Here is a 284,497-nt window from a genome sequence, read left to right as displayed (position 1 = left end):
CGAGTCCGATTCGCCGGGCGTCCGTCTGGTCCAGCGCGCAGGTGTCTCGGCAAGAAGCGGCAGGGGTGAGGTGCCCGCGTCTCGGGCGCGCAGGGCGCAGGTGGGGCAATGGGGGCCAGTCTCAGCTCAGGCTGGCGCCGGTCGGGGGGCTCATCCCGGAGGCGCCGCGCCCGGAGGGGCCCTGGGGGCTGCCGTCGCCCAGTTGCCGCTCCCGGTCCAGCGTCTCATGACCGCGCTGAAACCTCGGGCTCCCGCGCGCCGCTCATGCCTCGCAGGGGACAGCCGGCCGGTGGAAGGGCTCGAGGGTCGAGCAGAGGGCGCGCGGTCCTCGCCTCGGATGCACGAGAGAGCCGGATCCGGGGCTGGGCTCAGCTCACCGCAGCGGCGCCGCGCATCCTGCCCGGACGCCCGCCTTCTCCAAGGGGCTCGGAGTGGCGGGCGCCCGGGCTGGCCCGGGCCTTTTATACTCCTCCGCCGCCGCCTCCCCTCGGGTCCCTCCTTGCCTCCTCCCCTGTGCCCGCCCCGTCCTTTCCTCCCCGCGAGCGGAACCTTCAGCCTAGGCGTTCCCAAATTTCCCCAATTTCCAAGCGCACCTCGCATCCTGGATTCCAGTGTCCCGGCGGTGGAGCCTCTCGGTTCTACCCTGGGGACTGAAATTAAATAAACAAACAAACCTTTTTCTCCGACACGCCCCCTTCCCCCGCTCCCATCCTTACAAACTCAAGCAAGATTCTTAAATCAACTACCTTCTGAGAGTTCCTGGCTTTACGCAAGGCACCTCAGCCAAGCCTTACCCAAATTAAGACCAAAAGCACTTTTATCATTATGAAAGTTCACGGGGGTGGGGGTGTTGGTGTTCGCCCTGGCATTTTGCAGTATTTAAATAGCGGTGGTTAAAGTATAGTATTTGGTTGTTTAGTTGCTAAGTCGTGTCCGATTCTTTTGGAACTCCTTGGACTGTAGTCTGCCAGGTTCCTCTGTGCGTGAGACTGCCTAGGCTAAGAATACTGAAGTGGGTTGCCATTTCCTTCTCCAGAGACTCTTCCCCACCCAGGGAGGGAATCCGTGTGTCTCCTGCATTGGCAGGTGGATTCTTTACCACTGAGCCACCGGGGAAGCCCAAAGTTTGGTGCACGGATTGGTTTTGTGTCAGGGTCAAGAAGAGCTGGTTACTGCTCTGGAGAGGCTTCGTGAGCATCTTTAAAATCCTAACCAACTCTAGCATCTTACTAACACATCAACAGCTTCTTAAAGCACTCCTTTTCTTTCAGTCATTGTGTGTGTGGTGGGCGGCGGCGGGGGCGGAGGGGGAGGGCATTGAGAAGGGGCAATGTTTGGAGGGAGGGAGCGCTTTAAATGTTTAGGCAGCAGGTCCTGTTAGGCATCCTATTGCGATCCGCAGGCTCTAAAATGCCAATAATTGTCAACCGGAGCGCTGAGGAAGAATTTGAAACAATAGATGGTCCCGGGTTCAGATGGGAGATCAAAGAGGAGATCCCAGCGGCTCTGAGATCCCACAGGGATCCTCCTCTGTGTTTCCAGGTCAGAATCACTTAGAAAAATGTGAGGGAGTCCAGGCTAATCAGCACATCGACGGAATGTGTAAATTAAGATGGCAAACTGGAATCCTGTATCCAGAGAGAGTTTAGGCTGGCTGTAACCCCCAGTCGTGCCAGACTGTGATGTGGGCATACAGGGACAAATGACTTTCCCATTGCCTGAGGCAGGCTGGTCTAAATTAGAATCCAGGCACTTCTGCTGTATCCTGTGTTTCCATCACACACAATCTCCACATGTGAGCCTCAATGCCTCTCCTCTCATCTAAAAGGAACATTTTTTTGGATCCTAGGAAAAATAACTTTTACAAAAAACGTTGGAAAGAAATCCTTGCAGCGAGTGTAAATTCTTGTAAATGTGTAAAAGGAGAGTTGGAGATCAAAGTCTTTGTAAAATGTTGTAAAAATTGTAAATTGAATTTTGGGGACTAAAGTCTGTATAAAATGTCAAACAAATGTATGAATGAATCCTATTAAAATTCTTGCATGCTGTGAAATCCAAATTCCAGGTGAGTTTATGTTCTAGTAAGCACACATAACTAGTATTGATAAACCTCCATCCCTATGATGACTGTTGCTAAACAAGGCTACTGGCAGTGCTCTGCTTTTGAGGAGTTAGGGAAAACTGGATTGCAAGTTTGTGAAAAGGAATTGTAAACTTAATAGCCCAAGCAAATTAAGTGTTGGGCACCTTTAGGAAATCATACCCGCAGTTAATGGAAACTTTTAAAATCCTACCTGCTTTAGAGTTTCCACAACACTTTATTCATATCTTTTATTATTGATCTAACTATGCGTTAGTAGAATGTGTCTGTGTGTCTGCCTTTATACCAGACTTGGATCACCTTTGTGGCAGAACATTCCAGAGCACATCTCCCGTAACCCCGGGTCCGGTTTTGTTTTGTTTTTTCCTTTCTTTGTTCACAACTAGAGAACACTTTCCAGCAGCACTGGGTCTAGGTGGGACTGTGGCGAGCTCTGCCATTTTCTGACCTGGCTATTAAACACTAAGTCACCATCTATCTTTGCTTTCTGTAGGCAAAGGACTTGGAGGTGGAAGGAGCCCAAACCTCTGAGTTACTGCTCAAGAGAGAGAGCTACTGCACCAGGAATGCCTGCATGTAAGCTTGTGCAGCAAGAAATACACTTTTTTTGGTTCAAGACCATGGTGATTTGGGGATGTTTGCCACACAGCTAGTTCAGCCTGTCCTGACAAGTACAATCCTCAAGACGGGGACAGCTGCCTCCTCTCATTATATTTCTAGAGCTGAGCACAGAGCCTTGCATGGAGCAGATGCTCAGTCCGTGTTTCTTTAATGGATGCAGCATGTGGTTTTTATACAGACCCTACTTAATGAATTAACGCCCCTTAGAGTGTTCCTACTATAAGTAGCTGATCTGTAAATATTAATTCTTCTGTCTTGATTATACTATTCTTTCACAAATTTTATCTTTTATTATTAGTCCTTTTCTTTTGCAGACAGGCTTGTTTGGAATAGCTGGGTAAAATAAGAAAAATTAACAAGCCAGAACACCTATAGTTAATATAACTGAAGAGAATCTTGTAGTCTATTATGGTCAGGATTTTATTGTTTTCACTCTTTGTCTCTCTCTATAGATACTTTTTTTTTTTTTTTTTTTTTTTTACTAAAACTGTTAGAAGATAGCAAAGGGTAGTTTTAGTATAGTCTTTTAAAATATGTTTTTATTATTTAAAAATATATACAAAAGTAAAGAGGGTATAATAAATAGCCCAACTTCAACAAAACTTGTGACCAAATCTCTACTCTTACTTTCGATTGTCAAATTATTTTGAGGCAAATCCATGACATATATCATTTCACTGATACATAGTTCAATATATATCTCAAAAACATAAGGATTCAATTTAAAAAAAAGTTACACTCATGCATACTGTGTGTGAGGTGTAAATCAAATTTTTCGCAAAGTCAAAACCAGAGACTTTTCTGGGTGTAAAAATGATTAGCATTTAGGGATTGTGGTGGAGGCTGCTAGGTGTTCACTAAAACCTGTTTCCTCTTCTTCCTGGACACACGAGTTCACTATATTCCCCAATATCCTCTATAGTTAGATACAGCCATGTGACTGAATTCTGGCTAGTAGAACTCAGTCTGGTGGCTGGATATTTCTGTGCAGGGTGAGGGATGATCAGCCTGAATTCCGGGCACAGAGCCCTTACCCCATTCCAGCTCTGCCTAGAACACCTTAGCTAGGCTAGTGTGTAATTAGAAATAATCTTTTTGCTGTGCAGCAAAGTGATCCAGTTATACACATGTATTCTTTTTTCATACTTTTCCCACTGTGATTCATTACAGGATATTGTAATAGTTCCCTGTGCTGTTCAGCAGGAACTTGTTATCTATTTTATATACGTTGTTGTTGTTCAGTTGCTCAGATGTGTTTGACTTTTTGAGACCCCATGGACTGCAGCATGCCAGGCTTCCCTGTCCACCATCTCCCAGAGTTTGCTCAAAATCATGTCCATTGAGTTGGTGGTACCATCCAACCATCTCATCCTCTGTCGGCCCCTTCTCCTGCCTTCAGTCTTTCTCAGCCTCAGGGTCTTTTCCAGTGAGTCAGCTCTTCACATCAGGCGGCCAAAGTATTGGAGCTTCAGCAACAGGGTTGATTTCCTTTAGGAATGACTTGTTTGATCTCCTTGCTGTCCAAGGGACTCTGAAGAGTCTTCTCCAGCATCATGGTTTAAACGCACCAATTCTTCGGCACTCAGTCTTCTTTTATTGTGCAGCTTTCATATTGGTAAAACTACTGGAAAACTACTGGAAAAACCATAGCTTTGACTATATGGACCTTCTTAGGCAAAGTAATGTCTCTGCTTTTAAAAACGCTGTCTAGATTTGTCATTGCTTTTCTTCCAAGGAGCAATTACATGGCTACAGTCACTGTCCACAGTGATTTGGGAGCCCAAGAAAGTAAAGTTTGTCACTGTTGCCACTGTTTCCCCGTCTGTTTGCCATGAATTGATGGGACCAGATGCCATGATCTTAGTTTTTGAATGTTGAATTTTAAACCAGCTTTTCCACTCTCCTCTTTCACCTTCATCAAGAGGCTTTTTAGTTCATTCCTCTTCAATTTCTGCCATAAGGATGGTGTCATCTGCATATCTGAGGTTATTGATATTTCTCCCAGCAATCTTGATTTCAGCTTGTGCTTCATCCAGTACTGCATTCTGCATGAAGTACTCTGCATATAAGTTAAACAAACAGGGTGACCATATACAGTCTTGACATACTCCTTTCCTGATTTGGAACCAGTCTGTTGTTCCATGTCTAGTTCTAACTGTTGCTCTTGACCTGCCTACAAGTTTCTCAGGAGGCAGGTAAGATGGTATTCCCATCTCTTGAAGAATTTTCCACAGTTTGTTGTGATCCACACAGCCAAAGGGTTTGACATAGTCAACAAAGCAGAAGAAAATATTTTTCTGGAACTCGCTTTTTTGATGAGCCAACAAATGTTGGCAATTTGATGGCTGGTTCCTCTGCCTCTTCTAAATCTAGCTTAAACATCTGGAAGTTCTTGGTTCACATACTATTGAAATTTAGTTTGGACAATTTTGAGCATTACTTTGCTAGTGTGTGAAATGAATGCAATTGTGTGGTAACTTGAACTTTCTTTGGCATTGCCTTTCTTTGGGATTGGAATGGAAACTGACCTTTTCCAGTCCTGTGGCCACTGCTGAGTTTTCCAAATTTGCTGGCATATTGAGTGCAGCACTTTCACAACATCATCTTTCAGGATTTGAAATAGCTCAGCTGGAATTCCATCACCTTCACTAGCTTTGTTTGTAGTGATGCTTCCTAAGGCCCACTTGACTTCACATTCCAGGATGTCTGGCTCTAGGTGAGTGATCACATCATCGTGATTATCTGGGTTGTGAAGATCTTTTTTGTACAGTTCTTCTGTGTATTCTTGCCACCTCTTCTCAATATCTTCTGCTTCTGTCAGGTCCATACCATTTCTGTCCTTTATTGGGCCCATCTTTGCATGATATGTTCCCATAGCATCTCTAATTTTCTCAAAGAGATCTCTATCTTTCCCGCTCTGTTGTTTTGTTCTATTGTTTGCACTGTTCCCTTAAAAATGCTTTCTTATCTCTTCTTGCTATTCTCTGGAACTCTGCATTCAGATAGGTATATCTTTCCTTTTCTCCTTTGTCTCTGGCTTCTCTTCTTTTCTCAGTTATTTTGTATATTTTATTTGTATATGCTAATTCCAAACTCAATTATTTATCCTGCCCCCACCCCTGTTACCCCTTTGGTAACTATAAGTGTGTTTTCTATGTCTGTGAGTCTTTCTGTTTTACAATAAGTTCATTTGTATCATATTTTAGATTTTACATATAAGTATATCACATGGTATTTGTCTTTCTCTTTCTGATTTATCTTACTTAGTATGATCATTTCTAGGTCCATCCATGTTACTACAAATGGCATTATTTCATTATTTTTTATGGCTGAGTATTATTCCATTGTATATATTACCACAACTGTTTCTGAAGATGTTTTTAAATTTATTTTTTAATTGGAGGAAAATTTCTTCACAATGTTGTATTAGTTTCTGCCATACAACAAGTGAGTCAGTCATAATTATATATTTATCCTCTCCCTCTTAAGCCTTCCTCCTCTCCCCATCGCATCCCTCTAGGTCGTCACAGAGCAGCAGACCGCATCCCTGTGCGTACAGTGACTTCCTCCTAGCTGTATATTTTACACATGGTAGTGTTTACGTGCCAATGCTGCTTTTCCTGTCCATCCCACCTTCTCCTTCCCCCGCTGTGTCCCCAGGTCCGTCCTCTACATCTGCATCTCCATTCCTTCCCTGAAAGCAGGCACATCAGTCCCATTTTTCTAGATTCCATTTATACGTGTTAATATACAATATTTGTTTTTCTCTTTCTGACTTACTCTGTGTAACAGACACTAGGTTCATCCACCTTGCTACAACTGACTCAAATTCTTTTTTTTTTTTTTATGACTGAGTAATAATCCTTTGTGTGTGTGTGTGTGTGTGTATCTTCTTTATACATTCACTTGTTGATGGATGTTTAGCTTGCTTCTATGTCTTAACTACTCTGAATCGTGCTGCTGTAGACACAGGAGTGTGTGTCTCCTCTGGCATTAGAGTTTTTTCCCATTATATGCCTACTGGGACTGGGAATGGGACTATCGGCTCATATGGCAACTCTATTTTTCACTTTTTAAGGAAAAAAATTCTTTAAAAGATATGTGAAGCCGCTAAATTTGGAGGGTGTGCTGCAGGCCTTACGCTGCCCTAATGCATGTGCTGTGAGGGAGGGGTGGCGGGTCTTTGGGGAGACAGCAGGTGTCTTTGTCTTTGTGGGCCATCAGGCCTCTGTCGTGACTAGTCAGCTCTGCTGCTGCAGCAGGGAAGCGGTCAAAGAAAATGCATGAGCAACGCTTGTGGCTGTTTCTTTTTATTTTTTCCACAGTACTGTGTGGCATGCTAGATCCTAGTTCCCCAGCCAGGGATCAAACCCACGCCCTCTGCAGTGGAAACACAGACTGTTAACCACTGGGCCACCAGGGGAGTCCTGAGTGGCAGTGTTTTAATAAGACCTTGTATACACAGACTCCATGTATACACAAAGCTCCAATACTTTGGCCACCTGATGCGAACAGCTGACCCATTGGAACAGTCCCTGATGCTGGGAAAGATTGAAGGTAGGAGGAGAGGGGGACGACAGAGGACAAGGTGGTTGGAGTGTCACCAACTCAACAGACATGAGTTTGAGCAAGCTCCGGGAGATGGTGACGGAGAGGGAAGCCTGGCGTGATGCAGTCCTGGAGTCCATGGGGTTGCAAAGAGCCAGACGCCACTGAGAACCTGAACAACAAAATGCACAGATAGCTAGACCATGTGACTTAGCTTCTGCCAGTCCCTTTTCTAAGAGATGGATATACTTTTCCACCTTATCTCAGGGCCATCCATGGAGGAACTGCAGCAAAATGGGGTTGAATGGATTCTATTGACCAGCCGTGTGGCCTCTCAGACAAGTTACTTTAGCTCTCTCAGCTCAGTTGATGGGCTTCCCTGGCAGCGCAGTGGTAAAGAATCCACCTGCCATGTATGAGACCTGGGTTCGATTCCTGGGTTGGGAAGATCCCCTGGAGAAGGAAAAAACAGCCCACTCCAGTATCCTTGCCTGGGAGATCCCATGGACAGAGGAGCCTGGCGGGCTATAGTCCATGGGGTCACAAAAGAGTTGGACCCACCTTACGGACTAAGCAACAAATGGCTCCGTTTCCTCATCTGTAAATTGTTTTCAGGTTCCACTCTCACTCCCACAGGAGGCAAAAGGAGTGGTTCCAGGTCTCTCTGTCCAATAGATGAAGGACTCCAGATTGTGTCCATGAGGGCAGGGAACTGGTCTGTCTGATTCACTTCTGAAGTCACATGGTGGCTGTTCCATAAATATTTTTTCCATGGGTGCAGCTCTCAGAAAACTACAGAAAATAGTAGCTGTAAGGATCCCGAGAGGTAGACTCTAAGCCCTGAAGGAAACACAAACAAAAACTCCAAAATGTCGTTTCAGTAGAGTCCTTTGAACTGTGCAGGGGTCACAGTGCTCACAAGTGAGAAAATCACCACCCTCAGAGGCTCGGAGGTGCTCCTGGGGGCTCTACCCGCTAAAGCAACAGCTCGGCTGGGGGGACACCTGGACTTGCAGCGTTCTTCCAACTCCGGAGGCCCTAACACACACACACGCAAGCGTGTGAGAACCAAGGGGATGCTGTGTCTGTCTTCACTTCATCTTAGAGCCCCTGACTGCACACAGGGCCCAAGGGTCCCTGAGCGTGTGACCCAGGACGGGGAGAAGCTGCATTCCCGGGGGAGGGCTGTTCTCAGGCGTGGGCAGGAGTGGTGATGAAATAGGGTTGGCTCTTTGAAAGGGTGCACGATGGTCCTTCTTTACGTGGCAGGGTGCTTGACTGCATTTCCAGTGTGGCATTAAAATGTGATGTCCTGCCTATCCACTGACTTCTGCAAATAGCTGGCTTCTGTAGCGCTCATCTGTACTAAAAAAAGAGACTTCTTTATTGCTTTGCCTTTGCTATAATTATTTCTGTGCAAAACAAAATAAAATCTCAGACATGTTATAGCTGGAGGAGAAAATATATAATTATAATTTGTATAATTACCATGTTATATATTATATATCATAGGTTTAAAAAAAGACTTCTGACAAATAATTTCTAGACGGAAAGAAAGCAAACTGGTCAGAGTTGCATCTCTGAGTTTAGAGGTTGATGGGGGCCAACCAGAATTCATCAAGCTTCCTTTTACAGATGAGGAAACTGAGGCCCAGGGAATTAAATTGACATTTTCAATATTGCAGAGGGAGTTGGTGGCAGCATCAGTTTTTCACTTCAAGGCCATTGTTCTTTCTACTTTTCTAAGTATAGTTTAAAATATTAAAGTGTGACATACCTACCAAAAAGAGTGCATATCCTAGGTGTATACAGCTCCGTGAAATTTTTATTATTCAGATCAAGAAGCAGTATATTACCAACACCCCAGTAACCCATTGCCCAGATGTTAACAATATTCTGACTCATCACTGTACATTTGAATGGACATAGACAATAATATAAACTTAACTTTGCAAGTTACAGGCCCCTGGAGGAGGGCATGGCAACCCACTCCGGTGTTCTTGCCTGGAGAATCCCCATGGACAGAGGAGCCTGGAGGGCTACAGTCCATGGGGTCACAAAGAGTCGGACACGACTGAGCGACTAAGCACACACACAGCTTTACAAGATATCTCTTGGTATCTCACTTCTAGTGCTATCTTCCGTTTCTCTCTTCAACCTTTTAGTTGTTCAGTCAGTCATATCCAACTCTTTGTGACCCCATGGACTGCAGCACGCCAGGCTTCCCTGTCCTTCACCATCTCCCAGAGTTTGCTCAAACTCATGTCCATTGAGTTGGTGATGCCATCTAACCATCTCATCCTCTGCCACCCCTCCCCACCCTCCACCACCCTTAATCTTTCCCGTCATCAGGGTCTTTTTCAGTGAGTTGGCTCTTCGCATCAGGTGGCCAAAGTCTTGCAGCTTTAGCACCAGTCCTTCCAATGAATATTCAGGGTTGATTTCCCTTACGATTGACTGGTTTGATCTCCTTGCAGTCCAAGGAACTCTCAGGAATCTTTTCCAACGCCACAGTTTGGAGGCATTAATTCTATGGCACTCAGCCTTATTTATGGTCAAACTTTCATCTGAACATGACTACTGGAAAACCTATACCTCCACTAGACAGACCTTTGTCAACAAAGTAATGTCTCTGCTTTTTAGTACAATGTCAGTTTTGTCATAGGTTTTCTTCCAAGGAGCAAGCATCTTTTAATTTCATGACTGCAGTCACCATCCACAGTGACTTTGGAGCTTTTTATTTAGAAGACTTTTAATCCTATAGAAACGTTTCAGGTGTGATTGAAGGAACACCCATCCACCCTTGTGGTAGTTGGCACAAATGACCACAGTTTTTCCTTCACCACAGCCAGGCCCTTTACAATGTGACTTCTCAGCTTTCCCCACCATGACGCAGAGGCATCCACCCCCCTGACTTTGAGAAAATGCATCACCAGTGAGGTTGTACCGGTTCTGTGGTCTGGTCTCAAGAAACTTCCCAGGCTTCCTCTCTCTCTGTATCTTTCTTGGAACTGCCTCTGCCTATGAATAAGCCAGGACTAAGCTGGTGGGACAGAGACAGGGTCCTAGTCACTGCAGCCAACCCCCAGACTCACCCCAGAAGCAAAGGTGCCCAACCAGTTGGCTGCTGATCACAGACACACAGGGGACCCCAACAGAGCTCACAGGAACTTCCCAGGGGAGCTGAGTCTACACAGAAAAATAAGCTAAATACATAGCTGCTCTTCTGTGGGGATTTGTCAGAAAAAGTGCTCAATGCAACCCTTTACCTCAAATATTTCAGTGTATAGCTCCTAAGAAGACAGAGATTCTCCTGCATCATCACAATAGAATTAGGCTCAGGACATTTACCACTGATACAATTGTATCTAATTTACATTCACATTCAAAATTTTCTAATTGCTCCTACAATACCCTTTGGGGCTTCCCAAGTGGCTCAGTGGGTAAAGAACCTGCCTGCCACGCAGGAGAGGCCAGAGATATGGGTTCGATTTCTGGGTCTGGAAGATCCCCTGGAGAAGGGCACAGCAACCCACTCCGGTGTTCTTGCCTGGAGAATCCCAGGGACAGAGGGGCTGACCGGTGACAGTCCCTGGGGTTGCAGAGTCAGACATGACTGTGGTGACCGAGCGTGACATAGCGGCACAGTCCCCTTCTAGCTGTCTTCCTTCTACTCAGGACTCAGGCCAGCGTTCCCCACTGCATGTAGTTATCATGGTCCCGCCTCATTATTTCTGTCTTCAACAATTGCCACCTCTCCCCCCACCGGCCTTTTCCTTTTGGTCTTTTGTCTTATTAACAATTTGAAAAGTCTAGGTCAGGTGATTTTGCAGAGTGACTTTCAGTTCACACTAGCATGTTTGTTTCTCCAGGATTAATGTCAGACTATGCTCTTTGGGCAGGAATACGGATGGCGCCATGTTCTCAAGTGTATGTCGCATCACGGGCCCACACTCCAGATGGCCCCGTTGTTGGGGAATCTCTCTCCAGATGCAGAGGTCTTGATGCAGTGGGAAGAGTTCTTGACTGAGAATATGCTGGTGTGTGCAAAGTGAGTCCATCGAATTTCCCGGGAACCTACTCTACTTTGTCCTAAATTCTTTGTTAACTTTGTCCAGGCCCCTCAGGGCAGTGGGGTGCGACCATGTTAGGGGGTGACTTTCTTTTATGAATAAGTTGTTTATATATTTATCTAGTCAAAATATGTTCTTTGACAGTCACAGTCAAGCATCTTGAAAATTCTGTGGAATGTAAAGACGCTTATTTGGAAACTGCATGAAATAAGAACCTCTTCATGTAGTAACGTTGACTGGGGTTTTTTGGGGAGGAGGGTATAGGGAGAGAGCAAATTAGCCCAGAGAGTGTGTTCAGGCTCTCTCACCCCACAGTTCTGTAACTTATAACTATGTAACAGCTGAGCTCATCTATAGCACTGTGCATGCTCACACCTTGCCTACCCTGGGCTCAACCAACAGTGCTGATGCTGTGAAAAATAAGACAATTGGCCCTGTGAGCAGGATCAGCAATAGAGAGGGGTACAGGCTTGATTTTTAAATTAATGAATTAATTTATTTTCAGATTTGATTTTTTCCCATTGAAATATAGTTGATTTACAATGTTGTGTTGGTTGCAGGCATACAGCACAGGCTGTGAGTCAGTTATTTTTTTTTTTGTTTACTCTAATCAAAAGTCATTATCAGTTCATTCTGAGTAGTTTAGCCTCAATCTCTCTTTCCTCTCTTTGTTAGTAAGCCAGATTTGGTATGAGACAAAAGAGAAATTAATTTGCTGTTAATCACCCTTGACTTCAGTGATCTCAAAATAGTAAATGACTTAGTTTTATGATGCATTGAAAAAATTGCAAGGAATCTAAAAATACCTAGGGAAGTTTAAAAGACAGGAAGAAAACACCAACAGATTGGTCATGTCAACTCTTTTTTAACAATTAAAGAGTAGCTGAATTATTTTTTTTCTGACTGTTCCAGGTGAGGTTATATCTAAAAGAAAGCTAAAACTGACGCATTTGCAGTTAGAAGTGAATTTAATGACAATCGTTCTTCAACAAAGAAAGACCAAACTGACACCTCTAAGATGCCACATCAGAGACGTCTCCACTCAAAATAGCTTCACAACAGACCAGTTCTCACATCTTTACTAATAAACACAAGATCTCATCACCAATGCTTGTGGTGAGGATTTCACAATGATTGGGGGTGTCGTGGCTCATTTGTGAACCAGATGTGTCTAAACTGAAATCTGAAAATTCTCACTTGGTAAACAGGATGATGAAAGCTGGACGTGAAGCGGGCTTGTGGAGGTATAAGCATGAAAGAACTGTTTACACGTTTTTGGAGCTCAAATTTGGGACAGTTGTTATTTTACAAGATTGAGATTTTCCTTTATTTACCTGGTGTCTAACTTGGTTCTCAAATTGTAGTTCAGTTTTATCCATGGCAACAAAAACAAGCGTTTGAGAATGAAGCTTTTATTTGTTGGGGAAATGAAAGCCAAATCATCTTGTTTGTTTTGGATACTCATAAAGATCGAAGCATAAACCGTTCTCACGTTTTTATGTGTGTGTTGTGAGTAAATATATGCCATGGTGATATCAGGCCCAGTGATACTAAAAAAAAAAAAAAAAAATCTACATATACCAGCCAGGGAAAGTAACTTTAGCTGTTGTAAGAAACACTTCCCCCCAAACTCAAAGACTTAACACAAGAAAAATTTATTTTCTTGCTTGTACTGCGATATTCTGAATACCTTGGCATTCAGAGGGCAGCCTTCATTTGATTTAAGGGCCCAGTACCTTATCCAGCATACAAGGGAAGAGAGAAAGGGAAGACTGCCAGACGTACCATTGGCTGAGACTCTGTCTTGTGGCTCTACCCAGCTGCAAGGAGAGCTGGGAAATGGAGAATTCTTGTATGTCTAGGAGGAATATAAAATGGCTATGTCCAAGGCATGGTACTATTTCCATATAGAATTATCTCTGCTAAAATACCAGTATGTGAATGAAAATTTGTAGTGTCATGGGTGGGCTGGATAGAGCAAGGGTTAACATTTTTACTTAGAGGGCTGGATAATAAATATTTTCGCCTTTGTGAGGCAAGAAGAAAAATTAAGTACATTATGCATGTACTTTTATAATCATTTAAAATGTAACTGCTTAAAAATGTGAAAACCATTCTGATCCGAGATGGTACAAAAGGAGACAGTGTGGGCTGGCGGTGGCCCGTGGACCATGCCCCTGGACTGACCCCTGGACTAGATAAATTCTATAAGGAAATACTCTGCAGAATCTTCCTGTTTCTCAGACCCTTCCTAAGCTGATTTTGACTATGATTGAGCTTTTCAGATAAACATTAGTGGCAAATTATAGGAGAATATAGACTTCACTGGGCTTCCCCCATGGCTCAATGATAAAGAATCCACCTGCAATGCAGGAGATTCGGGTTCGATCCCTGGTTGGGGAAGATCCCCTGGAGGAGGGCATGGAAACCCACTCCAGTGTTCTTGCCTGGAGAATCCCAGGGACAGAGGAGCCTGGCAGGCTATGGTCCATGGGGTCGCAGAAGAGTTAGACTTGACTTAACGACTAAATAGACTGAAATTATGAAGATGAGGCAGAATTAAACACCAGCTTTGTGTGACAACAGTGACAGGAGATAGCAGTTAAAATAAAAACATTTATTCTAACCTGGATAATAATAAGAAATATTAGATTATATTTCAAAATATAGCAAACCTTTATGTCATTATAAAAGGGTTTGCTTCTGCAACGTAACATGCAGTTATATCGTGCTAACATTTTCTAGGTACTTTTAATGACTGTGTTTATGGAGATTCATCTAGTAATCTGTGATCTCAATTAAGGCCTCAGGTGCTGGCTTTCTTCTTGCTCCTCCTCCTCTCCTAGTGTTAGGATGGTTATTTTTCCTGGTTATTATACAACTATAATAATGAGAACCTGGACTCACAGGATAGTCTAGCGAGAGCCACGGAGGAGGATGTCTGCTTGGCCTGACCACATCAATCCTGACTCATTAGCTGGTATGGTAAGAGGGAAGATTTTACGTATCATGTAGATTAAGTAAATGTAGTACATGAAAAGAAGCACTGTGGAAATGTGGTTTGTAGTACAAGACTTTACTAATGAGTAGATTTATGTTATTATTTCTTTTATTAAGCTTTTTTGTCATTATAAAAGTAACATATTTTTACTGCTGGAAATATGGAAAATTATTAAAAAAGGAAAATTGAAATTATGCATATTTCTGTCACCTACAGATGATCACCATTAGCTTTCTGGTATAGTGTTTTTCTGTTTACACATACATGTACACACACTAAACATATACACATATATGCACATACAAATATACATAGCCTGCATACCTGTTTAGATATTTTTACATAGTTTAGGGACATGACTTAAACCATATTGCTTATGGCCATTGAAAATTGTCTATAAGAAAACTTTTAATGGCTGCAGCATATTATCTTGTATGAATATATTATAATTTAATTAGCCTAACTTCTATTTTTGGACACATGTTTTACAAAATCCCCTTAATTGAAAGGCCATTAAGAGAGATATACCCAACAAAATAAGTGCTTATATTAACAAAAAGACATATGTGAACTATTCAGAGCAGCTTTGTTCCTAATAATCTACAGCTGGAAACAATCCAAATGTGTATCAATTTTAGAATGGATGAACAATTTTCAGTAAATCCACGCAATGTCATCAATGGAAAAGAATTAGTGGTTGACTGCTGTGTATAACAATATGGGAGCTTCTCATGGACATGATGATTAACAGGAAAAATGGATACAAAAGAATAAATTCTATATCACTGCATTTATATGATGCTTAAGCATACAGCCAACCACCCTGAAGTGGTGGGACTTGTCTCGCTGTCCAGTGATTTACACTTTGCCTTCCAATGCAGGGGACGTGGTTCCATCCCTGGTCAGGGAACTAAGAACCCACAAGCTGTGCAGTGTGTCCAAAATATAAAAAATTAAAAATAAAGTGATCAAAATGAGTGATCGAAATAGTGTCTTGGGAGGAGTATAGACTAGGATGGGGCACAAGGAAATCATCAAAGTACCAGAAGTGTTCCATTTTTTATCTAGGTGCTGGTAAGTTGTACCTCAATTAACTGAAATAAGAATAAACATACTATGTGATACGAGTCTGAAGATAGGTTTGGACTACATTTTTTATAAAGTCCTCTGGTGGTGGTGGTTTAGTCATTAAGTCCTGTCTGACTCTTGTGACCTCATGGACTATAGGCCACCAGAAGTTCTCCAGGCAAGAATACTGGAGTGAGTTGCCATTTCCTTCTCTAGGGGATCTTCCCATCCCAGGGATCAAACACAGGTCTCCTGCATTGCAGGCAGATTCTTTACCAACTGAGCTATGAGGGAAGCCCATAAATTCCTTAGTATACAGTAATCTCATAATTTCTAAAAGTATATATGCTATTTTGAGTTAAGTAGCATATCAGTTCAGTTCAGTCGCTCAGTAGTGTCAGACTCTTTGTGACCCCATGGACTGCAGCATGCCAGTCTTCCCTGTCCATCACCAACTCCTGGAGTTTACTCAAACTCATGTCCATTGGTGATGCCATCCAACCATCTCATCCTCTGTCATCCCCTTCTCTTCCCGCCTTCAATCTTTCCCAGCATCAGGGTCTTTTCCAGTGAGTCAGTTCTTCATATCAGGTGGCCAAAGTATTGGGGTTTCAGCTTCAGCATCAGTCCTTCCAATGAATATTCAGGACTGATTTCCTTTAGGATGGACTGGTTTGATCTTGCAGTCCAAGGGACTCTCAAGAGTCTTCTCGAACACCACAGTTCAAAAGCATCAATTCTTTGGTGCTCAGCTTTCTTTATAGTCCAAATCTCACATCCATATATGACTGCTGGAAAAAACCATAGCTTTAACTAGATGGACCTTTGTTGGCAAAGTAATGCCTCTGCTTTTTAATATGCTGTTTAGGTTGATCATAGCTTTTCTTCCAGGAAGCAAGTGTCTTTTAATTTCATGGCTGCAGTCACCATGCACAGTGATTTTGGAGCCCAAAAAAATAAAATCTCTTGCTGTTTCCACTGTTTTCCCATCTATTTGGCATGAAGTGATGGGACTGGATGCCATGATCTTTGTTTTTTGGGTGTTTGAGTTTTAAGCCAACTTTTTCACTCTCCTCTTTCACTTTCATCACTAGCCTCTTTAGTTCTTCTTCATTTTCTGCTATAAGGGTAGTGTTATCTGCATATCTGAGGTTATTGATATTTCTCCTGGCAATCCTGATTCCCCCTTGTGCTTCATCCAGTACTACATTTCACATGATGTCCTCTGCATGTAAGTTAAATAAGCAGGGTGAAAATACACAGCCTTGACATATTCTCTTCCCCATTTGGAACCAGTCTGTTGTTCCACGTCCAGTTCTAACTGTTGCTTCCTGACCTGCATACAGGCTTCTCAGGAGGCAGGTCAGGTGGTCTGGTATTCCCATCTCTTGAAAAATTTTCCACAGTTCATTGTGATCCACACAGTCAAAGGCTTTGACATAGTCAATAAAGCAGAAGTAGATGTTTTTCTGGAAATCTCTTGCTTTTTCTATGATCCAATAGATGTTGGCAATTTGATGTCTGGTTCCTCTGCCTTTTCTAAATCCAGCTTGAACAACTGGAAGTTCACAGTTCACGTACTGTTGAAGCCTGGCTTGGAGAATTTTGAGCATTACTTTGCTAGTGGGTGAGATGAGTGCAATTATGCAGTAGTTTGAACATTCTTTGGCATTGCCTCTCTTTGGGATTGGAATGAAAACTGACCTTTTCCTGTCCTGTGGCCACTGCTGAGTTTTCAAAATTTGCTGGCATATTGAGTGCAGAACTTTCACAGCATCATCTTTTAGGATTTGAAATAGCTCAGCTGGAATTCCATCACCTCCACTAGCTTTGTTCGTAGTGATGCTTCCTAAGGCCCACTTGACTTCACATTCCAGGATGTCTGGCTCTAGGTGGGTGATCATACCATCGTGGTTATCTAGGTTATGAAGATCTTTTTTGTATAGTTCTTCTGTGTATTCTTGCCACCTCTTCTTAGTATCTTCTGCTTCTGTTAGGTCCATACCATTTCTGTATTTTATTGTGCCAATCTTTGCAAGAAATGTTCCCTTGGTATCTCTGATTTTCTTGAAGATACTCTAGTCTTTCCCATTCAATTGTTTTCCTCTACTTCTTTGCATTGATCACTGAGGAAGGCTTTCTTATTTCTCCTCGCTATTCTTTGGACCTCTGCATTCAAATGGGTGTATCTTTCCTTTTCTTCTTTGCCTTTCACTTCTCTTCTTTTCTCAGCTATTTGTAAGACCACCTCAGACAACTATTTTGCCTTTTTGCATTTCTTTTTCTTGGAGATGGTCTTGATGACTGCCTCCTGTACAATGTCATGAACCTTGGTCCATAGTTCTTTAGGCAATCTGTCTATCAGATCTAATCCCTTGAATCTATTTCTCACTTCCACTGTATAATCATAAGGGATTTGATTTAGGTCATGCCTAGATGGTCTAGTGGTTTTCCTTACTTTCTTCAATGTAAGTCTGAATTTTGCAATAAGGAATTCATGATTTGAGCCCCAGTCAGCTCCTAGTCTTGTTTTTGCTGACTGTATAGAGCTTCTCCATCTCTGGCTGCAAAGAATATAATCAGCCTGATTTCAGTATTGACCATCTGGTGATGTCCATTTCAGTATTGACCATCTGGTGATGTACTCTACAAGATGTAGAATGTTCTCTTGTGTTGTTGGAAGAGGGTGTTTGCTATGACCAGTGTGTTCTCTTGGCAAAACTCTGTTAGCCTTTGCCCTGCTTCATTTTGTACTCCAAGGCCAAATTTGCCTGTTACTCCAGGTATCTCGTGACTTCCTGCTTTTGCATTCCAGTCTTCTATAAAGAAAAGGACATCTTTTTTGGATGTTAGTTCTAGAAGGTCTTGTAGGTCTTCATAGAACTGTTCAACTTCAGCTTCTTCAGCATTACTGGGTGGGACATAGACTTGGATTACTGTGATATTGACTGGTTTGCCTTGGAAACGAACAGAAATCATTCTGTCATTTTTGAGATTGCACCTGAGAACTGCATTTCCAACTCTTTTGTTGACTGTGATGACTACTCCATTTCTTCTAAGGGATTCTTGCCCACAGTAGTATATATGATGGTCATCTGAGTTAAATTCACCCATTCCTGTCCATTTTAGCTCACTGATTCCTAAATAGAATATATTTTTTTTCTAAAAGCCTATATTCTCTATTTTGATTACACATAGTTTAGCCATGTGACTTGCCTTGGCCCTTGGCTTATAGCATGTAGGTGGACTTCCCAGGTGGCACTAGTGGTGAAGATCCTGCCTGCCAAAGGCAGGAGACATATGAGATGTGGGTTTAATCCCTGAGTCGGGAAGATCCGTATTCTCATCTGAAGAATCCCATGGACAGAGGAACCCCAAGGGCTACAGTCCATGGGGTCATGAAGAGTCTGACACGACTGAAGCATACCATACACATAGCATGTGAGCAGAAGCAATGCTGTGTCAGTTCTGAGGCCAGGCCTTCAGGGAAATTGGGAGTTATGTATATATACACTATTGATGCTATGTACACAGTAGATAACTAATGAGAACTGACTGTGTAGCTCCGGGCATGCTCCTCAGTGCTGTGTTGTGTCCTAAATGGGAGGAAGTCCAAAACAGAGGGGATATATGTAGGCTGCTGCTGCTATTTAGCTGCTAAGTCATGTCCGACTCTTTGCAACCTCATGGACTGTAGCCTACCAGGCTCCACTGTCCATGGGATTCTCCAGACAAGGATAATGGAGTGGGTTGCATTTCCTTCTCCAGTAGATCTTCTCAGCCCAGGGATTGAACCCTTGTCTCCTTCATCACAGGCAAATTCTTTACCCCTGAGCCACCTGGGCAGCTTGACACATGCCCACATGTAGCTGACGGTGAGAAAGCTGAGCGCCGAAAAATTGGTGCTTTTGGAGTGTGGTGCTGGAGAAGACTCTTGAGAGTCCCTTGGACTGCACGGAGATCCAACCAGTCTATCCTAAAGGAGATCAGTCCTGGGTGTTCCTTGGAAGGACTGATGCTGAAGCTGAAACTCCAGTACGTTGGCCACCTGATGCGAAGAGCTGACTCATTGGAAAAGACTCTGATGCTGGGAAAGACTGAAGGTGGGAGGAGAAGGGGATGACAGAGGATGAGATGGCTGGATGGCATCACCGACTCGATGGGCATGAGTTTGAGTAAACTCCGGGAGTTGGTGATGGACAGGGAGAGCTGGCGTGCTGCGATTCATGGACATGACTGAGCGACTGAACTGAACTGAACTGAACTGATGGCTGACTCACTTTGCTTACAGCAGAAGCTAACACAATATTGTAAAGCAGCTATACTCTAATAGAAATTAACTTAAAAAGCAGAGAGAGATTGTGTTTTGCTTCTCTCTTGTGCTTCTGCCCTGGGGCAGATATTGTTCTAAGGAGCAAGAGAGGTGTGTATGGAACAGACCTAGACCCAACTGGCAGCCTAGGGTCAAGGCCAGCTGGGTCTGAGCAGGTCACCCATCCCCCACCTGCTCTGCAGACACACGAATACATGATTATTGTTTTAAGCCACTGAATTTTAGGGTGATCGTTATCCAGCATTTGTGTAGAACTAGTTAATGGAGTCCTCAAATTTCCATGAAAATGATCTAAATTCTTTGTCCTGGACACACCACTTGAAAAAAAAAAATTCTACATAAAATTATTTAGTTGGAAGGCATGGGTATCCCACCTTTACAATTTGTCACATCTGCATAACTTCTCTATTGGTACCAACCCAGCGCCTTTCTTTGGCTTGATTCTAAATCAATAGTTTAGATTCGCATTTACACCTATCCATATCTAAGCAGTAATAGTCATGAAAGTAAAGTTTGGTGTGTTATATTTTGTATTAATTTTTACTGGAGTATAGTTACTTTACAATATTGTGTTAGTTTCTATTGTATAGTAAACTGAATCAGTCTTTCTTATCCATGTATCCCCCTTTTTTGAATTTCCTTCCCATTTCGATCACCACAGAGCGCTGAGTTCCCTGTGCTATACAGCAGATTCTCATGAGTTACCTGTTTTACTCACAGCACCAATAGTGTATAAATGTCAGTGCATTATATTTTTCAAATCTATATTGGTACTTGTGTCTATATATGTTTCTGTGTGTATATATCTCTACATACTGTGGCAGTGATCATTCTGTGTGTGCATCCATCAAATCTCATTGTCATTATTCTAGGCACATAGAGAGATTGCATTTCCAAGTTAGTTGGGACCATATGATTGAATTCTGGACAAGAATGATTAGATCAATAATAGTCAGGATCAGCAGTACTAATTTATTCATTTCTAGGCTCAGTTCTTGAAATCTCCCCTCTCTCTCTTTCCTTGTCTGATTCCTGGATGCAAAAGAATGTAGTTTAGGATTCTAGGGTCCTAGAAAATGGCAGAGTCAGTAGCAGGAAGGCACCTTGGTTTTTAAACCACCTTGTAGATAAGAGATCTTCCTACATCCCTTCCACCCTTCCTGCCATCCCACCAGTCTGCCCTGGACCCTTCAGAGGTGGGAAGTTGAGGCTGACTGTGTTAAACTACTGGGAACTCTGAAGGTATTCCTTTTAGGAGTTAGAGTTGCCAGTCTAATAAAAATGGATAACCCTTAGGATGAGCGCATACCCAGCCATTTATGAGCTAAGCTTACCTCTGTGCCACTAGAACATATGCATGTAACATATGTTACATATATGTAACCTATATGCCCCTAGAAACACTGGTAGTAGTAATGTTAGTCGCTCAATTGTGTCCAACTCTTTGTAACCCCATGGACTGTAACCCGCAAGGCTCCTCTGTCCATGGACTTCACCAGGCAAGAATACTGGAGTGGGTTGCCTTCTCCTCCTCCAGGGGATCTTCCTAACCACTGCTCTGATCCAAATCCCCATTTTACAATGGAAGAAACAGCCTCAGAGAGGAAGGGGCCTCCCAAGTGTGACCAGTGAGTTAGAGCTGGAGTTCAAACCTCGGACTAGCTATATTCTTGGAACACTGTCCTCGGATTTAGTCCTGCCAGGATTAGGGAGGAGGAGGTAACCCCCACTGCCGACGCCCCGAGTTGCCTTGGAGCCACTGAGAACTGTCAAGGGCTCCCCGCCACGATGGCTTGTGACTCTGGAGCCCCCCTGCACCAAAGCACACCCAGGAGGTGATGGGCAAATCCACTGCTTCCTTCAACACCTGTGCCGCAGTCTCCCAGTGGGTCTTCAGAGGGCCTGGCGTCCCCGCTGCCCACAGGGGCATCTTGCCCACTAACACCTGCCTCCACGCCCCACCTCGCACTCATGCCCCTCCCCAGCACGCCACGGCAGACAGCTTGAGGGAAGGCACCTCTGAGGAGATGACTTGTGAACAGAGACAAGAATTTGAGAAGAAACATACTGAGGAGAGGTTCAGGTGCTTCAAACGGTCCTGGAAGTGGGAAGGGCCTAGTGTGCCCAAGGCCAGACCAGCCGGTGGACGATGGGGAAGCTCTGAGAGAGATGAGCGGGTGGACGACGGAGGCAGCTCTGAGAGAGCTGGGTGTGGGCTACCTCCTTGGAGAGAGCTTTGAATTCATACTAAGAAAGATGGGAAGCCAGCCAAGGGTCTTAGGCAGAGGAGCCATTTAACCTGATTAATGTTTCCAGAGTTCAGTGACAGAACTTTCCAGAAAATGTGGGAGCCAAGGCATTGGCTCTCTCAGCAGAAGGTGTCATAGCTGCCTGACTGTGAGCCCCCCACTTGGAGGGGAGGCTGGGCTGGTGGGGTCAGGGCCTCCACACACACCGACCAAACCCCTGCTCCCCACTGCCAGGCCCTCTGCGGGCTGTCTGCTCCTCCTTGCAGTCAGAGCCGGCAGTAAAGGTGGCCAGGCTGGAAGGACATCCCCGCTGCTCTAACTGACACCTTGGGCACTCTCCTGTCTTCCCCCATTAAGTTGCCTGCTACCTCATACGAAATCCAAAGTGGGCTTCCTTCAGAATGGGAAGAAAATATAAGCCACGATTAAAGGGACATTTCCCCCACAAGAAATAATTATCTTTTTGTACTACACCCTGTTAAAATTATTGAAGGAGGCTCCAGCAATATTTCCATGCCCAGGGGAAGAATTCTATTACAAAGGTTAACAGAATGGGCCCTTGAAAACTCCAGCAAGGGATCCTGGGGATGGCAAAGAGGGTGGGGTGGAGGGCAATTGTGAGCTGTAAATGTAAAATAATTGACTAAAAGCGTCTCAGACAGACAGAGCAACTCAGCACTCTAAGGGGAGCCTCTGTCACTCCATTTCCTTCAAAGGTGGGGGAATTCTGTTGTGAAAGCAATTATGTTGTTTGAAATTTGGAACTAAGACGTCCCATAATTAAAATAAAACTCTGGAAATCCAAAACCAATCAGTACTCAAAAGACTGATTAAGTCTGTCTTTAAATGTATAGATGCTGGAGTACTATTATTTGAGTTGTTACATTCATGAGGATTCTGAAAAGTCTTACTGCGTCGTTAAGTTTTATGCGAAATGATTTTGCAAAGCTGTTTTTGGTGTGAACCAATATGACAATGACTTGGATAAACACTTTTTTCCCCCTCTGAGAGGCCTATTTATTGTCATTTCAAAATGGATGTAAAGAGTTGGGTCAGAAATTGTTTTAAAAGGTGAGCTTATCCTTGTAGTTTTTGTACTTCTTAGTCTGAAGATCCCAGCCCCCAGTCCTATTTTAAAATTGTAAAAGGTAGTTTGACAGTACAAATTACTTTCTTTGTTTTCCATTGAGGAGAGCTTCTGGTTTTTATAGGCATATAAACTATTTTTATAACTTAAATCTCTACAAGTTGTGGCATGAAGAGAAATAGTCAAAGGCTATAAAAAATGTATGATAAATCATTGCTGATTATTAAGTATTGGCCATGTTAACTGAATCCAGTGATTACTTTCTCCTATTGTCACTTAACTAAATTCTATTTTGTCCATAAAGGCACATTTTATGAAAATAGATTACTATTTCAAATGCATGGAGGCAACTGACAATGCAGAAACACTTCGAGTATCTACAAGGCAGGAGAGTTTGACCCATGAACATTAAGATGGATGTTTGCATATGAAATAGATACATATACACATGGATCATCCTGAGACTGCTGAAGGACAGATTTTGCTTCATTTTAATTTATTTATATTAACTTTAGAGAAAGGATTCAAATTGTCATGTTTTCAACCTATTGATCTCTGTGCTCCAATTTACCTCATAAAATGGGTACAATAACTGTATCTGCTATACTAGTAGATACTATTGTTGATGCTAGTAGTTACTATTGCTGCAAGTATTAATTCAGTTAAAAATTCCAGTAGTGTCTGGCACATAGTCACATTCAATATATGTCACTTATATTCCTCAACCTCTAGTTATTGAGCATGTAGCTAATGCTTAGTAATTGCTTATTAATGAATATTCAGTTAAGATAGAAAACAAATCTCTCTCTCTCTTTATTTTATTTTTTTTTTTGGCCACAAGGCACGTGGGACCTTAGTTGCCTGATCAGGGCCCCCTGCATTGGCAGCATGGAGTCTTAACCACTGAATCGCCAGGGAAGTTCCAAGATAAATCTTTTCTAGAATTTGAATAAGAAGATAGAGGTTTTGTTAGTCTAGGTAGCCAATAAAGCTTATTTAATACACTTTCATTGGTATGTGTTGTGAGTTATGAAATGATCAATAGTGTGTGGGAGAAAGACAGACTGCCTTGTGAGAGTCAAATGTTAAATTATTATGAATTTTATGGGCTTGCTTTTAAACATGGCTGTTTTTAGGAATCAAATTACATAAATGCACAATTGAATAGGTCTGACTAATTAAGAGTCAGACATGACTGAGAGGCAAGTTACAATAAGAGCAAAGGTGATGCTCAAAACTTATTTCCTCATTATCTTCCATTTTATGATTACCTATTGTGTTGAGTTTATTCATATCTGCTTTAGCAATATGCTGAAAATACTATATAATGGTGTGCTTTTGTACATCTCCTCCCAATTCTGTGTCATTTATGTTGGTAGTTGAAATCAACCATGGAAGTCACATTCATACCATAGAAATCAGTAAATATGCAAATCAGAGTTCCACAACTCTCTACTCCCTACCTCAAGCATCCCCCCCACCCCAAATAAATGATAATCAGCACATTACTGACTCTGTCTGGCCTGTGGGACAGGAGAGATGTTGGGAGGGGTAGAAATCTTCAAAAAGTTTATCATCTAAAAAAAAGCCCGCAATTTTTTATTGCTTCATCCCCAATTTTTCTTCACATTTAAATTTTCACAGGTTATCACATCAGAAAACTAAACATATTTGTTATATGTCTGATCACGCAGAATGAAATCTGCATGTATTTCTCCTTATTTTCTTTCTTTGCCCTTAAACATTTAGATAGTTAACTTTTGGTAGCATATGTGTAGTATTTTAAGAATTCATAGGAGAATTGGATACTGCATTTCCTTTTTAATTGATAGTGTTTAAAGATGCATTGACTTCCCTGATAGCTCAATTGGTAAAGAATCTGCCTGCAATGCAGGGGACCCCAGTTCGATTCCTGGGTAGAAAGATCCCCTGTAGAAGGGAAAGGCTACCTACTCCAGTATTGTTGGGCTTACTTTATGACAGCTAGTAAGGAATCCACCTGCAATGCGGGAGACCTGGGTTCGATCCCTGGGTTGGGAAGATCCCCTGGTGAAGGGAAAGGCTACCCACTCCAGTATTCTGGCCTGGAGACTTCCATGGACTGTGTAGTCCATGGGGTCGCAAAGAGTCAGACAGGACTGAGTCACTTTCACTTTTCAAAGATGTATACTAATACAGGAAGCTATGGCGTGGAAAATCCGAAGTAGCATCAAATTAAGCTCCGTCATCCACCCAGTTACATTTCTCCTCTCCCTCACTCTCCATACCCTGTCCATTAGCAAGCCCTGCTGGATCTTAATCTCCAAAAATACATCTGAAATAAACCAGCTTCTCACCCCCAACGCCAGCCCCTCAGCCAGATCTCTGCTGGCTCTCATCAAGGCTCCTCCAAAAGTCTTGACTTCATTTTCATTTTTCCCCTCTGTAATCCCCTTTTCTCACAACAGAAGGAAATGACCTTACATTTTTTTCAGAATACATTAACTCTATTTTTTCCATTAAAAATAACTTTATTGAATTATGACTGTATAACCATAGCCCCAATCTGTGCTATACACATAGTCATCAACTCCAAAAGTTTCCTCCCACCCCCTCTATTTGTTATTGCTATTATTATTTTGTGAGTGTGTGTGATAAGAACACTTTTGTGATCTACCCTCTCAGCAGATTTTAACGCCCAGAATTGTAACTATAGGCCCTATGCTTCATATTAGATCTCTAGGACTTGGTTATAGGAATGCAAATGAAACCATGTGACTCCTCTCTTAAAACCCAACTGGGGTTGTGATTTGCATAGAATTAAATGCAAATTCCTTGCTATGGCCCACAAGACTACAGGATCTGGTCTTTGCCTGTTTGCCCCACTTGATCTTGGGCCATTTTCTGCCTGCCTTTCTAACTTCCAGAGTCATTGTTTTTTCTGACAGTTCCTGGAACGTGTTCTTCGTTTTCTGTCTTGGGGCTTTAAAAACTGTTAAAAAGAAACTTCAATTAAAATAGAGTCTGGAGGCCAGAAGGGGGCGCTCTCATGCCCTAGGACAACAGTGGCAGACCCCACCAGAGAGAAGAAAGACTTTCTCTTCTTGCCTGGCAAGAGCGCAGACGAGAGACCGTCACAACCCAGCCAAGAAAAAGTCACATCCTTCCAACTCCCAATCCTGAAGCCCTACAGATCTTAGCTGGAGTGTTCCCTCCTCGGAGAGGTCTTCTAACCATCCTCTATAAAATATGCCCCACCTCTTGTACGTCTTTACCACAAGTCTGCGTTTCCTTCCCTGAATTTTTCACTCTGTGTCACTGTGTATTAGTTTACTTACTGGTTTTTCTGTCTGCTTCCTTCGTGAGTTTGTAAGCTCTCATGTCTGCTCCATCAGAGCCCACCCAAAGCCTAGCACAGTGCCGGGCAGATGGTGGGCTCTCTCTAACATTTCCCGAATGAAAGATGAAAGCGTGGCCCTGCGCGAAGACTTCTTTAAGCCCAGACTTACATTTTCCTGTAACTACTGCTTTCAAATGAAAATACCCATCACTTTGCTTTTTCCCTCCTTTGACACGATAACAAGAACTGGTTTCCCAACATTGGCGTCCGCGTCTTCCCAGCTTTATTCCTTCACGTGTCTGCTTCTTTGTGCCAGACTGCCCGCCGCCTCCCCTGTCCACCTGCTGTCCCCGACGGCCCGTCTCAAAGGCCACTCTTGCGGGAGCTTTCCTCTGGTCTTCACTGATGGTACGCCCTTTACTGAACCTTTCACCTCCTCTCTGGTGCCGTCTGCTTTTTAAAAATAAAGCTGATCGTATGTATTTACTCATCTCTGGCTGTGCTGGCTCTTCATTGCTGATGGGCTTGCCTCTAGTTGTGGCGAGTAGGCGCTCCTTCCTAGCTGTGTGCGCAGGCTTCTCATCACAGTGGCGGCTTTTGTTGCAGAGCCCGGGCTCTCGGGTGCTGGGGCTTAGTAGCTGTGGCGTGTTGGCCCAGTAGCTGTGGCTCCCAGGCAGGAACCCAGCACTATACTTTCCAGATAACCCTACTCTCAGTAAAAGTTGACCAGTTAATTTGTTTATGATGAAAAACTGAGCTAATTATCCAAATGTTCCCAAATGTCCAGATGTTTATCTTCATGGAAGAAAAAAGAAAACTCTGCATAACTGATTAGATGCCTTCTTTTTCATCTTGGTAGTTTAGAATTGCTTAAAAAGTCCCTGGGGTTTGTTTCTTTTCAGTTTCCCCATATTCTCCCTTGCTCTAGGAGTGCAAATTTGCCTCAGTCTAGATCTTGCTCTATAAAAAATCATCTTAATTTTTTTTTTTAGTGTATCCTCTTTAAGGAAAGGCTGAGAAATACTACAAATACCAATACTGGATAATAAATGTCATGAAGTGAAATTCCTTTTGCACATTTTGTAGGAAGAATGAAAGCAGACCTGCTCAAAGGACTGGCAGTCTCTGTATGTTGGGATCAAAGGGCAGGTGACCTAGATTCCAGCCTGATGTTTGCAGCATAATGTGTTTGCAGTCCTGCCTCCAAATTCCAAAGGAAGTCACAATGAAATGTGTGGGGTTGTGATGACGCCATTTTCTTAACTTAAAAGGCTTAGAGTATAACATGCTTCTCATTTTAGAAATTCCAATATCCCTTTCTGTTTTGACCTTTTACAGAAATGTCCTATCCCTGGCTACAAAGAATGGGTCTGTGAATCCCTGCAGTAATGCAATGACCTCCATCTTGATAGGACTGTGGGTCATCTGGGTGCATGCATTCATTAGAACTCATAGAATCAAGAGCTATGTACTTCCCCCTACAAATATCATATGACAATTTTTAAAAGAAAAGAAGATAATACACAGCATTTTACTAGAAAAAGTCAAGTAATACAGAATTGGGTGAAAAAAAAAAAAAAAACTCTAACAATAAAAAAAGAAAAACTACATGAGCAATTGTCACACAGTGTGGGCCATGGCCAGCAGCATCCATCAGTATCACCTGCAAGTTTATTTATTTGTATAATTGGAGTATAATTGCTTTACAATGTTGTTAGTTTCTGCTGTGAAAGTGAAAGTTGCTCAGTCATGTCCGACTCTTTGCGACCCCATAGACTATACAGTCCCTGGAATTCTCCAGGCCAGAATACTGGAGTGGGTAGATTTTCCCTTCTCCAGGGGATCTTCCCAACCCAGGGATTGAACCCAGGTCTCCCACATTGCAGGTGGATTCTTTACCAGCTGAGCTGCCAGGGAAGGCCAAGTTTCTGCTGTACCAGGAAGTTAACCAGCTATATGCATATGTGTATCTCCTCCCTCCCACCCCCTCAGCCCCACCCCCAGGTCATCACAGAGCACTCAGCTGCGCTCCGGGGCTTCCCACTCGCCCTCTGTTCTACACGTGCTAATGTGTGTCGTCGGTCCTCATTTCCCTGTTTGTCCTGCACTGGCGTCCACATGTCTGTTCTCTGCATCCATGTCTCTGTTGCTGCTCTGCACATGGGTTCATCTGTACCAGTTTTCTAGATTCCATGTGCATGTGTTAATACACAATATTTTTTCTGTTTCGGACTTACTTCACTTTGTATGACACGCTTCAAGTTCATCCACATCTCTGTAACAGACCCAATTTGGTTCCTTTTTATGGCTGAGTAATATTCCACTGTATATACACGTGCCACTTCTTTATCAAACTCTTAGAGAAAAACATAGGAAAAACACTCCTACACATAAATCACAGCAAAACCAGAGAGCTTCTTTGGACGTAAAGACCCTCGGGCCTCTCCAGGGACCTGCCAAACCTTGATCCACAGGTTAGCAAGGTGCCCCAGGAGGTTTATCTGCACATTAAATTTAGAGATGCCCCACCTTAAGAACAAAGGGAGTCAGTGATCTGTATGCTGGTGTCCACCGTATCTGCTGCACTGTTGCCCTGTGTCTTTGGTTAAACTTTGGCCACTTCCTCACCTTCCCTAATTTTGCAGGATCTCCACTTCCCTCCCTCACTTGAGCCTCGTGGCCTGTGACTGGGGTGGGAGGCTGTCATTCAGACCTGATATTGTTCACAGTTCTGCAGCCAGCTGGCAAAGGAGCCTGGTGAAACCACCTAACTTCCTGCACTTCTGTTTACCCTTCTTTACAAAAGGCATAATGGCACTGGACTAGCCAGAGCTTAAATTAATTAGTGTTTATAGAGCACTTCAAGCTTTGGGGATAAAAGCCTCTTTGAAAATATGTGTAATTATCATTATGGCTAATGAAGCTCGATGCTAACCCCTCCCCTTCGCTGAGGGTGGGGGAGTGGCCCTGAACATAGTCCAGAGAAGGTAGCAATTTAGGAAAATGTCATTTTCCTCCTTTGGTCATTCTATTAGTATTTTCAGGCTTTTTTTTTTTTTCCTTCTCTTTGAAACTATACATTGGATGTAGATTAACTAAGTCAACTGGGTTTATGGTAAAATAAGCAAAACATATCCTAAATACTATGCTCTTCTCCAGCCTCAGACACTGTGTTTCCACAGTTTCCTTGATTGGGATCCAGAGAGAGAGAGAGAGAGAGAGAGGAGCTTTTACTAGAAAGTGACAGTTCATAGTGACATTCTTATGATACTGAGGTTTATTGTTTAGTCCGGGGGTTGACCAACTTCTGGGAATATATTTAGTGCTCATTGAAGTAGAGAAGACACCCCTACCAGATCGCTACTCTGGGAAAATTACAGTTTAATGAAACAGATGCATCTCCAACTGAGGCACTCAACAACCAACATCATTCACAGGGAGCCCCATTTCCTTAACACAGATTATGGTGCAAATGACCATATTAATGGCCTCTTTTTAATCTCTATGGTTTCTATCTCAGCTTCTTATATTGATATTGGAAATCAGGAAGGATGCAAATGCAAAAAAGTCAGTGCAGGAGCCAGCAGGGCTTTTGTGAATTTTTTTTTAATGGCTTATTATTTGAGTTTTGGGAAATCAGCTCATATTTTATGAGAAGGGGAAAATGGCTACTTTATTTGGAATCATTTTGAAAAGAGAAGCTGGAGTCTGAAAGGATCTTCTAAGGATAAATCCACACGTTTGTGAAGCTGGGTTTTATCACTGCCAGTGATTGCTGCTGTTCAGTCGCTCAGTCGTGTCTGACTCTTTGGGATCCCATGGACCGCAGCATGCCAGGCTTCCCTGTCCTTCAATATCTGCCGGAGTTTGCTCAAACTCATGTCCACTGAATCAGTGATGCCATCCAGCCATCTCATCTCTGTCGTCCCCTTCTCCTCCTGCCCCCAATCCCTCCCAGCATCAGGGTCTTTTCCAATGAGTCAACTCTTCGCATGAGGTGGCCAATGTATTGGAGTTTCAGCTTCAGCATCAGTCCTTTCAGTGAACACCCAGGACTGATCTCCTTTAGGATGGACTGGCTGGATCTCCTTGCAGTCCAAGGGACTCTCAAGAGTCTTATCCAACACCACAGTTCAAAAGCATCAATTTTTCAGCACTCAGCTTTCTTCACAGTCCAACTCTCACATCCATACATGACCACTGGAAAAACCATAGCCTTGACTAGATGGACATTTGTTGGCAAAGTCATGTCTCTGCTTTTTAATATGCTATCTAGGTTGGTCATAACTTTCCTTCCAAGGAGTAAGCGTCTGTTAATTTCGTGGCTGCAATCACCATCTGCAGTGTATGAGTTCTCAATTCAGGCCTTGGGACTGGGCTCTCCACAGAGTGGAATCAACACCATTGTTAACAGAGTTAATCTACAGCAGAGCCATCCTGGCTCAGAAGATAAAGTCTCGGAAACTGGAGTGCAAGTGATGTCTTGACTTGTAAATCCCTGCTTGGTCCCCGTCTTGGCAGCTTCTTGAGCACAGGCTCTCCCCTCTTCACTTCCTCTGTATTCCCCAGAAAGGCTTAGGAGACTTCCTCAGCGATGGTGGGCTACTGAAAATCAGAACTAGGGTTGAGGAGGCAAACACAGACTCATCAGTCATGAACACAAACATTAATTCATTTACAGGGTCTTCGCCAGTTTAAGAGGCATTCCTCAGAACCTCCTCTGTCTGGCAGCATGTGAAGGATTCCTCGCCTCAAGAGGGCTGGTGAATGAACTGCGGAGACAAACGCATTCCTGTGTATTTCTTTCATGAGAGGAGCTTTCACAGAGCAGGAGCCAGGTCTGTTTCACTCACTGTTTGGGTCTTAGTGAAGAGTTGAAGCACAAGACATATTTTTTGAATACATGGAAGAAGGGGGCAAGAAAGGAAAAAGAAAGAAGGAAGGAAGGAAGGGCAGGAGGGGGAAAATGAATTAAACTATCCGTGTGTTGCTATTCAAATAGAAGCCAGTTAACACAGTCAGTTTTCAGGAAGGAGGAAGACACTGAACAAGCATCTAATGGTAGGACGGAGATACAGGTGGGAAAAGGAAGAACATTTTATTAGAGGGAAATGACAAGACCAAGAATGAAAAAGAATATGTAGGTTTGTGAATGAGGTGAAGTTAATGGCAAAAAAACAAAACAAAAGCAAAATCCCCACAAAAAAGCAAAGCAAACAAAACAAAAACCAGAGAGTGGGGCTGATTTCCAGACATTTAGGTCTAAGGTTTCCTGGGGGGCTCAGTGGTAAAGAATCCACCTGCCAATGCAGCAAACACAAGAGACCTGGGTTCTACTCCTGGGCGGGGAAGATCCCCTGGAGGAGGAACTGACAACCCAGTCCAGTATTCTTGCCTGAAAGATCCCAAGGACAGAGGAACCTGGCTCCAGTTCATGGGGTCACAAAGAGTTGGACGTGACTGAATGTCTAAGCTTGAGGTACGAGGGAGGAAGAGAGAGTAGCCCTTTACCAGGTCACATCTACATAATAATGAGAATCTAATTAAAACCAAAGCATTTAAAAATTCAGATATTTCCACTAGACATTTTAATACAATTCTGAGAAGAATTAATACAATATAGAGAAGTACTATGTTGTAAAAAAAAAGAACCCAGGAAATAAATATGTGATACAGTAGTCTATGGGAACTTGAATAGAATTAGTATCCTACTGTTGTGTGAAAATTGCATAAATTATTGCATTAATTATGTTGAGTGGTTCATGGTGCTTTTCAAGTCTACTGTATCCTTCTACTTTTCTATATATTCATTCTGTTAATTTTTGAAAGTTTGATATTGAAACTCCAACCAAAAATCTTAATTTATCTGCTTAAAAAATAGCTGTGATATGTAGTGGAATGAAATGTAACTGTGTTCTGTATTTTCCAAGTCTCCTGTAAATGTGCTATCATACTTTCATAATTTGAAAAAAATTTCAGACATTCCCAAATAATTGAATATTTGTGATATACTTAGAATAATATCAAAATATTAATTAGACTGAAATTTTCCAGGCTTTGCTATTTATATATTCACACAGGATGATATTTTCAATTACTTTTTGGAAATAATTTTTGTGTTAGGAAAGGCTTAATTAGGATATACATGAAAATCAAATTCTTTTAAAAAAATTTTCACGGCAACTAAAGTATTTTGGTGTGGGCATATCCAAAATCAGGAAAGAGAGACAGAAAGAGGTTAAAAATGTGTTTAAAACCTGCCTGTAAATCATTGGCCAGGATAAAATTTGAACCCTAGGCTCTCTGGATGTGAGCTGAACACTGCATACCTTTCCTGTTCTTTGAATACAGAAATCTCTATTCTAGGGTAATAAGGAGAAAACAGTTCGATTTATCACATAACTTATAGAGCACAATGGTTGCCTAACTCCAGTCTCGTGGCTTTCCATGCAGGACAGAGCCAATTCTGTGAGCGAAAGATAAGTAGACTTTGACTTGGTCTGGACAAAGTCTTTGAGTCTTTAGGAAGGCAATCTCAAAATAATAGTAGTGAGTCTAGTGTGAACTTTCCCATTCATCCTAACAGGGTTGTCAACTGTGAAGTTTAATTATATCACTGGTAGCCATTTGATGGCAGTTATAGGACTCAGAGGCCAGCAATTAGTGGTGACTTCTAGCCCAACCAAGTACCTCCAGCTTCTTGATTGTTGTAATGATTGTTGGCTAAGCAGAAGGTCAGTTAAACTCTTTTTGATCCCAGTCAGTCGCCTTAGTTACTGAGTCATTAGCTTCCTAATAACTGGCAAATCCTCTGCTCAACTAGGTCTGTCTTGGGTGTGTTGGTCATTCTTACCAGATGAGCCAAATGTATTGCATTTCTGATTGTAATTTCATAAAGAAAACCACGAAATAGAATTAAGAAATGGCCAGTGAATGTGCCCGCCCTTTCTCTGCCTCTCAGGAGATCCTCTCCAGCACATCAACCTGGTGGAAAATGAATGAAGTTGAGTTGTGATTGACAGGGGACCTCTTAGGACGACAGAGTGCCTGGGCCACTCATTCCTTAATTTCGTCATCTATTCATGTCATAAAGTATGTTTTCAGCTCTACTGTGTGCTAGACGCTGGTGTAGGGTAAGCTTGGCTGACCAGGTCCTTGGAGGTTACAGTATGAAAGTGAAACTGTTAGTTGTTCAGTTGTGTTTGACTCTTTGCAACCCCATGGATTGTAGCCCACCAAGCTCCTCTGTCCATAGAAGTCTCCAGGCAAGAATACTGGAGTAGGTAGCCATTTCTTTCCCCAGGGGATCGTCCCAACCCAGGAACCGAACCTGGGTCTCCTGCATTGCAGGCGGATTCTTTACCATCTGAGCCACCAGGGAAGTCCATAGCTTACAGTACACAAGTTAACAATTCAGAGTTTACTTGTATAATTGTACTATACAAGTAGTTGATGTCTTTAATTGAAGTATAGCTGATGTACAATGCTGTACATCATAGCTGCACTGAACAATGTACAGTGCAGAAAAGTGATTCAGTTATATTTATGTATATATATGTAGCTTTATATAGTACATATGTATGTAATTTTTAAGATGCTTTACCATTGTAGGTTATTGCAAGATATTGAATATAGTTCCCTATGCTATAAGGAGGTCCTTGGTTATCTGTTTTTAATATACTAGTGTGCATCCACTAATTCCAAGATCCTAATTTATTCCTCTGCCCTCTTTCGCCTTTGGTAACCAGAACTTTGTCTTCTATGTCTGTGAGTCTATTTTTATTTTGTAAGCATGTTTATTTGTATTATCTTTTTAGATTCCACATATAAATAAATGATATAACCTGCTATGTCTTTGACTTACTTTACTTAGTATGATGATATCTAGGTCTATCTATAGTACTGCAAATGGCATCATGTACAAGTAACTAGTTTAGAATTGGGCTTCCCTGGTAGCTCAGCTGGTGAAGAATCCGTCTGCAATGCAGGAGACCCTGGTTCAATTCCTGGGTTAGGAAGATCACCTGGAGAAGGGACAGGCTACCCAGTCCAGTATTCATCGGCTTCCCTAGTGGCCCAGATGGTAAAGAATCTGCCCAAAGTGCAGGAGACCTGGGTTCCATCCCTGGGTTGGGAAGATCCCTGGAGGAGAGAATGGCAACCAACTCCAGTATTCATGCCTGGAGAATCCCATGGACAGAGGAGCCTGTCGGACTACAGCCTGTTGGGCTGCAAAGAGTCAGACACAATGAGCAATTAAGCACAGCACAGCACAGTTTAGAGCTGGCTTGTGTAAGGGTGATGAGCGGCTTCCTAGGTCGTGCCGTGGTAAAGAATCGGCCTGCCAATGCATGAGATGCCAGAAATGCGGGTTCAGTCCATGGGTTGGGAAGATCCCTGAAGTAGAAAATGGCACCCCATTCCAATATTCTTGCCTGGAAAATTCCATCGACAGAGGAGCCTGGTGGGCTACAGTCCTAGGGGTCTCAAAGAGTCAGACATGGCTGAGCAACTCAGAACACACACAAGGGTGGTAAAGTGCTGTGATGACAATAAAGCAGAGTACTGAGGTGGGTGTGGGCCCAGCTTTAGGTCAACACTGAACAACAGAAATATCATGTGGGCCAAAATATGAGCCGCATGTAACATTACAATTTTCTAGCAGTCATACTAAGAAAAGTAAAATGAAACAGGCAAAATTAATTTTAATAATATACATTTAACTCGATATATCCAAAATATCATTTCAACATATAATCAATATAAAAATTATTAATGAGATGTTTCTTAGATTTCTTTATACTAAGTCTTTAATGCCCAATGTATGTTTTATATATATGGCTTCTGTATGGCCAAAGCCTTTGACTGTGTGGATCACAATAAACTGTGGAAAATCCTGAAAGAGATGGGAATACCAGACCACCTGACCTGCCTCTTGAGAAACCTGTATGCAGGTAAAGGAACAGTTAGCACTGGACATGGAACAACAGACTGGTTCCAAATAGGAAAAGGAGTACGTCAAGGCTGTATGTTGTCACCCTGCTTATTTAACTTATATGCAGAGTATGTCATGAGAAACGCTGGGCTAGAGGAAGCACAAGCTGGAATCGAGATTGTCGGGAGAAATAATAACCTCAGATATGCAGATGACACCACCCTTATGGCAGAAAGTGAAGGAGAACTAAAGAGCCTCTTGATGAAAGTGAAAGAGGAGAGTGAAAAAGTTGGCTTAAAGCTCAACATTCAGAAAACTAAGATCATGGCATCCCATCACTTCATGGCAAATAGATGGGGAAACAGTGGAAACAGTGGCTGACTTTATTTTTCTGGGCTCCAAAATTGCTGCAGATGGTGATTGCAGCCATGAAATTAAAAGGCTCTTACTCCTTGGAAGGAAAGTTACGACCAACCTACACAGCATATTGAAATGTAGAGACATTACTTTGTCAACAAAGATCCGTCTAGCCAAGGCTATGGTTTTTCCAGTAGTCATGTATGGATGTGAGAGTTGGACTATAAGGAAAGCTGAGCACTGAAAAATTGATGCTTTTGAACTGTGGTGTTGGAGAAGACTCTTGAGAGTCCCTTGGACTGCAAGGAGATCCAGCCAGTCCATCCTAAAGGAGATCAGTCCTGGGTGTTCATTGAAAGGACTGATGCTGAAGCTGAAGCTCCAATACTTTGGCCACCTGATGCAAAGAGCTGACTTATTTGAAAAGACCCTGATGCTGGGAAAGATTGAGGACAGGAGGAGAAGGGGACAACAGAGGATGAGACGGTTGGATGGCATCACCGACACAATGGACATGGGTTTGGGTAGACTCTGGGGGTTGGTGATGGACAGGGAGGCCTGGCATGCTGCCATTATGGGGTCTCAAAGAGTCGGGCACGACTGAGTGACTGAACTGAACTGATGGCACCTATGAGGTACCCAACATCCACATACGACTAGTGGCTTCTATACCTGACTATATAGGTGAAGAGGGACTTTCTACCACCCAAATAATGAGAAAGAGCCAGTCATGCAAAGATAAAGGGATCATCAAGTGCAAAGGCTCTGAGGCAGAGTTAAGTTTTGAAACAAATTTGAACTCAACTGGAAAATAAGGAAACAAATATAGCTAGACATTTCATTTCTAATACTTGTATGCAACTCTGCTAAATGGTTTAAAACCAAATTCATTTTTCAGAATGCTTACATAACACAAAAGGCCATTATTTCTTGTGAGCCTAAATGAAATGATCTCTCCAGTTCAGTTTAATCACTTGATTACAATAAAAATGAATTCAGTGCAAAACAAAACTTCTTTTAAAAAAACAGTGGGTAAGTGGATGCATCTTGAACAAATTTTTTTTTCTTTTGCCTTCAAACATGCAAATTCATCACAGTCTAGTGTGTATTTTACTGATAAATATACTAATTGTAAATTCTGGGTTCTAATAGCATTATCTATCTTCAGGACAGGACTTTGTAAAAAATACATCTGGGGACCATTGCTTGTGTTTCATCTTTCTCTGGAGTCAGGCTATGTTTGACCCCTCAGTGAGTTTAGCAACATAATGAATTAATCAGCAACAAAGGTACTCTATACATAGAAAAGGAAAAGTCACACAGAAATTACTTTAAAAGAATCATTACATATGTTTTAAAATACAATGTCTGGAGTATGCTTTTTGTGTCAAATAAGCATTCTCAGGTTTGTGTGATATGATTTTAGTGTATGTCTTCATGTGGATTCCTCTAGAAGGCAACTCTGAAAAAAGGTTGTAAGTGCAAGGAGGTTATTTGGGGGTGATCCCAGGGAGCAGGGGTTCAGGGGAGGAATGAGACAGAGAGGGAAGAAAGTCAATACCAGGTGCATCAGCAAGCCAGTTACCAGAGCAGACGACTGGAAACACCACTCTGGGATTTGTGCAGAACAAGCCCCAGAATTACCCCACCACAGGAGCAAGGAATTCATTCCCCACCTGCATCAGACAGAGGCTGGACTGCTCCCGAGCTGCAGGAAAGGATGCTAATTCCCAGCAGTTGGGACCTGACACCCACATCCGTGAGGAGGGCTCATGCCCAGAGAAAAACCTCAGCCATAGGTGTGGCCTACTTTTGCATTCCAGCCCCCTGTAATGAAAAGGAATCTTTTTGGGGTGTTAGTTCTAGAAGGTCTTGTAGGGCTTCATAGAACCGTTCAATTTCAGCTTCTTCAGCATTACTGTTCGGGGCATAGACTTGGATTACTGTGATAGTGAATGGTTTGCCTTGGAAATGAACAGAGAGCATTCTGTCATTTTCGAGATTGCATTCAAGTCCTGCATTTCAGACTCTTCTGTTGACTATGATGGTTACTCCATTTCTTCTAAGGGATTCTTGCCTGCAGTAGTAGATATAATGGTCATCTGTGTTAAATTTGCCCATTCCAGTCTGTTTTAATTCACTGACTCCTAAAATGTCAATGTTTACTCTTTCCATCTCCTGTTTGACCACTTCCAATCTGCCTTGATTCATGGACCTAACATTCCAGTTTCCTATGCAATATTGTTCCTTATAGCGTCAGACTGTACTTTCATCACCAGTCATGTCCTCAACGGGGCATTGGTTTTGCTTTGGTTCTGTCTCTCCATTCCTTCTGGAGTTATTTCTCCCCTCTTCTCCAGTAGCATGTGGGGCACCTACCAACCCGGGGAATTCACCTTTAAGTGTCACATCTTTTTGCCTTTGGGTACTATTCATGGGGTTCTCAAGGCAAGAATACTGAAGTGGTTTGCTGTTTCCTTCTCCAGTGGACCACATTTTGTCAGAACTCTCAACCATGACCCATCTTGGTGGCTCTAGGGCATGGCTCATAGTTTCATTGGTTAGATGAGGCTGTGGTCCATGTGATCAGTTTTATTAGTTTTCTGTGATTATGATTTTCATTCTGTCTGCCCTCTGAAAGATAAGGATAAGAGGCTTATGGGAGCTTCCTGATGGGAGAGACTGACTGTGGGGAAAACTGGGTCTTGTTCTGAGGGGTGGGCCATGCTCAGTAAATCTTTAATCCAATTTTCTATTGATGGGCAGGGCTGTGTTCCCTCCCTGTTGTTTGATCTGAGACAAAACTATGGTGGAGATAATGAAGATAATGTTGACCTCCTTCTAATGGTCCTGTGCACCCACTGCCACACTCAGTGCCCCGACCCTGCAGCAGGCCACCGCTGACCCACGCCTCCACTGGAGATTCCCGAACGCTCATAGGCAAGTCTGGGTCAGTCTCTTGTGGGGTCTCTGCTCCTTTCTCCTGGGTCCTGGTGCACACAAGGTTTTGTTTGTGCCCTCCAAGAGTCTGTTTCCCCAGGCCTGTGGAAGTTCTGTAATCAAATCCCACTGGCCTCCAAAGTCAAATTCACTGGGGGCTCTCAGTCCCTTTGCCAGATCCCCAGGTTGGGAAATCTGTTGTGGGTCCTAGAACTTTCTTAACAGTGTGAGAATTTCTTTGATATAATTGTTCTGTAGTTTATGGGTCGTCTGCTTGGGGTTAATGGCAATCGCCTCCAAGAGGACTTATGGCACACCAAGGTCTGCTACACCCAGATACCCTGGCCCTGCAGCAGGCCACTGCTGACCCATGCCTCTGCATGAGACACTCAAACACTCAAAGCCAGGTCTGGCTTAGTCTCTATGGGGTCTCCTGGCATGCACAAGGTTTTGTTTGAGCCCTCCAAGTATCTCTAGTGGGCATGAGGTTTGATTCTAAATGTGATTTTGCCCCTCCTACCATCTTGCTGAGACTTCTCCTTTGCTCTTGCGAAAGTAGGAAATCAAGAGATACCTAGAATAATAGGCAAATTGGCCTTGGAGTACAAAATGAAGCGGGGCAAAGGCTAAAAACAGAGTTTTTCCAAGAGAACCCACTGGTCATAGCAAACACCCTCTTCCAACAACACAAGGGGACACTACATCTTGTAGAGTACATAACCAGATGGTCAATGCTGAAGTGGACATCACCAGATGGTCAATACTGAAATCAGATTGATTACATTCTTTACAGCCAGAGATGGAGAAGCTTTATACAGTCAGCAAAAACAAGACCGAGAGCTGACTGTGGCTCAGATCATGAACTCCTTAATGTTAAATTCAGATTTAAATTGAAGAAAGTAGGGAAAACCACCAGACTATTCAGCTATGACCTAAATCAAATCCCTTACAATTATTCAGTGGAAGTGACAAATAAATTCAAGGAGTTAGATCTGCCGGACAGAGTGCCTGAGGAACTATGGACCAAGGTTCATGACATTGTACAGGAGGCAGGGATCAAGACCATCCCCAAGAAAAAGAAATGCAAAAAGGCAAAATAGTTGTCTGAGGAGGACTTACAAATAGCTGAGAAAAGAAGAGAAGTGAAAAGCAAAGGAAAAAAGGAAAGATATACCCATTTGAATGCAGAGTTCCAAAGAATAGCAAGGAGAGATAAGAAAGCCTTCCTCAGTGATCAGTGCAAAGAAATAGAGGAAAATAATAGAATGGGAAAGACTAGAGATCTCTTCAAGAGAATTAGAGATACCAAGGGAACATTTCATGCAAAAATGGGTACAATAAAGGACAGAAATGGCATGGACCTAGCAGAAGCAGAAGATATTAAGAAGAGGTGGCAAGAATACACAGAAGAACTGTACAAAAAATATCTTCACAACCCAGATAACCAGGATGGTGTGATTACTCACCTAGAGCCAGACATCCTGAAATGTGAAGTCAAGTGGGCCTTAGAAAGCATCACTATGAACAAAGCTAGTGGAGGTGATGGAATTCCAGTTGAGCTATTTCAAATCCTAAAAGATGGTGCTGTGAAAGTGCTGCACTCAATATGCCAGCAAATTTGGAAAACTCAGCAGTGGCCATAGGACAGTAAAAGGTCAGTTTTCATTCCAATCCCAAAGAAAGGCAATGCCAAAGAATACTCAAACTACCACACAGTTGTACTCATCTCACATGCTAGCAAAGTAATGCTCAAAATTCTCCAAGCCAGGCTTTAACAGTACATGAACCGTGAACTTTCAGATGTTCAAGCTGGATTTAGAAAAGAGACCAAATTGCCAACATCTTGATGGATCATTGAAAAAGCAAGAGAGTTCCAGCAAAACATCTACTTCTGCTTTGTTGATTATGCCAAAGCCTTTGACTGTGTGGATCACAACAAACTGTGGGAAATTCTGAGAGATGGGGATACCAGACCACCTGCCATGCCTCCTGAGAAATCTGTATGCAGGTCAAGAAGCAACAGTTGAGGCTATGTATTGTCACTCTGCTTATTTAACTTTTATGAAGAATACATCATACAAAATTCCAGGTTGGATGAAGCACAAGCTGGAATCAAGATTGCTGGGAGAAATATCAATAACCTCAGATATGCACATGATACCACCCTTATGGCAGAAAGTGAGGAACAAAAGAGCCTGTTGATTAAAGTGAAAGAGGAGAGTGAAAAAGTTGGCTTAAAGCTCAACATACAGAAAACTAAGATCATGGCATCTCGTCCCATCACTTCATGGCAAATAGATGGGGAAACAATGGAAACAGTGAGAGACTTTATTTTCTTGGGCTCCAAAATCACTGCAGATGGTGACTACAGCTATGAAATTAAAAGATGCTTGTACCTTAGAAGAAATGCTATGACAAACCTAGACAGCAAATTAAGAAGCAGAGACATTCTTTCCTGAAAAAGGTCCATCTAGTCAAAACCATGCTTTTTCCGGTAGTCATATATGGGTGTGAGAGTTGGACTACAAAGAAAGCTGAGCACCGAAGAATTGATGCTTTTGAACTGTGGTGTTGGAGAAGACTCTTGAGAGTCCCTTGGACTGCGAGGAGATCCAACCAGTCCATCCTAAAGGAGATAAGTCCTGAGTGTTCTTTGGAAGGACTGATGCCAAAGTCAAACTCCCATACTTTGGCCACCTGATGCAAAGAACTGACTCATTGGGAAAGACCCTGATGCTGGGAAAGATTGAAGGCAGGAGCAGAAGGAGATTACAGGGGATGAGATGGTTGGATGGCATCACCGACTCAATGGACATGAGTTTGAGCAAGCTCTGGGAGTTGGTGATGGACCGCGAAGCCTGGCATGCTGTAGCCCATTGGGTCGCAAAGAGTAGGACACAACTGAGTGACTGAACTGAGTTGTGGCCAGTTGCAGGGTGGATGGTGTGAGCAGGAATGGGAAAGGCCAAGTGATACAGGTCAATGAGAGTAGCTGCTCAGTAGAAACTCATCCAGTAGTTTACTTTTAGCACTTGATATTTGTGTACCTTGTAACACTAAATACTTCACTGTTTACAAAGGACCTTCATTTACGTTATCTTAATCTTTACAAGGACTTGAGGGATGGGTTGAGATGGTGAGCAGGTTTTACCATTCATATAGAGGAGGGATCAGAGGTTCACAGGGACCCATTTTCACCGATGGTAAGGAAGCAGTGCAGGAATCTGGCTCTACTGAAAATGGTTGTTGCCTCCCCAGCACCCCCATGTCTTCTCTCTCCCACTCTGCAACTATGCTTTGCAGGTTGTGTGGGACTGACTCCATCCCCAGCTATGGGCATGGGCCTCAACTGGCTGAAGCCAGCCAGACTTTTGTGTCCTTAGTAGACACAATGATTGATTCAGTTCAGTCAGAGCAAAGTGAAGGACTGTGGCAAACTAAATGGGCAAGATAAGAAAAACATATCTCTTTATTGCTTTTATATTTTACACATGTATCAGAAAATTCATTGTCTTATAGTTCTTGGCAGCCATCATGTGAGCGTGAGGCAACTCAGCCTTAGGGTGAAGCCAATGGCATTGATGAAAAGACAGATAAAAAGACCCCCCAAAGTGAAAAACAAAAATAGGGTCCTCACATTCTTGATTAGGTGGATAAAACTGTTGAAGCTGAGAAATGCCATTTATTGTTTAAAAATGTCATCTGGAGTTGGATTTTCAAAAATTGCAGTTGAGAATATTCTGAGAGCATCTTGCTTGGTGCTGCACACCAAAGGCCCCTCATCATCCCAGGATGAAATAACTTAAACTTCCTATATGCAGAACCTAGAGGGAGTTTACTTGTCAGCTGCGCAACATGTTCACCTAAATTATCGTATCTTATCACTTGAAGTGTATATCATAATCCATGAAAGCTTCAGTACAGTCTAGGTTATAGCTTGGAGACCAGCAAGGAAGTTAAATAGAGGAAAAAGAAAGATATTTCAGTTTTAAGTAAAATTATGCCTCATATAGAGACTATTCATTGAAGCCATTTTTTCCCCCCAAGAAATCACACATTCAAGAAAACAAAAGAAGAAATTGAAACTAATGATATCTGAAACTAATGATTTTCTAGCGAAAATCAGATATACTCTTTTTATTTGGATATGCAATGTTGGCCACTATATGGGGCTTTTTTCTGCTTTCTTTTCCCTCACCTACCTCACTTCAATAGCTTAGAAAAGCAAAATACTTATTTTCTTAGCCTCCTGCAGCTACAGGTGGTCATGTGATAAGGTTTCAGCCAATAAGATGTAAACAGGTTCTTCAGAGAGACTTTCACTTCCATTTCTTTTTCTTTTAAAAATGGGGCATATTTTACCAGGAAGGCTCTTTCCCTTTCCTCCTTTCCCTGTCTTAGGCAATTATGTGAAGTCCAGAGCTATGGTTGTCAGCTTGTGATAATTAGGCAAAAAACATGAGGACAAAAGCCAAGGAAAGTGGGGGTGAAAGGACAGGGGTAGTCTGGCTCCCAGATGGTACTGCTGAGCAAGGGAACTCCTGCCAGAAACTACCTGTCTCTGGACTTTCTTTTAGGTGAGAAATCTAAGCCCTGTTTTATTGAGTATTATTTTACTTGCAGCCTCATGCATTTCTAACTGGTATATGCAATCACTTTAACAAGTCTTTAAATATCTAGGCTTATTTCGGATTTCTACTCTATGTTTTTGTTTTTACGTTTTGATGGCTCTGTAACTTAGATCAGGAGATAATTGTATATCAAACATGTCAGTGCTTTTTTTTTTTTTTTTAATTTTTATTAGTTGGAGGCTAATTACTTTACATCATTATTTTTTTTAATAAAAGAAACTACTGCTCTGATAAAGCAGAAAGAACTTCTATCGTGGATTCAGTCTTGGGAGCATAGCTAAGCTCTTCCAGTCACCACCTGTTTGATCTTCCAAACACTATGGAAATCTCTGTTTTTTAAAAAAGTTTATTGGAGTATAGTTGCTTTACAATGCTCTGTTAGTTTCTCTTGTACAGCCAAGTGAATCAGTTATGCGTGTATGCATATCCCCTCTTTTAGATTTCCTTCCCACTTAGGTCACCGGAGAGCTCTGGGTAGCGTTCCCTGTGTTGTACCATAGGCTCTCGTTAGGTTATCTGTTTTATACGTAGTGGTATATATACATCAGTCCCAACCTCCCGGTTCATCCCACCCCCCCTTCCCCCTGCGTATCCATAAGTGACCATCTCTGTATTTTAAATGGCATATTAGAGCATTCACATTTAAAGTGATTATTGATATAGTTGGATTAACAACTACCATGTTTGTTTTCTTCTCATTGTATGTTGGTTTTTTTTTTTTGCCTCTTCTCCCTTCTCTTTTTCTTCCTGTTATAATTCTTTGTCTGTTTTAATTGAGCATTTTACATGATCAATCCTATTTTATCTTCTTTCTTAGCATATCAGTTACATTTGAAATAATTTTTGTGGTTTTCCTGGAGTGTAAAATATATCTTAAAAAAATCTAAGTCCACCTTCGGATAACACTATAACACTTCACATGAAGTCCAAGTACTTTTTAGCAGAATGTTCCCAACTTATCTCTCCTATCCCTTGTGACATCACTGTTATTAATTTCACTTATCTATATGCTATTTTCACTGTAATTCATTGCTACTATTATTACTTTTAAAAAGTGATTATTCAAATTGATTTAAGAATAATAAGAATGATATAGTTTACTTTATGTCTTCTTATTCCTTCTCTGACAATCCTGTTTTTATCCAGATCCGAGTTTCCTACCTGTATTATTTTCCTTCTGTCTGAAAACTTTTAACATTTCTTGCAGACCAGGTCTGCTGGTGATGAATTCCCTCATTTTTGTTTGTCAGAGAAATCTCTATTTCTCTTTAATTTTTGAAGGATAATTTCACTGGATACAGAATTCTATGTTTGGTGGTGGGTTTTCTTTCAACACTTGAAATATTTCGTGCCACCTTCCTTTCTTTGCATAGTCTCTGATGAGAAGTCAGCTGTAATCCTAACCCTGGTTCTTCTCTTGGTAAGGTACTTCCCCCCCTCCCCTAGCTTCTTCAAGGTTTTCTCTTAGTCTTTTTCTTTAGTTTGAATATGGTACACAAAAGGGTTTCGTTTGTTTTGTTTGTATTTATTCTTTATCTCTGAGCTCCCTGGATCTGTGATGTTTTAGTGTTTGTCATTAGTTTTTGAAAGTTCTAAGGCACTACTGCTTCAAATAATTCTTATGCCTTATCATTTCTTTCTTCTTCTGGTACTTTTACTTGTGTGTTGTTACACCTTTCAAAATTGCCCTGAAGTTTTTGGGTGTTCTGCTTTGGAAAATTTCTGTCTCTAAGCTCACTGATTCATTCTTTAGTCATGTCAAGTCTACTTGACTTGATTAGTGTGTGTTCTTTATTAGCCCACCAAATGTGTTCTTTATTTATGTTACAATTTTTTCCCCTAACATTTCCTTTTGATTCTTTCTTGGAGTTTTTATCTCTCTGCTTATATTACCCTTCTGTTCTTACCTGTTTCTACTTTTCCCCTTAGAACCTTTAATATATTGATCATGTGTGCATGTTAGTCCCTCAGTCATGTCCGACTCTTTGTGACCCCGTGGACCTCGCCCACCAGGCTTCTCTGTCCATGGAGTTCTCCAGGCAAGGATTTGGGAGTGGGCATCCATTCCCTTCTCTAGGGGATCTTCCCAGCCCAGCGACCACACCTGGGTCTCCTGCATTGCAGGCAGCTGCTTTTCCATCTGAGCCACCAGGAAAGCCCTATACTAATCATATATAGTATATATATCACTTATTCAGTGGTGTCCAACTCTTTGTGGCCCCGTGGACTGTAGCCCCCCAGGCTTCTCTGCCTGGAGAATTTTCCAAGCAGGATTACTGGAGTGGAGTGCCATTTCATACTCTAGGGAATCTTCCTGACCTAGGGATTGAAACCACATCTCTTTCATCTCCTTCACTGACAGGTGGATTCTTTACTACTAGTGTGGTCTGGGGAGCCAAATGGTGGTAGTGCATGGACGTAGTTGCTTTGTGGCATGTGGGATCTTCCTGAACCAGGAATCAAACCTGTGTCTCCTGCATCGGTAGGTGGATTCTTAACCATTGAGCCACCAGAGAAGCCTTAGATTCCCTGCCTTATAATTCAGTTATCTATGTTATATATAGATCTTGTTCTAATGATTGCTTTCTTCTTCAGACTAGTTTTTTTTTTCCCCTTTCTGTATGCTTTACTGGTCTCTAGGACCTTGGGAAAATAAGCCTTTAGTGTGAGGATTGATGTTTTTCTGTTTAGGAGTTTGTGTAAGGCTTGTTATAGCTATAGGTTCAAGAGGTCTTAAATAACTCTGATGTTCTTGTTTTTATATTGACCCTGGGCTTCCCTAAGTGTTTCTTCTCAGAGAAATTCTGGACGAGCACTTTCAGCTGTAGCCCCCTGTTCTTGTACTGGAATCTTAATGGTGGTAATATATTGGGAAGGGGGAATGTTTTTATAATCTTGCAGTTAAATCCCAATGCTTTAGTCATGCTGTGCCTTTGGGCTGTGGCCTGCACAAGTGAGCCCCTAGTGGTACAGCTACTTCTTCCCCTGCTCTCTGCTTCCTTCCCTGGCTGTAGCACTCCTGAGCTGTCCCTTTGGAGCCCTACCTCCTGGTGACTTCGCCTCTCTCTGCTTCCCTGACATTAGATGGAACGAGAAGACTGGAGGGGACTGGAGGGACAGACAGACACCTTCTCCAGACGGAATAAGACTCTTGCAATGCTTTTACCCATGGAGAGTACGTATTTGTGGTGGAAAATGTTTGGACACATGTTTTTCCAAGGATTCCTCTTTCCCTCCCTGGCATTTATTTTTCATTCATCTCTCTGTAAGTGAGCTGAGATCCACCTGACCTAGCCTGGGCACTTTCTGTGTAATTGGTGACATCTGTGGCAAGATGGTCCTCTGGAAATGTCACTTTTTGGTTTCTTGGAGAAGGTTGTAATAATGTCATGCTAGACTGGACACGTTCTTGTGAATTCAGCAAGATCACAGACCTCAAGTTTAGATATTGGTGGGCTAAAGGGAAGAGGTATCTTGCTTGGGTTAACCTGACCGCAGACTCAGGGACAAGTATTTGAACAGTAGGAGTTTATTTGGGAGATGAGAGCAGGGAGAAGGGAGATGTAGGCGAGAAGACAGCCAATAAAATGTTCATTGATGAGCAGGTCACCCCAGTGAGCACCTGGAGGTCTAGCCTGTTGAGGGCACTCTGAGAGACTGTGTAGAACTTGCCTTCAAATGATGCCCCGAGATGGGAAAGGAATCAAGGTGCTCATCTGCTGACTCTCATCCCTCACTGAGGAGGGCTGCTCTTGGGGCGTCAACTCTTGCTTTGTGTGTATGGGGGCTCCTGGATACCCAGAAAACCCTTAGACAGAGGGAGGCAGGTGCTTAAAGCAGTGATCAGTGAGCCTGGTGACTTCGACCAGGACTAAAATTTGTCCCCATTGGAATATCAGAATAATTCAAGGGTACAATAATGAACACAGAACAGCTTTGAAGTAATTTCTTATCTCTTTGGTTAACTAAATCTGTGTTCAATTCATGTGTCTCTCCTTTCAAGCATCTTTAAATTTTTTTTCCAGAGGCAGAAAGAGCAAGTTTCAAAGTATGAAGCTCACTGTTAGATTCTTGTTTCTAGTACTTTCCCCTTTTAATAGAACTTCTGTCTCATCATAAACTTTGGAAGTGCACATTTAAAAGAGCTAGACAAGAATGCTCCTGGAGATTTGCTGAACAGGAGTTTTCTAAAAGCACATTACCTCATTCTTACTTCTGCAAGGTGAGGACCCACTAACATATAGGTCCTCCTTTCACATCGCTCACTTATATTCACATTTAAAGCTGAAAAGGCAACATGGAGGAAGACACTGCATAGGGATGGGGCGGGGATGAATTACTGCACACACTGTTATTTTTAGTGGCTACCTCTTGTTGTCCTTAAACTGTCACTGAAGAGTAGCTTTGAACAATCTGCAAAATCCTGAAAGGTCACAACCTAGGAGGGGGAGAGACCCCAGGAACGTGCACCAGGGAAGATGCAGATGGATAAACAAGCCATAAAGTGCACCATATTTTCTTGTTTCCAGCATTTCACTGAGGAGTTGACCCCAGGCTATTCCCCTGTGAAAGTGGAATTTTAAAAGAACCAACCCCAAACAAACCTATACTAATCCCCAGTTGGCTGGCTTTCCCCATCACTAATGAAACACAGGAGGGTCCCAAAGTGAGGTGTGACAATTTGAGAGGCAGAGTGAAGATCATAGAGGTGAGAAAACTACCACCTCTCCTTTCATATCCTGAGGAGCATATGGGCCAGACTTAGCACGCTCAGAGTTCTGGTGGCCGGGAGAGTGTTCCCACTGCTGGAGAGCTGCATGTGGATGGACACCCACCACCGCAGTGCCCCCTCCTCCAGCGGGGCTCAGCTCAGCCTTTCCAAAGATGCCTTAGCTGAGAGTGTTGCACATATTGGTTCTGAGGAATGAAGTGGATGAAAAGAGAATGAGACATGGGATAAAGGACAGGCTGAACTGCTCACCGACTAGCTGTGGGGACCTGACTCTGGGCTCCAGGACCAGCCTCTGGATGGAGCTTACAAGGTCTCATGCATCAGTCAGGAGTAAATGGGGTGGGTATTGGAGCAGTACGGGGGAGGAGGGCTGGATCTCTAGGGACTAAGAAATCGGGGTGTTGTTCTTGTTCATTTGCTCAGTCGTGTCCAAGTCTCTGTGACTCTATGGACTGCAGCATGCCAGGCCTCCCTGTCCATCACTATCTCCTGGAGCTTGCTCAGACTCATGTCCATTGAACTGATGATGCCATCCGACCATCTCATCCTCTGTCGTCCCCTCTCCTCCTGCCCGCAATCTTTCCCAGCATCAGAATCTTTACCAATGAGTCAGCTCTTCAAATCAGATGGCCAGAGTATTGGAATTTCAGCTTCAGCATCAGTCCTTTCAACTAATTTTCAGGGTTGATTTTCTTTGGAATTGACAGGTTTTATCTCCTTGCAGTCCAAGGGACTCTCAAGAGTCTTCTCCAACACCACAGTTGGAGTGCTCAGCCTTCTTTATGGTTCGACTCTCACATTCATACATGACTACTGGAATGTATGACTACCATAGCTTTGACTAGATGAACCTTTGATGGCAAAAGCTTTAGCATAGTCAGTGAACAGAAGTAGATATTTTTCGGGAATTCCCTTGCTTTTTCTATGATCCAACGGATGTTGGCAATTTGCTCTCTGGCTCCTCTGTCTTTTCTAAATCCAGTTTGAACACCTGGAAGTTCTCAGTTCATGTACTTTTGAAGCCTAGCTTGAAGGATTTTGAGCATTACCTTGCTAGCTTTTCAAATGAGTGCAATTGTATGGCAGTTTGATCATTCTTTCACATTGTCCTTCTTTAGGATTGGAATGAAAACTGACATTTTCCAGGCCTGTGGCCACTGCTGAGTTTTCCACATTTGCTGGCATATTGAGTGCAGCACTTTCACAGCATCATCTTTTGGGATTTGAAATAGCTCAACTGGAATTCCATCACCTCCACTAGCTTTGTTTGTAATAATGCTTCCTAAGGCCCACTTGACTTCACATTCCAGGATGTCTGCCTCTAGGTGAGTGACCACACAATTCTACTTCTTATTGGTCTCTGGATACTCCTTTTGGGATTGTGGAAGCAGGGCCTGTCATCCTCCTTGGAAGACATCCAAAGGGTCAAGGTTAAGTTGGCTATAAGATGGTGCTAAGAGTTGGGCCTCTTCTATGCTCACCTTTCCTTTCTCACAGGCTGACATCTGCAGCCTCAACCACACATGACATAACAAGGTCCTAGGGCTTAGTGGAGCCATGGTGGGTAGCTGTGTCCTGGAAACATGAGGAGGAGCTTGCCACCTGGAGACATGGATTTTGACTTCTCTATGAGAAAAAAAAAAGCCCATCACCTTTCTTACAAATTTTAATCTACTTTAACTAATCAATTAGTCCCATCACTTCATGGGAAATAGATGGAGAAACAGTGTCAGACTTTATTTTTTTGGGCTCCAAAACCACTGCAGATGGTGATTGCAGCCGTGAAATTAAAAGATGCTTACTCCTTGGAAGGAAAGTTATGACCAATCTAGATAGCATATTAAAAAGTAGAGACATTACTTTGCCAACAAAGGTCTGTCTCGTCCAGGCTATGGTTTTTTCCAGTGGTCATGTATGGATGTGAGAGCTGGACTATAAAGAAAGCTGAGTGCTAAAGAATTGATGCTTTTGAACTGTGGTGTTGGATAAAACTCTTGAGAGTCGAGTCTCTTGGACTGCAAGGAGATCCAACCAGTCCATCCTAAAGGAGTTCAGTCCTGGGTGTTCATTGGAAGGACTGATGCTGAAGCTGAAACTCCAACACTTTGGCCACCTCATGGAAAGAGTTGACTCATTGGAAAAGACCCTGATGCTGGGAAGGATTGGGGGCAGGAGGAGAAGGGGATGGCAGAGGATGAGATGGTTGGATGGCATCACCGACTCGATGGACATGAGTTTGAGTAAACTCCGGGAGTTAGTGATGGACAGGGAGGCCTGGCGTGCTCCAGTCCATGGGGTCGCAAAGAGTCAGACACGACTGAGCAACTAAACTGAACTGATCTGAATAAATGATTATTTTGGTTTATTATTATTATACTCCTGGGTTAATTCTGTTCTTTTCTAGATACCCTTCTTTCTTTTGCTTGGATGTGTTTATGGGACTATTAGATAAGAAATTTTGTAACAAAAAGGTAGTGAGCAAGTACACTTTGTCAACTTTTTATGTTAGAAACTCTCTATCTGGGACTTCCCTGCAGTTCCAGTGGTTAAGACCTGACCTCCCAGTGCAGGGGGTGTGGATCCGATTCTTGGTCGGTGGGCTGAGATCCCATATGCCTTATGGCCAAAAACCATAAACAGCAGAAATAACACTGTAACACATTCAATAGACTTTAACAATGGCCTACATTAAAAAAAAATCTTTACAAAAGTCCCTATTTCCCCCTCCCTTGGTTAGACATATTTTACTGGATATAGGATTTTAGACTCAAAACTATTTCCCTCTGAAATCGAAGTAATTTCTTCATTCTCCTCTAGCATCAGGAAATGCTAATGAGACATCCTTAAAGAAAAAGCAGCGGGGGATACAAACTAAAAATGCATAAGAGACCAATACAAAAATGTATCACTAGTAAATGGGGGTCAGACATTAATAAGAACCCATTTTCTTCTCCATCAGGTTGACAAAGATGATAAAAACGGTAATATTCAGCATTGACCTAGAAGGTGGAAATGAAAATTTTTATAAACTACTTGATGGGTATGAAAATTGGAACAAACTTTCTGGAGGACACATTTGTAATATTCAGAAGTAAAATCAGTTACTTTTACTTTTGTAAGTGAGATTGTTTTGTTTTTCTATTTGGAAATTTTTTAGTTTTCTTTATCCTTGTGGCAAAGTTTCACAAAGATGCTTTTAAGTGAAAATCTATTTTTATTCATCAACTCAGTACTTACTGGGCCTTTCCTACCATCTGTTTTGATTCAGCCTCAGGGAAATAGTTCTATATTATTTCTTTAATTTTTTTTTCCTGCCTTAACTTTTCCTTATTCTTTCTTTCTCAACATTTTGTTAGATAGATATTGGTTCTTCTGCATGGCTCTCCTATATCTTTAAAATTTTCTCTTCTTTTGTCCTTGGATTTATATTCTGAGAGAGATTTAAATTTTAAAGTTTCTTTTTTAATTTGCTGTATTAATGTATTTTCACCAAATATTTAAATACTATTTTTAATTTCATGAACTCTGTTTTTTCATATCAGCTTCTTTTTGTTTTGATAATGTGATATCTTTACACAATCAACTTGACCCATAAGAGTAATAATTAGTATATTTTAGAAGTTCCCTATTCTATGATTGTCTGTTGTTATTGGGGAATTTTTTTTTCTTTTTTCATCTTTGCTACTCATTTTGGTGTTATTGGCTTTCTTCAAATATCTGTTAATCCCTGATCTTCCATCTAGATTCACAACCAAGGAACATATTAATAGTTTAAATAGCTGGTGTGTTTCTTTTCTATTTGGCTATTATTAAGTAGTACAGGCAAAAGGCAAAGGAGACAAGGAAAGATACATCCATCTGAATGCAGAGTTTCAAAGAATAGCAAAAAGAGATAAGAAAGCCTTCCTAAGTGATCAATGCAAAGAAACAGAGGAAAACATTAAAATGGGAAAGACTAGAGATCTCTTCAAGAAAATTAGAGTTACCAAGGGAATATTTCATGCAAAGATGGGCACAATAAAGGACAGAAAAGTTATGGACCTAACAGAAGCAAAAGATATTAAGAATAGATAGCAAGAATACACAGAAGAACTATACAAAAAAGATCTTCATGACCCAGATAACCACAATGGTATGGTCACTCACCTAGAGCCAGACATCCTGGACTGTGAAGTCAAGTGGGCCTTAGGAAGCCTCATTATGAGCAAAGCTAGTGGAGGTGATGGAATTCCAGCTGAGCTGTTAAAGTACTGCACTCAGTATGCCAGGAAATTTGGAAAACTCAGCAATGGCCACAGGACTGGGAAAGGTCAGTTTTCATTCCAACTCCACAGAAAGGCAATGCCAAAGAATGTTCAAACTATCGCACAATTACACTCATCCCACACGTTAGCAAAGTAGTGCTCAAAATTCTCCAAGCTAGGCTTCAACAGTACGTGAACCAAGAACTTCCAGATGTTCAAGCTGGATTTAGAAAAGGCAGAGGAACCAAAATTGCTAACATCCGTTGGATTACAGACAAAGCAAGAGAATTCTGGAAAAATATCTACTTTTGCTTCATTGACTATGCTAAAGTCTTTGACTGTATGGATCACAACAAACTGCAGAAAATTCTTAAAGAGATGAGAATATCAGACCACCTTACCTGTCTCTTGAGAAGTCTGTATGCAGGGCAAGAAAGAACAACTGGGACTGGACATTAAGTGGTTCCAAATTGGGAAAGATGTACATCAAGGCTGTATATTGTCACTCTGCTTATTTAACTTATATGCAGAGTACATCGTGTGAAATGCTGGCCTGGAAGAAGATTGCCAGGAGAAATATAAATAATCTCATATATGCAGATGACACCACCCTTATGGCAGAAAGCCAAGAGCCTCTTGATAAAAGTGAAAAAGGAAAGTGGAAAAGTTGGCTTAAAACTCAACGTTCCAAAAACGAAGATCATGGCATCTGGTCCCATCGCTTCATGGCAAATAGATGGAGAAACAACGGAAACAGTGAGAGATTTTATTTTCTTGGGCTCCAAAATCACTGCAGATGGTGACTGCAGTCATGAAATTAAAAGATGCTTGCTCCTTGGAAGAAAACTATGACCAACCTAGACAGCATATTTAAAAGCAGAGACATTACTTTGCCAATAAAGGTCCGTCTAGTCAAGGCTATAGTTTTTCCAGTAGTCATGTATGAACTATAAAGAAAGCTGAGCACCAAAGAATTGATGCTTTTGTATTGTGGTGTTGGATAAGACTCTTGAGAGTCCCTTGAACTGCTAGGAGATCAAACCAGTCAGTCCTAAAGGAAATCAGTCCTGAATATTCATTGGAAGAATTGATGCTGAAGCTGAAACTCCAATATTTTGTTTACCTGATGCGAAGAACTGACTCATTGGAAAAGACCCTGATGCTAGGAAAGATTGAAGGCAGGAGCAGAAGGGGACGACAGAGGATGAGATGGCTGGATGGCATCACCGACTTGATGGACATGAGTTTGAGTAAACTCTGGGAGTTGGTGATGGACAGGGAGGCCTGGTGTGCATCAGTGCAGGGGGTTGTAAAGAGTTGGACACGACTGAGCGACTGAACTGACTGACTGATTGAAATCGTACATGCAGTTTCCTGTAAAAAATACAATTTTTCAGTGAGTTAATGTCAATTTTATTAGAAATAGACCCACTTTAATATAGTATTTTAATTTTTCTATGTAATGTACCTGTAACACCTATAGGACTTATAGAAATATCCATGTGGATAATGTTTGACATTTCATTCATCCTATTTAGTTGATCCAACTTAATGAATTGTCCCATTAATAAAAAATCTTACAAATATATACTTTGAAGTTTTGCCTAGGGTTTTTTTTTTTAGTTAAAAACTCTTAGATATTTATTTGAAAATATTTTCGGGAATCTGGGTTGTATTTTTTAAGATCAGCACACTGTTTTATGCATATTGAAAACCCTTTTCATCATGCTGCTGCTTCTGCTTTCATCATAGGTGTCTACAATTATTGACCAAGATTTATTGATATTTATGCATGCAGAAGTGTTTTTAAAAGACTGGTATAAAGTGTATGAAAATGATATGAACATTATTAACATAGTTGTATGAGAACTACAATCATCTACACAGTAGACAAATTATGAGGAAATCATGTATTGTAGGTTAAAGAGATTATTTTTCTCTTCAAAATAAAAATTCATAGTCTGATTGGCTGCATCGACCTCGTGAACATTTTTCATTTAAAAGATGTCAAGACCTTTTTCCATGATCTCACATAGCTACCCCTTCATTTTTCACACACAGGGCCTTATTCATGCTGGGGATCCCTAGTCAAGCAGGCTAGCTTGAGCTCATCTCAGTGAAGCCATTACACTTCTTTCAGTCATTCTTGCACATTTGCTCCATGCAAGCTTCAAATCCGGAAAAAAAGAAAAAACAAACTCATGGGCTTGGAGAAACAAAGAAGCAGCAATTTCCTTGCCTGATTCCTCAGCCGATGATGAAGTGGAGAGCATGTGGTGATTGGAGCCACACTTTACCCTGGCCATGGGCAGTATACCCAAACCTAATTAAGAAAGATCCTGAATAAACTTGGCTGTGAGCCAAAATCACTAGCCCCTTCAATCAATATTTTTGATATAAAAATCAGCATCTGGACTGAATGAAAGGGAGCACTGTTTCATGCCACAGTGGAAAAAAAAACATACCCTCTTTCTTCTACTCCTACCTTCTCATGATGGAGGTTTCATTGATTTGTATCAGTGATAACTTTTTGGGGCAGCTGACTTGCAGACATCAGATGTGAGCCTGTCATCTGGACCACAAGGTACAATGAACGTGAGAGTGACAATTTCTACCTTCAGCCCTGTCACAGGCATCACCTTGTTTTCAAGTACTTAAGCTGGGTTCATGTACTCCTGCTTGAATTACCTCTGCTAATATATCAAGTTTAGCTGAAATAACTTTTTAAGAAACTTGACTCAAGAAGGAGGAGGGCAGAAAAAAGCAACACCCTGTCAGAGTCTTGGAAGTCCTCTTTAGGCCCTGCTCCTCCTCTGACATCTTCAGTATGGTGGCTGTGAGTCCATTACTCATCTCCAAGAGAGTCCTAGGATGATATACTGTTGGTTAGTGGGAAATTTTTTCCATCTATTGCCTGGACTGGGCGTCATGTAGGATCTTGGCTCCCTGACGAGGGATCAAACCTGTTCCTCCTGCAGTGGGAACACAGGATGTTAACCCCTGGACTCCCAGGGAAGTCCCAATGTCACAGCTCTATATTCAGAGTCTGGTGCATGAGAAATGTCCCCAAATGATTGATTTATTATCTTTCAAGACACCACATATCTGCTTCAGAAATAATTCCTACTCTTACTCTGAAAAATTCTCGTGCAGGCTGTGAGACAGAGAAAATTTAGCTCATTTTGGTGCCTTTTTTCTTTTTATCCTGAAGACTTATCTTTTAATGAGGTTGAAACAACAATTAAGACATCGCTAGGACTGATGCTGAAGCTGAAACTCCAATACTTTGGCCACCTCATGCGAAGAGTTGACTCATTGGAAAAGACCCTGATGCTGGGAGGGGTTGGGAGCAGGATTAGAAGGGGACGGCAGAGGATGAGATGGCTGGATGGCATCACCAACTCGATGGATATGAGTTTGAGTAAACTCTGGGAGTTGGTGATGGACAGGGAGGCCTGGTGTGCTGCGATTCATGAGGTCGCAAAGAGTTGGACACAACTGGGCGACTGAACTGAACTGAACCCTTTTAGAGGCTCAGTGAAATACATACTGATGACGTCATAAGATTCTTGGAGGTTGCCTTCAAGTAATCTGGTGGGAGGGAGCACCAGACAAAGATGGCTGGCCGTGAATTGATAATGTTTGGAGCTTGGTGATAGGCACGTGTGGGTTTGTTACACTGTTCTGTTTTATTGTGTACTTAGATTTTTCCATTATAAAACTTTTTAAAGTGTGTAAATTAGAAGTAAAATTTTTTTCAACTTTAGGGTCATCTTTTTATTGACTGAATGTTTCAAACAAACCAGGAAGTCAACATCTTTAAAGTAATGTTAAACTGTATTCATTAATTTCTTTGTAATAGTCATTAAAGAGAATAACATAAATAGTTATTAAAAATAAATATATTTTATTATATATAGGTATGTATAACAAAATAAACTACATACATAAATTTAAAATATATATTTTATTTTTGTCTTCAGAGACTCAGTGGTATTTAATTATGCATTTTAGAAGTAAAAGTTTTAAGTGGATGGATGGCTGTCAGCTCACTGCTGAGTCCTTCCCCAAGAATTTCCCTTGACTGAAAGGAATTATCTTGTCTAAGTTACCGCTTTCCCCCAGGGATGCCCTGGTAGCCTGCATCCCATAATTAGTAGGTGGGGGGGACAGACCTGGCTCCCTGGCCTTCTTTTGAGTTGCTTCTAAAGACCCATCTCAGTTGTATAGCTTCTCTGGGGCTTACGGAAGCCTTTGTTATGATGACATCACAGTGCCACTTCTGTTTCCAACCTAGATATTGTAACATTGCAGGCAGTCTCAAGGGTGTCCTGGTCAACATTGAATAGCCAGCTCTCCAGACCACTAATCTGCAGTGTTTGCCAGTTTCTGTGGTGCAAATACCCCCAACAAGGCCAATTTCCAGCTACCAAGTTGATGTCACTGAAAACAGTTGGGAAGAGATGAGCACCATTGGTTCTGGTGACACAGTGCAAGTCACAGCTCTCCACCTTGGGCCAACTTTTCTCAGTGAAATTCTTAAAAGCAAATCTTAGTCTTTTTTTTTTTTTAGGGCTGCTGCTGCTAAGTCGCTTCAGTCGTGTCTGACTCTGTGCAACCCCACAGACGGCAGCCCACCAGGCTCCTCTGTCCCTGGGATTCTCCAGGCAAGAATACTGGAGTGGGTGACCCAAACTAAATCAACAAAAAAACATCAACTCTTTTTTATATTGCCAGTTTGGGTGATTGGTTTATTAAAGAAATTAATGTATCACAGGCAGAATGAAATGAAGTTGGTCACCTCAAATGTTTCAGTGAAACACACACATACATACACACATACAAAACACCACACCGCAACACCATAAGACAATGTCCCACAATAATTACCCAGAAACATTTAAAATACAGACTCCTTTTAATTTCTTAACCGTTACACAGCTCCATGCAGCATTCTGAGAAAAAAGACTTCAAATATGTTGTTCTTAGTGAAACTGGGGAAAACTGCCAAGGAAGTATCTGATAAGTTCAAATTATAATTGTTGTTATTGCCAAAATCAAATCCTATATTTAAGAGAGCCAAGGTTTCCTCACTGAAACTTTTAAGTCAAAGTAACTCATTTATAGTATTTGTTATCTCTGAAGACAAACACCAAGGAGCATTGCATGTTTGGAGACTTTGACTTTCACCTGACTTAAGAGCTACTGTTGGAATAAATCAATAATCAGAAGTTGAAGATTTTTTTCAGGGGTGGGAAGAAAGAAAGGAAACAAGATCAGTGGAACAAGGTCGTGAAAAGAATAAGGAACATCTTGTAAGAAATGACACAAAGGAGAACTAGAGAAGAGATACTTTTGTTCAAATGAATGGCAGGTTATTCTTCAATATTGGGTTCATTTTTGGGGAAAGAGAAGGTATCTTGAAATGGGAACAAAATGTCCCATTGGTGTGAAAAGTTTAGAATAATTAATTTATTTTAACAAAATAAACACTCTTAATCACCAACAATCAGAACAAAGTTCCTGGTAAGTTACTAGAGTTACCAGTCCCAATGAAAGTGAAAGTCGCTCAGTCGTGTCCATCTCTTTGTGACCCCATGAACTATACAGTCCATGGAATTCTCCAGGCCAGAATACTGGAGTGGGTAGCCTTTCTCTTCTCCAGGAGATCTTCCCAACCCAGGGATTGAACCCAGGTCTCCCGCATTGCAGGTGGATTCTTTATCAGCTGAGCCACCAGGGAAGCCCTGGTTCTCAAATTATGACCTGGTTGACAATCCCTTGGGAAGACAGGCTGAAATGCAAGATTCCTGGGCACTGGAGCTATTCTGATTCAGTGGAAGTCTGGTTTGGGGCCCAGGGATCTTTATTTTAATAAGCTTACTAGTACATTCTGAAGCCCATGGTCTCTGTCAAACCAAAACATGTTGAAAGGCAAGATAGTCAACAACAGGATATTGCATTCTGTAAGATTAGGAAGGTGTCTATGCCATTTTGCTATTATGCAAATATACCCTCCTTACAAATATCAGTCTGGATCCTTCATCTTCTGCTTCCCTTGAAGGTCATTTTTAGAAATAGCATCTTCCATCTATTTATTAGTCAGCCAGATTCTCATCTCTGAATCTTTAAACTCTTGCTCTGTAAAGAAAGAGGAAAGTGTGCTTGTATGTGTGTGTGCATGCATACATGCATCCTTCACAGTTGAGAGGGTTGGGGGTGTAAGACATTATAGTTTTGTTAGAAAATTATCTTTCCAAACAAAGCCAACCAAAGGGACATTTTTTTGCTCTGGTATAGCTATGGAGACCCAATAATACCTACTGAACTGAAATCATACTTTTAGATTTTTTCTTATAAAATGAAAAATTCTCATAAGTACCCTCTTAGCCAATTTCACTCTATAAGACATATATCCTTATATTACTAACCCTCTGGGACCTAAACCCCTCTAATGTACTCAGGAAACATTCCATTTGGATTGCAGTTGTTCTCACAAGTTTATATTCAACACAGACGGTCTGCCAGAGCTAGGTTCTTGATCTCATGTTGGAGAATGTAATCAACGGCTCAGCACTCTGGCATCTTGATGAAGATTCATTTTGGACAATTAACTAAGATCAATTTCATTTAAACATACATTTTCAAGAGAAAAGTCCTACGTGCCTTCCTTTTCTTGGCACATGTATACAATATATATTTTCTTTGCACAAGGAATGCTGCACTGGTTCGCTGAGTTGGAATAGAGTCTCTGTTGGAATTTAGTTACCGAAATCAGCCATTGGATGGAGCAACTGAAGTTTCAGAACCCACTTCCTGTCCTCTTCTGCTTATAGGACTCCTTACAAAAATTCAGGGGGAACTTTATCATGGGATCCACTTTTAAGCTGATGTACCTATTAAGGTAATGAAGTGAAGTGAAGTGAAGTCGCGCAGTCGTGTCCGACTCTTTGGGAACCCCATGGACTATATAGCCTACAAGGCTCCTGTGTCCACGGAATTTTCCGGGCAACAGTACTGGAGTGGGTTGCCATTTCCTTCTCTAGGGGATCTTCCTGACCCAGGGATCAAACCCGGGTCTCCTGCATTGCAGTCAGACGCTTTACCGTCTTAGCCACCAGGGAATAGTTTCCCCCATAAAAAGCTTTCCACACTGATCACCTTTATCCTTTAAAGAGCTGTGAGCATCCGGGCCCCCAGAACGCGGGGGCTGTGGGCGGGGTTTCTGTTCCAGCGCAGCGTGAGAGCCGCGTCCATCTGTGTCATGTGAAGTCAAACCTCTCTTGAAGTGATTTGTTTAGAGTGTCATTTGATGGAGTGGAATGTTCTGTAACTCATTTGAACTATTACAGAAGCTTTGGTAAAAGGTCACCACTGCTTTTTAAGAGTTTCCCAATCTGGGCACCATCTGGGGGCTTGTTAAAGATAAGGTTTTCTACTGGCTTTTTTCCATACCGACTAGATTCAATTAGTAAAGGGCTACTTTTGCAGAGAAGTTTGTGTTCACATTTAGAGAGGGAGAGACAGACAGACAGGCCGATGTATAGAGACAGAGAGAGACAGCGGCAACTCGAGTAAAGGCCCACTTAGCAGCCAAGTGGAGTGCTTGTGCCAGAGGACAGTACTGTTTAATGGGTCTGAATGGAGGGGTCGGAACTGAAAAGCGGAGTAGCATTTACTTTTAAATGTCACTTTTGAAACCACCGGTTCTTCAAGTGTTGTCTTGGGAGTCCACTCTAGAGGAACTTGCATTTCCCCACGTCCTCCACGTCCAGCAGGAAAATGACAGCTCGTTGCTCAATGTAGTAAAACCGATGCGAAAGGTTCAATCCGCAGTGCACCAAGGACGCTCACACCTTCATCATTTTAGTCCAGGCCTACAGTTGGCTGGTTGCTTTCTTCCCTCTTCCCCATGAAACAAAAGTCTTGCATTTTCCAAACCTCAAAAGCTCGGCTATAAAACTGCAGGAAACCAGGAAGAGGAGAAGGAAAGTTTCCTGTAAAGACGTCTTTGGTCTTGCTGGCCAGGTCTGCGCTCTCCCTTCAAACACTCAATATGGCTTCTGACACTTGTCCTTGGAAAAAGTCCAAATGTGGCAAATGGTAGAGGCAACATTTCTTTACCCTCCTGCCTGGAACTTCCCATGATATGGATGAGTTCTAGCTGGTTCTTTCATGGGTAACAAAGAGTCCAGCTACTGCCCACCGCCCTTGCCCCCATCTGCAGATAAAATTAGCGAACACATGGTGAGATCTACTGAAGTAAAAAATCAAAACTCTCTCATTTGGCTGGAATTCCTAAAAGGGTCTGGACCGAAGAGGCTGCACAGTAGCAGCTAAAACGCAGGCTCTTTGCCATTACAAATATTCTAAGAAATGTGTGTGTGGTGTGTGTGTGTTTGTGGCAGGATGCTTGGGGGAGGAGAACGTTAATGTCTCTGTAGAGACATTAAAAACACAACGATTGTGTCTCCCTTGGTTCAATGAAATTGTTTTGGAAACCAAAACTGTCCTTAGAAAGGAAGAGAAATCCATTTATATTCCTTTTGAGGCAAGGAAGGAGGTCTTTCTGGCCAAGTCTTTAGGGTCCATTTAGGTCCAGGAAACTCAATCCTCAAGTTCAAAGCTCATCTCATCATAGAGTTCCGGGCGTGCTGACTTCCTGTTCCGGGAATATTTCACATCCAGGAGGTCACCCATCTCATCTAGGGCTTCCAAAACCTGCAAAGAGATTGCCTTCCATTAGTTTTATTTAAACTCCCAAGTGGCCTTGCCCTCTGAGGCCTCACAGAAAACCACACTCTTCTTTTCCCAGCTTATTTGATTTTTAAAGAAAAGGAAAAAGATCCAAGTCAGTAAGCTGAGGTTCATAAACCAGCCCTAGAGGAATGTTAGAGGCTAATGCATTTTATTTCGTATTCTTTAACAGTCTAACTCCACATTACACATGTTTAAGGTGTTGTGGGGATGTGAAGAGAGGAATAAATGCATTTGATTCATGCTTACCACTGAAGTCTTTATTTCTAAAATTTAATGACAGTATAAACTTGTGAGATAAAAAGAAAAAACTTTGCAGATTACATTTGAGTTAAGTCTTCATGACACAAGAAATCAACCTGATCAGGAAGAAAATGAACATGGTGGTAACTAACTCCTTCCCTGGTGGCTAAGACAGTAAAGAATCTGCCTGCAATGCAGGAGACCGGGGTTTAATCCCTAGGTAGGGAAATGAGCATCCTCCTCTCTCTCTCCCATGCCTCCCCTATCCCTCCCACTCTCAGCTTTTAAATACTCAGCTCTATGCTCCATAGAATAATAGAGTTTAAAACCGCAAGGGACCAAGAACTCATCTATTTCAATTCTCTTAATCCAGGCAGGTAAACATACAATTTTATAAATGAAATTCCCGGGTCATGTGGCAGGTCTACTTTTATCTTTTGAGAAACCTCTGTACTGTTTTCCACGGTAGCTGCACCAATTTATGTTCCCACAACAGTGCACAAGGGCTCTCTGCTTTCCACGTCCTTGCCAACACATGTGACTTGCGTTCTTTATGATGACAGCCATTCTGATAGATGTGATGTAGTATCTCAAACTATTTAACTGTTTTTGGTCTCTGTTGTAAAATGTGTATAATATGCTGGTAATGCAAAAATCTCAAAATGGATTTATGTTGAGGCTCATTGATCAACTACCTGAAACACACCAGGACTCAAGCAAAGTGTACTTTATGCAGCTTTTGCTGCAGCAGGGAATGCACACTCCTGAACCATCTTGGTAACATCTGGGAAGAGTCACTTGTCACCTGTGGGCTCCTATTTCTAAGGAAATAGGGGGCCAGTTCTGGGTAGGATGCTGCCAAGAAGTGAGAGAAAGTCAGTGTTGGTCATATGTAGACTTCTTATTTGGAAGGTAGGAGGATTGAAAGGCGGTTAGAGCTGACCTTGGGCTTCTTGGGTGGCACAGACAATGAAGAATCTGCCTGCAATGCAGGAGACCTGGGTTCAATCCTTGGGTCAGGAAAATCCCCTGGGGAAGGAAATAGGTACCCATTCCAGTATTCTTGCCAGGAGAATTCGATGCACAGAGGTGCCTGGTGGGCTACTGTCCATGGGGTTGCAGAGTTGGATGTGACTGAACAACTAACACTACCACTGCTACTACTAAAGCTGACCTCAGTACTTTACTGAGGACTGCCGCTCATGTTAGAAGAAGTACATTTTAAGCCGCTTTGTGTTTGTAAAGTGGCCCTGTTTCTGTCTTCTTCCAAACATGGTCACTGAATAGACTTGTCTAATAATGTGCATTTTTGGCAAGTGTTGTCTATGTTCAGTCACCATCTTAATGCCCTGACTTTCCAAGGGGTCATTTTTTCGTATTCTCTTTCATGCTTTTCCATGCATTCCAATGCTCAAAATTTTGTATTGATTTGATGATCTCAAAAGTTTAGAGGCGTTTGTCTAGGCAAGAGTTCCATGCCTCTTCCAAAACCAGGTAATCTGTAGGAATTACTCGTGAAGACAATCACAGGGTCTGATATCTACTGAACTGGGTATTCATTGAGTGCCTCAATGCTGTTTGTGTCAGAAATAAGATGCAAACCCACCCAGGCTACCCATCCCTTCTGCTGTCTCTAGAGCTTGCACCTGGGCACCTCAGCTTCTCCCCACACCTGCAGTGTTCCACTCATAACTCCCTTCTTCTATCAATGTGTAACATGCTCAAGTCTCCCTCTACTTTCAAAAGCTTTTTCTAAACTGGTTTTTATTGCCTTTACAAACTTCTCGAAAATCTTGTCCACCCTTTCTTACCATCATTCATTACATTTAGAAGAAACGATTTGTTAAAATTAATATACTGGGAATATGCACTCATTTTAGAGAAACTGGACAATGTAGAACAGAAATAGCAAAGTTCTCCCATCATCTCAAAACCTAGGGTTAGTTCAGTTGTTAATATGTCATCTAATGAATCGTTACTGTGTTTTGTTATTGTTGTTGTTGAGTTGCTAAGTCACATCTGACTCTGTGAACCTACGGACTGCAGCATGCCGGGCTCCTCTGTCCTTCACTATCTCCTGGAGTTTGTTCAAATTCATGTTCATTGAGTCAGGGACGCTATCTAATCATTTCTTTCTGTGTTGCCCCCTTCTCCTTCAATCTTTCCCAGCATCACATACTATGTTCTATACATTGGTTTGAGTCCTAAAGATATAATGGTGAAGCAGAAAGATATGGACTCATGTGTGTATGTGTATGTGTGTGGTTGCACATGTGTGGAATTCAAGCTCAAAGTATCATCTTCATTTTTAATTCTTTGTATTCTTATTTCTGTTCCCTTCACTCCCCTAAAACGCTCTGCTCTGAGCAACAGCAAGCTCTTGGTAACTGCTAAGCTAATGATTTCTTCTCCCCTCTTACAGCATTTGGATGTTCTGCTGATTCACCCCCAACTTGAAGCTTTTGCCTTTTTAGTGTTGGGCAGTACACCAGCTCGTGACTTTTTGGATTGCACTAACTCCATCTGAGCCCACGTCTTCATCTGTGATTCCTGTATCCACCCACCGATGCAGGCACTTCTGGAGTCTGCCCTTGGCCCATGTACTTATATCTGGACAATTCTTTCTTCTACCACTGACGTTAGTGGTTTCCCCTTGATGTGAAGTGAAAGTTACTTAGTCATGTCCAACTCTTTGTGACCCATGGACCATAGCCCACCAGGCTTCTCTGTCCATGGAATTCTCCAGGCCAGAATACTGGAGTGGGTAGCCTTTCCTTTCTCCAGGGGATCTTTCCAACCCAGGGATCCAAGCCAGGTCTCCCACATTGCAGGCAGACTCTTTACCAACCTAGCCACCTGGGAAGCCCCGATCTCCCCTTAGTTCCTCAAATTCCTCAAAACTCCAGTCTTGCATGTTCTCCTAAGCTCTAGAATTGGCTTTTCCTTTTTAAAAATTTCATTAAAGTATAGTTGATTTACAATGTTGTATTAATTTTCTCTACATAGCAGAGTGATTCATTTATACATATATATATATGTTTTTCACATTCTCTTCCATTATGGTTTGTCACAGGATATTGAATTTAATTCCCTGTGCTATACAGTAGGACCTCACTATTTATCCATCCTGTGTATAATAGTTGAACTTTTCCACCGATGGCTCATAGACATGTAATCCCTACATGTCTACAACTGAGCTCATTTGATTCCCCTAGTCCTGCTGATGATTTGCTATTCTTTGCCACATACCTTATTTCCTAGTAACTTAGCTCCGCTGTTCTTCATTCACTGGAGGGCTAGAGACCTCGGATTATCCTTGATTCCCTGGCCCACATGTGTCCTGCATCCAAATATTTGCCAAGTCTTGGCAGACATTGGCACATGCGTGCACAATGTCCGTTCCTAGATTAGTTTCTTTTGCTCCCATTGCCCTTGACCTCATCATCTCTTATTTTGCTCAAATTGCTCCATACATGTGCTGACTCACTGCACCTCCATGCTCCTGCGGTTGTCTTTATTAGATTGTCATCTAGAATGTCTGCCCTGTGGTTGTCATTCTTTACCAGATGAATTTATTCTCTCTGGTATTATTATGAAGTGCCTATTTATAGTATGTCCTCTTAGACTTTTTGCCCCAGAGTTTTGCATAGAGCAGACATCTGATAGTGTTTGCTAAACTGCATTGATTTTTATGAGACAGTTTTATCAACCCCAAACTGACTGACCTGGCTTGGATCTGTGATATTATTCATTCATACAGAGGTTGAAATTTAAGGACAGTAAAATGGTAAAATGGTTTTGAAATCCTTTGCACCTCAGGTAGGATGAGCTTTTACAATAGGTCTGTCTTTGCTGTTAGCTTTCCAAATGTGGCTTATTTGGGTCCTATTTTCTTGTGATGGACATAGTGGCTATGACCAGTGCCAGGATGTAGGCAATTGCTTCTAAAATAGCACAAGAAATCAGCATCAGCACTTAAGAAGAAGCCAAGAGCAGGATGTCTGGCTTCTCAGTCAGTCTTTGCTGTGAAACCAAAACAGTGACTTGACTCAAGTCTTCACTGAGTTGGTTTTCTTTTCTATCTGCTGAGTTGATCACATTGTTGTGCATTGCTGGGACTCCCCCCCCCCCCCCACCCTGACCCTTTTTTTAAAGTAGTGAGTGTTACTGGCGTTGTTTTCTTACACCATCCAAGAGAAATCTAGGGAAAGCCAAGCAAGCTCTGTAAACGAAGGTGCCCAGACTCCGAGGCCCCCGTCCCGCTGCCTCTCCTGGGCTGTGGGCACTCACCGTGTCCAGCATCTCCCGGGTGTGTGCTGCTGAAACACAAAACCGAGCCCGCGCTTCTGCAAGGGGTGTAGCTGGAAATCCAACGACCACCACACCGATTTTTCTCTTTAATAGATGCCTTGCAAAAGCCCTAAGGGAAAGATTAAGAAGGAGGTTAAGTGAGAGATGACGAAATTCTACTGCAAAAAAAGGGAATGTGGTTAATGACTTTGTTTTTAAAAAATAAGTAGAAGATAACTGAAGTAATGAAACTTCCATCAAATACAGTTGACCAGGAAATGTGGCAGCCAGTCACTTGCCGGCACCCATAACTGTGTGTGTATATTGTGGGACATGGCTCATTCATTACACAACTGTGTTTTTAGTCTTTGACATTGAGCAGAAAATGTGGATGGACATGGACATGCCTGTGACCCTGTTTGAACAAATTTGCATATGTGTAAACTTTTTGTCTATAGAGTTCCTGAGGAATAAAAGCCCCAACACACTTGTAGGACAAGAAAAGGCACACAGACTTCGAGCAGGGACCTGTGGGCACAGAGGGAAAGGAGAGGGTGTGATGAAATGAGAGAGCAGCGTTGACATATACACACTACCTTGTGTAAAAGGGACAGCTAGTGGGAAGCTGCTGCATACACACAGAGCTCAGTCCTGCTCCGTGACGACTCAGAGCGGTGGGATTGGTGGAGGTGAGGTGGGAGGGGGGCTCAGGAGAAAGGGGATGTATGTATACATATGACTGATTCATGTTGTCGTACACGGAAACTAAGGACATTGTAAAGAAATTATACTCCAATAAAAAGAACCGCAACACAATGCAACTACATAAAGAAACAATGTGTTAGATGAAAACCTATATGCTTTAAATGCTTAATACGATACCGATAATACAGTGTGGAGATTTCAGACGCCTCTACTTCGTGACTGTAATTTCAGAATCAGGATCAGAGGGTCTACGGGAGACAACCCCAAGCCACGTTGTCTCTCCAGAGACAAGGATTTTATTTTCCATCAAGTCAAAGATAGGAAATAGCAAGGGTCTTCTCACATTTTATGTGTGCCTTCAGGGATAATAAACCCATTGGCTGGACTAAGGGGGGGATGGGGAAGGGGGTGGGAGGGAAAGAAGTGTGCACTCACAGAGTCCTTCTCTAGAAGGAGCCTAGAGGCGTAGGTCATAGAACTACAAAGCCCTCTGATACAGAGTAAAACCTTTTAAAGCTATGATTCCTTCCTCTTAACCACTTCTAGCATCTTTTTATTTCAGAGCTAATCTCAGTAATGATTCTAGAATACTGAGCTCTCAAAGTCTGGAAGTTTCTTGCACTGAGATCCAACCTCAGACACAGGCTTATGAGTCCAAGTGAGGGAGTGTTTCCCTGTCTGTGCTCATCACTCCCCACAGGAATCCTTCATCCCTGAGAAACTCTGCCCACAAGCGGGGTAAATGTTTCAGATCTTCTAAGCATTAAGAGGTGGTCGTTGCTGTTTAGTCGCTAAGCCATGTCCGACTCTGTGAGCCCAGCCTGCCAGGTTCCTCTGTCCAGGGATTTTCCAGGCAAGAATATTGGAGTGGGTTGCCATTTCCTTCCCCTTTGCAGGTGTCTTATTTTAGGCTAGAAGCTGACAGCACCACAGAAACCCTGAGCTTCAGGAAGAATCCTCGATGCAGCCACGGAGAGGAAGGGTGTGGGATCCCTCCTTCTCCTCCTGTTTAGCTGACGGCTCTTTGGTTTCCCCGTGTAGAAGGCGGGTTATCAGAGGAAGCGATGGAGATTGCAGGGACCACCAAACACAGCCTCTCTGGCCCCCTGGCTCGGGCAAGGCGAGATTCAGCCTTTGATTTGGAAAGGTTGCAAGGAGATGGAGCTTTCTAACTGAGGAAGCTTGAAAAGCGGCCATTCTTTTTCTTTCTTGATCACCCTATGGAAGGCTGCCCACGGAACTGCACAGGATGAGAGCTTGTAATTGTCTGAGAAACAAGTCAAGTGCTTTTATTGCTAGAGAACAAACCACCTGACCCATGATTTCTGGCTGGCTTTTGGGACTCCCCGAAGACCGTTTTCACTGTCTGCACTTCTCTCTTTGTACCAGAGGAAGTGAGTTTTGCCAAAGAATGCAGAGTGAAATATATGACTGTTGATTCATTAGGTTAATCTGAGGCCTCCCTGGAGCATGTCTAAATTTAAAGCTTACAACTTACACAACTAAAGCTAGCCTCCTTCAGTTTATGTATATGGTTGTTCTGAACGTTCAGCATAATGAGCCTCTGGGTCTGTACTACCCAAATCAAATTAGAGCTGGCATAGCCTGAAAGAAACTAAACTACTTGAATAAGAAGAAGAATAAAATGTTAGCCCTGCACTGCTCACAGCATCATTGCATTTTCTGCACCACCATCCTCCAAGCATATGACGAGGCCTGGGGCTGGAAAATGTCAGTCCTCTACCGAATAGGAAATACAATTCTTCTGATGCTTTGAGTGAATTTTTATCGGTGAAATCACATTCTACTCTACTACATAGAAGAGTCCAGTGGTAGAGCTGCAGTAAGACTTTATTCAAAAGGATACCTGGCTGGAGATCATATTTCTATTCTGCAGTGGGGGGAAATGTGGAGAAATAGCAGTTCTTTAGTAAAATCAAAGGTTTTCAAATGAGCAAATGGAAAAAGTGTTCAGACACTGGCTGAGACAACTAACTCCCTGTTTCAAAAGCTTTTCTGCGTATAAACTTTCCACTGAAGGAATATCAGAGAAGAAAACAAGACCAGGAAATGGCTCCTCCTGCCAACAGTAAATAACGTTACCTTCTGGAACTAACCTGTTCTAAGTTTCCTTAACAACAGAAATAATTAGATTTTTTTGGGTACTAATTGTACAGTCCCTGTTGTACTAATCCATGCCCTTTTGATTCACTGATGATGACATTAAAGAGGGTTAATTTATACTCGGCATTGCTTTAAAGAGATGTGTATTTCCCCCTGTGAACTAAAGCTTGAGAGGCTGTGCAGTGCATTGAAAAGAGCCCTGGTTTAGGAGGCAAATGGAACTGAACTCTGGGCTCTAGTAGCTACAATAGGAGTGACACTGAGAAAGCAGTTTTGACTTTTGTGCATCTAGGTATCTTCATTTGTAAACCTGACCTAGGCATCCCACCTTCAATGGCTGAACATTGGGTTTAAGAGCCTTCCTTAACATATAATTAACATTCAGCAATATTAGCTCCTCCTTAAAACTATCTTACATGGGAAGGTACTAAATCATTTGACCTATCATCCAAGGTCCAGCTGATGCAGGGCATAGCAAGATCTTTTCCTACTCTTTTCCTGGAAATTTTATTTTTATTAAAGGATAATAATTATTTTACTTTATTCTGTATAAAGTAAAGATTTTTAAAAATACTGTAATTATTTTAAAGTAATTATTTTAAAAAGACATGCGACCACAATGACTCAATCTTACACTCTGTTGAAGCTAGTAATAATAATCATTGTAGACATAGTAGTAGAAATAGTTGTAATAATGGTGTCTACCACTGACTGAGTGCTTATTCAGTCACTATATGAAGTGCTTCATATGCACTATTAACACCATTAAAAATAATAACCAACGCTGAGTAGACCCTATGTAAGAGGTGACGATGCTGATAGACTTCATCTTGTTTAATCTTCAAATGATATTAGGAAATAGGTCCTATTCAATCCCATTTTCTCTCTTTTTTAAAATTTATGTTTAATGGGAAGATAACTGTCTTAGGATGCCATTTAGTTTCCGCTGTGCGGCTTGAATCAGCCACAATGACACATGCGTCCCCACCCTCCTGAGCCTCTCCTCCGCCCTCCGGTCCTCGGGGCGCCAACTGAGCTCCCTGAGTTACACGCAGCTTCCCACTAGCTGTCTGCTTTACACACGCTAGTTTATACATGTCAGTGCTGCTATCTCACTTCATCCCACTCTCTCCTTCCCCCTCCACTGTCACAGTCTTTATTCTTGCCCTGCAAATAGGTTCATCAGTACCGTTTTTCTAGATTCCATATACATGTGTTAATATATGATATTTGTTTTTTTTATGACTTATTTCACACTGTATAATAGACACTAGGTTCATCAACCTCACTTCAACTGACTCAAATTTGTTCTTTTTATTTGCCAAATAATATTCCACTGGGCTTCTCTGGTGGCTCAGATGGTGAAGAATCTGCTTGCAATATGGGAGACGTGGGTTTGATCCCTGGGTTGGGAAGATCCCCTGGTGGAGGGCATGGCAACCCACTCCAGTTTTCTTGCCTGGAGAATGCCTGTGAGCAGAGGGGCCTGGCAGGTTACAGTCCATGGGAATGTAAAGAGTCAGACATCACTGAGAGACTTAGCACAATATTCCACTGTATATATGTACTATAACTTCTTTATCCATTCATCTGTCAATGGACATCTAGGTTGCTTCCATGTTCTGGCTATTGTAAACAGTGCTGCAATGAACATTGGGGTACATGCATCTTTTTGAATTATGATCTTCTCAGGGTATGAAGATGCTCAACGTTGCTCATCATTAGAGAAATGCAAATCAAAATTACAATGAAGTATCACCTCACACTGGTCAGAATGGCTATCATTAAAAAACCTATAAACAACAAACACTGGCCAGGGTATGAGGAAAAAGGAAACCCTCTTGCACTGCTGGTGGGAATGTAAATTGATACAACCACTATGGAGAATGGTATGGAAATTCCTTAAAAAGCTAGGAATGAAACTACCTTATGACCCAGCAATCCCAGTGCTGGCCAATATACCCTGATATATCTCATTTTCAATAAGAGAAATGCAGGGCTTCAGAAGTTTGGTTTAATGAGGAAGAGACACAATGAAAATTGTTTTTCATTCCAAACATCTCATTACACTCTAGAACATAACTTTTCCAGGAAACTCCTTCTGAGTTTTATTTTCGTTTTTCACATTAGCTTTGTCAAGTCAGGACTCCTGTCATATAAAGGAGGAGAGGAACTCTCTCTCATTCTGTCACCATGCACTTAAGGGCATTTGTTTTTGCTTGTCATGGACTCTTCTCATTAGATGGACTCAACTTCCCATCCAGTTGAGATTCCAATTCCAGCTTCTATCATCAAATGTCAAGCACACTCCCTAACACCACCCTCAAGTATTGTGTATTTGACAGTTTCCAAAGTAAAGCAGGCTTACTTTTGGTGTCCTCATTGAGCAAATCATAAAGTATTAGATAAGCATGGGCTAAGCGTGGAGTCAGAACACACCACTTCCCCAACCACTGTGAGTAAATGCGGATTTTCTTCTGTGCCGTCCAAGATCAGATGGTGGAGGGCTTTGGGGTATCTGCCACTTGGAATCACCATTGTCCCCCCTCCCTGCCATTAGCACAGAGCAGTGTCCTGTGACATTCCCAAAGCACACTGTCTTCTGGGCCACTCCAAGCTCCGATTTCCTGACCCAGATCCACAAACAAAGGGCTCAGTGCTGGACAACTGTGGTGCAGGAGGCAACTCATGTGTGTGTCATTTGGCCCTGGTGACGTGACGCGAGAGTGGACATCAAAGAAACCATCTTTTAGGAATGTTTAACTCAGTCCTAACCATCATGAGTTTTCAACAAACAGCTCCAGAATTTCTTTTCTATACTATTCTAATAGTCTGCCAATCAACCTAGACTGTCAGAGAATCAAACAGAAAGTTCCAGCAATATGGTTGTGTTAAAGGAGCGTCAGGACCTCCAGAATCTGATGAACATCTGTTGATAATCACTTTCTCCCATGTGCTAGGTCAGACACACACATATTTTATATTTAGAAAAGATTTTAATTAATTTCTTTTTAATCATAGAGTTCATTCATGTCCAGCAGATTGGAGAATGACTCCTGGAAAAACTCATCAACACCATCCTGAGAAAAAGGCATTTCTTTTTCTCTTTGTGCATCTGTTACTAATGCTCAACTTCAGAGTCACAATCGGTGGAAAACAACCTGAAGTCGGCTTACAGGAGAGGCATTAAAATTTGGTGTTGGGAGCAAGAGCTTTGGAGCAAGAGCCTAAGTTTGGGTTTGCCTGTTGGTTTTCCTACGCTTGATCTTGACTTTGGAAAGCTATTTAGCTGCTCTCAGCCTCAGTTTCCCCACACACGAGGCTGCCTTCTTTGGAGGGTGGCTGTGAGAGTTCAACGGGAGAAAGTGCAGGGCCTGGTCATGTTGCTCTTGAATGTTGGGAGAGATGGTCTTTTGAGGTCCTCCCTGTGAAAGATCTTGGGGCAAGAGGAAGCGCAGGACCCTTGTTCATTTACAGCTGAGGCCTCAGACAGCAAGTGGTTTTGCCCAATTCACAGAGCGTGGGAACGGTGGGCCACAGCACCTGGCTCCCTTCCCACAAGACCTTGTGACTTCTGAGAAAGTCGACAAGTGAGTTTTGAGCTCAGCATCTTACTCCAGATGCAAAGAACACCTGCGCTGAAAGACTCCCCTGGTGTCGGAGCGCCATCTCCAACAGATCACCCTGGGGCTTAGTTACGGTGGGCGTCCGCTGGATACTCACGCTACTTTCGCAGGCATGTAAAGGAGCAGCGGGACCACGGGAGACTCTTCATTGCCATAGACAATGAATCCCATTTTGCTTAGTCTCTGTCTGAAGTATCTTGTATTTTTTGCCAGTTGCTGTATTTTCTGCAGTCCTGAAAGGAAATAGGCATGAAATCCATCAATTCCCACCTGGAAGAGGGAAGCAGATGTCAGACTGTCTTGGCAGGGCTGTTAAGTCTTTCTGCAGGCCTGCATTAAGGGCTGGAGGAGGGTCAGAGCAGGGTGGGCAAAGATCTCCTGGTGGGCAGGTGTGGGCACTGATGCCCGGGACCTGCCCTGCACCTGGAAGACAGGGTCTGGGGGGACAGTGCTGCTGGCTACTGCTGCCAACTACAGCCAGGCTGGGCTGCAGGGCGGCAGGGGAGCAGGAAGGGTGTCTTGGCAGAACAAAGGAAGTGAACTACTATTTACTAGATACCCACAGTGTGCGGAATCTGCTAAGTACTGTAGACACATTAGATCAGGCGAAGGGAATGTGACAAGAAACGGAACACCAACCAAGAAGGAGATTGTTGCAAACCTAAACTGTCCCTCTTCTTTTCTGTTATTACTCTTCACCCCTTCCCCCATCCTCGTTTTCCAGGAAGATCCCTCCCCAGCTTTGCCAGTCCTCAGAAAGCAGACCACGATGTAGAAAACACCTCGTTTGTTGTACTTTCTCAAGAAAGCTGACCTGTCCCCATGCTGGCAACAGCCCGTGGATGGAGGACACGCTCGGCCCAAGGGCAGTTCATTTGGGTGCTGCCCAGGGGGCCGTGAGTTGGTCTCTCACGAGAAGTTTGCCAAAGAGATAATACATATGAATTAATCCAGTAAGACTGTCTTGCTAGTAGCACATGAATATAAAAAATTTAGAGAGAATCAACAATTGGATGAAAAACAAAAAATGATGGGAATTGAGAGAAAAGTGTATTCCTGGAATCTATGAGACAGAGGAAATCATTGGTCAGTAGAAACTAGGGTAGCCGCGAAGTAGAGAAGTGGGCAGTGCAAGCTCAGTCAGGAGCAATGAGAGAAAAGAGATAGAAACAGTCTCCCGGGGGAGACAGGCATGAATCAGATAATCACAAATGAATGTAAAGCTGCAACTCTGATGAGGGTGGTGACGAATGCCATGTGGTGTTTGAGAGTCTACAGTGGAGAGCTTAGACCAAGTCTGAGGAAAGCAACAGGTGATGAGTGAGCTGAGATCTGAAAGATAGACAAAGGTTACCAAAATAAAGAGGAGGGAATTCCTCGCCCAGGACACAGATGCAATGGTCCTATAGTTCATAGAAAAAACAGAATGGTTGAGAACCAGCAAGATGTGGTTGAGGGCAGGGCAAGACAGAGGAACAGTGAGTAGACTGCAAAACAGAAGTACAGATTAGAGAATCCAGCACTGAGTGCTTGGGAAGAGGAGCTTAAAAGGGAGACAAGAGCAGGAGCAATCAGGAAGGGAAAAGAAGTCGGGGGAACTGGCATTCATTGGCAGTATTAATATGGTGCTCATGGATAACTTTTGCTTTGAGGGTTCCTAGCTGGGACTCAGTTTTAAACAGTTAGTTGCAGGTATAGTTTACTTTCATTCATATGGGCTTTTAGTTTCCTACCCAGCTTCTTGAAACAATAAGCTCTCTCCCCTAAAATTTCAGATTTGCAACATGAATCCAAGAAAGGGACTTGGAGAGGTGTAGAACCATTTGCATACATTTTGTTGGAAAGACATAACCTCTTCTGTGCTTTAAAAAAAAAAAGAATTGTTTTGTAACATGCTGAAGTGTCTTCTGGTACAGAGAGGAAGCTACTTGAAGGACAGAGCTAGAAGTGAAGAAGAAAAATATTGTCATTACTTTAAAAAAATTTATTCATCCCTACATTGAAACAGTGTGTGCTTAGGAAGAAGAGGACATAGGAGCAGGGGTATTGTGGGTCAGAAAAGAGGGGCTGGAATATGACTTGCTTAAAGAAGGTGATTCAGATACAAATGAACTTATTTATAAAACAGAAACAGACCTGTGAAAAACAGACTTGTGTTTACTAAAGGGGAAACATCGGGGGATAAATCAAGAGCTTGGGATGAATGCACCCATGCGACTCTACATAGCATGCGTAACCAACGAGGACCTACTATACATTAATAGCACAGGGAACGTCGCTCAATGCTCTGTGATGACCTATGAGAAACGAATCTAAAAGCAAATGTATACATGTACGTATATACCTGAATCAATTTGCTGCACACCTAAAACTAACACAGCATTGTACATCGACTATACGCCAATAAAATAAAAAAGAAAAATAAGAAGGTGTCTCAAATGAAGGCACAGATATACATCCCAGTCTTCAAAATGTATTCCATATGGCTTGTCCCCTTGTGCGTTCAGCTCTTCTGTTGATTGTTAGCTGTACAATGAATAGATGAGTTCATCAGGCTGGGTCTGATACTTCCTAAATGATCCCCCTCTAGGACTAGAAGGATTTCCTGGTCTGGAAGTACCTGAATGACTTAAATTGCTTTTCCCAATGGCATTATCTTTGCACTTGCCCATAATGACTCATCCATCATTGGGCTGACCCGCTACTTAATCGGCCCCATCTGTCCTCTCTGCCTTGATTAACCCAAGTAACTGGATCACCAGCTAATGTCATCACTTTCTGGCTTCTAGATCCTTTGGAGAGTTCACCAGATGGATCAGAATATTGATCACAGGGGCAGCTGACTCTTAAGAACTGGATGCTTTATTCTTGCCCTGTCTTTTCCCTCTTTGAACCACACAGAACAGCATGGCAGGCAAACCATTATGACATACTTTGTGGACACCACTTTTTCTCACATAGGGCTCCTATAGATGCCTTGACGTCTTTTGAGCTGGCCAAGATACAGCTCCTTTCAATTACTTTATTGCTCACTTCTGAAAATTGGAAACATTCTCCTAGGGTTGGAGGGCCTGGAGGCAGAGAGAAATCTGTACATATAAAATGCTACTCATCTACAGGATGTGGGTGATTTGATTAATTATGCTGTACTTTGAGCTTCTTGTTTGAAAAGCACTTCGTCAAAGTAGAAGAAATGTTTGCACTTGTCCTTTCGTACAGGGGTGGGCATGCCAGGATGACATGAAGACTGGGCATGGTAGTGACCTTCCCTTCGCAACATGTAAGGTCCCTGGTTAAATACTTTCTGGTTCTTCTTCAACCTATTACAGAGAAGACGGGGAGGCCTCACCCAGATAAATAAGTGAGGGGTCAGCTCTCTTATGCAGAGTGCTGGGGAGCTCATGCAATTGTGTTATTCTGCTGTATTCTTGGTTCTCTGGAAAAGGAATAAGCTCTGGAGTTAAATGGACTAGGAAACTCCAAATTCCAGTGGACAACTTACAGCGTTAAAACCTCAGTTTTACCTGGAAATAAACTTATTTCACAGGAAGACTTGGAGCAATAAAGGTGTTAGTGCAGGAACATGCTTAGTCCTGTGTCTGGGAAACAGATATTTACAAGGTTAGTTACATTTTTCCATTAGCAGCAGTTCTCACCAGCCTCAGTGGCACCTCAGAGCATTTAGAGAGCTTGGCAAAGCCCCATGCCCGGAATGTACCCCAGACAATGAAATCAGCATCTCTCGGAATGAGACCAAGTGTGAGTGCTGGTGTTCACCAGGTGCAGCCAAGGAAACTCAATGTCTCAGAAACAATGGCCGTTACCAGTTCAGCCCCATGGCCATGGATGGCTATGTTTGGCTGTGTCTTGGCTGAGTCAAGCTCCTTGGTTGGCCATGGAAAGTAAAAACATGGGCATATGTCCTTGCCTCTTGTTTGGCAAGATGACATCCCAGCAGTAATTGAACACCCGGAGTCTCCAGTGGTACATTTTGGGGGTGCTTTGCTCCCTGGACAGTTATCAGCTCCAAAATGCTCACTCGACTGGAGATCAACCCCACTGTCAACCTCGCCCCTCCCATGAGGCTGGATAAGGTCAGGGATGGACCAAGCGGGCAGATGACCTGTAGGGTGCCATTCGGCCCACTTGGATTTCTAGCTCTGCCGGCTTGAGGGATGGACTGGGTTTAACCTTCTCTCCAATGCTGTTAAAACAAAAACATCTGGGGCCGGGGAAGGAAAACAAATAAAACCCTAAGCGTCCCACTACAAAGCCATGCAGTCCCCTAATAAAAACAATCATCAGTGGTGTTTCCAAAAATATGCTTGGGACAACTCAATCTTCAGAGGGCCAGAAGGCACTGTGGACAGAGGACACACCCAGAATGACCTGTCAGAAGCTAAAGAAGGAAAATTTCTTCTCTGTTGAACCATCAGCTGGCAAGAAAGAGAAAGGCATTTCCCTCTGTAAGGCTCTGGCGCGTTTGCCAGCCAATACCAATGACAGTCTCTATTTTCTGCAGACTTTTCAAGCTTGCTGTCTAACAGAGGAAACGTGCATAGACCCAGATGCCATGTTGGGGGGGGGGGGGGACTCATTTTATCATGCCCCGGGTTGAAAAGGGCACATACAAAAATACACATGGTGCTCCTCTCACCAGTGCAGAATACAGAGTGGGAGACCTCAAACCTGCTTCTTGGCAGCCGTGCTGGGAAAGCGTGGTTCTTTCCTTTAGAGGTGGGTAGAATCTTCCCTTAAAACCTGTCTCACAATTTAAGAAGTTGATCTTTCTCAACAACGAAATCGATCCTCCAGAGTGCCCGCAGTGGTCTCAGAAGGTCTCCCCTGCCCCTCCGCCCCCACCCCAGCCGTTCATGGCCTCCCCCTTCCTTCTATTTATTAGTCTGATGCTCACACTAGGCTTCTCCTCCAGGCACAGAGAGGGGTGGGAGCGGGGGTGCTGGGGAGAGACCTTGGAGTAAAATTTCAACGTGGCAGCAGGAACCCAACGTCTGTTATTTTAAGCTCTGGACACCAGACAGGACATTTTGTTTCCAACACACTCTGGGGCAGGGAGATCTCAGGAAAGATCAAGAGGCTACAGAGCAGCAAGAATCATAAGAATCACATTAGCAGTGACAAGCTTCCCAGTGGGATGGCGAAAACAGGGTTTGGAGTGGTTTGCGGAAAGGAACACACATTTTTATCAGGCGCTGAAGCACTCCCTTTTGATGTCTAGATTCCAAGGTTACGGCGTGTTTTATGCTCACACGCACATGTGCCAAGCACTGCCTGGGCCTCTCTGTGCCCCCGTTGATGCACCAGGAGCAGGACTGGGCAGGCTGGACAATTTCATTTCCGTGCCTCCACCTCACTACTCGCAGCTCAAAGACACTGTCAGGGGCTTAATCCACAAGGAGAGGAAAGAATGAGCATCACTTGTGCAGCTATTATGAGCCAGGAGCTGTGTTTTTGGGTCCCCTTCACAGACGAGGAGACTGAGGCTGGGAGATGGCTTTTGCGTTACCCAGCGGACCTGGACATTAGTGGTGCCACCGAGTTTATCAGAGTCTGCTCTTTGAAGAAGCTGTTAAACTCACTCCTGATGAGGTGTGAGTCCCATGATTCATGGGTTCATACATTTCACAAATGAAAAGCCTTCACTGTGTACCAGGGAAGGGTCAGCTGCTAATATGGAGGAGAAGATAAAAAATTCTAGGACTGTATAATAATCTACCAGTTAGGCAAGAAATAATCTACCACTTAGGGCTTCTGAGGTGTTGCTAGTGGTAAAGAACCCACCTGCCAATGCAGGAGACATAACAGACACAGGTTTGATCCCTGGGTCGGGAAGACATCCTGGAGGAGGGCATTCCTCTCCACCCACTCCAGTATTCTTGCCTGGAGAATCCTATGGACAGAGGAGCCTGGTGGGCTATAGTCCATGGGGTCACAAACAGGTAGACCCGGCTGCAGCAACTTAGCATGTGCACACAGTCTACCAGTAGACTGGTAGACACAGGAGATAACAGACACAGGAGAAGGGCTGTAAGACAAACAGAGACAGAGTCGGCAGGATTGCCACATAGCAGTGCTTCTTGAATCCATACAGAGTAAGTGATATGATTTAATTTCAATTTGCATTTAAATAGAGAGCAGTTTCTTAGAAAGTTACTAACAATGGGGAATGAGGGTAATTTGGGAGGCTGGAGTCTTCTGGGAACCTTGCGAATTGGTGATTCTTAAATAAGGGAACACACCAGAGTCTTCAGGGAATCTTTTGTTTTCTAGGATACTCATGGGTAAGTCCCCACCTGCAGAGATTCTGCTCTTGCAGGACTGGTGAGGACCTTCTTGAAAACCTTCCCCTGCGTGACTGTGGCGTGTACCCTAGTTCAAAACCAGCCCTTGTAGTCATAAATTATTGTGGCTGTTGATTCTATGAAGACTCAAGGGTGATTCTAATTGAAGACTCTGGATAGCAATTCTGTCTCCGAGTATTTTTGCATTTTTCTGCTCCATCTACAGACCCGTATGTCAGCTTCCAGCCACCCTTTTCTTTTTGCTCTGAAGATGAGCATTCACTCATGCTTGAGCATTAACTTACTGATCTGTTGAATGGGGATGAGGACAATCTATTTCCTAGGACTTTGGGGAGAATGCTACCCAGTACTTTTCAGTGAAGGTGGCTGTTGTGTGGCAGGATTAAAAGATGGATGTGTCTACTATTTTCAAGGGGCTTATAGATGAGAAACATTAATAATCCTAAACGGTAGAAAATTGAACGCCCTGTGGAAGAAAAACTCTGAGAGTTTGGAGCAAAGACCTAGAGGTGGCAAGTGCATGCCTTGTGCACCAGAGGTGATGGGTGGCCTGCCTGCCTGGAACGTTTGGTTCACCGTCAGGAGAGAGACCCGTGGAATAAGGCCCAGAGGGCTCTGGCTGCCACCCCAGGAGCTGGTGGGCACTAGAGAGCCCGGGCAGCACCTCAAAGCGGACACGCCATGTTCTGAGGGGGTTTCGGAAAAGGAGATTGCAGCCCCTAGTGCGTGGAGTAGGATAACGGACAGGCTGTAGGGGGCCGGGCATGGAGGAGGCCAGGGTGGCAGCAGAAATGGGTGAGAGAGGTGCGGCAGTGATGGCCGTGGCGAACGGGACTGCGGCGGAGGACCCGGCTCCTTGGAGCTCCTTGGAAGGGCCCCAGGGACGGTGCACACAGAAGAAGCCTCCAGGCAGCCCCTGGGGGCAGTGTGTGCAGGATACACCTCTCCAGTGTTCAGAGTGCGTGCTGGGCACTCCCCGAGGGAGCCGAGGGGAGCGGGGAAAAGGTGAGGGGGGCTCAGCAGCTGGGACAACAGGTCCCCCACCTCCAGCTTGCCTCTTTGCCAACAGCGTCGAGGACTGGGAGCCTGATTTTCCTGGGTTCAAAATCTGCTCTGCCACCTCGAGCACGGCATCTCATCTTTCTGCAACTGAGGTTCTTCACCAGTAAAATGTGAATGATGACAGTGACAATAACAGTAATAAGCATGTCTATTTTGTACCGTTACAAGGATTTTATTTTAAGCACTTTGGAGAGCATCTGGTACCCAATAAGTCCTATAAGAGTGTTATAAAGTTATAAAAAAATTTTATAAAATGGACTTCCATGTACATTTCATCTGAAAAAAATTCTACAGTTCAAAAAGATTGAAAACCGTTCATTTTTCAGTCATCATCGAGCACTGAACTGACTTGCTTGGATTTGCCCTCTGAAGCTGTGACCAACAGAAGTGACCTGTGCTATCTACAGCCATTCTGCCTGTTCCTGTAACCTCAGTTTTTTGTTTGCTTCTTTTTTGTTTTGGTGCCCAGGACATGGCTTTTTATATCTTCTTATCTCCCAGAACTAAGCATTCACTAGACTAATATTCATTCTGAGTACTCAAGATGAAGCTTATAACTACTGGAAATTGTTACATAATGTCCTATTCTACAAAGGTAAAATGAACTTTAGGGGCATTAACCAATACTTAAGACCTAATCAGGTTTACTCTGAGAAAGGCCTGGGCTCTTCCTGAAGAAAGAGACTCAAGGAGGCAGAGAGGGGTCTTAACAGGGACATTCTCCACTGCTGACTTAGAAGATGGAGGGCGGGGGTCACATGGTAAGAAATTCAAGCCTCTAGGAGTTGAGGTGGGGTCCCAGCTGACAGACAAACAGGGATCTCAGTCCGGCGACTCTCAGGAACTAGATGATGCTACACCCATGTGAGCTTGGACACCCTGACTTCTGCCTTGCCAGAGACTGCCCAGACTCGCGATCCCAGGACACTGTGAGATAATAAACGGGTATTGTTTGAAACCCCTGAGGTTTGAGACTTCTCTGGCAGGCCAGTGGTTAAGACTCTGTGCTCCCAGCGCAGGGGGCAAAGCTTCAGTCCCCGGTTGGGGAAATAAGATCTCACACGCTGTGCGGCATGGCCAAAAGATTAAAAAGAGGAAGCCCTGAAATTTGTGGTCATCTATTATGCAGAAATGGAGCACTAATACATTCTCTCTAGCCCAGAGCACAGCCACAAATCCACCTGCTTAATCCTCCCCAGCTGTGGCTGGCGGGGTAACTGGTTTTCTCCCCAACTTCTCCAGTCAAGAGTGGGGCTGGGGTACAGCCCCCGGTGTGTTGGTGATTTTTGCTGTTCAGTTGAAAATTAACCTGTGACAGGGAAAACAAAGATCAATGTGTAACTCCCCTTCACCCTCAAAGATCCTACAGCTGGAATCACGTTCTTCTCCAGTTGGACTGAACCGGCAGAGAATTCCACGTGTGTTACATCACAACGCCCCCATCTCACCATCCACACAGAGGAAACAAAAGTTTGAAGAGGAAACTTCTGCAGGACTGATGGTGTAAAAGGATATCTTGTTTGTAGGATGGGAGGAAGGAAGTGGCTACACTATCCTTTTGCCCCAGTGCCATGGAAAAGACAAACAGATTCTCTTTACACTCATGCCGGGTAAATCATTTAAGGCCTCAAAGCAAGTGCAGAATTTACTGATCTGCCATAAAATTCTACCCTTGGCTAACTCAAGGGGAAGTAAATGAAGGGACAGAACATCATGGACCAGTTTTTGAGCCATTTCTGCACAATCAGACAAACTTCCCCTCCTAGGTAGTGTTCCACGGGTTGGCTAATTCTGTTTCTTGGATACCCTCGCCACCCCGCAGTGGTCCTGAAAACCTGTGAGCAGCCATAGGGCAGACAGGCAATGACTTATCACTTTGCTTGCTGACTCCAACCTTAGGTTGCCTGCCCCCCCCACACCGCCCACCACAAAGGCCAGGTAGAACTCGCTTCCCCCCCAGCACAGGTGATTAATCATGGACAGAGGCAGCCTCTCAGTTGAAAGCCAGCCGAGCGTAGCACCTACCATCTGTTCGGCATTAACTGTTGCTGAAAGGCCAGTGGCCTGTAACCGTTTAGAAAGCGCAGCCCTCTGCCTTCTGCTGCTTTCTCTGCATTTCTCTGTGTCTCCAGCTGGTAACCAAGGGGCAAATAGATTTAGGAAGCAGCGGCAGGGGTCTTCTCTGAGCAAGGCCAGGCATCTCAGATGCCAGGGGCTCCAGACAGCCTGTTTCAGGTGGGATTCTCCGTGGACTTCTCTGCACTCACAGAGGGGCTTCAGAGGGACAGAACTAACAAGGTGTGCTGGGGTTTCAGGGGAGAAAAGAATTTGAAGGAAGTCCATTTTGTATTCGCTAAACTCCCTGCCAAGGTAGGTGCTGAGAAGACCTTTACAAACGCCACATCTAATTATCATGTTTTCATCTGCCTGATCACAGTCCTGTCTGGTTGCCCCTCTTTATTCCTCCTAGAGATTCTGGGTGAAGAGTAAGTTAGCAAGGATGGCCACAGGATAAGCTTGATGGTTTGGATGGAAAAGCATGGTTTGCAGCCCTCCAAACAGCTTGCCCTGTAGAGAAGCAATATCTTAGGAGAGAAGTTTGTGAATGAGTCTCATGTCAAATGTGAACAGCAGGAAAGCAAGAAAACTCCACTCGGGAGAGTGAATTGCTGTCACCAGTGTACTCATTTCTTTCCACCTTCAAAGTCCTAAATCTTCCCAGTTAGTATTCCCTTTTTTAAACCTATCAAACTCAAGTGTAAAAATATGTGTGCCCTGTTCCAGGGACCAGAGCAAAGGTCCAAGGTCACAGCTGGAAGGCGCAGGGGCCACTTTCTCCAAGTCCGTGTCGGGTTAGGAGTGGGGTCAGTATCTCACCTGCCAATCTCACGATAAAATTTCACAAATGAGCAGGATGAATGAAATAATCCAGACAAAATATTTTAAAAATGAGGCATGGCTGGATTTTCCAGTGCAAATGCATTACAGTTTAAGTCTCACTCTTTTAAGTTTCCTCTCCGGAGGATAAAGAAAAGAAAAATGATTGAGGTTCATAAATGAATGAAGTTATTTGAAAGATCTTGCCATTTTATTCAACTCATGTTATAAATTGAATAAAAAATAAAAATTTAAGCTCTGGAAAATCTTTAAATAAAATCCCAGATATGATAGAGAATGAATTATGTCGATTGAATTCGCCCATGTGTAAAAAACAGAAGCACACAGTTTTTAATGCTTTCTAAAATAGATGGAATGCTTAAAGCAATGTTGCATAGAATCATATTTTCATATAAACTCAATCCTTATATAAAATTGCTAGTTTAATCTTCCTACCTGGGTTTAGAATTTAGTTTCCCCTTGATTGGTTTGCCTTGATTCGTCACCTGCAGGGTGCTGATATGATGAACATCAGAAGTTTGATACTTTTTTAGCCTCTTTGCCTTTTAGTCTGTGTCCCCAGACAACCAAAGTGTGGCTGAATAAGAGAGTTGGGATGTCTCAAAATGAATCCACCCAATTCAGATAATTAACCCAAATGCCCATGGCTTTAAATTGCATGTTTTAAATGGCAATTTATAATTTTCTGATAAAGATGCAATTTATAATGTTCTGTCTCATCACATCCTCACTTCCCCCCAAACGTCCTGAATTTCTGAGAGTGTGTTACCACTTCCAAAATATACATTCTCCCCCGTTGTGGCTTGACTTCCAGAGCTGTTCCAATTTCATGTCTTTTTAGTTTCTTCTGGGAAGCATTATGCCCAGGGTCTACTTTCGGCCTCCAAAAAGTACACAGTTTTGGGGAATTTAGCACCATCATAATGATAATGATCTCAGTACCTGCTGTGGCCTAGGATCAGGTTCTGTGAAAAAGAAGAAGTGTTTCTAGTAAAAGCCAGACTAGAAGCCCTGAGAATCCCTATGAAAGGAACAGATTCATCTTCAGTCTTTTGGACTTTGTTTTCCTTTTTTCTTCAGCTACTTTTACTCCATTCCAGGTCAAGAGTTTATTTACTAAGTCAATAGAGAAAGACTGGGAAACTGTCTAAAATATACAGTGTCTTCCCACAATATACATTCATTAGAAAGGCTGGGGAGAGAATGTCGTGGACTGAGGTTCAGTACTGTGGCGAAGACTGGCTGGCTATTCAGCGAACCCCTTTCCTTCCCCGAGGCAGATGACTAATTTCATTTCCCAGGGTCCTTTGTGGTTAGGCAAGGTCACACGACCAAGTTCTACCAAGAGGATGTGGGCAGAAACGAAACATGCCTTTTCAGTCATGGCCCCTGAAAACGTCACACACACACAGATCATCCTTGCTCCTTACCCCAACCTTTTAAACCATAGATTGAGGTGGGAGGAGCCACAAGATGGAAGGAGGCTGGGTTAACATCCCTTTTGGACTTTATATGAACAACAAATAAATGTCTATTCTGTTATGTGTTGGACTTTATTACCACAAGGAGTTAAACTTAACTAAAACTGACCTTGTAAGGAAAGATACCATGAAAAATTTTCAAAGATTCAAAATCCTAATGACCGTTTGCTAAATTGGCTAAATGGAAACAAGGGAACTCTAATTTTTCTGTGGGAAATTTAGTTCCTCAATCTCTCATTACTAGTTGCCAAGGAATGTCATGAAAACATGAAACTTCTTGATTGAAAAGGATCCTAAGTGCAAATCACCATTAAGATGTGGGAGAGGAGGGCAGGAGATCCCTCAGCATACTCAGTGGAAAATGCCATTTTGGATGTGTAACAAAACCCTCTTACCTCTATTTTGGCAATACGCCTCAGCTCGGACCGAGGATTAGCTGGTGCCAGTCTTTGCTGATTGCTCTGTGAGTCAGATGCACATTTGAGCTTTGGATGGTGTTTCCATAGGAAACACCGTTAAGTGAGGGATTCAGCTACTACTTGGATAATTAAAGGAGAAACTCCATTTTTGCTTCTGTGATTTGGTAGCAATAACTTGAATTATCCTGCTTAGTTATCTCTATATTAGATGGTGTCCAGAACAAACCTTAGCATATATAATCAGGTAAAACTATTCATTTATCAAAAGAATAGAAAAGGAACTATATATTTTGGCTTATGCATATATCTACCAAGGAAGTGATCATAACTCCAGTATTTGAACCAAAATAATTCTATAAGTAACCTCTAAAGAAATGATACTATAATTATTTATAGAGAGTAATTAGAATTCAAGGAATCTGCTTAGCCCTAAATTTGGTCATTCAGTTTTCATTCATTTATATACTTGCTGCTTGCATGCATGCTCACTCAGTTGCATCCAACTCTTTGCAACCCTATGGACTGTAGCCCGCCAGGCTCCTCTGTTCATGGGATTCTCCAGGCAAGAATACTGGCATGGGTAGCCATTCCCTTCTCCAGGGATCTTCCTGACCCAGGATTGAACTTGTGTCTCCTGCATTGCAGGTGGATTCTTTACCATCTGAGCCACCAGGGAAGCCCATTTGATGCTTAAGTCACAATTACTAAAAATTAACTAATCATTACCTATTTGGAGGACTGGACTAAGGTGTGTGTGTGGCTTACATAAGAGCCAAGGATTGCATGAGACAGAGGAGGAAAGGATTATTTCCTGTCTGTGGCATCAAGATAGGGCTTAGAAGCCTGATGAAGGGTCAGAAGATGAAGAGTGGGTATAGTGGATGTGGGGGGAGAGGTGAGAGTCTTCTAGACAGAAGAAACATGACATGCATGCAGAAGGGTGGTACCAAAGCCTTGTGAATAGTTATAGGATATGGCCAAAGCTCACACTGAATGGGGGGCATCACTCATCCAGCCAACATGAATTGCTTGAGGTTGAGACAGTGTCACTGCATTCATGGCACTTGTATTCTCCTGGGGGAGACAGACAATCACCAAAGAAACAAGAACATAATTTTAGGTGGTGATGGGCCCTATGGAGGAAAATGCTGCGGAATGATGGAGTAGACAGTCACCCACAATGGAGGGGACGATACTTTAGGAAGGATAGTTATGGAAGGTTTGGGGTTGGTGGCACAAGTTAGAAGGGTCACTCCATCATCAACACCCCCCTCCCACAATTCCAGGCTGTGCTGAGTCCAGATTTCATCCAGTCCCCAAGTTTCAGTCTGAAGTTTCTGAGAGAGAGCTGGCGTAGCAGAAAACACAAGGGCACCTGTGTCTGATTTTTGGGAGCAAGGAAGGCCTAGGTGATGGTCCAGGGGTCAACAATGAGGAAAGTGGAAGTTGCTGGAAGGCAGAAAGGACCATCATTGTTTCCTCTGATTTTGACTTATCTGTGTTTTTAAACATGATCTCGACTTCATCCACTAACAGAATCATCCACTCTCCCTTTGCCATTGTTGTTCCTTTTTGAACAGAAACCACAGTCCTCTTTAATCCTTTGGATATTCTCAGTGAACAGAACCAGAGATTTTGCAGGGAAGGGACAGAACGCTCAGTTTTAATTTGAGAATGGGCAACGTCACCATAAACTAGTGATGCTATAATCTAATCAAAACGTGGGTTTAAAAGACATCACCTCCCCAGTTCAGGGGTGGAGAGCCTCCCCACACCAGAGACCAATTTACAGAGGGAAAAGAGAGCGATCACATTAGCTGAATCTTCATTCCTTAATCTTGCCCAAGGCAGCATGGGGACACGCAAACAGAAACCTGGGGCTGAGCTAACAGCGTCTTCACAGAGAATGTTGTGAATACCTCTCAAGTCATGCAAGAAATAAAAAGAACCTCAGAAAATCAGTGTGAGGAGGCCCTCTGTTGGGGAGCATGTCTATTTAACACTTCCTCCTCAGATCTTGGGCTCATCACAATTTTTATTTTCTAAAGAGCAAAGGAAGCTCTGCTTGAGGAAGAACGCCTGTGTTGGCACAATGAGAGGGGTACTTAGATCTCACTTGGGGGGTCAGTTACCCCATCCCTCTCTTACTGACCTTCCTGCTAATGTTTACCAAAGCCTGGGTCTCACACTGAAATGTTCAAAGTGGAGAATTGAGGTAAATATCTGGATAATATCTAAGTTTGATTTGTGAGATGATTGAAGAAGGAAGCTGGTAATACTATTTGTCTCATCTTTTTTTGCAGCAATAATCCCAGTGTACTATATTGAGAAAACATATTAAATTACAAAGGTAAGACAGCTTATTGTGTTCTGTCCTATCAAATCCTGTATAGCTTATTGCTTTATGTCAAGGAAGAACACAATTCATTATTCCATCTCGCCACCCACCCTGCCACTCAGAAGGTGGTACCCAGAGGAAGACACTTTAAGGGCAAGACAAGTGTGATTTTGAAGAAAACTAGAAGATTTTAGAAGAATCTTCTATTTTTCTTTATTGTTTAAGTACAGGAAATTCTATTAGCAACAATGAAAATGCATTCTACTGAAGTTGGATATTATATATTAGAAATTGGAACTCTGTATTTATTTTCACTTATATGTAAATTTTCACTACTCTGTCCTCTCTAGGGAAACTCTATTGGCCACTCAATTATAAACAAACCAAATATTGGTATGTATATGATAGCAAAGAGACTTCCCTGTTGGCTCAGATGGTAAAGAATCTGCCTGCAATGAAGGAGACACAGGTTTGGGAAGATCCCCTGGAGGAGGGCATGGCAACCCACTCCAGCATCCTTGCCTGGAGAATTCCATGGACAGAGGAGCCTGGCCGGTTACAGTCCATGGGGTTGCAAAGAGTCAGACATGACTGAGTGACTAACACTTTCAATTTTTTTATAATAGCAAAAGCGGGTTTGTGATTCACAGAGTTGGTGAATTCCATCAGCCTAGCACTGAAGTAACAGCAGGAAAAGTTGACAAAAATCACAGAGGTCCTTTTTTCAACAGCCGTTTTGGTGAGATAAGGAATGTGTTAGCCAATGGAGCAATCCATTGTGTGTCCTGAGGTGGAGAGGCTTTTTCATCACTTTTTCAGGTGACTGATGTGGTTCAAGTCTGAGAAGCATGTTTCTACATAACAGAACAGAACAGGGGGGCAAACATGTGCAGAGGGAAACATAAAGAGAGCAGAGGATGGAATTCTGGCAACTATAGATGGGGAAGGGGACCCAGCAGAAAAGGAGAGGAAGGACGGACAAAGAAAGAAGAACCAGAAAGAAAAGCATCTTCCACAACTAAGGGAAGACGGTTCTCAGGAAGACAGGGTGAGGTGGAGACGTCTGTCCAGTTTGGCTGGAGGGGCAGCAGCAGGGTAGGTGGGCGGTGCTGACCTCTGAGGAACAGGGTCCAGGGAATGGGCAGAGGACGGAGGCTGGTGGCTGCGCGAGGAGGAGTAAGAGAGCTGGCAGAAGGGCCATTCTTTCAGGAAGACTTGCAGCAACGGAAGGGATGCGACTCAGTGGCCGTTGAAACAAAAGGAGGGGCGAGGGGAGGCTTTTTAGGAGGGAGGAAATGATCACGTTCATAGTTGAGAAAAGGGGCCAGAGCCGTTTAGAAGGTGGGAAGGAAGAGAATCAAGCACCGAGGTGTGGAGGAGATAGGGTCTTGTATTTACTGAGCTGAAAGGGAAAGAGAGAAGGACTCAGCAAATATTTGTTGAGAACTTAGCACTGCCAGGCACTGCTCTCAGTGTAAAGACTAAGACGATACACTTGTTCTCCTGGAGTTTATATTCTAGCGAGGGAAACCAGAAAACAGGCAGATCTGTGGATTATCTGCCTGTTGCTCATGAGGGCTGTGATGACTGAAGCGAGGTGAGGAGGATTAGAGGGATGGGCGGCGGGGGTGCAGTTCAGGACCCAGCGGCTCCTCTCCTGAGGCTGATTCCGAGCAGAGATGGGCAGAAAGTGAGGGAGCGGGTCACACACGTGTTGGCTGAACACGCTGTTCCAGGAAGAGCAGCAAACGTGAAGACCCTCTGTAGGAGCTCTTGCCTGGGCTCCAGGAAAAGCACGGACACCAGCTGCTCTGGGCAGACCAAGCAGGGGAGAGCGTGGTAGGAAACGTGGAAGACCACGCCAGGAGAAGAAGCCTCGAAGGCCACAGTCTGGACTTTTATACTCAGATGGAAAAGAGTGGGAAACTCTGAGTGGAGGAGGGATGCGATCTGAGGGACTTTGTCATAAGATAGCACGCTTGGGGAGTGGGGACTCGCTCCAGTGATCTGGGTGAGAGATGATGGAAGGGGTGGTGGAGAGCGAAAGAAGGGACCCGCATCTGGGTTTACGTCAAAGGAAGTGCTGCTGGATTCGCTGTTCGAGTAGATCATCTCCCCTGAGAGATGGGGAGATTCCAGGTGCATAAACACTGTTGGAAATACCAGAGAAGGAAGAGGAGAAAGGAATCGTTTGCCTTTATCGGGTGCTTACTATGTGTCAGGCATCATGCCGGGTTCACTATCCTGTACTACATCACTTAATCCTTCTACAGCCTCAGTTTATAATGAATGAACTGAGGCTAAGAGAGGGCAGGCAACTGGCCATGCATGGAGCCGTGGTGGGTCGGGGACCGGGCCCCACACAGTTTGGCTGCAAAGCACGCACCCTGAACCCTCCATGTGACACAAACTTCTGTTTTCCCCGAGAAGTGAAAGGTTACCCAGAGCTGGGGGGACAGAGAACCCCAATCAGCAGTTCAAAAAGAATGTTGACTGACTAATTGAAAAATATGCAGCAAAGATTTAAATAAATAAGAAGATGACAACGGTAGACAATGCTTCCTTAGGGGAGTGGTTGGTGGGGCTTGGGGCTCACGCTCCTGCGGCTGTCTGGGTCATAAAGAAAACGGCAGAGCTGCCATCTTTCTGGACCTCTTCAAAAGTGGTGTCCATCTCTGAGCAATCCCCATGGCTGAGTGAGCCCTTCTGCAGTTGCCAGAACTGGCGTGGGACTGCCCCCCAGCTCCCAGTCCTGTGAGACTAACATTCCCTCCATCTCGCTCAGCATAAACACTGACCTGAAACTGAGTGGGCCTGCAAGGTAAAAGTTGAATCATGGAATATTTATTAAGCCAAGCAGTGGGCTGGATACTCAGAGGAACATCAGATTACTGTAAGACGCAGCTCTTGCTCTTGAGGGGCTCCCAGCGTTGGTGTCTGACTGGTGGACCACTCAACGTCCGGTAGGGTGGAGAAACCAAATCTCCACTTTGGGCTCATTGTGCTGTAGCGGGTGATAGGCCAGGGGATGAAAAGGTGCTCGGGGAAGGATCGGGAGGCTTGCAGCCCCTCAGCTTGTGTGTATTCGCTCCGCAAGGAGCCTGGCTGCAGTCAAGGTGGCTGTTTGTGCATAAACATTGTCATTTCACCGGGACCGCTATTTCATCTTTGAACCTTGGCTTCAAAGGAACACTGACCTTATTCCTGCAGCCTGCCTTTCTTTGAAGCGTATGGCTTTGCCTTGCAGATTAAAGTGAAGACATTCATCAAGGAACAGATCTGGCCAACCGCTCCCCAAACTCAACCTGAAAACAAAGCCTTGAAAGGCTCCTATCAGAGCCCGGAGGGGAGAAGGCTAAAGATGAAGGCTCAGAGCAGGGCACTTTTGCAGATCCTGTAAGGCAGTTTGGGGTTGATGTAGTGCAGCCCTTTGAGCTTTGGTCAGCTTTACCCTGGGAGTTGGTCTACCTCTGCAGAAAGGGGTGAGTTAATGCAGTGTTTCCAACCAGTCTTGTTTATCTTATTTAAAGCAGGCACTGTTGTCAATGAGGCCAGGGTGATCATTCACTGGGTGCCTTTGAATTCTTCAAAAGCCATGTCAGGCTGAACCATCTGCAACTTGGCTGATGATTCTATCAATTTTCTTCTCTATCATTTTCTTTTGTTCATTTCTTTGAAAAGAAACTGTTCAATCTTTCTCCCTGCTTCCCCTATCTAGATTCTGAGGACACCGACTGTACATAGCTTTTTCTCTTATTTTTTCTTTCTGTTCTCTCTTAAAACGGCAATAAGACTGAAGAGAGACACTTTAACTGGGAGGTTAAAAATAATGACCAAGCGATTCTTTAATTATGAGGCTGAGAGAGAAAACGAAAGGAAATATCTCCCTCCTTGGAGAGAGAAAAACTGATGACAGATGGCTATCAAAGGGCTTACGATCATATCTTTGAATGTAACTTTTCTGCAGATCTTTTTGATCAAACAGAGTGAGTTCTGTTTGTGATGAAGTGGCAAGGCTGTTCAGAAGCAGAAAGGAAAAGATTGTCAAGTTGGGTATGTGTGAATCACAATGGATGATGATAACATATACCCTACAGGCATCACACTATTGTAAAGTAATTAGCCTCCAAATAAAATAAATTAATTAAAAAAAGAAAACAAACAAAAACATATAACCTACAGGGCTTAAAAAGTCAGTGATCTTTATGAAATCATAGGCTAATTTTCAGAGCAAACTTTTTTCTAGTTATTTGTCTTTAAAATAAGATCAATGGATAATTCTGGTCATCATAGTACAATTCATTTAACTTGCACTTTAACTTAAGTCTCAAATAACTTTTTTTCATTAAGAAATCCATGCAGTCAAGAATATCACTAAGATGACTTTGCAAGAGGCCAGTGGTTCCAGACCAATTTTTTCACATAACCTGGTAGCTCATGTGGGAATGGAGACAGGTCTATTTTGAGCTTCAGTTCTAAAAGATTGAATGATAAATGCTTATTCATGTCCATATTCATACCCATTAATTTACTACTGCCACCTCCCCAAATTCAGCTGGGTCATGGGACTAGTTTTGGCCAGTGGATGGTGAGCAAGATGATAAGCATTACTGCCAGGCTGATGCTCTTTCTCGCTACCATGGTGACTGTGGAGGCCATGTGTTGAGACAGCCAAGCCTCAAGCCAGCAGCAGCCTGAGTCACTTCCCATGAGGGGACGTGGACAGGGAGTTGTCCAATTTGGGTTAGATCTGATATTAGATCTATGAGCAAGAGATAAACCTTGGTTCGGTTAAGTCACTGTGATTTTCCAGGCTTATTTGTTACACTGGCATAATTTAGCTTAGCCTGACTAACCCAGGACCTTGAAGGAAATCTAGTCTTACTTCACTTCCATCCTAAGAATCCTTCCTACGGCATCCCTGAGATGGTGCAAATACTTCTTGAACACTTCAGGAATGATACCAAATAATCTAGCAAGCAATTATATAATGCTTACTATGGATAGAATTGTTTCAGTCATAATGAAATATTTTATATGTCTTATTTTACCTAATTCTCACAAAAACCTTAGCTGGTCAATATCCTTTCCCTTATTTTGCACCTGGAGGAGCTGAAGTACAGAGAAGTAACTTAGAGTTGAACAGATCAATGAAGACACTTGCCTAAGGCCACACAGCAAGTTAAGCAGTGTCCCAGGAGCCAAGTCCCGGCAGCTGCTTTCAGCTTATGCCCTTAAGCACTGCACCATGGATAGACTGGAATCACGTCTCCTTTTCACATGGACTGTTCAGTAAGACACAGAATCATAAAAACCCCAAAGGCAAGGCTGGAAATGACCGTAGAAATCAGTCAATCATTACATTTTACATGGAGGGACAAAGTCACCGTCAAATCCTTTTTTTCTTTAGTGACAAAGAAAATCTATCACATCTTTTCAGCCCAGCGACATGGGGAGCACTAGCGCTCAGCGGAAGGGCCTCAGGGACCATCAGCTTGGAGGTAGGTAAGGGCTTCCCTGGTGACTGAGATGGTGATGAATCTGCCTGCATCGCAGGAGGCTTGGTTTGATCTCTGGGCCGGGGAGATCCCCTGGAGAAGGGAATGGCTGCCCACACCAGTACTCTTGCCTGGAGAATCCCATGGACAGAGGAGCTTGGTGGGCTACAGTCCATGGGGTTGCCAAGAGTCAGATACAACTGAGCGACTATCACTTTTTCAAAGACACCATGATATCCATATCAGCCCTGTTCTAGTCTGTTTTATACAGTAGGTTTCTGGGTAAGGAGTGTATGTGAATCAAGTATTTTGTTGCTTTAATAACGTTAAACAATGATGGACCTCTCCATAGTTCTACTGAAACAGGAGGCTCGCTCGGAACATTGCACTAAACATCATAGGGTTTCACATCAGCTGGGAGGTGGGGCAGGGCACACGGATGGTATAGCCCAGTGGGCAGTTCTGGGGCCAGGACAATTTGCTGCTTCTATAAACACACTCACTGGATTGCTTGACCGCAAGAACTCCCCTAGTCATCACTGTCCCCTATTGTGATATACAGTAGAAGCTCTATAAGCTATATCTTAAAGATAGGAGGTGAAGTCTAAGAGCCCTTGATGAAAGCATATTTAAAAAAAAAAAAGATTAAGCTCATTTGAGTCAAACGAAGTAGCACGTCTTGGCCGTGGAGACCCAATGTCAGAGAAATGGCTGATCAATTATTGTTGTGAGTGTTTTGTCTGTATATACTTGAATGGGGAGTGGGCAGATTCCTTCTCCCCAAACCTTGGTGAGTAATGATTGAAGAAATGAATGAATAAATGAATTAATGAATGAATAGATGGGCGGGGGATTAAAAAAAGAATATTAAATTGACTAGTTCATTCTCAGGGAAACAAATGACCATCCCCAGAAAGCACAGGCAAACACACACCAAAGTAGGCTTCATTTTAACATGACTAATTAAACAAAATTGTCCACATTTGCTGATTACATGAAGGGGTGAATTAGAAAGTGTTCTTTGCTTTAAAAAAGCATTGCCCTACTCACCCTTTCTGTGCACTAATGGCAGTTCCAGTACATTTATGTACTCCATACTATTACACATTATGTACTATTAACGAGCACGTGGCTTAATTTACAAACTGGTTACATTAAGACCAAGCAGTATATTTGAGAAGGGGAGAGGTGGATGGGGCAGAAGGGAGGCAGAGAGCGGTCTAGGAAAGGAATTAATGGGAGATGGGCTTGCTGCAGACCCTCTTACCTTTTGTGGTCCCATCTAGTCCCATGATGAGTTTCATTACTCTGATGATTTGCTCTGCTACCGGGGGGCTCATGGACGTGGCATAAGCAGCGCTATGGGAGTAAGTCCGTAAATAATCCACAAGGTCCTTTAAAGAAGGAGGGAAATCCAAAAAGAAGGCAAATAAATCTGTGTTGGTGGACCCATCTCCACCCATTATAGCAGAAGACATTTGATTCTTGAATGCAGTCTGATTTTCCAGGCACATCACTAAGCTATTTATTTTTTCTGTCCATTCTTCTCAGCCTCTCCCTCAACAACATAGAAGGTATACAAAAATAGGAGCTCCAAATTTGGAGTTGAGGTTTGTAAGGCATCCTCCCGACCCAGGGATCGAACCTGGGTCTCCTGCATTGCAGGCAAATTCTTCACATCCGAGCCACCAGGGAAACTCAAAACCAGATGTGCAAAGGAAAAACGGCTTCCAAGACATTTGTTTGGCTATCCAGGTCATGTTAGCAGTGGTTTAGTATTCAGGAGGGTATAAAGAATGATCTAGAATGTGTCTTTTTATTTTTGTCCCTGAGCATAGTACATGAGCTTGTGCCCATGAAGAAGTAACGGCAGGGGAAGTACAAGATATGCAGACTAATATATGCAGTGAGGCTACCAAAAGGCAGAGGAAAAAGAGGGGATGTGCTGCTTGTGAGTAGACACGGGTGGGATTACGTCTTGAAGAAAGACAAAGATAACAAGAAAAGTTCCAGTGTAAGGGAGCAGCAGAAGGGAGAGGAGAGATTGACCCAACGTGGAGGCAAGGGCAAGATAAACCCCGGTGTGCCGTGGGCTGGAGAGAACCACTGGGATTTTTGCACTGCACTCTTTGGAGCGCTGCCTCGCTGCAGGATGCTGGTCCCTATGGTGGTAGAAATGGTTCTCCACCAGCATGCCTGAGCAGGCTGAACCCGAGGTCAGTGGTAAGCATGCTGAGGGCCAGCAGATGCTCCAATCACTTCCTTCTACAGCGGTGTGGTCTGGGGTGGGGGGGGGGGGGGGGGCTGCTCAGCGCTGGCGCCCGGGGGCACTCAGCCTGGCTGGGAAGACATCCTCCTGGCTCACAGCCTGGGACCCTCGGGGTACCCTGCAGCAAAGCCAGTGCGCTCAGGATGGCTCTGAGTGAGCAGTGGGGTCCATGAAGCGGCAGTCACTTTTCTTCCAGGATCATGAGACAGCTTAGAGCCCCACTTCGGTGTCTTCTCAGTCACTGCCTGGAAGGTGACCTGGGGGGAGCTCTGGTTTGAGCAGACCACTCCTCTTGGCCCCCCTCCACTGGCACATCTGCTCCCACCTCTGTGCTTGCCACCATGCCCATGCCCGCCTGTCAGCTTCCTCCCTCAGGGGTGGGTGTCCTGGTAGCTCACAGTCATGCATCCTTACCCAAGCGTTTTAAGTGTACATTGTTCATCTTCCTATGAACTGGTAACTAAAGTTAGTAGTGACGTAAGTAAGGTACCTGAAGCCACTATGCCCTTTCCTAAATGTTCCCGCAGTAAAGTCAGTGGCCTGCCTCCCAGGCGGCTGGTGGCGTGATGTGTCTGCCTGGCCCCCTGGGGGACCAGGGAGCTCCAGTCCGCCTGCCCCGCTCCCTTTGGAATGTCCTTCGTCTGCAGTCCCCTCTCCCACACTCCTGCTCCCCTGACTTTCTTTCTCCTGCGTTTCACACCTTCAGTCCTTGATTTTTGTGTCTTCTTTTCCTTCTCCATCGCTCTACTCTGGTTTCCTCTTTAGGGCTTTAAATTTTAGATTCTCCATTCCAGTCTTTTTTTTTTCCCCTCTATTTTTCCCTCTCTATATCCTCCCTTCTTTCCTTCCCCCCTGCCTCCCTTCCTCCCCTCCTCCCCCCACTTCTGTCCCCATCCCGCCACCTCTGCGCTCCCTCTATCTTTATTTCCAGCAAGTCTGTACAAGGACAAGTCTGCTCTGGACTATGCTCTGCGTGCAGGAACCTGAGACAAGGAGGAGGACAGAAAGCCTAGTCTCTGGCAGCCATTCTCCACTTGCACTAAAATCAAAATTAAGTTTCTGTTTGTTCTTTTGTTTAGTGAATCTCATAAGCGTTTTCACCATCTGACTGAGGCACTGACCACATGGTATCCGAGAAGTTCACTTTGGCGCATGGAGGATGGGGTGGGGGGGAGCATCAGGGAGAAAGAGGTGGTCATTTTCCAGAGGAGCCGCAGCCAGGCTGTTCTTCATGCTCCTCTATGAGCAGAAGCAGGGGTTTTCTTTCTCTACTGAAAGCTGGTGCCTCCCAGCAGGATGCTGCGTGGGATGCAGGAAATGGGATGATGTGGGCTCCTGTGGTCCAGGAAGGGGAGTTTGAAGGAGGCGACTTGGCCTTGAAGGATGAGTAGATTTGGATCGTTGCAGACAAGGGGAGAGGCATGGACATGGGCTAAAATGAGGAATAAAGATGGCATGTTAATCAGCACAGGATGGAGGAGCCAAATGAAGGCAGAGGGAAAAGCTAGTGCCTCCAAGAAAGGTAATGAGGGGTTGTTCCCTCCAGGGGAGGTCTGACCTCAGAGTTACGAGACAGGCTCTGGAGCCTGGATCACTTAGGTTCAAATCCTGGCTCTGCCACTTACTGATATGAGACCATGGGCAAACTACTAAGCTTCTCTGTGCCTTGGTTTCCTTCTCTGAGAAATGGGATAGCGGTCATACTTTTTTCAGGTCATTATGAGGAAAAGCATCTGCCACATAGTGAATATCTGGTGCTGCTGGTGGCTATTGTTAATGGGCGGCCAGTTCAGACAGTCCGAACACTCAGAGTGTGAGGGGGGAGGAGGGGGCAAAAACCGGACACTTGGAGTGTCTTTATCCCAGCCCCCCGCCCAGCAGAGGGTCATGCTGCATGCTTACGCCTCCGGACACTGGTGGATCTGGGCATCAAAGGTTTGCACCCCGACACTTCCCCCATCCTTACTGGGTGGTGACAGCGAGAGCGAAAAGAAAGGAGAGGCATTTCAAAGAAGGGAGGATCTAGACCTGATGGCAACAGAGCTTCACTGTAGAGACGGTAGAGCTAACAGCTCATGGATAGACCCAGAGCTGATATCCATGGGCTGCTTGAGGCACCACTGTAAGAATTTTAAATGTATTTCACATATATAATTACATGCATTAACACATTTTAGCTTCTCAGTAATGCTATGAGTTAGGTACTGTTTTGATCTCTACTTGATAGGTGGGGTCACTGCATTAAAGAACAGATCAGAACATTATCCCACCAGAAAGTGGCTCGATAACAAGGATTTGGACCCAAAGAGTCTGGCTCTAGAGTCCCCCCTCCTCCCATCCTTTAGCATCAGCTTATATTACTTCTTCAGAGCAGAGGAGCTGGCTTGGTATGGTGATGGGGAGGCCCTGGGGAGTGCAGAGAAGAAGTAGTTCATTGCTACTCATGTGGTGCTTCCCCTAATCCACAGAGGCTGCACCCCTCGGGGGAGGAGAGGAAGGGGGGGATTTCTGATACACCCACCTGTTCACAGTTCTAAATCACAGTTTGAATTGTATCAGTCTCAAAACGTGTCCTACTACTCTTTCTCCAAAGAGACTGGGACCTCCTTGAGAGTAGCAAGATACTGGGACTCTCCTTGAGAGTTATACATTTTATTATATACTCACTTAAAATCTGCAGTGGTGAGTACTTAGCAGGGGTCTGGTAAATCCTGGTGGTCTAATGGAAATCAGAGGGGGTTTAGAGACTAAGGAAGGGTGATGAGGGTCCCTGAAGTTCAGTCAGGAGGTACATGAATTTCTAGGACATTTTGTTACTGGAAGGCTGGGATGAAGACAAAATCTCCACTCTGTGGTTGTATCTTAGCACCAAAGCAATTTTTCTCTTGTGTGTTTCCAAATATTTTTTCTTCCATGACACATCTGGTTGCTAATACATGTACTTCTCACCTTGACCTGCTCCATAAAGATTTCTGGAGCCTCCTAGAAACTGTTATTAAGATTATAGTCCCTGTACCACTAACTGACATTTAAAAAGAGAGTTAAGACCCAGAGAGTTTTATAGTTTTCTAGATTTTTGGACCCAAGTGATTATTCCACCTCTCAAGATTTACTAGGAAGCCCATGAACATAGTGAACTTGAAATTATCAATAATTCAGAAAAATGTAAAGTAGTAGTGTGTAGACTTTAACTTGTTTATGGTTAATTTTGTTGCTTTCGTATAATTTAATATCTAGAATGTTGGATATTTTGTAATACTCCCCCAAATTGAGATATCTATTTTAAAATATTCAGAAAAAAGTATAGAAGTATGAAAACCAAATTCGAATTATTTAAACAGATATTAGAAAGATTTTTTTCCCAAAGATCTTTAGTATTTGCCCAATCCTATGTCCTATCAATTAAAAAACAAATTCAAAGTGAAAATTCTTCACAAAATTCTTCAAAGTCCAGGGGAATTAAAAACTATAATTTAAGTGGAAACTACACATAATTTAAAATTAACATAATTTAACAAGTTAAAGGCACAGAGGAGCAGATACTAAGTACGATTAACTCATGGGCTCCTGAGGCTGGAAGGAAACCAGTTTATCTGCATTTGTCACAGGCTCACCAAAATGATTCCAGGCGGGTGTTTTTACCTGTACTGAGCTGTGCTGAGTCAGGTAAGACTCTTTGGGACCCCACGGACAGAAGCACGCCAGGCTCCTCTGTCCATGGGAGTCTCCAGGCCAGAATACTGGAGTGGGCGGTCATTCCCTTCTCCAGGCAATCTTTCCAACCCAGGTATCGAACCCAGGTCTCCCACATTGCAGCCGGATTCTTTACCATCTGAACCACAAGGGAAGCCCATGAACACTGGAGTGGGGTAGCCTATCCCGTCTCCAGGGGATCTTCCCGATCCAGGAATCAAACTGGGGTCTGCTGCGTTGCAGGTGGATTCATTACCAGGCTGAATTTTAAATCATCAGGGAACACGAGACACTCGCTCGAGAGGCCTCACATCCTGCGCACCCACCACGCCTGGAAACTGCCCGGTGTTTTCTAGGTCTTTGCTCTTCTGGTTTCAGGGCTAAGGGGTCTCTGCCAAACACTCTCTGAGTCTCGCTGCCACCTAGTGGTAAATTCAGAGACTGCGGCGAAATACAGAGGGAGACGGGGAAGGGGCGGCAGGAGACATCCCTCTGGTTCCAAGTATGTGAAGAAGCGTTTTTTAAAGAGCAAAAACTGATCCACATATTTTTTCTTCTCCCTGATTAAGGCAAATACTAAATATTAATAATTTTCACAATGGCTCCGTATCTACCGCAGGTCAACAGAAGGTAGGTAGGCAAGAGCAAATGTACTTTTAAAGTAGTCCACCCGCCTTCAGGATGCAGAGGATGCGAGAGAGCCGTGCTGAGCTGGGCCTGAACTGGCAATCAGGAGCCTCTGCTTCCAGCGGCTCATCACACGCAAGAACTCTAAGAGGGAACGTGGTGACAGCTACCAAATTTGACAGCATGTCAAGGATCCGCTCACTTCAGTTTATTCAGGTTCCTTCGGCTCAGGAAACAGATCTACACTTGGTGAAAAATTTTGCAGCTCAGAACTGCTGCTAAAGTCACCACAAAACTACCAGCTCACAAAGCGAAGTAGCCTGGGCGAGGGCTCACCTACATTTAGGACCCTGTGACCCCGTGGCTTTGACAGTCGCGGAAGGGAACGTGGAACCTCGCGCTAGACTAGCTGAATTTTGTAAGATCCTGGGCATTCCCTATGCGTTTAGTATCCCTCGATGAATTCCCGCAGGCCTATGGAAGGAGGCTGAATGCAGTGCTTTGAGCTCAGATGAAAGTGATGCTTTTTGAAGGGTGGAGGTCACCAGGAGCTCTGAACATTTTAAGCGTTTGTGCAGCGTCTCATGGCAGGGTGAGCTGCCCGCAATAAAATCTGCAGTTTTAAATCATGGGCTTTCCGCCCCAGGCTGTCTTCAGCTGTACTCCCTGGTTTGTCTAGCTGGTTTCCCAGGAGCCTGAGCTCCTGTTCCTGTTGCTGACAGTGAGGGAGGAATCGGGAGTTTTAGAGACGCCACAGAGCCACCTGCATACACTCTGCGCCCTCCTCGGGGGAGCCAGCAGCGCCCTCACCGTCCCTCTGGGGCAGGGGTACACCCGGAGGAGGGGCCCATCAGGATTTCTGTAAAACTGTTGTATGACGGGGCAGAGAACCGGCTTTTTGAGCCCCGAAAGTCGGGTTTTAGTATTTCATTTTCTTTCCCTCGTCTTCTTGCCTCTTCTTTTAAAACCTTTTCAAGCATTTGTTTCATTTTGGTGACCTCCTGGCTGATGTTGGCAGTAGAATGACAGGGATAACACTTAGTCTAATTCCATCAGCTCAGAATCTTCAGTCACACAAATAAGAGATGAGAGGACGACAAGATTTGACCCACGGCTTATCCAAGATTGTGGGAGAGAATTATTTTGCAGAGCAAAATCTCTTATGGACCTGGAGACTGTCATACAAGAGTGAAAGAAGTCAGCAAGAGAAAAGCAAATATTGCATAATATCTCTTATATGTGGAATCTAGGGGAAAGGTACAGATGAACTTATTTGCAAAGCAGAAATAGAGACACAGATGAGAGACCAAACATATGGACGCCAAGGGAGGCAAAGGTGGGTGAATGAATTGGGAGATTGGGATTGGCATATATACATTCTTGATATTATTAATGTGGATTAAATAGAAAACTAATGAGAACATACTGTGTGGCACAGGGAATTCTGCTCGGTGCTCTGTGATGACCTCAATGGGACGGAAATCCAAAAGAGAGGGGATATGTGTATATGTATGGCTGATTCACTTTGCCTTGCAGCATAAACACAACATTGTAAAGCAACTATATTTCAATAAAATATTAAAAAAAAAAGATCTTCAGTCTTGCCACTGTTTTTTTAAAACTCTGAAAACCCACATCTTGTAGCAGAGGGTCAGTGTCTTCATCATCTGACCTTGGCCACTGTTCCTACCCGCCACCTTAAGTTTTCCCCAAGCTACTTACCGTTCTGCAGCATCACTTCTGTGGCTTGGTTAAGGGCAATCTCTCTTTTTGAAATATAACCCATACACCCCCTCGCCACCCTTGATCTACGAGACTGACAGTCGTTCTGAGACTTCTTCCGTCCTGCCCTCTCCTTTGCACTGTCTCTGCCTATGTGCACAGCCAGGGTTGTCGTTTCAGGATCACGGGATTACTCACCACAAGCTCCTCTGCACTATCAGAGGATGAGCTCCTTGACCTTCTGGGCCTCCCGTGCCTGTGAACCCCTGCTGCCCAGGCCGCCTTAATCAGTCAGATGTGCTAAACTGGGCTTCAGTTCAGGGCAGCCAGAGGACCCCCAAGACTGCATTTCCAGGGCATTCAGGTTTTTAATAGATGCAAGGAATCTGTCTCTTACCTTCCTTCCAGCTATGTAACCTCCCGCGGCTCCAAAGCTTTTGGTGAATGTGCCCATAAATACGTCAATATCTCTGGGGTCCATTCCAAAGAACTCCACCACACCCCGGCCGGTTGGGCCCACGGACCCAATACTGTGAGCTTCATCTATGTAGAGGTAAGCCTTGTATTTCTTCTTCAGGGCCACGATGTCGGGCAGACACACGATGGAACCTTCCATGCTAGGGCAAAAGAAGAAATGCTTGTCACCAGGGTGCACCCGCCAGGAAGGCTCTGTGTCACTCTCCCTTTCTGCCCTGACACCAAACGGGGATGACCCGGCATGTTTTATTTGGTGGAGATGTGCTCTCAATCTTGTAAGGCTGCTCTGGCTTTGGTTCACTGGGGGGAAATTAGTTTCCATTCAATGGATTTAAGTGCTTTGAGTTGTTAAAGCTAATTCCCAGGTAAATAATTAGCTCACCGTGCTGTTGATTAGCTTATTTGTAAAGTCAACTAGCATAACTAGACTGAGCACACTGGATTCCAGGTATTTTGATAATTTTAATGAAATTGCTCCACGTCAAGGCATCTATATCAGCCTGCTACTGTCCTATTTGGCCAGGCTTCCCAGGTTGCGCTTGTGGTAAAGAACCCGCCTGCCAATACAGGAGACATTGAGAGACATGGGTTAAGGCTTTCCTGTGGCTCAGACAGTGAAGACTCTGTCGGCAATGTGGGTTTGATCCTTGGGTCGGGAAGATACCCTGGAGAAGGGAATGGCAACCCACTCCAGTATTCTGGCCTGCAGAATCCCATGGACAGAGGAGCCTGATGGGCTACATACAGTCCATGGCGTTGCAAAGAGTCGGACAGTACTGAGTGACTGTCTCTATCACTTTCAGGAGACATGGGTTAGATCCCTGGCCAGAACCCCCTCCAGCATCCTTGCCTGGAGAATTCTACTGTCAGAGAAGCCTGGCGGATTATATATAGTCCATAGGGTCGCAAAGAGTCAGACATGACTGAAGTGACTTAGCAGCACATCTGACCTAACTCAGTGCTTGAATTGCTGAATATTAAAAGAAGGATGTAAAAACGCACAAAAGGGACTTCCCGGATGGCACGGTGGATGAGAATCCAGCTGCTCATGCAGCAGACACAGGTTCGATCCCAGGTCTGGGAAGATTTCATGTGCTCCAGAGCAACTACACCCCTGTGCCACAAACACTGAGCCAGTGCCGCAATTCCTGAAGCCTCTGCTCTGCAACGAGACGCTACCTCAATGAAGCCCCCGCATCTCAACGAGCAGTAGTCCCCGCCCACCCACGAGAGTAAGCCCGTGAAAAGCAGTGAAGACCCAGCGCAGCCATAAATAAATAAAATTATTTTTAAAAAAGATCAGCACAGAAGTTACAGGGAAAGGCAATTCTGCCTAACATAAGGAACAACAAACAAACATAAAAAACACACAGATGAATTTGAAGACATCATTACACTTAAGACATCACAGTGTTCACTAAAGCAAAGGAGAAAGGCCTTAGGCTCTTCTGTTGAGTCCGTCCTGAACCTGAAGGCTTATTTGAGGCATCTGCTGGTGTCTCCTCTCTTCCATTAGGGCAATGCTTCTCATTTGCATAAGCATCGGAATCCTTTGAATGCTTTATTACATTTGAATGGTTGGTTGCAACACAGGTTTCTGGGCCCCACCCAGAGTTTCCAATGGAGGTCTGGGGTGGGTTGAGAACTTGGGTTTCTAGTAAGCTCCTGAGAGATTCCAGGATTTCTGGTTGCAGACAATACTTGAGAACCATTGCTATAGATCAACTTTTGTTTTAGCCCTAAGTGCTTAACTTTTCACAGCAGTTTGTAATTTGGTAAATTTCCTTGGGATTTTAAATTGCAAAATCACTTTAAGTTCTCCAGCAAAGGGAAAGACAGGAGGTAAATAAGCAAGTAAAAGGAGCGTTCAGTATTTACATGGCACCTCTGGAACCCAATGGATTTAAAGGAACTGATGTTCTCAGGACATCTTGTGAGCTGTGTTTTCCCACACAGTTTTGACTGTGCTGACAGCTAAGTTCTATGAAATCAGACTCACACTCTCACCCCCATGAAGGAGCTTGTCAAACAATTCAAGCAACCCATCAGTTTAGTTCAGGAACTAGTCAACTGATGCAAACGGAGAGTTGAACGTCTCTTCTTCTTAGTTTATTTATTAAATTTAACGTATTAAGAAAATAGCTTAAGTGTTAGGTCCATTCAGTCAAAACAGTCCAGCTGTTGGGTAGTCACCCTAGACCCGTGGGTACTGGATGATCTTTTTAAAGAATCATCTATTATTTATCTAACTTTGGCCGTGCGGGGTCTTCACTGCCGCCTGGGCTTTGCTCTGCTTGCGGGGTGCAGCTGTCTCACTGAACCGGCTTCTGTTGTGCAGCAGCGGCTCGAGGCCTTGACGGCTGCAGTGCTTGTGGGACCTGGGCTCAGTAGTTGGGGTGCATGGGCTTAGTTGCCCTGTGGTGTGTCAGATCTTCGGGGATCAAGGATCGAACCCAAGTCTCCTGCATTGGCAGGCAGATTCTTTACCACTGAGCCACCAGGGAAGCCTCACTTTTTTTTTTTTTTAAAAAAAGGATTTTATTTTTCAGAGCAGTTTTAAGTTCACAGCAAAACTGGGCAGAGAGTACAAAGTTTTCCCCTATGCCGTCTGCCTCACATAGCCATAAGCTCCTCCCTTGTCAACACCACCTACCAAAGCGGTACATTTGTTTTGGCCAGTTGACCTCCACTGACACGTCACCATCTAAAGCCTGCAGTTTATATTAGAGTTCACCCTTGGTATTGTTCGTGAAACTGAGCCGGGCCTTGTGGGGCTCCTGGGCACAATAGCCTTTCGGTCCCCTGTTTCTTGTTTATAGAGAATAGGCTTCAGCCTTCATAACTTTCCCTGAGTTCCAAAGTGTTAGCCACTCAGTCGTGTCTGACTCTTTGTGACCCCATGGGCTGTAGCCTGCCAAGCTGCTATGTCCACGGGACTCTCCAGGCAAGCATACTGGAGTGGGTTGCCATGCCCTTCTCCAGGGGATCTTCCCGACCCAGGGAGCAAACCCAGGTCTCCTGCGTTGCAGGCAGACTCTTTGCCATCTGAGCTACCAGGAAGCCCATCAGCTGCTAATCAGGGAAGGGAGGGGTGCAGGGAAGAGCAGCCTTGGGGCAGGGTCCTGGTTCTGCCTCAAGTGATACACACAGGGTCTCTGAGCCCTTCTGCAGAACTAAAACCCCCAAATGGGGGATGTCAAATACTTGATGACAGTCTTCATTCCAGAGGTCACGGAGTGACGACCTCATCAGGAGACCACCTGGGGCCAGATGAAAGGAATACAGGCCCTGCACACATACCCTGACCCCCGGAACCCTGCCTGGGAACCACTGCTGTAAAACTCCTCACCAAATCCCCCCAGGCTGGGACACAGACTTTTAAGGCCTTTATCCCCTTGTGTCCCACTTTGCCTGGCAAAGCAATAGAACTATTCCTTTCTGTTCCATCCAAAACTTTGTCTCTGAGATTCAATTTAGCACCAGTGCACAGAGGCTGAGATTCATCATCATACACTCTATGGGTTTGGACAAGTGCATAATGACACGTATCCGTCATTATAGCATAATACATACTATTTTTTTTTTTTGCTCTAAAATATTCACTGTGCTTCACCTGTTTTTCCATCTCTCCACCCAACCCCTGGCATCCGGGGATCTTTTTGCTGTTTTCATAGTTCTGCCTTTTCCAGAACATTACATAGTTGGAATCATACACTGTGTGATGTTTTCAGATTGGCTTCTTTCAGTGGGTAGTATGCATCTAGATTTTCTCTGTGTCTTTTTATGACTCTATAGCTCATTTCTTTTTAGTGCTAATATTCCACTGTCTGAATGCAACACCATTTATCCATTTGCTGACTGAAAGACGCTTTGGTTGCTTCCAAGTTTTGGCGATTATACATAAAGATGCTACAAACATCTGTGTGCAGGGTTCTGAGGGAACACAAGTTCTCAGCTCCTTTGGGTAAATCCCAAGGAGCAAGATTGCTGGATTGTATGGTAAGAGTATGTGGGTAAGAAACCACAAAGCTGCCATCTAAAGTGACTGGACCATTCTGCATTCCCACCGCCAGTGAATGAGAGCTCTGGGTTCCCGCACATTCTCACCAGCACTTACTATTGTCAGTGTTCCAGATTTTAACCTGCTAATAGCTGTGTAGTGGTGTCTCATTGTTTTAACATGCATTTTCTCTGATGGCATATGATGTGAAGTGGGCTTTCACATGCTTGTTTTCGTCTGTCCATTGTCTTTGGCAGGGTGTACGTTAAGGTCTTTGGCCCGTTTTTTAAGTTCAGTTGTTTATTTTCTTATTGTTGAGTTCTAAGGGTTCTCCTCCTTGCATCTTTCTGACAGCACTGCTTCATCAGATCTTTTGCAAGTATTCCCCCCAGTCTGTGTCTTGCTTTCTCACACCCTAGATATTATCTTGCAGAGCTGAAGCTCTTAATGTTAGTGAAGTCCATCTTATTTGTGCTTTCCACAAGGTCATTCTGAATGGATGTTTTCAGATTTTAATAACACGAAGATCATAGAGTCATCTTCTCTTACTTAAGTTTGCAAGTTAATTCCAGTATTTTCTTAGAGTGATTGCTTGTTAAAGTTATTACTGTTGAAGGGGAGTCCAGCCCTCTGCCCCATAAGCTGAGGTGGTAGCCACATCATTTACTAGTTCAGAGCTTGGGCAGCTTAGTTGCTGCTCTCTGCCTAAGCTTCCTTGGGTGCAAAATTAACACGATGATAGCACACTGCTCATAAAGGCTCAATGTGAATTACCGGAAATAATACTTCTAAAGTGTCTGACACATCACGGGCACCCACTGGGTTGTTCTTGTCCTCAGGAGGAGCTTAGGAGGACATGGTAGCACTGGGGCCTCATGTGAGAAATTGGGAGCCCTCTCTGTTGAATCTCTCAGGAAGGTGGCATATGGGTGTCATGCCCAATACATGGATGGATGCCCTCAAAATTCTAAAACCTTCTTCTTACCTTTTAAAATGTTCTAAGTTGGTAACACAAACGTGCTAAAAACCTGACATGTCACAAATAGCCATTTTTTGTTCTGGAACTGAGTTTGGCAGGAGCCAGAGTTCACACTGAACAGTTTGCAGACACTCTAGGCAGCTAATTAGCCGTCTTTGCTGGCACTGGTCTGGCTGATGTTAGGAGTCTGCCCACCTGGCTTATATTTCTTCATCAAAGATTAATGACTCAACAATACTGCTGGTTCCAGGAGTTAATGCAGGGCACACAAGAGCTCTAGAGAGTCCAAAAGTCTGTTCTATACATCTGTGTCTCTTTTTCTGTCTTGCAAAACTCAGTTTTTATAAAGAGCGACATTTATCCACACTAAGTTTTCATTTTCTCAATGTGACAAAATATGAATCAGATCTTTCCCCATAGTGGTATATTGAGTTTGGTTTGTACATGAAAAGGCTATCTATGTTATTAAAATTGCTGTCAAAGAATATTGTGCCGAAAACGATGAAAAACAAACAAACAAACAAACCCAACAACAGTATTTTCTTCTTCAGTGGAAAGTCATGTTTTCTTTTGGCTTCAATAGAGGGGAAAGAAAAAACTAAAATACAACTGTAGGTAAAAATAATTTCACTCATTAATTGAAATCTCTGAGCAGGGATTTGGATTATTCTTAAACTAGTAAGCCAGTGAATAATCTCTTTTTATGTAACCTCTATTACATAATGTATTGGCTAAGTGACAAGACTCCTTTTTGAGATCTCCCTCTCACCACCTTCTCCTCTGTGTTTAGACCATATTACCCACTGTCATAACTTGGAATTAAGCCACTGGTTTGCCAATTTACATGGTGGAAAAATCTTGGTGGGCCCAGAATATAATCCAAGAGAAGAAAGAAGGTGGAAAGAGAGGAGGAAAAAAAAAGGAGCCAAGGTTAATTAAAAATCAAGTAACTACTGTTTTCTTTTCCTTTGTCTTTATTCATAGGGATATAGGTTAGACTTCACTACTGAAGTTCTCAGTTCTTAAACTTACATTATTTGGGTCAGGAAAATGGCTTACATTCTTAGAGACAATGGCATGCTGAGATTCCAACATTTGTTTATATATGTAGTTTTGGATACAATTAGATAGTATTTCTTGATTAATTTTATTGTGAAAGTTTGGGCTCCAGCTACACTAGTTTATATCCCAGGTTATTTTGTACCCACCTCCCATTTCTAGGGCTTCCCTGGTGTCTCAGGCAGTAAGAAACTGCCCACAGTGCAGGAGACCAGGTAGATCCCTGGGTCAGAAGATCCCCTGGAGAAGGGAATGGATACCAGCTCCAGTATTCTTGCCTGGAGAATTCCATGGACAGAGGAGCCTGGCAGGCTACAGTCCATGAGGTCACACAGAGTTGGACATGACTCAGTGACTAACACTTTTCACTTTCCCCATCTCTAGTGTATATTTGGATGATTCTAAATCTCCTCAACCACCATGAATTGACTACATTAGGCTTCCCAGAAACACAAAACTAGAAGAGTATGACTTTAAAGCAAAGGAAAATGCAGATGAGAACACCAAAATAATACTGCTGTGCCTCTGACCCCCAAACCATGGAACTGTAGACTTCAAGCTTCAATCTCCCTATTTTACAGATGAAGAAACTAAGTCCTAGACGGGTTGATGAGGAAGGTCAAATGGATGCCTTTGCATTTTCCATGTTTACTTCATCGGATGCGGGCGCATGGGCAGACTCTTGTGTTTACATTGGGTCTCTATCCCATCAGAGCCACCTGGTTTGAATCCCAGTTCTGCTTTATCTCAGTTACCTTCCCTGGGGCAGTTATCTAGATCTTGGAACCCGAATGCCTCCATCCTCACAATAACCTCCAGAGTCCTGGAGGTACTTACTCAAGATGGCACAAATGACATGTTTAATATGTCAACGTGAAGGCACTTGATAAATGCATACTTTGTCTTCTGACACCCATCCTCCAGGTGTCAGACAGCTTCGCCATGCAGATGACTTACTGTTTTCTGAATTGTGACTTCCTCAACTGAAAATAAAATTAATGATGAGGACTGCTACCCTTCGTTGTGGGCTTACTATGGGCTGGGCTTCTGCCAAGCACTGGCGTGTATGATCTCATTTAATTTTTACAAAGGAATTCTATGAAGGACACATAGCTATAGGCAGCAACACAGGATGTGTGCCCATGTCCAGGCCTCCCTCCAAGTCCTGACTCCCCTTCTTCTCTATATAAATATTAATACTTACATGATCTGTGGATGGTGATAGTGTCATTGCTACTACTATTACTACTGTTATTATTATACCTGCTGTTGTGGAGTTTATTGACTTCTAGGATTTGGTGTCTAGCCTTTTCTCCCTTGATACGCACCTTGAGTTTGGCTGACTATTCTTTTTGGGACTTTTGAAAGAATTGGTTTATGTGAGCTGTCTGTGGTAGAGGGACTTTGCCCAGAGGGGCAAACCACACACTGAGACAAAAATGATCTGAGAGTGAAAACTCTAAGGAAGGTTTGTGAAAACTCTAAGGAAGGTTTGTGTGGAGGTTAACAAGGTACATTTCTGGAAAGTAGCAGTGTATTTGTCGATTGCTGATTTTGCACCCCTAGCCCTGGCCTTTTGGAAAATCTCGTGGGAAATAATTTCATTTTCTGGAGAAACAACAAAGGAAAACGTCCCTATGTTCCAGAACTCTTCTCCTGGCCAGCCCAGGAGGTCCCAGGAGGCACTGAGGCCTGTCTGAGAAGGACCCTGCTCCCTATTTATGAATGCATCTTTTTAGATCACAGTCTCACTCAAAGACAACAACCCTTGTGCCCGTGAGACAAAAAGAACCTCTCTGAGAAGGCAAGTCCATGGACAGAGAAGGCATCTCTCTGTATACATGTCGGGTTGAAGGAGCTGCTGTGCTATTGCCTGTAAGTCTTCCCCCCTCTATATACACAAGCCAATCCTCCAATGAAAAGGTGGTTTCCTTTTCTCCTCCCCTTGGATCTGGATTTGTGACATGCTTGGACCAGTAGAAGGATGCTGAGCCAGTTGTGGGCCCAGCACTTAAAAGACTGGCGTCTCCTTTCATTCTCTTGGAGGCCAGCCACCACGTTGTAAGGAAGCTCTCGCTGGACTGCTGAGCAAGAAAGCCTACATATAGACAAAGTGCCCCAGAGAAGTGGAGAGAATAAATCAGTTCACTCAACACCCAGCTGCCAGAGCTCAAATGCATGAGTGAGGTAATTTTGGATGTTCTCTCCCCAACTGAACACCCCATTGGATGCAGTCCCTTGAATGACCCCAACCAACGTCACATGGAGCGGAGCCCCCTTGCTGGCCCGGATAACCCACCATGGCTTGGGCAATGATAACTCACTGCTGGGTAAGCCACTGTGCCTTGAGGTGGTTTGCTTCACAGCAGTGGGTCACTGGGCGGTCACCATTGCTAGTGAAACCTAAGCTGTGGTTTGGGGTCACCCTATGTTGGAACTGAAGTCCCCTTCTGGTTTCCCTGTCCTTTTATCAGGTAGGACCCAGCCCCAGCATAGCCATTATCAGAGGGGTTTCTTTGTGTAACTGATGGGGCTATTTGACAGTGAAATGCCGGTGCTCCACTTAATTTAGCCACGATCGAAGTACTTAGAACACACAACTTGCTTTTAGTGGAGCTGAGTTCGTTTGTTTGCGGTTGGGTTCTGATTACTCTGCTTCAGGGAGATGCCCATCTCTCTGGCTCAGCTGATCCGCCTTCCCACGGCTCCAGGCCTGACTGACAGGTGCTTAGATAAGGGCTCCCCTCCCAGGCTGGCATCTGGTACAGATCTCACAGGGAGAAAGACCCAAGCTGGAGGTCGTGACAGCCGAGAGACTAATTGAGATTATTTCCTAAAAGTCGCAAGTTCTGGGCCTGTGGTTGGTCACACTAGTCTATAGCAGGGCTTCTTGCCCTCGGTACTGTTGACATGTTGAGCCAGATAACTCTTTGTTGCAGGGCCCACCCCGTGTGCTGTAAGTGGGCTAGGATCATCCCTGGCCTCTGCCCACCTGGGGCCAGCAGCGCTCTGTTGTGGTTGTGACAAAGAGAAGCTGACAGATATGCTCGGGTGGTGCCCTTGGGAACTGAAAAAAATGCTGCTCCCGATCTCAGACTTCCATCACAACCACATTTCCTCTTGCTGGGAAGTTAAGCCCTCACCCCCTTCCTTGTAATATTGTTCATCTTTCCATAATTATGTCATAGGAAATATCACCCTAGATTCTTCTGACTTTAGGATTGAGTAATGATTTAGGAATGAGCAACTTCCTTGTCTCACGGATTAGGGCATCTGATAGAAGCTGAGTTTGGGGCAATTTCGACTTTATTAACAATCATCAATTTGGAGAATGAAGCAAATTCAGTTGCAACCCTCAATATGAAAGTGCAGTTCTGACTGGCTTAGTGGATGTTTTGTACGCTCAGCTCTCAAGCTGAAAGAAGGCTGAACACGTCTTCAGATGCAAAAACCATCTCCTGCTCTTCTCAGCTCTGAATCCAGAACTGCGTTCCAGATTAGTCTTACCTTGAGGAAAACGTGCAGGCCTTTTGTGTTTGGATGCTAACAGCTGGCCAACTTCAAGGAGTAACTAGAGTTTGGGTGCGCTGTTGAATTAGGGGCAGCTGAGCTCCCATCAGCGGTACCTACCTTCCTGCCTTTGTCATAAAGGCAAAGAGTGTTCTGATGTTGAGTCACCCAGTCCCAGAGGTCTTCGAAACTGTGGGGCAGCCAAGGGTAGTGGGAGGAATCAATGCAAGCTAGCACCATTAGTCAGGACATTTCTCCGGGACACCAGCCTCTGAGGTGCTCCGCCGTATGTACGGTCATGGACAAGTCAGGTGAGCCAGCCCCTGACAGTTCACATTGGTGGTTTTGGCCCAGGTCCCCTCATACCCCCTCTATCTCATTCATTGGTCTCTTTCACTAGGAGAGGTCAGCCTTGCCCCACTTGTCAGCTCACTCTGCGCCTCAGTATGTGAACAGGTCTCTGGTTATTTACCTACCTGTAGATGCCCTCCACTAGGATGAGAATCTTTCTCCAAGCTCTGCGGGTTCGAGGCTGGCCGTAGATGACAGCATCTCTCAGGAGCTTCTCTAGGCTTTGCATGTCTTTAAATAGTACAAAAAAATTGGAGTCATGAAAGGGTTTTTCTTCCTTCTTTTTTTTTTTCCCCCTAATTACAGAGTAGAAGTCAGATATTTTACATTCCGGCTTGGGCCTGAACTTTCAGAGACTGAAGATGGAATCAGAGAACTGGAGGGGAGAGAGCAGTCTATTTCTTAGTAAAATTTAACTCTGACAAGATGAGCGGTTGGGTTTCTAAGCAGGGAGAACAAACCTCTAGTGGAGATATTAATACATGGTTTCACAGGCTCTTCCTCCGCTCTCCTTAGAGATTGAAGAAATGCAGGAAATGCATTTCTTAGGCTGAAGATTTGTTGCCAGGTTAAAATGAGTCTGGAGAGGTCATTATCTAACACTCACCAGCCTGGGGAGAGTTTAGCTGGGTTTGCAGGAGTGGCAGCATGTTTGGCCGGCAGGGGTCTCACGCCTGAGCTTTGGGAAGTGGGTGAATGGATGCGGCGCGGAGGCCACATTCTGCAGTAAAGCAGTGTCATTTTCATGCCATTTATCTACTAGTGGGGCTCAGACTTCAGAGAATAGGAAACATCGTCTGGGGAACTAGTCAACACTAGTCTCACCCCTAGAGATTCGGGACCAGTTGGCATGGGAGGGGATCCACAAGTCTGGTGTTTGGGGTCTTGAGACTCCTGGATCCATCACTCAAAGCCAGACCTCTATTTTTTTTTTTCCAATGAAAATGCTCTACTTTTAACATTTTAATTAACCTTTTAACTGAAGTCTAGTTGATTCACAATGCTGCGTGAGTTTCTGCTGTATGGCAAAGTGAATCAGCACGCACGTACGTGTATCCACTCTCATCCAGACTCCATTCCTACACAGCAGACCTGTATTTTGAGCTACATTTCCCAACCACATTGTAAAGAACTGAGTGAGTACCTCAAACCCAGCATTTCCAAGATAGAAATTGTGGCAGGTGCAGTTACTGGCCCTAAGTCCTACTCTCTGCACATTTGAGTCCTTTGACATGTAACCTCACAGGATGTTTTCCGGCCTCTGACTTGGGTCTGGCCAATGACTTGCTTTGGCCAAGAGAATCCAGGGAAGACAGCAGGTGAGTTCTGAGTATGGCCTTGAGAGACCTCCCACGTTTCTGCTTTTCCTCCTGCGCTCTGCCAATAACAGGACAAGAACACCCCGAGGGCTAGCCCAGCTGGTCCCAGGAGGGGTCCAAGAGAGGCTGGGAGACAAGGAGGACAGTTAGCCCAGCCCCCTTCAGTCACGCGGGAAAAATCAGTGATATTTATTGGGTGCTACTGAGGGTTCGAGGCTGTTTGCTGCAGGAATAGCTAATGAATGCAGCCTCCAAAGGCCCTTCCTGACCTAGCTCCTGGCTATCTTCCTGATACTATTTCTCAGTATTCTTCAACACACAGCCTCTCATCTCTCTTACACACTTTCCCTCTCTGGTCTGTCTAGAGAACTTCCACCCATCACGCAAGACTCCACCAGAGCTCTTTTGACCAATACAGCAGACTTTCTTTCCTCCTTGTGTCCTTAATAATTTTTTAATATGTATATTTTTGTCTACTCTGTTTAAAAAATTTTTTGTTTTTACTGAAGTATAGTTGGTTTACAATGCATTCACTTCTCTACAGCAAAGCGATTCAGTTATACATTTACGCATTCTTTTTCATAATCTTTTCCATTATGGTTTATCACAGGCTCTTGAACATAGTCTCCTTGCTCTATAATAGGACTTTGTTGCTTAAGACGATGTGGTAAATATACACCATGGAATACTACTCAGCTGTAATAAGGCCATTTGAAGCAACATAGATGGATGTAGAGATGAGCATATTGAGTGAAGTAAGTCAGACAGAAAAGCAAATGCCATATGCCATCACTTATGTGTGGAATCTAAAAAGCAACAGAAATGAACTTACCCACAAAACAGACACAGACTCGTCTATTCTACTTTTAAGCACTCATCACATTGCTCATTATTTGAGTTCATGTCAGTCCTCCAGGGAAGGCAGGGACCTTATCTTATTCATCCTTTTAGCCTAGTCCTAATGCTCAGTGTTAGAGCAAATTTGATAGGTAATAATTGAATCCCTTATCTTTTCACGGAAAGGATTGCAGACGAGGAAACAGGAAAGGGAATGACACTTTGGGATCCAAATATGAATTATAAGTAAGGACAGTTTCCTCATGCTTGGAGTAGTATTTCTTTAAATAACTGTCTGTCTAGCTTTTGTTTTAAAGACAGGCAGATCTATCTTCTGAGTCATGACCCAAGATGCAGTATGTTTTAATGACCCTGCATCATTGTCCACTAGAGGGCAGCCAAGGAAACAAAAAGCAACTTTGAGAATTTCAGGGACAACAGCCCTTCACCTTTATTGACATTTTGCTTTCAGCTGGGCTCCTAAAGTGTTGAAGGAACACTTGTGCTTGGAGAAACCAGCTCCCTTTCCTGTAATCCGCTGAAGGCCTGTTAGTCTTGGAAGAGAATAAAAAGAGATGATGATTCAGAGAATAAAGAGATGATGAGTCTAAACAGAACTGTTTAAAGGGTTTTTCCTCCTGGGACTTGGAATTTACAAGTCTTTATACAGAAATAATACATGATGAGTGTGATTCCAGTAATAAAAGAAAACCCAAGAGAACTAAATTATAAGTCATTTAAAAGTCAATTTTCTCCCAGTAGTTAGTTGCCTAGGGAAGAGATGGGAGATTGCACAGGGACAAACTTCTGGAGGAGAAGAGAATGATGACTGCTCTCTTAGTGGAGATATCACCACTGTAGATGAACATCAAAGTTTATCACACTCTATATTTTTAATGAAAAAAAAATCGATATTCTAAGCTTTTGAAAAATCTGCACATGGCTAGATTATCATACTCTTCTTGCAGTCAAAGAGGTCACATACATCTTAGAGGCTGATTTTGGGAGTTTAAGTGAACACTGCTAAGGAAAAGAGAAGTTTCTATCCATTCTTCTAATATCAGACAGCCTGCAAATGCCGTTGATGTGTTTGCCGCATTTTGCAGACGGCAGGGAACTCATAGTATTTGTCATGAATAGACAGCTTTTTGGGGAGAGGTTTTTAGCAGAACTTGAGAAAAAAACCCTGGTGTCCACCCACTGGGATCCTCACGCAAAGGGAGAATCAGTCAGTTGTGTTTCCCCCGTGGGGGATAAACTCTTTACAGAATCACTGAGGCTAGACACATAAAGGTATGCCTTCACTCACTGTAGGACTCTGGGCCCATGTTAACATCTGGTCATTTCTGATTCTCAAGTTCTTACTGTATAATTCTACAGCGTGGGTTACAGACCTGTAGGATTCAGGGGATTGTGGTTTATGGTCTGCAGGCCTTACGAGAGTCTACTGTTTCAGCAAATCATGTGCTAACATCTGCAAGGGATTTTCAAATAATAATACTTATTAAAGGACTTATACTCACATTATGTTAATCCCTATGACACCTCTGAGAAGTAGGTAGGAACAATTAGGTTTTGGCTTTTTTCAAATAAGCAAACTAAAGTCAGAAGTTTGTCAAACCAATAAAACCCAAAACAAACAAACAAACAAAAAAGACTCAGTCTAAACAAATCAGTTTCTGGTCAGAGTATAAAAAAAATCTTGAGTTAGGGAAGTTAAAAGAATACATTTGGCGCCATCCAGGTGGACCCACACAGAGCTATTGTAGCGTGTTGTTACAAAGTCATAATGACACATCGCGGACTTGCAATCATCACAAAGTTGAGCAACAACAATGCCTTAGACGTTATTCACCACAAATCTGGCTTATCAAGGCGGGTTCTTTTGGTCTGTGACAAGGTGAGAGAAGGGAGCTGGCATGGTGGGTGATGTGATGTAGACTGGGGGCTACATTCTGGCTCAAAGCTGCCCTGGTTTGTCACCAGTTAAGGAATTGCTAAATCCCAGGAAGAGCGCATCTTTGTGCCCAAAGCTCCAATCAGCCTTAGGTGGCAATGACTGTCTGCATCAGTTCCTGCACCTGTTTTTATTTTTATTTTTCCTGCACCTGTTTTTAAATTCAAAGCCTGGATAATATCAGCAAGCTTCTGGGATCTGCACAGACCCTGAGAAGAGAGCCCGAGTCAGAGATGATCACAAAGAAGCCGCAGTCATCTCAGAAGGGAGGTTCGGTGTAATTCAAAGAGTGTCTTCCTAGAGATTAGAACGGGGTCCCCGGCCTCTTTTTCACTCTCTTGTACAGTGCTGAAACGGTTTCTCCTGCCACGGCTGCCTCTTTCCTCATCTCTCCTGCAACTGAGCTTTTGTTGAGACAAGAGGACTTTGTCCTCAGCCGTCCCTCACTGCCCTGCCTGCTCGCCCATCCAGGGCCCGAGGTGGGGGCTGAGTGGCAGGCTGCGCTTCCCAGATGCTGCCAGTGTACTAGCAATTCACCTCCATCCCTCGAAGCTCCAGGAAACCTGCCCCCAGCTGCATTTAGATACATCCTCTGGGTCCCTGCTCTGTGGGATGCTTGCCCAAATCTTTTCAGGCCTACATACAAAAGATACTCAGTGGCTCAATAGCTGCTTCTTAAGTGAAAAGATGGTTGGATGATGAAGAAATGCTGCTTGTTCCTCTTCCTAATTCTTCTGCCCACCCATCCCTCCCCCCCACCCGGCGTCCCTGTGTGCCTTCAGAGACACTCCGGGTCTTCCTTCAACATTGAGCCCAAATGTGAACTATTAAGCAACAGATACTTAAAACAACTGTGACTGATGATAAATTATTCTTACTTTTTTTAAAAAAGACTTTTGTGTGTTGTGTGTGGATCATTTTTAAAGTCTTTATCGGATCTGTTACAATATTGCTTCTGTTTTAAGTTTTGGTTAAGATCTGCAAGACATGTGGCTCTTAACTCCCCGAGCAGGGATGGAACCTGCACCGCCTGCTTTGGAAGGTGAAGTCTTAACCTCTGGACCTCCAGGGAAGTTCCCTAGTCTTACTTATAAGATGCTTTTGGGGGGACTGCTCCCTTGTGCAGACTTTGGGGGAAAACATGATCATAATAGCCACTTCTGGCAAGCAAAGCGAATATTCTTCTCAAAGTCACATTTATAGAGTCTCTTCTGCAAGATCAGTGAGGGCATTTCTGATGTCCTGGAGAAGTGGTGCCTTTGCAAAGCAGTTTGGATACATACTTCTGTTCAGGTCTCCCGGATGGATCTTTAAATATGCGGGCAGGTATCATGTGGCCTTTTGTTAGTCAAAGAAGCAAGGTGAGCTTCCTGGAAGAGGAAAGCTGGGAGGAGAGGAGTTGGGCTGGGGTTTGAGGGTGTGTGGGGGCAGGGGTGGGGGTCATCGCAGAAACGTCTGGCCTTGGGGACTTGAGATGAAGAGGAGACAGGGTCTGCATGAAGGGACAGGGCGTCCCGTGCACTCAGGCCGGGGCCTGAAACAGCTTGGAGGCCTCGGATCCTCAGGCAAGGGCCTGTGGGAATAGACGGAGTACAGAGTGGGATCCCTGGGTGAGTGGGGTCAGGGCAGGAAGGTGAGACTTCACTCGGGGAGCACTGTGGGGGCCCGAGTCAGCATCTGGATGCTGTGTTTCAGGTCGCGGGGCAGCCAAGGGTGCCCAGTGAGTGCTGCCTGTCTGCCCTGACCCGGGAGAGTTGCACAAGAGATGGAAGCTGCAGGGTATTGCTACATCACCCTTCCATCCGGGGGAGGCATGGAGTGGAAAGGAGGTCTAAGTTCATTGTGTTTCAAAGGGGAACTCTGAACTCAAACCTCCTTGATTTAAATCTCAGCTCTGCCTCTTTCCAGCTCTGTCAATGAACAAGTCACCTCACCACCGTGTGCCTTTTTTTCTTCATCTGGAACAAGGGGTAATTGGTAGGTGCCTTGTTGTGTAGCTGAGGTTGAAATGAGTGAGTGCATGTGAAAGTTTCATTCCAGCAAGTGTTCAATACTCTTACTGTTAAAAGGTATAGAGGCAATTGCTTTATTTATTAAAGTGAAAATCTAGTTCAAGAGCCTAGAGATCTAAAAGGCTGTGGCTTGTGAAGTAACCTAAGTGATGTTTATAGGTTTGACCTTCCACTCAAATGACACTCGTGAGCCCTCGGAAGAGGCAGGGTCCTGAGTGTTCCCACAAACACTGCATCCTTTGTTCCTCCTCCTCGTGGCCTGTAAATGCCTCTAGAAAGAATCCTGGTTCTTCCTCTCGACTTTTTTTCCCCCAAACCACTCCAAATTCTTGGCCTGCCCATTCCTCTGACCTCATGCAACTCTCCTAGTTGAAAAGACTGCTTCTCCTCTTCAGGACCAGCTCAAGAAGCCCTTTGTGACTCACTTGAGTATGGAGCTTACTCCCAGCCTCTCTGCTCCAAGTGTGGTCCAGTACCCGGAACAGCAGCATCACCTGGGAGCTTGTTGGAAGGGCAGATGCTCAGGCCCCTGCCCAGACCTGAGTCTGGACTCTGCATTTTAACAAGTTGCCACACAGTGCCTCCTTGTACATTAAAGTCCAGGAAACATTATCCTACAATCTACATCCCATGCATTTACCAGTAAAGTGACAACTATAGAAAAAGCAAAAACAAAACTCAGTTCTGACTTCCACAAACCTCTGAAAGAAGAGGTTGACCTTTCCAGAAAGTTGAAATTCACCCAGGATTTGAGGTCCTGGAATTCTCAGGGTGATGATATACTCGGCCCAGAGGATGCATTCACCAAAGGCCTCCTCATGGTCCTTGGATCTATTTCCTCAACGCACCAACCTCTGGGCCCCTGGTTGGAGCTGATGCCTTGGCCAGTGCTGTGAAATGGCTGGAGAGTCTGTTTTGTGGCACTGATGAGTCACAAATGCAAACTAAGTGTTGGCTGTTTCCCTGGAGCTACCCGCAGTAGACTGTGCAAGGAGATATTCTTAGCACGTTGCCAGAGGCCAGACTTAAGCTTCTGGGTGAAAATTCAGGCTGCTAGCAGGATAAGGCATCACACTAGATTGATTTTCCATGAGAAACCATGTCTCTCTCTGGGTCTGGCGTGGGATCTGGCAGTAGCTGGACTTAGCGAGAGTGGAAGAGTATCATCCAGAGATGTCCATGCACCTGGGGTCCTCTCACTGCAAACACAGGCTGTTCTTTGTCCAAGAGACTTCTTTCTGGCTGGAGGAGTGTACTCAGCCTGAGTCAGGACAACCCTCAACCTACCAACGAGTGGGAAGTGGTGGGTAAACCCTGGGGCTCCCACTCTTCAGTGGGGTAACGCTGAGGCGCTCACACTGGTGCCCAGAGCCTTCTGGCAGACTTGATCTCCGGTTGTCTGTTGTGGTAGACAACACACTCTTTCCTGGCTGCCTCCATCCCTGTCTTCACCCCCTCCTCATCTGCCTGCATCCTGGGATCACTTCCTAAGGAAAGGACTTGCCTTCACATCACATCTCGGGTCTGGTCCTGAGGAAAACGAACCAAGACAGGAGCAACAGACTTGGGTTTGAATTTTGACTCTCACCGTCTGTTGTGTGTGTCCTTGGGCAGGTCATTCGGTCACTTTGAGCCTAGTTCTCCTTTATTAAGTCAGAATAGTGAAGAGAAATATACTCGGGATTTTTGTTAAATCGGAATGGCCGATTATATAAAGGGCTTAATACAGTGCTTGGCAGCAGTGAATGTTGAATAAATGATTGTTGGGCTATCAACATGGTTGTCCCTTCATATCCACAAAGGACTGGTTCCAGGAACCTCTGTGGACACACACATCTACAGATAAGTTAGTCATATAAAATGGCATAGAGGTTGCGTGTAATCTATGCACTGCTGCTGCTGCTGCTAAGTCGCTTCAGTCGCGTCCGACTCTGTGCGACCCCATAGACGGCAGCCCACCAGGCTCCCCCATCCCTGGGATTCTCCAGGCAAGAACACTGGAGTGGGTTGCCATTTCCTTCGCCAATGCATGAAAGTGAAAAGCGAAAGGGAAGTCGCACAGTCATGTCCGACTCTTCGCTACCTCATGGACTGCAGTCAGCAGGCTCCTCCGTCCATGGGATTCTCCAGGCAAGAGTACTGGAGTGGGTGCCATTGCCTTCTCCGAATCTATGCACATCCTCCCTATAACTTAAATAATCTCTGGTTTACTTATAACACCTCACTTCAGTTCAGTCACTCAGTCGTGTCCGACTCTTTGCGACCCCATGAATCACAGCATGCCAGGCCTCCCTGTCCATCACCAACTCCTGGAGTTTACTCAAGCTCACGCCCATCGAGTCGGTGATGCCATCCAACCATCTCATCCTCTGTCGTCCCCTTCTCCTCCTGCCGTCAATCTTTCCCAGCATCAGGGTCTTTTCCAATGAGTCAACTCTTCGCATCAGGTGGTCAAGGTATTGGAGTTTCAGCTTCAACATCAGTCCTTTCAGTGAACACCCAGGACTGATCTCCTTTAGGATGGACTGGTTGGATCTCCTTGCAGTCCAAGGGACTCTCAAGAGTCTTCTCCAACACCACAGTTCAAAAGCATCAATTCTTTGGCGCTCAGCTTTCTTTATAATACAATGTAAATGCTGTAGAAATAGTTGCCAGCATGTGAGAAAGTTTTGCTTTTTAAAAAAATTTCATTTGTCTACTTATTTATTGTTTAACTATGCAGGGCCTTCTTTGCTGTGCATGGACCTTCTCCTGTGGCAAGCAGGAGCCACTCTCTAGTCGCCACTCATTCTTCTCTTGTGGAACATGGGCTTTGTTGCTCCTCCGCATGTTGGATCTTCCAGGACCAGGGATCGAACTGTGTCCCCTGCATTGGCAGGCGGATTTCTAACCACTGAACCCCCAGGGAGTCCAAGTTTTGCTTTTTGTAACTTTCTGGAAAATGGTTTCCTGAATAATTTCAGTCTGTGGTTGGTTGAATCTGATGACTGTGGAACAGGTAGAAATGGAGGGCTGACAGTAACTGTCCACATCTGCTATCTAGGAAGAGCTAATCCGTGGTGATAGATTCTGCTAAAAATAGACTTACGCGTTGTTTACTTTTCCTTAGAGAGCATTGCCTTCCTTTCAGAACTTTCCTGCTTTTAGTCTTTTCAGTTCCTCATGCTGATTTGGGGGATTAGAGAAAGGGTGGGGGCTTCCCAGGTGGCGCCAGTAGTGAAAGAACCTGCCTGTCATGCAAGAGACAGAAGAAACACAGGTTCAGTCCCTGGGTCAGGAAGATCCCCTAGAGGAGTGCGTGGCAACCCACTCCAGGATTCTTGCCTAGAGAATCCCATGGACAGAGGAACCTGGCGGGCTACAGTCCACGGGGTCGCAGAGTTGGACTCCACCTGGGCAACTTAGCAGGCAGGCAGGGAAATGATGAGTAGCTCAAAGTTATTGGTCAAACCCAGTCACATAGGATTCAACATTTATTATGACAGTCTGAACAGTCTTAACTATACTTCAGGTATATTTTTTTCCCATACAGAATACAAAAATTCAAGGACAGGAATTCTGATGAATTCATAGTTACTCTAAATAATAAGCAAGAATCTTTTGGTATTAATCTACATAAAAATAGGACCTCTTCTCCCTCCAAGGTCAGGAAAGTTATCCTTAAATGTAAGCAGAGGACACAGACAGAGTGAAGTCCAAGAAAGTGGAACACGTATGGTTGTGTGACATCCCATCATCCTGATGCTTACGAACGACCCAGCTTAGGTGGCCATTCTTTCTCCAATGAGTCAGACTTTATTTACGTGTTCAGGTCTTTCCTCTTTCCAATAAAGAATTGCACCAGTCAGGTTTTCTTGTTCAGCAATCATGTCACCCAGTTAACAAAAATACTGTTTCCCCACACAAACCACTATCGAGTTCTTTCTCCTACTGCAGTAAACTCTTTGTGCCTAAATGCAGGATTTTACATTTGTCTCAGCTAAATTTAATTTTATCTGTGTGATGTTATTGATATTTTAAGATAGTTTCTTTTTTTTTTTTTGCTCCTGAAGTGCTATATTTTCCTCTTTTCTTGAAGTCACCTTCAGTTTTGACAAATATGCCTTCCATTTCTTCCTCAAAGCCTTGGAACATGCCCATCAGACAGGGATCAGAGAGGAAGAGCTTTTCTTTTCTATTAAATAGTAGTTTTAGTGAGATAGAATTCTATCATTTTTTGTTGACCAATCATGATACCACGATATTAAGTGAATAATAGTTACATAATCACAACGGTAAAGATGTTTATCAGTTTTCACAATCAGTAGCCAGACAAAAAAATAAAAGATAATTACAACTGCAAGCCGTAACAGAAATACAATTAACCTAGCAATATAAAATAATTACACACAATTTGGGGGGTTAGGTAGAGTGATGTGGTAAGTGGAAGTGCACGCATGCACGCGCTCTCATCTACCCAGTCATTCCATGTCTTTTGCTTAGTACATTTAACCCAGGTAATTATTCAGGTAATTATTGATGTGCATGATCCTACTACCATTTTCTTAATTGTTTTGGGTTTATTTTGTGTAGGTCCTTTCCTTCTCTTATGTTTCCTGCCTAGAGAAGTTCCTTTAGCATTTGTTCTAAAGCTGGTTTGGTGGTGCTGAATTCTCTCAACTTCTGCGTGTCTGGAAAGCTTTTGATTTCTCTTCCAATCTGAATGAGATTGCTGTGTAGACTATTATTGGTTGTAGGTTCTTCTCTTTCATCACTTTAAATACATCATGAAGGTGGCCATTCTTAAAACCCATCTCACAAGTTATTAGCTTCTATCTGGCCTAGTTGCACACCTCTTATACACGCAGGAAGGCAACTTTGTATCTTTGGCAGATTCTTTGAAAATCTCTACCTTATTCCAATCAGCACTTATACCTACTAAGGATTAAAGTATCATTGTTTACTGAGGTATTTAGGATTACCCCAGGATAAATTAAAGTTTTGCTTTTTGTAACTTTCTGGAAGTTTTTTTCTCAAATATTTCCGGTCTGTGGATGGTAGAATCTGGTGGATGTGGAACACACAGAATGGAGGGCAGACAGTAATTGCCCACAGTTGTGATCCAAGTACTCATCCAGCAATAAAGACAGCCAGCAGTTACTGACACCTTACCTACTATGGCTAAATTGAATTATTTTCCCCCTCCCTATACCATCTCATTTCTGGAACATCTCAAATGAGAATTGTTCTAAGGACACTGAAGCTAGCCCTGCTCTCAAAGGTGGTTGTGTTCTGATGTAAATACAGCAGCAGGGAGAATTCTTTATGGGTAAAAGTTGGGTTGAGTACATTATTGAGTGAGAAAAATTATTTATGTATCTGAGACTGAAAGTCTATTAGTTTTCTACTGTAAGAAATTAGCACAAATCTATGGCTTTAAAATAGCACAAATTTGCTATCTTACAGTTCTGGAGGTTAGAACCCTGAAATGGGTCTTCAGTTCAGTTCAGTTCAGTCGCTCAGTCATGTCCATCTCTTTGTGACCCCATGGACTGCAGCAAGCCAGGCCTCCCTGTCCATCACCAACTCCCAGAGTACTCAAACTCATGTCCATTGAGTCAGTGATGCCATCCAACCATCTCATCCTCTGTTGTCCCCTTCTCCTCCCACCTTCAGTCTTTCCCAGCATCAGGGTCTTGTCAAATGAGACAGGTTTTCGCATCAGGTGGTCAAAGTATTGGAGTTTCAGCTTCAGTGTCAGTCCTTCCAATGAATATTCAGGACTGATTTCCTTTAGGATGGACTGGTTTGATCTCCTTGCAGTCCAAAGGACTCTCAAGAGTCTTCTCCAAAACCACAGTTCAAAAGGAACAGTTCTACAGTGCTCAGCATTCTTCACAGTCCAACTCTCACATCCATACATGACCACTGGAAAAAACCATAGCTTTGACTAGATGGACCTTAGCTGGCAAAATAATGTCTCTGCTTTTTAATATGCTGTCTAGGTGGGTCATAACTTTTCTTCAAGGAAAAGCGTCTTTTAATTTCATGGCTGCAGTCACCATCTGCAGTGACTTTGGAGCCCCCAAAATAAAGTCTCTCACTGTTTTCACTGTTCCCCCATTTATTTGCCATGACTGGATGCCATGGCAATCCATGAGACTGGATGCCATGATCTTAGTTTTCTGAATGTTGAGTTTTAAGCCAACTTATTCACTCTTCCCTTTCCCTTTCATCAAAAGGCTCTTCAGCTCTTCTTTGCTTTTTGCCATAAGGGTGGTATCATCTGCGTATCCGAGGTTATTGGTATTTCTCCCAGCAATCTTGATTCCAGCTTGTGTTTCATCCAGTCCAGCATTTCACATGATGTACTCTGCACATACGTTAAATAAGCAGGGTGACAATATATAACTTTGACATACTCCTTTCCCAATTTGGAACCAGTCTGCTGTTACAGGTCCAGTTCTAACTGTTGCTTCCTGACCTGCATACAGATTTCTCAGGAGACAGGTCCGGTGTTCTGGTATTCTCATCTCTTTAAGGATTTTCCATAGTTTGTTGTGATCCACACAGTCAAAGACTTTGACATAGTCAATAAAGCAAAAGTAGATGTTTATCTGGAACGCTCTTGCTTTTTTGATGATCCAGTGGATGTTGGCAATGTGATCTCTGGTTCCTCTGCCTTTTCTAAATCCAGCTTGAACATCTGGAAATTCACAGTTCATGTACTATTGAAGCCTGGCTTGGAGAATTTTGAGCATTACTTTACTAGCGTGTGAGATGAGTTCAATTGTGCAGTAGTTTGAAGATTCTTCAGCACTACCTTTCTTTGGGATTGGAATGAAAACTGACCTTTTCCAGTCCTGTGGCCACTACTGACTTTTCCAGATTTGCTGGCATATTGAGTGCAGCACTGATCTTAGACAGGTATTAAGCAACCTGTTGTGGAGCCTGAATTTACTCATCTGTAAACTAGTACTGACCTCATGGGGCTGTCCACAGGGTTAAATAAGTACATAAGGAAAGATCATCAACTCAGCATCTGGTGCAGTGTAAATTCTCAGTAAACGCTAGTTGCTTATATAAAATAACCACAGTGAGCATTTATTAAAAGATAAATGAGAACTGTTATCTATTGTTTGGGGCCCAAAGAGAAAGCATGAAGAATAAATTACTGAGTGTTTTAAGAGCTTTGTAAAATTGGAAGATAAATTGAAATTATTCTATTGTAATTTTGCCAAAGGACTAAGAAATTACAATTTTGTTTGAAGATAATTTCAAACTTAACAAAATATTTGCAAGAATAAGAATATTACAAAGAACACCCAGGTACCTTTTACTAGATTCATCTAATAACACAGCAGGTACAAATAACTCAGTAGCTTCTATTACCAGGCATTTTATATTCCTTTTCCAACATATTGTGAACCAGGCATCAAAATAGAGATTAGTTTCATACCATATCAAGCATCATAATAGAGGTTATTTTTGGAATTACTAAATAACAATCTAAGAAGGTTAAGTAATTTGCCTAGGACCACATTATAGTAGGCTATAAAACAAGAACACAAATGCTTGGGTCAAAACCTATACTTAGGAACAAAAACAAATCAATGGTTGTAAATTTATGTATGCTGTATACTGGGCTTTCCTGGTAGCTCAGCTGGTAGAGGATCTGCCTGCAAGGCAGGAGACCCTAGTTCAATTACTTGGTCAGGCAGATCCCCTGGAGAAGCGATAGGCTACCCACTCCAGTATTCTTGGGCTTCCCCGGTGGCTGATGGTAAAAAATTTGCAGCTGGAGACCTGGGTTCAATCCCTGGGTTGAGAAGACCCCCTGGAGGAGGGCATGGCAACCCACTCTAGTACTCTTGCCTGGAGAATCCCATGGACAGAGGAGCCTGGCGGGATACAGTCTATGGGGTCGCAAAGAGCTGGATATGACGAGCAACTAAGCATAGCACAGCACATGCTGTGTGCTGTACTTGTGGTTGTTATGAACACAGCCCATCTGTTTTATCACTCTATCTACCTATTGTCTTCATCTTTGTAGAATCTCCAACGGAGACTATTACATTTAGAATGGATAAACAAGGTCCTACTGTATAGCACAAGGAACTATATTCAATATCCTGTGATAAACCATAATGGAAAAGAATATTAAAAAAAGTATAGATGTGTATATCTGAGCCATGTTGCTGTGTAGCAGATCGGCACAATGTTGTTAATCAACAAGACTCAACAAAAAACAAAGTAAAATATGACACAAATGAACCTACCTATCAAACAGACTCACAGAGGGTCGACCAGGGAGGGGAGAACTGGAATTTTAGTAGATGCAAACCGTTACATACAGAATGGATAAACAACAAGGTCCTACTGTATAGGACTATACTCAATACCCTGAGATAAACCATATGCATGACTGCATGGATGCTCAGTCATGTGTGATTCTTTGCAACCCTGTGGCCTGCAGCCCACCAGGGCCCTCTGTCCTTGGGATTTTCCAAGCAAGACTACTGAAGTGGTTGCCAGTTCCTTCTCCAGGGGATTTTCCCAACCCAGGGATTGCACCCACATCTCCTGCGTCTCCTGCATTGGCAGGAGTATTCTTTACCACTGAACCATTTCTGAGTCACTTAGATGTACAGCAGAAATTAACAATATAAATGATAAATTTATATAACATTTTAAATCAATTATACTTTGATTAAAAAAAAACTAAACCAAAAAAAAAAAAACAAACAAACTTAAGTCTCCAAAATTTCCCAAGGGAGAGTTACAAAAAAGGAGGCAATTTTACACTTCTGATAATTGTATGCACTCTAAGAGCTCTGCCATAGCTTCAGCAAGACTATTAATAACAGTGATGCTAATATGTTTGGGTTACACTTAGCAATCTGGGTGTTTAATGCAGTTCAACCATTTGTTCCAGGTCACCGGAGATTAACAAGCCAGTAGCGAATATAAACATAACTGTGTTTCATTAGCTAAGCTCCCAGTTTGAAGAGCAAGGACAGAGCCGCATCAATAATCTTTACTTTTGTCTAGGAGCAAGTGGTACCTCTTCGATAAAATCGTTGATACTCACTGTTGTGTTTGAAGATCCTTATGGTCGCGCCTGAGAGTCGGGCCCCAAGCACTAGAGATGCATGGTTTAACTCATCGCTTAAAATGAGGCATCCCTGTGTAGAAAGCAAGCACATGGATCACAGGCCAATAAATAAAATAAAGGGGAAGAAACACGTGGGAATAGGACCTCACTTCAAGACCTGTAACATGGATTCCCACAGCCCTCTTTAATTTTAAAAGGCCAAGAGTTTAAATGGGTTTATGTGTTTGCATGGATAAGACCCTCAAGAGCAATTAGCTGATAGAGATGGGGATCCTCTTAAGGAAGTAACATCTTTCTGAATTATTTTTATGCTACAGGATTGATGGTTGGCAGGAAAATGAATATACTTTTGGGTGGGGTGTGGGTTTGCTGGGATTTTTCAATTCCATGCTGGATTATTTGAAATGGTTTTGAAGCACTGTGACTAGAAGGCAGGGTTGTTCACTCATTTTTTTTTTTCCTGCAAGACATTTCAAGCTCTTGTTTTATGATTCTAATTCCACATTATAGTAATATCCACGTAGACAGAAGCATCACTGCTTTACAGTTAAAACTGCATCTGGAAAAGCATGGATGGCAATTCAGTCCGAGGTTGGGAGAGAAGGTCAGTCTAATTTACTGCTTATCAATTAATGTTTATAAACTATTTTTCTTTATTAATTTAAAGATTTCTAAATTATGAAATTGCCCAACCATATTCAAAATGCAGGGACATGAAAAAAAAAAGCATCTTTTCCTTTGTGGCCATCCAGAATCTTTGAGTTCTTCCTTATATTTTAGAAATTTCACACATGATACATTTTAAGTTTTCGAGGCCAAAGCGAGCAAAATTCTCACATCTCCATACTTCAGACATTGTGTGTGTGTTTGTAATTTTTTGGTGAACATATGAGAGTTGTAAATCATGATATCTCACTCTTAAATTCTTTAGCATGTATCTACTAGGAAAAAGGACATTCTACACGATCACGATGCAGTGATCGTAATGAAACATTACTACAATTCTGTCACCTAAAATGGGCTTCCCTGGCGGCTCAGATGGTAAAGAATCTGCCTGCAGTGCAGGAGACCAGGGTTTGATTACTGGGTTGGGAAAATCTGCTGGAGAAGGGAATGGCTACTCACTCCAGTATTCTTGCCTGGAGAATTCCATGGACAGAGGATCCTGTGGGCTACAGTCCGTGGGGTCACAAGGAGTCATCACTTATTATATAGCTCAAAGTCAAATTTTGCCAATGGTCCTAAAAATGTCTTGATGTCTTTTGTAGAGGCTTCATTTCCTTCTTTTTTGTTTTTTCATTGCAGAATCCAATCACAGATTATATATTGCATTATACTAGTTACCATGAGTCAGATTTTTAACAACAGAAATTTGAGTATGACACTTGCTTACTGAAAATGAAGCAACCAACTCTCCATTTTTCTCCAGAAGAATTTCCAACACTCTAGCACCATTTATGCTGCAAAGTTCTTTACAATTTGGTTCCTGTCTTCATTCTGATTTCTTCTTCATCCACTCTCTTCTGTTCTAATTCTTTCAAACTTCAGTGCTTTATACATGATACTTCCATTTCTTTCTCTTAAGGAAATAACTTACTTATCTAAACAGATAAGTACCAGATTCTGTTCTCATGTCACCTTCTTTGCATAGGCATCCCAGCCTTTCTTGAAAGAATTATTTTGTCCCTCCCCATTTATGGGCACACTTTTTCTGTAAAATTTATCCTAAGGTGGCACTAGTGGTAAATAACCCACCTGCCAATGCAGGAGACATAAGAGATGCGGGTTTGATCCCTGGATTGGGAAGATCCCTTGTAGGAGGGCATGGCAACCCACTCTAGTATTCTTGCTTGGAGAATTCCGTGGACAGAGGAGCCTGGCAGGCCATGGTTCATACAATCGCATAGAGTTGGACACTGTACCCCATTAGACTGTGAACTACATGAATTTACAGGACAAAGGTCTGGTATACCTTTGTATGCCCTACATCTTGCCTCAACAGAGGACACAGCAGATTCTCAATAAGTGACTTACTGAGTGAATAAAAAAGTGAATTACATAAGCAAAATGTTTTGTCAAAATAAATGCTTAACAATCATTTGCTACATTGAACATGGTGACTCAGGAGTTTAGAAATTTAATTGATCTTGCTAAACTGTCACTGAAAAAGAATTTTGACTCACATCTAGGGCTGAGATCCTATACCTGAAATACCATGATGAAGACACTTGCTGGGCTCAGCTGGGGCTGACGCAGGCTGGGACCTGGACCTGGGACCCTCTGCTGCAGAGCTTGAACCTAGACAAACCTCTCTGTGTTCTCGAGCAACAAAGACAAAGAAACTATTTTTGTGGGACTAAAAAATAGCTGCACGCATACACTGCAAGTTACGGACAACAAAATGCAAGCCCAACTGCCACTTCTGAAGAGTCAGGAGAAAAATCAGGGTGTTGGGAGCAAAACCAGGGTACTGCACATGCCCCCTGCACACAACATCACCAAAGGGGTGGGCAAACCACCTAAGCCATCCCTTCGGCCTGACCTCTGGACCCACCTCTATCCTCACCCCATGTAAGAAACCAGATTCTCCCCCTTCAGGGAGTGAGAAAGTAAGGGAAACTCTTACTTATATTTGCTCCTGGGGCCCCAACAAAGCCTTGCCTTAATCTCTTGTCTGGTCTCATCGATTTCTATTGATTAGGAAAGAACCTTGGTTGGTAATAGCACATATACTCAAAAAGTTGAACATCCAATCCTAAGAAAAGAAACTTCTCAGCTATACCTCTAACAGGGAATCTACTCAGATTGTCTCAGGAACAACACAGCAGAAGACAACTATGTTAACAGAGCCTCACCTTTCCAACGAGTGCAGGGATATTCATTGAGTTTGTCGCAAATCCCATCCCAAATACCATAGCATCTTCCACATTCAGGAACTTAGCCACAAGATCCTCCAGTTCTTTATGCTTATCCAAGGTTCCTGCACATGAAATGATAAGGTGGATGAGTCTCCTGTTCTCAACAAGTTGAAGATTGAGAATTCAAGTTCCAACACTTACCCATCATCAAAAGACACATGTAAGAGTGCTCATGGCCGGTCTGTTGGCCATAGACCTGTTATAGAAGCAAGTCAAATACTCCTCCACTGTAGAAGGGATCGATACACTGTAGGGGTGTTTATATAGTAGAATTCAGCACAGAGATGAGGAAAAAGCAAACTAATGTCCCATGCAACAACATGGAAAACATCACAAATATGTGGTTGAGTGAAAAAAGTCAGATATGTACACCTGCATGTTGTATGAATCCATTTATAGTTTACAAACAGATAAGAACAACCAATAGTACCCAGTGTTAGGAGTCAGGTATTTGCTGCTGTTGTTTAGTTGCCAAGTCATGTCTGACTCCATGGACCACAGGCTCATCTGTCCATGGGATTTCCCAGGCAAGAATACTAGAGTAGGTTACCATTTCCTTCTCCAGGGGATCCTCCCAACCCAGGGATGAACCCTGCATCTGTACTGGCAGGCGGATTCTTTACCGCTGAGCTACCAAAGAAGTTCTAAAAGTCAGAAAAGTGGTTCCTTTTGTTGGAAGCACGCACAGAGCTTTGAGATGCTCTGGATGTTTTGTTTCTAGATCTTGGTGCTGGTTACATGGGTATGTTTGTTTGTGACAATCCACTGAACTTTATACTTATGACTGGTGCAATTTTCTATATATACATGTTTTATAATGTAATAAAATTTATAAAAAATGCCACAATTCTTTCCTCCCACCCTACACCCTACGAATAATTAAATTCTAACTATCTCAGAGATTCCCCTCTCTTAAATGCAGAGTTCATGACTTTCATACATGCAATCAAGCTATAATTTATTGAACCTTTGGAATGTGCTAGATTTCAAAGCCCACTATTTAAGTTCTCTCATTTAATTTTAAGGGCCCAATAATGCAAGTATTATTACTTTACAGATAAGAAAACTGAAGTGGGAAGTGGTAATAGATAAAAATCAACAGACAGTCAAGTCTAACTCCAAAGTTCACATTTTTACGACCCTACCACCTTTAAAAGCTTACTCTCTTCTTCTTTTTTATTATTATTTCTTTTTTACTATTTTCCCCTGCTTTCTACAGTAGGCTCTCATTAATTATATATTTTATACACAGTAGTGAATATATGTCAATGCGAATCTCTCAAATTATTGCTCCCTCCCTTCCCCTCTTGGTGTCCACACTTTTGTTCTCTTTGTCTATGTCTCTATTTTTGCTTTGCAAATAGGTTCACCTGTACTATTCTTTCTAGACTCCATATATATGCATGCAGATGGCCAAGAGGCACATGAAAAGATGCTCAACATCACTATTAGAGAAATGCAAATCAAAACTACAATAAGGGCTTCCCTCGTTGTAGCTCAGTGGTGACTCAGCGGTGAAGAATACCACTGCCAACGAAGGAGACACGGTATTGATCCCTGATCTGGGAAGATTCCACATGCTGCAGAGTAACTGAAACTATGAGCCGCAAATATTGGACCTGTTCTCCAGAGCCCAGGAGGCAAAACTACCAAGCCCATGTGCTTCAGCTACTGAGCCCAAGCACCCTAGAGCCTGCGTTCTGCAACGAGAAACCACGGCAATGAAAAGGCCATGCACCGCGACCGGAGAGCAGCCTGCGCAGCAACAGAGACCCAGCACAGCCACAAGTCAACGTCAGTACAATTATATAGGAAGACTGCGGTCAGGTGCCGCCTCACACCCCAGAATGTGCGCCTGTGTGTGCTACGTCGCTTCAGTCATGTCTGACTCTCTGTGACCCCATGGACTGCAGCCCACCAGGCTCCTCTGTCCATGAAATTCTCCAGGCAAGGATACTCGAGTGGGTTGCCACACTCTTCAGGGGATCGTCCCGAACCCAGGATGAACCCACATCTCTGTCTTGTGCATTGGCAGGTGAATTCTTCACCACTAGTACCACATGGGAAGCCCCACACCCCAGAATGGTCTTTATCAAAAAATCTACAAACAATAAATGCTGCGGAGGGCGTGGAGAGAAGGGAAGCCTCCTACACTGTTGGTGGGAATATACACTGATACAGCCACTATGGAGAACAGGATGGAGATTCTAACATCCCCTCTCCCCATAGGATGTCTAATCCCTGAGGCCTCACGGAGAGTGTCAATGCTCCCGCAGTCTTGTGCTTGCCATCACTCTAAGTTCTAGATCTATACTGTCCAGTATTGTAGCCAGCAGCTACAGGTGGTTAGTGCGATGGATGAGCTGAGTTTTACATTTTACTTAATTTTAGTTAATTTAAATGTTAAAACTGAAGCTCTGTAAAATATTCTCTACTAAACACAATTTTACTGTTTTAGTCAGATTATTTGACATTTATTTCACTTTAACCAATGAAAATTTAGTGTCTGAATTGACATGTGCTGGAAGGGTAAAAGAATCTGCCTGCTAATGCACAAGAGACGCGGGTTCGATCCCTGAGCTGGGAAGATCCCCTGGAGAAGGGAATGGCAGCCCACTCCAGTATTCTTCTCTGGAGGATCCTCGTGGACAGAGGAGCCTGGCAGCTACAGTTCAGGGGGTCGCAAGAGTCAGACACGACTGAAAGAACTGAGCACGCATGGAAAGGTATGATATCCACTATTTTTTGAAGATAGCACAAAGACAATACAAATAATACAGTATGGTTTAGTGCTATTTTACTTATTGATTACATTTTCAAATGGTAATATTCGGGATATATTGAGTCAAATAAAATGCATTATGAAATTAAGTTTACCTGATTTTTTTAAACTTTTGAAAAGGTAGCTAACTAAAAAAGTTTAGATTACACATGTCTTGCATTTTATTTTTGTTTCTCTAAGTGATACACTTAACAAATAAAAAATGTACAAACTGAGAAATGCTGTAATTTGCATTCACAGAACAGAGGAGCAGATTTAACTCAGATTTAAGTTAGAGGAATATTGTTAGCATATTTAGGATTATTATGAACTTGCTTCTATTAATACATTTGACTATACAGAGTGTGATATAAGAATTTTATCTAAATTTGTAAATCAGCCTACTTATTGAACTAAGCTGATGAAGGGTTAAACTTCAGAAAGCATTGCATGGTGAGCTGAAAATTTTATTTTGCATTTAACATAAAAAAGAATATCTGATGACCCATCTTTCTCTCTTCCTGAGAGGTCACAACAGCTAGCTGGTAGCCTTTTTCTCAAATCTGAATTCATTTATCCTCCAAACTGTCTGAAAACATTGATTAGACAAGAAACATTCTAGCAGAGTCAATTTCACTCAAGATTTGGAGGTGGGGAATAGTTAGAAATTTAAATTGTAATTGAAAACTTTATTATTCAAGATATAATATAGTGTGAAAAAAAGAAATTGAAATTTAAAGATAAAATGTGGGCACATTTGTCAGACTTGTTTTTACCTAGCAGAGACTGCTTCCTAAAGGGAGCAACTCCAAGGATGGGTGGTGAGATGACCACCAGCTTGGCCATGAGGGGAACTGGTTTTGATGCCAGCTCTTCCACTAAACAGCTGGATGGCCTCTGGCAATCTCTCCTGGCTGGAGAGATTGGGAGAAGTGTTGTTTTAGGCATCCTTGACCTTGGGAGTGCTCTTTGCTCCACCTACAATGAATTTCTGCAGCTCTGAGTCATTCTTTGAGGTCCACCTAACGTAACATCTTTTCTCGGATGCCATCTCAGCTTCCCTAGGCAAACGTGGTCATTTTTCTCCCCTGAGATTGCATAAACCTCATCACAGAATGATTATAGCACTTAGTAAGTTTCACTGGGGTTGTTCATGGGGCCATCTTATTACAGGAGGAGCCCTCGGCATGCAGATACTGGGTGTGGGACGTTTGTCTTGGCAACCATGGTGCCTATGGCAGTATTGACAGGTACTTGCTGAGTTGCATGCTGCCTTTTGATGGAAAAGGAAGCCAAGACTGAGGCTAGAAGAGGGGATGGCACAGGGAAAATTGTCAAGAAGCCTTGTGATGCCAGGGCCACCAGGCCACTGGGCAGGGAGCATCAGCCTGGGAACACTGGCACCTGAGGAAGGCCTCCAGTAGGATGGAGCATTGCCTCCAGTGAGGATGGCGGGTTCCCAAACTTTGTCAGCTGGGTAACCTTCTCCATGAGCCTTTCCTGCCCAGAGGTCAGGGGACAACAGTGTCCTGGCCCCATCACCCAGAAGTGCATGAGTAGATTATCATGGTGAATCTCTGTGCTGTCTTCCTCCGCTTACGTCTTCCCCAAATCTGATGTTTTAGGGACTTGTCTATAACAGTCGCATCATGAAAAGTCCTTAAGATAATATGGGAAGTGGGTGTGCCTACGAACAGCCTGAGTAATTGCCCTCTGCCACGTCTCTTTCATTAGCTTGAGTCAAAGAGAAGAAGAAGGGAGGAAATGCAGGTGACCATATTAGTTGGGTGGTTAGTAAATTCTCATACATATCAGTTTCTGTGACTGGATGTCTCATAGGTGGGTTATAAGTTATTAGCGGTTTTGCATCTAGGGCTTTACCTTCTTCAATTTGTAGAATAGTCCCCACTCCCAACTCCCATGATCATGGAGTTTCTCTGATTAGTGTCCATTGCTCAAGTTTCATCAACAGATTTGAGAGATTTCCAGGATGGCTAGACATTCTACTCTAGGAAGCCAAGACTTTCAAAGTTAGACTAGGCTGGTCTGGGATGGAGTGGGGATTTTAAGAAAAAAGAAATAATATATCTCCTTCACATTAATGGACTGCTGCTTTCCTCCTCCTGTTCTTTGGACTCAAGAAATGAAAATGTAGGGTTTAACACAATGTTGTAAATCAATTATACTTCAATAAAAATATTAAAACTGAAAAAAGGAAATAAAAATGTAGGAGGACCTTGGGGAAACAAAATGGGCACTAGAAACTTAACTAGCTTGTTTCTACCAGTGTTCAAGACATACCCTGGTTGAATGCAGATGCCTGAGTCCTCTCAAGTGGCAGTTACTGATTTGAGTGCATTAGGAATTCTAGAATTATAGTCGACCTTTTGTTGCTGATATGTAAATATGGGCATTTTTTAAATCCCAAGAAAGCAGAGCTGTAGTCCTAACTGATACTGTGTGTGCGCATATCCAACCGTGTCCGACTGTTTGTGACCCCATGGACTGTGGCCAGTCAGGCTCCTCCATCCATGGGGTTCCCAGGCAAGAAAACTGTGTGCGTGGCCATTGCCTTCTCCAGGGGTTCTTCCTGACCCAGGGATCAAACCCAAGTCTCCTGCATTGGCAGGCAGATTCCGAAGGTACAAATAAAGCCTCAATAATCTTTATTTCTCTCTCCCTCTGTGATGACTTCTATCTTTTCTTTAGTCTCTGAAAGTCAATAACAACCACACCTAGGCTGGTAAGAATGGATATGCAAATTGGGACATTGTGCCTATATTGACACTTGCTCTTATCCTGATGGTTTATTTATCCAGTGGCTACTGGAAATCTACTTTGTGATAAAAGAATAAATACAAGCTGGGTATATCCTTTTGGCAGCTCTCTCTGAAGTGCTTTTGCATGCCAAGCACAGGCTATGCCACCACCAGTCATACCAATAAAAATCAGATTCAAGGAAAGTAGCAAATTATGAGCTCTGCATTTCAGTTGATTTTCTAATGATATTGGCCATGATACTGACACTGGTTAATAGCAAAGAGCATGGGTGTTATTAACAAACCCGTTTCACAACCACCAACTTTGCCTATGCAGCACATGTGAAGACTATTTTCCAAACTGTGGTGGTAGTCACTTGTCAGCCAGAATATCCTGTCTGTCAATTGTTCCTTAGACGTGAGCAAGAAGTAGGTGGTCATTTATGATGGCAACATGCCAGCCTTCTCATCTGGCCTCTCCTACTGTGCCAGGGCTCCCAGCCCACTTCTGAGCCACTGTGCTTGAACTGGTGATTCCTGCATTAGAAGGAACATCAACCCTTCCACCTAAAGGATCCCACCTCTCAGCTCTCCACCACAAAGTTCCTAGAATACCTGCTCTCTGCTTATTCCACTTGTGTCCAGTCTAGTAGGGATTGTGGGGCTACAGAGCCTCCCGAGTACCTTTGTTTTCCTGTGAAACAGAGGAAAGCCTAGAAGCCAGATGTGGTGTCTGAAATGGGTCTAGAACACTCTGCCACTCTGAATATTGGCCACTGCTGTTGGGTCAAGAGAACTCTCATGCTGATGAAGTCCAGTAAAATGGCAGAAACAATTTTTATCTGCCTACCTTCCCAGGCCTTAATTTTGAGAAAACTCCTTATAACCCCTTGGAAAGTAAAAACTTTAAAAGATAATTAGAATCCCATACAAACAAAAACTGTAAGTGAGGCATGGATACATAACTATGATGAGCTTTCCTGTCACAAATAATCTCAATAAGAGGAGAATTTTTAAGTGGATCAAATGACCTGTACATAACCTCTGACCACACGCATAATAGTTATGTTTCACACTTTTTCTTTTAAACATTTTATTTTGATGTAATTTTATATATACTGAAAAGCTGTAAGAACTTTACCAAGAATCCCTAAATACTTTTCACTCAGATTCCCTAAATGTTATCATTTTAGTATGCTTCTTTAAACATTATTCTCTCTCTTTTTATATATCATATATGTAATTATATATAATTATATGTATATATATATATAATTATATGTAATTTTTTCTGAACTACTTCATACATTACAATCATGATGCCTTTTCTACCCTTAAATATTTCACTATTTCCTAAAAACAGGGAATTTGCTTATATAATCCCAGTACTATTATTATTAATACACTAGTATCTACTGTACAGAGAAAATTCACATTTGATTCTCTGACTTAAAAACATACTTCTAAAAACAAAGGTAGAAAAAAGAAGGGGAATCAACTTCTAATGAGGGTACACTTATGTACTGTGGTGATTTAATTTAATCATTACACTCTATAAAATAGGCACCCTGGTCCTTATCTTATCAATGAGGAAATAGACACAGAAATGATGCCACTTACCCAAAGGAGATGGAGCTAATAAGTGCAGGCTACCTACTTAGCAATGTAACAACCTGCCCTACTGAAACATTTCAAGATTTAAATTAATTAATTGTCATACAGCTTTTTGAAGTTGTGAACTTGTTTTACAGATAAGGACACCAAAGCCAGAGTTTAGTTCACTTGCCCAAGGGCATGTGGTTAGTAAGTCTAGAGCCAAGGTTCAGATTCAGTGTGTATGACTCTGGAGAGATGATGCTTTCCCTTCTTCAGAAGACTCTTTCAGTTTTACCCAAATCTGTCTTTCCTGAACTACAATTCTTAAGATCCCAAATAAAGCTCTTTGTTCTTGGCAGCTTTGAGACTGATTATTTTTTGACATTGTCAGTGGTTAAAGGATATACACAAGTACCAATGTCAATGAAAGTTAACCTATATCCTTAGTATTCTTGCATATAACAGGATTGTTAGTCTATATGAAGTAAAGGAGACTATAGCTTGATATACACTGATGTGCACCAAATTCAGAAATCTGGATAATTGCTATTAAATCTAGGGGATTCGTCTTCCCAAGTACTGTGATGCCAAGTACTTATCTATATCGGCAAACTTCTTAATAAAAAAAAAATCTTTTGGCCATGCCACATGGCACGTGGGATCTCAGTTCTCTGACCAGGTACGGAAGCATGGAATCTTAGCCTCTAGATTGCTAGCAAAGTCCCAGCACACTTTTTGTAGGGAAGCAGAGACAAAATATTTTGGCTTCGTGGACTGTGTGGTGTCTGTGGCAACTAGTCACCTCTGTCATTGTAAAGTGAAAGTGGCACCAGTTAATACACAAACTTTATGGCTGTGAAGATTGAAATTCAATACATTTTATGTCACAAAATATCATTCTTAATTTTGCAGTAACTTAAAACTGTAAAAATGACTTGTAACTTTCATGGGGTACAAAAACAGGGGCAGCTGGATTGGTTTGGTAACCCCTGAAAATAGTTGGTCTCTGGTTTTAGCTTTGAACAGTATGGGGCAGTGCAAAGCATTCTTGGGTAGAACTCAGGAGAATTGTTCCTTTGCAGTGTTTGTTTATATTTATTTATTGACTGCTCTGGGTCTTAGTTGTGGCGCATGGATGTTCGGTCTTCGTTGCGGTGTGTGGAAGCTAGTTCCCTGACCAGGGATCAAACTGCATTGGGAGCTCAGAGTCTTAGCCACTGGACCACCAGGGGAGTCCCAGGACTTCAGAGAATTGGTGTCTAATCTTCTCAGCATACTGACTGCATGAACGTTGATTGGCAAGTCATTAAAAATATCTCCAGGCTTCATGTATCTTATGGTATTTTTGTAGGTGAAGGGAAGTGGTACATGACCTATATATTCTGAAATTCTGTGACTTTGAATTTTGTTTGATTATCCAGGTATTACTTTGCTGGCAAGTATTATACTTTTGTAAAATTATTGGCATTCCTTGTTAAATTGTTATGTTTGTTTGGCTTTGTTGAACCTACAGGGCCAAATTCTTCACTTGCAAAAATATCTCTGCTAGTTGAAGTTTGGCTATGCAGTAATTTCTATCACTCTCAAGAGAAGGGTGATTACCTTGTTAGAATTATAACAAATATCAGGAAATTGCCAAAAAGTTTTCAGAAACCAAGATATATTTTCATTTACCTCCTCCCATACTATTGCACTGAGAAACCATCTTCCTTTACAAATATTCTTAGTCGAAACTAAAGAGTCTTGAGAGAAATGCAATGAAATCTCCTTGATCAGACTTTACAATGATTTAGTCTAAAAGGAACTGGTACTGTCTATGAATAAAGGTTTTTTTGTGCAAACTAAAAATGTAAACTGCAAATTCAGCCTGGCCCCTCCTTCAATATTTAGGTCAGCAAAAATGCACATTTCTTCAATCTAACTATAAATGTTTGAGAAAGAAACACAAGAAGAACCTTAGCAATTTGAATTAAATAATAGCAGAGTTGTCAGGTAGATAAAGAGGGAGACACAATCTTTAATGACTAATGACAATGTTCTCAAACTGAGAAATAGAAAATCCAGCAAACTTGTACATAACTAATGTTAAAATCACATCTGAAACCTGATAATGGAACAGAATACCCTATTATATCCAGTTGCATTGATTTGTAAGTTAATGTGCTCTTTCTGATGTTTTTAAGATGAAAATATTTCAAACCTACTTCTTGAAATGTATTTGATTTGAATGAGTGTTCTCAAGTAGGTTGTCATACTATTCAGGTTTTCCTGATGTTTTGAATTGAGCACAAGTCTTTCCTTCTTGGGGGGAAAAAGATCTCCGTGAAGAGATGAGCTTTCGTGGGCACAGAATTAATCTTGTGATAATCCCATGAGTTCGTTTTCTTCGAAGTGAACTTCTGAACATCTGAACCCTTGCTAGGTGAAACTATGGCGGCACAGAGGACTTACAGAACACATGGATTCAGATAATATGCTATTACTACACATCCACTTTTTGAAATTTTTAAAATTAAAACAATTTTTTTAATTATAAAAATTTTACATTTCTGTTAGGGTACAGTTGCTTTACAATGTTGTGTTAGCTTCTGTGGTGCAGTGAAGTGAATCAGCTGTGTGCACACATACATACTCTCCCTCTTGAACCTTCCATCTGCCCCCACCACGCCACCCCTCTAGGTCATCACAGAGTGGAGCTCCCTGCGCTAGACAGTAGCTTCCCACCAGCTGTCTATTTCACACACGGTAGTCTATATATGCCAATACTCTCTATCAATTTGTCCCCCTCTTCCTTTCCGCATCTGTGTCCACATGTCTGTTTTTGACATCTCTATTCCTGCCCTGCAAATAGGTTCATCTGTACCATTTTCTAGATTCCACATATATGCATTCATATATGATATTTATTTTTCTCTTTTCAACTTCACTCAGTATGACAGAATCTAGGTCCATCCACATCACTACACATGATCCAGTTTTGTTCCTTTTCATGGCTGAGTAATATTCCATCACATGCACGTGCTACATCTTTTTATCTATTCATATGTTGTTGGACATTTAGGTTGCTTCCATGCCCTGGCTATTGTAAATGCTGCTGCTGTGAATACTGAGGTGCATGACAACACATCCACTCTTAACCACCCAGTACTTCTGGAAAGAGAGACCAAAAAGCTACATCTCTTTGCTGACCAAAAGTAGAGAAGAGGGGAGAAAGTGATGGAAGAAATTGTCACATATTGATGTATGGGGCAATCATTCTGGCCTACACATGATTTAAAAAACTTTATGCTAACTAGTTGAAATAGTTATGAATAGAGACACAGATGTCAAGTCTATATGCTAAGCTGCTAAAATAGCTCAGTTAGGAGGTGTTAGACTGAAGATTTAAAGGTCCTTGGTTCAATCCCGGGTTTCAGCAAGTTACACTTTGGGGGCTTCCTTGGTGGTTCAGACAGTAAAGAATCTGGCTGCAACGCGGGATACCTGGGTTTGATCCCTGGGTTGGGAAGATTTCCTCGAGGAGGGCATGGCAACCCACTCCAGTATTCTTTCCTGGAGAATCCCCATGGACAGAGGTGCCTGGAGGGCTACAGTCCATGGGGTCGCAAAGAGTCAGACACTACCCAGTGACTAAGCTCAGTACACATGCTCACTAGAATAACTTGCCTGTGGCCTGTCAAACAAGAACGGTACATCTAATTTAACCATTAAAGAAAAGAATGCATTTAAAAACCAAAATAGAGTAGCTGTGTTTCAGGCATCCAAAATGGAGCAAGGTGGCCATTGGGGATACGGCTTCAGACATGTTCCAGTATCACTGAGAGCCTGAATTTTCTGAACTCTAACAAACTCAAGGACACCACCAGCCATTCTCAGAACAATACCTGTCAGCAGCTGCCAGCTGCCACCTCATGGTCTGAAGTTCTCTTGTAACTGTGCAACCATTTCTGATCCCACTCAATCCTTACTTAGCAAACATGCTTATATCCTCCTAGTTCTAGTAATAAATCTTGATAAACAACTCATGCAACTAACTGTACTTCGCAATTTTTACCATTATGAACCTCCCTGATTTTGTAGTCTGGTGGAACAAAATTCAAGTGCTTCTTAAATCTGTGTCTCCTGGGCTATAGGCCTCAATTTGGCTGGAATAAAACATTTTGTTCTTCCTATAGATTACTGATTCTTTCTATCAGCAAATGGAAACAAAAGCTTCCCTCTAGTTTGCCCGAGTCTAACCTTTCCTGAATTTGGAAATTTAGACCAGCAATGTGTATCAGAATAGACTCAGAGATCAGAATCAAACTGCTTCACTGACTTCTGGTCTATCCTACTTACTTTGCAGTTTTCATTCATAGGCTCCATCCCCCAGGTACACGTGGTATTCACTCCACACAAGGTTAAAGACTATTCCACTTTGGAAAACTTTTGACAATGTGGTCAAGAAAGTCAGCTATGCTAGCGTCCAGGGGTTCCCAAAGTGTCGTCCCTGGAACAGCAGCATCAACGCCACATGGGCCCTCCTGGGGACATGTTAGAAATGCATCTCAGGTCCTGTTCCAGACTGACTGAATCAGAAACTCTGGAGGTGGGGCCAGTAATCTGTGTGTTTTCAAGCTTGGCAGGTGATGCCAATGTGAGCGAAAGTTTGAAAAACACCGATTGAGGTAAAAAAAAATCCACACAACCTGCGGCAGAGACCCTCCAGTACACTGAAAAAATATGGTCAGTCTTATTCAATGGCAGCATCTCAGAAGCACGGTAACTATTTTCATAAGACTATGCCTTCATCTTGTGGACCTTTAAGAAAATAACTCAAGAAATATGAGATCATTGTGAAAAATAGAAAACACTACCCAATAAAATATAGCCATTTTTATTAACGTAGATATTCATGTAAAACATATTTTAAAAAGTGGATTAATGACTTGTCCTATGTTCTATGGACATACAACTTGTTCTATTCTTTTAATAATGTATTTTCTTTCTTTAAATTGAATTATAGCTGGTTTACAGAGTTGTGTTAATTTCTGCTGTATAGAAAAATGATTCATTTACACATGTACATACATGCTCTTTCACATTCTTTTCCATTATGATTTATCACAGGCTATTAAATACAGTTTCCTAGGCAACACAGTAGCACCTTATCCTTCACCAGTTCTGTGTATAGAGCGTTTGTGTCTGTTAAGCCCGGACACCCCCCCCCCCACCCTTCGTCTCCCTTGGCAACCACGTCCGTCCTCTGTGTCTGTGAGTCTGTTTCCTGCTTCATATATAAGTATACAGTTTCATTAACAATATATTTTTCATTTTACAGAAGAGAAGATTGAGTACTCGGAAGGCATACAGCTCATCTCAGGGCCTAGTTCGTTAAAATGAAGGACTAGGATTTGAATCCCAGCAAGCTCATCCCAGAGACTTTCCTCTCAATCATGGTGCTGAGTAACTACCTTAAAAGTCTGCATGACTAATTAATATTATGCTAAACAGATCTACCAAGTATATCTAATCAATTTCCTATTGCTGGAAATTCACTTCTTTCATTTTTTTCTATTAAATATAATTCAATGATTATTCTCAATCATACCTCATTGAACACCTTCAAATTTTGCAAAGCCAACTGTCTCAAAATGGAATTGCTGAGTTAAATAGCTTATTGTGGATACATTTTCAAATTGCCCTACAATTTATTCTATCAACAGTATAGTATGTAAGGGTGCCCTTTTTCTTTACTCTTTTGAAACTATGGGATCTCATTTTTTATCTTTTGCCAATGAAGTAAAAGATGCTAACTCTGCATCTTCATCACTTTTTATTTAAGGGCAGAGTATTTTTCACAGGCTCATTGGCCATTTATATTTATTTTCTTAATTGTCCACTTATGCACTGGATCTACTTTTAAAAATTAAAGTTTCATTTAAACCAGACCATACATTGAGAAAAGGAAACAAATTGTCCACATGGAGCTCTATGAAATTTCATAAAGAAAATTCACACAACTGCATCAAGATAAACAAACAAGCAAACAGTATGAACAGCTTCTAGGCCATCCCTTTGCGCCCTCCTTGATCACCATCCACCTTCCCCAAAGGTGCCGTATGCATTCTAAACAGCGATATTGCCCCCAAACGGCTGAAAATTGGTTTTTGGAGGGAGGATACCTTACTCTACTCTATGTAAAGCAGAGATATCCATGCACCACATAAACAAATACAGTGTCTCTGTGCTGTTAAAGTATCACAGAGGAGGTGATGATGAAAAAGTGGGTTGAGGAACATCACACTGTCCTGATTCTGAAGTGTTGTCTGCTTTGAAATTTGTCAAAATCTTGGCCCACTTCTTAAACTGGGATGTTCTCTTTCTTTTGATTTGTAAGAGTCTTTACACATTCCTGGACTGAGCCCCTGGTGGCTCAGACTGTAAAGAAACTGCCTGCAGTGAGGGAGGTGCTAGAGACGCAGGTTCGATCCCCGGGTCAGGAAGATCCCCTGGAGAAGGGCATGGCAACCCACTCCAGTACTCTTGCCTGGAGAATCCCACAGACTTAGGGGCCTGGGGGGCTACAGCCCACGGGGTTGCAGAATCAGACACGACTGAGCGACTATCACTTTCACTTTACACATTAAGAATATGAATATCTTGTTATATAGGGGTGAATAATTCTTTCTAATTTTGCTCTTTGACTCTTAGTTGACATTGTTGGGTTTTTTTTTTTTTTTTTTTGGTACAGAAGTTTAAATGTTCCATTTTCTTGTGTCTTTTGCCTTGGAGTTTCTGGGAAAGCTATTTCTGATTCCCTGAAGCACAAGCTCATAGTAGACTACTGTCTGAATCAGGTTTGTGAAATCCAAAGGGCGGAGAGCTGTGGCTACTGGTGGGTTGGGAGCAGCTTGTCTCTCCAAACAGGAAGAGTCCCTGTCTCCGATGGACCTGAGCAGCTTGCGTTGCAAGGAGTCAGCCTGCACATCATTTAGAATGGATCCCTGCCACATGAGCGGGCATCCTGCCAGGTGAGGTGAGGGCAGCCAGAAAGACTGGAGGTCATCATGGGTGGCAGGACTGAGGGTTGATAAGTGGCTGCTGGAGTCTGAATGCTTGTGTTCCCCTAAAATCCATACGGTGAAAACCTCATGTCCTGAGTGTTGGTGTCTGGAGGTGGGGTTTTGTGGGGTTTCGAGGATGGAGCCCTCATAAATAGAATTTGTGCCCTTACAAAAGAGGCCCCAGAGAGCCGGCCCCTCCCTTCTGCCACATGAGGAAACACAAAGAGGTGTCGGCAGCTCAGAAGAGGGCCCCACCTGCCATGCTGGCTCCCTGATCTTGGACTTTCAGCTCCCAGAACTGTAAGGAATGCACTCATTGTCTATGAGTCACTCCGTGTGTGGTATTTTGTTACATCAGCCCATGGACTAAGACACAAGCATTGCTCTCATCAAGGGCGCTGCAGACTGACGTTTCCAGCAGGGCCTTACCAAGGAGCGCAAAGCAAGTGCATGTTGTACTTGAATTGTCTGAGTAGTTTCATTCTGTTCCGTTGGTCATCCATTCATCCATTTAGTCATTCATTCACTCAGTTTGTTTCATTTATAGAGTTATTTATGGTGACTGTTTTTGTTTTTACATACCATTGTAAACACATTAGCAATTTACCTAAGCGCAGCTTATTAAGATACAATGTGTGAGGCAGGAATCTGGATGATTTCTTTATATGATCAGCCAGTTATCACAAAACTAATTAAGACATAATTGATCCTTTTGGAAAAGCTGGACTGATTTGAAATACTGTTCTTTTTCTTATACAAATGGGTGGACCAAACTGTGCCTGTCTCTAGAGCTTCAGTTTAGATCCACACTGCCCACTCTTTTTATTTATGTCATGGGATTGTGTTTAATTTACCTTTTCAATTAGGGAAGAGATGATTGAATTATAATAATGAGATGTTCCCTTCTAAGATACTCATATCTTTCTGTTTCTTTCAAGTATTCTTTTAGGTCTTTTATAAAAATCTTATAGTTTTCTTCAAATAGGTTCTAAACATTTTCAAAATAAGCTTATCCCCTAGGTCTGTGCTATTTTCCCTCATATTTATTAATAATATTATTTTCCCCAGTATGTCCTCTTATTGATTGTGGATCATGGACTTACTGAATTTTAAAAATTGTCTTTTTTGAATTTAGGTCTTTATTGAATTCTTCATTAAATATTTGTTGTTTCTGATAAATGTTTGTTAGTTTACTATGTAAAATGGAGGAAATTAGACTAGGACCCCATCCCTCCTGCCCCACCACCCCTCATCTCTACAATAGTCTTGAGAACAGCCCCTTCTGAGGGTCACTTTAGTCCTCAAAAATCAAGGCTTAAAAGCTAGAGAAAGAAGCGACCGGATAATCTGTTCACCTCTTCTTTAAGTGCACATTTATTTCTTATTTTGTCACATGGTAGTTATTCAGTGAATATTATTGACATAAAGAATAAAAAATTAATGAATAATTATGCTACCTAGTACTTCCAAAGGTTATTAAAATGGTCGTAAAAATGCATCTTCATCTTTTCTCTGAGTTCAAAGTGAAAGCTTTTGGTAACCAGAAATTTCATCACAAAGTGTAGTCTTACTGTTTGAAGTAGATTTTTTTATTCCATTCAAGAATCTCCTATTTTTATTCTATTAAAAGTTTTATAAGGAATGGATACTAAATTTTATGACTGCTTTAATGACATCTATCAAAATAATCATGTTTTTCTTCTTGGGTCTTTCAAGGTTACAAAATGTCTTACTGAGCTAACTATCCTTACAGTCCTGAATAGAACTACTTGATCATGGTATTCTGTTATTTAACTGTGCTGTTCAATATGCAATGCAAATTTCTTATATTTTTTCTCAAATAATATTGCCTTATAATTTCCTTTTATGAAATGTTTATTTGTTTGTCAAATTTGGGGATCAGGGTTATGCTAGCTTAGCGGTGGACGACTCTGAGTGGTCATCAGAATCACCTCTAGTGACAGTAAAATATAGGGGCCTCAGCCCAACAGAAATACTCTTCTCTAATTTATGTTTCTGTTTTAATCTTTAACAATTCAATACTTCTGCTTTCCTCTCATCCCTTGTTCCCTTGACTGGTTAGTTTACTAGCTTCAGTGTTACTACTTTAGTAATGTAAGAATACACATTTTCCTCTGAGTACACAACTGTTTGGATCCTATGATGTTCTCACAATTGTTAGTTTCTAAATATGATGCCATTGTGGCTTCATTTCCACATTGATCCAAGAGCTACTTAGGAGAGGGCTTTAAAACTTTCAAGTGATTTTTAAAAAGATTTAATTTCTAATTTTGGTATTAATTTTTAGTTTTATTTCACTGTGGTCCAAGAATGTGACCTATGTAGATTTCATTTTTTGAAATTTAATGAGGTTTGTGCATAAAATATAGCAAATTTTTATGAAAATTAAGTTAGTATTTAAAAAGATGATATCTACTGGTAATAGTTTTTTTTCTCCAAGAAACATGAGTTTTATTTTATGGTATATAATATCATATTCTGCAGCCTTTAACAACTTTCCCTATTTCCTTTTTTTCAAAACAATTTTCCTGAAAACTTTTTTGTTCTCCTTTTTTATTAAATTTATTTTTTAATTGGAGGAAAACTACAATGTTGTGTTGGTCATTTTAAGTTCAGCATTCAATACATAATTATTAAACTAAACTCAGTAACTATATCATCAATGTCTTCTTTGTGTTTATTTTTTTGCCTTCTTCATTTTTCAAAGACTGGAAGTTACTTTAGGGTCTCTTATCACTATTTCATTTTTTATTTTTCTTGCTTTTGTTTTTAATCAGGCACATTAAGTTGACCCACATGATTTTTGAAACCTCCTAGGATAATTCATTATCCTACTAATTTTCAGTTTCTATAGAAGAATTAAGAATCATCTATGTTTCTGTTGTGTTACTTAATGCACAGTCTCTAGGAGCTGCATTGATCTTCATTATGAAGAGGCTCTCCATATAATTTTTATAAGATGAATCTCTTATGTTCAATAATTCATGCATTAATCTTAACTTTCCTTAACTGCTTTCTTTTCTGTTTGCATTTGCACCACACCTTTGGTCATTTATTTATTTTTCAAGTTAAAGTTTATTCTTTTCTTGAAGCTTAATTTGTATGAAGGAAGAACAAGCAATTCTGCACATGCTTAGGGTGACTGCATCAGTGTCTTCCACTGTTAAATCAATATATTCAAACAAACTCATCCACATACAGCAAAGTTAAATAGTTCTTTTCAGGAAAGAAATTTAAAAATCAAACCTAGAAATATCTTGCATAATAAAAATAATACTGCTGGGTTTTTTTTCCATTTCATTTTTATTTATTTAGGCCATGCTGTGAAGCTTATAGGATCTTACTTCCCTGACTAGGTATCAAACCTGGGCCCATCAATGAAAACATTGAATCCTAACCACTAGGCCTCCAGGGAATTCCTGAAGATATTACTGATTGTTTGATGCTACTACTCAGACATTACGAACAAGTTTTACACAATTCTCAATCCTAGTGCTAAAAATCTAAATAACTGTGTAGTGTTAGAATCCTTTTCTAAATAAATTTCAGTAGTTATTCCAGCTACTTTTCAGCAAAGACAGTTATCTACAGACTTTCCAGCTAAAAATTTGAAGGCAAACCACCTGAAAAAGAGTACCAGTCTCAGCTCTTAATAGACTGTTCATTCCAGAAGTCCCTAATTCAGAGCGTAATGTCACACACCTAAACTCAAAAATGTCTAATCTTTCACAACACATTAAAAATATTGTTAAAGAAAAAGCTAGACTGTAGTGACCAAAAATGTTGCATAAGGCACACAGTTTCAAGGAGACAGACCAGATCAGGGAGCATTCTAACAAAACCCACCACTAACATAGAAGATAGGAATTGAAAATGGGTCAGAGATTTTAAATGCTTGAATGATGATTTAAAGTTGCCATTTCACTCTGTCTCATGTTTAGGACATTTAAAAAAGTCACAATCATCCACTCCCCTCAGCCTGTGAAATGTTAAATCCACCCACGAGAGGGTCAAAACCTTCCTTTACTCCATGTCCCACTGTCTTTTAGTTGTTCAGAAAAATAAGCAGCAGCACAACATTTTACATCTTAAAATATCGCTTGCAGTCCTGTACGTATCTGTCTGGAAATGTGTCATTTCCAGCTCTGCTTTGGGCTGGTTTCAACATTTGTAGGTGCAGATTTGGCAGACACCCTACTCTTGGGCACTTTTCACTGCTCCTTCCACTGTACCGACCTCTCTCTTGGGCACGGAGGGTGTTTTAGTGTTGGTTGCACCAGGGAGGTGGAACCAGGTGTCTGGTTGGGACCAATCTTCCCATTTTTTCACCCTTTAGAATAGCTTTCATTGAGTTGTATTTGTTTTTGATTAGAGCCCATAACTGAGTTTAGTTTTTGGCTCAGTCTTTTGCTTTCAGTAAGCAAATATGTTCTAAGTGTATATTTGTGGTCAACATATTTTGTGTGATGTTTATCCTTTTACTACATTTTAAATATTTCCTCTTGATTTCTTTTTTGTTGAATTTTTCTATTTTGTAATATGATTTCTGTGTTCTTTCCCCCCTTGAATGTTGGAAACTATTTTGAAAAGTTAAGTTAATCACTTAAGAAGTATCTTAAGCTGAACTTTTATTTTGGGTTCCTCAAGAAGCTATTTCAGTTACTAAAAATTAAGTCTCTATATTTCCAAAGTGTTGTTAGTCTATTGGCCCTGCTAACATTTTCTCAAGTCTATGTGGTATACATTTTTCAAAAGTTACTTGTATTTCTTAAATAAATAGCATTCAAAACTATATTACCAATTTGTACCTGCTCTGTTCAGGTTACTATTAATCTTGCAAAACAATTTTGAATGTACCCTGTTTAATCATATATTTTTTGACTGCTTACATTCTTGTTTTCAGTTCTCTTTGCTAAAATTACTGTGGGTGGCTTTTGTTGTGCTCTCTCTCTGTTTACTTGGAAGTTGTTAAAATTTTCTTCTGAGCACTTGAGCTGGAGAGCTTGAGGAAACAAGTGAACATTAAAAGCCCAGCAATTTGGAAGGATGAGCAGGTGGGGAAAGCGTGTCGGCTGTAGGCAGTGCAAACATGGTTCCTCACCTCTGTCTGGTTTCTCTGGGTTTGCTGAATCTGCAGAATCAGGGACCCTTGTTCTGGATCTGTCTTCACTGGAAGCCTGTGTCAGGCTGTCTCCGTAAGGTTCTGGTGGCTGTGACTGTCTCTGACTCCATGTGTCTTTTGACAGGGGTGTCCTTCCAGGCTTGTGGGAGACTCAGCTCTTCTGAAGGAGGAGAACTTTTCATCCTCTTCCTGCTTATTTCTCCAGCCCTCATGCCTCAAAATAAAGATACAGTGTTGGGACTTCCCCGGTGGTCCAGTGGTTAAAAACCCATCTTACAATGCAAGGGTTATGGGTTTGATCCCTGGCTGGGGAACTAACATCCCACATACCATGGAACAACTAAGCCCATGAGCCTCATCTACTGAGCCCACACACCACAACTAGCACCTGTATGTCACAACAAAAGATCCCATGACGAAGATCCTGCATGCTGCAACTAAGACCTGATGCAGCCAAGTAAATAAATATTGAGAAAAAATGATACCATGTGTTTCCTAAGAAATCTGGAAAACACTTATAGACTTTGGAGTTCTAACTAAGTACTGAGTATGTGGATGAAAATGTATTCAATTTGAATGGCGATTTATTGCACAGTTCAGATCAGTCGCTAAGTAGGGTCCGGCTCTTTGTGACCCCATGGACTGCAGCACACCAGGATTCGCTGTCCATCACCAACTCCCAGAGTTTACTCAAACTCATGTCTATTGAGTTGGTGATGCCATCCAACCATCTCATCCTCTGTCGTCCCCTTCTCCTTCTGCCTTTAATCTTTCCCAGCATCATGGTCTTTTCCAGTGAGTCGGTTCTTCTCATCAGGTGGCCAAAGTATTGGAGCTTCAGCTTCAGCATCAGTCCTTCCAATGAATATTCAGGACCGGTTTCCTTTAGGATTGACTGGTTTGATCTCCTTACAGTCCAAGAGTCTTCTCAACACCACAGTTCAAAAGCATCAGTTCTTCGGTGCTCAGCTTTCTTTATAGTCCAACTCTCACATCCATACATGACCACTGCAAAAACCAAAGCTTTGACTAGATGGACCTTAGTTGGCAAAGTAATGTCTCTGCTTTTTAATATGCAGATTTTTTAATACGTCTAGTTTGGTCACAGCTTTTCTTCCAAGGAGCAAGCATCTTTTAATTTCGCGGCTGCAGTCACCATCTGCAGTGATTTTGGAGTCAAAGAAAATAAAGTCTCTCACTGTTTCTATTGTTTCCCCATCTATTTGCCATCAAGTGATGGGACTGGATGCCATGATCTTAGTTTTCTGAATGTGGAGTTTTAACCCAACTTTTTCACTCTCCTCTTTCACTTTCATCAAGAGGCTCTTTAGTTCTTGGCTTTCTGCCGTAGGTTGGTGTCATCTGCATATCTGAGGTTATTGATATTTCTCCTGGCAATCTTGATTCCAGCTTGTGCGTCTTCCAGCCCAGCATTTCCCATGATGTACTCTACATATAAGTTAAATAAGTAAGGTGACAATATATAGGCTTGACATACTCCTTCCCTGATTTGGAACCAATCTGTTATTCCATGTACAGTTTTAACTGTTTCTTCTTAACCTGCATACAGATTTCTCAGGAGGCAGGTCAGGTGGTCTGGTATTCCCATCTCTTGAAGAATTTTCCACAGTTTATTGTGATCCACACAAAGACTTTGGAATAGTCGATAAAGCAGAAGTAGATATTTTTCTGGAACTCTCTTGCTTTTCGATGATGTAGTAGATGTTGGCAGTTTGATCTCTGACTCCTCTGCCTTTTCTAAACTCAGCTAGAACATCTGGAAGTTCACGGATCACATACTATTGAAACCTAGCATGGATAATTATGAGCATTACTTTGGTCGCATGTGAGATGAGTGCAATTGTGTGGTAGTCTGAGCATTCTTTGGCATTGCCTTTCTTTGGGATTGGAGTGAAAACAGACCTTATCCAGTCCTGTGGCCACTGCTGAGTTTTCCAAATTTGCTGGCATATTGAGGGCAGCACTTTCACAGCATCATCTTTGAGGATTTGAAATAGCTCAGCTGGAATTCCATCACCTCCACTAGCTTTGTTTGTTGTGATGCTTCCTAAGGCTCCCTTTGCATTCTATGATGTCTGGCTCTAGATGAGTGATCACACCATCGTGGTTGTCTGGGTCATGAAGATCTTTTCTGTATAGTTCTTCTGTGTATTCTTGCCAACCCTTCTTAATAACTTCTGCTTCTGTTAGGTCCATACCATTTCTGTCTTTTATTATGCACATCTTTGCATGAAATGCTCCCTTGGAATCTTTAATTTTCTTGAATATATCTGTAGTCTTTCCCATTCTATTGTTTTCCTCTATTTCTTTGCATTGATTGCTGAGGAAAGCTTTCTTATCTCTCCTTGCTATTCTTTGGAACTTTGCATTCAAACAGGTATATCTTTCCTTTTCTCCTTTGCCTTTTTGCATCTTTTCTTTTCTCAGCTATTTGTAAGGCCTCTTCAGGCAATTGTTTTGCCTTTTTGCATTTCTTTTCCTTGGGGATGATCTTGATCCCTGCCTCCTGTACAATGTCATGAACCTCCGTCCATAGTTCTCAGGCACTCTGTTTATCAGATCTAATCCCTTGAATCTATTTCTCACTTCCACTGTATAATCATAAGGGATTTGATTTAGGCCATACCTGAATGGTCTAGTGGTTTTTCCCTACTTTCTTCCATTTAAATCTGAATTTGGCAATAAGGAGTTTATGATCTGAGCCACAGTCAGCTGCTGGTCTTGTGTTTTCTGACTGTACAGAGCTGTCCTTGGCTGCAGAGAATATAACCAATCTGATTTTGGAATTGACCATCTGGTGATGTCCGTGTGTAGAGTCTCCTCTTGTGTTGCTGGAAGAGGGTGTTTGCTATGACCAGTGTGATCTCCTGGCAAAACTCTGTTGGCCTTTGCCCTGCTTCACCTTGTACTCCAAGGCCAAATTTTCCCGTTACTCCAGTATCTCTTGACTCCCTACTTTTGCATTCCAGTCCTATCATGGAAAGGACATCTTTTTTTGGTATGAGCTCTAGAAGATCTTATAGGTCATCATAGAACCGTTCAACTTCAACTTATTCAGCATTACTGGTTGGGGCATAGACTTGTATTACTGTGATATTGATTTATTGCACCGGTCTTTTTAATTGCTGGTTTTTGAAGCCCTTCTGCCAATTGGTTCTCCAGGAGTGGCATGTTTCATGAATGGCAAACCCATTTTTAGTAGATTTACATCTGATTCTTAGGCCTGAAACTGACCTGGTGAGCCCTGGGTTTATTATCCCAGATGGAAAACTGTTTAGTAGAAAAGCTGAGCAAGACTAGGAGTGACCACAGCTGCCACTGTGGGCACATCACTGTGTCACTGTTGTCGTCACTTTCCTCCTCTGGAAGATACGAATAACACTACTTGCACTGCCTCTACAACACAGGTTTGGGGAGGCACAAGTGAGATCATATAGGAGAAGACAATGGGCCAGGAACAAGCTGCTCCCTCATTCTCCCAGAAGTGTAGGGAGCAGAAGTTTCCTTCAGATTTTACTCTTCTAAGAGAAAATTGTTTCAGCTAAAAGAGAAATAAAAAGGTTGTTGGCACCACCTTTCCCATTCATTCATCATTCATCCATCTGTTCATTCATCCATTCATTCATTCAACACAACAGTCAACAAGACTCATTCCTCCCTTCACAGGAGGAGCAGAAACAGGCAATATTCAAGTGCAAAAGTGATGGTTATCACTAAGAAAAGTAGGAGAAAGAGCTATATCCAAATAAGAAGTTGTTGTTTAATGGGTATGACGTTTCTGTGATGCAGAATGAATAAGTTCTAGAACTCTTCCCTACCACATGGTGCCTAGAACAGTCCTGTACTGTGCTCTTGATACACTTGTTAAAAGAGTAGACCTCAAAATAGAAAATTTCTAGGTGTACTAGGCAAGAGTACTGGAGTGGGTTGCCATTTCCATTATATCTCAAGGCATAACAAACCTCAACAAACCTGTTTAATAAAGCTGGCATCATTGACTCAATGGACATGAGTTTGAGCAAACTCTGGGAGATAGTGAAGGACAGGGAAGCCTGGTGTGCTGCAGTCCATGGGGTTGCAAAGAGTTGGACACGACTGAGTGATTGAAAAACAGCAAAGCTGTTTAAGAAAAATGGAGAAAACGATCCAGAAAAGGACCAAATGGAAGAGGTATGATAGCTGCTTTTTTCAGATCACATAGTCATTGAAGAATCATTTGTATTTATTCTGGAGAAATAAAATCTTAATAAACTGCCTAGTATGAGCATAATGTTTGAAATTTTCAAAGAGACCATAATATACCTTTTTCTTTTTGTGTTTTATAATAGCTTTTTGTGGCACACAATCTAGATATGATCTAGATTTGAGAAGTAGACACAGGAATCAGGCCTAACTGGAAAAAAATTTCAGAACGGTGAACGTACATACCCATTTCCTGTCTTGTGCTGCCCACGCCGAGGCCATAAGTCTCTAACACCTCCTTTACTGTGCTCATGGATTCATCGTACTTGGCTGCCAGGCCAAGGAAGTTATAGGAGCCCATATTGATGACATCTTTGATGACTCTTCCAGTAAACCTGCAGAGAGAAGGTCAGGTGAACACACAGGACTTTTTCATTCAGTATCATCCTAGGGTCCTGTAAAACACTACCAGAAAGAGAGCTTAGGCTTGGCCTAAATCACATCTTTTCTATTTTCCTTTTGATTGGCCTTGTCACCACAAAATAATTTGCCCTTGGAGGACAGTAACTCCATCATGAATCTGGGCAGAGCACTGGGAAAAGGTAGCCGGGCCACAGAGTATTACCCAGCTCCGATTTTCCTTGGGTGCTAGCTTTCATGACACCTTGGTTTAAATTGCAGCAAGAACTTTCTATAGAGAAACAGCCATGGTCATCACGGGCTCCTTCACCCGGAACTAGAAGGGTACATTTTGTCAATAAAGCTGAAAAGGACTCTTTATGGCTGGCTCTGTGTATCCTGCACCTTCTGCCGCAGATTTCTCTTAATTGCAACACAAATAAGCTGCCCTTGGCAACTTAATTACTGTGACTTCCCCCGCTGGCATCATGAGGGCTTGCAAAGGGCTGAATGATGGAAGACCAGCTGTTTCATTGCTCTGTTTTTCTTTCAGATCTGTAATCTGGCATCCTTGCTAGAATTTCCTTGAAAGCATTTTCTTTCAAGCCCTCCCAGGTGGCTGCCTCACCTAAACGTCCAGTTGTAGTCATCTGTCACCCTTTCCATCACATCGAACACAGCTCCCGGGGCACTGCAGATGGGCCGATTCCAGTTGTCTCTGATTCTCATGTAAAGGTTCCGCGTATAAAAATTCTCAAAGTTTTGATACAGTGGCACAAAATCCTGTTATAAGAGAGGCAGAAGTTTACCTTTGGTCTCTCCCTTTTTGTAGTTCATTTACAAATAAACACTGAAAGATGTGGAGGAGCCATGAGAATACTCCATCTGCAAATATTTTGAGCAACGGTCTCGGGTAAGGGGATGGGCTGGGTCCACAAATAACTCTGTGAGTCCTTCACCTCCAAGGAGCTTTCATTTTAGTGGGAGAAGGAACACCTGTGGCAATTAAAGGTATCAAAAATGACAGCACAATACAAGTACCTAAAAGAATGCTGGAGACAATGAATCCCGGTGAATTTCATCCAAAATGTAGCAAGAGGTATTTATGTCTAAAGCAGTTTAGTTGGAAGAGAACTGGATGGATGATAATTTGGTCTTAACTTTTTTTTACCATGAACAGCCCCACTCAGAATGTGTTTAGAAACGTGGATGAACTTGAATGGTTGGATCCATTGGCGTATCTGCTGGCAGGCGAGTGAGGGCGTAGACCCTGAGTTTGAGAGCTTCTGGAGGCATTTGGCTTCTCCCAAAGTTGAAGCAACAGCACTGTTTTGCTGTATCAAATGCCATCCATGCCCGAGGGACCTGCAATCCAGGTGAGGCTCAGAGCAAGACATTTTTGACTTTGTCATCTAACTCTTAAACTAGAACAAGGTAGAAAATGCAAACCTTAGGCAAAGTCAAGTAGTTTGGGTGTTTGTAAGGTTTTATCCAGAGGAGGAATCATGTTTTGCCAGAGGAGTCAAGATGGCTTTATGCAGGAGAGGATTTGGAGATGGTCACTGACGGTGGGATGAGATTACGATGGGTAGGTATGCTTGGAGGGGACACTCAGGGTAAACCGGTCTCTTTGCTGGAAATGTAGGGTATCCTTGAGAAGAAGGAGCAAGAATAAAACATGATGGATCCTGCCATTCTTTGCTCCAAGCTTATAATGGCTCACGCTTCACTTGGAGTCAAAGCCAAGGTTCTGATGGCCTGGCTCTGTTGCCTGAGTTCCCTACCATTCACTGTAGTGTGGGTGAGGCTGCTGTATCTGCTGGGCACAGAACGTGGGAGCCTTACACGTGCCCATGAGAAACTCAGACGTTACCCTGGGGGAGCAAGGAGCCCCTGAAGACTGGAGCAGTGAGCTTCCTGCTCCCCTCTCATTTTCTTTGAATTCTTTCTTCCTTTTATAAAATGGAGTTTATGTCCTAAAGGCACAAGGAGGATGACGGGGAAAGGCTTTGAGGAAGGGCTTCTTATGCTACTAATCTGGCCTTCTCATCTTCTGAGATGGCCCAATCAGACGGAAAAAGATAGAATCTGCATCTTTTGATGGCTGCTGGCTGCATCCCTGACACAGCTTTTTTCTGTTATTTCACTTTTTGGTTTTTAGTGACAATGGCATCATATCTGGGGATAACTGTGATTTTCTATATGACCCAGCAATCCCTCTTATGGGCATACACACCGAGGAAACCAGATCTGAAAGAGACACATGCACCCCAATGTTCATCGCAGCACTGTTTATAACAGCCAGGACATGGAAGCAACCTAGATGCCCATCAGCAGACGAATGGATAAGGAAGCTGTGGTACATATACACCATGGAATATTACTCAGCCATTAAAAAGAATTCATTTGAATCAGTTCTAATGAGATGGATGAAACTGGAGCCCATCATACAGAGTGAAGTAAGCCAGAAAGATAAAGACCAATACAGTGTACTAACGCATATATGTGGAATTTAGAAAGATGGTAACAATAACCCTATATGCAAAACAGAAAAAGAGACACAGATGTACGGAACAGACTTTTGGACTCTGTGGGAGAAGGCGAGGGTGGGATGTTTTGAGAGAACAGCATCGAAACATGTATATTATAAGGGTGAAACAGATCACCAGCCCAGGCTGGATACATGAGACAAGTGTTCAGGCCTGGTGCACTGGGAAGACCCAGAGGAATCGGGTGGAGAGGGAGGTGGGAGGGGGAATCGGGATGGGGAATACATGTAACTCCATGGCTGATTCATGTCAGTGTATGACAAAAACCACTACAATATTGTAAAGTAATTAGCCTCCAACTAGTAAAAATAAATGGAAAAAAAAAAAAGTCCTGGGGACTAGTGCATGTGAATTTGAAGGATGGTTGGGCAACTCTACTGATTACATTTGTAAGTTGAAATTCTCATATCAAATATATTTTCTCTCAAATAGTGAAATGCCCTTAGATAGATTTTATTATTATTTAAATCTATAGATTATGATAATTATACCCTTTTACATTTAACATGGAAGTGGACATATATTTGAGAGAAAATTTGATTATGTAATTCTAGGAAAATCTTTTTCAAACTATTTCTGTTTTGATTTCATACATTTTTCTCAGACTGTTTTTTTTTTTTAACTGATCTGTCAGTTACTCTATTTTCCCAAACATTGCTTGTGTCCTTCTATTTCTAATTTTTAATTTATCTGAAATGAAGTCATCTAAACTTATCCTACAAAAAAAAAAGAAAAGAGAGTAGTGTATCTGTCAGTAATATGTCTGGACTCTGAATGGAATTATAGTTCTAGGTTTTATGAGAAATCTGATACAAAATAGAGTTAGCAGTTAGTTTAGTGGAGAAGTTAAACTTTGGTTTAAGAAAACAGTTGATTTTAGAAAGAAAAGAACCAAAATATTATGCCTACAAAATTAAAATAAAATTGATTTCAGACATGGAACCACAAGATGCTCAAGATACCAGGGCAGAAAGAACAATGGAAATCATGGAGTTCAAATACCCAATTGAGCTGTGAGGAAAACTAGGCCCAATTATGAGTAATTTCAATGCTAGTCTACCTCCAGCTCCATCTGTTCTACCAGCAGTCACTTCAGACGTGTACACACTGCTACGTTTAAGAGAGATCACCAACAAGAACTTACTGTACAGCACAGGGAAGTCTGCTCTCTATTCCCTAACAATCTACATGGGAAAGGAATTTGAAAAAAAAACCAGATACATGTGTATATATAACGTAATCACTTTGCTGTACATCTGAAATTAACACAAACGGAATCAACTATATTCCACTATAAAATAAAAATTTTAAAAGTGACCTATAATATGGAATATGAAGGCCAACAAACTGTCACGCCGTGGAGGAGGTGCGTGCATCGTACTGAACTTGGCGCTGACTTAAGAAAGAAGTCTGCACCTTCTGTCATTGAGGTCTCGTGAAGGTGTGTGCCTCTCATCAGGAGCCCCGAGAAAAGGTGTGAATATGCTCTATCCTGCCCAAACTTCTGGCTCCTGGCTCTGAGATCCAGAATTTCTACTTGTGAAGAAATGGGCAGCTAGCTCTTTATCAAGATAAATGTTCTGAAGGCAAGACATGGGGATTCTAACCAATTCTGTGGGGTCAGAGAAGACTTTCTGCTAGGGAATAATCTTCACACTCAATAGAAATTTCTATAAATTAGGCACTTGAAACTTCTCTGCTGAGGAGGTAGGGCAATTTTTAACCACATAGAGCTGTTTATACCTTTGTGGGTGGTATAAATGCTAACTTAAATCTGAATCACCAGCTCAGGAGGGAAAAATGAGGTTGAAACCTTAGAATGCAAGAATAATGCCATTTGCCACCACAAGGATGGACCTGGAGATTACCATACTGAATGAAGTAAGTTAGACAGAGAAAGACAAATAATATATGATATTGTTTGCATGTTCAATCTTTAAAAAAGGATACAAATAAACATATGTACAAAACAGAAATGGACTCACAGACAAAGAGGACAAACTTATGGTTGCTGGGGGTGGAGGTAGGGTGTGGGGGAGGGATTGTTAGGGAGTTTGGGATTGACAGGTATACACTGCTAGATTTAAAATAGATCCCTAATTGCCAACAAAGGTCCAGTCTAGTCAAGGCTATAGTCTTTCCAGTGGTCATGTATGGATGTGAGAGTTGGACTATGAAGAAAGCTGAGTGCCAAAAAATTGATGCTCTTGAACTGTGGTGTTGGAGAAGACTCTTGAGAGTCCCTTGGACTGCAAGAAGATCCAACCAGTCCATCCTAAAGGAGATCAGTCCTGAATATTCATTGGAAGGACTGATGCTGAAGCTGAAACTCCAATACTTTGAACACCTCATGAGAAGAGTTGACTCATTGGAAAAGACCCTGATGCTGGGAAAGATTGGGGGCAGGAGGAGAAGGGGACGACAGAGGATGAGATGGCTGGATGGCATCACGGACTCGATGGATGTGAGTTTGAGTAAACTCCGGGAGTTGGTGATGGACAGGGAGGGCTGGCATGCTGCGATCCATGGGGTCGCAAAGAGTAGGACATGACTGAGCGACTGAACTGAACTGAACTGAACAGAGACCTTCTGTATGGCACGGGGAACTCTGCTCGAGACTCTGTACAAACCTAAATGGGGGAAGAATTTGAAAAACATTAGATACATGTGAATGTATAACCGAATCACTTTTCTGTACCTCCCAAACTAGCACAACCTTGTTAGTCAACTATACTTCGATATGAAATAAAAATTAAAAAAAAATTAGATCTGGTTGGTCCAGAGAAGTTGTTCTGCTTTCTGGTTACAGAGCTCCTATTCCTCTGCATCCATGAAGGTTCCTGCCTCCGTGTGGGTGTTTTATCACCCCACCCCATTCCTTTGAACACTATGAGGTTTCTTTAGGAGAAGTGAATGCCTTCCAAAGGTCATTGTCCTCTAGTCTCAGGAAAGCCTCCCACAGCATTGTCACTATATCAAAATATGAATCTGGATTAGCTGTTGCAAAAGCTGAAGTTCTGCAATGGAACATATCTTTATCCATCTGCATATTTAGCTCATCACATGGTCTGCTTGCTATATTTTTCTTCCTGACACAAACTGGATGTGAGAGTGAACCCCCGGCCACAAGGACACAATCATTTTCTGGAGTACCGTACAGGAGGGTCATTGTGGCTATTTAATCGCTAACTTGCAACCGACTCTTTGTGACCCCAATGACTGTAGCCCACCAGGGCCACTGTCCATGGGATTTCCTAGTGAAGAAACTGAAGTGGGTTGCCATTTCCTTTTCCAGGGGATCTTCCCGACCCAGGGAGAGAACCCACATTTCCTGCATTGGCAGTCAGACTCCTTATCGCTGAATCACCAGGGAAGCCTTATAGGAGGGTGGAGAAACCGTAATAATAATACAGCCACAAAATGACCTTGTTTCTCCTGCAATATGACATTCTTTCTTTTTCCACCATTAACCTTGTAGGGTACTTTATCATTTTCCAAGTGTTATAGATTTATCTATCCTACTTTTATAGACAACTCAACAGAAAGTCAGAACATCTGAGTGGACAGATTGATGTTTGTACCAATGAATGCTCTGTTCAACAAACCACACTGCAGGGCTAAGTGAACATATCCATGGTCTATTGCAAAAAGTACTACCAAATTTGGAAGTATGTTTCTTCATTTTTGGTTTAACTGCCTTCCCATTCAGTATTAAATAGAACTATGGATTTGTAGAGAGAGGAAATGTCATTATCAAACACAGTTTTTACTTGTGTGGACAATAACACTTCTCTTTTCACCTAACATTTCATTTTATTGTATTACTTCCCCTGAGAAACAGCTGTTTCTCTTACAAGGGTTGAGCTCAGAAAAATAATAAAATATGTTTGTGTTTTCTTTTATGTTGGGAAAGGTAATTTTATTATAGGCAATTCATTGAAGTACAAGAAACACAAAGTAAGGATGGCGAAGTCTGATTTTTCTTATGAAGAAATTAGAGAGAGGTTGAAAAAAGATGGTAGATTCAGTGCTTGTATGTGTTCCACCACACATCTAAAAGCCCTGTGAAATGGCAAAAAAGTGTATATTTAAAAAACAAAATCAGGGAATTCTCTGGTGCTCCAGCAGTTTGGACTCCACCACAGGGAAATCTCTGGTGCTCCAGCAGTTAGGACTCCACACTCTTACTCCTGAGGGCCCAGGTTCACTCCCTGGTAGGGAAACTAAGACCCCACAAATATCAATTGTGGTGAGGGCAAAAAGTTTTTCTAAAAAAGTCTATAAACAATAGACTGTAAATATGTATATTATTTAATTAATAATAAAATAATATTATATTACATTATATTATATAAAAAATAAACTATAAAAAGTCTATAAACAATAAATGTGGGAGAGGGTGTGGAGAAAAGGGAACCCTCTTACACTGTTGGTAGGAATGCAAACAAGTACAGCCACTATGGAGAACAATGTGGAGATTCCTTAAAAAATTGGAAATAGAACTGCCATATGACCCAGCAATCCCATTGCTGGGCATACACACCGAGGAAACCAGAATTGAAAGAGACATGTACACCCCAATGTTCATCACAACACTGTTTACAGTAGCCAGGACATGGAAGCAACCTAGATGCCCATCGGCAGACGAATGGATAAGGAAGTTGTGGTACATATACACAATGGAATATTACTCAGCTATTAAAAAGAATGCAGTTGAATCAGTTCTAATGAGGTGGATGAAACTGAAGCATATTATATAGAGTGAAGGAAGTCAGAAAGAAAAACACTAATACAGTATATTAACATATATATATATATGGACTTTAGAAAGATGGTAATGATGACCCTATATGTGAGACAGCAAAAGAGACTCAGATGTAAAGAACAGAATTTTGGACTCTGTGGGAGAAGGGAGGGTGGAACGATTTGAGAGAATAGCACTGAAACATGTATATTATCATCTGTGAAACAGATCGCCAGTCCAGGTTCGATGCATGAGACAGGGTGCTCAGGGCTGGTGCACTGGGATGACCCCGAGGGATGGGATGGGGAGGGAGGTGGGAGGGGGTTCAGGATGGGGGACGCAAGAACACCCATGGCTGATTCATGTCAATGTATGGCAAAAACCACTACAATATTGTAAAGTACTTAGCCTACAATTAAATAATTAATTTTAAAAAGTATTTCTTATAAAAAAATAACAAAATAAATTTTTAATTTTATAAATCATCAATGAATCAGAAATATTGAAAGATCACAAAAGGAAGAACTTAATATCTGATCAATGTAGAAATAAGACCATAGGAAACAAACGATAGCTCTGGGTTTCTCTGGTAGCTCAGTTGGTAAAGAATCTGCCTACAATGCAGGAGACCCTGGTTCGATTCCTGGGTCAGGAAGATCCCCGGGAGAAGCCTATGGCAACGCACTCCAGTATTCTTGCCTGGAGAATCTCCATAGACAGAAGAGCCTGGAGGACTACAGTCCACGAGGTCACAGAGTCGGGCATGACTGAGCGACTAAAGTATAAAACACCTGCCGAGAAGACTGGATGTACACTAACCATAGAGGACCTCACAGCCAATAGTCAATTACTACAAGAAATTGATATCCTGGGTGATTAATGGGAACTGATGCTGAAGCTGAAACTCCAATACTTTGGCCATCTCATGTGAAGAGTTGACTCATTGGAAAAGACCCTGATGCTGGGAGGGATTGGGGGCAGGAGGAGAAGGGGACAACAGAGGATGAGATGGCTGGATGGCATCATCGACCTGATGGACATGAGTCTGAGTAAACTCCGGGAGTCGGTGATGGACAGGGAGGCCTGACATGCTGTGATTCATGGGGTCGCAAAGAGTCGGACACGACAGAGCGACTGAACTGAACTGAACTGAAGATCTCTTTGTTCTTCTTTGATTGGGTTAAAAAGTAAGAAGAAGCTGCATTGTCCACGGTACAAAGTGCTGAGATGGGCAGCAAGAACTGAGTGAAGGAACAATGCCCTAGTGTAGAGAGGTAGGGAACCGCCCCCCCCAACCCAGCAAGATCACAAACCTCTGGTTCTGGCAACACATTTCATTTTCCTTCTCCAATCACTCAAGACAGGTGAATATGCAAGCAAATAAGGATTCTTAAATACAAAAATAAGCATAAAACAAAATGTCATCACTACTGTAGCAAAACTAGTCCAATAAGAGGCACCAAATTCAATAAGCAAAACTAACTTTGAGTGAAAAAAACTTAATACAGCAAACAGAAAACAAACTAAAAAAATATGTAACATGTTTAGAAAGATACAACAAAAAAATTATATCCTTCAACATGAACACTTACATTACCATATGTAAAATAGATAGCCAATGGGAATTTGCTGTGTGGCTCAGGAAACTCAAACAGGGGCTCTGGAACAGCCTAGGGGGGTGGGATGGGGTAGGAAATGGGAGGGAGGCTCCAGAGGAGAGCGCATATGTATGCCTATGGCTGATTCAAGTTGATGTTTGGCAGAAACCGACACAATTCTGTAAAGCAATTATCCTTCAAATAAAAAATAAATTAATTAAAAAAATAAACATTTAAAACTATCATAGATATAGCTAAGAAGTAAATTAATTAATAAACCAGCATAGTCAGTTGACTAATCTTTCTAGGAGATAATGGGAAAGGACAGAGAAAATAACATATGAAGGAAAATCAAGAGATATGAAGGACAGATTCAGAAGGGATTTGCATGACTGAAGGAAGGAGGAGATGAGGTGAAAGAAGAGGAAAAGGAGGTAAAGAAGAAGGAAGAAGGAAATTTCTGGAGAGGAAGGAAGTTTTCAGTTCTAAGACGTAAATGGTCTCTCAGGTCCTGAATACAGAAAATAAGGAAAAAATCCACACCAAGCTACATCCTGGTTAAAGTTCAAAAGGCTATAGGGAAGAATCTCAAAAGTCTTCAGAGAAGGGAGAAACGCAGTTTATAGACAAGGGAATAAGAATTAGATTGCCTCAAGCTTTCCGTAGGGATGTGTGTTTGTTTGTTAGTTGCTCAGTGATGTCTGACTCTTTGCGACCCTATGGACTGTAGCCCACCAGGCTGACTCTGTCCATGAGATACTCCAGGCAAGAATATTGGAATGGGTTGTCACTTAGATGACAAAAGTGGAAAAAAATTGAGAGAAAACAATTTTGAACTTAAAAATCTATCCTCAGCCAAGCCAGCAAACAAATGAAAAATCCAAATACAAACATCCCAGTATATGTAAAAAGTCATGAATTTAACTCTCTTTTCTGTAATAACTGAGTATGTACCTCAGTAAAACAATGAAATAACTACAGAGGAAGACAGATGCCAATTAAAAAATAGTGAGTGAAGAAATTGATGGAATATGGTTTAACTCAAGTAGTTTTATAACACTTGTAATATAAAGAAACAGAAACTAACAATTCATAACTAAATCACAATCTGAAGAATGAATATGTGGGGAAAAGAAAGGGAAACTTTATTAAATTCTTGTGGTCAAGGGTAGACTCTAGCTACTAAATGAAGAGTGAAAATGTTAGTTGCTCAGTCATGTCTGATTCTTTGCAACCCCTTGACTCCTCTGTCCATGGAATTCTCCAGGTGAGAATACTGGAGTGGATAGCCATTCCCTTCTAGAGGGGATCTTGCCGACCCAGGGATCAAACCAGGGTCTCCTGCATTTCAGGCAGATTCTTAAACTTCTGACCCACCAGGCAAGCCCAGGAAAGGCTTCCCTGGTAATCAGATTCTAAGTATATGTATTATTTATTCTAAGAGAATTATCAAAAAAATAGTAGGCGATATACTATACATGGGCTTCCCAGGGGGTGCTAGTGGTCAAGAACCTAACTGCCAATGCAGGAGACATAAGAGATGTGGGTTCAATCCCTAGGTCAGGAAGCTTTGCTGGAGGAGGGCATGACAACCCACTCCAGTATTCTTGCCTGGAGAATCCCATGGATAGAGGTGCCTGGTGGGCTACAGTCCCTAGGGTTGCACAGAGTCTGTGCTGCATACACGACTGAAGTGATTTAGCATGTACTCATGCAACCTATACATAACTTCTTAATAGGGACAAGGTGGAAAAAAGGCAGAACAGGGAAAACTCAATTAAATGTACCAAAAATATGAAAGGAAAAATATTTAAATTTTATAAATTAAAAATAAGCAACAGAAAATGTGGATGTAAAATATAAAGATGGCAGGAAATAGTTTAAACAAATGAGAGTTAAAATAATAGGTTTAACCACATGGAACTGTCAATGTTTGACACCTGTAAGATGAGCAGTTTCATATGGTTCAAGTAAGTAACTGTTCATAGGTTGTATTATTAAAATGGAAGTTTTCACATTTGTTTTACAGATAAATCTATGTTTCTCATCAGAGGTGTACATTTCTGAAAATGATAAAGGCTGAAAATAAAGAGATGAATATTGAAGAAAATGTAGATATATAAATATTAATGTCAGACAAAACAGAGTACAAGGTAAAAAAAGTAAGTTAACAGGAAAAATCTATTAAGAATCATAAGAACAATGATCTCTTGTGTATCTGAGAGTTACACTGAAAAAAATACACTAGAAAAAAAAAAAAGCCTAAGATATGTACAATCACAGTGAAAGGCATTAACACATATTTCTCAGAAATTATAAGTTTGAGAGGACAAAAAACAAATCTAGAAGATTTAAATATTGGTGACGGTAGGATGATTTGAGAGAATAGCATTGAAACATGTATATTATCATATGTGAAACAGACCACCAGCCCAGGCTGGATGCATGAGACAAGGGCTCAGGGCTGGTGCACTGGGAAGACCCAGAGGGATGGGATGGGGAGGGAGGCGAGAGGGGGGATCGGGATGGGGAACACATGTAAATCCATGGCTGATTCATGTCAGTGTATGGCAAAAACCACTACAGTCTTGTAAAGTAATTAGCCTCCAATTAAAATAAATAAATAAATAAAATAAAAACAAATAAAAAATAGCATAATTAACAAGTTTGTTATAATAGATCAAAAGACAATATACAGTTTTCTATGACACACATGAAATTCCAATACAACTCTCTGAGAAGCTGTGACAACTAAAAAGAGAATTCATTAAGTTGGGAGTTTTTGAACTTAAAATATGAGAATAGCAATAGCTTTCCTGTATGCCATCAATAACTAATTAGAATCAAAGATAGGGGAAAAGTACTATTTAAATAGTACCATCATCAAAAAATTGTACCCAAATAACTATAATAAGAGAAAATGATGACTCTAGAATAGGAAAAGCTAAAAAAATTAAATAAAAAATAAGTAAAAATTAAAAAGAAATAAAATTGTATTAGAGGACATAAATATCTAAATAAAAGGAGAGACATACCACCTTTCTGAATGAGAAGACTAAAAAGAATAATATTATATTGTTATTAAGATGTCAAATTTTCCAAAGTCAAAACATATAGATTTAATACATTACCAATTAAAGCAGCAACATTTCCTTCTTAAAAATTCAATACCTGAAAAGCTAATTCTAAGGTATATAGAAAGAAAATCTTTACAAACTACTTGAAAACTTGTAAATTTGCCTAAAAAATTCAACACGTTGGCCAGTATTTCATATAGTGGTTAAAAAGTGACTGAACTATTCAATTACCAATACTGAGACAATTAAAAAATTCCTCGAAAAAGTAGTCCTCCTCATAACTCTTCTAGACTTCAGATACAACAAACCGCAGTAATCAAACAGGGTGGTATTGCTATGCAAATGTGCATAGATATCAATGAAACTGAATAGAGAGCCGGAAAATAAACCTGCCCAACTACAGTCAATTAACCTTCAACAAAGGAGGCAGATATAAAATGGGAAAATGTCTCTTGAGCAAATGGTGCTGGCAGAGGTGGGCAGCTGCATGTAAACCAGTGATGGTAGAACATACTCTTACACTATACTCAAAAGGGCTTAAACATAAGACATGACACCATGAAATTCCTAGAAGAGAGCCTTGGCAAAATGTTCTCTGGCATAACCAGTGTTTTCTTAGGTCAGTCTCCCAAGACAATAGCAATAAACAAATAAACAAATGATATGTAATTAAATTTACAGGCTTTACAGAGCAAAGGAAACCACTATAAAACAACAGCTAAATGAAAAGGCAACCTGTGACATGGGAGAAAATATTTGCAAATGATGTGACAGACAAGGACTTAATCTCCAAAAGATTAAAACAGCCCGCACAACTAAAGAACAACAACAAAACAAACAACCAAGTTGAAAAATGAGCAGAAGACCTTAGTGCACATTTCCCCAAAGGAGAAATAGAGATGGCCCAAAGGCACGTGAAAAGATGCTCCACATCACTAGTTATCAGGGAAATCAAATCGAAACTGCAATGAGGTACCACCTCACACCAGTCAGAATAGCATCATTAAAAGATCCACATGTAACAAATCCTGAAGAGGGTGCAGAGAAAAGGGAATCCTCTTGCATCGTTGGTGAGAATATAAACTGGTGCAGCCATTGTGGAAAACCGTACGGAGATGCCTCAGAAAATTAAAAATAGAATTACCACATGATCCAGCAATCGCACTCCTGGGAATATATCCAGACAAACTGTAATTCGTAAAGATACATGCACTCCTGTTTGTAGCAGCACCATTCACAATAGCCAAAACATGGAAGCCATCTAAACATCCATCCACAGATGAATGAATAAAAATGTGATACATGTACACAATGAACTATTACTCAACCATAAGAAAGAACAAAATAATGCCTTCTGCAGCAACATAGCTGGAACCAGAGATTATTATACTAAGTGAAGCAAATCAGAAAGAGAAAGACAAATGCCATATGATATCACTTATATGTGGGACAAACAAACCTATCTGTAGAGTCGAAGCAGACTCAACAGACACAGAGGACAGGCTGTGGTTGTCGGGGTGTGGGGGTCCGGAGAGTGATCAGGGTTGGTAGATACAAACTATTACATCTAGGATGAGAAAACAGCAAGGTCCTAATGTATAGCGCAGGGAACTATTATCAATGTCCTGTGATAAACCATAATGGAGAAGAAGATTAAAAATATAATCTTCTTATATTTTATATATATATAAATATGTATTTTAATATTATATTCTTATATTTTATATATACTATATATATTGTGTGTATATATATATAGAGAGAGCTGAGTCATTTTGCTATATAATAGGGATTGGCACAACTCTGTAAAACAACTTTACTTCAATAAAAAAGTAGCCCTCCTACTTCACAGAGCACATGGAATTAAATCCTAGATGAGTTTGTAGATTAAATGAATAAATACTCCAAATTATAAAAGTACTGAATGAAATTATAGGAAAATTTTTTATCTATCTTACAAGATGAAAATAATCTTCCTAAATTATTCCCCCTTCACAAAGAGAAAGGACAGCAAAAAATAGCAAAACCAACAACAAAGAAAACATAAAGAAGGTGTTTGATATATGTGACTTAAAAATTAAAAGATATATGTGTGGCTAAATACAGCATAGAAAAAGTTAAAAGCCTAGAAACAGAATTGAAAAAATAATTAAAACAGATTTAAGAGCCAAACTATTGATAAAGGATATATAGAAAGAGCTTCTCTCAATCAATAAGAAAAATAATTTAATAAAATTATGAGCAAATGACATCAATAGGCAATTCAAGAAGAGTAAGCATACATGAGAAATAATCACACGAAAAGCTCAGTCTCATTATTAACTAGGGAAATGCAGAAAAACACAAGAACATTAAAAAAAAAGCTCCCTTATCAAATTGGCAAAAATAAGAAATATTTTGATAATATCAATGTATCAAGTGCTGACAAGAAAGCAAGCACTCTCGCCTACTACTAGAGACATGCTATGCAATCTTTTTTAAAGGCAATTTGCCAATATTTCAGAAGCTAAAATATTTATTTCTTGGGCCCAGAAAGTCATTTCTATGCATTGTCCTTGAATAAATGCATCAGTTCAGTTCAGTTCAGTCGCTCAGTCATGTCCGACTCTTTGTAACCCCATGAATTGCAGCACGCCAGACCTTCCTGTAAATCACCAACTCCCGGAGTTTACTCAAACTCATGCCCATCGAGTCAGTGATGCCATCCAACCATCTCATCCTCTACCGTCCCCTTCTCCAACCTGCCCCCAATCCCTCCCAGCATCAGGGTCTTTTCCAATGAGTCAACTCTTCACATGAGGTGGCCAAAGTATTGGAGTTTCAGCTTCAGCATCAGTCCTTCCAATGAGCACCCAGGACTGATCTCCTTTAGGATGGACTGGTTGGGTCTCCTTGCAGTCCCTCAACTCTCAAGAGTCTTCTCCAACACCACCGTTCAAAAGCATCAATTCTTCGGCGCTCAGCTTTCTTCACAGTCCAACTCTCACATCCATACATGACCACTGGAAAAACCATAGCCTTGACTAGACGGACCCTTGTTGGCAAAGTAATGTCTTTGCTTTTTAATATGCTGTCTAGGTTGGTCATAACTTTCTTTCCAAGGAGTAAGTGTCTTTTAATTTCATGGCTGCAATCACCATCTGCAGTGATTTTGGAGCTCCAAAAAATAAAGTCTGACACTGTTTCCCCATCTATTTCCCATGAGGTGATGGGCCCAGATGCCATGACCTTAGTTTTCTGAATGTTGACCTTTAAGCCCACTTTTTCACTCTCCTCTTTCACTTTCATTAAGAGTTTTAGTTCCTCTTCACTTTCTGCCATAAGGGTGATGTCATCTGCATATCTGAGGTCACTGAAGCATTATTTTCAATAATAAAAAAGAGAATAAAAATAAATCATATAACCCTACTATACAATACCATCATGTAGCTATTAAAAACAATGAAGGTAATTCTCTTCTGGCAGGTAAAGATCTTCAGTGTACAATTTCTTGAAAAAACAAAAAAGACAGTCACACAACAAATGTATATTATGAACATACCTTAAGGAAGGGAGGGGGTGAGTGCAAATGAGCATATGTGTAACTAAGTGCACGAAAAAGAAAGGAAGGATGAACCTAGCTTTTGCTGGCTATTTCCGTAATAAAAAGGAAAGGGAAAGAAGACACAGGAAGAGGCTAGTCACAACCCACTCATTCCACATGTTGGCTTAGCACTAGTTGATAGATGTTAGCAAAGCTCTACCTTACCAAGATCCATCAACCTTGCTACTACTCTTGTTAAAAACCTACTACTGCGGATTCCTTCTAGCTAAGGGAAGCAGAAAGGTCTATATCGTGAAAGAAATAAAACAAAATGAATTGACCAACATTTTAATGGCACATCAGAAATTTCATGCCTGTGGGTGTTTGGATATTTGGATATTTGGATATATCCAAACAAACGCTGGGGCTTCCCAGGTGGCTCAGTGGTAAAGAACCCACCTGCCAGTGTGGGAGATGCAGATTTGACCCCTGGTTTGGGAAGATCCCCTGGAGGAGGAAATGGCAACCCACCCTAGTATCCTTGCTTGGGAAATCCTATGGACAGAGGAGCCTGACAGATTACAGTCCATGGTGGTTTGCAAAAGAGTCAGACACGACCTAGAGACTAAACAACAACAAAACATGGAACGACAACAACAAAATAAATGTTGACCTGAAAACTGACTGTGGGTGGTTATAATCTGATTTTACTAATGGTCTTATTTTACAAACTATTTCTCAAACTTTGATTTTGGGGTTTTTTCTCAAATCTAGATGCAATAGTGGAAAATATGCCTTTCTTGTGAGGGTGCATTTGCTTTTGAGAAGCAGCCAGGAGGTATTTGGAACCAAGCTTGGTTGGGGAGTCTGGGGATACCACTGCTGGTGACTCCAGCTGCCTTTAAAGCTGGTGATTTCCGGATGGATTTAATGAAGAAAGTGAGGGGGTGAGCTGTGCTGATACCTGAAGGGAGAAGGATCATTCTGAGCAGAGGGAAAGGCAAAGGAGAAATCCTTGCGGTAGGTGTGAGGGGCTGTGTGTGAGGAAGAGGAAGAGGCTTGTGGAGCAGGGGCAGGGCTCATCGAGGGGGCGCTTCTGTAGCACCTCGACCAGTTCTGGCTCTTACTCTGAGCGAGAAACGAAAGTGTTAAAGGCTTTCGGCCAGAGATGCTCATGTGAACCGACTTAGGTTTAAAAAGATCATGTTGGTTGTTAACTGAGAAGAGAATGAAGGGACTGAACCGTTCCCACCCCACAAGCTGCTGGCTAATACGTTGGGTTCCCAGGGAAACTCTCTCATTTTGAACCCACCCAGACCCAAACAGGAAGCCCAGCATTGGGCTGTCTGTTTGCTTTGGACAAAACCATGCCTCACACCCAGTGACCTTCCTGAACCCCATCCTTCAAAACACTCAGGAGAAAGTCACGCTGCGCCAATCCTGCTGTTGTTTTAGAATTGCCAAGTATGGATAAGAAAGAGTAAGGTTTAATTCATGCAAACATTTGGAGATTTATGTCCAGATTTTCTAGTTAGTTTGCTGAAATGTTTTTGTTATATGTGGGAGTAAAAATCTCTGGGGATGAACCAGAAATATCTGGGTTTTACTTGTAGGGCTCTGGGACTACCTGGGTCTAACGGAAACATGGTATTGCAACTGATAAGTCTTATACCAGCAGGGGCCACAGGGACTGAGACACACAGCTGTTCTTGAAGTTTTTTAAATCCCTGACAATGCTTGATATGCCTTTGATTATATTTTCTGACATCTTCTTCTGGACTTAGCAAAATTGGGCCATGACATCACTGAGAAAGTACTATAGCTGGAGATCTTTAATACATTGCAATTCAACTCTGAAGTTGCCTTTAAATGGTTAAAAGAAGAATTGAAGCAAAATATTGAAACCTTGTACCTGTCTGGATTGTCTTTTTTCCTTGTTACTATCTTGATTATTAATCAAGTCTGTTGAGATAGCAAGTGCTCTAGGTCTGAGATTTTTTTGGTGCTCTTTTGGAGGGAGATTTTGCTTTTTTTTTTTTTTTTTTAAATCTTTTCACTTAGTATTACTAACTCAGTCCTCAAGTGATGGGTGTGCTGCTGCCATTCCTGTATCTGACCAAAGAAGAAATTTGAGATTATCCTGGTTTCTTCCTCTGTTTTATTTTCCATATACTCAGCAACCAAGACTTGTTGATTATACCTCCTAAATATCTTTATAACCAACTTCCTTTTCTTCATTCCATCTGCCTTTTCCCCAACTCAAGCATATATTATCTCCTTCCTAGACTATTATAAGGATTTTTATTGTCACATTGCTTCTAGTCTTGAGTCAGAATTCCATCTCTGCCACTTATAACATTCTCTAAAGTTCTCTGTCCTCTTCACACCCTTTTCCTTTTTCTCTTCCATAGACCTTCCCTGGGAGGTCACATCCACTCCTATGGTTTTGATTAATGTAATATGCTCCAGATGTACTGAAGATGCTACAGCATCCATCTCAGACTTTTCTCTGGAGGTCTAGACCTCTATATCTGGCTGTCGATTCTTTCAACTCAGCTTGTTTCAAAGTGAATTGATCACGTTCCCCTCCAACTCCATCTTCCTTCTCTATTCCCCATCTCAATGTGATACTGCCTTCTTTGTATCCAGTTGCCCAAGTTGTAGCCCAAGTGTGGGCTTTGATTTGTACATCTCTGTAATTCCCCAAGTCAAATCAATCATCCCTAACTCGACTTCTTTTTTTAAAAAAATTGAAGTATAGTTGATTTACAATGTTGTGTTAGTTTCAGTTTTATAGCAAAGTGATCCAGTTATACAGAATAGATATAGATCTCTCTCTCTAATTAGATAAATAATCTTTTTCAGATTTTTTCCATTATAGATTATTACAAGATGTTGACTATATTAATACTTCCCCGTGCTATGGAGTAGGTCCTTGTCATTTATCTAGTTTATATACAATAGTGTATATCGGATAATCCCAAACTCCTCTGTTATCCCTCCACTCTCCATTTCCCCTTTGGAAACCATAAATTTGTCTTTTATGTCTGTGAGTCTATTTCTGTTTGTAAATAACTTCATTTGTATCATTTGTTTAGATTCTACATATAAGTTATATTATGATATTTGTCTGTCCAACTTACTTCACTTACTATGATAGATTTTAGGTCCATCCATGCTACTGCAAGTGGAAATGATTTCATTCTTTTCTCTGGTGGGGTAGTCCTAATTCCAACCCTTAAGCATCTCTTGGCCTGTCTCTCATCACCTACCACTAACCTGGGCCCAGCCCAAGGTATCATCTAGAATTTTTATCAACCTGGACTTCTGCCTCAGCCTCTTCATTGGGTTTTTTTTTTTTTTTTTGGTGCCTGTGTTGTCCTCCTGCAATCCATTTTTTACATTGCAGTGAACATGATCTTTCTAATCTGCAAATCTGCATTCCTCTGCCTGAAATCCTTCCATGCCTTCCCATTGTTCTTATAACAAATGTCTATGGCTTATAAAAACCCCTTATAATAAGGTCTCTGCTTGCCTCTCAAGCAGTCTTTCTTCCCACGTAATCCCACTCTCACAACATTCTGATCATTAGAATTCCTCAGTTTCTTAAATGGTCAATGCTTTCTCTTATCTCTGGGCCACTTCACACCATATTTCCTTTCCTTGAAGACTCCTTCCAGCTCATCTTGCCGCATTCATTGCCTTATTACTTACTTTTCAGTCTTTAGATGTCAATTTAAGTTTCTCTTCCCCCAGCAGGCTTCACTGAACACCAAGTCCAGGTTAAATGTTTCTATCCTTTGCCTCCTTGATGTCATCTACTTCCCTCTATGGTACCTCTTATCAAATCCCACTGCAATTACTTCTTTTGTGGTTAGCTCTCCAAAACCATTATCTGCCTTAGTTATTTCTATATTTCCAGACTGTTCCATAGTGCCTGGCACAAAATACACACTCCAAATGAATCTGACTTGCTTGACAGAAGCAGCCCTCTTAGAGTGTCTTCCTTTGTACCTTGCCCAATAGGCAAAGACCTGCTCACCATTAAGTCACAGCATAACACCTTCCTAACTTCCTAAGAGAATCACAGGGCACAGATCCCTGTTTCCCACATCAACTTCCTCCCCCTCATCACTTTTTATCATTTGCTTCGCTCATGAGTCTTTTTTTCCATACCAGACTTCAAATTTTCTGCTGGAAGGACCTATATTTTCTTCTCTATTAGTCCCCATTACTTGGTATAGGGGCTTCCCTGTTGGCATTAGTGGTAAAGAATTTGCCTGCCAATGCAGGTGACATGAGATGTGGGTTCGATTCCTGAGTCAGGAAGATCCCCTGGAGGAAGACATGGTAACCCACTCAAGTATTCTTGCCTGAAGAACCCCATGAACAGAGGGGATTGGCCAGCAACAGTCCATGGGGTTGCAGAGTCTGACGTGACTGAAGCGACATAGTATGCATGCTCTCGGTATAGAACATATGACTTAATACTTGCTAAAGGTAAGAGAGAGTTCAACAGTCACACTGGGCCTGATTTTCCCCTGAAATATGCTTAACTTAATTCCAATTTGGTAATTTCAAAATAAGTGTTCTACATGACCTGTTCATGGTTATGTTGCTATAATAAGAGTTTAGCTGGTAACGATAACCCTATACGCAAAACAGAAAAAGAGACTCAGATGTATAGAACAGACTTGTGGACTCTGGGAGAAGGCGAGGGTGGGATGTTTCAAGAGAACAGCATTGAAACATGTATATTATCTAGGGTGAAACAGATCACCAGCCCAGGGTGGGTGCATGAGACAAGTGCTCGGGCCTGGTGCACTGGGAAGACCCAGAGGGATCGGGTGGAGAGGGAGGTGGGAGGGGGGACCGGGATGGGGAATACATGTAAATCCATGGCTAATTCATTTCAATGTATGACAAAAACCACTGCAATGGTGTAAAGTAATTAGCCTCCAACTAATAAAAATAAATGGAAAAAAAAATTTAAAAAATAATAAGAGTTTAGCTTTACTAGTCAGTAAGTTATAGGATTTGAGATTCTCCTATTACATGTGTTATTGATGCTTTACTTAGATGTGTTCAAGGCTCCATCATGTGGAATAATCTGCAGCCACAATTGTATATTTTAAAGCAAGTTTTAGGAAAAAGAGATTCATGGCATCGTATATCATTTGAACCAATTTTGGAAAACATGGTAAAAGGACACAGGCTCTTCACAGATTCCTGTATATTTTCCAAGTTGTCCTGTTAGCTCTATGTGAAAAGGAGATGATGCAGACATTTAAACATTCACTATTGAAAATATCCAGGTCAGTGGGTCTACACTGAGGGTGATATTCCACTCTGTAAGACATTTGGCAATGTCTGGAGACATTTTTGATTGTCACAAGTACGTGGGAGAGTTCTAATTGCATCTTGTGGGGCAAGGTCAGGGATGCTGTTAAAAATCCTGCAATGCCTCCCACATCAAAGAATAATCCAGTTTGAAATGTCAGTAGTTCCAAAGTTGAGAAACTCTGACCTAGGTGAAATAAAAGTCTCACCTGTCACTCAAGCACACTTTCCTATTCCAGGATAGAATATAAATAATACTCAGCTTACAACTAGAAGACCAGAATAGAGTCCCATTCATACTCTCACTTTCTTATTTTGAATTTTCACCTCTAATATGCTATTTTGATATCTATCTCATGGGATTGCTTTAAAAATTATATTTATGGTAATGTACATGGAAACCTTTGGCTTAGCCTGGCTACTAGTAATTGCTCAATAAATATTGTAAAGAAAACAAGTCCATGAATACATGGGTAACCTTGGGGGGTTTTACGGGGTGCAGGAGAATAGAATTTGCCTTGAGTAGTTGCTGAGCATATCACCCTTCTCAGGATCTGTACATGCATTACCACTTGTGAGAAGACTTCAGAGAAGAATTGGCATGGACAAAGACTCAGGGAGCTGCTCATGCGTACCTTTTGTTCTTCTCTCTCCACGGCTGCATTGCATTTTTCTATTCCCGAGTTCCTCAGAAAGTCCCTGAGATAGCCAAACAGCGTTCCAATTCCATATCCCAAGTAAGTGAAAACCATAACATGAAGAGGTGCTTCCTCAAAGGATTCCACAAATGGCTTGCAAAAATTTGAATTTCCATTTTGCTGAAAAGACAAATGGAAATGGAAAATTAGCACTCTTCCATTACAATGAACCATGATACTGAAAATTTTGAACTTTCAATCTTTTACATGTCAAAGAGCACATTTAAGATTATGAAAATACTTGGAGAAAATTGGAAGTTGATCACCGAAGAAGGTAATCAGCAATGTACATTTTATTCCACAACTCTTAAAGAAATAATTGATTCAGGCAAAAATTATGAACAGATTCTAAATCCGTTAAATGAAAAATTAGTGAGGAATAGGGTTTTTGCAAGATACCAAAGTATCACCCTGTAAATTACTCCTTAATCACAAACCTGGGATTACAATCTTAATCAGGTAATCAAATTACATCAGAGATGTTAGGACAACTCACCATTCTATACCCTTATCATGATGTAATATTCAATATACTGATGACATATATAAGCTGAATTTAGTGAAACTCTAATATCTAAATTCCATTTTACAAGAAATATCAGGTAAATAACTTCATGAGGAGACAATGAGATAATCCACAATGTGGGACTTTCTATGTGACAACTGACTTGTGTTTTGTTTTGTTTTGTTTTTTCAATTTTTATTTGTTTATTTGCAGGATCTTTCACTGTGGTGCACTTGTGGAGCTCAAGTTAGTTGCTCCACAGTATGTGGGATCTTAGTTCCCAGAACAGGGATCAAACCTGCATGCCCTGTATTGCAAGGCAGATTCTTATCCACTGGACCACCAGGGAAGTCCCATGACTTGGTTTTTAAAAGCAAAATATAAACAAGTGGGACTACATGAAACCAAAAATTTTTGTTCAGCAAAAGAAATGATCAACAAAATGAAAAGTCAACCTACAGAATGAGAGAAAATATTTGCAAACCGCATAAGATAAATAAATATTTGCAAATCACACCTGATAAGGGGTTAATAATCATAAGGCACTCATACAACTCTAACAATTCAATTAAAAATGGGAAGAGGGCCTGAACAGATAAAGAAGACATCCAAATAGCTAACAGTTTACATGAAGATGTGTTCGACATCATTAATCATCTGGGAATGCAAATCAAAGTCACAAAGAGATATCACCTGACATGTGCAGACATGGCTGTTATTACAAAATAAGAGAGAGAGAGGTAACAAGTGTTGATAAGGATGTGGAGAAAGGGGAACTTTGTACACTACTGGTGGGAATGTAAATTGGTACGATCATTATAGAAAACAGTGTGGGGATTCCTCCAAAAATTAAAAGAACTCCTATATGATCCAGCTATCCCACTTCTGGGTGTATATTCCTAGGAAGTGAAATCAGTATGTTGAAGAGATATTTGCATTTCCATGTTTATTGGAACATTATTCACAATAGCCAACACATAGAAACAGTCTGTTGATCAAAGGATGAATGAATGAGGAAAATGTGGCTTGTGTATACACACACGGTAAATATCATTCAGCCATACACACAAGAAAATTCTGTCATTTGTGACAATGTGGATGAACCTAGATTACATTATACTGAGTGAAATAAGCCAGACTCAGGAAGACAAATGCTGCATGATCTCACTTACATGTGGAATCAAAAAAATTGACCTCACAGAAATAGAGAGTAAACTGGTGACTTCCAGACCATGGGTGGGAAAAATGGTGAGATTCTGGTCCAAAGGTACACGTCTGCAGTGATAGGATGAAGAAATTCTGGGGCCTAGTGTATAGCATGGTACCTACAGGTAGTAATATTGTATAGCATACTTGAATTTGCTAAGACAGTAGATCTAAAGTGTTCTCATCTCACACATATACACTCACACGCATAGCTAGGTGAGATGATAGGTATGTTAATTAGCTTGATTGTGGTGATAATTTAATAATGTATACATATATCAAATAACATTGTATACCTCAAATACATACAATTATTATTTATTAACTACACCTCAGTCAAGCTGCAGAAAGAAGAATGAAGGGTGGGAGAGAGGACTTAAGAGACTGAAGTGTACTGTATGTTTTTCCACTAGATCCTCTTTTATTGTAAAAAAAAAAAAATGGTAAAAGCACATATTTTTAAACAAATGTGGACAGGAAGTGTATATTTCTGGGGATTTGTTATTTTTGTTAGGAGTGATGGTAGTTGTATAGTTGTGTGAGAGGATGTTTTAATCTTTGTTAATGCATGCTGAAGGCTTAAGGAGGGTGAAGTGTTATAACTGTTATCTTTCAAATGGTTCATCAAAATTAAACACATACATAAAGCAATTTTGGGAGAATGTTGAATCTAGATGCATTAGAGTCTATCCTGGGGATTGTTATATAATTTTTTCAATTTTCTGCGTGCTTGAAATTTTTCTTAGTAAAAAGTTAACAAAAATATTTCTCCAGAGGGTCAGCAGTAAAAAATCTATCTGAAATGCAGGAGCTGCAGGTTTGATCCTGGATTGTAGTAATCTTTCTTTTTTCTTTTTTGGTGTTGTCACTATTTTTTTTTTATTTATCTATTTTTCCATTTATTTTTGTTAGTTGGAGGCTAATTACTTTACAATATTGTAGTGGTTTTTGCCATACATTGACATGAATCAGCCATGGACTTACATGTGTTCCCCATCCCGATCCCCGCTCCCACCTCCCTCCCCACCCCATCCCTTTGGGTCTTCCCAGTGCACCAGCCCCAAGCACTTGTCTCATGCATCCAACCTGGGCTGGTGATCTGTTTCACCCTTGATAATATACATGTTTCGATGCTGTTCTCTCAAAACATCCCACCCTCGCCTTCTCCCACAGAGTCCAAAAGTCTGTTCTGTACATCTGTGTCTCTTTTTCTGTTTTGCATATAGGGTTATCATTACCATCTTTCTAAATTCCATATATATGCGTTAGTATACTGTATTGGTCTTTATCTTTCTGGCTTACTTCACTCTGTATGATGGGCTCCAGTTTCATCCATCTCATTAGAACTGATTCAAATGAATCCTTTTTAATGGCTGAGTAATATTCCATGGTGTATATGTACCACAGCTTCCTCATCCATTCATCTGCTGATGGGCATCTGGGCTTCTTCCATGTCCTGGCTATTATAAACAGTGCTGCGATGAACATTGGGGTGCATGTGTCTCTTTCAGATCTGGTTTCCTTGGTGTGTATGCCCAGGAGTGGGATTGCTGGGTCATATGGCAGTTTTATTTCCAGTTTTTTAAGGAATCTTCACACTGTTCTCCATAGCGGCTGTACTAGTTTGCATTCCTACCAACAGTGTAAGAAGTTTCCCTTTTCTCCACACCCTCTCCAGCATTTATTGCTTGTAGACTTTTGGATAGCAGCCATCCTGACTGGCATGTAATGATACCTCATTGTGGTTTTGATTTGCATTTCTCTGATAATGAGTGATGTTGAGCATCTTTTCATGTGTTTGTTGGCCATCTGTATGTCTTCTTTGAAGAAATGTCTGTTTAGATCTTTGGCCCATTTTTTGATTGGGTCATTTATTTTTCTGGAATTGAGCTACAGGAGTTGCATTACAGGCTTACCTCAAGAAACAAGAAAAAAGTCAAATAAATAACCTAACTCTACACTTAAAACAACTAGAGAAGGAAGAAATGAAGAACCCCAGGGTTAGTAGAAGGAAAGAAATCTTAAAAATTAGGGCAGAAATAAATGCAAAAGAAATTAAAGAGACCATAGCAAAAATCAACAAAGCTAAAAGCTGGTTTTTTGAAAAAATAAACAAAACTGACAAACCATTAGCAAGACTCATTAAGAAACAAAGGGAGAAGAACCAGATCAACAAAATTAGAAATGAAAATGGAGAGATCACAACAGACAACACGACATACAAAGGATCATAAGACACTACCACCAGCAGCTCTATGCCAATAAAATGGACAACTTGGAAGAAATGGACAAATTCTTACAAAAGTATAACTTTCCAAAACTGAACCAGGAAGAAATAGAAGATCTTAACAGACCCATCACAAGCAAGGAAATTGAAACTGTAATCGGAAATCTTCCAGCAAACAAAAGCCCAGGACCAGATGGCTTCACAGCTGAATTCTACCAAAAATTTAGAGAAGAGCTAACACCTATCTTACTCAAACTCTTCCAGAAAATTGCAGAAGAAGGTAAACTTCCAAACTCATTCTATGAGGCCACCATCACCCTAATTCCAAAACCAGACAAAGATGCCACAGAAAAAGAAAACTACAGGCCAATATCACTGATGAACATAGATGCAAAAATCCTTAACAAAATTCTAGCAAACAGAATCCAACAACATATTAAAAAAAATCATACATAATGACCAAGTGGCTTTATCCCAGGAATGCAAGGATTCTATAATATCCACAAATCTATCAATGTAATACACCACATTAACAAATTGAAAGAGAAAAACCATATGATTATCTCAGTAGATGCAGAAAAACTCTTTGACAAAATTCAACATCCATTTATGATTAAAACTCTCCAGAAAGCAGGAATAGAAGGAACATACCTCAACATAATAAAAGCTATATATGACAAACCCACAGCAAGCATTACCCTCAATGGTGAAAAATTGAAAGCATTTCCCCTAAAATCAGGAACAAGACAAGGGTGCCCACTCTCACCACTACTATTCAACTTAGTTTTGGAAGTTTTGGCCACAGCAATCAGAGCAGAGAAAGAAATAAAAGGAATCCAGATAGGAACAGAAGACGTGAAACTCTCACTGTTTGCAGATGACATGATCCTCTACATAGAAAACCCTAAAGACTCTACCAGAAAATTGATCCTGGATTGGGAAGATACCCTGGAGAAGGAAATGGCAACCCACTCCAGTATTCTTGCCTGGGAAATCCCATGGACAGAGCAAACTTGCGGGCTACAGTCCATGGGGTAACAAAAGAGTCAGACATGACTTAGTGACTAAACAACAAGCAGCAAATGTCAGTGGCAAGTAGACTTTTAAATATCAGTCCAGTTCAGTTCAGTTCAGTCGCTAAGTCACGTCTGACTCTTTGCAACCCCATGGACTGCAGCACAACAGGCTTCCCTGTCCATCACCAACTCCTGGGGCTTGCTCTAATTCATGTCCAGTGAGTCAGTGATGAAATCCAACCATCTTACTCTTTGTTGTCCCGTTTTCCTCCTTCCTTCAATCTTTCCCAGCATCAGGGTCTTTTCCAATGAGTCCATTCTTTGCATCAGGTGGCCAAAGTATTGGAGTTTCAGCTTCAGCATCAGTCCTTCCAATGAACACCCAGGACTGACCTCCTTTAGGACGGACTGGTTGGATCTCCTTGCAGTCCCTCAACTCTCAAGAGTCTTCTCCAATACCTCAGTTCAAAAGCATTAATTATTGGTGCTCAGCTTTCTTTATGTTCCAACTCTCACATTCATACATGACTATTGGAAAAACCATGGTTTGACTTGATGGACCTTTGTTGGCAAAGCAATGTTTCTGCTTTTTAATAGGCTGTCTAGGTGGGTCATAACTTTTCTTCCAAGGAGTAAGCGTCTTTTAATTTCATGGCTTCAGTCACCATCTGCAGTGATTTTGGAGCCAAGGAAAATAAAGTCTCTCACTGTTTCCATTGTTTCCCCATCTATTTGCTATGAAGTGATGGGACCAGATGCCATGATAGTCATTTTTTGAATGCTGAGTTTTAAGCTTTTTCACTCTCTTCTTTCACTTTCATCAAGAGGCTCTTCAGTTCCTCTTTGCTTTCTGCCATAAGGGTGGTGTCATCTGCATATATGAGGTTATTTATATTTCTCCCAGCAATCTTGATTCTATCTTGTGCTTCATTCCACTTGGCATTTCTCATGAGGTACTCTGCATATAAGTTAAATAAACAGGGTGACAATATATAGCCTTGATCTACTCCTTTCCCAGTTTGGAACCAGTCCATTGTTCCATGTCCCATTCTAACTGTTGCTTCTTGACCTGCATGCAGACTTCTCAAGAGATAGGTAAAGTGCTCTGGTAGTCCCAACTCTTTGAGAATTTTCCATGGTTTGTTGTGATCCACACAGCCAAAGGCTTTGGTGTAGTCAATAAAGCAGAAGTAGATGTTTTTTTGGAACTCTTTTGCTTTTTCTATGATCCAACAGATGTTGGCAATTTGATCTCTGGTTCCTCTGCCTTTTCTAAGTCCAGCTTGAACATCTGTAAGTTCTCAGTTCACATACTGTTGAAGCCTAGCTTGGAGAATTTTGAGCATTACTTTTCTAGCATGTGAGATGAGTGTAATTGTGCAATAGTTTGAACATTCTTTGGTATTTGCCTTTCTTTAGGATTGGAAAGAAAACTGACCTTTTCCAGTCCTGTGGCCACTGCTGAGTTTTTCAAATTTGCTGGCATATTGAGTGCAGCACTTTCACAGCATCATCTTTAGGATTTTAAATAGCTCAGCTGGAATTCCATCACCTCCACTAGTTTTGTTTGTATTGATGCTTCCTAAGGCCCACTTGACTTTGCACTCCAGTGTCTAGTTCTAGGTGAGTGATCACACCATTGCTGTTATCTGGGTCATTAAGATCATTTTTTGTATAGTTCTTCTACTTGTTCTTGCCACCTTTTCTTAATATCTTCTACTTCTGTTAGGTCTATACCATTTCTGTCCTATATTTAAATATCAAACCATTCTTATTTCTGGTTAACTAATTTGCACATAGTAGCTTAATGCTTGCTCAATGCATTAGTGAATAAATTATTACTAATGTTAGTAATTAATAAATATTTATGCATTCATCCATTTTTTTATTCAACATAGATAATGCAGTCCTCAGATTCTCCATTTCTGAATGAGATGACCTGTAACAAGTGTTTTCATCACTTTTAGTGATGTACAGGAAACTGTAAAGTGCCTACTAATACTTAACTCACTAATTTAGCGTATATATATATATATATATATATATATATATATATATTTAGATTGATACATTATATAAAATGTCATGCAGGACCGTGCCATGTATGGCCACCCAAGATGGCTGGGTCATAGCAGAGATTTCTGACGAAACGTGATCCAGTAGAGGAGGGAATGGCAGACCATCCCAGTATACTTGCCATGAGAACCTCATAAATTGTATAAAAGGACAGAAAGATATGACAGCAAAAGATGAGTCCTTCAGGTCTGAATGTGTCCAATATGGTACTGGGGAAGAAAGGAGAACTACTAATAGCTCCAGAAAGGATGAAGTGGCTGGGTCAAAGCAGAAATGATGCTCAGTTGTGGGTGTGTCTGGTGATAAAAGTAAAATCTGATGCTGCAAAGAACAGTGTTGCATAGGAACCTGGAATTTTAGGTCCATGAATCAAGGAAAATTGAATGTGGTTAAGCAGGAGATGGTAAGAATAAACATAGACATCTTTAGGAATCAGTAAACTAAAATGGACAGGAATGGGCAAATTTAATTCAGATGAACATTATGTCTACTGCTGTGGGCAAGAGTACCATAGAAGAAATGGAATAGCCTTCATAATCAACAAAAGTCAGAAATGCAGTACTTGGGTGCAGCCTCAAAAATTATAGAACGATCTCTTTTCATTTCAACATCACAGTAATACAAGTCTATGCCCCTACCACAAATGCTGAAGAAGCTGAAGTTGATCAGACCTTTGAAGACCTAGAAGAACTCCTAGAACTAACACCAAAAAAGATGTTCTATTCATCACTGGGGATTGGAATACAAAAGTAGGAAGTCAAGAGATAGCTGGAGTAACAAGCAAGTTTGGCCTTGGAGGACAAAATGAAGCAGGGCAAAGGCTAACAGAATTCTGCAAAGAGAAAGCACCAGTCATAGCAAATAACCTTTTTCAACAATGCAGAGATGACTTTACACATGGACATCACAAAATGGTCAATACTGAGATCATATCAATTACATTCTTTGTAGCTGAAATGGAGAAGCATATACAGTCAGAAAAAACAAGACCTGGAGCTCACTGTGGCTCAGAGCATCAGCTTCTCAGGCAAAATTCATGCTTAAACTAAAGAAAGCAGGGAAAACCACTAGGCCAGCCAGGTACAACTTAAATCAAATTCCTATGAATATGCAGTGGAGGTAATGAATAGCTTCAAGGGGTTAGTTCTTCAGTACACCTGAAGAACTATGGATAGAGGTCCATAATATTGTACAAGAGGCAGTAAACAAAACCATCCCAAAGAAAAAGGAAAACAAGAAGGCAAAGTGGTTATCTGAGTAGCCCTAACAAACATCTAAAGAGAGAAGAGAAGAAAAGCAAGGGAGAGAGTGCAAGGTGCCTCAAACTAAACGCAGATTTCCAAAGGAAAGCACGGAGAGCAAGAAGGCCTTCTTCAGTGAAGAGTGTGTAAAAGCAGAATAAAACAGCAGAAGGGGAGAAACAAGAGCTCTCGTCAGGAAAATTGGAGCTATTCAGGGAATATTTTGCCTAAAGATGGGCACAATAAAGGACATAAACTGTAAAGACCTAGTAGATGCTGAAGAGATCAAGAAGAGTTGGAAAGAATACATGGAAGAACTGTATAAAAAAGGCCCAAATGAACCTGATGGCTATGGTGGTGTGGTCAGCCACCCAGAGCCAGACATTCTGAGAGCAAAGTCTTGTGGGCCTTAGGAGGCACTGCTGTTAATAAAGCTAGTGGATGAGACAGAATTCCAGTAGAACTATTCAAAACCCTAAAGGATGATGCCATCAAGGTGTTGCATCCAATATGTCAGCAAATCTGGAAGACTGAGCAGTGGACAGAGGACTGGACAAGGTCAATCCTTATCCCAATTCCCAAGAAGGATAGTACTAAAGAATGTGCTAACCAGCGGACAATTGTACTCATCTCCCATGCTAATAAGATCATGATTAAAATCTTGCATGCTAGGCTTCAGCATTATGCAAACCGAAAACTTCCAGATGTCTGAGCTGGATTTAGAAAAGGAAGAGGAACCAGAGATCAAACAGCCAACATTTGCTGGATTATAGAGAAAGTTAGGGAGTTCCAGAAAAACATGGATCTCTGTTTCATTGATTATGCCAAAGCGTTTGATGGTGTGTATCACAATAAACCGTGGAAAGCTCTTAAAGAGATGGGAATACCAGACCATCTTACCTGTCTCCTGAGAAACCTGTATGTGGGTTAAGAAGCAACAGTTAGAACCCTGTATGGAACAATTGATTGGTTCAAAATTGAGAAAGGAGCATGACAGGGCTGTCTGTTGTCACCCTGTTGCTTAATCTATACGCTGAGCACATCAAGAGAAATGCCAGGCTGGATGAGTTACAAGCTGAAATCAAGATAGGCGGGAGAAACATCAACAACCTCAGATATGCAGATGGTGCCACTCTACTGACAGAAAGCAAAGAGGAACTAAAGAGCCTCTTGATGAGGGTGAAGGAAGAGAGTGAAAGAGCTGGCTTAGGGCTAAATGTTAAAAACAAAACAAACAAACAAAGATCATGGCACCTAGTCCCATCACTTCATGGCAAATAGAGGGAGAAAAGGTGGAAGAAAGCTTTCTTCTTAGGCTCTAAAATCACTGTGGATGTGACTGTAGCCCTGGAATCAGACTACATTTGCTTCTTGGCAGGAAAGCTATGATAAACCCAGACAGCATGTTGGAAAGCAGAGACATTACTCTGCTGACAAGTGTCCATCAAGTCAAGGCTACAGTTTTCCCAGTGGTCATGTACGGTTGTGGGAGTTGGACTGTAAAGAAGGTGGGGTGCCAAAGAACTGATGCTTTTGCACTGTGGTGCTGGAGAAGACTCTTGAGAGTCCCTTGGGCAGTAAGAAGATCCAACCAGCCAATCTTAAGGGAAATAAACCCTGACTACTCACTGGAAGGACTGATGCTAAAGCTGAAACTCCAGGATTTTGGTCATCTGATGTGAACAACTGACTCATTGGAAAAGTCTCTGATGCTTGGAAAGATTGAGGGCAGAGGGAGAAGAGGGCATCAGAGGATGATATGGAAGGATGACATTATCGATGCAATGGGCATGAACTTGGGCAAACTTTGGGAGATGGTGTGGGACAGAGAGTCCTGGCATGGTGCAGTTCATGGGGTTACAAAGAGTTGGACATGACTGGGCAACTGAACAACAGCAAATTATATAAAAATCATGCTAATTTGAAATAATGTCTTTGTTACTCTCATAGTATAAGCACCATTTGATTCCACCAACACAGTGTTCTACACTTATGCCTTTATTTCATCTACACTGTTGTAGTTGCGAGTATTTTTGGAATCTGTGTGACTTAGTTCTGACAATCAAAAAAGTCTACCTGATAGAAGAATATTTTTGATTTACACTACTTGGTTTTAAAGTAATTTTTGAAAAGGCTTTTTGTAATGATATTTTATACTTGCATTGTTCAGTCAAAAGCACACAAAGTATTATTAAATCTTATTAAAATGGTTGACTCCTTATTTATCCATTATACCAGTGTTGCAATTGAGCAGGACCCTATAAAGTCTTCTCAGAATAGACCTCCACCCATGTCCTCCCCCTGCCTTTTATCTGTAGAAAAACTAAAGTCAAAGAGTAAATTTAATCAGAGAGGGGAGAAAATGGAGAAAGAAAGGAAAATAGTCAAGCAAAGCAAAATAATATTACTTTAGCCGTTCAATAAATTCAGGGACCTTTAGCTTTTCCTCAATACTATAGATAATATTCTGAGCCAGGCCCTTTGAGCTGTTTTGCAGATACTGAAAACCTCTGTCAGGTGGGAGAAGTTAACTGCAGGCTGCTCATCGGCATGTAGACCCCAGACTGCTTGGAACCAGAAGGTTGATGATGCTGACTGCTGAGTACCTCACCACCAGCCAATCAGAAGAATGCCCATGAGCCAACCGTGTCCTGTCCCCGTAAACACTGTGAGAGTCCTCACTATACCCTCCAGGGTGGGAGACACAGTTTGGAAGCCTACTGTGGCCCCTTTGCCTGGCACAGCAATAATACTATTCTTTTCTACTTCACCCCAAACTCTGTCTCTGCATTTCTATTTGACACTGGGGACTAGAAACCGAGTTTTGGCAATAGTGTCCTCTCTAGACAACCCAAACCAATGTTACTGGATGTTGCTTTTGTCTAGTATCTTCCCCAAGTGCTACCTGATGGTTTAAAACAATGAAAGTGAGAGAGCATTGCTTAACATAAGGTCTGGGATGGAAGGTGAAGGAAATAACAATTGCCTTGTATTTGGGAGCACAGGGCACTAACTGGGTGTCTTCTATGAACTGGAAACATGCTAGGTTCTGGGAATTCCTAGATGAATGAGACAGACTCCATCCCTGCTCCTGAGATTGTGACCTCCCTCTGTGCCCACACCAGTCCTAGGTCTGATGATGGCCAGTGCCAACCTTTGGCTCCCTTCCTGGATTCTGTTCTGTGCATGACCTTTGAACTGCATCCATCTCCAGCATTCCTGGTGACCTGCCGACCCAGTTAAGATCCACCTCCTTGTTCTTTCCACAACATAGGGATATGTAAGGGGATTCCTTCCTTCCTTACTTGTCCAGACTCTAGAAAAGGGGGCTGAGAGCCTTGGGAAATAGATTTGATGAAATTTCATAACTGGTTAGGTATAAGGTCAAGGAAGAGATCATTACAGTACCTGTGAGGAATGTTGCTGGAATGTGGATAAGAAGAAAGAGGGGATTAGAAGGAGACATGGGGGTAGACAATGAGTGTGCATGGAACCTGTTGAGTTGGGGTGGTGTCTACTTGCCTAAGTGGAGTGTTTGGGGGCAGTAAGAGATGCAAGACAGTCTCTTTAACAAGTGGTGCTGGGAAAACTGGTCAACCACCTGTAAAAGAATGAAACTAGAACACTTTCTAACACAATACACAAAAATAAACTCAAAATGGATTAAAGATCTAAATGTAAGACCAGAAACTATAAAACTCCTAGAGGAAAACATAGGCAAAACACTCTCCGACATAAATCACAGCAAGATCATCTAAGACCCACCTCCCAGAGTAATAGAAATAAAAGCAAAAATAAATAAATGAGACCTAATTAAACTTAAAAGCTTTTACACAATGAAGGAAACTATAAGCAAGGTTGAAAAGACAGCCTTCAAAGTGGAAGAAAATAATAGTAAATGAAGCAACTGAAAAATAATTAATCTCAAAAATATACAAACAGCTCATGCAGCTCAATTCCAGAAAAATAAATGACCCAATCAAAAAATGGGCCAAAGATCTAAACAGACATTTCTCCAAAGAAGACATACAGATGGCTAACAAACACATGAAAAGATGCTCAACATCACTCATTATCAGAGAAATGCAAATCAAAACCACAATGAGGTACCATTATACGCCAGTCAAGATGGCTGCTATCCAAAAGTCTACAAGCAATAAATGCTGGAGAGTGTGTAGAGAAAAGGGAACCTTCTTACACGGTTGGTGGGAATGCAAACTAGTACAGCCACTATGGAGAACAGTGTGGAGATGTCTTAAAAAACTGGAAATAAAACTGCCATATGACCCAGCAATCCCACTCCTGGGCATACACACTGAGGAAATCAGATCTGAAAGAGACACATGCACCCCAATGTTCATCGCAGCACTGTTTATAATAGCCAGGACATGGAAGCAACCTAGATGCCCATCAGCAGACGAATGGATAAGGAAGCTGTGGTACATATACACCATGGAATATTACTCAGCCATTAAAAAGAATACATTTGAATCAGTTCTAATGATGTGGATGATACTGGAGCCTATTTTACAAAGTGAAGTCAGAAAGAAAATAATACAGTATATTAACCCATACATGTGGAATTTATAAATATGGCAATGATGAGCCTGTATGTGAGACAACAAAAGAGACACAGATATAGAGAACAGACTTTTGGACCCTGTGGGAGAAGGTGAGGGTGGGTTGATTTGAGAGAAGAGCATTAAAACATGTATATTACCATATGTGAAACAGATGACCAGTTCAAGTTTGATGCATAAAACAGGGCCCTCAAAGCCGGTGCACTGGGATGACACTGTGGGATGGGTATGGGGTGGGAGGTGGGAGGGGGTTTCGGGATGGGGGACACATATACACACATGTCCACCTGCTGATTCATGTCAATGTGTGGCAAAAACCACCACAATATTGTAAAGTAATTATCCTCCAGTTAAAATTAATTAATTTAAATGAGAAAAAAGAGAAAGGCCTGGCTGAAGTATAAGATGGGGGACTCAGCTACTTTGAGTGAGTCATAGTTAAAAGCAAACATAATACAGCACAAAATAAAAAAGAGCAGGAAGCATGGGACCAAATTTTGGGATCCCCTGATTTTAAGGGCACCACAGATGAAGAAGGGTGAGTGAAGGGTGCCAGTGTGGGTGACTTCAGAACCTTGAGGTAACCTGCTCACAAATGAACCCCTTTGGCTGATTTGGAGGATGACTAAATCACATGTGAGTGCACGATCAGTTGCTTGGTCATGTCCAGCTCTTTGCAACCCTATGGACTATAGCTGCAAGGCTCCTTTGTCCATGGGATTTCCCAGGCAAGAGTACTGGAGTGAGCTGTCATTTCCTACTCCAGGGGATCTCCCCAACTCAGGGATTGAACTCATGTCTCCTTGATCTCCTGCATTAGCAGGCAGATTTTTTACTACTGTGCCACTTGTGAAGCTGGCTAAGTCTCACAGGCACACATAAGAAGAGAAACTTCCAGGACAATCAAGACCATCCTGTGAGGATCAGTGGGTTTTCCCGTTTTCCTTACCTGGCCCTAAAGCCATTACTGAGCTCCATGTATGGCCTAATCAATGGGAACTTTTTGCTTGAATTGGCTTTCAGGCAAACCTGTGCTGTATGTAACAGACTGTCTACCTCTATGGAAATAAAACCCTCAGTTGGGTGCACAGACTGGGCTTGCATAACTTTCTTTCTTTCTTTTTGCCCCTGGGACTTGTTCTGGAAGATAGCTTTATCCTGAAGAAGGAGTTTCCAACAGTGTCCATTGGCCTCAACTGGTGTCCACTTTACTCTCTCTTATGTGAGTTTATTTTTAATTTAGTGTAATTTTGCTTGGCAGAGAAGAAATGAGATACCTTTATGGAGAGCAACGTTATTTGGAAATGTATAGGTGTTTCTTAACAGATGAAAAACATATTCACCGAATTTCTTTAATGAAAACTGAAGTTGGTGGCACCTCTTGGGAAGGGTTTCTCAATCTGGTGTTGGGTAATTCTTTTGAAATATAACAATCTGTACTGTCAAAGTAAATAAACCTTAAAATCTTGCTTAAAAGATTTGCTAGCCAAGATCAAGACAGTATGGTAATCTGTGATGCACTTCCTTTGTTCTACCTATCGGAAATACATCTTCTTTTGATGCTCTACTTTTTCTTTTGTAGCTCTGGAAACCAATAGATTCTGAGCTACCTTCCCCAGAGTGCCTGGTCACTTGGGACTCTGCGACCCGCTGTGGGCTGTTTACTTCCTGCATTTCCATCAAGTGATGGAAATGAGAATGTGTGCTGTGTGTGCTAAGATGCTTCAGTTGTGTCCACCTCTTTGTGACCCTATTAACTGTAGTCCACCAGGTTTCTCTGTCCGTAGGATTCTCCAGGCAAGAATACTGGAGTGGGTTGCCATGCCCTCCTCCGGGGGATCTTCCCAACCCTGGGATAATACCTGTGTCCCTAATATCTCCTTCATTGGCAGGCAGGTTCTTCACCACGATGGAAATGTGCAGGTCCACTCAAATGAGCAGGTCCCTTATTGGCTGCCTGTTTTTCACTGCCCTAGGAAATGGCAGCCGAATCCAGTGTTCTTGCCTGGAAAATCCCATGGAAGGCAGAGCCTGGTAGGCTACCTTCTACGGGGTCACAGAGAGTCAGACACGACTGAGCGACTTCACTTTCACTTCAAGCTAACACTGGCCTTCCTGAACTCAGGCAGTAAACCAATCTGTTTGCAATTCAGGAGACTGGGGTTCAGTCCCTGGCTTGGAAAGATCCCCTAGAGAAGAGAATGGCACCCTAATCCAGTATTCTTACCCAGAAAATTCCATGGGCAGAGGAACCTGGTGGGCTATAGCCTGTGGGACTGTAGCTATTAGAGAGGACAGGAAATAAAAAATACAGCCTCTTTTTCCCAGTATTGATAGCATAATGTGGCGGGTGGAGGGGAGCAAGAATAATGATAACATTGAGCAAAAATAATGCCATCTGAGTGACCCAAATGGAGAGATTGTATCACATGGGGTAATCAGGAGTGGCCTCCTAAAGAAAGGGACATCTGAGCCCAGTCTTGGAGGGAGGCAGGGTCTGATGGCAGGGAGGGCTCAATCAGGGGGAGACTGCCTGGGTTCAAATTCAGGCACTTCCCTTGCTGACTTTAAGACTTGGTGCGAGTCACTTACTTTTTCTTGCTCTCAAATGCCTTCAATGTCAAATGGACATTGACATTTCTGTTGTTGTTCAGTAGCCAAGTTGTGTCCGACTCTTCATGACCCTATGAATACACACCAGGTTTCCCTGTCTTTCGCCATCACCCAGAATTTGCTTAAGTTCATATCCACTGTTCAGTCCTGGGTGTTCATTGGAAGGACTGATGTTGAAGTTGAAACTCCTATACTTTGGCCACCTCATGTGAACAGTTGACTCATTGGAAAAGACCCTGATGCTGGGAGGGATTGGGAGTAGGAGGAGAAGGGGATGACAGAGGATGAGATGGCTGGATGGCATCCCCAACTAGATGGGCTTGAGTTTGAGTAAGCTCTGAGAGTTGGTGATGGACAGGGGGGCCTGGCGTGCTGCGATTCATGGGGTCGCAAAGAGTCGGACATGACTGAGCAACTGAACGGAACTGAACTGATATCCATTGCTTATTTTGAAAATTAAATGAGATAGTATATGCAAAGTACCTGTCCCAGACCAAACACTCTTTAAATGTTCCTGAAATCTTCTGAGTACAATGATAAAGGTAACTGCTAGAATGAATGACTGCTTTTAGAGAAATATTTGGGAAAGAAGAGAAAGAATATGTATAGAGCCTTGGCCAGTACCTATATATAGGGAGAAGCAAGAGACTGAGGACCCATGAGGAGACAGTAAATGTGGGAGGGGACAAAGAGGTGGGGGTTAGAGGCATGGGGAAGGGTGTTGTTGAGTTACCAAAGTTGAGAAAGACCATGATGCTTGGGTCATCTGGAATTGAAGCAACCATTTGTGGCCACAGGTGAAGACAGTTATGCACAAACGATGGTAGAAAGAAGAAATGGAAATACTTCATCTTGATGACCAAGAGTTAAGGCACCAGAACAACCAATCCAGGGACCATCCAAATAGAGACTCTTCCCAACTCTAGACTCTTTTTACATGAGAATAACAAAATCTTATTTTTAATCTCCTTATATATGAGTCTTCCAGTACTGGCAGCTGAAAGGATCCCAGCAGATCAGTTCTCCTCCCCAGTCAAGAGAGTAACAAGAACTGTAGACGAGGTGAGAGGCTGGTGGAGGTGGGTGGGACTGGTGTTCATTTAGTATTCACAATATATTCATCTTAGTTATTTCTCCTGAGCATCCATCTGATTGGTTAATGAGTGCCCTGTTCTGACTGATAGGTACACATTCCCTTACTGTGTGTGTATGCCGTATGTTGTGTTGTATATGTATAATAAACTTTCATTCATAATGGCAGGTAAAACTCAAAGCAGCACTTTCCTCAGTAGAATCCTCTATTTTTATTCTAAGACATTTGAGAATCTTATTTATTTCAAAGTTGCCATCTATTTCTGTTCTAAAATACTTTGAAATGCCAGTTAGATTTGGCTGAAGTTGTAGAAATGACACAGCTCCAAAGCTTATGAAAGTGGAATGAGGCAAGAGAGATGAAAGGATATAGTTCTACCTTGGCTGGAAAGGTTCTTAATATCTTAAAGTTACTTGAAATTTTAAGAAATGAGTATTTTAATTACAGTCTGCTACAGATATAAATGTTTAGAAATGCTTTATCAAACTCTAGTCTAACTCGTATCATCTTGTCACAAACAGGTGAGTTGCTTTCATTTCACATCCTGATACCCTGATTTTCACTCTCTTCCAAACCTTCTCTCATGCTGACACTTTCCTGTAATTTTTTAAATTTCTACTCCTTTTTCTAATTTCCTCTGTTGCGCCCCTCCTTCTCTCCACCCTCTATACCTTTACCTGCCTAATATCCACTGTTTAAGACTTAGTTCTGTCTTCACTTCCTAAAGAGATCCAGGCTGGGTGTTCTCACTGCATGACACCATTGTAATACTCACCACACTGTAATACAAAAATATTTTTAAAAGAGAAGTTATTTAATAAAAGGACAGAAAATAAAGGATCACTTCCAAAAAATAATAGCTGTTATTATCTCTCACTCAGGCCTTTTGAATATTTCACATATTTTCACACTATTTTCCATTGTGGGGGAGACTGGCTATGTGCATAACACTTCCCTCTCCTCTGTCTCACAGCTGGGCTACAAATCCCACGTCTGTGGCAGACAAGTGTGACTGTGCGATTGAGTTCTGGTCAGTGTGAAACTGGGAGAAGTGAAACGTGCCATTTCTGGGCCTGACCCACAAGAGGCTCTCTTATGATCCATGTCTTTCTCTCTTTGCCCTGTTGCCACCTGAATGCTGATGGCCGTTATGACCTCGGAAGCCACCCAGTCTAGTCTGCAGAGCTTTTCTCAGCCTGGTGACCTGAATGACCATGTGGAGCAGAGTCCTCACCATTTACCCCTCCAGTTTCCTATAACTGCCCGATGGACTTCATAGGAGTGAGAAATAAACTTCTATTGGGTTATGCCATGAGGTTTGGTGATGCATTTTTTAAAGTATTTTAGCAAAGGTTTTTTTTTTTTTTCATTTATTTTTCTTAGTTGGAGGCTAATTACTTTACGATATTGTAGTGGGTTTTGTCATACATTGACATGAATCAGCCATGGAGTTACAAGTATTCCCCATCCCAATCCACCCTCCCACCTCCCTCTCTACCCGATCCCTCTGGGTCTTCCCAGTGCACCAGGCCCGAGCACTTGTCTCATGCATCCAACCTGGGCTGGTGATCTGTTTCACCCTTGATAATATACATGTTTCGATGCTGTTCTCTCAAAACATCCCACCCTCGCCTTCTCCCACAGAGTCCACAAGTCTGTTCTATACATCTGAGTCTCTTTTTCTGTTTTGCATATAGGGTTATCATTACCATCTTTCTATATTCCATATATATGTGTTAGTATGCTGTAATGTTCTTTATCTTTCTGGCTTACTTCACTCTGTATGATGGGCTCCAGTTTCATCCATCTCATTAGAACTGATTCAAATGAATTCTTTTTAATGGCTGTGTAATATTCCATGGTGTATATGTACCACAGCTTCCTCATCCATTCGTCTGCTGATGGGCATCTAGGTTGCTTCCATGTCCTGGCTATTATAAACTGTGCTGCAATGAACATTGGGGTGCGTGTGTCTCTTTCAATTCTGGTTTCCTTGGTGTGTATGCCCAGGAGTGGGATTGCTGGGTCATATGGCAGTTTTATTTCCAGTTTTTTAAGGAATCTCCACACTGTTTTCCATAGTGGCTGTACTAGTTTGTATTCCCACCAACAGTGTAAGAGGGTTCCCTTTTATCCACACCCTCTCCAGCATTTATTGCTTGTAGACTTTTGGATAGCAGCCATCCTGACTGGCGTGTAATGATACCTCATTGAGGTTTTGACTTGCATTTCTCTGATAACGAGTGATGTTAAGCATCTTTTCATGTGTTTGTTAGCCATCTGTATGTTTTCTTTGGAGAAATGTCTGTTTAGTTCTTTGGCCCATTTTCTGATTGGGTCATTTATTTTTCTGGAATTGAGCTTCAGGAGTTGCTTGTATATTTTTGAGGTTAATCCTTTGTCTGTTGCTTCATTTGCTATTATTTTCTCCCAACTGAGGACTGTCTTTTAACCTTGCTTATAGTTTCCTTTGTTGTGCAAAAGTTTTTAAGTTTCATTAGGTCCCATTTATTTATTTTTGCTTTTATGTCTAAAATTCTGGGAGGTGGGTCATAGACGAGCCTGCTGTAATTTATGTCGGAGAGTGTTTTGCCTATGTTCTCCTCTAGGAGTTTGATAGTTTCTGGTCTTACATTTAGATCTTTAATCCATTTTGAGTTTATTTTTGTGTATGGTGTTAGAAAGTGTTCTAGTTTCATTCTTTTACAAGTGGTTGACCAGTTTTCCCAGCACCACTTGTTAAAGAGGTTGTCTTTTTTCCATTGTATATCCTTGCCTCCTTTGTCGAAGATAAGGTGACCATAGGTTCGTGGATTTATCTCTGGGCTTTCTATTCTGTTCCATTGATCTATATTTCTGTCTTTGTGCCAGTACCATACTGTCTTGATGACTGTGGCTTTGTAGTATAGTCTGAAGTCAGGCAGGTTGATTCCTCCAGTTCCATTCTTCTTTCTCAAGATTACTTTGGCTATTTGAGGTTTTTTGTATTTCCATACAAATTGTGAAATTATTTGTTCTAGTTCTGTGAAAAATACCGTTGGTAGCTTGATAGGGATTGCATTGAATCTATAGATTGCTTTGGGTAGTATAGCCATTTTGACAATATTGATTCTTCCTATCCATGAACACGGTATGTTTCTCCATCTGTTTGTGTCCTCTTTGATTTCTTTCATCAGTGTTTTATAGTTTTCTATGTATAGGTCTTTTGTTTCTTTAGGTAGATATACTCCTAAGTATTTTATTCTTTTTGTTGCAATGATGAATGGTATTGTTTCCTTAATTTCTCTGTTTTCTCATTGTTAGTGTATAGGAATGCAAGGGATTTCTGTGTGTTAATTTTATATCCTGCAACTTTACTATATTTGTTGATTAGCTCTAGTAATTTTCTGGTAGAGTCTTTAGGGTTTTCTATGTAGAGGATCATGTCATCTGCAAACAGCAAGAGTTTCACTTCTTCTTTTCCTATCTGGATTCCTTTTACTTCTTTTTCTGCTCTGATTGCTGTGGCCAAAACTTCCAAAAATTTAGAGAAGAGCTAACACCTATCTTACTCAAACTCTTCCAGAAAATTGCAGAAGGTAAACTTCCAAACTCATTCTATGAGGCCACCATCACCCTAATTCCAAAACCAGACAAAGATGCCACAAAAAAAGAAAACTACAGGCCAATATCACTGATGAACAAAAATGATGCAAAAATCCTTAACAAAATTCTAGCAAACAGAATCCAACAACATATTAAAAAAATCATACATCATGACCAAGTGGGCTTTATTCCAGGAATGCAAGGATTCTTTAATATCCACAAATCAATCAATGTAATACACCACATTAACAAATTGAAAGAGAAAAACCATACGATTATCTCAGTAGATGCAGAGAAAGCCTTTGACAAAATTCAACACCCATTTATGATTAAAACTCTCCAGAAAGCAGGAATAGAAGGAACATACCTCAACATAATAAAAGCTATATATGACAAACCCACAGCAAGCATTACCCTCAATGGTGAAAAATTGAAAGCATTTCCCCTAAAATCAGGAAGAAGACAAGGGTGCCCACTCTCACCACTACTATTCAGCAAAGGTTTTTATTTTGGCTGTGCTGAGCCTTTGTTGCTGAGTGGGAGGGCTTTCTCTGGTTGGGTTAGCGGGTTGCTCTCTAAGTGGCATGTGGGCTGTAGACTGTGGTGGCCTGTCTTGCTGAGCACAGGCCCTAGAGTGCACTGGCATCAGTAGAAGCACTCTGCAGGCTCAGTAACTGTGGGGCTTGGGCTTAGTTGATCCTGGGCATGTGGAATCTTCCTGGACCAGGGATGGAACTGTGTCCCATGCATCTGCAGGTGGACTCTTAATCCCTGGACCACCAGGGAAGACTCATTTTTTTAATGTCATCTAATATTACCTTGAAGAATAGATACTATAAGAATTGTTTTAAAGTTCTTTCGTGTCTAAATCTTGCTTAGAAGGGTTTGGAAGACGCCTGGGAACCAAGTTACTTCTCCAAGGGAAAGAATGCATCAGGACCTGTCTGCATTGGTCAATATTCAGATTTAAATCTGGGGAGTGTAAATTGGTGTGGCCACTGAAGAAATGGTTTGAAGATGCCTCAGAAAATTTTAAAACAGGACAACCATATGATCAGCAGTTTCACTCCTGAGTAATTATCTGAAGAAAATGAAAACATTGATTTGAAAAGATATGTACCCCAATGTATGTATGTACAGTGGAATAATAGTCTATTAAAAAATAATGAGATCTGCCATTTTCAGCCACATGCATAGACCTGGAGGGTATTATGCTTAGTAAAATAAGTCAGAGGAAAACATACTGTAATTTCTCATTTATATGTGGAATCTAAAAAACTAAAATAAAAAAAATTTTAATAAAAAAATAAAATATATGAATATAATAAAGCAGAAATAAACTCCTAGATACAGAGAACAAACTAGTGGCTACCAGCTGGGAGGGGTAAGATAGGGAAAGGTGATTAAGAGGTATAAACTACTATGTATAAAATAAATAAGATACAAAGGTGTAATGTACAGCACAGGGAATGTAAAGAATATTCTATAATATTCTATAATAACTTTAAATGGAGTATAAAGTATCGAATCATTATGTCATACACTTGAAACTATATTGTAAATCAACTATAATTTTAAAAAAGATGGAATGAGATAATCAGTCAATCAAATCAATCAATCATTCTGCACAAGCTTATTCCAGAAATCTGAGTCAAAGATTTAATTCTTGATTAATTGAGCACCTTTGTGCGTGAGGTGGTGTATGACAGAAAGAATCACATTTTAAGATTTAGGCCTCAGTGACCACAGAAGTCAGAAAGACAGAGAGACAGGTAATAAACATGGAAATTCTTGAAGGCACAAGTTCTTTATGTATCAGCTACTCCAAACTTTCATGGTGCACAAGTTCAGTCATTGAGAGGTTAAGTTGCTTTCCCCATGTCTCGGCTTGCCCATCCACCACCAGGGAGGTTAGGGAACAAGTCTGGGCAGCCCATGAAGAATCCCAGGCTTCCGCAGTTTCAGACTAGGAAGTGAAGGAGTGACAGAAAAGGTCAGATGGCTTGGAGGGGGCTAAACGAAGTCCTTAGCAGCAAGCCACATGGAGATTGCTGTAGGAGTGAGTGAATGAGACAGAGCCAAGACTGGGAAATGCTGAGGGAGGAGGTGAGGATCTTTCAGGACTGGGACCTTGCAAGAACCTCATTTCCTGCCTATTTGGAGATGAAATGTGTAGTGCCTGGTGGAACGGCATAGGCTACACAGCAGGATGAGCCAGAGCTTTCCCAGGATCCTGCTTGATTTGACAGCTGGGGTGGAGTCTCTAAAGTCAGGCGGACATAACTGAACTTTGGAACAAAGTAGTCATCTTTCATCAACCTGTAATGACTGCAGTCTTCTAATTTTACCTACAGCCAGCTGGATCACTTGAGGAGCACAGCTTTTCTGAAGCTATCCTGATAAGCCAGAGAAAGCAATGCACATGTGTTTCAATATCACTGAGATTAATTACCACCTACTGTCTTCTTTTTAAGTTATAATTTCTCAGTCCAGGTGAGAGACCGTTCATCCCTGAGGTGCTAAAAACTTAAACCTTTGAGACATGACAGATTAGAATATATTTCAGAAATAAATTAGCCATGGGACTGGCTCTTATTCCTTCCCAGATGGGCACTCTCCTGAGAAGGCTGACTATTGTTTATGGACTGATGCCTTGATGGATGAGTCATTCAAGTAGTTTTATCTTACGACTTCCATCTTCCTCGTGCTTTTGGGCCAAGGGGAGGATAAAATATTCTTATCTACCTAAAACCAGCTGGATCACTTGAGGAACACAGACCTTTTCTGTGCGTGCAGAATACATCTCAGGACCAGAGAGCAAGAAGTCTTCAGTGACAACATCTAATCAAGTGTAAAACAGTGGAAAAAGCAAACCAAAAGTTTAAAGGCTTTCCAATTTACACATTTGTTCATTTTTTCCCTTCCTGTTTTTTTTTAAACTTTCTGATTGAAATATAGGTTTTTTTTAAAATTAGGAACTCTTTTTATATTGAAGTATAGTTGACTTACAATGTTGTATTAGTTTCAGGTTCAGTTACATATATACATGAGTCTATTCTTTCAGGGAGAAGGCGATGGCACCCCACTCCAGTACTCTTGCCTGGAAAATCCCATGGACGGAGGAGCCTGGTAGGCTGCAGTCCATGGGGTCGCCAAGAGTCAGACATGACTGAGCGATTTCACTTTCACTTTTCACTTTCATGCATTGGAGAAGGAAATGGAAACCCACTCCAGTGTTCTTGCCTGGAGAATCCCGAGGACGGGGGAGCCTGGTGGGCTGGCATCTATGGGGTCGCACAGAGTTGGACACGACTGAAGCGACATAGCAACAGCATTCTCCTTCAGATTCTTTTCCCTTATAGGTTATTACAAGATATTGAGTAGTTTCCTGTGCTATACTGTAGGTCCTTGTTGTTTATCTATTTTCCATATAGGAGTGTGTATGTACTAATTCCAAACTTCTATTCATCTCTACCCCCCTACATTTCCCCTCTGGTGATCACAGGTTTGTCTTTTGTGTCTATGAGTCTATTTCTGTTTTGTAAATAAGTTCATTTGTATCATTTTTTAGATTTCACATATAAGTGATATTATATGATTTTGTCTTTCTCTTACTTAGACTTACTTAGTATGATCATCTATCAACATATTTGTTCATTTAGCCAACAAACACATTTGTTTATTTGTTGTCCATGGCTTCCTTCTCACTGTAAAGCAGAGATGAGTAGTTTGGAGAGGAACTGTGTGCCCCAAAGAGCTGAAAATATTATTTGGCCTATTACAGAGAAAGTTTGCCAACCCCTGGTCTAAAGGGAAATACAGATGCAAAGCAATTGCTTACAAAAAGGGAAATGATTAATAAGTCAGGGGGCTATGGAGTGGACAGGACAGGATCTGACCTTGTAAAAGAAAAGAGAAAGGTCTCCCTGAAGAAGACGATGCTTAAAATAAGATCTGCATGAAATTAAAAGATGTGAGCTACTTGGAAGGAAAGCTATGACACACCTAGACAGTCTACTAAAAAGCAGAGTTATCACTTAGCTGACAAAGGTCCATATAGTCAAACTCATGGCTTTTCTAGTAGTCATGTACAGATGTGAGATTTGGACCATAAAGAAGGCTGAGTGGCAAAGATTTGATGCTTTTGAATTGTGGTGCTGGAGAAGACTCTTGAGAGTCCCTTGGACAGCAAAGAGATCAAACTAGTCTGTCCTAAAGGAAATCAACCCTGAATACTCATTGGAACAACTGATACTGAAGCTGAAACTCCAATATTTTGGCCAGTTGATGAGAAGAGCCAACTCACTGGAAAAGACTCTGATGATGAGCAAGATTTAGGGAAGGAGGTGAAAGGGGGTGACAGAGGATGAGATGATTGGATGGCATCACTGGCTCATTGGACATGAGTTTGAGAAAATTCCAGAAGATAATGAAGGACAGGGAAGCCTGGCGTGCTGCAGTCCACGGGGTCACAAAGAATCAGATGTGACTGAGTGACTAAACAAAAAGTCAGTATGATTTAACAAGGTGCAGTGTTCCCAGCAGGAGGACGAGCCTGGGAACTGTGGGGAGGGAAGGAGGTAGGGTAGCGGACTGGCAGGGACTAGAGAGGGGCAGACATGGTCACAGGTCAGTTCTAAAGGCGGAATGTCATCCACCTTGTCCATCATTAGTATTCCAGTGCCTAGATGGTCATCTAATACGAAGTAGGTGTCCCACAAATATTTGATGAATAAATGGATGAATCAGCTGGGGAGGCTGTACAGAGCTTGTAACCTGCAAATGCTGGCTTAAAATCTGATCTGATATCTGTTTTCATAAGAGCCCCTGCAAAGCCATGTATGTGAGTGGATCTTTAGGGAACCCCAGCATTCAATGATTCACAGTGATTCATGGTTGTGTGGTTGGTAATTCTGAGAAAGACAGATAGCTTATGATATTGCTTATATGGAGAATCTTTTAAAAAAATCATCCAAGTGCACTTATTTATAAAACAGAGACTCACAGAGAACAGACATATGGCTAACAGGGGGTGTGTGTGGGGGCGGGGAAGGATGGCCGGAGGGATAAACTAGGAGTTTGGGATTGACTGTACACATTGCTATTTAAAATAGATAACCAGCAAGGACTGCTCAAGGGGACTCCACTCAGTGTTCTGTGATAATCTAAATGGGAAAAGAATTTGAAAAAATAGACACAGGGGTATCTATGTACACACACACACACACACATACTGCTGAATCATTTTGTTGCACACCTGGAACTAACACACTGTTAATCAACTACACTCCAATATAAAATTAAAAAGTCTTTCTTGTATCCGTCGAGGAAGGACATTTGATGAAGCAAACTCATTCTGTTGATTCTGAAAGTTTGAACCTATGACCAAAAATCAAAAGAAAAGTGTCTCCTGAGCCACCTGAGAATGAACACCAGAGACGAGCTTTGCTGTACAAGTGAGGTGTGTGCTGTAGCATTTCTTCCTCTTGCCGGGCAGCTGGTGACTCATAGGTGAGTTGAAACGAGGGTGGGGCTCCAGAGGCACACCAAGTGTGGTTCTGAGTCACTTGGCTGAGCTCAGGGAGCTGAACTTGAAGTATAAACAATGGTTTTTCTCTTTGAATCAAATTGAAACACTTTCTTCTTGCACTTTGATTATGCTGAACTACCACCTCTGAACCCCAACCAAAACTTCTCATTCCCTGAAGATGGACCAAATGGTGCCTGCCGTTGAGTAATCTGAAGAAGAAGAAAGCCCCGCTACCAAGAAAGAAAGTTGCCCAGGATTCCACCAGTCTGCCTTTCCTGTGTGTTCATCAGGATTTGGCTCATGGTTTCACAGAACTATTCTCCTTACCTCTCTTCCTCCTCTGCCCGTCACCCTATAAATTCCCTTACATTTTATACACGCCTAGAACAGTCTAGGTTCAGTTAGCCTAAAACCTGGCTCATTCTTTGCTTGCTTTTGAAGACAGAATGTGTCCTTAAAGAGGCACTGCTTGAATGCATACAGTTTCTCTGACTGAAATCTTCAGTTTTCATGGAAGGCAGTGTGCATTTGATTTTCCATGAAAACCTTTTGCTCCTTGGGAAAGTAGGCATAATGTCTCCAACCAACCAATTCCCCTAGAGTATTGCACCACAATGATTTGTTTCTTTGCTTCCTAGAAAACCTGATAACATCCATGGTCACACCTATAATTATCTGATTAACTATGTTTTTAAAAGTTATTCTGTATTGTGGTATACAAAACAGAAAAAAATTAAAAGTAACTTCTCCCAGAGCAAGGCTAGTCTTGATTAGTTTTTATCTGTACACCTGAATCAACCATTTAGAAATTCCAGGCATTTTTTTTTTTAACCATCATAATTTATGGGTCCTAAGTAATGGACAGACACAAAACATGAGTCATCTGACTGGTATAAAGATTGATAAAACACTTTAAAAAAATGTAAACTGATATTCACGACCTATTTATTTCAGCCATTGAGTCATTTTCTCAGGCCACCCTGTGGAGAACTGTTGTATCTTTGCATGTAGGCACTGATGCAGTGGGCTTTGGAAGAACTGATCAGTGAGAAGCACAGCCCAATAAATGAAATGCCAGTCCCTCTTGCATAAACTTACAAACCAGTCCATCAAACCTTACATAAGTTGTGGGATTTTCCAAGATACCCTCGTTATTTGCATGGTTTGGCAAAAGACCTTATTGTCAAGGGCTCAAACAGGGTTTGTTTCAGATTTTGCACTTTGAGAAACAGTACTGTGTAGAGGCTCTAGAAATTGGCAGTGGATAGGGGTCTGTCTTATCCCGGATTGGCCGTTTTGAGATATTGGGCAAGTGAGTCTCAGTTCTGCCCTTTACTCTATTGAGAAATATGTTGCTAAGACCTAGAAAATGAGATAACATGCTTCTCTGAGATCTGAGATCAATTCTGCTGTGAATATTCTAGCGTTTGAGAAGATCTGGAGCCTGGTTTCTTTCAGACTATCAGAATAGATGACTGGGAAACATGCCATGTTGCAAGACCTAAGAATCTTTACCACGTCATCAATGTCATTGCTTCAGGGAAGTTAAACAAAGGAACCAAGAAGTGAATTGACTTGCATTCCCATGCTGGGTCTGGAAGCAAGGCTTCGTGATGGCATGCACTTAAAAATGAAATTGAGGATTCACGAAGGCTCAGAAGAAGGTAATTCTGAGGAACACACATGCTATATGCCATAAACATGTAAAGACAAAGGTCAACGGTTTTTAAAGAAAGATTTAAAGGAAAGTCAATGATTTTTAAAGAAAGATTTATAGGAAGTTGTGCTATCTGGTGTGCCATGTAAAATCACTTTGCTGTCCGGCTATGGAAATCTAAGATAGAAATTAACTTTATTCAAGACTTTTACAATCTCATAAATTTAAAAGAATTACTATGACTGACCCCCAGAGCTGCTCTTCTAAGTGTAATGACCAAAATAGCACTTCATCTCTTGCTATGAATATATTTACTGAAGAATAGAGGCACTGATTTTTTTTTTTAACTTCCTACCTGTTTTTATAAGGAATAGTTGATGGAGTTGGTGTGCAGAGTAACGGCCTACTGTGTGCCCAGTCCTTTGAGAGGTCCCTGAACTTAGAGGCAAAAATATCTGAGATTCTTGTCCAAACTCTTTCCCCTTCATCCATGTCTCTTTGGTCTCATTATTTTTCTGAGCTCAGTTTTTTCCATCCATGAAATGGGTCAATAGACTTCAAAGCTTCACAGCATTGTTACGAGAGTCCAACAGGATCTTGGATATAAGGATCATTCTGCTGATGCTGAAAGTTAAAGGGGCCAAGCACTGGTTAAATTTCAAGAAATTGTTCTAAGTCTTCACATGTGCCATCATATCTATTTCTTACAAGGAATCCATTGGGCAGACACTACCATTATCCTCATCTTCCAGATGAGGAAACCGAAGCACAGAGATTAAATCATTTTTCCAAGGTCACAAAATGATGACGTTAAGCTGAAATTCAAACCCAAGCAGTGCAAAGGAGAGGCCCTGCTCCCAATCTCTATACAATGGTTCGGTTTAAGAGAACAGGAGGGCTGTGAGATGTGGCAGCAGTTTATGTGATATTACATGCATGTACACTAAGTTACTTTAGTCATGCCTGACTCTTTGTGACCCTGTGGACCATAGCCCACCAGGCTCCTCTGTCCATGGAATTCTCCAGGCAAGAGGGCAAGAGTACTGGAGTGGGTTGTCATGCCCTCCTCCAGGGGATCTTCCCAACCCAGGGATCAAACCTGCCTCTCTTATGTCTCCTGCATTGGCTGGCAGCTTCTTTACCAGTAGTGCCAACTGGGAAGCCCTTATGTGATAAAAGGGGTCTTACTAGCCTCCTACTACTTGCCTTCCATGTGGGTGATTATCTGACTTCTTTGAATCTTGGATCCTTATATATGAAATTTGAAAGTGACAGGTGAGAATTAACAATATTTCAAAAAGTATAAACATTTGGTGGGATCTTGTGTGTGGCAGCAATCATTAACTCTAAATAAACATTGATTTTTCTGACATATTTTTTCTAAGATACACAAAGAAAGAGGCTCCCTCCATGTGTCTTTTATTTTGGGAAATAGGAAAAAAAGAGGTCTTTACATCTTACATGAGACAAATGCAATTTTGCAGCATCAATTTTGAAGTCAAAGCTAAAGAATTTGCAATAGCTGGTACCACTATGAATCATCAAATACCTTACTCCCTGGCTGTTTACTTTCACAGGTGGGAGGTTTCCAATAAAATGGACCTTTCCAGAAAGGTCCTTGGTTGAGATATCAAGAGACTAGAATGATGAGGGCATCTTACACTGGTGTGACGTCTGAGACAGCCACTTAACTTTGTTGAAATTCATTCCTCCACATGCAAGAAAGACAGGGCATGGAATGGAATTGTAAGAATTTCTATACTAAGTTCCTTTCCTGTTAGCTGGATTATACTAAAGAAAAAAAAAATAAAAAAGGAAATGGCTCTTGATCCCTGCAGAATTACAGATGTATAGCAGGGGAGTTTCTCAAGAGGGACAGTCTCTGCTGAGTCTTTATTTCATCTCTGCTGTGCTGGGCTAAGTCGCTTCAGTTGTGTCTGACTCTTTGCAACCCTACTGACTGTGGCTTCTCTCTCCTACCTACCAGGCTTCTCTGTCCATGGGATTTCCCAGGCAAGGACACTGGAGGGGGTTGCCATGCCCTCCTCCAGGGGATCTTCCTGACCTAGTGATCAAACCTGCATCTCTTATGTCTGTTGCATTAGCAGGCATGTTCTTTACCAATAGCGCCACCTGGAAAGCCCATCTTTCATCTCACTAGATGTGAATTTACACACCACTCAGTTTTTTTGTCCAGGGGTTAAGCTTTCCAGTGTCAAGTGAGTGGTTTTTATAAATCTTGCTACAGTCAAAACTACATTATGAAACTCTTTCCAACAAGAGAAATCAAAATGTGATGTAAGCCAAAATTCAATGTAAATTTTGCCTCAAAAGAAGAAAAAAAAAGAGTTATGGACAAATATTGAAGTCCGGCTAATACTTAGGGTTGGGATGTGCTGATTCTACAACTTTCTTTGAAATGCATCAAACATATGGATTAATGGCTGGGTAGAGGGATGTGCAGACAGAAAAAAGTGTGGTAAAAGAAATATAGAAAAATGTTAATCGCAGATTCTATGTGGTAGGTATATGAGTATTCATTGCAGAACTCTTAATTTTCTGTAAGTTTGAAATTATTCACAAAAAAAAAAAAAAGAAAAGAAAAAAGACTTTAAAGAAAAAGCTTTTCTCTCTCTTTTTTTGTTTTCCCTAGTGATTAAAAACACAGACCCTGGGGCCAGTCTCCACTAACAGGAGGTTTAATCTTAGGCAAGTTTACTTAACTTTTCTATAATATAAAAAATGCTTTGCATAATTAAGTTCATAAGGTTCTGAGAATCAAATAAGCTTGTATTTAGAAAGTTCCTAGCATACAGTGTGATGCAAAATTTGTTAAATTAAATTTTTAAAATCATCTCATATACAGGGTCATGAATGGGAAAGCAGGTTATTCTGACTTTTCTTGGCTATGTGATCCTGAGAATGCAGAATTTTTATTAAAACCAGATAACAGGTCTCTATACCCTGAGGTATTAGTCATTTTCCCTCTAATCCAGGCATATTTCATCTTCTATTAAGAGGTAGTAGAATCATCAGGATAAATTAATAATATTTATTTCTATTTTAATTTCCTTTAAAAAGTTCTGCTTGCTGAAAGGGTGTTCCCTAACCACAGGCTTAGAGTATACTTAATATTTGGATATCGACATAAAAGTATGTAGTGATCTGGTCACACAAAATAATCTAGCTATCTACTGATTTTTAAAAAGAGGGAAGTAAACAGTAGTCATGTTCTCCAACAAAGGATAAGAAACCTTTCAATACTAATTAATTACTAATAATTAAATTAGTAACTAATTAATAAGAGGTTATTATTACAAAACCTACAAAGTAGACTATGTGTCATATGGGTGGGGCCTTTTCCATCTTTTAAAGAACCAGCAAATGGCAAAGGAAATAAAAAAAGCTGAAATCAGGTCTTTAATCACCATGCAACCATTATTGAGCACCTACTGTGTACTGGCTCTGGTCGAGGTTTCCGGGGATACAGCAGTGAGTAAGATGGAAATCTCAGCCAGAGCTGAGCTCCCATTCTAGAACCAGAGAAAGGCAAATACAGAGGAAATAAATCTGTGTGTGTATGTGCAGATGGTGTTAAGTCCTAAAGAAAACAAGCAGTTAAGGGAGGCAGGAAGCAAGGAGTTCTGCAATTTTGATAGGATTGGGAGTAGCATTTGACTTGAAAGGAGGGAGGTACCGTCACGTGGGTTTCTGGGAAGTGTAAATGGGAGAGGATGTGGAGATATCCCCAGGTGGGTGGATCCTGGGCTCCTGGCTCAGGTGTGACTGAGCACAAGCACCCAGAAAGCAGAAAGCACCCAAGCACCCAGAAAGGGGAAGGAGCTGAGTCGTGGATGGATCAGAGAGCCCGTGGCACCTGTGCTCATTGTAAGGCTCTCAGCTTTCACTCTGAGTGAAATGGGGCCCACGGGGAGGATTTGGGCAGAAGAGTGAGCTCTTGATGTCATTTCAACAGGATCATTCTGCTGCTGTATTGAGAGCAGTCTTGCTGGTGGTAGTGGAGGGGGAGCAAGGTGGAAGCAGGGTATGAAATTTAAAAGATGTCTATAAGTTTTTTAATCATCTTTCCATTGAGAAGTAGGTGGTTTTTTTTTTTAAAATTTGTTTGCTTTTGCTTTTAAAAGAGACTTTAATTACAAATCTAGTACATTTTTACCCAGAGCTTTGGAAGAGAAAAAATGCAATTGCCATACGACATCACAAAGCATTCTACTTTGTTCTGTCTTCATTTATAACACCGATGAAAAAAAATACAATGCAATTGAAAAAAAAAAATCTCTACACTTACAAGAGTCTTGCATAATAAAGACAGGCTGCCTCAATCAAAGTAGCCTCATAACAAATACAGTAACAACATCATCGACTTGCTGTTCTTAAATTTACGTCTTTACTTTTGGTAAAAATCTAAGTAGGCATTATATGCCTGTTTATTCTCAAAGACTGTGCTTGAACCTGGTGGGCTTGTGACTGCTTCAACAGGTGTTCATGAGGCTGCCCTCTGAGGCTAGGGTACAGTAGGCCGTGAGAGTTCTGCTTCACTTATGAGAAAATTCTTGGAGCCCTCCCTGCTGGTGGGGACATAAGGGCGATCCAGCCCACAGTCTTGGCTTGCCCTGTTTCTCAGCCATCTCAGACTGCATGGGGCATCGGAGTGAGGACTCCATCTTGCAGGCGAGTTCTCCAAGCTCAGCTGTTCTAGGTCCAGCTAATTGAAGTCCTAGGTATCACGGAACAGGGAAGAACTATCTCTGCGGGGTGTTTTCCTACCCAGCAGAGTCCATGATCATAATGAAACGGTTGTTGTTCAGTGTCACTGTCTTGGTATGGGTGGTTATTCAGTGGCAGATAGCCAGGAATGGGGAAAAAGGATGAGGCTTCCAAAACCATCAAGGTGAGAGACTGTGGAGGCTGAGACCTGAGAGGTTACTGTGGGGAGGTGAGGAGTGGTCAGATTCTGGATATCCTGTGAAGGGAGGATCATGAATTTGCTGACTTGTTCAATGTAGAATGAAAAAGTCATGAACGATGCCATGTTTTTGTTTTGAGCCACTGGAAGAATAGAGTTGTCATTTTCTGCAATGGGAAAGACTCTAAAGGAAGCCTGTTTGGGATAGAGGGGGTATCAGGGGCTCAGTTTAGGCATGTTAAGTTGGAGATGCCTTTGGTCCTCCAAGTGAAATATCAAGTAAGCCATTGGAAATGGCATATGTATGCAAAATACATAAACATGTATAGTGATGTTCGTATAGTGATGGGGCAAGGTCCAATCAGGAAATATTTACAGTTAGGAAAGAGAAGGGGTACAAGGACTGAGCCTTGGGTCACTCCACTGTTTAAAGGTCAAGGAGACGAGTAAAGCCAGAAATAGACACTGCAAAGGAAGAGCTGGTGATATAAGAGGGTCATAACCTGGAAGCCAAGAGAACAAAGTGCTTGAAGGAGGAGGAATGATTATTTGTGTCAGGTGCTGCTGACAGACCAAGTAAAATAAAGCCACCACTGGATAAGGGAATTCAAGGCATAAGACTATCATTTATTGAGCATCTGTTGCATGCCAGGCATTGTATTGAACATTCTTAAAATAGCAGAAGAGGAGTTAGAGATAGCTGTAGGCTAACTTCCACAGATAATAGCTACCGTTTATTGCCGGGTACACATGAGGAGAGCCTTGCATACAGTATCTCATCAAATCTTCACCATTGCCTTATGAGATGTGGATCAGAGACATGAAGCTACTGTTCCAATGAGGCACAGCTAGTAAGGGTCAAACTAGTACTCAAACCCAATTCTAGCTGATGTCAAAGCTCGTTTTCCTGCTATCATTCTTCCTTAAGTGGTTCCCTGGGAAATCCTGAGGGGTGCTTGGTTGTGAAAAGCCACCAGAAAAGAAATATCTCCCTGGAGAGTTCATTTTCACTCAAGGCTTTAAGGCAGGATATAAACATAGTTTTATAGTAAAAGAAATATTTTGAAAATAGTATTAAAAAGTGGGGTACAAAATTCTAATATAAAGTTTTTAAATAGATTAATAACAAGTGGTCTTGTTGAATCACTTTGGCTTATATGTGTGTGTGTGTGTGTGTGTGTGTGTGTGTTTTCTCCTTGGTAAGTCAATTTATGAATCCCTTTACCTTGACTTCTCTGGAAAGACGGGTTTGTTGGTTTTTCTGACCGGGGTGAGAGTTAAGCTTCTTAATCTGGGGACCCGAGAAAGTCTAGGAACACATGAACCTTCTATATGGAAAATTCTGCAATACAGAAAATATCTATTAGCTTCCCAAAGGATCCTTGATTTCCCAAAGGAAAAGCTCTACTTGGCAATGGAAATAAGTCAGGTATAACATGTAGTTGACAGGATAATCATATTTACACAAAGCTGTTTTCCTGGGCAACTTGTGAAAACCCAGTTATATCATAGCTAGAGAATAATAATGGTCACCAAGATATATGAGTGCACTGTCTAACAAAAGGTTTGTATGTCACTTCCTATAAAGTTTGAGAGAGGAAGATTGAGCAGTAAAATGGTGTCAGTTCTGTGACTTCTTGACACCTAATATTTGACTTCAGGGTCTGTCTGGGAAACCCAGTATACATGGTTGAGTCAGGGTTGTTCCTCAAACCTGCACACTCCAGGAACATGTATTAATATAACAACTCAAGAAAATTAAGAAGATACATCTATTGCTTTTTAAAATATAAAATAAGTCTACATTAAGAAGATCCAAGTTCCCTGAATCACTCTATTTATGATTTCTTATTTTTCTCATCCTGTAGCTCAGAAGGACTTCCCTGGCTGCTCAGCGGTAAAGAATCTGCCTTGAATGCTGGAGATGTGGGACATGCAGTTTCGATCCCTGGGTCTGGAAGATCCCCTGGAGAAGGAAATGGCAACCCACTCTAGCATTCTTGCTGGGAAAATCCCATGGATGCAGGAGTCTGGTGGGCTATAGTCCATGGGGTCACAAGGAATCGGACAGAACTTAATGACTAAACAACAATAGTTCAGAGATTACAGATTTGTGGCTGGTAGCAAAGTCTCCTTGAAATCTACACTATTGGCCTTTTGAAGGATTAAATGACAATACTTAAAAATTAGGATATTCTCTTCCCCCCCTCCCCCATCTGGATTTCCAGCTTCTTTTGAAAATCATAAAATCTGTCAATACAACACTGCCCTGAGTAGTTGTTGTTGTTACCTGAGTCGGTTTGCTCTACTCAGGTAAACACGTGCTTTGTTACCGTTGTCTAGTTGCTAAGTAGTGTCTGACTCTTTGCAACCCCATGGATTGTAACCTACCAGGCTCCTCTGCCCATGGATTTTTCCAAGCAAGAATACTGGAGTGGGTTGCTCCTTCCTTCTCCAGGGGATCTTGCTTATCCAAATACTGATTGTGCGTCTCCTGCGTCTCCCGCTTGGCAGGCAGACTCTTTACCCTTGAGCCACCTGGGAAGCCCTAATCCACGCTGACCGCTTTCTGTGGTCCACACCAGGCCTTGCCAGCCTGCTGGGTATTTGTCATCTCAACCTCTGCTGTAATCAAATGATCTACAAAGTGGAAAGCGTTTGAGCGAAACATTATTTAGAAAGAATTGTGATGGATGAAGTCAATTATGGAGAACAGTTTTGAATATTTCTCTGAGCTGTGCTCATAGTGTTTGTTTCCAAGTGTTTAATTTGTGAATTAATGGCCCAATGACTTTCTATCAATAATATGGTGGCAACAACTTCCCACATGAATTTATGGGTCGGCATACTTTAGAATTTCAGTAAAACAACATTAGTTCAGGCCAACGAAGAGATAACAATACTGAGTAGGAAGATTAAAACAAGTGTATTTCAAAATAAATGTAGTGGATTCCTTGAGAATAATTAGGTTAACGTCAATCTACTTCTACTTGTGTTTCTAAAGAGAATAATTTTCTAGGAAACTTTAACCAATAGATAAAATTAATTTATAATTGGAAGATATTAAATATACTTTAAAATATATATTCTTTCAATTAACAAAACGGCTAAACCTGAACACACGCATCCTTCTTTGCCTGCTATTTCCTCATAGATAAGGGAGCAAGTTACAGACCTCCTTAGGTTGAATAATTACACTTTGAGTTTGACAGCATTTAAATGATTGTGCTTTTGCATTGGTGACCTATGAGTTCACTGTGTTTGGTTTTACCAGCCAGATACTCATCTTAAGTGAGTAAGAGTGAGCATTTTTCATAAGACACTCACCTTATGCAAAATACAAAATAAAACAAGATAAAAATACAAAGCTTAGGAAAAGGAATCGTTGCTAATTATTGATGACCAAAACTGTTTCCTCAAATTGAAGGCACTGAAAATGGTTGTAATAAGATTGTAGAATGATTTTTCTAGGCATTTTAAAGAAATAGAATACCCATGTGCTTACATGTTTATTGTTGTTTAATAAATCGCCACCATTCTTACAACAAGACCACTTGTTTGCTCAAGAATCTGTAATCTGAGCAGGGCCAGTTGGGGACATGGAGAAGGAAATGGCAACTCACTCCAGTATTCTTGCCTGGAGAATCCCATGGACAGAGGAGCCTGGGTGGGTGGTGGGGGGGGGGGGGGGGCAGCCACAGCCCACGGGGTTGCAAAGTCGGTCACAACTGAAGCAACTTGGGAGCAATAGGGACAGGTCATCTCCACTCCACAAAGTACAATGGGAACAGACAGACTCCAGGGCTGGGGCACCCACGTCTGAGCCAGCTGACTCACGCGGGTGACCAGCTGGCACTGCATCTTGCCTGGGTTACTTGGTTTTTCTCTGCTTGGGCTTGAGCTGCTTTGGCTTCCTTCAAACATGGTGGCTGGGTTCCAAGAGTGAGTTTGTTCCGTGAGGACTGGGTTCAAGGTGCAAGCCTTTTGGTCAAGACTTAGTTTGCTTAAGGTGTCCTCAAAGCGAAATGGACTGAAACCAGTGACTGAGGATCATGATGGTAAAGGCAACCACACCTACAGCCACAGAGGGGAAAACAGACCCTTGTCTGCCCTACTGCCCTAAGAACTCAGCAGGGTTTCTTCTTTCTGGAACATACTTTTTAAGCCATAATTGAAGCTCTCAGGGGAAGCCAATTTCAACTTAGTAACACCTAAATATATCTGAGCAAATAGGTCCTGGATGTTCCTTCCTTTAGAAAGAGCAGTTGGAAAAGGCAGTGGCTGCCCTAATATTTCCTGCTGTTCTTAGGGAAGTGTCAGTAAATTCAAAGTTCTTTACAGTCTTGTAGGAGCACTTAGTAACAAATCTGGATTCTGGCTTTTCTTTTTACTTAGGAGTGGTCGTCACCACCTAGCTAAGTCTCCAGCCTCAGACACTAGAGGGTGGTTACAGAAACTAAGATAAAGTAGAGACAGAGAGAGGAATTCCCTGAAGGCATTTCTGCCCACACGAGAGCCCTCGGGGTTGGGATGGTTCAGAAGGTGAGTAAGTCAGGGGTCAGTGTTACAGTCATTCTAGGGGCAAAGAGAGTCTTGAGTGGTAGTGATCTCAATTGATTCAGTGATGAAAAGTTGGTGGGAATTAGTATGATCCCTCTCATGCAAATAATGAGACTTGAATAATTTTTCTTCACATTATATTGGAAGGGCCAATAAGGTCATTCAGGTTTGTCAGGAAGATAGCATGGAAAAACCTGAATGAACTTTTTGACCGACCCAGTAGTCAGCTGGAGGAGGACAGACCTGAGGATTTTAGTAGGCACTTCAAGGCTAGGGTAAGGTCTTTTGTCGAGAGAGGAACACATTCTGGAGACTACAGCCTATTCACAAACGACCCAGACTCCAGAGCGGTTCCCCTCTCCACCTCTTTCGTCCCACTGGACACATGAATTTAATTCACTGAATTGTGGGCTGGCCTCCAAACAGCCTCACCTGTCCGGTGATCTTAGAACCATCAGATTTCCCCTCCTTCCCCCCGAGTTCTCCCGAGTGGGTTCCTTGCCACCCAGCTTCTCAGAAAAGCTGTTGGTTTGCCTATGCTAATCTGCTCCCAAGCAGGTGAGATCACCCTGCTGCTCCTGTGGCTCAGAGCTGGGCATCCAATGAGAAGCTGGGGACTGCCTGCTTGTTTTCACAAGTAGCTTGCAGACCCGGCTTGGCTCCCTCTTTGAATAAGATGACAACATTTTTCGGGTTCCTCCTCCTCCTCCTCAGCACATTCCCCTCAAACATTCTGCCACAGCAGGAGTGCATTTTTTTTTTTAAAGCCTCACAGGGGAAAACAATTCAAAGTCTGTTTGGTTCCTGTGTGCAGCATGTAACAATAAGCCACGCTTTCTGAAGTGTCTTATAAAAAGGAATGCTTGTGATGTCAAATTTCAAAGAAAGACTTTGGCCCCAAATCAAGCTGTGAGTTCTGACAAGGCCCCACGGAACCCCGAAAAGAAGTCGCCTTTCAAGCAGACAGGCATTGCTCCTCTACCAGGGGAAAATACCACCCACTCCACATAATCTCAGCAGTGTTTACTTTCACTTCCTTTTTTATTTCTCATGAAGCATGGTGAAGGCAGTCTGTTGTGATTTTCTGAGGGACCGAAATTCAGCACAAGAATTTTAGCCTTTGCAACTGTGCTCCCTGAAACGCTTGAGAGAAAACAACAGTCTAGTAGGGATGTTTGTACATTAGGGGTTGAAAGCTCTTGGATCTACATGTCTCCTCTCCTATATAGAGAAGAAAGTCCCTCCTTAACCCACATCTAAACTTTTTAGTAGCCAAGCATTTGAAATGAGCCAAAGCGAAGACTCCAAACATGGAAAACACTTCCTGCCAAGGACTTTTCAACGAGGACAGCTACAAAGAGCTTTACAGAAAAATATTGAAGTGTTCCGGTCATTCAGATGAAGGGGTAGGGATCGCCTCTTACCTGAGCTTCTTTCACCACCCCGTTCTTCCAGCAGTTTCCCCCGTGACAGTCGGCGGCACGCTGATTGTGAAGCGTCCCATTGCAAACAGCACCACCTCCAGGATCAGCCATTTGTGGAAATCGATGGAAGCCCCAGACTCCCTTCCAGAGGCCCTGGGAGAGCTTGAGTTTTGAAGTTGGTGAGAGGATAGGATAAAGCACTTCAGACTGAGCGCTTGGAGGAAACCTACCAATCAGGCTTTTCCAGAAGAAGAGCAACAGCCTATCTTTGGGGCAGATCTTTGAAACTAAAAGCAAAGGATTACCTTAACATTGCGCAAATCAGAATGTGGCCTCCATGGCAACAAAACTGCTCCTGAAACTACAAAGGAGATTGCCAGCTCCTAGCCTGGACTGAGGCAACCGGCAGGCTGCAAAACCCAGTGGCAAACGGTGAGGAGGCTGGCCGGGAGGTGGAGAATCTTTTAAAGACACACACACACATACCACGGCACACTCCCCAGGTGTCTCCTACCAAAGACGGTCAGTGCTGAATTGACATTTACCCCCTCCTCACCCTGCTCCTGCATCTAATTACATTTCTGGTTGTAAACCAAGGTCAAAGTCAACACTCCTTTTTGCTGTAAAAGAATGTTCAGAAGTGGTTGGCAGGGGTAGAGGGAGGAGAGATGGGAAGTTACTGTTTAATGTCGGAGAAGATGGAAAAAGTTGGGGCATGAATGGTAGTGATGATTGCTATGTGAATGTACCCGATGCCACTGAACTATACACTTACAAGTGGTTAAAATGTTAAGTTTGATACCATATATACTTTACCATAATACCAAAATGGCAAATGAAAACTGTTCAGAACCTATCTTGTGTTAAAACCAGTGACATCAAGAAGTACTAACTGATCCAGAAACATGTGTGTCCAGTCTCTGGGTCAGGAAGATCCCCTGGAGCAAGGCATGGCAACCCACCCCAGTATTCTAGCCTGGAGAATTCTAAGGGCAGAGGAGCCTGGAGGGCTACAGGCCATAGGGTTACAAAGAGTCGGACGTGCCTGAGTGACTGAACATGCATAACTGCATTACCTTTATTATGTGACCTTGGGAAAGCAGTTTTCTCTCTTTTTTGCCTTTATTTCTCCAACTATAAAATTAGATGAAGCCCTTTTTGTGGGCTAACCTCTGATGGGGGAGTTTGTTATGAACACAAGTATTGGAGGCAGCATCTTAGCCCTGATAGCTCTGGTTCTTATTCTCTCAATGCACCAGTCACCAGACCGATCTAAAGCCCTTGTGATGAGACAGATTGTTGGCCAGCATTAATTATTTACAGCCTGTCTGAGTCCTTCCAAGCCTGCCCTCGTGGTTCTCTTGAACGGAGACTTCTTTAACATCACGCCTTAGAAAACAAATGCATTTATTGGGCCAATGAACACAAACAAGCAAACGCAACAAAAAGACAGAAGTAGCCCTGTTGTCAGAGCCTCATGTCCTGGTTCTCAGCTCTTTTGGGCAGGGTTTGTTTCCCCTCCAGGAAGATGTGGCAGAGAGAGGAAGTGATCAGAATGCTTCTCCCAACCATGCTTTTGCCTGTGAAGGTATCCTTTCCCATAGAGACCTGGGCCAAAAGATGGAACTAATACCAGTGCATGTGAGATATATCGCCAGTGGGAATTTGCTGTATGCCTCACGGAACTCAAACCAGAGCTCTGACGACCTAGGGAGGTGGGATGGGGTGGTGGGACCTGCGAGGGAAGTTCAAGAGGGAGGGGGCATGTGTATACTTATAGCTGATGCATGTTGATGTATGGAAGAAACTGACACATTATTGTAAAGTAATTAATCCTCCAATTATAAATAAATACATTTTTAAAAGTAATAAGTGTGCCCTCCCTTTCATGTCTCAGGATTAGAATTTTTATTGTATTTCTCCCAGCCTTTGTCTTCAAGAGAGAATGGCTCTCTTCTGTGGTTGTTCCACTAGGATCTGGGAGCTAAATCTGTGTTGGCTTATTTCCTTCTAGATTTATATAAAAGAAAGAAGAAAAAGTAAGAAGGAGTGCAGATAACTGCTGGTCTGACTGCCTCACCTTAGAAAAACACATTCAATACATGGTGTTATTTTAACTGAGCTCTATTGACCCTACAAAGTTATTTTTGAGTAAGGATTTTGATGTAAAACTTCTGAACCTTAGATGCTTCCACCCTTTCAGCTCTTTTCCCTCTTCCTCCTCTCCATCCCTGTTCTTTTTGAATTTCCTGTTTTTTCCTTCCCCCATCCTTCTTTCTCCCCCTTTTCTTCACATTTTTTCTTTCTTTCTTTCTTTTTGACAACGGGGCAAAAACCACATGTAAAGAAAACATGTCAAGGGGAAGGCAGGAGGGACAAGTTAGGAATTTGGACTTGACATATACACACTTCTGAGAAGGAACTGGCAACTCATTCAAGTATTTTTGCCTGGAGAATCCCATGGACTGAAGAGTCTGGCAGACCATGGGGTCACAAAGTCAGACATGACTGAGGGACTATATGATGATGATGATGATATATAAAACAGATAAATAACAAGGATCTGCAGTATAGCACAGGGAACTCTATTCAATATCTTGTAATAACCTATAATAGAAGAGAAAGTAAAGAAAAGAATATGTATATTTTTATTCATACATATGTACAACAGAATCACTTTGCTTTACACCTTAAACTAAGACAACATTGTAAATAAACTATATTTTCAGTTCAGTTCAGTCACTCAGTCATGTATGACTCTTCCTGACCCCATGGGCTGCATCACGTCAGGCTTCCCCGTCCATCACCAACTCCCAGAGCTTACTCAAACTCATGTCCAATGAGCCAGTGATGCCATCCAACAATCTTACCCTCTGTCGTCCCCTTCTCCTCATGCCCTCAATCTTTTCCAGCATCAGGGTCTTTTCCAATGAGTCAGTTCTTCTCATCAGGTGGCCAAAGTATTGGAGCTTCATCTTCAGCATCAGTCTTTCCAATGAATATTCAGGACTGATTTCCTTTAGGATTGACTGGTTTGATCTCCTTGCAGCTCAAGGAACTCTCAAGAGTCTTCTCTAACACCACAGTTCAAATGCATCAATTCTTCAGTGCTCAGCTTTCTTCATAGTCCAACTCTCACATCCATACATGACTATTGGAAAAACCATGGCTTTGACTAGATGGACCTTTGTTGGCAAAATAATGTCTCTGCTTTTTAATATACTGTGTAGGTTGGTCATAACTTTTCTTGCAAGGAGCAAGCATCTTTTAATTTCATGACTGCAGTCACCACCTGCAGTGATTTTGGAGCCAAAGAAAAATAAAGTCTCTTACTGTTTCCATTGTTTCCCCATCTATTTGCCATGAAGTGATAGGACTGGATGTCATGATCTTCATTTTTTGAATGCTGAATTTTAAGCCAGCTTTTTCACTCTCTTCATTCACTTTCATCAAGAGGCTTTTTAATTCTTCTTCACTTTCTGCCATAAGGGTATGGCATATCATATCGGAGGTAATTGATATTTCTCCCAGCAATCTTGATTCCAGCTGGAGCTTCTTTCAGCCTGGCATTTTGCATGATGCAGTCTGCATGTAAGTTTAATAAGCAGTGTGACAATATACAGCCTTGATGTACTCCTTTCCCAATATGGAACCAGTCTGTTGTTCCATGTCCAGTTCTAACTATTGCTTCCTGACCTGGCAGGTCAGGTGGTCTGGTATTCTCACCTCTATAAGAATTTCCCACAGTTTGTTGTGATCCACACAGTCAAAGACTTTGGCATAGTCAATAAAACAGAAGTAGATTTTTCCTGGTATTCTTTTGCTTTATTGATGATCCAACGGATGTTGGCAAATTGATCTCTGGTTCCTCTGCCTTTTCTAAATCCTGCTTGAACATCTGGAAGCTCATGGTTCATGTACTGTTGAAGCCTGGCTTGGAGAATTTTGAGCATTACTCTGCTAATGTTTGAGATGAGTACAATTGTGCAGTAGTTTTAACATTCTTTGGCATTGCCTTTATTTGGGATTGTAATGAAAACTGACCTTTTCAAGTCCTGTGGCCACTATGGAACTTTCCAAATGTTCTGACATATTGAGTGCAGCACTTTCACAGCATCATCTTTTAGGATTTGAAATAGCTCTACTGGAATTCCATCACCTCCGCTAGCTTCGTTTGTAACAATGCTTCCTAAGGCCCACTTGATTTGGCATCCCGGATGTCTGGCTCTAGGTGAGTGATCACACTATCATGGTTTCTGCATCATGACGATCTTTTTTGTATAGTTCTTCTGTGTATTCTTGCCACCTCTTCTTAATATCTTTTGCTTCTGTGAGGTCCATACTGCTTCTGTACTTTATTGTGCCCTCCTTTGCATGAAATAGTCCCTTGGTATCTCTAATTTTCTTGAAGTGATCCCTGCTGCTGCTGCTGCTAAGTCACTTCAGTCGTGTCCAACTCTGTGTGACCCCATAGAAGGCAGTCCACCAGGCTCCCCCATCCCTGGAATTCTCCAGGCAAGAACACTGGAGTGGGTTGCCATTTCTTTCTCCAATGCATGAAAGTGAAAAGTGAAAGTGAAGTCGCTCAGTCGTGTCTGACTCTTCGAGACCCCATGGACCACAGCCTACCATGCTCCTCCATCCATGGTATTTTCCAGGCAAGAGTAGTGGAGTGGGGTGCCATTGCCTTCTCCTGAAGTGATCTCTAGTCTTTCCCATTCCATTGTTTTCCTCTATTTCTTTGCACTGATCACTGAGAAAGGCTTTCTTATCTCTCCTTCCTATTGTTTGGAACTCTGCATTCAAATGGGTATATCTCTCCTTTTCTCCTTTGCCTTTAGCTTCTCTTCTTTTCTCAGCTATTTGTAAGATCTCCTTAGACAACTGTTTTGCCTTTTTGTATTTCTTTTTCTTTGGGATGGTCTTGATCCCTGCCTCCTGTACAACATCATGAACCTCCATCCATATTTCTTCAGGTATTCTGGTCTATTAGATCTAATCCCTTAAATCTATTTGTCACTTCCACTGTATAATTGTAAGGGATTTGATTTAGGTCATACCTGAATGGTCTATTGGTTAGTTTCTTCAATTTAAGTCTGAATTTGGCAATAAGGAGTTCATGATCTGAGCCACAGTCAGCTCCTGGTCTTGTTTTTGCTGACTGTATAGAGCTTGCCCATCTTTGGCTGCAAACAATATAATCAATCTGATTTTGGTATTGACCATCTGGTGATGTCCATGTGTAGAGTCATCTCTTGTGTTCTTGGAAGAGAGTGCTTGCTGTGACCAGTCCATTCTCTTGGCAAAACTCTGTTAGCCTTTGACCTGCTTCATTTTGTACTCCAAGGCCAAACTTACCTGTTACTCCAGGTATATCTTGACATCCTACTTTTGCTTTCCAGTCCCCTATGGTGAAAAGGACATCTTTTTTTTTGGTATTAGTTCTAGAAGGTCTTATAGGTCACCATAGAACCATTCAACTTCAGCTTCTTCAGCATTATTGGTTGGAGCATAGACTTGGATTACTGTGATAATGAATGTCTTGCCTTAGAAATGAACTGAGATCATTCTGTAGTTTTTCAGATTACACCCAAGTACTGCATTTCAGACCCTTTTGTGACTATGAGGGCTATTCCATTTCTTCTAAGTGATTCTTACCCACAATAGTAGATATAATGGTCATCTGAGTTAAATTCACCCATTTTAGTTTGCTGATTACTAAAATATTGATGTTCAGTCTTGCCATCTCTTGTTTGACCACTTCTAATTTACCTTGATTCATGCACCTAACATTCCAGGTTCCTATGCAAGATTTTTCTTTACAGCATCAGACTTTACTTCTATCACCAGTCACATCCACAACTGGGTGCTGTTTTCACTTTGGCTCTATCACTTCATTCTTTCTGGATTCATTTTTTCATTCTTCTCCAGTAGCATACTAGGCACCTACCAACCTGGGGAGTTCATCTTTCAGGATCATATATTTTTGCCTTTTCATACTGTTTATGGGGTTCTCAAAACAATACTGAAGTGGTTTGCCATTCCCTTCTCCAGGGGACCACATTTTGTCAGAACTCTCCAGCATGATCTGTTCATCTTGGGTAGCCCTACAAGGCATGGCTCATGGTTTCACTGAGTTAGACAAGGTTGTGGTCCATGCGATCCATTTGATTATTCACACAGCCTGTGGCATAAACCCTCTTGGAGGAGGTAACCAATAAACCCACCATAAAGCTGCCAAGCAGACAACCCACAAACTGCAGAACAATTATACCGAAGAAATTCTCACACTGTTAAGAAATTTCTAGGACGCACAGCTGATTTTCCAACCTGGGGATCTGGCAAAGGGATTGATAACCCCCAAGGAATCTGACTTTGGAGGCCAATAGGATTTGATTACGGAACTTACACAAGACTGGGGACCCAGGAGAAAGGAGCAGTGACCCCACAAGAGACTGAGCCAGACTTGCCTTGCCTGTGAGTGTCCAGGAGTCTCCAGTGGAGGCGTAGGGTTGCGGCAGCCTGCTGCAGGGTTGGGGGCACTGAGTGCTACAGTGTGTGGAAACAGGTCCCCATTATCTTCACTACCCCCACCATAGTTTGGTCTCAGGTCAAACAACAGGGAGGGCACACAGCCCCACCCATCAAAAGAAAATTGAATTAAAGATTTACTGAACATGGCCCCATCCATCAGAACAAGACCCAGTTTCCCCCGCAGTCAGTGTCTCACAGCAGAAGGCTTCCATAAGCCTCTTATCCTTATCTCTCAGAGGGCAGACAGAATGAAAACTATATTTGATGCAAGTTAAAAACAAAAGAAAACATTTCAAACCACAGTTGAAATCTGCTTCTCTTTTTTTCTTTCTAATCTCAACTGCCAACTTTAGGTAATCACACAATGACCTTCAGGCAGTATGTACTACATGTTCTCACTTTTAAAACTGGTCTACTTGCCGTACCGGAATAGGTGAAATCCTGTTCAAACGTCAGGTACCTTGGGTATGTATAACCAGTGTGGCTATTGTTTCATATCATCTCCATTTAAAATAAATGTGGAGGCCTGTCTGAGTGAGTGGTGGTTTTGAGTTTAAAGATATCTACTGCTATTGGTCTGAATGTTTGTATGCTCCCTAAATCCACATGTTGAAATCCAGATTCCCAGAGGTGAAACTATTAGGTAGTGAGGCTGTTGGGAAATGATTAGGTCAGAAGAGTGGAACCCTTGTGGTGGGATTAGTGCCCTTGTAAGAAGCCTAGGAGTCTCTCTTGATCCTTCAGTCCTGAGGCGTTACATCAGAAAGGTGGCTGTCTAGAAAGATGGCAAACTCTCACCAGACACTAAGTCTCCTTTTGCCTTGATCTTGGACTTCTCAGCCTCCAGAACTGAGAGAAATAAATTTCTGTTGTTTAATGGGGCACTTAATTTATGGTATTTTGTTAAAGCAACCCAAATTGGTTAAAGAGTCAATCACTAAAACAAAAACTAAATATTGAGTATGAATAGCTAGGTGTGCTTTAGATCAACCAGTAAGCTCAACAAATGTTTGAATAATTACTGTATCTTGGGCCATTTGCTAAACCTTTCCACACAACAATGAACAAAACAGTAGTAATTTCTGCCCTCACAGGGAAGCAGTTAGCAGCACCTTGCATATCTTCTATTCAAGAGATCTCTTAATTGAAGACTGAAATAAACCTGCCCATTAGTGTATTAAAGGCAAAGATCTAAGTACTTAATTGATGGCCTTGTGGTATTTCCTAAAGGGACTTTTTTTTTTTTTGATCCATCTGCAAGCTTCTAGGGGCAGGCAAGAAAGGGGTGTTCAGAGGCTTGGTAGTGTGTTCTGAAAAAGTTCTGGGACCTATTGAGAAATGGAAAGTTGGTGAAAAATGGAGGAAACAAGCAAAACAAATGGTCGGAATTATATGGTATCTGGTAATCCATTAATTCTCAGTGATTTGGTCTTTACTTTTATAATAGAGGGTGATGCTAATGCAAAAACTAAAATTCCAACATGTTAGGTGACTCTCCTAAAGCCACATGAATATGGGTCAGAGTATGTTTTGAATTCGAGAATTTCTGGGTGCAGAGTGACTCACAGATGGGACATCTCTCCTTCAACTGTTATCCTGAAAATCATCAACCACCAAATAAAGAAGTAACAGAAATTTTTATGATTTGGGAAATTTGATTGAACTGGCCAAATAATAGCAAACTATTTTATTTAGCCTTTATGACCATTAAAATCCTGTAATTTATTTAAAAAGATGCAAAGATGTAATGACATCTCAGTACCTACTGGAATTTGATACTCTGAGATGCCTCTACAAGGAAGTACTTATACCTCTCAAAGAACTCAGTATGGAAAAATTCTCAGTGTAGAGAGAATTCTGTTCCAAAGCTTTTCTCATCAATTGTTTGTAAATAGCACAACAGAAGGAGGCCAGCTACTAACATTACAGAGGTCAGGTATTAGTTCGGTTTTTAAATTTGTATCAAGACATTTGCTAATAGAATGGCAATACTATTTTCAAGTTAGAAAAAAGAAAGTTTATTGATTTCTACCCCAGTGTCAGCAATAGCAGGGTAATTCTGCTTTTCTTCATGGTACAACCCTCCAGGGACAAGTGTCACCTAAGTCTTACAATAGCAATTACCTTCAGAATGTCCCTGAGCAAAGGACAGACAACCTTCCCTTCCCAGTGGATGCCCCAACATCTTGCTTATGAAGCTGAATATCTAGTAAAGAACCCCAAAACCTTCAGGGCTCAGACTCAAATAATAAACCTGGGTATTCCTAAGTAGTACTTGAGAGTCACTATTATAACTCTAGATACTTGGAAATGAGCTTTTGATGTCACTATATTTTGGGGAACAGCTATCAATTTTTGTTAAACCCCCAAACATTTTTATTTCTGTCAACGTGAATTTCTTTTTTTCCACTGGGGAATCACTGTATAAAGCAATGAGGATTTACATAAGGAGGCTTTAAAGTAATATTTGGCATATTAAATTTCAAATGGAGACCTAGTAAAGTTCAGTCTATAAACTTCTGTATGAAATAAAAATAATCACTTTCACATTGTTAATTGAATAATATGTGATTGATGTATGTTGAGTAGGCTAAATTCTTAAACGAACAATGCCATTTACAAACTTAACTAAAGCACTGCCTTCAAACACTTAAAAGTTAATTTAATACCTTTAAAATTTAAAACATAAAACACTTTTATTTTATTTTCTTTTGAATACTTTAAATGGGTATTGGGGAAACTTTTAGCCTGAGCAAGCAAAACCTAGCCAAGCACAAACGTGAATCATATAATTTTAATACATTAAAATAAATTTACATGGCAAATCCAAGTTCTTCTCAATATCCTAATACTGTCTATAAAATACTTAATATTCTGTTATGTGTACTAACTTAATGATTATAGATTCTTTAGCTCATTCACACACACAGATCATTCCTAAACTTAATAGACAAGTATTAATACTATGGGTTGATTTTCTTAACATGTCCCTATTCAATTCAATATTCCCAGGATTGAAAATGCAATCATCTGACTTTAAGGGACAAGTTTACCCTCTTGGGGAAGTTGAGGTTCCTGGTATCATTCCTAAGGGGAACGAGAATCAGCAGAGGTGTGAGGGCACTCATGGCCTTGGAGTCTGGGAGGGCTGACTCAGATCCCCAGGCACCGGCTGGCCCCACAGTTTGCCATCACTGAATGTACTGAATATAGTTCCCTGTGCTATACAGTAGGACCTTGTTGTTTATCCATCCTACATATACTTCATTTGCATCTGCTAACCCCAAACTCCCAAACCTCCCCCACCCTGTACTCCCTTGGCAACGAAAAGTCTGTTCTCTTTGTCAGTCGGTCTGTTTCTGTTTTTCAGATTAGATTGTTTGTACCAGAGTTTAGACTCCACATTTAAACCTTATCATATGACATTTGTCTTTCCCTGTCTAACTTTCTTCACTTAGTCCCATAAGCTCTAGTTCAGTCAGTCAGTCAGTTCAGTCACTCAGTCGTGTCCACCTCTTTGCAACCCCATGAACTGCAGCACGCCAGGCCTCCCTGTCCATCACCAACTCCCGGAGTTTACTCAAACTCATGTCCATTGAGTCAGTGATGCCATCCAGCCATCTCATCCTCTGTCGTCCCCTTCTCCTCCTGCCCCCAATCCCTCCCAGCATCAGGGTCTTTTCCAATGAGTCAGATCTTCTCATCAGGTGGCCAAATGGTTGGAGCTTCAGCTTTAACATCAGTCCTTCCAGTGAACACCCAGGACTGTTCTCCTTTAGGATGGACTGGTTGGATCTCCTTGCAGTCCAAGGGACTCTCAAGAGTCGTCTCCAACACCACACTTCAAAAGCATCAATTCTTTGGTGCTCAGCTTTCTTTATAGTCCAACTCTCACATCCAAACATGACCACTGGAAAAACCATAGCCTTGACTAGACGGACCCTTGTTGGCAAAGTAATGTCTTTGCTTTTTAATATGCTATCTAGGTTGCTCATAACTTTCCTTCCAAGGAGTAACTGTCTTTTTATTTCATGGCTGCAGTCACCACCTGCAGCAATTTTGGAGCCCCCAAAAATAAAGTCTGACACTGTTTCCACTGTTTCTCCATCTATTTGCCATGAAGTGATGGGATCAGATGCCATGATCTTAGTTTTCTGAATGTTGAGCTTTAAGCCAACTTTTTCACTCTCCTCTTTCACTTTCATCAAGAGGCTCTTTAGTTCTTCATCACTTTCTGCCATAAGGGTGGTGTCATCTGCATATCTGAGGTTGTTGATATTTCTCCCGGCAATCTTGATTCCAGCTTATGCTTCAACTAGCCCAGCATTTCTCATGATGTGCTCTGCATATAAGTTAAATAAGCAGGGTGACAATATACAGCCTTGATGTACTCCTTTTCCTATTGGGAACCAGTCTGTTGTTCCATGTCCAGTTCTAACTGTTGCTTTCTGACCTGCATACAGATTTCCCAAGAGGCAGGTCAGGTGGTCTGGTATTCCCACCTCTTGAAGAATTTTCCACAGTTTACTGTGATCCACACAAACACTTTGGCACAGTCAATAAAGCAGGATAAAGCTCTAGTTCAAGGGGTCTCCAAACACTGGGATCTAATGCCTGATGACCTCAGCTGGAGCTGATGTAACAATAATAGAAATATATAGTGCACAATAAATGTAATGTGCTTGAGTCACCCCAAGACCATCCCCAACCTGAGTCTGTGGAAAAATTGTCTTCCATGACACAGGTCCCTGGTAGCAAAAAGGTTGGGGACTGCTGCTTAGGTCCATTCATGCTGCTGCAAATGGCATTATTTCACATTTTTTACAGCTGAGTAGTATGCCACTGTATGTATGCACCATGTCCTCTTTATCCATTCATCTGTCAATGGGCATTTAGTTTGTTTCCACGTCTTGGCTGTTGTGAATTATCCTGCCATAAACATATAGATGCATGTACCTTTGTGAACTGTGGTTTTGTCCAGATATATGCCCAGGAAACGGATTTCTTAGAGCGTTCTTGATATCCTTTGATCTCCAAAGGAGTGGGAGGAAATCCAGATACTTCAGTGGGTTCCAAGTAGGGCTGAGAAGCAGCTGTGATGACGTTAGTGCCTTCAAGGCTTCCAGGAAATCAAGGAGGCTGTTAGTGAGTACCCAGAATGGCTAGAGGGGGACCACTGTGTGTCCTGGAGGCTGGTAAGCAGCAGGCCACCTAGTAGTGTGTGTCGGTGCCAGAGAACACCCAGCACAGCGCTGCGAAGCACTGGGCTTCACTGTTGCCGGGAGCAAGACTGAGCAGACAGCACTGCAGGCCGGACGTGGAAACCCAGGGCAGAAATGAGGTTGTTCCCTTCCTACTCCTTCCAGGGTGGGCTATCGTGTAAGCGCCCTTGGAATGGAGAGAGGGACAGGGGAAAACACATGACCAAACTGGAAATCGGAATTGACCAAGAAGTCACTGAAATTTCCAGAGAAAACTCAGAAAGTGACTGCATTAATTTGCCTGCTCTCTGATGGAAACTGCTACTTTTAACCAAGGTCAAGTGAAGTGTAGTTCTGACGTATCTGGGTTTTGTACACCACTGTGATTGAGAAAGTCAAGAATAACATATTTATCACGACCTACCTTGCTTCCTTCGTGGCTCCCCTGGTGGCTCAGATGGTAAAGAATCTGCCTGCAGTTCAGGAGACCCAGATTTGATCCCTGGGTTGTGAAGATGCCCTGGAGGAGAAAATGGCAACCTACTCTAGTATTCTTGCCTGAAAGATTCCATGGACAAGAGGGACCTGGGGTCACAAAGAGTCAGACACAACTGAGCATGCACACACACCTTTGCTTGAAGAGAGTCATACCCACCATTGCTGATGCAGTCACCGCTTCTGGCTTCCAACAGACGGTCTGACCTGCCAGCTGCTTCCTGCATCTCTGTGTACCTGAGCAGGTTCTCTGACCACAACATGTGCTCTGCTGGTGCAACGAGGCCAGATGTGCTGGGGAGTCACATCCCTGGAGCAATCCTCAGCCAATGAGGGCAAGGAGTTGTCTATAAAAGCCCCACACTTTTCTTCTCTATGGGGTGACCTGAGGGGTGTGCACAGTCTCTCTAGAGTCCCAGAGGGATTGTGCCCCTTTCCCTTTGACAGTAGCCCTTATGTGAAAGCATCTATTGTTAGCTTTCCTCCTTTCCTGGTTTTACCTGTCATTCTTCTTGAAAACACCTCCAAATAAACTGCTTGCATCCAAATCCTTGTCTTAGAGTCTATTTGGGGGAAACCTAAACAAAGACAAACAAGGCCCAATTAGTCCATCAGATCTGTTGATCAGAGATCCGATTGGATATTTTGAATTATGACATCAGATTGCCCTGAAGATTATGAGAGATGGCATATGAAAAACCTCAAAACATTCATTGAGTAAAACATCAATAAATTTGGGAGAGAGACAGGAAAGCTGTGCTCTTGTGCTTCCTACAGGAAATGTTTGCCAGATATTTATGAGAAGAAGGTCTCTACACCCTAGTTAGGGGAAGGAAAGCCATGCATTTTGAGTTACAATATCATAAAAGCCCTAAACATTTGAATGAGGAACAAACTCAACAGATTCTTTTAGCATGTATTTTATTTGGAGAAAAAGAAAAATGGATATATCCTTTCTTTAAAGTTTTCCTGGGCAGAGACCCTGTTTTTAGCTACTAAGGGATGATAAATGGAAATCATGTGCTCAGTGTCTTTATTAGTTTTCTATTGTTGCCGTAATAAATTATCAAAGACTTGGCTGAAACAGCACAGATTCATCACCTTACAGTTCTGTAAGTCAGGACTCTGACATGGCTCTCATTGGGCTAAAATCAAGGTATCAGCAGGGATTGACATATATATACACACACACAATTGATACTATATATAAAATGGGTAGTTAATGAGATCCTACTGTGTAGCTCAAGGCTCTGTGGTTAACTAAATGGGAAGGAAATCCAGAAATGAGGGGTGTATTTGTGTGTGTGTGTGTGTGTGTGTGTATTTGTGTGTGTGTGTGTGTATACATATAGCTGATTTATTTTGCTTTATAGTAGAAAATAACACAGCATTGTAAAGCAAATATACTCCAGTAAAAATTAATTTTTGAAAAAGCTATCATGTGTTACATCCCTTTCTAGAGGCTCTAGGGGAGGATCTGTTTCATTGGCTTTTCAAGCTTCTGGGGGCCATCCATGTTCCTCGGCTTATGACCCCCTTCCTCCACCTCAAAGACAGCAATATGGCATCTCTGACTGACTACAGCTGGGAAGGTTCTCTGCTTCAAGAAGTCATGTGATTAGATTGTGATGATCTGGATACTCTGAGATAATGTCAGAATAATTTCAATCACTTCATAAAATCCCTTTTGCCGTGTTCAATAACATATTTACAAGTTCCTGGGATGATGGTGTGGACATCTTTGGGTGGCCATTACACTGCCTACCACAGTACCTATAACTACTAACTTGAAATAGATTTAAAAAAAGATCACAGAGTGTATCTTTAGTTTATTGTCTTTAGTTTTGAAGGAATACAGTAAATGCATATTTTTAAAGGCTTTCATAGGTTCATTCTCAAATTGACTATCCCAAACGACTTTTGGGATTTTTTTTTTTAATTGCAATCTAATATTCATAGACCAAAGAACACTTCAACAAGTGAACTTCTCTGGAAACTACAATCAGATCAAGAAATAGGACATGTCTAGCATACGGAACTCTCCTCATGCTCTGCCCTGCTCACTCACAATCCCTGCTCTCTCCCAGAAACTAGTATCTCGATTTCTGTATCACAGATTCGTTCTGCCTCTAAATCTGACACAGAGAGAATTATATAGAATATATCCTTTTGTGTCTGGCTTCCTTCAGTCATTTCTTGCCTTAAGAGATTTTCCTGTTGTACCAATAACTTGTTCATTCTCACTTGTATAGAGTTTCCACTTTATGAACATATCACCATTTATTTATCCATTACATGGTGGCCATTTGGATTCTTTCTAGCTTTTTAACTAAAGTTGCCACTGTGAATTTTCCAGTGTATCTCTCTGTAACCATACACATATACATTAATGTTGGGTATCTATGGAATGGAACCACTGGGATATAAATGTGCACATACTCATCTTTGAACAATATTGACAAGTGTTCCAGGTGTTTGGGCCATGAGCATTCTGGCTGTTCTACATCCTTAGCAACACTTGGTATTGTCAGTCTTTTAAATATGTTAACCTTGCGGGTGAGTGTATAGTGATAGCTCATTAAGATTTATTTTTTTGCTGTTGTTCTCTTTTTTATAAGGTAGAATTTACAGATAGCTAAATACACAGATCTTAAGGGTTTGAATGATTTTTTTCAAACTCTAAGCTTGTTTGAACAATTCAATGAATTCAATGAATTTTATCAAACTCTAAACTTGTCTGAAGGGCTTCCTGGGTGGTTCAGTGGAAAAGAATCTGCCTACCAATGCAGGAGATGCAGGAAATGTGGGTTTGATCCCTGGGTCAGAAAGATTTCCTGGAGAAGAAAATGGAAACCCTCTCCAGTATTCTTGCCTGGGAAATCCCTTGGACAGAGAAGCCTGGTGGGCTGCAGTCCATAGGGCTGCAAAGAGTCAGACATGACTGAGTGACTGCACGCAAGCTTGTTTGAACTTTAAGATTCCAATTTGTGTGTTTTTCTATCAAGAGGGTTTTGGGAGAATTAAATCTCTTGTGATTGAAGAGGGAAAACTGTGTTTACTTTAAGCTCTTAACCCACTCTTTCTAGTGCCAACTATAATATACAAGGCACAAGCAAGCATCCTAGCTTGTGAACCATTGGACTGACTGAGTCAGAACATGTTAGTCATTTCACAGGCCATTTACCTTCAGACCTGAGGGGACACTTGTCCTAGGAAAGGGAAGGCAGAGACTCAGAAACATTACATAGCAACCAGGCATCAGGAGAGTTTGCCTATTTGTCTCCAAGCTCTTGGATATGGTGCCAAACCACAAGTAAGCGATAAGAATTAGCTCAAGAGCATACAGAATTCAAACAAATCTCCTTTTTTCAGTTCTTGTCACATTCTTGCATGAGTCACATACCACCAGGTAGTTATGTCACTGTTAAAATACAGGATGCATGCTCCTGGCACACAATGGTATCGATGCTTCACATTACAGCAAATGTGCCAGGTAGTTTTGTTTTACCTGCAAGTCAAGAAGGTAGAGAATAGAATGGCATGAATAAACAGTGACCTGAATGTTCTCTGTCCAGTGAAACAGCCTCAACTTTTATTTTAGTTATATGTATCTTGTGAAGGCTGGGTGGCATAGATAACCAGCATTGCTGGGTGTGAGGCTGCCAGGGCTAACACCATGACAGGCGGCCCAGACCTAAGTTTTTATTTCCCCCGAAATGGTAAGATTCCCTACCCCATCAGGCCACCTGGAGCCAGCCAATCAGTATACGCCCAGTAAGAAAAAAGGAACATATCAAGGGAAAGCTGAAAAAGCCTGAGAATGCCCAAATTTGAAAAAAGCCCGCGAAAGTTTGGACCAATAAAATTGCTTTGCAAGCATGTAACCAATCCGCTTAAGCCAGCTACCAACTGCTTATGCTCACCCTATAAATTTGTGTAACAGCTTGGGCTCGGGGCTCTCTGACCCCACACCACTGCGTTGGATGCGGCAGGAGCCCTGACTCGAGTCAGCAATAAACTTCCCTTTTTGCGAGTTGCATTGTCTTGGAGGCCTTCTCTCTTCCCGCTCGGGGATTTGGACATCGGGCATAACATTGGGATCGAGCGAATGCCTTTCTCTGAATCTTGTCTGTTTCCATCTATAAAAGATGATAACAACCTCCAGGGCTGTTACATGGATTATGTGAGAGAACACTGAAGCATGTGGTACAAAAGTTTTGAGTCTCTCTTCCTCCTTTACTCACAAACACTGTTGTTGCTCAAGTTACTAAGTCGTGTCTGATTCTTTGCGACCCACCATTCTTTGGACTGTAACCCACCAGCCTCCTCTGTCAATGGGATTTCTCAAGCAAAAATACTGGAGTGGGTTGCCATTTCCTTCTCCAGGGGATCTTCCCAGCCCAGGGATCGGACCTGAGTCTTGTGCATTGACCGGCAGGTTCTTTACCACTGAGCCACCATAAATAACATTAGTGATAATATCATGACATTCGTGGAGTTAAGGAAAAAAGGTCCAAAGACCTCAAGCTAAGCTTAACCAATGAAATGAGGTCATCCATTGAAAAGGTTCCACTGGGGACTGTGACTGCAAACCATCACTGCTACCCAGGAAAGCAGGAAGGGCCCTGGGCATCGACAGGAACTGTGTAACTCAGCTCAAGTGTGAGGCCCACACTGGAGTGACCCAGGCCATGTCAGATCGTGCCTTCCAAGGCCATTGTGATCCACTCCCTTCCCTTGACCACAGGAGAAAAGGCAGAGAAAGAACAGTGTCCCTGGGAGAGTTTTATGGGTCAGGCCTGGAGGTGACACACATCTTGTTTTCCTAATTCCGCTGGCTGCAGTTCAGGCCATACTTGGTATGGCATACCTGGCCATACTTCACAGTAAAGGAGGCTGGGAAATGCCATGAAGCTCGCTGTGCATCTGGGAAGAAGATAGAAAGGTAGATTTGGATGACTGCTAGACATCTCACCATGGATGGTCCAGAGTCTGACCCTGGGCAATCTTTCCCACAATCATGGCAATATACTCATTGCCACATCACTGTGGCAGCAATGCAGGAAAGATAAAAGCCTCTTAAAAAAAATTTAACTTTTAATTTTATACTGGAACAGAGCTGATTAAACATTGTGAGGGCTTCGGGTGCTCAGCTAAGGGACGCAGTCACACATATACGTGTATCCACGCTCCCCCAGCGTCCCCTCCCCACCAGGCTGCCACACGTCACTGAACAGAGCTCCATGTGTGCTATACAGGAGGACCTTCTTGCTTATTCATCTTAAATATACCAGTGGGTATATGTCAATGCCATTTTTAAAAAAAATTTGCTGTGCCTGATCTTCATTTCAGCATGCATGATCTTGTTGCTTGACCAGGGATTGAACCTGGCCCCCCTACACTGGGGGCCTGAAGTCATAACCACCGGAATACTAGGGAAGTCCCTAAAAAATGTTCATAAAATACTTTAAGTCATGTTGTTTAAAACCTATTTCCAAACTTCTTGAATGCAAAGACTCTGTGAAAGGCATTTACATCTCCTGTCTCTCCTAGGTAGTATATTTGGACTCCTAAGTATGACTGGGTCACTTTACACCCTTACTGGCAGTTTAAAAAAATCTATCTGGTTCCAGGGAGGTGAGAGGGAGGGTCAGGATGGGGAACATATGTACACCCATGGCTGATTCATGTGAATGTATGGCAAAAACCACCACAATATTGTAAAGTAATTAGCCTCCAATGAAAATTTAAAAAAAAATTTTAAAAAATGTATCTAGTTCCAGACTCTCAAAGGATAAATCCACTCTCTGGTGGCCTGACCCTGGAGGTGAGTCCCCAGGTTATTCTATGCCTTGGGATGGAGAAATTTTCTAAGCTTCCAAGAGGCATGTGGCTAAGCCTTTCTGATGCTGGTAATAAGAGGTTCAGGATTGTGGATCCTTGGAGATCGAGCTTTGGGCCTTTTGGCGGGCTAAACCTCTCTAAGCATGGCTGTTACCAAATGGCAAGGCCCCACGCAGGTGAGGTCAATCAATACTAAAACATTAGAGATTGGAACAGAGAATTGACTTCAGGTTCATACAAGGAGATAGGTGGCTCTATGCCCCAAGAACACCAAAGTGACTGAAAGCTCTCAGCAAGCCCCTTTAAAAGGAAAACCGAGGGGGGGAGGTGGTGGGATTCATTGTTGCAGACTTCTTGATGTCAGATCCTTTGTTCTTGAGGTCAGGCCAGGGTCAGGTAACAATGTTCTTGTAAATTTCTACCAAAGGAATGTTGCTCTCTGTCTGACAAGGAAGGGCAAAGGTCCCAATGCACAACATCTCCGCTGCACGGTCCCAGTCTTGGCTAGGAGGATGCAGATCTCTGCTGGCTGCTCCTTCAGGGCCCGGTTCCCACACTCTGCCTAGCTGTCATCCCCCCGGGGGAGTCAGCCATCCGGCCCAACTGACTCTCAGTCTCCTCAGGCTGCTCAGATTGGAGAGAGGTTCACCACTGCCTCCAGGGCTGGGCCAAGGCTGGTGGAGGGCCTTAGTAAGGGCTCTGGAGCCCCGCAGGGAGTAATTTCCAGTCTGTTTCCCAGGCCCTTCAGCTTACCCACCGGCCCAAGGCTGGGTGAGCTGGAGGGCCTCGGGGAGAAGGCCAGGATCTGCCTCCTACCTGACTCTCCACCTCACGACCACCCTTCCACTGCGGTCTGAATCCCTTTACTAACTGTCGTTTCTTAAAAGCTGGTTGCTTGTGGGTGGTGACCAGCCGCTGAGCAGGACCCCATTACCTGGTAACAGGGTGCGGAGTAGTGATGCGCAGCAATGACGGACGTGCTGGCCGCTGAGCTCGCTGCGCTGCGGTGACAGCCGCTGTATGTACAGCGCACGTAAGTAACAGCCCAGTGACTCCGCTGTGCCCAAGTGTAACTTTTTCCTACTACGTAGTTTTAATTTTGAGCACTGTCTCCTTGCATCAGGTGCTTAAGATAATCTCAGTCTGGCAATCTAGTTATGAGGAGCGTTCGTGAGATCAGGGTGCGATGGAGACAGCAGACTTCGAGAATGTCGAGGTCCTTGTGAAACCATTCACCTCAGATTGGGACTTGAACTCATGTGTTGGGACTCGATCCCAGCCAAAACGCTGCTTGGGACTCTTACCCACAATATTTTAACGAGAACCACCCACCTGGTATCTGGACTTGCTGAGGCTCAGGTTCTTGAGTTCTGGTTGTCTCATCACAGAAAGAATTTAGCGAGAGACAAAGTGATAGCCGAGAAGTGGATTTATTTAGAGAGAAACACACTCCACAGACAGAGTGTGGGTCATCGCAGAAGGAAGAAGCAGCCTGAGACTCCAATCCTTCGGCCATCTGATGCAAAGAACCGACTCACTGGAAAAGGCCCTGATGCTGGGAAAGACTGAAGGCAGAGGAGAAGGGGACAACAGAGGGTGAGATGGTTGGATGGCATCACTGACTCAATAGACATGAGTTTGGGTAAACTCCGGGAGTTGGTGATGGACAGGGAGGGCTGGCATGCTGCCTTCAGTGGAGTCGCAAAGAGTCAGACACGACTGAGTGACTAAACTGAACTGAGCTGAATGAGTGGCAGGATCATTCAAACTATTTTGGGGAAGGGACAGAGGTTTCCAGGAATTGGGCCACCAGCCACATTTTGATCTTTGATTGTTGGAACTCTCATGGTGCCTATGGGTGGTCATGTACCTTGCTGATGTGTTACAATGAGCATATACTCAGGTTCAAGTTCTAGTGGACATCAACTTGCTTGCTATCTTGGACCCATTTGGTTCTAATCAGGTTATTTTGTGTCCCTGAGCCATATCATTCTTTCAAAGATTGTGCCCTGTCTTCGGGGCTTCCCACGTGGCACTAATGGTAAAGAACCCATCTGCTAATGAACGAGACACAACAGACATGGGTTCAGTCTCTGAGCTGGGAAGATCCCCTGGAGGAGGGCATCGCAACCCACTCCAGTGTTCTTACCTGGAGAATCCCATGGACGGAAGAACCTGGCAGGTTATAGTCTATAGGGTCGCATAGTCAGACTGAACTGAAGTGACTTAGCAAATGCGCATGAACTGCCCCCTTCCCTCCTGTTTCACATGCTAGTGGGTGTCTTCTAATTCTGCCCTTCTGCCCACTTCAATTCTGGCAGATTTCAGATTTCTCTCTGCTTTCCCTGTGCTATGTGGGAAGGCAAAGAAGTCGTTCTGCTCCCTCTGCCAGGAATCGGGGGTCCTTACAAACTTGTCCAGGGCCCCATTCGCCTAGGTTCCTGCTCAAGAGAGTGTCTCCCGCTAAGCAGCACTGCCTGGGGTGCGGACAGGCCCCTCCCACTGCCACCCATCTGTGCTCCGCTCACCTTACTTCCCTTCTAATGACCCTCTTCTCAGCCTGGAAGCATCTCTCCTCTCGTCCCGCAGAGCAGCCCTCTCTCCCCAAACCTGCTGCCGTCATTCATGTGAGTGTTTCTGTGTTTCCCTAAGCACTGCCCTTTTGGAACACAGAAGTCCATAATAGTTTATTTATTTATTCTTTGTATTCCTCTGCATTCTCTTTTTGTAAACTCTCCCTCCTAGTTCAATGAGAATAGAACATTTTAACAGTTAGGATGAGGGATGGGGAGGACTGTGATGATGCCCATTACTTAACGTATTATTCTAATAATAACCCATATGTTTTAGAATAACATATATCAGAATAATACTTTACAGCACTTATTCACTACCTACCTTACAACAGAAACAAATTAATACATGCAAAGAAAGCAAGCAAACATAATGTCCCACTATAGTATCTGAAATGGATGTGTATTTCACCTTGTTTCCATTCAGCTACATACACTGAAGTATACTGTATATAAATTTGTAAGGAAAAAATGCTTATGACTTGGAAATAAGTGAGAAAAATTATGCAGTGTCCTTTCATGGTTTGTGAATTCTGAGGAGATCATTTGATTCTGCAAGCTTTTTTAATTGATTTTATGTTTACTATTTTACAATTCTGTAGGGATAGAAGTCAATAGGTAGAAAACTGATAGCTAAGGCTGATGATTCTTGTGGCTAACAATGCAAATAAATATTGACTGGTAGAGATAATCAATTTCTGCCAATTTGAAAAGATTACCCCAAACATTATATTGCATCACCTTAGAAGACACTACTTCATTTTATACTTATTAGAAAATTAATATCTATTTATATCAATCTACATCAATATTTGTCCATTATTCAAATTCTCCTTTGACCCAGTTAACATACTACTGTTGGTTATTGATGATGAATTGAATAAAATCCTTGATGTGTTCATTTTACGAAATTTCATTTGAAAAGAAAGTTTTAGAATTAAGCTTTTTCACTTTTGAAGATTATACTATTGCTATTTGTCATAAACACTGTTTTTTTTTGGTGTCTAAACTGCCACTCTCATCCTCTTTCTGCTCCATCAGCAATATTCCCTACGGTTTCTCAGGGCTCTCCCACATTTCATTTTGTCTTCAAAATAATCTTCACAATGATAGGTAGTGAAATTTCTATTTGGCACATTAAAAACGGAGGCTCAGAGAATGGTTTGTTTAATTGTAGGTCCTAGGAAGTTAAAACACACTCTGTAAGACAACTGTGTTTTCAATAGTTATCAAGCATGCTTTTAACCCCTTGACCCTTGTTACCCTGAACAGTTTTAAGGTCAAAATTTCTTAGGATTACACACACAATCCTCCTGTAAGCTTTAAAGTGTTGGAAGACCTTAGGATCCTCATTTTAAGTATTTTCAAGAAAAAGCAAACTGTTAACTTTGGATATTTAAATTCAAAGCAACATTTGGTAAGAAATGAAGACTGCTAAGCTAATAATTTTTGTATCTACTTTATGCCTGTAGGACGCTGGGTAATGCATGTCAGTTGAATCAAGGAATCAGTTCAGTTCAGTTCAGTCGCTCAGTCGTGTCTGACTCTGTAACCCCATGGACTGCAGCATGCCAGGCTTCCCTGTCCATCACCAACTCCCAGAGCTTACTCAAACTCATGTCCATTGCAACGGTGATGCCATCCAAGCCTCTCACCCTCTGTCATGCCTTTCTCCTGCCATCTTCCATCTTTCCCAGCATCAGGGTCTTTTCCAATGAGTTGGTTCTTCACATCAGGTGGTTATAGAATTGGAGTTTCAGCATCAGTCCTTCCAATGAATATTCAGGACTGATTTCCTTTAGGATTGACTGGTTTGATCTCCTTGCAGTTCCAGGACTCTCAAGAATCAAGGAATATATGATATTTAAGTGGTTAGCAATCAAGAGGTTTCCCTGGTGTCTCAGTGGTAAAGAAACCACCTACAATGTAGGAGCTGCAAATGATGTGGGTTTGATCCCTGAATTGGAAAGATCCCCTGGAGAAGGAAATGGCAACCCACCCCAGTATTCTTGCCTCGAGAATCCCACAGACAGAAGAACCTGGCAGGCTGTGGTCCACAGGGTTGCAAAGAGTCAGACACAACTGAAGAGACCTAGTCCGCTTGCCAGCAGTTAAGAATCTAACTGTGAAGGCAAGGAATGTACAGGTAAAATAGAATTTATTCCTTCAGATTAAAAGATCTAAACAAATTTTTTTCAGAAAAGGAATAGATGACAACACAATTAGTGAGTAACTGCTGATGAAATGAATTGTTCTTCTCTATGGAGGAAAGAGAAAAGCACAAAAGATAATGCTTGGTATTCAGATTCAAAATCAGTCAATCCTGATTATTTTCCTTTCTCTCACCATGCCAAACCCCAAGAAAGGTGTCGTTCAAAGTCAAGTGGTATCTGTAGTGGTATAATGTATTAAGTATCTTATAACATATATAAGAATTCTTGCCTTCTTCAGACTAGCTTGTATTCATTGTTTTTGTCCTGCCCTGATCTCATGGTTCATGACATTTTGCAGAGCTGCATTTCTTCTTGAACATCCAGATAGAGAAAATATATTGAATAAGTAGACTAAGGCAGTTGTTTAGCCCTGGACCCCATTCAGTCCTAACTTCCCCGAGGGCAGTCATTATCTTGAGTTCTAGCAACAGAGATGGCTTCTTTCACTCAACATTATGATTGTGAGATTTTTGGATACAGTTGCATGTAACTGTGATTTGTTCATTCTTCTTGCTGGATAGCATTCATTGTATGCGATCATAAAATTGTTACTCCTATTATCATAGTAAGTCTCCTTCCTCAGATTTGTCTTCTCTCATGCACCAACAACATACACAACACACTGTGATGAATTCACTCTATTCTGAAAGGAAGTGGGGAAGGTAAGGTTGTATATTAACTGGGTTTTGACCTTTGAATAGGGTGTTGGTTGCCCAGTAACCAAGATTGGTTAAACATCCAGAAGATATTGGTTGACACATCATCTTCTTTTCCAAATGGTTGCTTTTTTTTTCTTTTTCCTCCTGTGACTGAGCTAGTGAAGGAAACTTAAGTTGGCAACATACCAAATCTAAACTCAACCTGTTTTTCCAGTTCTGGGAACCTGACAATTTTCCCTCACTCCATTTTGAACTAGTTAATATCTAGTTCTTTCCATAGTAGTATGATGATGAATATGAAGAAATTACATGTACATAGGGAAGTCTGAAAAAATTCATAGAAACAGACCACAAGTAACATGGACATCAATTATACCTTAGCATCTTTTGAAGGGAGAGGTAGGTCATCAATTTTCTTCTAGTTTTTTGAAACTGAATAGCACACAGTTAACTTATTTAAATAGCACACAGTTCACTGAGTTCCTTTATTTAAGGGAAAATGACTTTTCACCCTACTCAGAGTTGTGCAATCATCACCAAATCAACATCTTCATTACTCTAAAAGGAAACCACACCCTGCAGAAGTTACTGTTCATTTCTCAGTTTCTCTCTCCCCCTACCTCCCCACCATCTTCCCCTAGTTAGACAACTATTCACCTATTTTTGGTCTCTACAGTTTTACCTTTTCTGAACATTTCCTATCAATGGAATCATACAATATGTGTTCTTTTGGGAATGGCTTTTTTTCACTATTCCTTTTTTAAGGTTGACTATCCCATTGTATAGACATACCACATTTTGTTTATTCATACATCAGTTGATGGATATTTGGATTGTTTCCACTTTTTGGTTATTATGAGTAATGCTGCAGTGAATATTTGTATATAGATTTTCATTTCTTTTGAGTATACATATAGGAGAGGAATTGCTAGACCATATATTAAAATCCTGAAAGATGATGCTATTAAAGTAATGCACTCAGTATGCCAGTGAATTTGGAAAACTCTTCAGTGGCCACCAGACTGGAAAAAGTCAGTTTTCATTCCAATGACAAAGAAAGGCAATGCCAAGGAATGTTCAAACTACTGTATAATTGCTCTCATTTCACATTGAGCAATGTAATGCTCAAAATCCTTCAAGCTAGGCTTTAATAGTACCTGAACTGAGACGTTCCAGATATACAAGCTGGATTTAGAAAAGGCAGAAGAACCAGAGATCAAATTGCCAACATCCATTGGATCATGGAAAGAGCAAGAGAGTTCCAGAAAAACATCTACTTCTGCTTTATTGACTATGCCAAAGCCTTTGATGGTGTGGATCACAACAAACTGTGGAAAATTCTGAAGAGATGAGACTACCAGAGCACTTTACCTATCTCTTGAGAAATCTGCATGCAGGTCAAGAAGCAACAGTTAGAATGGGACATGGAACAATGGACTGGTTCCAAATTGGGAAAGGAGTAGATCAAGGCTGTATATTGTCACCCTGTTTATTTAACTTATATGCAGAGTACCTCATGAGAAATGCCAAGTAGGATGAAGCACAAGATAGAATCAAGATTGCTGGGAGAAATATCAATAACCTCATGTATGCAGATGATATCACCCTTATGGCAGAAAGTGAAGAAGAACTAAAGAGCCTCTTGATGAAGGTGAAAGAGGAGAGTGCAAAAGCTGCCTTACAACTCAACATTAAAAAAACTGAGATCATGGTATCTGGTCCCATCACTTCATTGCAAACAAGTGGGGAAAATGGAAACAGTGGCAGACTGTATTTTCTTAGGAAACAGAATCACTGTGGATGGTGACTGTAGCCAGGGAATTAAATGGCATTTGCTCCTTGGAAGAAAGGCTATGACAAACCTAGACAGCACCTTAAAAAGCAGAGATATAACTTTACTGATAAAGGTGGATTTAGTCAAATCTATGGTTTTTCCAGTAGTCACGTACATATGTGAGAGTTGGACTATAAAGAAATCTGAGTGATGAAGAATTGATGCTTTTGAACTGTGGTGTTGGAGAAGACACTTGAGAGTCCCTTGAACAGCAGGAAATCAAACCAGTCAATCCCAAAGGAAATCAACCCTGAATATTCATTGGAAGGACTGATACTAAAGCTGAAGCTCCAGTACTTCGGTCACCTGATGTGAACAGTTGACTCATTGGAAAACACCCTGGTGCCGTGAATAATGGAGGGCAGGAGGAAAAGAGGGCAACAGAAGATGAAATGGCTGGACAGCATCACTAAGTCAATGGATATGAGTTTGAACAAACTCGGGAGACAGTGAAGGACAGGGAAGCCTGGTGTGCTACAGTCCATGGGGTCACAAAGAGACGTGACTGGGTGACAGAGCTGCAGCAACAGTATTAGCTCTAACGTTGGAGGAACTGCCAGACTGTTTTCCAAGGTGACTGTATCATTTTCATTGCATGCAGCAGCAGATAGAGCATTCCGATTTCTCACATCCACACTAAAATAAAACAAAAATTGTATTAATATTATTAATATTTTATTAATATTAATGTTTCATTAATATTATTTATTAGCAGTTGTAATTATCTCTTTTTTTCTTATTATAGTTATTCTAGCAGGCATGAGGTAGTATCTCACTAGGGTTTTGATTTGCATTTCCCTTATTAATAGTAATATTGAGTGTGTTTTCATAAGCTTGTTGATTATGTGCATACTGTCTATGCAAGAAGGATTCTATTCAACTCCTCTATTTTTAAATTGGGTTATTTGTCTTTTTGTTATTAAGTTGTAAGAATTTTTTATATATTCTAGTTACAAATAGTCTGTCATATATATGATTTGCAAATATTTTCTCCTATTCAGTAGGTTATCTTTTTACTTTTTTGATAGTATTCTTTGAAACACAAAATTTTAAAATTTTGATGAAGTCTAATTTACCTGTTTTTCTTTTCCATTTGGGCTGTTGGTGCCATTGAATTTTATTCTTAAAATTCAAGGCATTTATGAATTGTTAATGTTTAAAAATTTATTGTATATTTTCCCTGAAACTTGATATACTTACTACCATTTCAGAAAATAATTTCTAATGGCAAACTAGTCAATGATTTTCCATATGATTTTGGGAAGTTGGAATTTCCACTTTTGCTTAGGTCTGGTTTGAATTTAAAAATCATTTTAAAAAACCCAAGGAAAAATTTTTCTCTAATAAGAAAAATAAAAATGACAGAATCAATCTCAGGAAAAGAATGGTTGATTGCTGATTGGTGTCTTATTATCTTGGTGGCATGATGAGAGGATCCTAAGGTAATCAGCATGGTATTAGGTACGTACTGATCCTAGGCCCCAGGCTGGGCTAGGCAGTGGAAGAGGCTGACAAGCAGGATGCATTCTGTTCTACTTAGGAGCTTCTAAATTAGGTGGAAGAGATTTATCTAACAGATAAGAAGTAATTTATGGACAATCTTTCTAATTCCCAGGGCATCCAGTTTAATGTACTTTGAATAAATCCTAAGTAAATATTTAGACAAGTAAGTGAACAAGGTTATAGAATCAGAGGCTAGAGCATGTGGTAAGGATTATGATCATGGTGTGACTCTGGACAAGTCCATTCACCTTTCTGATCTTCAGTCTATTCATCGTTAAGTGGAGACATTGATAACGCTTAGTTCAGAGGGCTGTAAGGAAGGGCAGAGGAGACACTGCCCACCCCAGAGTGTGTGAAACTGTAAAGGCGTACAAATGCCACGGGCAGAGTAGGAACAGAGGCCGCAAGAGGGAGGGGGTCGGACACGGGGCTTGGAATCGAAGCGAACTGGGAGAAAATTTGGTATCTGTGTTTTGGGACAGTCCTTCTTTGTAAAAACTACTTTATTAGATTGTCGTTTTGAGTATGTTCAGTGAGGTAAGATATTCAAAGAACTGAACACAGGAAGATCTAGGTGAAGGAAGCAACAGGTGCAAAGTATAAAATGCATGGTTCTCTTTGAATTATGGTTTTCTTGGGGTATATGCTTAGTAGTGGGATTGCTAGGTAACACGATAGTTCTAGTTTTAGTTTTTTAAGGAACTTTCATACTGTCCTCCATAGTGGTTATATCCATTTACATTCCCATCAACAGTGCAAGAGGGTTCCATTTTCTCCACACCTTCTCCAGCATTTATTGTTTGTAGATTTTTTAAGATGGCCATTCTGACAATCATGGTGAGGTGATACCTCATTACACTTTCGAGTTGGATTTCCCTAATAATTAGTGATACTGAGCATCTTTTCATGTGCTTTTCAGCCATCTGTATGTCTTCTTTGTACTCAAACGGACATCGCATCACTATTTACAACAGCCAGGACGTGGAAGCAACCTAAATGTCCATCAACAGATGAATGGAGAAGATGTGGTACTTGTGATACAATGGAATATCATTAAATCCTAGGGACAAAGTTGGATCATTTGTACTGCTGTGAATGGACCAAGAGTCTATCATACAGAGTCAAGTGGGTCAGAAACAGAAAAACAAATACCACATATTAACATATGTGTATCAAATCCAGAAAAATGGTACAGAGGCACCTCTGTGCAGGGCAGGAACAGAGACGCAGATGTGGAGAAGGGGCGTGTGCGTGCAGGGGGAGGCGGGGGTGGGATGAACTGGGAGGGTGGCTTTGGCACGCTTACACGACCGTGTGTAAAATAGACCGCTAGAGGGAGCCACTGCGTAACACAGGAGCTCAGCGCGGAGCCCCGTGATAGGGCGGGGCGGGGTGGGAGGTGTGTGTCCACACGTGGCTGATTCTCTCGGTTATATAGCAGAAACTAACAACATTGCAAAGCAATTATACTCCAGTTTTAAAAAAAAAAAGTCCACGGTTCTCCCAGGAGAAGACTGCCTGTCCCAAAGTACCAAAGAGGCGAGGCCGAGAATGATTTGGGGAAGGACTGAAAACTCACCCGAGAGCTCACTCCAGGCCTGGCCGGAGCTCGATCAACAGCCACGTGGCTACTGCTGGTCTCAGGCTGGAGAGAAGCTGGGAGAAAACCCATTCTGGGAACCTGGAGGCCTGGGATTAGTTCTAGTTCTTTCACTAGCTGGCTGCGGATCTCAGAACTTTATCTAACCTTTCTGGCCTTTGTCGCCAGATAAGTTTCCCAAAGTTTAATTTGAGAAAGAGTAAGCTCTAGGTTGACAGATCTGGTTCTCCAGACGGTGCCACATTCAGCTTGCTGCCAAAGTTTAGGAAACAAAGAACGTTTGGTCATTTGGGACTTGGGGCGATTTCCTAACCCCTGCAGGACTTTGAAACATTCTTGATGGTATGTGGCGCAAAATATACGATCAGTCCAGAGTGATGCTTGGCAAAATATTCCAGAGTCTTTCTGCAATGTGACAGACATTCCCATGAAAGTCCAGCAGCATGTTTCTTAAACATTTATTGATGTACTACACACATAGAGAAAAGTGCCCCCATCTCTCCTAGCTCTCACAAACCAAACACATCTGGCTAATTAGTTTCCAGTTCAAGAAATAGAACATAAACAAGGCCGTGGAATTTCCTCTTACATTGTCTTCTAACCATTTCCTCATCTAAGAATCCCTTCCTAATGGAAAATAGTTGTCACTCTCTCTCGAGATCTCTTAACACATTTATTCGACTCTGTCCTTGAACATTTTCCAAGGAAAACCTGCTATAAAAGGATGATTTGCTATTTATGAATATTTTAACTTCATAGTCATCTGTAAGTGTTAAACCAGAAAGTAGCTCAGACAGTCAACAATGGATGAATCATTAATTAGTTCACAGATAAAAACCGTGAAACATTAAGCAGCTGGTAAAAGGGAAGACAAGGACAGTATTTGTTTTGTAATATATAGTAAAAAAAATTGAAAGTAGAAAATTGCACTATGCTAGAATTATATCTTTATAAAATTCAAATGCTTATGGACAAGAACTAGAAAATATTTATGAGAGATGACGGTTACTTTCTTTATCTGTTACATTCTAAAACTGTTATTGTAAAAAAATCTGATAGGCAAAATAGGAACATGCAAACTTTTTGATTTTAAAAATGGACATTTTATAACAGCACATGAGCACTTTTAAAGGATAAAGAAATGAAAAATTACAAATCTATCTTTTTAAGTATAGAAGTCCACCAATAGCGATAAGAATGACAAAAATGCTAGAGCATAGCGACCTTCAATGTTGGCAATGATTCAAGGAAATAAGTACTTTGATACATTGATGCATGCATGCCATGGTGCCAAGTTGCTTCACTCATATCCACCTCTTTGCAATCCTATGGACTGTAGCCTGCCAGGCTCCTCTATCCATGGAATTGTCCAGGCAAGAACACTGGAGTGGGTTCCCATGCCCTCCTTGAGGGGATCTTCCTGAACCAGGGATTAAACAAACATCTCTTAAGTCTCCTGGATTGGCAGGTGAGTTCTTTACCACTTGCACCACCTGGGAAGTCCAATAGTGAGTGCCAATTGTTGCTAACTTTGAGAAATTAACAAGCTTTAACTGGTAAAATAAAAATGCTTGTGCAATTTGATCCAAAGATTTTGCTTGTAGGAATCTATCCTATATAATAAAAGTACTAGGACTCTAAGATACATGTATCACATGTATCAAGTTGTTTGCAGCATTGCTTTTAATAGAAAAATAAATGGCCTCAAACAAAAGACCCTGGACACAACCTGAATGTCCATTAGCTGTGCAATGATTGGGCAAATTGTGGTACATCCATAGAATGAACAGCTTTGCAGCTATGATAAGGAAGGCCTTAGATCTCCAAGACTGGCTTGGGGGAACACTCATTAATGATTGTTAAATGAGAAAAAGAGATTGAAGACTTTTAAGAATAATATTTGGGCTTTCTTGGTGGCTTCGTAGTAAAGAATCTGCCTGCCAATTTGAGAGATGTAGGTTCAATCCCTAGATTGAGAAGATCCCCTGGAGAAGGAAATGGCAACCCTCTCCAGTATCTTTGCCTGGAAAATCCCATGGACAGAGGAGCCTGCTTGTCTACACCCCATAGGGTCACCAAAGAGTCAGACACAATTTAGTGACTGAACAACAACAAAAATAATATTGATTTTGTAAATCATTACAAAATGCTATACACACTTAGGGGGCATAGAGAAACATGCCCTTTGCACCTTAGCGAGATTCTCAGTCATTGGATGCATTCTAGTTCCAAAGGCAGCCTTCTTGAGGCCAGAAATAATCTAAAGGAAGTTTCCCAGATGGAGGCCCTCTCCCACAGAGTTAAGACTGAGTAGGCTTTGGAGGCATAAGCAACGGTGTGTTAGTCTTTTTATGATCTCATTGTTCTTGAAGGTAAATTGGGTCTGCCCCGAGGCCAAGGATCTGGTGGAGGCATCAGCAATGGTTTGGGAGTCACGGTGGCCTGGAATGCCTCTTCTAATCTTTTCTAGAACAAGTGTGGGAGGTTTTCATTACAACTTTCAGTATTCCATGCTCGTATTGTGGGTGGGTTCCTTGGTGGGGTAGTGATATAGAAATGGATTTGCTTTTGCTACTTTCCTCTTAGCCTCCTAGTTTTCCCAAAGAGGCCTGATTCTATCTATAATTTGGTATCCATTTAGGCAGGCATGCTCTTAGGTTTCACTTGGAGAGTAGGGTGGAGGAGAGAAACATGTGAGTATGAAGCATCTGTTTACACCCATGGCAGAAATGACTGCTTGAGAGTCTAATGGGGTTCACCTTATACTTTTTGAGTCTCAGTTCAGTTCAGTTCAGTTGCTCAGTTGTGTCCGACTCTTTGTGACCCCATGAATCACAGCATGCCAGGCCTCCCTGTCCATCACCAACTCCTGGAGTTTACTCAAACTCATGTCCATCGAGTCGGTGATGCCGTCCAGCCATCTCATTCCCTGTCATCCCCTTCTCCACCTGCCTCCGATCCCTCCTAGCATCAGGGTCTTTTCCAATGAGTCAACTCTTCGCATGAGGTCACACCACCCCAAAGCCTGGGTTTCTCTGAAGAATCCACTGTTAAATATTCAACTGTCCATCAGGCCATGTCTCTTCAATCCAAGTGACATGGCTAGATAAGCCTGGAAATATTTCTTTGATGCTTTCAGTTTTTTAAAAAATTTTATTGGGGTATGGTTGATTTACAATGCTGTGTTAGTTTTAGGTGCACATCAAAGTGAACACGCTATGCTGTTGTTGTTCATTCTCTAAGTGATGTCCAACTTTTGCAACCCATGGACTGTAGCACGCCAGGCCTCCCTGCCCCTGATTATCTCCCAGAGCTTGCCTGAGTCCACATCCTTTGAATCAGTGATCTTATCCAACCATCTCATCTTCTGCTGCCCCCTTCTCCTTTTCCTTCAATCTTTCCCAGCATTAGGGTCTTTACTAATGAGTTGGCTGTTTGAATCAGGTGGCCAAAGTATTGTAGCTTCAGTTTCAGCATCAGTCCTTCCAATAAGTATTCAGGGTTCATTTTCTTTAGGATTGACTGGTTTGATCGCCCCGATGTCCAAGGGACTCTCGAGAGTCTTCTCCAGCACCATAATTCGAAAGCATCGATTCTTCAGCACTCACCCTAACTCTCTCAATCTGTCATACATACACATATATATGTTTTTTTTTTTTTTTTTAAAGATTCTTTTCCCTTATAGGTAATTACAGAGTATTGTGAAGTTCTTAGGCTTTAATGTTTTAAAAATGTTCCTCAGACTTTCTTCCCTTCATACCATGGATACTTGTATCCCTTGGTCCTCTTACCACTAGCGCCTTCATAAATAATGTCAGACAGGTGCCAGCTCACCCCAGTCCTAGGTGTTCTGAGCACTGTGCCCCAGCTGTCATTATCCTAGATGTGGCATGCAGCTGGGTGTGCTCTTGGGCAATCACTTGACTTCTCTGTGCTGATTCATCTTTTTCTAACCTACTGATCTGAATCCTATGAAAGGCACACAGCAGATGTCCAACAAAGGTGTGCTGAGTGAATGAATGAGCCTCAGTTTATTCATCTGTGAAGTGAGGAGGTTGGCAGAGCCTGTTACAATCTCTTATTCAGTCCAAGCATTTGAAGGTTGCTTAGGTCTTTATTATTGTAGCTGCTCAGTATATTGGGCCATATGTGGTATAAACAGGTTAGACACGATGCACCCTACAATTAAGCTTTCTACTTTTAGCAAGGAACATTGATATGCACATACATTTAATGTCACAGAAAGATAACACATTCATTATACACAAAAATGGGCTTTAGGATAAAAAGTTTTCTCTTTAAAAGTACATGAAAATTTTCATAACATTCTTTAAGTAAATTAATGAAAAGATAATGAATTTTTTTTAAAGTCTTGAATCACTTTCAAGGTGAGTTGGTTGGTGTCTTGGTATTTATAAGCTTTCAGTGAGAAAAAATATATACAGATATTGAGAAAAAATATACAGATATGTCCTAATTTGAGATGGTTATACCTAATGTGGGACAAGATACACAAACCAATATGGGCTTGGATTCTGGATCTGATCTACTCCTTACCCACTCTGAGCTCTCAGCCATTCAGAGACTCAGTTTTCCCATCTGTATAATGTACAATTGTCGTTGTCCAGTGGCTCAGTCATGTCTGACTCTTTGTGACCTCAGGGACTGCAGAACTTCCCTGTCCTTCACTGTCTTCTGGGGTTTGCTCAAACTCATGTCCATTGAGTAGATGAAGCAGTAAATATGCCATTTCCCACCCGTGTTTCCAGACTTTTGAACACTTCATGGTATATTTATTATATTTTTTTCCAACAGTGAAGTCCACTGTTTTAAAAGTAATGCCCATTATTTGAAAATGAAACTGGCATGCCATTTTAAATAGGTTTATTCTATGGATTCCACCTTTGTAGATAGCCTATAGACTTTCATTTATGAAAGTGAAATGCATATTAAAGGGAAGTAAAATGCAGTCCTTACAGAAGGGGCATGAACTACCCATAACGACCCCCAAACACTGTCAGGAACTGCTTTCCTAAAGTAGAAAGCAGGCCATTAAAGATAAAGCAAGAAAGCCCCAAGACAAATAGTGTTAATGATTATGAGTGTGGAAGCAAGATGCTAAGAGTGATGCTGAGAGCTCCAAACTACCACTGCCTGCAGCCGGGCTGAGAAGCTCGAGCTGTGGCGGGGAAGGAACTCTTACCTGCAGAGACCCCATTGGGCTGCCAGTCTCCTACAGTCTTAGTCCACATGTGACTGAGGAGTCTCCAGACGGACGGTGAGAAATGACCTCATCTGGACACAGAAATGTGCCCTAGAAGTCCCTAACATCATCCAGTCACTAGGCAGCAGGTTAGTTTTCCTTCCACCAGGATGACCTGTTCTGAGGGTCCAGCAACATGGAAACAGAACCCTCAGTCTGTCCCATCCCCTACCTATTCACCTGGGTCAGTTCTGGGGGACACAAGCTTTCCACCTAGAAAGCAGTAAGAGATGCTAATGTTGATATCGTAGAAGATCCCCCCACTCCCTCTGCAGGTGGGGGAACTGGGGCTTGCTGCAGTTGAGTGTCCATGATAGGAAGAACACACTGGCTAATGGCAGAACTGGGGTTAGAGACCATTCCTCCCGAAACCATGTCCAGAACTCTTTTCACAAGACTATGCCTATCCTATGCAGAATATAATCTGAAGAAATAGTTGAAATATCCATCCATATTCTTAAAATGTTTTGTATTTAGTGGTGATAACTTTGGGAGAAGTCCCTCTATGGGTGGGTCTACTGCTGAAATGGACACTTACCTGATGTCCAAGGAGATGTCCAAGGCCACAAATTGCTCAGTGAGAGCTCAGCTGTGAATACGTACTGTTTTGGCACGAACTCAAGACCCAGCGTGAGTCAGTCACTCATTAGGACTGGTGGGCAAGATCATTACAGGTGAGATAAGATTCGTCCTAATGAAACCTTTTGGGGAGTGCCTCATGCATTTCCTGCACTGCTGATTTTTTTTTTTTTTTTTGGCTTGTGCAATCCAATAAACTATGTTACTTCCTTTGCTGTGATGTAGACAGGTCTATACCACACATCTGGAATTCTTCTGCATGAAAAAATGAGAAGAAAAAAGGAAAGAAAGAAAGAAAAGAAAAGAGAAAGAGTTCAGAAGCTTAGTATCTTCAGAAAGAAGACTGGATCCCTTTTAAACCTCTTATATGCTATTTTTCCTTTGATTATGGCATTCTGAAGCATGTAACTAAAAATTTCATCTCCTGATTTATGATTCTAATAACTATACCTCATAAAAGCACTTCTATATGGATGAATAAAGGTCTACACATTTGTGGTTTAACATGGTAGCCACTAGCTACATGTGGCTATTGGAATGTGGAGCAGTTAAAAGGAAATTAAAATAAAAATTCATTTCTTTAATCACATGAATTGTATTTCATGGACTCAAAAGCCATGTGTGGCTAGTGGCTTCCATACTGACTATTAGAGACATGGAATATTTCCATTATCATAGAATGTTCTGTTGGGAAGTGCTGGAATTTTGGTAAAGAACTATTAAATAGTAGTGAAAATTATGAATTAAGTAAAATACTTGTGATCATCTAGATGATAAGTGACAGTGCTGGAACTGCAACCCATAATAGTGAAGATTTTCATAACAGGGAAAATCATGAACCAAATTCTTTAAATAGAAAGACTCACATTTAGATCCTGATTGTGAAATATCAGAACAATAAAGATTAAAAAAAATCTTGGTAATAGAATTATCATTGGAAACCTCAAATATTAGAATAATAATGAAACAATGCCTTCATATTTTTGAAGAAAAATAAGTTTTCTTCCACCTTTCTTTCCTTCCATCTTTTTTCTGTCCATCCACTCATCCAGCCATCCATATTAACCCAGCTTTCTTGAATTTTCCTATATAGTCCACATATTTTCTAAGCCATTTCATTATAGCAGTTGACATGCATATTGTAAACAGATCTGTCAAGTTTTCCCACTTAAATCTGGACAATATTATTAACCCTTCCAGTATGACATTGGTTGGTATGTTTCCATACTTTATATGGGGATTTCTTCCCCTTATGAATTGTTTTTGCCTGTATGAATACTTTGATACACATTATTCTGAATTTTGCTTTTTCTCATTTAACACATAAACAGTACACAACGTCAAAATGGATCTAATTAACTCCATATATTAACTATCTAATATTTCTTTATAGACATTTGCTATGATTTATTCAACTACTTGCCTGTTAAGAGTCATTCCACTTACTTCTAGTAACCCTGTGCCAGTTTCTTGGAGCAGTAGCGGCTGAGAGAATTAGCTAGTAGCCAGAGTGGGAACATGGAGAGCCCCAGATTATCCTGGTGTATTTCTAGAGTTTGCATTCTGCTTCACTCTCTCACAATCTCAACTTTACACAATATTTGCACAGAATTCTGATATTTCTACACAGAATATTACCTGCTTATCACTGAAAATATACCACTAGGTAACAGCTTATCTTTCCTTCTTGAGTTATGCATAGTGCAAGGCTACATTTTTCTTCTCAAATGGATTTTCTATTGCCTTTAACTCATTTTTATTCCCCAAGTAAGTCACAAGAACAACAGATTCTACAGGTCTCTATCTTGTTTTTGAACAGTAAATATAATTTTTGACTTCCCAAACAGGTAATCTTAAGTATATGCTTCATAGAGCTTATCTGGATAAAAGATAATGAACAGTAATTTAATTCTGCTTTCTAAGCTAATTACATAAAGCTGTATGCTGTCTTTTGTACATGAGCTCTATTTACCCTACAGATAGAAGGGCATACTTTTGTAAGCACCATATTATTTCTCATGGTGAGAAATATAGGCAGCCAAATCAGTTTGATCCTTATAGCAACTTTTATGAGCCAAGAACCTAATTGAAAAAACATTCCTTAAAAAGAGTTTACAAATGAATATAAATATATATTTATATATTCATGACATTTGAGCATAATACTTTTTCTACAGTAGGACTTTAGTCTTTTTCTTTGAACAAACCACTGCTTTATCTTTTCCCAGTGACTTCAGAATTTGGGGCTGTAATTTAGCATTTGAGATATACGTGACTATTAAAGTATTAATTTTATAGCATTCACTATCTCTTACAAAAATAATTACATTCATTTTTTAAATCTGAGCATGTTATTTCATATATACTACAGTTTTGTTTTTTTTTTTTACTGGTTTTATCTCTCACACTTAGGTCTTGTTCAACCATTATTTCTGCCATTTTATTCTGATTCATTCCTCAAACAATAAATTTGAGTGTTTTGATTGGTTAGGTGTTTTTCTCAGGGAGGTTGAGGGGTTACTACATTATCAATGTCCTAGGTTTTTTTTTTTTTTAACTGAGATGTTATTAACATAAAATAAAGTGCAGAGTTGTCGCATGTTCAGATGATGTTTTGAACAATTATATATGTAACCACCACCAAAAATAGAATGCAGAACATTTGCACCTGTTAAGAAGTTCCCTCACACAGCTTTCCAACCCATTCTCCATCCATTCCTTTCTTTTCCCCCTTAACATCCACTATGTTTTTTATTTCTATTGCCATAGATGAACTTCCCTGAACTTAGACTTCATGTAAATGACATCACAAGGCACAGACTCTTATCTTGATGTCCTAAACATTGTATTTTTGAGATTCAGCAATGTTATCCAGTATGTCAATAGTCCATTCTCTTTTTAATTGTTAAATAGCAGTTCGTTATATGAATACATACAATTTGTTCATCTAATTTGTTTTGTTGATGGACCATATTTTGAGTAAGGCTGCTGGAAATATTATTCTTTTTAACTTTTAATTTTGTATTGGGGTATTTATTCCCTGGTGGCTCAGATGGTAGAGAATCTGCTTGCAATGCAGGAGACTCGGGTTCGACCCCTGGGTTGGGAAGATCAGCTGGAGAAGGGAATGGCAACCCACGCCAGTATTCCTGCCTGGAGAACCCCATGGACAGAGGAGCCTCACGGGTTAGAGTCCACGGGGTCACACAGAGTCAGACATGGCTGTGTGACTAACAGGCATGGCCAAATAACAATGTGGTGATAGATTCAGGTGGACAGCAAAGGGACCCAGCCGTACATGTTCAGGTATCCCTTCTCCCCCAACTCCCCTCCCATCCAGGCTGCCGCATGATGCTGAGCAGAACTCCCTGGGCTATGCAGGAGGTCCTTGTTAGTTATCCATTTAACATACAGCAGTGTGTGCATGTCCATCCCAAACTCCCTAACTAGTGTTTTGTGGACATATATTTTCATTCTCTTGGGTAAGTACCTAAGAGTGAAATTGCTGGGCCTTAAGATAGGGTTAAACGTTATAAGAAATTTACCCAACAACTCTGAAAAATGGTTGTTCCACTTTATGCTCCAACCATCAGTGTAGCAGGATTCCAGTTGCTACACTTCCTTGCCAGTATTTCCTCTTATAATACAAAATGATTGCTTGATTCTTCCACCTTTTATTTTCACTTTTTCAGTTTCTCCCACTCTAATGGATCACTGCCCTCAGGCTCAGCACCAGTGAAATGATTTTCAGCTTAAATTCTTTGAATGGTATCCCAGTCACAACCTCAGCCTGACAGTGAAGATTCTCTGTGATCCAACCCTTACTGAAGTTTCTGACTTTATCTCCCAATCTCAACTACATAAATTCTACACTTGACACTCCAGCCAAACTAGCTTTCCCAAATGTGCTAAAAGAGTTCTTGCCTCTCTGTTTTTCTTCCTGCTGTTTGTTCTCCACCCTCAAGTTGTCCCTGACATCTCTTATCTCCGTGGACTGTCCATCCCCCAGGATTCAGCTTAGACTGTAACTTTCTAAGACATCCACTCCCCCAAACCTGTACCTGAATTTCAGAATCCCTTTAGAATTTGACATTTACCTTTGTTATAGGATCTTTCACTTTCACTTTTGATTATAGTTCATTTTCTCTATGCCTTTTGGCCCTTTCCCAGTCACAAACTAGTTTAAAGATGAGAACAAATCACATTCCATTTCTTCTCTGTTCACAGTAAGCCCTCAACAACTCTTTTTAAAATCGTTTTGACATTTAAATTGAAATGTAGCTGATGTACAATATTATATGCTATAGGTATACAATATAGTGATTCACAATTTAAAAGTTATATTCTATTTATAGTTACTATGAAATATTGGCTATATTCCCTGTGTTGTACAATATATTCCTGCAGTTTATTTTATATCCAGTGGCTTGTACTTCCTTCTCCTACCATGTTAACCATTCCCCTTCTCTCTTGCTACAGTAACCACTAGTTTGTTCTCTAAAGTCTGTGAATGTGCTTCTTTCTTATATTCACTAGCTTGTTGTATTCTTTAGCTTCCATATATAAGCGATATCATTCAGTATTTGCCTTTTTATATCTGACTTATCTTGCTTAGGATAATACCCTCCAAGTCCATCCATGTTGCTACAGATAGTAAAAGTTCGTTTTTTATGGCTGAGAAGTACTTCAATATACATCCTTGACACACTCCTTTCCCAATTTTGAATCAGGCCGTTGTTCCATGTCTGATTCTAACCATTGCTTCTTGACCTGCATACAGGTTCTCAGGAGGCAGATAAGGAGGTCTGATACTCCCATCTCTTTAAGAATTTTCCTGTTTGTTGTGGTCCACAGTCAAAGGCTTTAGTGTAGTCAATGAAGCAGAAGTAGATGTTTTTCTGGAATTACCTCGCTTTTTGTATGATCCAACGGATGTTGACAATTTGATCTCTGGTTCCTCAGTTCAGTTCAGTTGCTCAGTCATGTCCGACTCTCCGTGACCCCATGGACTGCAGCATGCCAGGCTTCCCTGTCCATCACCAACTCTCACAGCCAACTCAAACTCATGTCCGTCAAGCCAGTAATGCCATCCAACCATCTTATTCTCTGCTGTCCCCTTCTCCTCCTGCCTTCAATCATTCCCAGTGTCAGGGTCTTTTCCAATGAGCTGGCTCTTCACATCAGGTGGCCAAAGTGTTGGAGTTTCAGCTTCAGCATCAATACTTCTAATGAATATTCAGGACTGATTTCCTTCCTAGGACTGAATGGTTTGATCTCTTTGCAGTCCAAGGAACTCTCAAGAGTTTTCTCCAATGTCACAGTTCAAAAGCATCAATTCTTCGATGCTCAGCTTTCTTTATAGTCCAACTCTCACATCCATATATAATTACTGGAAAAACCACAGCTTTGACTAGATGGACCTTTGTTGGCAAATTAATGTCTCTGCTTTTTAATATGCTGTGGAAGCTGGTTATAGCTTTTCTTCCGAGGAACAAACATCTTTTAATTTCATGGCTGTAGTCACCATCTGCAGTGATTCTGAAGCCCCAAAATAGCCTGCCACTGTTTCCACTGTTTCCTCATCTATTTACCATGAAGTGATGGGACTGGATGCCATTATCTTTGTTTTCTGAATGTTAAGCTTTAAGCCAACTTTTTCACTCTCCTCTTTCACTTTCATCAAGAGGCTCTTTATTTCTTCTCTGCTTTCTGTCATAAGGGTGGTGTCATCTGCATATCAGAGGTTATTGATATTTCTCCCAGCAACCTTGATTTCAGCTTGAGCTTCATCCAGCCTGGCATTTCATATGATGTACTCTGCATATAAGTTAAATAAAAAGGGTGATAATATACAGCCTTGATGTACTCCTTTCCCAATTTGGAACCAGTCTGTCATTCCATGTCCAGTTCTAACTGTTGCTTTTTGACCTGCATACAGATTTCTCAGGAGGCAAGTCAGGTGGTCTGGTATTCCCATTCTTTAAGAATTTTCCACAGTTTGTGGTGATACACACAGTCAAAGGCTTGTACAAATTAGATTTAGAAAAGGCAAAGGAACCAGAGATCAAATTGCCAACAATTGCTGAATCATCGAAAAAGCAAGAGAGTTTCAGAAAAACATCTACTTCTACTTCATTGACTACGCCAAAGCCTTTGTCTGTGTAGATCACAACAAACTGGTTCCTCTGTCTTTTTAAAGTCCAATTTATACATCTGAAAGTTCTCAGTTCACATACTGCTAAAGCCTAGCTTGATGAATTTTGAGCATTACTTTGCTGGCATGTGAAATGAGTTCAATTGTGCAGTAGCTTGAACATTTTTTGGTATGGCTCTTCTTTGGGATTGGAATGAAAACTGACTTTTTCCAGTCCTGTGAGTTTTCCAAGTTTGCTGGCCTATTGAATGCAGCACTTTAACAGCATCATCTTTTAGAATTTGAAATAGCTCACTGGAATTCCACTAGCTCATTCACCTCCACTAGCTTTGTTTGTTGTGATGCTTCCTCAGACCAACTTGACTTCACACTCCACGGTGTCTGGCTCTAGGTGAGTGATCACACCATCCTGGTTATCTGGGTCATTAAGATCTGTTTTGTATAGCTCTTCTGTGTATTCTTGCCACCTGTTCTTAATATCTTCTGCTCCTGTTAGGTCCATACCACTCCTGTCCTTTACTGTCCTTTATTGTGCCTGAAATAGTCCCTTAGTATCTCTAATTTTCTAGACGCGATCCCTAGTCTTTCCCATTCTATTGTTTTCCTCTATTTCTTTGCATTGCCCAATTAAAAAGTCTTTCTTATTTCTCCTTGCTATTCTTTGTAACTTTGCATTCAGATGGGTATATCTTTTCTCCTTTTCCTTTCACTTGTCTTCTTCTCTCAGCTATTTGTAAGACCTCTGAATATTTAGAGCTTAAATTTTCCTCATTTAACAATTGAGAATCATATTACTTTACTCTTCTTGTGATAATTAGTTGAAACAAATACTCAAAACATATTAGCATTGTCTTCTTTTCTTTAACATAGCGGACCTAAGGACAAAGTGAGTCACACACCCATCTTCTTAAAACCAATGGGACTAGGCCCAGCTCCAGGCTTCCCACAATGAGGTGCATCATCTCTACTGTTCATCAAGGCCAGCCAAATACAGAAGCGCCTGGAGAGGTAGGGGAATTCAGAAGAAGTGTGGGTATCAGCCTGGGGAAATGGGTGCTCATAATATTGATGCGCTTTCATCTCCAAAGCCAAATGATGACATTTCTAACAAAATCACTCATAAAGATGGAGGTGCCTGCAAAGGGGAAAAGCTGGACCTCTTCCCCAGATGGACATCTCCCCAGGCATGTAGGTTCACCCATCTGCCCCAGCCTAACTGAAGATGGAGAGAAAAGACAAGGGAGCAGGGTAGAGGGCAAGGACCAGTGGTGGAGATATTTTCACACCCACAGTTGGAATGCAGAGTTGGCCACAGTGACATCACAGAAAAGAGCCAGTTTTGCATCATTTTATCTTCCCAAGTGGCACAGTGGTAAAGAATTCTCCCATCAGTGCAGGAGATGCAGGAGACTCGGGTTCAATCAGTGGGTTGGGAAGATCCCCTGGAAGAGGAAATGGCAACCCACTCCAGTATTCTTGCCTAGAAAATTCCACATATACAGAAGCCTGGTGGGTTACAGTCAGGGATTTGCAAAGAATTGGGTATGACTCAGGCACACAGATACATCAATTCTTCACTGGAGACGGCTGCTTAAAAGCAAAGCCTGCTTACCAAGAACTAGTGTGTGGGAGTCTCCACCAGGAAGGGAATACAAAGGAAACTGGAGAGGGGATGGAGTTACACATCAGCAAATTGTGTAGCAGGGAGACCCCAGTAAGACCTTTGAAAGATTTTGTGCATGAAATCTGGGGAGGGCCAGTGTTTGAAAGTGTCTTTCACTTGGAGGGTTTGGTGGCTCAGAAGCAGCAGCCACCTAAGAAAAAAATGACAAACTCACCCAGGAGAAAGGCTTTTACTATTTTCCCTGAACCTTTCTTCCTCACCCAACATCAGAAGAGCCCAAGGCCAGAGGGGATCAAGAGCGAGCTCAGAGGTCAACTGTGTCTTCCGATTACCAGCTCCAAGTTGCTGGAGTAGAAGAGAGGATCACAGTCTCATCTGCTCTGAAATGGGGGCCTTTGCTTGGAGAGGCGGAGAGAGGAGATACATATATATATGACAGAGAGAGAGAGGGGGTTGTTTAGTCAGTAAGTCATTTTTGACTCTTTTGAGAACCCCACGGACTGTAACCCACCTGGCTCCTCTGTCCATGGGATTTCTCAGGCAAGAATACTGGAGTGGGTTGCCATTTCCTCCTCCAACTTAGGGATGGAACCCACGACTCCTGAATTGGCAGGTAATGACAACCCTCTCCAGTATTCCCGCTTGAAAAATCCCACAGACAGAGGAGACTAGTGAGCTATAGTCTATAGGGTTGCAAAAAGTTGGACACAACTGAGCGTTTGAGCTTATAGCATATACATAGACATTTAGATTAAATTTTAAATGAATATAACCTTGGAATTGAAAGTGACTATATATCATGGACTCTGCTGAATATGCACCTGAGGGACTAGACAAGGAAATCCAGCCGAGCTCCGAGGAAAACAATGCTGTGGGAAGTAGAGGAAAGCCTTTTCTTCTTTTTACCCCATTATTTTGAGATTTAATGATTGGACGAAAAAATGCACTCCAAATGATTAAAATTTCACAAATCACCCTTCAAGTAGTCACTATAACTACACAGAACTTTTTAACGGGAAAACTACGTTACCCACACAGTGTATGCACTTTTAAATGATTTCCGGAGAAGAGGGTGTGTTCTCATGTGACTTTTTGGTAGCTTTACTTCCTTGTTTGTTTTGGTTCAGATTTTCACCCGGTGAAGCAGAATCTGCCATCCCGGGCCCCCCCCGACAGCCTTGATAAGAGGGGCGCCCGCAGTCTGGGGCGGAGCGGTGCCCCGGGGGTGGGCCCCCGGCTCCGTACGCACGTGGTGTCCCACACCGCCCCGCGCCGGGACCGCCAGCGCCGGGCTGGCCCGGGAGAGAGCCGGGAGCCTGCGTGTCTGGAAGCGGCTATTCCCACCTTACAAAATCTGCCCTCGCTGACATGTGGCAAAAACGTGATTCGAGGAGCGGCCACAGGCACCCCGCACGGCAGGGCAGGCTCTGCTGACAGGCGAGGGCAGGCTACCCGGGGAAAAGCCGTTTTCACCGGTCTCAGAGCCCCTGGACTCGCCCCGGGGTTGTCTCCGAGCGCCTGCGGGGAGGCGGGTACAGCGCGTCCTCCCGCGGGGCAGGGCCGGGCTTGGCAGAGGCGCTCGCCCGGCCCGGGCACTCCGCGCTCCGCGGGCGGTGCGGGGAACGGCGGGTCCCCCGAGGCTGCGCACCCGGGAGGCGCAGGCCCCGTAAGTGCTCGGAGTTCAAGGGAAGCATGGCGGTGTGCTCGCCGCTCGGGATCGCGCGGCCCAGGGTCTCACCCATGAAGACCACCCGGCGGGCTCTGTGGTCGTCGTCCTGGACCCCGAGGGTCTGGAAATCTCCTCCCGGACAGAAGGAACAAGCTGGATTCCGCGGGCCTGGGAAATGCTGAGAGGACTGAGCTTGCGCTGCCACCTCGTGGCTGACCATGAAATAGCCGCGGCACTCACAAATGACTCCCGTCGACTGGCGAGTGGGTGCGAGCGGAGGCGGCCTGGGAATAGAAAGAAATCAAAACAAGCTATTTTTTTTTTTTCCGGATAGTGTGGCGATATTCCTTAATTGAATTTGAAGGGTATATATGAGAAAGACAATTTTTGTGTTTTTGGCTAATCCAAATGGCACAGGTTAAGTGCAAGCGTGCTTGGTTGTGTGTGACCTTTTGCATCCCATGGCTATAGCTCACCAAGCTCGTCTGTCCATGGAACTTTCCAGGCAAGAATACTGAAGTGGGCTGCCATTTTCTCCTCCAGGAGATCTTCCCGACTCAGGCTCAAACCCGAGTCTCCTCTGAGTCCTGCATTGGCAGGCATATATGTATATTTTTTTAAAATAACTGAGCCACCTAGGAAGCCCACAGGTTAAAATTACCTCCAAATATGACACGTCCAAACATGACTAATTCTGGGCTTCCCTGGCGGCTCAGTGGTAAAGAATCTGCCTGCAAATGGAGGAACATCAGGTTCGATCCTTGGATGAGGAAGATCCCCTGAAGAAGGAAAAGGCAACCCATTCCAGTGTTCTTGCCTGGGAAATCCCATGGACAGAGGAGCCTGGCGGGTTACAGACCGTGGGATCGCAGTGTGTGGGACATGACTTAGTAACTTAACTAAACACAAAAATGACTAGTTCTGCACCCAATTAATTTCCAGTACATGGGAGGAGGCCCTCCTTTACTGTTCACTTGTCCTTGCTCTGAGCCCCACCCTAACCCTCTGCTCCCTCCCCAGCAGCCCCGCGGGGCCTGACAGTTACATCTGAGAACCCAGAGGAGCTGGCAAGTTTCTCAAGCCCACCTGCGCCCTCCCACCTCAGGCTGCAGGCTCAGTCTCCTCCTGCAGGTCTTTGACCCCTTTCCCATTCCGGAGTTCTTCTCTCAAGTCTGTTCTGACAAAGAACATGGACAAAGATGACCCTCCAATCATAACTCACAGAAGGTGTGTGAATTCTACTCTCCTGACACTTGGATAACATCTACGAACCGCCATGCCCACAGGGAAAATTTAAAATTCTGTTTTCTGAGAATTCATGAGTTGCCTTTTCCCTCTGATTTCTCTGCTGGCCCTACAAAGTTCCTGGCCTGATGCCATATACTGGGCTATGTGCTTTGTCCCAAGAAAAGCACAGATTTTTAGTGTCTTTCAGAATGAAAGAACCAGAGAACTGACTCTAGTCCTTTTCTGATGAAGCAAAACATGAAACCACATCACATCACACTCAGCCCTGCAGTTGTGTACCCCCACAGCCCAGCACATATATAAGTAGGACCATTGTCTCCCCATTTGGAAGCACTCAGATTACTTGCCAGTGTTCAATTTCTCCCCAAATAATGGGCCCTTGCTCATTACACATTTCATGACCAAACTGGCTCAGAAAGATAGTTCTTCTAAAAAACAAGGGAGTCTATCCTGATTGCTATTTTTAACTTTTACCTTCAGGGCTACATGAAAGATGGGTTTTAATATAGAAGCATTGTTTCCTCAGATACACAGATGACACCACCCTTAGGGCAGAAAGCGAAGAACTAAAGAGCCTTTTGATGAAAGTGAAAGAGGAGAGTGAAAAAGTTGGTTTAAAATTCAACATTCAGAAACTAAGATTATGGCATCTGGTCCCATCACTTCATGGCAAATAGATGGGGAAACAATGGAAACAGTGACAGACTTTATTTTTCTGGGCTCTAAAAATCACTGCAGATGGTGACTGCAGCCATGAAATTAAAAGATGCTTGTTCCTTGGAAGAAAAGCCATGACCAACCTAGACAGCATATTAAAAAGCAGAGACATTACTTTGCCAACAAATGTCTGTCTAGTCAAAGTCATGTTTTTTTCCAGTAGTCATGTATGGATGTGAGAGCTGGACTATAAAGAAAGCTGAGCGCTGAAAAATTGATGCTTTTGAACTGTGACGTTGGAAAAGACTCTTTGAGAGTCCCTTGGACTGAAAGGAGATCAAATCAATCAATCCTACAGGAAATCAGTCCTGAATATTCATTGGAAGGACTGATGCTGAAGCAGAAGCTCCAATACTTTGACCACCTGATGTGAAGAGTCAACTCATTGGAAAAGACCCTGATGCTGGGAAAGATTGAAGGCAAGAGGAGAAAGGGAAAACAGAGGATAAGATGGTTGGATGGCATCACTGACTCAGTGGATGTGGGTTTGAGCAAGCTCTAGGAGTTGGTGATGGATAGGGAAGCCTGGCTTTCTTCTGTCCATGGGGTCACAAAGAGTTGGACACAACTGAGTGAGTGAACTGAACTGAACTGAAAGATGGGTTTTAATATAGAAGCATGGTTTCATCTCCTTATCTCACTATATGCTAATGACAAAGAGTTTTACTTCCCCAGACCTCCAAATAAGGGTAGTAATGCGTACCGCACTGAGTAAGAATAAGATGAGATAATTTATGTGAAAGCATTGCATAAATAATATTCTAGAAAATAAATATACATTTTAAAATTTTCAAGTCTTAATACTTTTGAAGCTGGTAAATAAGAGTTTGCAATGTATGATTCTGCATTAGTGCAGCACTACTGGCAGGAAATGCTAAAATTATTCTTCATCTGTGTTACATTAATTCATTTCTGTATATTAGGATTGGCATTTTGAAATAAATGAATATGCTCTTCTATTTTAGGTTTTTGTATATATGGCCTTCTCTCTAGTTACCTGAAGTACCTTGTCTCCTTGGGCAGATGGGTAAAGTGAGGGTTTAGGAGGATGGGGAGAGATGAGAATTGTTCTAGCAGAAATGGAAAGAGTAAAGAAGATAACCTGTTATATAAAATAATTGTTGCTGTTGTTTTTAAATCAGAGTCTTGAGAGTCGGACTTTGTTAGGTGAGAAAGAATCTTCTAAAACTCCTGTGGTCCCACTGAACAGATGAAAAATGTGGATCTGGAGTCTCGGATCATAGATTTTTCTTTACCTCTTCCATCTATGGCCACTAGGAGAAGGGTGAATGGACAAACAGTATAAAGGTTACTGCCCTGGGTAGGATATAATATCAAAGAAAGAAAAGCCTGAGGATTATTGCTTTAAATACTCAAAGTTTGCTTTAAAGAGAGGGAGGAAAGGGGATGGAGGGCAAGGAGGAGCAGGGAACGTATCAGGTGCTGAAGTTCTAACTTCCAGTAATGTGGCTGGGCTTTTAAAGTTCAGACCTACTGATAGGTCTAGGGCAGGCCAAGACTGCTGGGGAGGTGGCTAGCTTCCCTGACACGCTGGGGAGGATCTGCAGACCTTAAGAGAGGCAGCATATGGCCACTTCTAACCTGGAAACAGGCAATGATGCTCCTGCAGGCACCAAAGACCCGGCCCGGTGGGTGGACAGGTGATCAGACGTGTGTCTAGTAGCCCTTTCGAGACCAAGTTCCCCTTTATGACCCTGGAGAAGATAGCTTCACTGTGTTGAAGGTAGTGAAATGTGCTTGCGTGTTAGTTGCTCATTCATGTCTGACTCTTTGCGACCCCATGGACTGCAGCCTCCCAGGCTCCTCCGTCCATGGGATTTTCCGGGCAAGAATACTGGAGTGGGTTGCCATTCCCTTCTCCAGGTGATCTTTCTGACCCAGGGATCAAACCTATGTCTCCTGCATTGTATACTTAGGCACTAAGAAAGGACTTGAAATCAGGTCTCCCCAAGCTGTCCTCAGTTCCTATGTGGTATGGGTGGGACCTGGAACCTCCTATATCTCTCTTCAGAGGAGAAATAGAGAAACCCGGGAGCAAGGTCAAGGGTCTTGCCTGAAGCTCACTGTGGTAGAGAAAAAAGCATCATTGTGGAACCGTTTGGGCCAAGATCATGGCCTTATACCAAAAGGCATTCACAGCGTCCTCTAGAACTGATGCGCTGATGGGGGCCCCGTTAGCAGAAGCAGTAATCAGGTACTGCTCAACTATGCAGTACCTAAGTGACAGATACCAGAAGCTGAGGACAGCAGAGTGAGCACTGATTCTTTTCCCAGAACCAGTGTGGATTCTGAATGCAGATCTAAGACCCTCCTGTTTTCAGATCATGACAATACTTCTGCCCCACAGCCTCCATAATCAGACGCTGTGCTGAGCACAGAAAAGGGGGGAAGCGTATGTATAATGTCACAGATTGAGTATGTTACATACAGGACAATTTTATATACAGTTTAAAATATTGAAACAGATCAGGGTCACCAGATTGAATTATATCAATTACTGCCCACCCCCCAACTCTAGGTTTAGTAGCAGGGAGTGGCCTGAGGGGGTGTTGGGGGTGCTGGTAATGTTCCCTTTCTTGATCTGGGTGCTCATTCCATGGGTGCATTTTTGGAAAATCTCAAAGCTGAACACTTAGATACTTGCACATTTTGTTATGTATATTTTCCTTCAACAAAAATGTTTGCTTGAAAATTCTGGTGCATCTGAACTCTCATACACAGTCACAGGCACACAGACAACCCAGTAGGTGCCACCTGTGAAATAAAATAAGTCAATTTTAGGGAAATAAAGATGCCATCTTTTCCCACACACCTGAATGCAGTGTGAATAAATGTGTGCATTTATTTTATGTGCTTTTACTAATGGAAATGGGTCAAAATCCATGAACCTGGAAGACTCTTCAAACAGTGGCAGGGGTGTCATAAGAAAAAACTCAGGCTAGTTCTACATTTAATACTCTCTAAATTAGCCAGTTAAATAGGGCCAATTTCAGGTGACAGGAATTGAAGAAGTTAGTCATTGTTATGTCTACATACAAACATACCTTGGAGAGAACAAGGGTTTGATTCCAGACCACTGACATAAAGTAGTCACACCAGTTTTTTTGTTTATCTGTATATATAAAAATGAATTATAGTCTACTAAGTGTAAAATAGCATTACATCTAAAAAGCAATGTACATACCAAAAATACTTTTTACTAAAAAATGCTAATCATCATTTAGCACTGACCTTGAGCAAGTCTTTATCTTGTTGCAAAAGTTACATCAAAGATCACTTAAAACAGATCACCAAAACAAATGCAATAATAATAATGAAAAGAGTTTGAAATATTTTAAGAATTATCAAAATGTGACCCAGAGACATGAAGTGAGCAAATGATGTTGGGAAAATGGTGCAGAGAGACTTACTCAATGAAGAGTTGCTACATATTTGCACAAATAAACAAACAAAACAAAAACCCACAGTATCTGTGAAGCCCAATAAAATGGGATATGCTTGTACTATATTATGTGTTAGTAGTTGCAGCTCATTTCTTATATTTTATTATAATTTTGATCTATTTGGAACTATTACATGCTTTTCAGTGGTTCTAAATGAACTTTAAGTAAAATCTTCCCCAAATCAGCATTAGTCTTATAGTACAAAAAGGTTGCTTCTAAGAGGAAAATGTCAACCTCTGGAAAATGAATAGATATGTCTCACAGAAGAAGACTTAGCAGCACACAGTTACTCTTGTTTTATCTGCTCTTTATAAAGAGAAGATAAGTAGTTTCTCAAAAACAGTTTCTCAAAAAACCTTCACAAAGGATTTGGTATTAAAGGCAATATAAGTAACATCTGACTAGAAATCCAAGAAATTTTTAACATGACCAGATTATAATGTTTTAATTAGAATCCCACATGGTGCTTCAAAAATACAGTTACAGGGGAGGTGAGAAGAAAAATGAAATAACCCGAATATCAGAAGACATCTAAAATACGATGACACAACAAAATAAAACTGAGTCCTCCAAACATATGTTTAAATTTACTTCTATGTTCAAAATTGGTTACAATTTGTCCCCGAAATAATTTTAAAATGTATGCTTTTTATTAGAATGCGTCAGTGCTCAGTTGATGGGAAGAACAACTTTAGGATTTCCAGAAGAAACAATATAATCCCATACAAACGGTCTGAATTCCCATCAGCCAGTTCTTATCGCTGTCCATCTTTATTGAATAGGCACAGCAGTTTTAAAGGGACAGCATCTGAGACGAGAGAGCTGTGAAATCTAATCAGCACAGTTCCCAAGCACAGCAGAGAGCCAGCAGGAAGCACGGTCCCCAGAGAAGCCGGCGGCATCACCCTGACTGCACCAGCCTAAGCATCACGCACATGCCCCGGCCTTCGGTGGCGCGGGCACACGGACTCAGCTGACGGTGGCCCCTGTGTCGGCACTGAAGGTCTTGGCAGCAGGGAGCAGTCTTCGTGATCTACCCTCCGAGGCCACCCACGAGGTCAGGGCCGGGTGCTGGTTACCGCTTACCCCTAACTGTACATAACGACCGTTGTGTGAGGGTGCTCACCTGGACCCAGAAACCCAGCTCTTTGAGAGCTTGTCTTTTTCTCCTGCATCATTCATTCTTCAACATTCTCTACCCAGCAGTGGAGGCACATGCCTCTTTTTCTCTCTCAGACATTGAAGACAGTAAAACACATCAATAACCTCTGTCTGCCTTGAGTCTCTTCTGTTTTCGGAGGCTGGGTAAACACAGCCTAGTAACACGTGTCCCATGGATGCCTCACAAAGGACTTGGTATTAAATAAAAAACAGTGGACTAACACCCATCTGGTAGTCATGGTCCTGCTGCCTTCCTTTCTTTAATCAAAGAGAGAGAGCCCACGAGATAGCTTTCACCCAAGGTGTCAGGACAAGATACATTCTGTTCTTCAGCACCCTTCCCCTTTCTCTCCTCTCCTTGGAGTGAAATCATGGCTGATTCATGTTGATGTTTGACAAAAAACAACAAAATCCTGTAAAAAATTATCCTTCAATTAGAAAACAAATACATTAAAAAAAACTATACTAAAAAAAAATCGTTCCTGATGATATTACAACATCTTAACATTATCTTCAACCTGTCACTTCTGACCTCTCCACCCCATGCCCGATTTCCTGCTGCTTGGGAAAAATTAAATCACTCTGGTGTATTTTTCTCAGGCAATAGTTTCTGGATAAAATTTTAATAACTGTTCTTGCCAAAATTTAAGGTAAATTTCCTCCTACAGATATTTCTGGTACATAAGTTTATTTCACATGACTGATCTAAATTCAGACTATCAGAACTGAACCTTGACTTACATCAACACAACACTTCTGCTATTACAGCCCTCTCAAAAGAGCTTGTCCCAGTGGAGACTAATATCAGACTGGCCCAACAGTCAGATATACTCCAGGCTGCTTTACAGGAACTGTTTAATCCCTTGAGGGATAAAATATTGGGTCAGTACTGTTGCAAACTAATGTCTAATAATCCCAGTAGAATTCACACCCCACTAGGTTCTGCCGATTACATGGCTCTCAGGATGATCCCGAATACAAGCATAGCTTGGTGTGTATCGTCTGCCTCGTACAAATCCTGCATATTCAGGACAATTATTAGACTTTCGGATATTTAAAACTACCACCTCTCTAGGAGACCATGTTTCCCTGAGGAATAAATATCCAGAAACCTCCAGAAAGAGGCAAACAGAGTTTACTTGCAGGAATTCCAAGAGGGATAACAGACCTCTTCACACATACACTGGGAATAGTGACCCCCATGGGAGGGATAATGCAACTGGAAAAACTGCATTGAGTTCAAGACTTATTTCTGACCCTAGCAGATGTTGTGGATGACACCATTTCTTCTTTGGAAACCCAGCAAACCAGTTTAAATTTATTGGCCAGAGTTGACATGAATAATCACAACATGCGAACTTCCTCTTAACCAGCCAAGGGGGAGTTTCCACTTCAGCAAACATTTCCTGCTGCAGCTACTTACTCCAGGCGAGCAAAACAGCCTGCGACCAAGCTTGGTCCCTCTTCCCCATCTCATTGTGGTTCTCTCTTTACATCTTTGGTTGTAACAGATAATTTCTTCTCATCTTTAGAGTGCTCTCACTGTAAGCAGTTGCATTTTGGGTGCCCTCCCAGGAGGAAGTGAGCTCAGGGCTTCCTCCTCCACCATCTCGGCTGCTCCTTCAGTGTCCATTCTGAGCCGCACACTATTTATTCTGATCCCTCACTGTACAAGACTCAATGCCTCCCTGGCATTGAGTGACCATCGTTCAAGGTGATAAGCAGTGAATCACACATTTCATTGAGTGTTTCCTCGCAGACTCTGATGACTGTCCTTGGGAGCCTGCTGTTGGATTGGATTTGCTCATTTCTCTCCATCAAAGGAGCAGAAACGATTTCTCCAACAGCTGGCAGTACTGACAATTTCTCAGAAGACTTCCAAAATCTGTCGACGGTTGTGGCTCCTTCTCTAACGGGATGCAGGGCCTTACTGGCAGGTGCCCCGGGCAGTCCAGGAATCTTGCGTTGCGGTCGTGGAGATGCAGCCCCTAGGTGCCACCCACGCTGAGCACCGTGAGGACCATGGAGTTGGCTCCTCAGTAGCTCCGGGACAATCTGTTCCACGGCCGGGTTTAGCCTCTGCTCACAGATCTCAGTATGGCTCCTCCGTGCCTGGCTCCAACTCAACAGGGGAGCCTGGAGAAGAAGAGCCTCCTAAAATTTAGATAAGGTTTTTAAAGTCACCCCATCATATAATCAACTCCACTTCCTGGCAGCATCCAGTGCAGAGCAAAGCTTCAGTTCCTTGAACTTTCCTCTAGACCACCTAACTCAAGCCCAGATCCTATAGTCTAGAGACTTGCAAGCTTTATCTTGCTCTTAATAAGAGACCCCAAAGTTCTCCACGGTGTTTCCCTCCTTTTAATAAGCTATAAACCATCTTATTCAAGGTGATCTGTTCCTTGTGGTCACTGGCTAGAGAGCACTGACCATGTAGAATGAAGAACTCTTTAGGGGTTTGTCCCTGGAAACCTGGGTTAGAGACAGACGTTTAAGTACTGTGGTCTAAACAGAAACTGGAATTACCATCAAAGAAGATAATTTTGAGTCACAGGGTCAAGTTGTGACCTTCCACTGATGGAACTGCTTATTTTACTGAGTCAGAAAGACTTGAATGAACTTTTTGGCCAACCCAATATTGACTATCGTACCAGAGGCATTCACAGACATTGAGAGCTGACTGTAAAATTATACTCAGATATTTGACTGTGGTGGTGGGGGGAGGTTAGTGTCTCTAACCTCTGCTTTTTCAGAGGTCAACTGTACAAGCATTTACACAGTATTAGGTATTGTAAATAATTTAGAGATAACAAAGTGTGTAAGAGGATGTGTGTAGGTTATATGCAAGTACTCCACTATGTTATGAAAGGGACTTGAGCATCCGTGGGGTCCCAGGACCAGTCCCCCAAGGATGCCAAGAGGTGACTGCATTTGCTTATGTGAATAGTTAGCATTAACATTTCTGGGGGCTTCCCAGGTGGTGCTAGTGTTAAAAAACCTGCCTGCCAATGCAAGAGACATAAGAGACTCGGGTTCGATCCCTGGCTCAGGGGGATCTCCTGGAGGAGGGCATGGGAACACACTCCAGTATTCTTTCCTGGAGAATCCCAAAGACAGAGGAGCCTGGCGGATTAGTCCAGAGGATTGCAAACAGTCAGACATGACTGAGGCGACTTAGCATGCACCCTTTAAAAATATTTTTATTTATCAAGGCTCACGTGATTCTGATGCAGAGCTCAGGTTGGGAGTTCCTTGTCCATGTCAATGGGACCCAGTTGAGGAGAGTCTGGATTTCATTACAACTTTGCAGTAGGCAGTCCTTATAGAAACTTCACCTATTATCTCTCTGGGGCTTGGAGTTAGTGGGAACTTTAAGGCTCAGAGAAATCATCTGTTCATAATCAAGGTGGTAGGTAAATCACAGTAAAGATGACCAGAACTAACATATATGGAGCACTGTAAGTGGGCACTGTTTAGAATCTTAGGGTTTTAACCTCCTAACAACCAGAGGTGGGTTCTATTACTGAGTTACAGACACATGCAAGGAACTTGCACCAGGGAGCTGAGCTGGGAGCAGGAGCTCGTGCACAGGGTCCACTGACTTACACACCACACTCTGCACTCCGGCAAGAAGCTGGCCCTTCCCTCTCCCTCTGCAGAACTCTCAGCCTGCTTCACAGACACGTCCCCTATTGCATTTTTCTCTTGGGACAAGAAGGCAGCGACTGACCTGGCGGATTGTCCGTCCAACCTCGGCAAAGCCTCCTTCAAAACGCGACATTCATCCTGGATGTCAAGTTCTCTTTTGCACACAGTTCTGAGAGGAGAAGCGAAAGGCAGCTCACAGGCCTGACTTGTTCTGGGTGGAGCCTGGAGCTGCTCTGACCACAGCTGAGTTTCTCACCCTCTGAGCCTCCTGTTCCCTGGGGAAGCTGAACAAGCCTCACGCAGTCCCTTTCCGTCGCCGTCCACGGAAGTTACCTGGAGTTGACTCCTGGAGCAGCAGCAGCCTGCTCCTGTGGGTTTTAGAGTCTCCTGAGGCCCTGAGTCCCCAGTGGAAGATGTACCCAGGCTGCAGAGACTATTCAAGTGCCATCTGCATCCTAACAGGCAACATGTGTTTCTCTGTTAAAAAACAAAATATATGTTTTAAAGAGAAAAATATAGCACATATAACCAAAATCCAATCCTCGCTGCTGTCTCCTTTTCCCTTTCCTTGGAGTTGACCATGATCTTGAAGGTGTGTACCCTAGGGCGTGACATTTGAATGCTTCTTTACACAACCCTGTCCAGTGAACAATATACCAGCATGTGTCCCATTTTACAGGCATGCACATCAAGCACCTTTCCAGGCCCACTTACTTAGAATGTCCTACTTAAATTTTTTTTTTTTTTATTGGAGTATAGTCGCTTTACAGTGTTGTATTGTTTGCAAAAGCAAAAATAGCACTACCATATGGCCAGGCAATCCCACTACTGGGCACATATTTAGAGAAAACCATAATTTGTACTCCAGTGTTCACAGCGGCAATGTTTACAAGAGCCAGGACATGGAAGCAACTTAAATGTCCATCGATGGAGGGGCAGATGAAGAAGTAGTGGTACATATATACAATGGAATATTACTTGGCCATAAAAAGGAATGAAATTGTTCCACTTGCAGAGATGTGGTTGGACCTGGAGAATGTCATACAGAGTGAAGTCAGTCAGAAAGAGGATGCCCTACTCTTGTGTCTGGATACTTGATCTCCACAGATCAGCTGCAGGAAAAGGCCGAGAATGTTTCCATTGGATCATGTTCTCTGAAGTTTCCCCAAGCATAGCAGTTCATTTGGATGGAAATTACTGGTGGCCTTCATTCTGGTGGCCCAAGGGCAGAACAAGAGACAAGCAGGAGCCTGGGCTGTTTATCCTGGCAGAGGGACCATGGCCCAGACTGGTTCTGTGCACTGCTAGAAGCAACAGACTGCCTTCCAGGAAGAAACTAGAGGCTTCTAGAGGCTGCCTCTAGAAACTAGAGGCAGAAGAAACCAGACTGCAGAGGCACATTCTCAAGTTCTTACAGTCTCAGCAGAGCAAGTCTCAGAGTTCCTGGCTCCTACACATGCCCCAGGGCTCCCTGCACCTGCCTTGATGGTGGGGCCTAGGCAGGTGCCAGCAGCGCTTATGGAAGTGCTTTTAAACTGAACTATAGCTGCGTTACAATGTTGTGCTAGTTTCAAGTAAACACGAAGTGATATATATGTATATGTACACAGTTGTTGTTCAGTTAAGTTGTGTCTGACTCTTTGTGACCCCATGGACTATATAGCATGCCAAGGCTTCCCTGTCCTTCACTATCTCCTGAAGTCTGCTCAAATTCATGTCCCTTAGTTTCCTGTACTATACAATATGTCCTTATTGTTTATCTATTTTATATATAGAAGTGTGTATATTTTCATCCCAAACTCCTAATTTATCCCTCTCCTACTTTCCCCTTTGGTAGCTGTAAGCTTGTTTTCTATGTCTATGAGTCTATTTCTGTTTTGTATATAAGTACATGTGTATTATTTTTTATCTTCCACATATAAGTGATTCATGTGACATCTGTCCATCTCTTTATGATTCACTTCTCTCAGTATGATAATCTATAGGTCCACCAAGGTTGCTGCAAATGGTATTATTTCATTCTTTTTTATGGCCGAGTAATATTCCATTGTATATACACCACATTTTCTTTATCAGTTCTTCTCTAAATGGACACTTTGGTTGCTTCCATGTCTAGGCTCTTGTGAGCAGTGTTGCATGTCTATTTTCAAATGAGAGTTTTCATCTTTTGAGGATACATGCTCTGGGATGGAATTGCTGGATCACACAGTAACTCTATTTTTAGTATTTTGAGGAACTCTGGTACTATTCTCCATAGTGGCTGCACCAACTTACCTTCCCACCAACAGTGTAGGAGGGTTCCTTTTTCTCCACCTCCTCTCCAGCATTTATTACTGTAGACTTTCTGAAGATGGTCATTCTAAGTAGTGTGAGTTGGTACCTTACTGTAATTTTGATTTACATTTCTCTATTAATCAGTGATGTTGAGCAACTTTCCATGTGCTTGTTGGTCATCAGGATGTCTTCTTTAGAGAAGTGTCTATAGATCTCTTCCTCCAGCAAAAGGCAGCAGCTAAATTGATACTTTCCTTGCTCCATCTCACAGAAGCTCTTTGGTCCTCCCTGAGTCACAACTGGACCTTTTTTTTTTCACCCAGCCCCTAGCAGACAGGCAAGTGTCCTAAGTTCAAATTCATCACTCCAGGCTCTAGAATTCAGCCTGAATCATTGATCTCTGACACTGAACATTGTTTTCAAGGAAGCTAGAGGCTCCTCATACCCAAGGCAAAGAAAAGCTGAATTAAGCTGCATTTTTCTTTGCTTGATTTTTTTTCTCTGATGCGTGGAGAGAACGTGATTCTAGAAGCTCCCGAATTTTTTTCTCACCCCCAGGGAAGGTTCTGATGACAACGTTGAGGAGGACAAGTTACAGGAGGGAAAGCCATTTTCATCCAGGAGCGCGCCGCGGAGATGCTGAGCCAGGCCTGTGCTCTCCCCGGCCCGGTGGGAGGCAGGTACACCGCGTCTTCCCCTGAGTCAGGCCCGGGGGTTAGGTCCCCGCGCAGGAAGCGCGGCGCATGCGCGCGCTCGCTCGCAGGGAACTCCGCGCTCCCCAGGCGGCTGCTCCCGAGGCTGCGCGCCGAGCCGAGAGGAGGCCTGTGAAGTGCTCGGAGCTCAAGCAAAGGACGGCGGTGCAGGAGAGCCAGAGACGCTCCATCTGCTGGGAGTGAAGAGGAAGGGAAGGGACGAAAGAAATCCGTTCAGGCTCCGGAAAAAAGAGACAATGGCTAAGCTTAGACTGACACCCTGTGGCTGAGACGGAAAAAAGCGTTTCACTGAGAAATGAACGGGGTAGTTGGGGCGCGGGGGTGGGGATAGGGAGTGGGGTCTGAAAGCAAGAAACTTGAACCTTTTAAATTTCATCCTCACTTTTTCTCCATTTTCCTTTTTATTAGGTGTCATAGTTCCTCAATGGTATTTTTCAGTAGAGCTATGAGACAGATGGTCTTCTCTTTTGGCTCAGACAGTAAAGCATCTGCCCGCAATGCGGAAGATCCCGGGTGGGGCAGATCCTGTGGAGAAGGGAATGGCTTCCCGGTATTCTTGCCTGGAGAATCCCATGGACAGAGGAGCCTGCCTGGTGAGCTACAGTCCATGGATTCGCAGAGTCGGACAAGACTTACCTACTAACACATCAGAAAGATAGTATTTCAACTATAATGACTACAAACAAACGTTTCTGACTGATGAATAACTAGTATGATTAGTTCTGGTTCAGATGAATAATAAATAAGCCATCAACCTAATATCAATTGATGACTTCCTTTAAATGGTTAACATAATGCAATAGACGTGAATGATTCGTATGGTTTTCTAACTAGAAGTTAAACAAAATATATGCCTTGTATATAACCTTCTTTATGGGTAGACTGCACTTTATATCCGTGGAGGATATATCCATGCACTTTATATCCATGGATGCCCAAGGTCACACACGTGGTGGAGGAGGCCTTGACCCCTGACCCCCAGGACCCCAAAGCCCAGAGTGGAGTTTGTACTGTCACTTTCTTCTAATGGGCAGGGTGATAGCAGGGTCCACTTACCTCACTTGTGTGAGACCACCCTGTAAGGTACACACTATTCTGCTCTTTTTAAAATGAGGAAGTAGAAGCTGAGAGACATGGACGCTGGTTGCGTGGGTATCGAAACCTTGTCCTGTTCCCAGAGCCCATCCTTCTCACCTGCCTCCACTCTTAGAGATAACTCATCCTCAGTTGTCCTGCCCCCACACCTTTCTCCCTAGTCCATACATCTCTCCCATCGCCCTGGGTTGCAAGAAATTGTTAGCCTTTGATGCTTTAGTCCTCCTTGAAATATGAGTTGATAAAGAATTATTTTTTTCCCCCAGGGACATTCATATTATAATAGATAAGGAGCTTCTGAACACAGAAAGCCTTTGGGATTTAAAAAGAGCATGTCAGACTGGAAGAGATATATGAGGTGAGGACATCTTGGGGCCTGTAAACAAAGATCTCCTTTAAATAACCTTGCAAAGACAGTCTTTTCTTCAGCAGCCTCAGGCTTCCAGACATCAGATGACATGTCTGGTATAATTGAAAATCCAACTGGAGGCAAACTATTGTTTGTTCAGCATCCTGGACTGATTTACTGTCAGATCAATGCAAACACCACCTGTGAGGAGCTGGAAGCCAACCCCAAAGAACACAGAAAGGTTTTTTCCCTATTGTTTTGAAAAACAATGTTTTTAAGATGCCAAAATGCAAGGGGCTAGAACATTTTAATTCTAAATAACTTGCAGTTTTCATTTTTCCTAGAATAAATTTGAAAACCACTGGACCATTAGCTGGTATACATATGATATTTGTCATCAGCCTAGATGGACACTCATGGTGCTTACTAAGGGCCAGTAAGATTATGCACCCAATTTCAATGTGGTGGATTTCCTCCTGCACCAACCAGGTCTCTGACGCTTGCTGGGTGTCTTACAACTCAATTCTGACATGCCTACCCAGAGATGGTATCAGATTTCCCAGGGGAAGGGCTCAGTCCCACAAGACTGCCCCCCACTTCAGATGCCAATTGTACATTTAGTGTTTCTGGTCAATAGATTCCCGCAGTCCCCACAATCCCCTCTTTTCCTTGGGCTCCATTAATTTCCTAGAGCAGTTCATGGAACTCAGGAAAGCAATGTGCTTACTAAACGACTGGTTTAATAAAAAATAAATGATGATATAAATCAACAGCCAAAGAAAGAGATGCATCAGGGCACAATATGGGGAAAAAGTCTTGGAGCTTCTGTGACTGACATTCCCCTCAATTTTTATTTGTTCACCAACCCAGCAGCTCTCTGAACCCCGTCCTTCTGGATTTTTATGGCTACCTCATTACAAAGGCACCACTGAATAAATCATTGGCCATTGGTGATGAAACTCAATCTCCAGCCCTTCTCTCCTTCCTGGAAATCAGAGGGTGGGGTGGAAAGTTCCAACCCTCTCCTCATGATTGGTCCCCTCTCAGCCGTTACTCATCCTTAGGCACAATGATGACTGTGCCTTTTCCCAATCAACTTTTCCTGTGCCTGCCACACTTCAGACCACACTGCTTCTTTATTCTTTATCCCATAAATACCCTGAGCCCCTCACCTTCAGGGAGGCAGATTTGAGATTGGTTCTCCCATCTCCTCGCTGGCTGCCTTGTGAATAAACACTCTTTCCACTGCTAACCTCAGTGTTGAGGTAAGAGTTGTACCCAGGTGTCCTGCACTGTGTGATGCACTCTTTCTTTTATTATCTGGTGGTCCTAAGCTGGAACTCCCTTTGGACGTGAGCAGGTATTCTGAGACTGCTGGGGAGCATGGGAGTGTTTCACTGGTCCACTTGTGCCTTCAGCAGCTCGTGTACCATATGGAGGCTCATCTCTCCCCACTCCCCTCCCTCTCTGCCTCTTCAAGTCTCTGCCCCATGCCCCCCGCCCCCCCTTTGTATGCAGCTATTCTCTATGAAAGCGAAATTAAGATGGAGTCAGTATTGCTCTGAAATTAAGCCCCAAGATCACGAAGGAGTCTGGATGGCTTTGACCTGATGACATCATCCAGAACATCTGACAGCCTATCTACTTATCAGACCTTTTCTCTATGAGTAACTCTTGGTTCCTTAAGGACGAGTATCTTCTGACTGGGGTCAGAGTCAATCATGATTTTTATCAGGCAACTTTTGGGGCCTTTTTTTTTTTTTTAAACCTGGACTATTTCACTTCCTTGGAACACTCTTGGTTTTACCTGAATCTATGTCTCTTGAGCTGAAATTCTTAAAGCACCAAGTAAGTCTTTTGTTTGCAGCTTCCTGCATTATTATCATTGTTACTATTTTGAATTGACATCTATCTGGGCTGATATATTCCTCAAAGAACCATTTGCACGTTCCTTTTGAGTTCAACAGAACTTACTGATGCTTAAAGATGCCGGAAGGAAATCACAATGCAGAAAAGGGTAAACTTACAATACTAGGTACACTTTTCCTAGAATTTCAGCAATTTATCTCTGCTCTGGGACTCTCTCCGTCTCCCATTTCAAGAGTCCAAGTTTTTAAGATCCTCCAGAGTACAAAACCCCAACCGCTGTCTCTGAGGCCTGCCCAGGAAACGAAATATCAATTCACATCATAGTAGGCGCTAAGGAGAGCTCTGTTCTGGGGAGATAGTGGCTTCTTGTTTCTGAACAATACACTTCTTTCTCAGTAGCACATCTCATTCAGTTTCTTCATCTGCTGAGTGCTTCTCCAGGGCACTAGAATGTTTGGTTACCATCTGAATGACTTTCCTAAAGTGTCTCCTATGAAAACTAAAAAGAGTTTGCCCCCAGTACACATTTCATTTCTACCTCTAAATCCACAAGAAAGACAGTCTTAAAATGTGTTTTGTTTTTGTTCTCAAATTCTAGCTCCACATTGGTTGGTCAAGAAGAGTCAGACACGACTTAGCCATTAAACCACGTTGGTTGGTGGCAAATAGATGAACTGCCCTAGGCCTCTAAGTGAAGATAGCCAAACAGAACCCACAAGGGTGTTATAGGGTTACATTAAGACCAGTATTCAAAAGCGTCTTGCAAACAATACAACACTATGTACATGCAAGCTACTAATGTCCCTCTTTTATTTTCAGAATTACTTGACCCAGGTCTTCTGAAGTTGATGAATTACGATTCATTAATCACCAAGTGTAGTTTCTGTTACATGATGGTGAATTGGGAAATATGCCAAAATTACTTTTGGTGTGTTTTATGCTAATGCATTTTTGTATCTCTTGAGAGTAATATTTTGAAACATAAGAAGATGCTTTTTGAGTCTATGTTTCTGTGTTTGTGACTTCTTCTTCTTCTTGAAGTACTTTTTCTTTCTGTCTTTTTTTTTGTTTGTTTGGCTTCAAAGCAGGGAAATGGATAAATTGCTGGGGTCGGGGTCGGGGGTAGGAAAACAGATTAGGATTAGGATTATAATAGCAAATATTTTAAGGGGAAAAATTCAGTTCTTGACAGGAAATAAAGGGTCCCCCTCACCCTTCTAATGCAGCAAGTGTCAACTAAAAAAAAGATGTACAACTTGAGAGTTTTAAGGTAAGTTTTATTTGGGGCAAAATAGGGACTGCCGCCCAGGAGGCAGAATCTCAGACAGCTCTGAGAGATGCTCCAAAGTGGCAGTGGGAAAATCAGTATATAAGGTCTTGGTGAAAGGGGAGTTCAGTACCATGAAGCACTCATTTTACAGAAGGTTGTGAGGATCTGATGTCACCAGGAAGGGATTTATTGCTTCTCTAGATATGAGGAGACACAAGGATTGAGATCATAAAATCTGTTCCTGAGACCATCCGACTATCTAAAGAAAGACCTGTCCCACCAGTTTCCCTGGAGCACAGAGCGCCTCACTCTACCCTGACCTCCCTTAGGGGTTGTTGAAGGTCACCAGCTGTAGCAGCGTGGGGCTCAATCTCCATAGAGGCAGGTGGCAGATGCCTTTGTTGTTCAGACGTTGGCAATGCTCTTGGTAAGTGCCAATTTGTAGCTGACATGGCCCCCTTGTGGTCACAAATCCAACCATACTTTGGGGGACATTTCATTACCATTTTGTCCCACATTGCTGGGAAGGCTAGTTCCCAGCTCTGAAGAAGGTTTTTATTGATAGGCCACTCAACATGCTGTTCCTGGACTAGGTCTTATTAGTCAAAGATCCCTGGGCATCTGTCTTCTAGTTATGGTCCAGGAGGAAAGTATTTCCCTCTCTTTGCATCTTCCCATATCCAGAGTTACAGTATTACAATCATTGATCATATATCAAGCTATACACTTGATCATCTGCTCCAAGTCTAGTCATCATTTTTTCCCTTGGAGGCTCAGTTATACACTTGGTAATACAAGAAATAATAATCTTGTGAAACAAGCAAAATACAAATGGTATAGTTAATGACATAAGTGGAATTAAAAATAAATACTTTAGCCATGAACCTCTCACACCAAACCAGTAATTTCTTTTTTAAAGATCACCAAGACTAGGGAATGTGTCACTTAAAGCAGAAATCTGATTTTTCATGTGGTTCATCAAATGTGTTACATTAAAGAATTTATCAGGAATGAAAATATAGCATTCACTTTGAATTATAGCATAGGTATCTCTCTCAAATGCTGTAAGGTGTCAAGGGCCTTGCAGTTTTATAGCACTGCCTTTCTCATCATAGAGATCTCAGAATTCAATAGGCTAATAGGCTGGTTACTATCATTTAAAGCTTATGAAAGTTGTTAAAGCTTCAATATGGCCAATTACATCCTCTAACCCCAATGAAGGTACACAAACACACACACACACACACACTGCTAAATGGCCATGCCAGTAGAATACAGATCTTTGACCCATTGGAATCAGGCCAATGGTAGATTAGTTAGGGTTACCTCTAATTTGTTAACGTGTATGACCTTAAATTCATGGAACTCCCAGGCTACACCTTTGTAACCATCCCTGTAGATGTCAAGGCCATAAATTAGTGCCACAAATCCCCTGAGTTCCACACCAATCACTCTCCCTATGGGTAATAATGAATAATAGTGAAGAAGAACTAAAGAGCCTTTTAATGAAAGTGGAAGAGGAGAGTGAAAAAGTTGGCTTAAAGCTCAACATTCAGAAAACTAAGATTATGGCATCTGGTCCCATCACTTCATGGCAAATAGATGGGGAAACAGTGGAAACAGTGGCTGACTTTATTTTTCTGGGCTCCAAAATCACTGCAGATGGTGATTGCAGTCATGAAATTAAAAGACGCTTGCTCCTTGGAAGGAAAGTGATGACCAACCTAGATAGCATATTAAAAAGCAGAGACATTACTTTGCCAACAAAGGTCTGTCTAGTCAAGGCTATGGTTTTTCCAATAGTCATGTATGTATGTGAGAGTTAGACTATGAAGAAAGCTGAAGAATTGATGCTTTTGAACTGTGGTGTTGGAGAAGACTCTTGAGAGTCCCTTGGACTGCAAGGAGATCCAACCAGTCCATCCTAAAGGAGATCAGTCCTGGGTGTTCACTGGAAGGACTGGTGCTGAAGCTGAAACTCCAATACTTTGGCCACCTGATGCAAAGAGCTGACTCATTTGAAAAGACCCTGATTCTGGGAAAGATAGGGGGCAGGAGAAGGGGACGACAGAGGATGAGATGGTTGGATGGCATCACTGACTCAATGGACATGGGTTTGGGTGGACTCTGGGAGCTGGTGATGGACAGGGAGGCCTGGCATGCTGTGGTTTATGGGGTCACAAAGAGTTGGACACGACTGAGCAACTGAACTGAACTGAAGAGTAATAATAGGCGTAGTTCATAAAGCACCCAGCCTTGTCTCATAATTATCAGGTTGATCATTTTTAGTATGATTTTACCCTCCCCAACATAGAGGAGCCGTTAAACTTGAATGACCATAGCCTGGTGTTAACCATGTAGACCTTCCCCATGATTGTGGAAGTTTTCCTTTTAATAGATGAGAGGGTAATTTTTGTTATTGAGACTTAGCTCATCACTCTGATTTAGTTTGAATGATCCTGGTTGGGTGAGGAGATCCCATCTAGTAATACCATTAATAGATAGAACAGGACTGAACACTCACCTAAAATAAATTTCCTAGGGGGTAACCAATCAGAACCCTAGAGACAGAAATCCACCAGGTAACCCAGAAGTACTAGACACAGGTAATTGGCCACAACTCAACAACTGGATTGAGTTTCAAACTAGCATAGAATCATGATTGACAGGCATAGGTCCAAGGAATCAAGAAAACATCATAAATGATCTTACAAGTCAGACCAGCATCTTCAGCAAGCCATCTACGTCTAATGTCATCATCTTCTCATCCTAGTGTAGTGTAGTTTCTTCTGTTTGAGCATTGCTTTAAGGTGAGTGTGAGGTCAGTAGGCCTCTCTATAGATCAGTACAGCTTAGGGGGCTTTGGAAGTGGGAGTTAACCCGAGAGTCAATTTCCCTTCAGTTTCACTGGGTATGAGCTGGTTAAGAGTACCTGATAGCACCTCAATCCAGGTTGGAGACAGTTCCTTAAATTATGTCTTCTTCCAGTCCTGGAAGAAGGACTGGACTTCTTGCAGGTCATGGATGAGGCATCTGATCTTCATCCAAAGACAGATTACTGAGATAAGCTTCAGAAACAACCTTAGAGTGACCTTTAACAATTCAATTCAATTTTACATTAATATACCCTAACAGCATAGAACTATCCAGGAAATGAGTCTTAGTAGATACAGACCTCCATTAACAAACTGGGATTTAACATTCATTGAAACATGTTTTTTTCCCCTAAAATCACCATCATTTTTACCAAATATAACCAAATTAGGACTTGTTTGTAATATAGGTATGGTCTCAATAAACTTGGTCTGATGATTTATATAACTATAATTGATCATAGATCTTTTTGCTTTGCTGAAACTTTTATAAAATCTCAAACTGAAGTTTCAAAATAAAACCGTTTAGGGTTAGGAAAATCTTATCACAGATTTTGCCTACCAGATCTAAGTAAATTCCTCCCTTTCTCAAGGTCTCCGAAATTCCTTGAGATTTCTGTACCTGTTGGTGAGATAAGGACTTCCCTGGTGTCTCAGAGGTAAAGGGTCTGCCTACAATGCAGGAGACCCAGGTTCAGTCCCTGGGTTGGGAAGATCCTCTGAAGGAGGAAATGGCAACCCACTCCAGTAGGAGAATTCCTTGGACAGAGGAGCCTGGTAGGCTACAGTCCATGGAGTCACAAAGAGTCAGACATGACTGAGCGACTTCACTTTCACTGTCGTGAGATAACCTTTCTAACTTATTTGATAAAGTAACTGGAAACTAAGAGCTTCCAATCTCTGGAGGGTTCACATAGAGAGAAAAGATAAATGCTTCAATTTGTTTATAAAATATAATTTTACCAAATTAGTATCATAATTAGTTTGAGGGGAAAGTTTTTTTTCTTAAACCTGGAAAACACAGATTCAAATCAGTGATTTTTCAGATAGAAACTATAAAAGTCATAAACATATTCACCAGTTTATTTAGTCCTTTTGTTAACCTTTGTGAAATCATTAGGTTTTTCCATTTGAATTTTTACCCAGTTCAGAAACTTGTTTTTATCCAAAAGTCCTTTCTATAAATCTTCTTGAAGAGGATGCAGTTTTGCAAAACTTGGTTTGTTCTAGGATGATATTTTGAGATAGTAACTAGAATTATGCCTGATAACATTTTACCCAAACATATGAGAATTTTAGGAACTCCATGCAGTTTCTAGGATATCTATATTAGTAACATTTACCATAGGATATAGCCTGAGACTTATTACTCACTTGACAATACTCCGCATGTAATTCTGTACACAAAATGAACCTAATTAGTGTAATATCTCTCTTTGAGATGTTTTGGGGGCGCTCTGAAGCATCCCAAAGTTAGCTAGAAATCTTCATTGGAATGATTTAGGAAGTTTTGTCAACAAATATCATAAAGGTTTAGAACACTCAGTCAGATATGGTTATAGGTCACTGTGAAACACTAGCTATTCACTTAACCAAAGTAACAAAAGGATTTCAGAACAGACCATTTAAGAGATAAAGAAACGTAAATCTATTATCAAAGGCAGTTCAACATCTGAAGAAAAGGTGTCATCTTAAGAGAGAAAAGCTAAATTCAAGTTTTTGCACCAGCTTACTTTATTTAAGGACTTCCCTGGTCGCTCAGACGGTAAAGCATCTGTCTACAATGCAGGAGACCTGGGTTCAATCCCTGGGTCGGGAAGATCCTCTGGAGAAGGAAATGGCACCCTCCTCCAGTACTCTTGCTTGGAAAATCCCGTGGATGGAGGAGCCTGGTAGTCTACAGGCCATGGGGTTGCAAAGAGTTGGACACATTTCACTTTATTTAAAAGGTAAGCTTAATTAAATTTATTTTAAGCTTATTTTAAACCATGTACAAGACTTCTCATGGTTCACTTTCCACAAACCTTATCACTTTCTGTACCCATTACTGTGTTCTTCCATCCTGAAAAGCCACCTGTAAGTCAGGCTTACTTCCTTTTCCCTTCACAAAATGCAATTCCATTCCTCATTCCTTCTTTACTGAGAACACACTTCCTACTTTCCTTAAGCAACCAAGAAATGACTTTTATATTAGCATTTTATAGATTAGTGAGCAAAAATACCAGTGATAATTTCTAAAAACTTTGCTTTCTCAGAACATTTTAGGATGGCACCAAACATCATTTATTTTTAATCCCAAATCTCTTTCATTTCTCTGTAAGAGGTAATTAGTGTTTAGTAGTAAATGTTTCAAAATCTTATTTTATTTGGAAATGACTTAGCTCTTCAATAGACTTCCAAAACTTAGTTTAGCACAACCCTTAGAAGTTAAAGTTACCACAATCTGGAGAGACTATTTTAGATAGACATTCCTAGAGCAAAATTATTCTTAATAGAGTTTATCTAAAGGCTCATATCACACATTTTTTAGGTTTCTTCACTCGAGGTGGTTCCCTTGCTGACAAACTTGTAACAGATATAATAATATTTAGCATATTAAACTTCGGTACAATGAAAATATTCTGCTTAATGTTAACTGCTCTTAGACATGTCCACACTAGTTAGATGAACAAACAAACATTAATATCAGGTATTTAATACTGAATCTTTCCCAGTTCATGTGAACCTGAAATTCATTTAGTTTAATTTCTCTTGTATTTAGAATTATTTGGTTTACAAGTGCTTCATTTTTTTTTAAGGCCAATCAGATTAGAGCTCATTTACAAACTGGTCTCAGTAATCAGCAATATTATCCAAAAAACAAACACACACACTGAGACATACATATATCCAAATAGACACAAGAGATCCTATAGCTTTGTTTTCCAAATTTATGAATCAGATTATGAATCAGATATCACAAAACAAAACTCACTAGTTGTAAACAATGGTTGGAATAAGATTTTAAATGACTTTGTCCTCCTTTTTCTTTCTTTTGGTTGCAGGAATTAGAGATGGTCTAGATAAGTGATCCAGAGAGCTCTGGTCTAAAGGTATAGAAGGAATTATTTCCTTAGGGCAAGATTTTTTTAAAGAGATAATTTTCTTCTTTAATCTTTCTCTGGAGTCTAAAGAATATTGTGACCATATTGTGAAAAATCATATTTCTCTGTGATCATAGTTTTGTAACCAAAATTTAGACCAGAAAGTGCTCAGCTTGGCCCTGAAAGCAAGGGCAGATTTGTCCCAGCAGGGATTGTCCCTCTGGGGAAGTAGGGGTCTTAGTTTGATCAGCCCCAGGTTGTTGAAATCCTTGACATAAGGGAACTTTTGTCCATTTCCCTATCAATAAAGATCTAATATTTTTAGGCCACTTTTCTTGTCACTAGATCATAGCTATAGATTGACCAGCCCTGCTCCCCACCAAATTTTTTTTTCTCAAGGGCTTCCCAGATGGAGTGTGGAACCTCAAAGTGAGCAATTCCCTATTAGCTTGAGCAGTTTGTACCAGATGTCTGTGTGCTCAAACCAAACCCACAAAACCAAACCGAACCAGAACTTCACCAGCCAGGAGTCACACTGCACAGGAAACAAAAGGCAAAGAGATGCCCAGAAATCAAAAGCCAAGTGGCATAAGTGCCAAATGTGACTGCCCCGTTCCACTAGACCTGCGACCTGGCACAGTCAGCGCTAGCAGCCTGTTTTAGTTTTGATAGTTCCAAGCAACTTCTTGTTGGTTTTCTGTGAAGAAGTTACTCTGTCATTTGCTGTTTTAGAAGCTTCTAGATACCAGTCAAAGTAAGCACAGCCAGCCTTTTCTAATTGTGCACACAAACATATCAATTTTGTAATATCAAAAGAAACCCAATCTGGCCATGTTCAGTTGAGATCTCTTTTAGTATAATTTCTCCAGTTAACTAGGTACTTGCAAGTATGAGCTCCGTATGTATGTACATGAACCTGGCTGGAGTGTTGGTCAGAGGCTGGCTTTCTGACACCTCCTTTGTTTCTGTTTCTGAGAGATTCTGTTTCCCATTTGAAGCTGGCTTGTCAGGGATAAAAATCACTAGTGAACTTGTGTAGTGGGCCCACGTGCTGCTTGAGAGCTTAACTCCTCCAGGAGTCACCCCTGAGTCGTTTCAGCTCCTCTTACGAGTCTCAGATTCTGCCTCCAGGGGTCTAAGACCATCGGGGCTGCTCCGGTGGCTGAATGGCCAGTTCTTATGTGCGACCCTCGGATGAACAAGTGTATTAATTAATGAGTGGGTTTCCCTGCGGGACCACTGCGTGGTATGAGGACTAGGCCTCCACCTCTCCTGTAAATTTCTCAGTCACCTGGGAAAGGTGAAACCGGCCTGGAGGAGTCTTGTCCCTTTTCTTCAGAGCAAAACTCTCATATATTCTCCTCACTTTTACCCTGACGAGTTCTGTAATGGCAGCCAAATTGAGGAAAAGTGTCAGATCAGCCTCTTCCTTAACCACTCAGCCAAGACCGTTCAGTCCCCTGCAACGGAGCAAACTCGGCATCTTTCAGCTGAGCCCTGGGTATTTCTCGATTTTTTCCCAATTGAGCCCCCCCGCCCCAGTACCTTTCCACTGGGTGGGTAATTCCCTGGGCATCTTTCAGCCAGCCCCCCCACCCAGTATCTTTTGACTGGGTGGGAGTTTCTCGGTATCTTTCAACTGAACCCCAATCAGTGTCTAGACCATGAATGGGTATACCCTGGATGTTTTACCTGGGACCCCTGCCCCCAGTGTCTTTCCTGCTGGGAGGGTCAGGTAACCTGCTCCACCATCAAATAAAGCAGAATCTCAACCAACATGGGAGATTCAAGAATCAGGAGAGACTTACCCAAATTCGTCTGCATTCCCTGAGGAGTCGGATGGGTGCAAGCGGCCACTGCTGGTAGCAAAGCTCTGGCTCCTCATGGAGTCCAGTCGAAGGAAGGAAGTTCACTCTGGGTCCCTTCATGGTCGCCATAACTCTGGACTTAAAACAGATGTACAACTTGAGAGTTGCGAGTTAAGTTTTATTTGGGGCAAAATGAGGGTTACAGCCCAGTCTCCTGGGCTGCAAGTTGGGCCAAGCATCTTGAAAATCAGGATTTTGAGGGTCAGAAAGTATTTTCTATCTTTAAAGGACCCTAATTTTCTTCTACCATAGAGCAGTGACCTTCTTTTTTAAATGACCGCTGGGATAGGATGTAGAGAATTCACAGTGAAGGAAGGGAAAGCTCAGCTGGAAGAGTTAATGTTCTGGAGGAGAAGGGTATGGTGTGGAAGCAAGGAAAATTTGAAGAGAGATGGAAGTAAGTCAGTTCAGTTCAGTTCAGTTCAGTTCAGTGGCTCAGTCGTGTCTGACTCTTTGCGACCCCATGAATCGCAGCACGCCAGGCCTCCCTGTCCATCACCAACTCCAAGAGTTTACTCAAACCCAGGTCCATCGAGCTGGTGATGCCATCCGACCATCTCATCCTCTGTTGTCCCTTTCTCCTCCTGCCCCCAATCCCTCCCAGCATCAGGGCTTTTTCCAATGAGTCAGCTCTTCGCATCAGGTGGCCAAAGTACTGGAGTTTCAGCTTCAGCATCGGTTCTTTCAATGAACACTCAGGACTGATCTCCTTTAGGATGGACTGGTTGGATCTCCTTGCAGTCCAAGGGACTCTCAAGAGTCTTCTCCAACACCACAGTTGAAAAGCATCAATTCTTCAGTGCTCAGCTTTCTTTATGGTCCAACTCTCACATCCATACATGACTACTGGAAAAACCATAGCCTTGACCAGATGGACCTTTGCTGGCAAAGTAATGTCTCTGCTTTTTAATATGCTGTCTAGGTTGGTCATCACTTTCCTTGCAAGGAGTAAGCGTTGTTTAATTTCATGGCTGCAATCACCATCTGCAGTGATTTTGGAGCCCAGAAAAATAAAGTCTGACTATTTCCATTGTCTCCCCATCTATTTCCCATGATTGAAGTAAAGTGTCAACTAAAAAGATGCACAAAGTGAGACTAGCGAGTTAAGTTTTATTTGAGGCAAAGTGAGGACTGCAACCTGGGAGACAGAACCTCAGATAGCTCCGAGAGACTGCTCTAAAGAGGCCATGCCGGAAGGTCAATATAAAACATGTTAGTGAACAGGGAGTTCGGTGCAATCAAGTGCTTACTTTACAAGAGGTTTTCTGTTAGTCACCAGGAGCCGATGTCACCATGAAAGGATTTAGTGCTTTTCTAGATATGAGGCTCAGCTGGTAAAGAATCCGCCTGCAATGCAGGAGATCTGGGTTCGATCCCTAGGTTGGGAAGGCCCCCCTGGAGAAGGGAAAGGCTACCCACTCCAGTATTCTGCCTGGAGAATTTCATGGACTGTATAGTCCATGGGATCTCAAAGAGTTGGACACGACTGAGTGATTTTCACTTCACTTCACCTGGATATGAGGAGATGCAAAGATTGGGATCGTGAAATCAGTTCATGAGAGTATCTAACTATCTCAAAGCCTGTTCCTCCAGTTTCCCTGGAGCACAAAGTGCCTCACTGTACCCTCTGAATTTCCCTCGGCAACTGCAGCAGCACAGAGCTCAGTCTCTGCAGAGGCAGAGGCTAGCACACTTGCGTTGCTGTGTGGTCACTGGCAAAGGCTCTTGGTAAGTGCCAGTTTGTAGTTGACAGGAGTACTAGGTTAGGTGGTGGAGATCACTTCCTGAGTTTAAGTTGGATCTACTGGAGGGGCCAACTTTCCTTAACCTCATTCAGCTGGGTGTGCAGCGGTCCAGGAGCACTGGGGCTAGGCGGCCTCCAAGGCTGCACTGCGTGGAGCTTGCAAGCCCTTATTTCTGCATATGGTCAGTGAACACTTGACAGTAGGCAATGGTGCTGGCATCAGGGGCAGAAAGAGGGGAGGGGCAGACGCGGGCCTCTGACCTTCCTTCCAAGACCAGCAGCTGCCTCTCAGGATGCCCTTGCTCTAGCCTGGTGCAGTCCCACTGATGGCATTTTCCTGGTGCCGTCTTTTTAGGAAAGAAGACTTTGAGTTGGTAATGGCATGTGAGAGATGGAGTATTTCCTATCACATCAGTAAATAAGGATATGACAATCATCAACAATTTTGGCTGTCCAGATGTGAATTTCTGAGCCCTAAGGACAACCAGGAAGGAGAACAATACCTGTGATCCAGCAGCGCCACTCCTGGTGAGCACTGAGGAACGCAGGGTGCAAAAAAAAAAAAAAAAAAAAAAAAAAGCAGGATACTGGCTCCTGTAGCTGCGATGCATATGAAAGGAATGATTTCAGTGAGCCCAGGCTCTTACATCTTCCCCAAAGCACTAAATTCCTTAACTTGATATATCTGGTTTTCTTTAATTCCTCAAAATGCTTTTAATGTTCAGACTACCTGCTGTTTGTTGCAAACTTCTATATAACTTGACTGCTGCTGCCCTAAAAATTCCCACTGAATAAAACATAACTCTAAGTTGACACAGGGATGGGACCTGAATTTTCCCATCTCCCTTACCCCCCTCCCCAAAGAGGGGAAAG

At 42.1% G+C, this 284,497-nt stretch overlaps 1 protein-coding gene and 2 long non-coding RNA genes across 4 annotated transcripts; 2 read left to right on the top strand and 1 right to left on the bottom strand.

Moving 5' to 3' along the window:
- Positions 1-56,960: 56,960 nt before the first annotated feature.
- Positions 56,961-212,933, bottom strand: SPTLC3 (serine palmitoyltransferase long chain base subunit 3). 2 transcript variants are annotated; one of them, XM_020892013.2, is made up of 12 exons: positions 212,504-212,933; positions 174,201-174,383; positions 153,363-153,517; positions 152,582-152,730; positions 128,765-128,889; positions 125,886-125,979; positions 110,816-110,921; positions 100,712-100,931; positions 93,271-93,397; positions 72,082-72,217; positions 65,530-65,659; positions 56,961-60,960 (listed from the first exon to the last, which is right to left on the bottom strand). In XM_020892013.2, the coding sequence occupies exons 1-12, from the start codon at positions 212,612-212,614 to the stop codon at positions 60,847-60,849; spliced, it is 1,650 nt and encodes a 549-aa protein (XP_020747672.2). In that variant the 5' UTR covers positions 212,615-212,933; the 3' UTR covers positions 56,961-60,846. The 2 variants fall into 2 exon arrangements, with proteins under 2 accessions (XP_020747672.2, XP_070327999.1); XM_070471898.1 differs by having other exon boundaries at positions 212,809-212,932.
- Positions 142,644-153,373, top strand: LOC110136354 (uncharacterized). The gene is made up of 3 exons (XR_002313614.2): positions 142,644-142,956; positions 152,482-152,743; positions 153,288-153,373. It is a non-coding gene; the product is annotated as an uncharacterized lncRNA (long non-coding RNA).
- Positions 212,934-253,258: 40,325 nt separating the features above from the next.
- LOC110136360 (uncharacterized) lies at positions 253,259-262,946 on the top strand. Its single transcript, XR_002313619.2, has 3 exons — positions 253,259-253,346; positions 253,826-253,963; positions 262,460-262,946. It is a non-coding gene; the product is annotated as an uncharacterized lncRNA (long non-coding RNA).
- The last annotated feature ends 21,551 nt before the right edge of the window (positions 262,947-284,497 follow it).

This window comes from Odocoileus virginianus, chromosome 9 (assembly GCF_023699985.2).
Source record: "Odocoileus virginianus isolate 20LAN1187 ecotype Illinois chromosome 9, Ovbor_1.2, whole genome shotgun sequence".
Taxonomy (NCBI): Eukaryota; Metazoa; Chordata; class Mammalia; order Artiodactyla; family Cervidae; genus Odocoileus; species Odocoileus virginianus.
Note: the sequence above shows the minus strand (reverse complement) of the source record. Positions and strands in the feature narration are given on the sequence as shown.

What these genes read in the sequence shown, in the direction of transcription:
- SPTLC3 (XM_020892013.2), bottom strand. Translation starts at nt 212,614, where the DNA reads ATGGCTGATCCTGGAGGTGGTGCTGTTTGCAATGGGACGCTTCACAAT. An exon ending in CAGCACAAGACAGGAAATGG is followed by an intron (nt 128,890 to 152,581) that starts GTATGTACGTTC and finishes TTTCATGTGCAG; the next exon opens with GAACCTTGGATAAGCATAAA. An exon ending in TCCCTGCACTCGTTGGAAAG is followed by an intron (nt 125,980 to 128,764) that starts GTGAGGCTCTGT and finishes CTTTCTACACAG; the next exon opens with GGATGCCTCATTTTAAGCGA.